Consider the following 251,607-nt stretch of genomic DNA (forward strand, 5'->3'; position numbering starts at 1 on the left):
GTGTCACGTTTGAATTTGTGACATTGTGAAATTATAGTTTTTAGCTGGTTGAACAGTAGGGGAAATTGTGGGTGTATAGTGTAGTATAGTGTATAGTTGTGGGAAACCATTGTGTTCCACTGTAGGAATAATTGTGATCATAATTATCATACATTTGCTTCCAATAAAGAAATGCTTTGCTCTGCCCTAGATAACATGGCAGCCTCCTAGCAGGAGATAGCAAGAACAAAAACATCTAATCATCAGAACTGTTTGAACTGCTGCCTGTTAAAGAAATGATGACCACACATGTATTCAGCAATCTTCCACACATGCACACGCACGTGAACAAACATGTACATTTTGTTTCCAACAGTTTTGCTTGCCGTCTCCTTTTTGTAACATCCATGTAAATAAGGGGCGTCTTAAAACTAAATAAATAGAGGTGCCAAGGAGAGGATAATCAGAGAGTGCAGTGGTGAATTGTACGAGACAGTTCCTCTCCTCTCTCCTCGCGAGACTTTAACTGGCGTCTTTGCTTCCTTTTTTGTCCTGTTTAATGAATGTCTGATTGGTGAACCTGACATTTACTTGGTCCTTCGAGCCGGATCACCACAAGGATCTTTTAACGGAGGAGCTAAAAGGTGGAGGCGATGTAACACACGGCAATGCAAAAGCAGTTTACGGCATAGAGGAGGAAGCAGCCACTATTCCGTCAGCCAGAATAAAAGAAGTGTTGACGAAATTCCATGACATTTCTGACTCTATCATCTAGAAAATGTGTTAACTAGTTGGGCTATCGCTAATTTCCATGACGTTTGACTTGCAGATTGCAGCAAGATTATTAAAAATTGTCAAAGGAAAACATCTTTGGATTGGTATTTCATGAAACATTGAAAGTTAATGTTAATGTTTGTTTTGAATTCACATTTTCTTTAATAAGTTAATTTTAGTGGAATTAAGTTGTGTGCGTGCCTCCTCTGTTACCCACAATACCATTTTGCTTGTCACGTACCCTTCCCTTCGCGGCGTTGCTCAACGCCAAAATGAACATAATTTTTTCTTTTTTTAGGTCAGGGTTTATGTATACTTTGAATGATTATTTTCAAGGTAAATAAATTAAAAAAAAATATTATTTACATGATGAGTGAACATTCTGAACTTTGAATGCTTATTTTTGGCGGCAGTGGGGGCGTGGGACGTATTAGGCTATTTACATGTAAAATGCGTTTCTACTTACGAAAGATTCAAGTTATGAAACAACTTCCGAAACAGATTAATTTTGTAAGTAGAGGTATTGCTACTGGTACTACTGTTACTAAATACTGTTAGCTTGGACTTTTGCCAACTTGCCATGTCGTCGCAGGTTTTCCTCATTTCACCGAGCGAAAATCACGGTCCTCGTCTTTCACTTCCTCATCATCCTCGTCACCATTGTTGTGTATCGTCTGTCTTAGTGCTCAATTAGATACGACATCAAAACATGAAGCACTGTTTGTGGCCGACAACATACAACGTGCATCATTTTTACATCCATTTTCACACCTCCTTACGTCATCACTTAACCTGTTTATCAGTACATGGCAATGTTCACTTTGAATTTTGATAATCTTTTAAAATCTTTAATCAAAAGCACCATATTTACAATTGAAAACCTTTCGTGATGAAAACAATTACCACAAAAGAGTACATTTTCCCACGTAGTTTATTTTTTCATACAAACTCTGAAGTCAAAGGTTCATAAAATTAATTACATGTTGAAGTACAAATTCACAAAATGTTAAACACAACTAAGAAAAAGTGTACGTCTCAAACATATTTTATACTGAATATTGAATCAACAGTAAAGAAAAAGGATAAAATATGCATGTGAATATGTACATGTGAAAGATAGTAATTGGACTCAGCTATGGCATCGTCAAAGTAAAAATCATTATTTACGCTTACAACAAATTTTAAACAAAAAAAGGCTTACATGTAAAATGTAGAGTACACCATGTGACTGGGTTCAGGATTTTCAGATACAAAATAGCTGTTGTTTTGTGGTTTATGGCGATAGTACCTGCGGAGAGTAGGACTGCTGGGATGGCATTGTCTTAAATGGACAAAGTACTCATTTGGGCAACTTGCCGTGTAACCACATTCTTCACACACAAAGATCTTCGAACGCCTCTGGCGGTAAGCATACTGTTGGTGAATGCCATGAATCTTCATCATATGAGATTCCAGAGAGCAGCGTTGTGTGAATGCCTTCTCACAAAGCTCACATTTGTAAGGTCGTATACCTGCAGTCAAGGGGAAGTGAAGCTTTTATTTCGAGGCTTGAGTTTGTATAGAATGTTTTTTGTGTCGCGCAAATGAATGACTAAAACTCTGGTTAACCCTTTAACCGTCACTACAATAAAGGTTTCCATTTTGTATTTCAAGTCAGTCAGTAGTGATTAAAATACGAGCCTCTCTGAGGTGGGGTGTCACTCACACGCAAAAAGTGTAATGGAAAAAATTATTATTTTATTTTATCTTTCAAGAAATACAGAGCTCAAAGCTTGAAGGGACATTGGATTCACTGTAGTTTTTTTTCAATGCATGGGAATATTACTGAAAATATGAAAAATCACCATGGTCACCATTTCTCTGTAGGTCATATACATATTTTGGGGAAAAAATACTACCATGGCTTTATACAGTGCCTTGTGAACGTATTTGGCCCCCTTGAAATTTTCAACCTTTCGCCAGATTTCAGGCTTCAAACATAAAGAATTTTCATTTTTTGTCAAGAATCAACGACAAGTGGGACACAATCGGGAAGTGGAACAAAATTAATTAGATATTTTATACTTTTTTTAACAAATAAAAAACTGAAAAGCAGAGCGCGTCATATTATTTGGCCCCTTTTCAGTGCAGCAAACTCACTCCAGAGATTCAGAGATGCACCTAGTCTCTGATAGTCTCTGGGTTCTGTTTAAAGTGCAGAGAGCATCATGAAGACCAAGGTCCGAGATACTGTTGTGGGGAGGTTTAGAGCCGGATTTGGATACAAAAAGATTTCCCAAGCTTTAAACATCTCAAGAAGCACTGTGCAAGCAATCATATTGAAATGGAAGGAGTATCAGACCACTGCAAAGCTACCAAGACCCGGCCATCCCTCTAAACTGGCACCTCGAACAAGGAGAAGACTGATCACAAATGTAGCCAAGAGGTCCATGAACACTTTGGATGAACTGCAGAGATCTACAACTAAGGTGGGAGAGTCTGTCCATAGGACAACAATCAGCTGTACACTGCACAAATCTGGCCTTTATAGAATAGTGGCAAGAAGAAAGCTATTTCTCGAAGATATCCATAAAAAGTCTCGTTTAAAGTTTGGCACAACCACCTGGGAGACACACCAAACATGGAGAAGAAGGTACTCCGGTCATCTGAATCCTTCTTCTCTTCCTGTCCGTCTAGTCTGTCTCACCTCTTTCCTAAAGGCCACACAACATTCTTCCTTTCTCAACTTCCACCGCTTGATTCTCTGTTCTACCTTTGCCTTCTTAATCTTCCTACCCGCAGCCAGAGTCATCCTACACACTACCATCCTATGCTGTCAAGCTACACTCTCCCCCACCACTACCTTACAGTCAGTAATCTCCTTCAAATTACATCTTCTGCACAAAATATAATCCACCTGCGTGCTTCTATCTCTGCTCTTGTAGGTCACTCTATGTTCCTCCCTCTTCTGAAAATAAGTGTTCACTACAGCCATCTCCATCCTTTTTGCAAAGTCCACCACCATCTGTCCCCCAAAGTTCCTTTCCTGGATGCCGTACTTACCCATCACTTCTTCATCCCCCCTGTTTCCTTCATCAACATGTCCATTACAATCTGCACCAATCACAACTCTCTCGCTGTCTGAGATGCTCAGAACTACTTCATCTAGTTCCTTCCAGAATTTCTCTTTCAACTCTAGGTCACATCCTACCTGTGGGGCATAGCCGCTAACCACATTATACATAACACCCTCAATTTCAAATTTTAGTCTCATCAATCGATCTGATACTCTTTTCACCTCCAAGACATTCTTAGCCAGCTCTTCCTTTAAACTAACACCTACTCCATTTCTCTTACCACCTACTCCATGGTAAAATAATTTAAACCCTTCTCCTAAACTTCTTGCCTTACTCCCTTTCCACTTGCTCTCTTGGATGCACAATACATCAACCTTTCTCCTAATCATGTCAACTAACTCCTGAGCTTTTCCTTTCATACTCCCAGCATTCAAAGTCCTTACACACAGCTGTATGGACTGTGCATTTCTCTTCTTCTTCTTCTGCCGACTGTCGCTTTCCTCCTCTTTTTTGCCTTCGACTTACATTATCTGGATTTTTACCTACACCTTTCAGTTTAGCAGTGCCGGGGGCGGGCGTGCTTAGCCCGTGCCACAACCTATCTGTTATGGAGTTCGTTTGATGAACGCTCATATGTTTGGCACAGTTTTACGCCGGATGCCCTTCTTGTTGGAACCCTCTGCATTTATCTGGGCTTGTGACCAGCCTACAGATCGCACAATATTGTGTTCTCCAAAGGGCTGCAGATAGTCAAACAAGCAATCAAATAGACAAAGTCAGCACATAAGATATTAAGGTCATCGGTAATATAGTAAGTTTTCCTTTTCTGCTCAGAACAAAAGCCCATTTGACCTTCTGTGAGTCATTTCTGATGCATTTAAATCAATAAGCCCACGAAGATGAATGTGTTAGTCATGTGCAGATATGTACTTCACTGACCTTATATAAAAAAATCTGTGATCCACTGAATTCGCAATAAATAAACCATGATATAGTGAGGGATTACTGCAATGAATTGCATGCTCTGAAATGATGCAAACACTTTTTGTATGTTTTCAAGTACAGATGCTCATTCCTCACCTGTGTGTGTGCGCATATGTCTCTTTAGGTCAAAAGTATCATTAAATCCTTTGCCACAATATCGACAAGGATGTCGCTTTACCAAGCTATGACACTTCATGTGGCGAATCAGTATGCGCTGCAGGGGGAACATCTTGTAGCACACTGAGCACACAAAACTACTGGAACCAGGAAAATTGGGGGGTTGAGGCTGGTAGAATGAAACAAAGCTATTCATTAATATGACACAGTAATTGTTAGTATTCATTATTTTCTTGCAGCCGTGTTGATATTCACTATATTTTATGAGAAAATCATGACCTTACCTTTTCTTTCCCGACTGGTGCCGGTGTAGTGGGATCATAGAAGGGGCCCTGAGGCATTTTTGTGCCTCGGTCGTGCATGTGGTCAGGAGCTATTCCTCTGGAGTCCGACAAAGTCGTTGGCACTTTCATTTGAATTGCTGTCCTCCATTTGAAAGTAAATTCTGGCTGAGGTATTGTGGTACACTCTTGAGCATCAAAACTCCATGGTCGCTCGTCCTTACTCACTATAGGGGACAAAATTAAAAATAATGTCCTTATTCCACATCACAAACATAAGTGCATAATAGATCTGAAAGGTTAGAATTACACTATTTTCTGTCTCTGTACATATGGTGAGGGCCGGATCTATATGTTTGACTACTCGAAGAAATGAAAATCTTACCATCTGCATTATTTTCTCTCCACTCAGTCTGCCCTGACGTTTTCCATTGCCATGCTCGAAAAACTCCATGTTTCTTTTTTACAAGGAAAGACCGCGGCATGCTGAAAAATTTTTAGAGCCTCAATCTTCAGCGCTTGGCTCGCACTCCAAAGACCACTATCTCCAATACATCTATGACAGAAAGCTTTTTATCTTGCGCTACACCAAACTTGAAAACAACCTGTGCACTATCCCAAAGAAATCACAGTAGTCATTTTAATAACATTGTCTGGGACTGTTAAAGCTCTGCAGAGGGCGTCATGTTGTTTTGACTGGAGTCCACCTGTTTCACTCTATGCATTTCACAACTGGTCTTCTACATGATTTGCATGTCAGATATAGAGAATCCGGAAAACTTTGCATTCAAGTGGCCCTTAGCATGCAAATTTTTGTTCCTGACCAAACCCTTGTCCCAGGAAAAAAAAAAAAAAAAAAAAAACACTGACACAATCTTAATAGTAAGTTAAATCAATTTATTGCTTTTTTAAAATTTCTGTTGGAAACATTGCATTTAAAATGTACTCAAGCAATGTGTAAAAAAACATTTGGCAACAATGAAATTTGTTGCATTTGGGAAATAAACGTTTTCATATGAGTGACGGCCCCTGTAATGTTTGTAGGACATGCCAGTATCTCTATCTATCTATCTATCTATCTATCTATCTATGAAGCTCATTTCATGCACAAGGCAACTCTAATGTGCTTTAAAATCATTTTAAACATTTTAGTGCAAACAATAATAGGCCAAACAAAGAACGTTCAGACTTTTTACATTGAAATGGGAAAAAAACATGCAACTCAAAGCAATAACACATACACCAGCCATTTTCTGTATCCTCATTAGGGTCGTGGGGGTGCTGGATCCTATCCCAGCTAATCTATGGGCGAGGCACGGTACATCTTGAACTGGTCACCAGTCAATTGCAGGTAACATATCCACATTTTCCTACATACATACTCAACACACACACAAACACACTTATCCACATATAAATTCCTTCAAAGTGATGCAAAGCGATACATTTTAATTTTTTTTTGAAAGTGGTCACTGATGTCGCCGGTTTAACAGTTGTTCCAGATGGGTGAGCATAGATGCAAAAAGCTGCGTCCCGCTTCCTACTGTTACCGAGCAGAATGATTAGACTGCAGTTGTTACTAGATTTGAGAGTTCTTGGTGGAGTGCAATTTATAAGTAAGTCAGGAATGGACTGTGGTTGAAGGCGATGTAAATTTATGTAAAACAAGAGAAGGGTTTTGCATACTTGCAAATCATATGGCTTTTGGCGAAATTTGTCGTTTTTAAACTCAAAATAGGCCATTTATGGAAATCATACAATGACTTTTGCCTGAGGGTGGGCGTGGGGGTCCCCGTCAATGTCCTCATAGGCGGTTTCGCACTCCTTGAAACCTGGCAGCTAGCGATAATGGTATTTTAACTCTGTTACAATGATTTAAATGTCGCTCGCTGCCTCTATCAATTATTGCTAATCAACTACTGCGTGCATGAGACTACAACTTTGACTACCACATTGGGCGATGTTTGTGCCATCTTACGTTGAAGCAACATTTTTGCTCATCTGATCAGCCAGTTTCGCATGTGTTGGTGTGGTCTTTTGTATTTATTGGTGAGGTGCTCTGTGTCGTGGCTCTGGTTGTGGTCCCAGCAGAACCACGAATCACATGTAACATCAGCGACAAGAGCTAATTCGCTAGAACATCTTGTATTAGCTACGAAATGCACCTAAAATGATCAAAATAGTTTATGGATGTTAATGTTAGATGGATTAAGTGGTGGAGAAATGTCGGGGATTGTGCCACAATACAGAATAAACTATCTTCAAAATCAGAAATGGCTAATAAAAACAGAAAATATTGGACTTCATATTTTCCTGCATGTGTCATGGGTATTGTCATCCCCCTACATTGTACGCATCTGCTCCTGAGAGCAGCTTTCCCACCTGCAACTTGTCTGCCCTGACTACACCGTGCATTTAAACCACATGTCTGATTCTGTCTGGTTGCGAGTTCTTTGTACCTTGTTGTCACATTCTAGCGTTTCTTGTTTCCAAGTCACTGACACGCAGTAAGCCTTGACCCTGTTTTAATTATTGACCGTGATTTTTGGATACTGTTGCATTTTTGGACTGCCTGCCTGTGAGCCAACCTCTGCCTGTGATTAAAAATGATCTTCTTAAACTGTCCCTTGCATTTGGAGTCCTGCATTTTGGGTCATATCCCTTGTTCTGCACATGACAGAAAGTACTGGCTATGACATGGACTCAGCAGACTCAGACCTGGTTTCTAAAGCCCTTCAAGCACAGGGACAATGTATCGCGAAGTAGGATGAACAACTTGCTGCCCCCTGCCTTCATCTTAAGGGAGTATCAGAGCAGCAGGACACCATAATGAGAAATGTTACTTCACAATTCAGAAGATGGAATTAGCCGACACAGCACTCAATGCCACCACTGTACCATAATTTCCTAACGAATCAATCACCATACCACCACTTGCCACCTCCTTTGCGGTCTTACCATAGCTCGCTAGCCCAGAGAGGTTCTCTGGAAACTCTGGGAACCTCAACCCATTCATCACTCAGTGCGAACTCCACTTTGAACTGAAGGCAGCTGCCTCCCCCACCAAGCAGGTAAAGATTGCTTTTGTCATTTCCCACCTAACTGGCCATTTGGAGGTGAAGGCTATTGCTGAATAAAGCCAGAACTCTGTCACATGTCATTCATGGGCATCATTAGTGAAGACTACGGCGCAAGTGTTCCAGATCGTGACGCAGCGAACTCCCTGACACGACGCCGAAACAGGAATCACTCCAATATTTCATGAAACACAAACGGACAACCGGAAATACTGAATTGTGTTTTGGGGGGAAAACTGAAATGAAGATTAACAAGCCACACATAATTTGAATTTGCAATTATTTTCATGAGTGCCATAGTCGATGGTTAATATTTTGAAATTAGGCACCTAAAAAATATGTTTTTTGTTTTGTGTTCATTTCTGTCTTATTGTTATGTGAACAGTCCGGTAACGCTGATTTATGCAAGGGTTGACACCACAGTGGTTGGAGGAGTACAGTGACTTGTAAGCTCAAAACAAAAAACATGACGAAACACAAAAAAAGACAAAACACTAACATTTCCTGAAACAAAAAAACATAACAGGAAACAAAAACTGAACAAGATACACGACACCTAAATAGGAATCACTCCAACATTTCACGAGACACAAAAACAAAAGCCGAAACACAAAAAACAGAAAAGGGAGGTACCTATTTAACCACCGGACAATGGGAAAGGGAGGGTTCCTATTCTGACATTCTTGGAAATTCAACGCTACAGTTCAGGAAATAGATTGTCTATAGCCTTTCCGATGATGCACCATCTGGTGACACCCCATCTCGCGTTGCTGGACAGGAGGAGACGGAAAGGTGTGCTTTACCACAACTAATTGTTTCCCCATCAAGACGATCAATGATGTTTTGTCCATTTTGCAGTCATCACCTCAGCCACTTGACGCGGTTTTGCCATACATGTGGTTGCTCTTTAGTGCTCTTTTGTGCGAGAAAAAGACCAAAGAAATGGTTGATGGATGTTATGAGGGAGGACATGAGGACAGTGGGTGTTAGAGAGGAGGATGCACGAGATGGGCTTCGATAGAAAAAGATGACAAACTGTGGCGACCCCTAATGGGACAAGCCAAAAGAAAAAGAAGAGGTAGCTCTTTAGAGTGTTTGAGGGATATGGACCAGACAGAAGGACGAGGTCTACCACAGGAGTGCATCGAGTATTCTAAAGAGGGCCACTCGTATGCTGTGATTGTGAACATGTCGTCACGCTTACATGGTATACAGATTAGTTTGAGGTCTCTGAAGAGCAAGTTGAACGAAGCCGAGTTCTATTGCAGAAAGAATTATTCCTCTGAAAAGGTCATGTTTTGGGCCATTCAATTGGAACTGTGCGGACCTGGACGGCTGTTTGGCTACCGAACAATGTAGCAAGTACTTGGACAAAAACACAATTTGCAAGTTAAAAGGTATTGTGTGATGAATTTGCCAATCCTCGAGGGTGTGAGATGAGCGCACGTCAAAGATTTATAAGAAGAATGTACCACTCCTTGGGACCAAATTATATGTGGCACGTTGACGGCTACGACAAACTAAAGGCATCACAATGATTACTTTTCTGGAGCGTCCAGTCACATCATCAATAACCAATCAGTGGATTGAATCGTGGAGGTCTATATTCAGAAAGGGAAGGTAAGTGTGTTTCCTGAAGGAATTTATTGAGTAACTTTCGACTTAATTCTTCACTCATTTGTTTACCGCATGCATTCTAATTGTCATGATCCTGCCGCTCCAGTACGAGCTGTGCGGGTGCCTGCGCGGGTGCGCTGATTGGGGCGCACACCTGCGTCTCATGCGGGCTGATTAGTCTGTGTATTTATATCACCCCGATGACGACTGCCCGGCGCCAGTTCGTTGATCTTCATGTCCCGTTCGTGTGCTCCGGTATCCCTGATCAAACCTGTGTGTACCGACCTTCGCCCGTTCTCCGACCACCCTTGTAAGCCTGACTCCTTTGATACTTCTGCCTGCTTTGATTGTTCTCCTGTGTACCGACTCCTGCCTGCCCGCTCACCTGCTCTCTTCGCCCGACGTCCCAACTATCGCTGCTGCATCGGACTGCCTGCTCGATCCCCGACCTCGGCATATAATAAACGTTTCTCCTTGAACTACCTTGCATCTTCCGAGTCCTCCATTTGGGTCCTACCCCCGTTCCGATGGGACGTGACACTAATAGCTTTTTAAAATCCATCAGTGTCAGTTCTGGATGGAGCTGTTTAGAGACCTTTGAGAGGCTGGACACTTCAATGGGAGTCAGGAGTATCAGTGTCTATTGAGATATTGTTTTCAGTGCGTGAGACTGTGGAACAGTCACAGGATTGTCCCTTCCAGAACAGCATCCTGTGCAGGAGGCATCCCCAATGAATTTTACTACCTACCATACAGGTAATACATTTATGGTAGATTGAACATTGTATTTGCTTTCCATTATTGCTGAATGCAATTATTCTGCTTAACACCATAGGTTTAGGTCCAGAAACTGTGGGTAACTTTGTAGCCACACATTGAAGGGTAATGTATTTAAAAATGCCTCAGTGATGTCGTTGAAATCTTGTGCCCTGAAATCAAAAAGACTTAAAAAAAAAAAAAAAATGGCATCAGACCTTCAACTGTCCTGCCACACAGTTGAACAGAGAATATTGGACATTAGCACGGCTACTGATTCATAGTACCACTCAGACCTCCAATCGTGAGTATTTTAGTGTTGCATTTGATAGAATTGTGGCATACAAGCCAAAATTTGGTTGAACTAGTAGTTTGTCTGTGTGAGAAAAAGCACACAATTTTTAAAAATAACTGGCCTGTGGTCTTGGTACTCTTTTCAGAGTTGAGTTTTCTCGTTATCATGTTGATGTGTGACATTTACAATAAATCTCACTTATAGCAGAGGTGTGTGTGAAGAGGGAATGATATCCATGTGTATGATATGGTTCTTTGATGTGTATGATGTGGCTTTTTGCCAAAACACAGTAAAAAATGTGGCTCCTTCTTCTCTAACTGGTTGGCCAGCCATGGCCAATGTCAGCTTCTTCTGCTTCCAGAAGTGAAATGCAATTGTTTCTCAATGCCTCATGAGTGCCATCATATGGTAGCTCACATTACTCTAAAACACGTTCTGGCATGCACGGTGACACTGTATATATGTAGTGTATATTAATATTACATCCATTATTCATGAATTTTCATTATTTGTGGGAGTGTAAGGAACAAATAACAAAATAAACAAATAATGGGGGAACGCTGTATTTTTAAGTTCACGTTAAAGGCTCAACTACGGATTACAAAAGCCCAAAGGTTGATGGGTCACGCCATTTTTGTTCCTTAGATCGATAATTTAAGTTCATCTTTTTAATTCATTTGAAATTGATCAACTCTGTTTTTTTGTTTTTTTGGAAGAGTTCAAAACATGTTCATTCAATGAATAAAATTTAATGAAACAAAGGAGTATTTTCAATCTCCCACAACCTTACCGCGTTCATTGGAGTAAGCCCAATGGAAAACTTACTCTCTACTATCTTAAATGCCAAGGTGACGAGATTGATGATCTTTGCAATCGCGGATGGACTGACGAACTTGGGAACGAGTTTCCGTGACTCCACTCTTAGTGGAAGACCTTTCGATGACAGGCAGACGCGCTGACCTACCCTGTAAACTGGTGCCAGTGCCCTCCGACGGTCCGCGGCAGCCTTATAGGAGTGTGTGCATAGTAGCATCTGACGGGCTTGCTCCCAGGTTCTCTTGTAGCACCTTACAATGATGGAATGGACGGGTTTGAGTCTATGGATGGAAAAAGAGTAGGTGGATAACCGTGTAAAAAGTGGAAAGGAGACAACCCAGTGGACACCGAGGGAAGTGAGTTGTGGGAGTCTTCCACCCAGATCAGCTGTTGACTCTATGACTACGGCTTGCGAGATAGGAGACACTCTGGAGTCCTGCCTCAAAGTCTTGATTAACTCACTCAGTCTTACCATTTTCTGGGTGATGGCCCGAGGAAAGGCTCACGGTAGCCCCTATTAGGGAACAAAACTCCTTCCAGAATTGAGATACAAACTGGCATCCCCTGTCGGAAACCACGTCGGTGGGAAGACCATGTAACCTCAATAGGTTTTCCATCATTAGGTCGGCCGTCTGTTTTGCAGAGGGGAGTTTAGGCAGCGCAATGAAGTGAACCATTTTGGGAAACGGTCCACCACCGTGAAAACAGTGGTGTGACCTTGCGATGCTGGTATCCCGGTCACAAAGTCGAGAGAGATATGTGACGACAGGCGACGTGGCATAGATAGAGGGCGTAATTCTCCTGTGGAGCGTTGCTGGGAGGGTTTGTTCACTGTACAAGCTGGGCACGCGTTGACTTTTTTTTTTTTTTTTTTAAATATTCGGCCACCAAAAGCATTGTTCGATTACTGATTGTGGTTTGGGCATGCCCGGGTGGCAAACAGTGCAGCTGGTGTGGGCCCAGTCAATTACTCTACCCTCATTGGGGGAATGACATACAGCCAGTCATCAGGACACCCTTCAGGATTGCAAGAGTCCTTTAGTGCATCTTTAACTAATGTTTCCATTTACCAGGTGAAAGGTTAGACGAAACATGCTTTGGGGAGGATAGGAGCAGGGTTGGATTTGCTTTTCTCGCTATCATGTACTCCTGACAGCGAATCAGGTTTTCCATTTTTAGGTTTTTGTGGTCAGTAAACAGCAAGAATGGAAGATGAGCCCCTTCTAACCCGTGTCTCCATTCAGACATCGACTTTTAACGACTAAAAGCTCATGGTCTCCAATGTCACAATTGCGTTACGCAGAGGTCACTTTGATAAAAAATGCACAGGGGTCTAATCTTCCATCCTTGGGACTCCTCTGTGAGAGGACCGGCCCTATACCCGAATCGGACGCATCAAATTCTACGATAAATTACCAGTCGGGATCCGGCAAGGTGAGGATAGGAGTGGCGGTAAAGCTGGCTTTGAGCTTACAGATTTTTCATCAGGGGAGAATATCCGAATGTAGTCTATATACACTAAGACACATTTTGGGCATTTCATGTAATACATCGATGACAAAGTTCTGAATACTCGTAATGCTCACTGGGTGTGTTTAATGCAGTTTTCCACTCGTCCTCTTTTCGTATCCACTTCTCAAGTTCAGCTTGGTTAAAATCTTGGCCTCCTTAAGGAGTTCAAAGGCTGTGGAAATGACAGGGGGAAAGGGTACCTGTTCTTTATGGCAATGCTGTTTAGTCCTCCATAGTCGATGCAGGGCCATCATTGTGCTTCTCATCTGCAGGCAGATTAAAAAGGGCATGGAGGATGCAGAGAGACTATGGACAATGTTTAGATTTAGTTAAATTATACATCAACATTACCAAACTTCAGGGCTAACATCCCATGAAAGATTGTTTGGAAGGTCTTATAAACCTCCTGTCACGACGAGGCTCGAGGGCGGACCCAAATGCACGACTCCAGAGGCAAGCAGGTAGAGTACAAAAGCCTTTATTCAGTCCGAGGTCTAGGATCAGCAAGTCAGTCCGTAAGAGCAGCAGTAGCAGAAGAGGCAGACTTACTTGGATGGTCCGGGAACAGGCGAGGGTCGGTACACGGCAGGTCAGGTATACAGGAGAATGTTCAAAGCAGGCAGAAGTGTCGAGGGAGTCAGGCTTACGGGGTGAGTCGGAGAACAGGCGAAGGTCGGTACACACAGGTTGTCGATCCGGGATACGAGAGTGCTGGAACGGGACATGAAGCTCAACGATCTGGCGGCGGACTAGTTGTCCCCCGTGTCCTATAAGTACCGGGTGTACTCAGCCCAAACCAGGGTGCAGGTGTGTGCCGACTAATTGGCTGACCACACCCAGCCTGGGGAGGATGCCAGGAGCATGACACCTCCTCAATTTGAGAAACAATAGGAATACAATAGGAATCTAATGATGGTTTGAATTTAGCTGACTATATGAGAAAAATGTTGGAAAAACAGGGACAAACAGGAGCACCAAGTGATAAGGAGCTTCCTGGCTCTCAGCAGGAGGCCAAATTAGTGTAGCCGGGAGACTAGGTCCTTGTGAGAAGTGTGAAGAAGGAACATGGGCACTCTCCAAAGTGGGAAAGTCCATTCAAAGTGTTGACGATGCCAAAAGCTATAAAAATAGCAGAAAGGTCAATTTGGGCTCATTTGACATGTTGTAAAAAGGTTATTTCAGTCTAGGAACTGATTGGGGTGGTGAGCAAACAAGTTGGAAAGAAGTTGGGTGCAGATTTATAGTATGTGAAAACAGCTAAAGGCCAGCGGAGAAATTTAAAGACAAACATATTCGGGATACCTAGATGAAATGCTTACCCTAAACGTGGTCACAATCATGATAACATTCTTCCTGCTTATGGGGTGTCGGAATGTTGTCCTACAATGAAAAACTTTTGACACTCCAAAAATGAAATCCCTCCAGTTGCGTTTTTGTCTGTGTGAACCAATTTGTTTGATGAATGTGTGTACCGGTAAATGTGATGAGTACTATAATTGTCCTGTGGTCAGGTCCGACAGATAATACAACAAGACACAGTACTTACAGAAAAAATAAATAGTATATGACAAATGATCTAATAAATACTGTATGGGAGGGTTTAGTGGCTGATGAAAATGACAAATGGAGGCAATTTTGGGGCACATCAAAATTAGCAAGACATTAACAACAGATTTTACAGCTGTACAAAAGACGTGACTACTAGTGTCACTTCTCCTAAATCAAAAGTAAACAAAGTAAAACTGATCCAAAGGCTAGAGAGGCTGATGATTGGTTTCAAATAACTGGAGAAATTTCAGGACAAAAAAAATAATTGGCTTCTTATGATAGAACAAAGGCGGCACAGTGAAGCGGCTGTAAAGGGTTGGCCTCACAGTTCTGAGGACCAGGGTTCAAGTCCCGGCGCAGTCTGTGCGGCGTTGCATCTTCTGCCTGTGCCTGCGTGGGTTTCGTGGGTAAACATTTTGGTGTTTACACTTCTGTGTGGGACTCCTGGATGAATGCCTTTGGAAAATACATAGCCCTCGTATCTTCAATTTTGGTATCAGTCGCTGTATTCATACCAATTTTGTACTCTGTGGATTTGTTGTTGTATTCCTTGTCTGCGTGCTTTCATTGTGTTATTAACACTGTTATCTCACCCACGAAGGAACAGGTGGTGGAGATGTATCCTTTAATGCAAAAGAATGTCAGTGACAGTGACGATCATGACGATTTTCCATTAAACATGTCTGACTTGTGTCTAGATTCAGATTATGACTAAAAACATTTTTTCTCTGTGTGTACGTGCATTTGTTTTCATGACAATTGATTTTGTAACTGAAAAATCATTAGAAAAAGTTACTAGATGATGGAAAATTTGTGCAAATACATAACAGGAGGGAAATGTTAGAATGATTGTTTTATCATGCATTTGTTACTATTATTCTTGCCCTGAACCATTCGCTTTTCGAGCGGCGTGTGTGACACAGCGTGTCTAACCCAGCAGCGCCTGGAAGGTGATGTCCCCCCAGGCTGACCACAAGTGAATAATACTCTCGGACACCATAAATATGCTTGAAATCAGATGCCCTGCTCACCTCAAGCATATTCATCAAGACACTGCTGCAACTTTGAAGGAGTGTTCTTTTTTTTCATTAAATGTGCTTGCGTTGCAATCTGTTCCACCATTGTACCTAGTGAACTAGTGACCTGAGCCATTGTAACCTGAGAGAAGCAATAAAGACAGAACGGAGAGGCTGATTCAGAACAGGATTGGAGATGCAGCTGGTCAGATAATCTCATCCTCTTCAAGAGAAAAATAAAGACATATGACTGTTCCTTTAATTTGCATATTATTCCAGCAGTTAGGTGATGAATCTGACAGAACTTCAGGTGAATCTCATCCACCCTGGGGAGTTTTGAAACCAGCTCAGTGACCTCAACCCCACAGATAGGAGCGCCTGCCTCAGAGAAAAAAAAGACTGCTTCCTCATGGCAACCATGTTGGGGGAATTGAGGAGGGCTTCGAAGTAATCTCTCACAACGTCCCAAGTCGAGGTCAGCAGCGCCCCATTTGCACTACACACAGTGTTGATCAACTGCTTCCCTCTCATTAGACCCCGGATGGTGGAGCTGAATTACCTTGAAGCCATCTGGAAGTCAATCTCCATGGCCTCACTGAACACCTCCCACGCCTGAGTTTTTGCCTTAGCCACCACCAAAGCTGCATTCCGCTTGGCCAGGCGGTACCCATCAGCACCCTCAGGAGTCCTACAGGCCAAAAAGGCCAGAAAATACTTTTTTCTTTTACTTGATCGCATCCCTCACCGCTGGTCTCTACCAACGAGTTTGGGGATCGCCAACACGACAGGCAGTGACTACCTTAAGGCTTCAACTCCAGTTGGCAACCTTGCCAAAAGAGGCGCGGATGACATGTTCCACTTGGACCCAATGTGCCCCGCCTTCCTCGGAATGTGGTTGAAGTTCTGCCAGAGGTGGAAGTTGAAACTCCGTCTGACAAGGGATTCTGCAAGATGTGCCCAGCAGACCTTCACAATACGCTTGGGCCTGCCAGGTCTAACAGGTATCTTCACCCACCATCAGAGTCAACCCACCTCCAGATGGTGAACACTAGACAGCTCCGCCCCTCTCTTCACCTGAGTGTCGCAAGTCCAATGACACGGCCAGAAAGGCAATCATTGAACGGCGAACTAGGGTGTCCTGATGCCAAGTACACATATGGACACCCTCGTGCGAAAATGGTGTTTGTAATGGACAGAATCCAATGACAGAACACCCCTTGGATTCTGATAGTTGAGGGGGTGGGGGGTGGCGAGATTCCTCCCAATCACGCCTTTCCAGGTCCCACTGTTATTGCTCACGAGTCACCCAGGACAAAGATGAAGTCCCCAGAAGGAGCCTTGCATAGCACACAGTGTTCCCTCTAAGCTCCGCCGCTGCACACTTCTCGCACCCTCTACTCTTCTACGCAACCAATCACGTTATTGACAGTACTTGCGCATGTGCCGTGCTCATACACACTCCATAATAATAACAATGCGGTGGAGTTCAGTAATGCTAATGCTAACCCCATATCATGGCGAAACGAGCGGTTAGTGAATGCGATACCTCGGCTCCCCAAAACAAAGTAAAAAAAGAACTGTGATTCTTTTAAAATGGAATGGCTGTCGGGGTATGTGCAAATAGAAGAACAACCGGTGAAACTGGGTGAGATGTTTTCTTTTTTGAGTGAGAAAAAGTGCTCTGCCTAACATGCAGCGACGCTAAAGTTGTCAATGGAAGCTGGACTACCTCAAGCAACAGGAGAAAAATAATTTGAATGCTACTGGAATTATACAAAGACTCAAGATAGATAAAAGGATTGGTACATTATTAGGAGAGAGCGCAAACGACGGGGAGAAAAAGAACTAGCTATCACACACACACACGCACACGCACACGCACACGCACACGCACGCGCACACAGAAATCTGACCCTGAGGAAGTTAAGTTTCTCATACAATATTTTACTTGGCATTAAAATGAATGCATCAATGCGGTCAGTCCAACGCTTACGGCCATGCTACCCTGAGAATGCCCGATCTCATTAGATCTCGGAAGCTATGTGGGTTTGGCCCTGGTTAGTACTTGGATGGGAAACCGCCTGGCAATACCAGGTGCGGTAAGCTTCTCTCCCCGGCTAAATGAAGAGGGGTTGCGTCAGGAAGCGCATATGGCGTAAAACTGTGCCAAACAAATATGCGTGTCATCTAAGGTGACACGCTGTGGTGACCCCTAACGGGACAAGGCGAAGGGAAAAGAAGAAGAAGGATGCTGTCAGTTCAACAAATCCATGATCACATGGCAAAGTATGTGAGTATACCAGAAAGCTGGCGAAGCAAAAACTATCCCTTTGAATTTGTGAATTCAATCAATGAGAGTAGTGCAGAATGAGAAAAATGCACCCTGGTATACCCTAATAGTAGATGGGAGCACAGACGAAACAGGACACAAAATGCTAGTCATATATATGAAATTCAAGGAGGAAAATGATGTCAGCTATAAAACTCTGTAAGTTGGCCAAATGAATTATATTGAAAGTAAACTAATGGAAATTACTGTTGTAATTTGATTCTTTCAATAAACCATGAAACTTTCTATGATGATGTGTGATACTGGTGTGTAGCCACAGTGAGGTAATCATTTAATAGCTCTGTCCCTCTCTTCACCCGAGTGTCCAAGACATGCGGTCAAAAGTCTCGTGACACAAGCACAAAATTGATCTTCGAACTACTCATTTGGTAAAAACTTTTTCTGACACCATCAGCAAGGAGAAAATCTTGTTTTTGTGGATTTTTATAACAAAAAGAAAGGAAAGTTTTTGAAAACAGAGGAAAAGGGACAAGTTCTGTGAGTTGTCCCCCCTTACTAAAGATCAGACTAAAATTTGTTTCATTATATAAATATTATATAATATATATATATATAATAGTGAGAAAGACAGAGAGAAAACAGGACAAAACAAGACAGTTATCTATGTCCAGCTATATACACACACGTGGAGTTGGTAGGAACAACATCACAGGGAACAGCCTCACCGAGAGATCTAGAAGCCACAACAGGAAAAAATGAATACATTTGAAGATAGACTAAGAGAACTACTACTTGGTAAATATGTAAAACATAAATCTGCCAACAGTTTCCTCCCATTTGATTAATCCAACCAAATCAGATTTCAAGAAAAGGAAAAAAAAAACACGACATGAGACAGAGGACAAGCAATATGATATAAGCCATAAGAGCAAAGAGATAAAACCATGCTTGCCATCCATGTCCAGCGCACCTACCGTAAGCGTTTTGAGAGGAATTAAGAGACAAAAGGCATGCATGGTAGAGATATAGATTGGCAATATGACTTTGGAACCTTCCCAACTAATACAGGCTGCCCAGACAGTTTTGTCCAGAGAAAAACAGCGAAATGTTACCCAGGGAGAATGTGAATTAGGCTCAATAAAGGTACCCTAATTTAATCTATAGTGGGTCCTAAATCATTAATATTTTGTGGAACATTGACGTATGGAAGAGGAGAACGTGTTTCAACCAAGACAGAATGGTTGTTTGACCAAATCTATGTGATGGTATCACAGACCAACAAAAGAAGCCAAGACGTGAGAAAACAGTGATGATGCATTAGGGTGTGGAGCAGGCACAACATGTGGACTTGCAGTTGCATGCAGCATGAAGGAACAAACTTAGCAGTTCGAATGACTTTGCAACTGTGCAATATGGAGGGCAAATCGAAACCAAAGATTCATGCTGTAGGAAGTTAAAGTATCAGAAATAGAGGAAATTGTACGCAACCAAGAAAGCTTATCACGGCTGTCACATCTTCCGTCGTACAAAATTGTGTCAACTGTCAGAGTGGTAGCATCAATAGTCAATTTAATCACAACAACCATGGCAATAAATATCAGACCACCAAAAAAACCCATTGAAGATGTGGTGGTCGTCTTCTCTTTTGCTGAGTTATCTAAATGTGTGTCCAAGTGTGTGTGTGTGTGTCAGTTAAGGCAGAAGATTGGTCATTGCTCGGCTTTATGATCTATTTTCTGCTCCTCTATGACCAATCAACACGCAATCAGGTGCTTGCATGGATTGTAGCCAAAAGTGTATGCTAAAAGTGAACCCTCTTTCTTAGAGGTTACTCAGCCTTTATAGGCCGACCTTTATGGTCAATCGCCGTAGAACAATAGGGGTCAAACTCACAACAATTTCAAATTCATATTAGAGATGGCCCGTCGGTACTACAAGTATTACACAGTTGTTTGGTTCCATCTTAAAAGGTTCATTTGTTTAACCTTGGCCCGCGGCTTTCTTCACATTAAAATTTTGCCCCACTGTGAATTTCAGGTTGACACCCCTGCCGTAGAAGATGAGGGGAGTGGAGGATTCAGGACCGATGGAGGCATCGGGACCTCCACACAGTGTGATGCGTGAACCCACACAGCCCTTTCAGAAACCTTCACATCAGGTTTGTTCACAAGGAGAACTTGAAAAGAGCCAAACCAGCACTGATGCCTCCACGTTGTCCAACAGAAGTTCTTCATCAGCACAAAGTCACCGGGTTTAACGTCAGAAAAAGAGCCCCTCGACCGCCCTTGGTAGTGCTGGATGAACTTTTTTTCCTGACATCAAAGAGCAGGTTCGTCAAATATGTACAATACCTGATCATGTTGTCCATCGGCAAGCCTGGAGGATGCAGTCTCACATTCGGAGGGCCTGCAAACAGGATCTCAAACTGGGAGAGATTGTGCCTAAGGACGCAGGTGCACCCTCATATACAGTGAAGAAAAAAAGTATTTGAACACCCTGATATATTGAAGGTTCTCCCACTTACAAATCATGTGGGAGGTCTGAAATTTTCATCGTAGGTGCATGTCCACTGTGAGAGAGACAATCGAAAATGAAAAATGCAGAAATCACAATGTCTGATTTTTTTTTTAATGATTTATTTGTATGAGGTCAAACGTTTCCTGTAGTTGTTAACCAGGACACAGGGATAGTCTTTTTTTAATAAAAGTGAATTCAAAATAATTTAATCTGATGTTAAAGCAAAACAGTATGTACTACTGACCAAAATAAGTCAGATTTACAAAAACATTTACATATTGGATAAAAGGAAAAATACAGCATCCTCTTATCAAGGACAAGATGATTTTTGTGCTTAATGTTGCTTGATGACCACCAGGTTCTTCAGCATGTCAAAAGAGTTTCCATCTGGCTCCACTGAAACAAGACCCTGGGTCATATTGTAGACTTGAAGAAAGCCATTGCCATCTAGACCCACCACCTCAGCTTCAGGTCCATTCTCGCTCCAAAGATGCACCAGACCTCCGCTATCAGGAAAAAAAAAAAAAATAGCTGTAAACTTTTATGAAATATCAACCAACAAGCAATTCTGATTTGTTGAAGTTGAAAGTATCGGGGATGAAATTGATGAAATCACCCTTACGTTTTACCACAATATAAAGTAATATTATAAGTAATTGTGGTGATGTTTTGATATGTTTGAAGAGCTAAAAACATGCAAAGAATTAAGTAGTGAATTGTTGAGATATCTAATTCTCATTTTCTCAGATGACTGGAGTTTTGGTTCAGGGCAAAAACGAGGCCAGACACAAGCAGGCTTCTGACATGAGTCATCAGTCCCCCATTCTGTATGTACTTCATTCCCTTATCCCATTTTCTGTGCAAATGCTATTTCTTTATTAATACAAACTTGGCCCATTTTTCTACCACTACAAAGCAAATTGGCCATCAAGTTATGCCTAAATCCCAAAACAATATCTTTCCTGAAATGCATCTTCCCCTCCTCGAGCAGTCACCTTGTCATGGTAGAGCGATTTGTGTGTCCTGATGATACTGGGAGCTAAGTTGTCTGGGGCTTTACGCCGCTGCTTGGGTCCCCAATGAAAGTATTGCTCCATAAACCCCTATGATGAATAAAACTAATGGATTCAGGTTTCCCTTGCCTGGACGCAGGTCACCAGTGCTCCAAGGCCTGGCCTAGAGCTGGGGCTCGAAGGCTTGAGCGCCTGGTGGCCGGGCTTGCATCCATAGGGCTGGGCGAGGCACAGCCCAAAAGTCGCATGGGCACATCACCTGTGAGAGGGGCCACAAGGGTCGTGGGCAATGTCAGCTGGACGGCAGCCGAAGGCGGGGACCTTGACAATCCGATCCCCAGCTACAGAAACTAGCTTTAGGGACATGGAACGTCACTTCTCTGGCAGAGAAGGTGCCCAAGTTGGTGTGTGAGGTTGAGAAGTTCCGAATGGATATAGTTGGATTAGTCACTATGCACCGCTTTGGCTCTGGTAACAGTCATCTTGAGAAGGATTGGACTCTGTTCCACTCTGTCGTTGCCCACGGTGAGATGCGCCGAGCATGTGTGGGTATACTTATTGCCCCCCCGGCTCAGCATCTGTACGTTTGGGTAGACCCCGGTGGATGAGAGGCTAGACGTCCTCCACATTCATGTAGGGTGACGGGTCCTGACTGTTGGCTATGCACCAAACAAGAGTTTAGAGGACCCGCCCTTTTTGGAGTCATTAAAGGGAGTGCTGGAAGGCACGCCCTTTGGGGCATGATCAAGAGGTGGTTGGTGTCTGTCGTGAAGGCAACCCCTGAACACATTAGTAGACACCAACAGTGAGGGATGCCATCAAGCTGAAGAAGAAATCCTCTCGGGCATTTCTGGCCTGTGGGAATCCAGAGGCAGCTGGCCAAGCAGAATGCAGCTTTGGTGGTCACTGAGGCAAAACCCCGGGCGTGGGAGGAGTTTTATGAGACCATGGAGAATGACCTCAATATTGGTCCACCGTCCGGCATCTCAGTAGGGGAAAGCAGTGCACCGTCAACACTTTCTATAGAGAGAATGGGGCACTGCTGTCCTCAACTCAGGACGTTGTGAGTTGGTGGGGAGAACACTTCGAAGACCTCCTAAATTCCACTGACACGCCTTTGGATGAGGAAGCAAAATCTGGGAGAGGATAACTCATCAGTTAAAGTTAGCACAGAGTTATTTCCCTTTCCTTCCTGACCCAACATGGCTGCCTCAAGTTATCATATAACTTAACCATAAACGAAAAAGAAGTGTTATTTCTTGATTGTGGCCTGTTAGGAGACTTTTATCTCAATAAGGCAAAAAATTGCCACCCTGCCCATGAAGGGGTTAACTTTTTGAAAATATTTTTGGAAAAATGTGCGCATTATTTTCTAGAAATTACAGTTTATAATGAACAAAAAAAAAAGACAATGAAAAAAAATTTAATTTCTACTATATGGATTTCACTTTACCCTGGTATGGTTTGGAATGTAACCCCCACATTAAAACAGGGAACACTGTACTTGCTTCTAAATAAATTAAACATTTAAAGACATACTGAAAACTGCTAGACTGAGAACAGTCTAATCCTGAACGACTGTGATATGGTTTAAGATCTTTATCTCATTACTCACCAAATACTTTCTACCATGAGGCCATTCCCCAATATGTAAACACAAAGCATCCTTATTCCATGCAGTGGCCATATGACAGAATTACCACTTCCTCATTCTGTTTAACCTGAGCCCAGTTTCTCATGCAGAAGTGTCAGCTGCGCTCACCTATGAAGCCATCTCTTGTAGTAGATTGGCAGGACTGCCTCTGGACCGCCACGTTGAAAGCAGTCGATGAGGTGCTCCAGGCAGTTGACTGTCCGTGCAATGAGCTGTGCACAGCTCAGGGGTTGCAGGTTGCAATTGTACTGACTGTTGTACTGCTGGATTAGGTCATTGATGCACACTGTTGGATTGCTGTTGCTCACATTGAAACCACAACCTGGAGAGTATGTAAAAAAAAAAAAAAAAGAGAATAATTTTCAGTGAAAAGTATGGGGACTGAACGCAAAAATAAATTAAAAAAAGAAATATGCATCTTACAATATAGTGCATATTATAAACAAACAGAAGAACCCTTTATTGTCATGAATACAATGTCATGTACATGAAATTCATACTCTGCATTTAACCCATCACAATTTCGGTTGCCTCTGCATCCTGTCAAGCATTGTCAAGTTGACATTCCCTACCCCATTTCTCTGCCAGATAATGACTTGAACTCTGATCCCAATGGTGGCAGGTAATTTTAACAAGTTACTGTAAGTGTTGCACTTCTTCACGTCCACTGCACCTATAAGCGAGTCTCATGCGACTTCATTCACACCCTCAAACTCTATGCAAACCAACTCGCCGGCATCAGCCACCGTGTCACAGTCACCCACTCCCTTATCTGAATAAGAAACCTTCGTTCATCAGGTATTCGCAGATGCTGACGCCCTCAGTTCTTATTACAAACGAAAGTGTTTGCGGGAAGTGGTAATAAAACAGTGAGTGAGTCTTGCGCTCAAGACTCATTTGACTGTGGCCTAACAGACTAAGTGAGTGAGGTTCGATTTTCTACAAGTGCATTTAAACAATGGTGATTAACTCAGTCAGTACCGTAGTCACCAGATGAAAAAAATTTGACTTGGCTCATAATCAAGCCCAGTGCGCTGTCTTAAAAGTCTAATGTGATACAAATAGGCAAATAGATATTTCTCTTGCATTACATCGCACATTTACGCATCACGAACCCAACTCGTCGGCATAAAACATTATACACGTCATCCAGCAAGTCAGTGATACACTAACAAAGTGAAAGTTGTTCTCCTGCAATGTATAAAGCACTAATAATGAAATCAAACTCAGAGAAGATACTTCTCCCTTACTTACCTCCGAACATACAGCCTCGTCGTGTTTGTTGATATTTTTCATACCGAGTTGTATATGAGGTCTTCCGCAAGATTTAATCCATCAGAGACACTTCACCAACTGTGTTTTAGGCTTTGGAAAATTAATCAACCGGGCCCGTCGCAGGATATTTTTCGTCAGAATTGCATGTTCCTCAAGCGCATCTGAGGACCATTTTCCGAACATTAACTTTTCAAAACGCACGCTACCGACAAACAGTGTTGCTTGTGGGACACGGCTGCGGAAGGGGCGGGACAAGCCAGGGGTTAAGACAATGCGGCTATCTGAATGGCTGTTACTGTAGGAGTGATTCACATGTCGGAAAGGTCCATTGATAGGACTTGCTCCAGCAGAAGAGTACTGTCCATAGGAGTTTGTGTATGAAACAACTGAGATTTGAACAAGGTCAACTTCAATGTGAGATATACGGAGCGCAAGGGATGTGTATGTGCACTAAAGACCTTTTTGTATGCATTAACAGATGATGAAAAAAACACTGTTGGAGCTGATGTTGGTGCCAAATCAATCACACGCTGACATCGATAAACGGGACAACATCCTGCCATTTTCCTGCAAGTTGTTTTACCAAAGAAAGGCAAAGGTAGAGGTGGCGAAGGCTAAACAAAAGACATATGATGACAAGTACACCAGGTTAGACACGAAAGAAGGAGAAAAGGATCTCTACAGGTTGGCCAGATAGAGGGAAAGAGATGGGAAGGATGTGCTGCAGGTAAGGGTGATTAAGGATAGAGATGGGAAATGTGTTGACTGGTGCCAGTAGTGTACTAAATAGATGGAAAGAATACTTTGAGAAGTTGATGAATGAAGAAAATGAGAGAGAAGGAATAGTTCAAGAGCCAAGTGTGAAGGACGAGGAAGTGGCAATGATTAGCAAGGGGGAAGTTAAAAAGGCACTACAAAGTATGAAAAATGGAAAGGCAGTTGGTCCTGATGACGGTCCGGCTGGAGGTATGGAAGCAATTTGGAGAGGTGGATATGGAGTTTTTGACTAACTTATTTAACAGAACACTAGGGGGTGAGAAGATGCCTGAAGAATGGAGGAAAAGTGTGCTAATCCCCATTTTTTAGAACAAAGGCGATGTTCAGAGCTGTAGGAACGATAGACGAATAAAGTTGATGAGCCACTCAATGAAGTTATAGGAAAGAGTAGTGGAGGCCAGACTCGGGACAGAAGTCAGTATCTGCGAGCAACAGTATGATTTCATGCCTAGAAAAAGTACCACAAGTGCATTATTTGCTTTGAGGATGTTAATTGAAAAGTACAGATAAGGTCAGAAGGGGCTCCATTGTGTCTTTGTGGATCTAGAGAAAGCCTATGACAGAGTACCAAGAGAGGAACTGTGGTACTGCATGCGGAAGTCTGGTGTGGCGGAAACATATATGTTAGAATAGTCCAGGACATGTATGAGGGCGGCAAAACAGTGGTGAGGTGTGCCGCAGGCATAACAGAAGAATTTAAGGTGAAGGTGGGATTCCATCAGTGTGCATCAGCTCTGATCCCCTTCTTGTTCGCTGTGGTAAAGGATAGGCTAAAAGATGAGGTTAGACTGAAATCCCCTTGGACCATGATGTTCGCAGATGATACCATCATATGCAGTGAAAGCGGGGAGCAGGTGGAGGAACAATTAGAAAGATGGAGGCATGCACTGGAAAGGAGAGGAATGAAGATTAAGTGAAGTAAAACAGAATACATGTGCGTGAATGAGAAAAGTGGTGGGGGAAGAGTGAGTCTACAGGGAGAAGAGATAGCGAGGGTGGACAACTTCAAATACTCGGGGTTAACAATCCAGAGCAGTGGTGAGTGTGGTAAAAAGTGAACAAAGGGGTCCAAGCAGGTTGGAACAGCTGGCGGAAGGTGTCTGATGTGTTATGTGACAGAAGAGTCTGCTTGGATGAAGGGGAAAGTTTATAAAACAGTGGTGAGGCCAGCCATGATGTACAGATTAGAGACAGTGGCACTGACGAGAAAACAGGAAGCAGAACTCGAGGTGGCAGAAATGAAGATGTTGAGGTTCTCGCACAGAGTGAGCAGGTTGGATAGGATTAGAAATGAGCTAATTAGAGGAACAGCCAAAGTTGAATGTTTTGGAGACAAGGTTCGAGAGACACTTCGATAGTTTGGACATGTCCAGAGGCAACAGAGTGAGTATATTGGTATAAGGGGGCTGAGGATGGAGCTGCCAGAGGAAGACCAAAGAAAAGGTTTATGGATGTTGTGAGGGAAGACATGAGGACAGTGCGTGTCAGAGAGGAAGATGCAGGAGATAGGCTTCGATGAAAAAAGATGACACGCTGTGGCTACCCCTAATGGGACAAGCTGAAAGGAAAAGAAGTTTTGCCAAAGAAATCTGCGGTGCAAAAGTGAACATCAAAGACAGACGGCTGAGCTGGTGTTAGAGACAGTCTTTGTCAAAAAAATTAAAAAAAAGGTCACTGATATTCAGGGAGTCATTCAGGTATTTGTAAAAAGTTTCCTCAAATTGCCGGTGTGGTCCGTCATGCACATGTGTAGTACAATGCAATTTGAGGATGCTCATTACATCAGAACAAGGAGAAAGTGTGTGCTAACTGGACCACTTATTCCCCAGTGATAAAAGTATTGCAGTTTATCAGAATCAGCTTTATAGGCCAAGTGTGTAACAACACACAAGGAATTTTTCTCCAGTAGTGGGTGTCACCCTGGTATGACATTCAGAACAAAGAACAAACAAGAACAAAGAACATGAGACATTCAGTTACAAATGTCTAAGATGCAGGCTACTTCATTTAGAACAGTTAAAGGAATACTCCGCTGAACAATAAAAGCCCTTAATCCGATAGTTCATATCATATGTACTGCACCTTGATAATTTGAGGTTAATCCTATATCATTTAATGGTATTTTTAATTGGCAATTACGAATTTTCACGTGCGCCGCCATTGTGGTGAGTCACGTGACTTAAAAAAACGGGAAGTGATGTCTCCTGTGCGCCTCCTGTGTGCAAAAAATCACGGACAGCGCTGATTTCTCTGATTTATCCTTATCTGCTGAAGAAATAGCAGCATCAGTTGAACAGGACGATGGAGGAATACCGTGAAGAAAATAAGATTTTGAATACCCTGCTATATAGCAAGTTCTAACACTTAGAAATCATGGGGAGGTCTGAAATTTTCATCGTAGGGGCATTTCCAATGTGAGAGAGACAATCTAAAAAGAAAAATCCAGAAATCACAATGTGTTTTCAATGATTTATTTGTGTGATACAGCTTCAAATAAGTATTTCACCACCTGAGAAAACCAATGTTAATATTTGGTACAGTTGCCTTTGTTTGTAATTACAGAGGTAAAATGTTTCCTGTAGATGTTCATCAGGTTTGCACACACTGCAGGAGGGATTTTGGCCCACTCCTCCACACAGATCTTCTCTAGATCAGACAGGTTTCTGGACTGTTGCTGAAAAACGCGGAGTTTCAGCTCCCTTCAAAGATTTTCTATTGGGTTTAGGTCTGGAGACTGGCTAGGCCACGCCAGAACCTTGATATGGTTCTTACGGAGCCACTCCTTGTTTTCCTGGCTGTGGGCTTCGGGTCATTGTCATGTTGAAAGTTCCAGCCACAACCCATCCTCAATGCTCTGACTGAGGGAAAGAGGTTGTTCCCCCAAATCTCACAATACATGGTCGCAGTCATCCTCTCCTTAAGACAGTGCAATTGTCCTCTCCCTTGTGCAGAAAAACCCCCTCAAAGCATGATGCTACCACCCTCAGGCTTCACAGTAGGGAGGGTGTTCTTGGGATGGAACTCATCATTCGTCTTCCTCCAAACATGGTTAGTGGAATTATGGCCAAAAAGTTCCATTTTGGTCTCATCTGACCACAAAACTTTCCCCCATGTCTCCTCTGTATCATCCAAATGTTCATTGGCAAACTTAAGACTGGCCTTGACATGTGCTGGTTTAAGCAGGGGAACCTTCCGTGCCATGCATGATTTCAAACCATGACGTCTTAGTGTATTACCAACAGTCACCTTGGAAACAGTGGTCCCAGCTCTTTTGAGGTCATTCACTAAGTCCTGTCGTGTAGTCCGTGGCCGATTTCTCACCTTTTTAAGGATCATTGAGACCCCATGAGGTGATATCTTGCATGGGGCTCCACTCCGATTGAGACTGACCATCATGTTTAGCTTCTTCCATTTTCTAATGATTGCTCTAACATTTTCTAATGATTGCGCTAACAGTGGACCTTCTTTTGCTTGGAAATTTCTCTGGAACCCTTTCCAGCCATGTGGAGTTGTACAATGTTGTCTCTGGTGTCTTTGACAGCTCTTTGGTCTTGGCCATGTTACAAGTTTGAGTCTTAATGATTGTATGGGGTGACAGGTGCCTTTATGCAGCTAACGACCTGACACAGGTGCATCTTAATCAGGATAATACATGGAGTGGAGGTGGACTTTTAAAGGCGGACTAACAGGTCTGTGAGGGTCAAAATTCTAGCTGATAGACAGGTGTTCTGATACTTATTTGCAGCTGTATCACACAAATTGTTAAAAAAAAAAATCAATCATTGATTTCTGGATTTTTCTTTTTGGATTATCTCTCTCACAGTGGACATGGACCCACGATGAAAATTTCAGACCCCTCCATGATTTCTAATACAGATTTTAACCTGTGGCTGTAAATACAGGTGAATATTTGGATGGATTTTCGGATGGGAATGACACAGAGTCTGACGAGCTAACCACAGGCGCAGAACGGTCGAACACTGATTGTGTGGAAAATTATGTAAACCTTTGACAAAAGTCGCTCAAAGAAAAAAATGAGTTCCGCCGAAGTTTTCAACAATAATTGACAGCCTTTGGGCTGAGGGAGGTTTCTGCTGTGTTTTTAAATTCACAGAAGGGGAGTATGCCAAAGCATTCTTACTCGATGTTGCCAATCAACATTTCACCAACTTCACATAAAGACAAGATAATCAAAAGATTAAAAACATGCCTTTGTCGGCAAGAACTGTTCACCATCGTACCATCATGATGGCAAATCAAATTGAATTACATCCACGATTAACAGATGGAAGTCGCATGACTTATGAAAGCACAAGTCGTCGCATTAATGGTAAGAAGTATTTTTGTCATTATTGGTTAGCAACATCATAATGTTATTTAAAAGAATTCAGAGACTTATTGTACGCTAAAAGGGTTGGTATTAAATAAATGTGCAAATACACTTGTGCGTATATCGCACGGCTCAGGGCAACCACACTTCGGTAGCCACTGGGTCCTTAAATGTTTAATTTTCTGACTAGGCAGAATATGCCACCGAGCCTTCCTTGTATTATTTCTATCTGAATTATGGCAACATTTTGCAACACAGTAGGGCATTTTCACGTGTCCAATGGTGGTGGTACTGCATGTGATTACACTCCAAATCGGCCATGATTTCTTTGTTTATCCACAGACTATGTCACATCCCCACAAGTAGGTCATGTGGCTCACCAAAATGGCTGTGCCCATGAAAATTCGTAATCGCCGATAAAAACACCATGATATCGGATTGACCTTAAATTTTCAAAGCACAGTACATATGACATGACCTATCGGATTAAGGCTATTCATTGTTCAGTGGACTTTCAGAGTGTGTCAACGCCCCACATCATTTCACCACTTCAGGTCCTGTGAGATTGTTGTTGTTGTTGTTCCCAAGAACTTGAAGCTCTCGACGGTTGACATGAGTTGGAAAGTGTCCGGGGCATATGTGGTGAAGGATGCCTCCTGAAGTCTACAATATTCTCTACAGTCTTTAAAGTGCTCAATGTCAGGTTGTGTTGGTCACACCAAAGCTCCAGTCTTGCCACTTCCTGTCGATACGCAGACTCGTCGCAGTCTTTGAGGAGGCTGTTGGCTGTGGTGTCATCTGCGAACTTCAGGAGTTTGATAGTTGGATGCCTCGAGGTGCAGTCGTTCGTGTAGAGAGAGAAGAGCAAAGAGGAGAGGACACAGCTTCGGGGTGCCCCTGTGCTGATAGTGCGCGTCGATGAGGTGTTGTCCCCCAGCCTCACCTGCTGTGTCCTGCCATATCAGGAAGTTGTAGATGCACTGGATCAATTGATCCACTGATCCAGTGGATTTCACAAATGTCAATTCCACATTAGACTCACGGATGCGTGAGTTTAATTTCGTCGGAAGAGGATGTCAGTCGAGACCCATTCCCAACAGATTAATTGGACGTGTGAAGGACACCACAAACTCATGCTTGAAAGGCATGTCTGGCCCAAAGCCACACAACACATGAATCAGGATAAGGGAATTTATCTCTTGCGAAACTCCATTTGCATACATTGAGCAACAAGATCGTTTGGTTGACTCAAGAACCACAAATTCAGAGGCCATTATCACAGAATGTGAAGCTACAGAATCAACAAAGAAAGTAATGACTTTAAACTGTGGGAAATTTCATGTCAGCATGTGAATGTCTGGTGGTTGGGCAGCAGTTTCTTCCTCTAAAGAAACAATCTTTTTCTGAATTTTAGCAAGCTGTGTATCTGTAGCAAGCATGTCTTCATTGTATAAAGGAGCGAATGTTGGATGCAGGTGTATTTGTGTATCACTTGTCAACTGCGCTGCTCCAGGGCCCTACAGGAATCAGTCAGAGTCAACATCACGTGAGCTGACCCGACTCCTCTGCTCCTTGCACGCATAAACTGATACGTGACAGGTCAGTGCAGAGTGGGAAGTGCATCTCCAATGCCTCCCTTGTGGCTGTCATTCGTACTTCCCATGGTCCATTTGAGTTCCAAAAGGCAGTCCTATTTTGGAGCTGCTCATAGTCTCTTTGTTCCACTATTGCTGCAATTTTGCGAAAATTCTCTGCTCCATGATGGAGTAGAAGACGTTTGTGAAACTAACTGCTGATGGGGCTCCACTTTTGTGGAAACTGGAGGAAAGCTTGACGTAGCTTTAGGCCACCTTCATTGGGATGTGGCCACTATTTCATTGCCTCCTTAATTTCCAAGTCAATGTGACAGTACACAAGGACAGGTTGACCCTCGGGGCCGAGGAACTCAACCATTGGCATGTGGAAGTTTTGATTCATCAGCAATGGTGAGCCCGGGACCCATCTTTCCTGTCCCATGGCAGGAGGTGGTATGCCGCCAGCATCCATATTTTCCCCTCATATGGGTCATGCACGGTAATGTGTAAATGTGTATTGGTAAATCCCTGTTTTTGCTCTTATCACTGGTTTTGCTCTTCCCACTCCTCATTTTTCAGAAGCGCTTCCCTTTATCACAATATTCGAACATGTTCGAAATTGTCGGGGCCTCGAATTCCTAATTAACACATCACAACATATCTAGAGTGAAGGCTTGTATGTGTCAAGCAGACCAGGAAAAGCTAATCCCATGCTATTATCTCAATTAGACTTAACAACTGTAATAGTCTTCTGACTGGACTCCCCAAAAAGAGTATTAAACAGCTTTGGCTCATTCAGAATGCTGCAGCTTGCGTTGACTAAAACAAGGCGGTCAGAGCATATAGCAACAATACTAAAGTCCTTGCACTGGCTTCCACTCACCTTTAGAATTGTAATGTCTGCTATTAGCCTATAAATCACTAAATGATTTAGGTCCTGAATACATAAAAGAAATGCTTACGAAATACAAACCCAGTAGAGCTATGAGATCGACTGACTTGTCATAGTTTAGCACAGAGTCCAAAGCTACGGGGCATTAGAGGGGAGCCCACACGCTTAAAGTGTAATTGATGGAGTACTTTATATTGTATGAGCTGTAGATTTGTATTTTCTGTCATTCTAAATGTATTGGTACATATCTGTATACAGTGGTTACAGTCGGCAGACATGGAGAGATCATCTTCCCATGTGGTGATGGGTTGTTGTTTTGATTTTCTACATAAAATTAATTAAATCTTGAAAGCTTTTCTTTTACTTTGCAGAAGCTTTACTAGTCACTTGACAAACCCCGGCAGTTTGAGAGTAATCTGAAGTGTTGGTATTTTTTTTATTGCTGCTTTTAATTGGTTGTATTGAAGAAAATTTCCCCTTATTTGGAATACTTGGAACAGTTCATCACGCGCCCTAAAAACATTGTTAAATACTTGTCAATTCCACATTGTTCTACATTCCTAAAATAAAGGGGTATATTAACTTCGGCGGCACCGTCGAACAAGTGGTTAGAGCGTTGGCCTCACAGCTCTGAGGACAGGGGTTTAAATCTTGACCCCGCCCGTGTGGAGTTTGCATGTTCTAGCCGTGCCTGCTTGGGTTTTCTCCAGGCACTCTGGTTTCCTCCCATAATCACAAAAACATGCATTAATTTAAAACTCTAAATTCCCACTAGGTGTGATTGTATGTGCCTTGCGATTAGCTGGCAACAAGTTCAGGGTGTATCCCACCTCCTGCCTGATGATAGCTGGGATAGGCTCCACCACTCCTGCAGCCCTTGTGAGGATATGCAGCTCAGAAAATGGATGGATGGATTATTAACATGAAAATCTGAATTATGATAGATTAGGGAGCACGCACTGGAAGCTAATTGAGATCCTGTATGTTCTAGAGCAGAGGTTGTGAGAACCAGAAGTGGCAACCATGCACCTGCAGGCATCGCGTTGGTGACCCCTCTTGTAGACTTTGCCATCAAGTCATTAAGGTAGCAGCAATTATTGGATTCCTAAAACATTTATGCTGTTTAAGACTAGTGGGGGGAAAAATGCGAGTTCTGAGGGTTTGTTGTTGCAGTCTTTCCATCAATTGACCCCTCCGTACAGGGCACTTAACCACGCCTCCTGAAGTGACGTCACGCCACATGCGCCTACGTCAGACAAACAATTAGCAAAAAGGGCAGCGCAGCAAGAAAAGAAAAGAGCGAAACTGTCCGATTTACCGGCTGATTTCTCACTCGCATTCTTAGCTAACAGTGAAATATTGTTGAAAAGCAGACAGCAGGGCTTCAAGTATTTCAGCGAGTGGTATTTCAATGGTATTTACATGCATATCGACGAAGAAACCATTGATATTAGCGCGACAGGCAACCAGTTGAAAGCATTTAGCCCTCCCTCGTGTTTGCTTTTCTAAAGAGTGGAGAGAAGTTCTATTTTTCTTATTTTTTTAATAAAAATTTATTACAACTGAGTCAAAGTTTGAAACCATTTAACTGAGTTCTCCCCATGCTTGCATGGGCTTTCTCCAGAGACTCCCGTTTCCTCCCACAAAGGGAGAAAGGGAAAGGCAGTTGGTCCTGATGACATACCAGTGGAGGTATGGAAACAATTTGGAGAGGTTGCTGTGGAGTTTTTGACCAACTTATTCAATAGAATACTAGCAGGAGAGAAGATGCCAGAAGAATGGCAGAAAAGTATGATAGTGCCCATTTTTAAGAACAAAGGCGATGTTCAGAGCTGTGTAAACTATAGAGGAATAATGATGATGAGCCACACAATGAGATTTAGTTCTGTTGGTGGTGCTTGAGGTCGCAATTGCTGTCTGAAAAAAAGTTGCTTTTGTTGCTAGTTTCAGCCTCTGCTGCAGTTTCAAATGCTTTCTGCTAAGTCTTTCTCAAAACACAGCAGAACAGATCAGCACAGTTTGTAACGATTGCTAGGCAACCATAGCTGACCACATTTCTTCTTTTGTCTTTCCCTCTCTACTGGTAACCTATTACTTTTTCACTTGGAAAGCCCCCCTGCTGCCTGAATGTGTGGACAATATATATATATATATATAATATATATATATATATATATATACACACACACACACACACACACACACAGACACACACACACACACACAAGGACAGGAACAAGAGAATGGAATAATAACACAGAACCGTGAATGAACAGGATGTTTGTCATGTGTGACATCACACAAGTAAATGTTGGATTGAAGATGGGTTAGAACACACTGAGGTGTTCAGGCAGTCACTCACAAGTGAAACATCGACCAGTTAAAACAATTCCATCAAATTTCATAGCTTATTCTTTTTCAAATATGTATATACAGTCAGTGTTCAATAGTTATTAGTCAAATTTTAGGTAAGGAAAGTGAGTGAATTAATTAATGATTTACAATATCGTCACACATGATTTACAAGTAAAAGACCTGAAATGAGTATTTAACATGTCACCATTTTTCTCAAATATATTGACAAAGGTGTTATTGACGTGATTTCAGAATTTTAGATGTTGAGAACAGACCTAGAAATCCTTACAATCAGAGAAGGTAGAAAAAATAAGGTCAGAAACTAAGCTGTGTGTAAAAATGTGAAATGACATGAACAATGTACCTCCAGTGCGTTGTGAAAGTATTTGGCCCCCTTGAACTTTTCAACCTTTCCCACATTTCAGGCTTTAAACATAAAAGATATAAAAAATATTTTTTTTGTGTCAAGAATCAACAAGTGGGACACAATCATGAAGAGGAACGAAATTTATTGGATATTTCAAACTTTAGAAAAAAAATGAAAAGCGGGGCATGCAATATCAGTCACTCACATTTGACAAGCTGCTTGTGTTTACTCTCGATAATAATGGTAAAAGTTTTAAAAAAAAGTGCTGTTGCTTTAATGAATGTTGGAGTATGTGAATAATGGAAGAAAGTGGTGAAACTGGATGAGATTTTCTCTTTTTTGAGTAAAACAGGTTTAGTCTGAAGCCAAAGTAAAAATTACAGGATGATGGTATGGTATTTAATGTTAAAATTCCACCTTGGTACAGCCTGATCGCATGAAAGCACGGACAATACAGGGCACAAAAAGCTAATTCTGTATTTTAAATATAGGAGGCAACACAACATTAACCTGAAAAATGTTTGGGATCATCATTTAGCTTTCAAAATGCATTGCTAAAGATATTCTGCAAGCAATAATTCAGGTTTTTCACGTACTGGGAGCACATTTACGTTGAAAGTCATCAACATAATGAGACATGTCAAAGGAAATTCAGTGACACCAGGGGTGCTCAATGCATCAATCGTGAGGCAGTTTTGGTTGATCGTGTGACGGCGTGCCCGGGAAAAAAAAAAAAAGACGTCTGACTATCATCACCTCGTCGCTTGATTCAGGTGTGGCCAATACATCGAGCGCACGCACATAAAGGTGCATTCTCCCAAGCCGTCCTCCTATTTAGGGCAGTCGCGGCGTAGCTCGTGTAGTTCGTGTTTATTCCTTGACAGGCAAATGCATTTAACTTTTCTTCAGATAAAGTTTGTCAGATCAAGAATTTTTATTGATGAAAATTTTGAAATGCCAATTATATCATGTTCTACTAATAGTTTAAATTGGAAATTATCATTTCTGAGTTTGAAATTTTTGTTTTCTATTTTAGTTATCTATTTATTTTATTTTTAATTTTCATTTTTTAATTTATATTCATCTAATAAGTTATTTTAAGGTCTTGAGATTCCATCCTTAATTACACCCGCAACTTTATCTGCGAGCATAACTGACCACACCCATACATTTTTCAAATGTTAGTGACTGCAATATTATTCAGCCGCCTTGCATTAGTACTTTGTAGTGGCACTTTTTGTCTGCAATCACAGCTGCAAGTCACTTGGGAAAAGTCTATCATTTTTGGACATCGAAAGACTGAAATTCTTGCCCATTCCTCCTTGCAAAACACCTCGAGCTCAGTGAGGTTGGATGGAGAGCATTTGTGAACAGCAGCTCTACCCACAGATTCTTGATTGGATTCAGGTCTGGACTTTGACTTGCCCATTCCAACACCTAGATACGTTTGTGAACCACTCCAGTGTAATTTGGCTTAATGTTTAGGATCTTTGTCCTGTTTTGAGATAAATCTCCATCCCAGTCTCAGGTCTTTTGCAGACTCCAACAGGTTTTCGTCTAGAATGGTCCTGTATTTGGCTCCATTCATCTTCCCATCAATTTTAACCATCTTTCCTGTCCCTGCTGAAGAAAAGCAGGCCCAAACCATGAGGCTGCCACCACTATGTTTGACAGTGGGGATGGTGTGTTCAGGGTGATGAGCTGTGTTGCTTTTACGCCAAACATATTGTTTTGCACTGTGGCCAAAAAGTTCAATTTTGGCTGACCAGAGCACCCTCTTCCAAGTTTGGTGTGTTTCCCAGGTGGCTTGTGGCAAACTTTAAAGAAATCTTTTTATAGATATCTATGAGAAATGGCTTTTGTCTTGCAACTCTTTCATAAAGGGCAGATTTGTGCAGTGTAACAATTGATTGTTGTCCTCTGGACAGACTCTCCCACCTCATCTGTAGATCTCTGCAGTTCATCCAGAGTCATCATGGGCCTCTCTCTTGGATACATCTGTGATCAGTCTTCTCCTTGTTTGAGGTGAAAGTTTAGAGGGACGGCCAGGTCTTTGTAGATTTGCAGTGGTCTGATACTCCATTCCATTTCATATGATTGCTTGCACAGTGCTCCCTGAGATGTTCAAAGCCTGGGAAATCTTTTTGTATCCAAATCCGTGTTTAAACTTCTCTACAACAGTATCTCGGACCTCCCTGGTGTGTTCCTTGGTCTTCATGATGCTCTCTGCACTTTAAACAGAACTCTGAGGCTATCACAGAGCAGGGGCAATTATACGGAGCCTTGATTACAAAGAGGTGGTTTCCATTTATCATCATCAGTCAGTTCAAGACAGAATGCAAGAACTTCATTGATCATGTGAGGGAAATTGGATAAAGCCTTAAGATAACTTGGTTTCATCACACCTAATACGCATTTCCGGAGGACTAATTTCAAAAAGTCATATCCATGTTTCAGATTTTCTTGCCCAACTTGAGTCACACTTTGATATCTGATCACTATTTTGGGATTTTGACCATGGCCACTTTATATTTGAAAAGCTCTTAAGTGCATGACGAGGATGCAAAAATCAGCACTTCTTGCCTGTAAATATCCTCACTCGTCTAAATTGTTTCATCGAAAAGCTGCTCAGTTGGATCAGAGGCGTTTTCTAGGACACCAGAAGAATCCAACTGCAATCAAGTCAATGATTTGAGAACAGCCCTTCTCAAAACCATAAAACGCTTTAAAAGGGTAGTTTATGTTTTTGTGATAACTCGTTTGCAAAAGAAGAGTGAATTAAACAACAGGACAGAAACACAGGTTACCTATTAATAGATGAAAAGTTGAACCCATGACAGTGGAAGTTACAAGAACTCCTCCAAGCTTCATCAGTTTGCTGTTGTAGATATCGTTGGGCCACTTTATCCGCAAGTCTATGTCCTGTGGAAGGTTGAAATATAATAACATTTACATTACATTCTATTCAAAAGCAATGTAATGATTTTTTTTTATGAAGTCATGTAACTTATTAAATAATTGGATAAAAACGGAAATAAATGGTAAACGGACTGCCCTTATATAACACTATCAACACTATCACACTGCCAACAGGCCTTTACAAAGCCTCACTTTCACCCGCACAGTCATACATCAATAGGCGACTGCTGCCATCCAGGACGCTGCCAGGCCTACTGTAAACAAGTGAGGGTTTATTGTATTGCCCAAGAACACTTTCAAACGCAGACAGTCGGAACAAGGATTCGAACCAGCTACCCTTTGGTCACTGGTTGACCCGCTCTATCGACACAGTGTGCGCACACGCACACACATACGCACGCACACACCCACACCCACAATACTGTAATTCTGACATGGTTAAAGACAATGGCACCCAGAAGTGTTAATAGTTTTGAGGGTCTAATTTAGAGCTCAAATAGCTGGTGTTAATGTACATTGGGTGTTCACTCAATTAAGACACTGCATGGTCGGTTGGCAACAGGTATAAAATAGATGGCACAGATGTGTTTTGAATTTTAGGAAGTTGTGAAGGTTTTTACTATATAAAATTAGGGCCAGCACTGTCCATCAATTTTCCATACTACTTGTCATGACTACAGTCGGAGGTATGCTGGTCCAGCTGGGGACCTGTGACTTTCTTGAGGTGGTCCACGACAAGGCATTCAAAGGACTTCATGACCACAGTTGTCAAGGCAACAGGCCTGTAGTCATTAAGACCTGAGACTGCTGCATTTTTTTGGGATCGGTATAACAGTGGAGCATTTGAAGGAGGTTGGTACTTGACATAGTTAGAGACCTGTTGAAGATTTTTGTGAAGACAGGAGCAAGTGTGTCTGCGCAGACTTTGAGGCAGGATAGGGACTCAAGGTCTGAGCCCGGTGGTTCGTTGATCTTCTGTTGTGTGAAGATCTGCCACACGTCCCATTCATTGATGGTGAACGGGGGAGTTGGAGATGTTGAAGTGGACAGTGGTGGGACTTGTAGGGTGTGTGGAGTGAAAGCGTGCTTTTCAAATCTGCAGTTAAAGTAAAAGCTGTTAAGGTCGTCAGCCTGGCCACTGTTGTTATTTACTGGGGGGAATCATCACTTGTAATTAATTAGTGAGCAATTATAATCCTTGCCAAACTGATTTGGAGAAATTAGCGCCAAACTTTTTTCCAGTTTTGCTGCATAATGCCTCTTTGCAATGTTAATTTCCTTAGTCAGCTGGTTTCTTGTGCGATTGGAGAGCCGATGCAATTCATTTTGCACCTCTTTGTCTACACCCAAACCTTGAGACACCTACACTACTTGTACGGTGATATTTTAATGTGTGGAGAAAGCTGACAATATAATGTGAATAATGATACCTCATATCCAGGAAGAGTGCGCACAGCTTCAATTATAGCAAGAGCAGCCAGGTGTTGTAGAAAGGAAATCTTCTGTCCAAGCCTCGAACTCAGATTTATCTGAACGCACAAAGTGAACATAGCACAGCCCAGGGGGCTGAGCCACAAATTTCTTCCCCGCCCTACAGCAAGAAATAAATTACAGGAATATTATTTATTTAATGTCATTCAGAATCAGACCATCAAACTACAGGAGTCAAACTTGTGGCGTCGGGACCAGATCCAGCACACGACCTCATTTCATACGGCCTGCAGAAGCAAATCATGCACCCTAACCAAAGGTTTCTAAGTAAAATACCAAAACTGCCAATTGTGTTCACCATTGATAATGTTGTGACGTTTTATCAATTGCCCATTGCCAATTGAATAATAGTTGAGCAAAGTTTTTATTTTTACTGACTTCAAAACTGGTTATAGTAGGTACGGAGTTTTCAAACAGTCTCAATTTATTCAGTTGTATTGCAGACATCTGCTGAAATCATTTAAGTTCATTTTTCCCTCATTAATGTACAGAAATCACCTCATATTGACAGAAAAAAAAATTAATTGTTGGAAGCCACACCCTTGTCTATGTAAGACCTTACAGCTCATAGTGCAAATAAGAACAAATGAGAATCATGAGGTCAAAGGAACTAATTGAAGAGCTTATACAGAATTGGCCAAGGTTACAAAAAAAGAAAAAAAATCTGCTGCACTTAATGTTCCTAAGGGGCACAGTGGCCTCTATAAACTTGAAATGGAAGTCATCAGAATCCTTCCTAGAGCTCGCTGTATGGCCAAACGGAGCAATTGGGGGAGAACAGCGGTGGTGAAAAATGAAAAGAACAACCCAAAGATAACTGTGTCTGAGCTCCAGAGATGCAGTCAGGAGATGAGCGAAAGTTCGAGAGAGCTAACTTTACTGCAGCCCTCCACCAGTTGGGGCTTTATGGCAAATTGGCCCGATGAAAGCCTCTGCTCAGTGCAAGACAGATGAAAGCCCTCATTAAGATGCCTAAAAAATAAATGGGAAAAAAAAAACCCAAACCACCTGCAGGACTGACGGTGCGAAATAACATTCTATGGTTTTATGAAACGAAGATAGAAATTGTTGGCTTTAATCGTCAGTGGCATATATGGAGAAAACTGCCAAATCCTGCTAATACAAGTTAAATCCGGTTTAACGTCTGATCTCTTGGTGATTAATGGTGACTTAAGAGAATTTTATGATTGACTTTGCAGAGCTTAAATTTACTCCACAATGTCAAAACTCGATGAGTTCTGCGATAAAGTAAATATCCGTCTTCGACCCAAACTTGGCCATGTGCGTTGCTGTGTCTTGAACCATCAACCGTCGTCGTTTCAGTTTTTTGTAAGTTTCCTTTAGCAACTGATTGGGGAGGTGGCAAGCGTGTGTTGCACACAGAATCTGTAGGGCTCAGGAGAACTATACGATTTAGCAAGGAATGCATCTTTAGGATCCACAAATTTTGGAAGCAACCTCCTCAACTGAAGAGAGGCATCAAGTCCTTCTCGTCCACAAGCCCAGTTACGATGCAAATTCCCAATGTTCACGTTGTTGAAAGTTGAGCCTCTTTGGGCCTTTTCATATGTATTTGTAAATCATTGCAGGTTAGAAAGACCCCCGTTTCACATATTTATCTACTCCATATTCAGTCAAAAACAGCATTAATTTTTTTTCCCTCACAGCTGTCATGCTCCTTCTTAGCTAAGCTCTTATTGCAAAGCGAAACATCTATTTTTGTATTTACTGAGTGGAATTTTGAGATTGAATTTTACTTGTACATCTTTAAATGTTGCTTAATATTGCATCTTCCATATGCATGTTTTTGTATTTAATGGGGTCAGGGTTCATACTCAGTCGGACCCAAAAAATTTAAGGGCTTTTTAGGGCCATTCTTAGGGGCTGACACGAAAAATTTAGGGCCGACACGAAAAATTTAGGGCCATCATGGGAAATCAAGAGTAAGGAAAAAAGACTCACCCAATGGTGCCATCGGCTGTTCTTGGTTCATCAAAGGTTCCAGTACCTCAGTACCTGTGACAGTGATCACCTGTCGCCCCTTGTGGTAGTTCTCATTGATATGACCATTGTCAACGTCTTCACATAACAGTATACAGAAAAACTGATTCTAACTACAATTGCAACTACATACACAAATGTCTTCTACCGATGTCTGTCTCAGCACCGCTACTCTAGCTCCTTGAGCCTACCCAGTGCCTCCTCTATTTGCTGCTGCAGAGGTGCCAAAGAGGCTCTCTTGTCCTTTGCTCTGCCTCTGAGTGGATTGGCCTTGGTGATAAACCTCAGCTTCCTCTTTTCTTCTGCCTGCTCACACAGCCTGTCAGCCTTCTCAATAAGCGTAGATATGTCAGTCTCTATTCTGGCTTTTTTGGCTTTGAGGCAGTAGAGATGAAAAGTGGGCAGCGATGCCAAATGGAGCCAGGTACAAAGTCTTCCTTTCCCCACAGTGGTAGTTTTTAGCAATGTCACTGTCTGGGAACATGACTGCAAACACTTTCGAATTATTTTCACAAGATTTGTAACTGTAATGGCTGAAGATCACTTTTAAAGTCCACACGATCCCTGCCTTTAACGAGTCCGCCTTCGTGTATTGAACTACGTTCATAGAGCCTGACTTCTGGCTGGTTGAAGTCGATGGCTGGACAACTGTAGGTGCGCATGCACTGCTAGTACCACTGCCTGAAGTTGATGCTTCACTATCTTTTATTTTAGAAACAGATTCATACAAACGGAAGATGAGAGAGTCTTCGTCAAATCAGCGTGTCTCTTTTTTTTCCGGTGCGACTCCAGCGCTTTGACGCCCATCTTTCCTAGCTGGTAGCTCTGCTTGCACAGATGGCAGTAAAATATGTGCCGATCTTTTGGATCTCGACAAACCCAGCTCCCAAACTCCTTACTTTCAACCCAAGCATCTTCAAAAATGCACTTCCCCATTATACAAGTTGGATCGATGAAAGACGTAACGAAGACGAAGTGAAATGCAGACTCACGGAAACAAACAATGGAATATCGACGACAAGATGGCGACTCGTTGTCAACACGGTGACTTCCGTTGACAATTTCCGGCTGTTTTAGACGCCAGACGGATTGCTATTTTTTTTTTTTTTTTAAATAGACCTTTTTTTTTTTTCGAGAGAATTTTGGCGGTAGAGGTCCTCCCTTTGATTTTTTATAATTTAAGGCCTTTTTAGGGGCTTGACCGGTTTTTGCGGATTTTAAGGACTTTTAGGAGCCCCTAAATGCACCTTCGAAAATTTAGGGGTTTTTAGGGACTTTTAGGGACGCATGTGAACCCTGAGGGTGCTTTTCAAAAATACATTTGCTGGATTTGACTTGAGAATCCATGTAAACATGTCAAACACAATACCACACACACTGGTACTTTTAAACAAACCATATTGTTCTTGTTTCTGTGTCAGTACACAGACTTTGTATGTATGCATTTACTATACAGGAGCACTGACCTCTTCCATGACTTTGTTGAGCAGCGATGGCTATTAAACCAACATCTTCTGGTAAATGCAGATTAAGTCTAGAGGGAGACATATTTAGAAGGTTAATAAAAATTAAACCAAAAACTGTTTACATTGCTGACCCGATCTTAAAATGGGGTAAAAAGAACCTTCAGTGGGGCAAGACATAGCACTGTATCCTTACAGTATGTAGAGTACAATCAAAACTAAGCAAATGCAGATACAGTTCTTAAGACTATAATACCAAAAATACAAATTTATGAGTCATGGTTTTGCTCCAGGCGGGATGTTGGGACAGCTGGTAAAGCGCTGGCGTCACAGTTTTGAGGACCCGGGATCAATCCCAGCCCCGCCTGTGTGGAGTTTGCATGTTGTCCCTGTGCCTGTGTGGGTTTTCTCTGGGCATTCCGGTTTCCTCCCCCATCCCAAAATCATGCAACATTAATTGGAGACTCTAAATTGCCCCGAGGTGTGATTGTGAGTACGACTGTTTGTCTCTATGTGCCCTGCGATTGGCTGGCAACCAGTTTAGGGTGTACCCTGCCTCCTGCCCATTGACAGCTGGGATAGGCTCCACCACTCCCTGCGACCCTCGTGGGGATAAGTGGCAAATAAAATGGATGGATGGTTTTGCTCCATATGCCACTCATTTTGTGTTTTCCACCACTGGTTTGTAGGAGGTATGCCTGAGTTCTCTTGACACCATGGCATCATCGCAGAAGGACTCTGTGTACTGTATTCAACAGTAAAACAGTGGAAAACAATGCAAAACAGAACCATACTGTTTATGGATATCTGAGGGAAAAAAATGACATACCATATTTAGATCCTCGCATGTAATGTTTTTTTAAACCCTCTTTAGAGGGTTGCAATGTCTCCGTTAAAGACTTCATATAGAAAAAAAGCTGTGAATAAACAAAGGATTGTCAACCGCAACCTAATATTGACTAAAGTTTGCTGGCTTCTTGTTGGTTGAATGCTTATACTAGTTACCTCTGGTCATTGTCCCCAGATGCTGATATACAGTGAAGAAAGTAAGTTTTTGAATACCCTGCTATATTGCAAGTTCTCCCATTTAGAAATCACAGAGGGGTCTGAAATTTTCCTCATAGGTGCATGTCCATTGTGAGAAAGATAATCTAAAAAGTCTAAAAAATACAGAAATCACAATGCATGATTTTTTTAATGATTTATTTGTGTGATCAAGCTGCAAATAAGTATTTGAACACCTGAGAAAAGCAATGGTAATATTTGGTACAGTAGCCTTTGTTTGCAATTACAGAGGTCAAACATTTCCTGTAGCTGTTCAGCAGGTTTGGACACACTGCAGGAAGGATTTTGGCCCACTCCTCCAGAGATCTTCTCCAGATCAGACAGGTTTCTGGGCTGTTGCTGAGTTTCAGCTCCCTCCAAAGATTTTCTATTGAGTTTAGGTCTGACCAAAAAGTTCTATTTTGGTCTCATCTGTGGTTTAAGCAGGGGAACTTTGCGTGCTATGCATGATTTCAAACCATGACGTCTTTCTGTATTACCAACCGTGACCTTGGAAACAGTGGTCCTAGCTCTTTTCAGGTCATTGACCAAGTCCTGTCGTGTCGTCCTAGGCTGATTCCTCACCTTTCTAAGGATCATTTAGACCCCACGAGGTGATATCTTGCATGGGGCTATATTCCGATTGAGATTGACAGTCATGTTTAGCGTCTTCCATTTTCTAATGATTGCTCCAAGCTCCAGACCTTTTTTTCCCACCAAACTGCTTGGCAATTTCTCCGTAGCCCTTTCCAGCCGTGTGGAGTTGTACAATGTTGTCACTGGTGTCTTTGGACAGCTCTTCGGTCTTGGCCATGTTGCAAGTTTGAGTCTTACTGATTATATTGGGTGACAGGTGTCTTTATGCAGCAAACAACCTCACACAGGTGCATCTGATTCAGGATAATACATGGAGTGGAGCTGGACTTTTAAAGGTGGACTAACAGGTCAGAATTAAAGCTGATAGAAAGGTCGTCAAATACATATCTGCAGCTGTATCACACAAATATATCATCTAAAAAAAATATATATATATATATATTGTGATTTCTGGATTTTTCTTTTTAGATTATCTCTCTCACAGTGGGCATGCACCTACAGTGAAAATTTCAGACCACTCCATGATTTCTAAGTGGGAGAACTTGCAATATATCAGGGTGTTCAAAGAGTCATTTTCTTCACTCTAATTGGAGCCTTTTATCATCAAAAAGTTGGTAATGCCAGTTTGAGGTGGGTGCCTTTACCAGTTGAGGAAATGCAAAATGAAAAAAAGACCAAATTATGGCTCTTGGTAAGACAAAAGCCAGCACAAACTTGGTGTGAAGAGGGTTTTGGATTTTCACTGATGTGAAATACATTGAGGTAAAGAGGGATCTGGATTTTTGGAGAACTGTAGAGCAAAATATTTTTCTAATCTTCAAGTCAAATTCTGAACTGATCATTTGCCATTTGAGAAAAAAGGGGCCAATTTAAGATATTTTTAAAGCAAGAATACTTTGTGAATGCCAGCAGTAGTCAAAACACAGTACACTGATTAATACCATATTTGTGAAAAATAATAAAACAGGCTAATTATTCAAGTAAAGGGGACACTATCTTCACCAAAATCATATCAGCTCCAGTCTGGTGCTGACCGAACACCAGAGCAAATTATTTCCTACCAGGATACTTTTTGAATTGTGTTGACAGAAAATTTTGTATGTCAAACACACAAATAACTTGTCTCCGTTAGTTGAAGCCACTTTACTTTTTTTCAGACGTTATACTATTGGTCTGTCCCCACATTTTTTTTTTTTAAAAACAATTACGATTTTAAAATGTTGAGAATATCTTGAGAACAGGTCGAGTAACACTGAAACTCGCCACTGTCTGATAAATGTACTCCTTCCATCACAATGTGGCGTTATGAAGCAACATTGTCGCTTTAAGCTTGAGAGTCTGGATATTTTTTAGACATGAATAAGTCAAAACTTAAATGCGGCCCTATGGGGGCACAAGCTAGTGCCATCTGTAGGCCAGTCCCAAGCCCGGATAAATGCGTCAGGAAGGGCATCCGGGGTAAAACTGTGCCAAACAAATATGAGCGTTCATCCAAAGAATCCCATACCGGATCGGTCGTGGCCCGGGTTAACAACGTCGGCACCGCTAACCTGCAGTGCGTCGATGGAAATTCATATAATGTGGGTCGAAAACAAAGAAGAGGGGGAAATTGGATATGTCGGCAGAAGAAGAGGGATACAAAGAGTCTACAACTGAGTGTAGGGACTTTGAATGTTGGGACTATGACAGGAAAAGCTCAGGAGAGTTGGTTGACATGATGATGAGAAGGAAGGTTGATATATTATGGATCCAATAGAGCAAGTGAAAAGGTAGTAAGGCTAGAAGTTTAGGAGCAGGGTTTAAATTATTTCACCATGGAGTAGATGGGAAAAGAAATGGAGTAGGGGTTATTTTAAAAGGAAGAGCTGGCTAAGAATGTCTTTTAGGTAAAAAGATTATCAGATTGAGTGATGAGACTTAAACTCGAAACTGAGGGTGTTATGTATCATGTGATTTGCGGCTATGCCCCAGAGATGAGATGGGACCGAGAGTTGAAAGATAAATTCTGGAAGGAACTAGATGAAGTGGTTCTGAGCATTCCAGACAGACAGAGAGAGACAGAGAGAGAAGAGAGAGAGAGAGAGAGAGAGAGAGAGAGAGAGAGGAGAGAGAGAGAGAGAGACAGAGACAGAGACAGAGAGACAGAGAGACAGAGAGACAGAGAGACAGAGAGACAGAGAGACAGAGAGAGAGAGAGAGAGGAGAGAGAGAGAGAGAGAGAGAGAGAGAGAGAGAGGAGAGAGAGAGAGAGGAGAGAGAGAGAGAGAGAGATGTGATTGGTGCAGATTGTAATGGACATGTTGGTGAAGGAAGGAACGGGAGATGAAGAAGTGATGGGTAAGTACGGGATCCAGGAAAGGAACATTGAGGGACAGAAAGTGGTGGACTTTGCAAAAAGGATGGAAATGGCTCTAGTGAATGTTTTTTTCCCAGAAGAGGAAAGAAAATAAGGTGACCAACAAGAGCGCAGGTAGAAGCACGCAGGTGGATTATATTTTGTGCAGACTATGTAATCTGAAGGTTATTGACTGTAAAGTAGTGGTAGGGGAGAGTGTAGCTCAACAGCATGGTATGGTGGTGTGTAGCAAGATTAAGAGGACAAAGGTAGAGCAGAGAATCAGGTGGGTGAAGTTGAGAAAGGAAGAATGTTGTGTGGCTTTTCGGAAAGAGGTGAGACAGGCTCTAGACCAGGGGTGTCCAAACTTTTTGCAAAGAGGGCCAGATTTGGTAAGGTGAAAATGTGTGGGGGCCGACTATTTAGCCTGACATTCTTTGAACCATTAACATTAAATACAAATTAACTTTTTGGGATTTTTTTTAATTTAATTACAAATGGCATACTTTTACTTTTACATTTTTTTTTACATTTAGGTTTTTACCGAAATCACAAACCACAAAAAATTAAGAAAACTATAAAGGATATCTAAGTTCATGTGAAACATTACATATTATTCACTATTATATGCTCACTGTAGGAAAAGTGCTGAAAACAAAACAATGATCACTGCATATTCAAACTGTGATTTTGACCATCACAAAAAAATTAATTAACTGAGATTTAAGAATTTATTCAACTCAGAGGACTTAACAAAGGTCTTGCCTGCACTAATGTGAAGGGTGATACTGGGATCTTGACTGCAGTATGTAGTCCATGTCTGGCTCAAGAGCAGTGGTTTTGATGCGCAAGACGTCACGCAGGTGAGAGAGTCACTCAGTCTCGTCCTCATGCGGCTCTTGTTAATGTTCATAACGGAGAATGTCTTCTCGCACATGTATGTGGAGCCAAACAAGCTCAGCATTTTCTTAGCAAATGTCCGAATTGCTTGGAACCTGCCTTCATCCAGCTGGCGGTAGAAGTTGACAAGAGGGAGCTGTTGGTGCCGACTGCGATGCTCGGCGTCACACTGCAGCTCAATGAGCTCCAGTTGCAGGTGGTCTGGAGCGTCATCAGGGTCCACGGAGAAAGGAGAGGAAAAAAGCGTGATCTCCTTTTCAATAGCTGCAAAGTCCCGAAAGCGCTGCTGAAACTCCTCAACCAGAGATGAGATGTCTGCTGCATACTTTGTCATTTGCGCACTGATATTGATCTGTGGGAAACTGGTCACAATTTCCTGCAGCGACGGGAAATGTGCGGTATTGGGCTGGGCCTGTGACAGGTGTCTTTGGAAAAGTAGCAGCTTGGTCCGAAAGGCTTTGATGTGTGAATACAGTTGGCTTACCACTGCATTTTGCCCTTGAAGGCTTGTGTTCAGCGCATTCAGATGTCCCGTTATGTCAACTAAAAATCCCAAATCAGCCAGCCAAACAGGATCATTTAATTGTGGCATGGGTTGTCCCTTTTTAGTGAAGAATTGTCCAATTTCCTCCCTGAGAGAGAAGAAGCGCTGCAGCGCAGACCCCCGACTGAGCCACCTTACGTTGGTGTGATACAAAACATCTCCGTATTCAGCCTGGATGTCGAGAAGAAACTGTTGAAACTGGCGGTGGCACAGCGCTTTGGAGCGAATATAATTAATAGTCTTTATCACCGGTTTCATAACATTATCATATTTCATATATTTGGCACAGAGAACTTCTTGATGAATAATACAGTGGAGTTTAATAGCGCTGCCTCCTTCTTCGCTGACTTTGTTACAGACAAGGCTTGATAATCCACTCCGCTCGCCAGCCATGGCAGGTGCACCGTCCGTAATAATCCCGGTGACTTTATTCCACTGTAGTTTCATGTCATCTACGGTGGAACAAACAGAAACAAATAAATCCGTTCCTCTTGTTTGGCCCTTCAGACTCTGGAGGTCCAGAAGCTCTTCACTCACGTTCATGTCATTGTCCACTCCTCTTAAAAAGATCAGTAACTGAGCGGTGTCAGACGCATCCGTGCTTTCATCGCACGCTAACGAGAAAAAGTCAAACTCAGTTCCTTTTGCCTCTAACTGTCTCTTAATATCTAATGAAACGTCTTCAATTCTCCGTACCACAGTATTACGAGCCAGGCAAATATTGGCAAACTCTTGCTTCTTCGCGGGACAAATTTTCTCAACCATTTTCATTACACAGTCTTTAATAAATTCACCCTCAGTGAAAGGTTTGCAGTGCTTTGCAATCAGCGTTGCCACTTCGTAGCTTGCCTTTGTGGCATTTTCATTTGACTCACGGACTCTTGTGAAAAAGCTTTGCTGTGCCGTTAAAACAGCTTCCAGTTGCTTCACTTTTTCACCGCGTTTGTTCACAGTTAGCTTGTCGTAGCTAGCATGTTTCGTCTGGTAGTGCCTCTTGATGTTGAATTCCTTGAAAACAGCCACAGTCTCTTGGCAAATTAGGCAAACACAGTTGTTTCATATTTCAGTGAAAAAATACTCAAATTTCCACTTGTCCTGGAAGCGGCGGCCCTCGCGGTCAACTTTCCTTTTTTTGTTTACAGACGCCATGTTAGAAATGGGCTGGGCTGAAACGATCACGCAAGGTCAAGGCGGCCAGAGTGCGGCCACAGGGCTACTGCCATCTTCTGGTGAAATGAAAAATATGAAAAATAGCTTTATGTACACATGTATTTTATACTGTGGTCAACAGTGCTGGCGGGCCGCATATTATTGATTTCATGATAGAGGCCGCGGGCCGGTAAAAATTTGTCCACGGGCCGCAATTGGCCCGGGGGCCGGACTTTGGACATGTCTGCTCTAGACGGACAGGAGGAGCTCCTGGAAACTGGACTACTTCAGCCAAGGTGATCAGAGAAACAAGCAGGAGAGTACTTGGGGTGTCTTCTGGTCGGAAAGGGGAAAAGGAGACTTGGTGGTGGAACCCAAAAATACAGGAAGTCATGCAAGGAAAGAGATGAGCGAAGAAGAAGTGGGACACTGAGAGGACAGAGGAGACCCAAAAGGAATTGAGACGTGACGTAGGGCAAAGGTAGAGGTGGCGAAGGCTAAACAAGAGGCATACGACAACATGTACACCAGGTTGGAGACGAAGAAGGAGAGAAGTATCTCTACAGGTTGGCCAGACAGAGGGATAGAGATGGGAAGGATGTCCAGCAGGCGAGGGTGGTTAAGGATAGAGATGGAAGTGTGTTGACTGGTGCCAGTAGTGTGCTAAATAGATGGAAAGGATACTTCCAGAATATGATGAAGAAAATGAAGAATGAATGAAGAAGACAGAAAACTAGCGGGCGAGAAGATGCCCTAAGAATAGAGGAAAAGTGTGCAAGTTCCCATTTTTAAGAACAAAGGCGCTGTTCAGAGGTGTGGGAACTATAAAGGAATAAAGTTGATGAGCCACACAATGAAGTTATGGGAAAAAATAGTGGAATATAGAATGATAATAATAGAAAAGTAAAGAGAAGGTCAGAAGGAGCTAAATTCTGTCTTTGTGGATCTAGAGAAAGCCTATGACAGAGTACCAAGAGAGGAAGTGTGGTACAGCATGCCTAAGTCTGGTGTGGGGGAGAAAGATTTTCATATAGTACAGGACATGTATGATGGCAGCAGAACAATGGTGAGGTGTGCCGGAGGTGTGACAGAAGAGTTTAAGGTGGAGGTGGGACTGCATCAGGGATCAGCTCTGAGCCTCTTCGTGTTTGCTGTGGTAATAGATAGGACAGATGAGGTTAGACAGGAATCCCCTTGGACCATGATGTCCTCAGATTGTGATATGCAGTGAAAGCAGGGAGCAGGTGGAGGAACAATTTGAAGGATAGAGGCATGGGCTGGAAGGGAGAGGAATGAAGATTAGCCAAACTAAAACAGAATATATGTGGGTGAATGAGAGGGATGGAGGGGGAAGAGTGACGCTTCAGGGAGAAGAGACAGCAAGGGTAAATGACATCAAATACTTAGGTTCAACAATCCCCAGCAATGGTGAGTGTGGTGAGGAAGTGAAGAAAATGGTCCAAGCAGGTTGGAACAGCTGGTGGAAGGTGTCTGGTGTGTTATGCGACAGAAGAGTCTGCTCGGATGAAGGGCAAAATTTACAAAACAGTGGTGAGACCAGCCATGATGTACAGATTACAGACAGTTGCACTGAAGAGACAACAGGAAGCAGAACTGGAGGTCCCCAAAATGAAGATGTTGAGATTCTTGCTCGGAGTGAGCAGGATGGGTAGGATTAGAAATGAGCTCAGAAGAGGGACAGCCAAAGTTGGATGTTTTGGAGACAAGGTTCGAGAGAGCAGACTTTGATAATTTGGACATGTTCAGAGGCGAGAGAGTGTGTATATTGGTTGAAGGGTGCTGAGGATGGAGCTGCCAGGCAAAAGAGCGAGAGGAAGACCAAATAGAAGGTTGATGGATGTTGTGAGGGAAGACATGAGGGCAGTTGGTGTTAGAGAGGACAATGCAGGAGATGGGCTAAGATGGAAAAAGATGACATGCTGTGGCGACCCCTATCGGGACAAGTCGAAAGCAAAAGTAGAAGAATGAGTCAAAACTTGGGTAAGATACATTTGAGGAAGCCTGTAATGTTCAAAAGGGATTGTTGGTGAATTCAGTCATGCGATTCTATTCACATCACAGACACCCAAAAACAAACTCACTTTTATCTGTCTTTCAACATTGTTTTTTTTAATCTTTACTTTTGAGAGCAGAGTAGTGCTCTTTTCAAAGCTACTAGCTTCAGCAAGCCCCACTACTTTGACAACGAGACTTACTGGCATTTCTGCTATTCTATGTCTCTGAGCTCTTCAGTGACTACTTTTGACCTCATGATTCTCGTTTGCTCTTACATGCACTGTGAGCTGTAAGGTCTTACTATAGATATAGACAGGTGTGTGGCTTTCCAAATCAAGGCCAATTAGTATAATCAAACAGTGCTGGTTTCCACTGAATGTGTAAAACCATCTCAAGGACGATCGGAAGTCATGGATAGGACCCGAATTAAATATATGACTGTCACAGCAGAGGGTCTAAAGACTTATGGCTGTCTATTTCAATTTTTTTTTTTCATAAATCAGCAAAAATATATATATTTTGGTCAATATAGGGTGCTGTGTGCACATTAATGAATGGTGAATGAATGAAATGTTTTTAACAATTGGCTGCAATATCACAAACTGAAAAATCTAAGTAGGTCTGAAATCTTTCCATATCCACTGTAATTCATAACATAAATAATACATAAATGTCGAAGAGAGCGTCATACTATGCATTCTTATACACTTATTCCTGAGACTCTGCAGTTCAGACGCCGCACTATAAAAGAAGCAGCGACTCCTGGATACTTTTAAATCTGTGGGACTGTATTTTTCTTCATGGATAGTCAGTTGTTTCATCATTACGTGACCATGGCCTGCTAATTAGCACAAGCCTGGTGTTAGCCACAAGACCAGCCATCAAGATGCCTCCCTTTTCTACTGAGGACTATCACAGACTACTGCAGAGGGTGTCAATTCTGGAATCGAAAATCTGCCGTCTTGGAGTCTATGTGGATGTAAATGGACATTTGGGGAATGAAACCACTCTACTGATGTTTCAAAATGGTGAGCAGAGGGTGCACTTTCTACTGTAATGACACAATGTGTTATGTCCTTTGTTGCTCATCTGAGGTTAAGAACTCGACAGAAGCAGAAGATTTTTTTATAGTGTCCTAAATACAGCCTCAGAATACACACCATCACACATGCAAACAGTGTAATCACCATCACAAAACATGCCTGAGATTAGAAAAATGTATTACCCTTCAACTAGGTCCATGGTGGATGAAACAACCTCAGCATATAGCAAGGTATGCCCCAGCAGAACTGTTGTCAGGTTATTACAGTAGGTATCAAAACAAAATTGGTCCCAGTTCTGGGACTCAGGAGAGTCAGTGAAGAGCGAAAGAGAGGAGTCATGCAGAAAAGCACCATCTAGTAGCTCAGTATTCGGCACTATTCTGAGGGAGGCCTTTGACATCATGACAAGGCCATTATCATTTACTTGCGTGTGTAAACATTGAAGAAACTTCGCTTTGGCCTCCTGTGTGGAAGACAGAGGATCAAGAAAACATTAAAATTTAAATAGTAAGGTCAGTTTAACAATTCTACAACTGTTTTTTTGAGTACTTGATAGTATAGAGAAAAAAAAAATGGAATTCAGTCATATCACAGAATAAGATAAATTTAACATTCACTGCAAAATTATAAATAGCGTATTCCATCACACAAATCCTGCATATACTCGTTATCTCAAGATTTTATTTCGACGATGCTTAACTAGTCATTACATAAAAAGGCAAAAATACAGACATACAAATTTCTGACATGTAATGTGAAAGTGACAGAAAAGGTATATGCAGAAAGTGAACTTCAAAAAAAACAAGTACCAAAGCGTGCATCTTTGTGGAGGTCCTTAAAGTCTTGCGAGCCTTACCTGAGAGGTGGCCAGAAGGTAAACTCGACTTTGTGCTGGAGTTTGGTTGTGCTGACAACTAAGGTCAAGAGAAGTCAAAATATCTGCCAAGACTTGATGTTGTAGTGCATTGTTGACCTTTACATCATCAAAACCTTCAGTTGGCAGGTTCTGGAAGACTGCAGTGCTTTCCAGGTGGATCTGCCAACAGGGTACAATGCTTATGATAATTGGAAGCCTAACACAAGAAACAAGAATCTGCTGGAATCTGTACTTTGTCACAGTTGCAAGAACATTTTCAAAATCAAATTAAAAGCTTTTAAAACTAATTATATGACAGTGCATAAAACCTGATAACGAGCGCTACTCCACAAGGTGTTTAAACCAATATAATGTGCACTGTGTTTCTCATGGGGGATTTGATTGCTGAATCTCAATGTATGTTTCTCTTGATTATTTATATTTCTTAGCCCAAAGATCAATCACTGGTGTTCCAAGTCTACATTTAAAAATCATCTTAAAATTTATTATTTAACGAGAGTAACTAATGGGGTTAAGATGTTTAAGCCCCATAGCTCAGTGGTGAGAGCATTGGTTTGGTAAACCAGAGGTAGTCAATTCAGCATCCCTTCATTCTTCGCCATCCCAGCCTCTCGTCCCTAATAGAAAGTTATATTTTCACTTTGATGTATTTTAGTTTTTTTCTGAAGTAACCATACCCACCCATTTTCCGAGGCGCTTATCTTCAATAGGGTCGCGGGAACACTGAAGCCAATACCAGCAGTCATCGTAAATTTTGACTTTAATGGTGAAATCCAACTTAAGTCAAAATTCGAGTTAAGTTGCTATTATAGGAACGGATCTCGGTCGGAGAATGAGGACTCCCTGTATATTGCAACCATTTGTTAAAATCATTTAAGTCCATTTTTTTCCTCAGTGTAGACATAGCACCACAGTGGAAAAGTGGAATTGTTGAAATTTTGGGAGACTGACCGAGCTTTTCACCCTCTCTCTAAGGGAGCTCCCGGACACCCTGCAGCCAGGTTCCCACTTGTATCTGGGACTTGTTTTTTTGGTCATGACCACAGGTGAGGGTAGGAATGTAGATCGATCAGTAAACAAGAGAGCTTTGCCTTTCAACTTAGCTCCATCATTACCACAACGGACTGATACAAAGTTCGCATTGCCACAGATGCTGCGCCGGTCCGGGTGTCCATCTCCGGTACCATTCTTCCCTCACTCGTGAACAAGACCCCAACATACTTGGACTCGTCCACTTGGGCAGGATCTCATCCCCGACCAGGTGAAGGGATGCCACTCTTTTCCGACTGAGGGCTACTGTCTCAGGTTTGGACGTGCTGTTTCTCATTCCAGCTCCTTCATGCGCGAACGTGAATACCTCCAGTCAGAGTTGGAGATCATTGTTTGATGAACCCAACACACCACATCTTCAAAAAGCAGAGATGCAATACTGAGGCCATCAACCTGGACGTTCTCTATGCGTCTAGATGAGCCGAGAATTACAGTTCGTAAAAGTTATGCACATAATAGGTGACAAAGGGCACCCTTGGCAGCATCCAACCCTCAAAAGAAACAAGTCCGACTTACTGTTGGCAATCCGGACCAAACTCTGACACCGAAGAGGCTATGCAAGGACGACTGTGTGAAAAACCTGTTGCATCATTCTACAAAAACTCATAGCTGTGTAAGCTCAAAAGGGATCTTCTATGAAATACTGAGCAAACCATCTGAATACTTATGGCTGCGTGATATTTCAGATATTTTTTTTTAAATCTTTTTAAAATAAATATCGGAATTTAAACAATTCCACTTTTTTTTCCTTTCCATGTAGGGGTGCTGTGTGTACATTAATGGGGGAAAAGATTTCAGGAAATGGCTGCAATAGAAAAGGGTAAAAAAAAGTAATGGGTCTGAATGCATTTTTGTTTCTGGTGTCTTTGGACAGTTTTTGGTCTTGGCCATGTTACAAGTTTTTAGTTTTACTGGTTGTATGGGGTGGACAGGTGTCTTTATGCCGCTAACGACCTCACACAGGTGCATCTGATTCATGGAGCGCAGGTGGACTTTTAAAGGCGGACGGACAGGTCTTTGAGGGTCAGAATTCTAGCTGATGGACAGGTGTTCAAATACTTATATGTATATTGTGATTTCTGAATTCATGCTGTTTTGCAAGGAAGAATGGGCAAGAATTTCAGTCTATTGATGTGCAAAACTGATAGACATACCCCAAGCGAATTGCAAGTGTAATTGCAGCAAAAAAAAAAAAAAAAAAAAAACGACGCTACAAAGTATTAATGGAAGGGGCCCGAATAATATTGCACACCCCACTTTTCAGGTTTTATTTGTTAAAAAGGTTTAAAATACGAAATAAATTTCATTCCACTTCACGATTATGTCCCACTTGTTGTTGATTCTTGAAAAAAAAAAAAATTATATCTTTCTGTTTGAAGGCTGAAATGTGGCGAAAGGTTGAAAAGTTCAAGGGGGCTGAATAATTTCACAAGGCACTCTAGTTTTGTGATATACTTCTGTGAATAAGTGAGGCAATGTGTGCTTCTGTGTTCCATTTAGTCAGAATTTGAAAAATACTTGTGATTAATAGTGATGTTATGCTTTTGGACTGTACTAAAAGAAACCAATCATAAAGTTTTAATTTATAAAGTACAGTGTTCCCTCGCTACTCGGCGTTTCACTATTTGCGGGTTTTTATTAACCCCCCCTAAAAAAAAACATGAAAAAAACAGCTAGATTGGCATAGCGCGGAAAGACACGTTGATACAAGGCGCGTAATTGGTTTCCGGCGCGACATCGGACAGCGCGAGTGGTTAATCCCGTGAGCTGATTGGTTGCACATCATCGAAACACAACACAGCAACTTTCTTTGTCCCACCAATTTCCTTGTCCTGCCTGAGTTGTGTTCGTGACAAGTTTTTTTTTAAGCAATAATATTTTTTTGATTATGTAGTTACAATACCATCTCAGTGTTGTGCCCCAGTAAAAGCTTCCTCCGCGACATCCAAGAAGTTCTAACTCCACAGGAATATTTATCCTTTTCGGGATCAAGCGGGAGCAATAGCTTTCTATTTGGAAGCACTTTTATCTTTTTTGAGATCCAGTGGGAGAAATAGGGTTAAATGACACAGCACTGTGGTACCTACAGGGATGTCGTCCAGGGCATCGGGACAGGGCACTTTTCTCCTTGTTGGACCTTGCATTGTGATTCGCCCCCTCGAGGATGAGGCTTTTTGGCCAGCAAAAGCTAGTTTGAATTTTTTTTTAAAAAGACACAGCCTTAGAAATGGATAAAACGGGCCTTATTTGGAAGAGGACGCCTACACGTAGTTGTTTAAGGACTGCATTTATTATCATCATGTTGCAATGCTGCAGGTGAGTGAACTTAAAGCCTCTACGAGCCTCTCCTACGCCATCAACGCAACCCTCTTTGCGACACTGTGTGTGTGTGTGTGTCCGAGAGAGAGAGAGAGAAAGAGAGAGAGAGAGAGGAGAGAGAGAAAGAGAGGAAGAGAAAGAAAGAGAAAGAGAGAATGAGACGGGACTGCGCAGGCATGTTGATCAGTGAGAGTGAGAAGGCATATAGACGCAGCAAGAGCAGTTGTTAATGTGTACAGTTTACAAATTTACCGAGGGCGACCGGGTAGGAGTAGTGTTTAAGAGCGGACACGCTGAAGCTGCGTGCTTAAAGAATGTAATAAAGCCTTCCGAGCAGCAAACCGGTGCTTCGTACCGTTATTGTTCCCACCACCTCGGCTTCTCCCCTGCGTTTCCCGACCACGGTCAGGTGACTTAATAAAGATTATTTTTATTAATAATTTTATAATTAAAGATTTAAGTAAATACTTGTACTGTTGTAATCTAAGTCTCAAATCTGTAAAGTATAACTACTGTTTACATATTTTAATCATTGTGGTACACAGATACACGAAAATCCTGCGTGTGTGTGTGTAGCAACAGCTAACAATGTTGTTTAAAAGAATTCAGAGACTTATTGTAAGTGTTGGTCTTCCATAAATGCACAAATCCACCTGTATTGTTTTTAAAATATTGTATGGCTCTTTTGAAATTACATTTTAAAATATTTGCCATTTACGGCGCTCTCTCAGCCTAAAAGGTTCGCGATCCGTGGATTACTGTATATAATTTGGTGTATACACCATGATTTTACTGGTTAGGCCCACTTGGTAAGTGATTCTTCTCCATGTGATCCCTGAGCAAGAATGAGTTTGATACCCCTGTTCTAATGAAATGTTTCCACTTTTAATAAAACAGAGTAAACATTACCCAACGTTAATTCAAGTTATCTTACCTGACACAAGACAGCTTTCCCCCCACGCTCTCCGTGAGTTACCCTGATGATAACCATTTGCTTCTGATGATGAGGATGATCTTTGAGCTCCCCCAATAGCTCCAAATTTCCTTGTCCCTGTACATCTCCGACAAAGACTTTCCCGGTAGCCAGCACATTCAGTTCAAGTCCTGTATTGTCCTTTTGTGTGAAGCTTAATCTACGCACTTGCCTAGGTTGTTGCTCTCTGTTCTCTAGAGAGATACCTGCAGTGCAAAGGGAGGAAGCGAGCCCTAGGATTCTTCCACCATGGCTCAGATAGTTCAAAAATTTTGTGTGGAGCTGAGGGGTTAACACTTCCTCCTCTGCGAGAACCAGGAGCCTAGTATTTTCGATCCAGGGTTCATTCAGGGCTTGCTGTGGCAAAAGGCAATGTATTACGTACTTTTCCATGTTTAGGCACTCTGTTAAAACACGATGAACTGCTTGAAAACGCTCTTTGCTACCATTTGTGTACACGACAACATTTGGAAGTTTGCTATACTCAAATCCATTGCTTTTGCAAACATTACTCTTGACATTAGGTTCAAAGTCCTCAGAAGTCTTATACGCACAATCAAGACATAGTGAGTGTTCATCCGGGATATGGGAAACTTTCTCTGCTGAAGTACATTTGACAGAGAGGATTGTGCTATTCTCAAGCTCCCGACATTCATGACAGCTTGACAGATGGAGAGAATCTCCATGGTTCTCCATGTGGTGATGATTTCCCAAAAAATTATCGTCAAAGTTAGGGCTTTGATCCTGGCTGAAACAAGTTGGTCCTGATAGTCCTATTTTTTCAAATTTCTTCTTTGCATAAGGGGTAAGAAGCAGATCACTTTTAAAGCATTGAGGGCGCTGGAGGTGTGGTAACATGTGAAAATAGAAAGGCTGACCATTTACACCCCGAGTGTGGTCAAAGAGTATTGACTTTACATTTATGGGCTCCACACGGCATTGAATCTTCTCACTAAAAATGGCTTGATTGAGGACAATTGCTGCGGGAAACAAATTAAGGATATAATTTATATCATTTACAAATATACATTACCTTCATCCACACAAACAAATTTATGTTTTCATCATGCAAAATATGTAAATACAAAATCAAACTGTGATACATACGGACAATCTTTGAGGGCGCAAGTCCATTATCCAGTTGTAGGCGATCTTCTAAAAAAGCTACAGCCAGCCGACCGAAATCATCAACACTGGCCCGAGCCACCGCCCTGAATGGCTGACCAGGACTGCAAGCTAGAGGTTGACAAAAGTCAGACCACTTCAGCACCTGTAAAAGTTCCTGTTGTGGAAGCAGTTTAATTAGGTAAGTGAAGATTTATTAAATAGACCTTTTCAATATACAGTGGTACCTTGACGTAAAGGCTAACTAACTGTGTAGTTCAGAAAAAAACAACACTTGATCATGCATAACTCTCTGCATGTCCTGACAGTAAAAATTGTTTTAAAATGATCTCAAATCCTCTCAAAATGGCAGGCAAAAAAATGCACACCAGAACAAAAATATGATGAACACAGAAAGATTTTACTCAATGGGAGAGTTTATATATTTTTGTTGAACATATGAGCAAAACATTCTGGCTTATAGGTCAGAAGTCATAAGCGCATTCCAAAGCTTCTAATCTTCAGCGCAACTTCAGCTCACGCCATGCTAGCATCAACCAGGAATTTCCCAAATGGACTGAAGTTTACAAGCACACTTTGGTAACTTAACTTTTGGTAAGTCGGTCAGAAAAATGGATAGTTTTTTCCAGGGACTTGAAACGGTTGCATCGCATCAACTGGCTTGGAACATTGCATGAGCAAAAAAAAGAGATAAAACTTGGATAAAAAAATGTCTCTGTGACGTTGAAATCTTGTCTCCTGAAAACAACAACTAAAACGAATTATATCAGATATCCAACAAACCCACTACACTGTTGAATAAAGAATATCAGACATTGACACAGAGCTTATAACAGCCGATATCAAGGTCCGTCTTAAGTTTGCAATGACCATTTGGATAATACAGAGGAGTCATGGGAGAAGGTTTTGTGGTCAGATGAGACACAAATGGAACTTTTTGGTCATAATTACACTAACCGTGCTTGGAGGAAGACGAATGATGAGTTACATCCCAAGAACATCATCCCTACTGTGAAGCATGGGGGTGGTAGCATCGTGCTTTGGGGGGTGTTTTTCTGCACACGGGACAGGACGACTGCACTGTATTAAGGAGAGGATGACCGTGCCCATGTATTGTGAGAGTTTGGGGAAGAGCCTCTTTCCCTCAGTCCGAGCATTGAAGATGGGCCGTGGCTGGGTCTTTCAACATGACAATGACCCGAAGCACACAACCAGGAAAACTAAGGAGTGGCTCCCTAAGAAGCATATCAAGGTTCTGGCATGGCCTAGCCAGTCTCCAGACCTAAACCCAATAGAAAATCTTTGGAGGGAGCTTAAACAACGTGTTTCTCAGTGACAGCCCAGAAACCTGTCTGATCTAGAGAACATCTGTGTGGAGGAGTGGGCCAAAATCCCTCCTGGAGTGTGTGCAAACCTTGTGAACAACTACAAGAAATGTTTGACCTCTGTAATTGCAAACAAAGGCAACTGTACCAAATATTAACATTGGTTTTCTCAGATGTTTGAAGTGATGTCTGAAAATTTCAGACCCATCCATGATTTCTAAGTGGGAGAACTTGCAATATAGCAGGGTGTTCAAATTCTCATTTTCTTTCCTGTATGTCATACGAGGGCGGCTCCAAAAACCAGAGACAAATTCCATGAGTATTGTTTACATATTTAGCCCAAAAAACTGATTCTGATGAAGGTATTGCAATCTGCATGTCAGGTATGGTAGGTCATAGCTGATGAACCAGGAAGCCCCCAATTGACCTGTTCTGAAAATAGCTCACCAGTGATAGTACATTGTGATTTGATAGTAATGCTGTAGATGATCACATTTACATTAAACAATATATTTATTTATTATTACATTTGAAAATGTGATCACTGGCAGAGATTTATAGAATAGTGTTTCATATTTATACTTGTGTTTTTTAATTACTGTGAGAAATCATTATTAATGTAAACTCAGCAATAAATAGGATTAATTAGAAATAAAAACATACTAATAATGTTTATATGCTTTTCTATGGCCTCAAAGACACGTGAGAATTTCACATATCGTTTATTGACTCCAGAAAATGCGAATGCAGCCGGCGCAATCTGTAGGCTGGTCCAAAGTGAAATGCAAAGGGTTGCGTTAGGAAGGGGATCCGGCGTAAAAACTGTGGCAAACAAAATCCCATACTGGATCGATCATGGCCCAGGTTAACAACACCCACCCCCGGCACCGCTATCTTGCAGGGAATCAGTGGAAATTCAGCTACTGTGGGTCGAAGACAAAGAAGAGGAGGAAACCGGATTCATCAAAAGAAGAAGAGGAATGCACAGATCCTGCAACTGAGTGTAGGGACTTCGAATGTTGTCACTATGACAGGAAAAGGTCAGGAGTTGGTTGACATGATGATTAAGAGAAAGGTTCCTATATTGTGCATCCAAGCAGGTGGAAAGGCTAAAAATTTAGGAGCAGGGTTTAAATTATTCGACCACAGAGTAGATGGGAAGAGAAATGAAGTAGGGGTTATTTTAAAGAAAGAGCTGGCGAAAAATGTCTTGGAGGTGAAAAGAATATCAGATCGAGTAATGAGACTGAAATTTGAAATTGAGGGTGTTTTGTATAATGTGACTAACAGCTATGCCCCACAGGTAGGAGGTGACCGAGAGATGAAAGAGAAATTGTGGAAGGAATGACATGAAGTAGTTCTGAGCATCCCAGACAGAGACAGAGACAGAGACAGAGAGAGAGAGAGAGAGACAGAGAGAGAGACAGAGACAGAGACAGAGAGAGAGACAGAGACAGAGAGAGAGAGAGAGAGAGAGAGAGAGAGAGAGAGAGAGAGGAGAGAGAGAGAGAGAGAGTTGTGATTGATGCAGATTGTAATGACATGTTGGTGAAGGAAACAGGGGCCATGAAGAAGTGATGGGTAAGTATGGCATCCAGGAAAGGAACTTTGAGGGACAAATGGTGGTGGACTTTGCAAAAAGGATGGAAATCGCTGTAGTGAACACTTATTTCCAGAAGAGGCAGGAACATAGAGTGACCTACAAGAGCTGAGGTAGAAGAACGCAGGTGGATTATATTTTGTGGAAACGATGTAATCTGAAGAAGATCACTGACTGTTAGGTGGTGGTAGGGCAGAGTGGAGCTCGACAGCATAGGATGGTGGTGGTTAGGATGATTCTGGTGGTGAGAAGGAAGATTAAGAAGAAAAAGGTAGACCAGAAAACCATGTGGTGGAAGCTCAGAAGGAAGACTATTGTGCGGCATTTCAGAAAGAGGTGAGACAGGCTCTCGATGGAAAGGAGAAGCTCCCGGAATACTGGACTACTAGATTTAAGGTGATCAAAGAGACAGGCAGGAGTGTACTTGGTATGTCTTCTGAAAGGAAAGGAGAGAAGGAGACTTGGTGGTGGAACCCCAAAATACAGGAAGTCATACAAAGAAAGAGATCAGCGAGGAAGAAGTGGGACACAGAGAGGACTGAGGAGAGGCAAAGAGAGTACATTGAGATGCGACGTCGGGCAAAGGTAGAGGTAGCAAAGGCTAAACAAGAGGCATATGACGATATGTACATCAGATTACACACAAAAGAAGGAGAAAAGGATCTCAACAGGTTGGGCAGACAGAGTGTTAGAGATGGGAAGGATGTGCAGCAGGCAAGGGCGATTAAGGATAGAGATGGAAATGTGTTGACTGGTGCCAGTAGTGTGCTAAATAGATAATAAATAAAAAATAAAAATGAAAAATACTTGAAGAAAATAAGAGAGAAGGAAGTGTAGAAGAGGCATGTGTCAAGGACCAGGAAGTGGCAATGATTAGTAAGGGGGAGAGGCACGACAAAGGATGAAAAATGGAAAGGCAGTTGGTCCTGACATACCGAAGTATGAAAGCAATTTGGAGAGATGGCTGTGGAGTTTTTGACCAACTTATTCAACAGAATACTAGCGGGCGAATAGATCCCTGAAGAATGGAGCAAAAGTGTACTAGTTCCCATTTTAAGAACAAAGGCGATGTTCAGAGCTGTGGGAATTATAGAGGAATAAAGTTGATGAGCCACCCAATGAAGTTATGGGAAAGAGTAGTGGAGGCAAGACTCAGGACAGAAGTATCTGCGAGCAACAGTATGGTTTCATGCCTAGAAAGAGTACCACAGATGCATTATTTGCCTTCAGGATGCTAGTGGAAAAGTACAGAAAAGGTCAGAAGGAGCTACATTCTGTCTTTGTGGAGCTAGAGAAAGCGAATGAAAGAGTACCAAGAGAGGAACTGTGGTACTGCATGTGTAAGTCTGGTGTGGTGGAGAAATATGTTAGAATAGTCCAGGACATGTATGAGGGTAGGAGAAAAATGGTGATGTGTGCCGTAGGTGTGACAGAATAATTTAAGGTGGAGGTGGCACTGCATCAGGGATCAGCTCTGAGCCCCTTCCTGTTTGCAGTGGTAGTAGATAGGCTGACAGATGAGGTTAGACTGGAATCCCTTGGACCGTGATGTACGCAGATATTGTGATATGCAGTGAAAGCAGGGAGCAGGTGGGGGAACAATTGGAAAGATGGAGACATGCACTGGAAAGGAAAGGAATGAAGATTAGCCGAAGTAAAACAGAAAATATGTGCGTGAATGAGAGGGGTGGAGGGGTAAGAGTCAGGCTATAGGGAGAAGAGACAGCAAGGGTGGACGACTTCAAATATTTACGGTCAACAATCTTGGGCAATGGTGAGCGTGGTAAGGAAGTGAAGAAATGGGTCGAAGCATCTTGGAACAGCTGGCGGAAGGTTTCTGCTATGTTATGTGACAGAAGTGTCTCTGCTAAGATGAAGGCAAAAGTTTATAAAACAGTGGTGAGGCCAGCCATGATGTACGGATTAGAGACGGTAGCACTGAAGAGACAACAGGAAGCAGAACTGGAGGTGCCCAAAATGAAGATGTTGAGATTCTCGCTCGGAGTGAGCAGGATGGGTAGGATTAGAAATGAGCTCAGAAGAGGGACAGCCAAAGTTGGATGTTTTGGAGACAAGGTTAAAGAGAGCAGACTTCGATGGTTTGGACATGTCCAGAGAAGAGAGAGTGAGTATATTGGTAGAAGTGTGCTGAGGTGCCAGGCAAAAGAGCGAGAAGAAGACCAAAGGTTGATGGATTTTGTGAGGGGAAGACATGAGGGCAGTTGGCGTTAGAGAGGACGATGCAGGAGATAGGGTTAGATGGAAAAAGACGACACGCTGTGGCGACCCTTCAGAAAAGAAGAATTTATTCACTCCAGTCACACCTGGTGGTGCGAAGCTACTCGTGGAGCAATCGCTGCCCTGGGTCAGACTGACAGAATCATGGCTGCCATTCTGTATCCGACGGCCTCTCACCACCATACATCTAACCACATTCATTGGTAGGTTAAGCGTTTTACCCAAGGACACAATGATGCTTCGTGCTTGGGTGGGGATCGCCCCACGCTAATCATCATTATTTAAGGCACGGTGGAGCAGCTGAAAAGCATTGGCCTCACAGTTCTGAGGTCGAGGGTTCAATCTCGGCCCCGCCTGTGTTGAGTTTGCATGTTTTCCCCATGGCTGCATGGCTTTTCTCTGGGCACTTCGGTTTCCTCCCACTTCCCAAAAACATGCAATATTAATTGGACACTCTAAATTACCCCGAGGTGTGATTTTGAGTGTGGCTGTTTGTCTCTCTGTGCCCTGCGATTGACTGGCAACCAGTTCAGGGTGTATCCCGCCTCATGCCTGTTGACAGCTGGGAGAGGCTCCAGCACTCACGCGACGCTTGTGAGGACAAACGGCTAAGAAAATGGATGAATGGATGTTTTACAAAGTGTGTATGAAACTGGTGGCACTTTACATTAATTGGTACCCAAGGAGTAGCTCACAGTTTTGGAAACATTGGTGAACCCTGCTGTCAAATTTTTGACATCCAAATTTTGCCCACAAAGTTTAATTGCAATAGTTACACAACAGCAGATGATGCCTACATTGTTTGGTGTTTTGCAGGTACCATTGTGTCCATCAGCTTCTATGATGAATGAAATGTCTTTTTGTGGATTGCAAACAATGGCGGACTCCGATAAAAGATTCCATTTGATGATGTCATCACATGCCTGCGGACAGATCAGACAACACAGAACAAGCATATCACTGGAATTTAAACAATAGGTACAAATATGAAACATTGATTTGTTGACTCAAGGCAGAAGTCAAAATCACACATTTCATCCTAAAACACACCTGATATAGTTGGTCAAAAAAGTCAGTCAGCTACCAATTGTGCAAGTTCTTCCACTTGAAAAAACGAGGTTTGTAATTTTCATCGTAGGTATACCTCAACTATGAGTGACAAAATGAAAAAAAAAACTAAAACAAATTTTGAAAGAATTTACAGTGAAGAAAATAAGTATTTGAGCACCCTGCTGTATTGCAAGTTCTCCCACCGAGAAATCATGGAGGGGTCTGAAATTTCTATCGTAGGTGTATGTCCACTGTGAGAGAAAGAATCTAAAAAGAAAAATCCAGAAATCAATGATTGATTTTTTTTAACAATTTATTTGTGTGATACAGCTGCAAATAAGTATTAGAACACCTGTCTATCAGCGAGAATTCTGACTCTCAAAGACCTGTTAGTCTGCCTTTGAAAGTCCACCTTCGCTCCATGTACTATCCTGAATCAGATGCACCTGTGTGAGGTTGTTAGCTGCATAAAGACACCTGTCCACCCCATACAATCAATAAGACTCAAACTTGCAACATGGCCAAGACCAAAGAGCTGTCCAAAGACACCACAGATAGAATTGTACAGCTCCACACAACTGGAAAGTGCTACGGAGAAATTGGCAAGCAGCTTGGTGAGAAAAGGTCTGGAGCTTGGAGGAATCATGAGAAAATGGAAGAAGCTAAACATGATGGTCAGTCTCAATCGGAGTGGAGCCCCATGCAAGATTTCACCTCGTGGGGTCTCAATGATCCTTAGAAAGGTATCGGGAATCACCCCAAGACTACACGACAGGACTTAGTCAATGACCTGAAAAGAGCTGGAACCACCGTTTCCAAGATGACTTTGTAATACACTAAGACGTCATGGTTTGAAATCATGCATGGCACGGAAGGTTCCACTGCTTAAACCAGAACATGTCAAGGCCCGTCTTAAGTTTGGCAATGACCATTTGGATGATACAGAGGAGTCATGAAAGAAAGTTTTGTGATCAGATGAGACCAAAATGGAACTTTTTGGACATAATTCCACTAACCGTGTTTGGAGGAAGATGAATGATGAGTTCCATCCCAAGAACACCATCCCTACTGTGAAGCATGGTAGCATCATGCTTTGGGGGTGTTTTTCTGCACATGGGACAGGACGACTGCACTGTATTAAGGAGAGGATGACTGCAGCCATGTATTGTGAGATTTTGGGGAACAACGTCTTTCCCTCAGTCAGAGCATTGAAGAAGATGGGTCGTGGCTCGGTCTTTCAACATGACAATGACCCGAAGCACACGCCCAGGAAAACCAAGGAGTGGCTCTGTAAGAAGCATATCAAGGTTCTGGTATGGTCTAGCCAGTCTCCAGACCTAAACCCAATAGAAAATCTTTGGAGGGAGCTGAAACTCAGTGTTTCTCAGCGACAGCCCAGAAACCTGTCTAATCTAGATAAGATCTGTGTGGATGAGTGGCCCAAAATCCCTCCTGCAGTGTGTGAAAACCTGGTGAACAACTACAGGAAATGATTGACCTCTGTATTTGCAAACAAATCCTACTGTACCAAATAATAACATTGATTTTCTCAGGTGTTCAAACACTTATTTGTTGTATCTGGAGATGAAAGTGGACTTTTGTCAAAATTCCTGAAAATACAAATGTGAGCACTAGGGGATCCGGGGGCATGCACCCCCATGAAATTTTTGAAAAAAATGGATGGCTGTGCTGCATTCTGGTGATATCTGTTCACATAATTCTGACAAAAATTGAAAGTAAAATTTGTTAGTCATGACCAAAAAAAAAAAAAAAAAATGGGCAGAAGTACCCCAAGGGCCAAGCCCAGATTATTTAGCCCCCTGTTGCCCTATCACTGGATGGCACAAAATCACATTTGTCATTAAAATATGCTTAAAATATGCCATCATATCTGAAGACAAATGAATTAAGTGAACTATTCAGTAAATAGACAACTAAAATTGGCCTTTTCCCCCACATTATACATACTGTATTATAGTTTTGATATAGAATATACACAAAAACATATCCTAGAATTTTTACACCGTACAGCAAAACATGTTAAAGAAGTTCATCTGTCGTAATTACGATTAACGTTTAAGTCTCAAACTTGTTACGTCGGGTTGTACTGACACACTTGACCACTTTGCTCACTATCTTAGATATAGATCTAGTAATACTAATAGGATAAATCAGTTGCCTTTAATATATATATATATATATATATATATATATATATATATATATATATAATACACACACACACATTTGAAAAATGTACGGGTGTGGTCAGTCATGCTCACAGATAAAGTTGCGGGTGTGATTAGGGATGGCCTTAAAATAACTTACTGGATTAATATAACGTAACTGTAAATTAAAAATAAAGAAATACATAACTAAAATAGAAAACTAAAACTTCAAACGCAGAAATGATCATTTCCAATTTCAACTGATATTAGTAGAACATAATATAAAACGGTATTTAAAATTTTTCATCAATAAAAATTCTTGATCTCACAAACTATCTGAAGAAAAGTTAAGTGGACTGGCCTGTCAAGGAATAAACCAAACGGTCTATACTCGTAATATTTTTAAGATGCTGAGAGTTTACTTTAACATAATCGGCGTTAATGGCAACAAGCTAGCGATACATTGGAACAAACATTCCTGTCGGCAATCGTGACGTATTGTTGTAGAGGGGCATGCACCACGGGAATGCCGTAAATAGGAGGCCGGCTTGCTAGAACGCGCCTTTATGTGCATGCGCTCGACGTATTGCCCACACCTGAATCAAGCGACGAAGTCTAATGTTATTGGTTTTCTTTTACGCCGTAACACTGCCTCGCAAATTACGCAATGAACACCCCTGGTGTAACTGAATTTCCTTTGACATGGCTCATGATGTTAATGACTTTCGACGTAAATGCGCTCGCTTAATGTGAAGCAGTTCTGAACATGCGCTTTCGTACATGCTCCGTATGGTTAAATTGCATTTCCTGTTTCCGGGTGAATACCGGTTGTTTTGGAGCAGAGTCGTTTAGTTAACGTTTATGAAATAAACACGTAAATTAATGTCAAGACTACACAAAATAAGCGACGTCTTGAGAGAATGCGAGGGGAGGAGTGTTACTGCTAAAGTTAGTGCCTCAACATGGCTACGCTCGTGAAAGCAGAACAATGAACTCAAACGCATGTTCGGTCAATGTTGTCAACTAATATCCGGATTAATTTTAGGCAATTTTTCCTCAATTTTCCGGAGCAATTTTCATGAAAATTGAAAAGTCCAGAATTCCGGGAAAATACGGAGGACTTTCATCACTGTGTATCACACAAATAAATTGTTTAAAAAAAAAAAACAAAAAAAAAACATTGTGATTTTGGTATTTTTAATTTTAGATTATCTCTCTCACAGTGGACATGCACCTACGATGAAAATTTCAGACCCCTCCATGATTTCTAAGTGGGAAAACTTGCAATATAGCAGGGTGTTTATATACTTATTTTCTTCACTGTACCATATTATTCACACCATAAATTGCGCCAGATTATGATGGGAGGTCCATTTCTGTGCTTAACACCTACATAAGGCACACCGTATCATACGGTGCATGCTAAAACATCCACTGTACAATAAAAAGGTAACTGTTATATACTTGTCTGCGGGAGTATATGGATGAAGATGCAGAAAACTGCCAGGCATTGCACTGGAGAATGTATTTAACTTACAACCACCTTCCCATCCAAGCATGCACCTCAATAGGCCATCATATTCTCCTTGGGCAGTGGTTCTCAAATAGTGGGGCGCCGCTACGTGAGGGGTGGCACATGTGACCCTGGGGAACATATATTTTTTTCTTTTTCTGCCATACTAGAATAAAGTGTAAATGCACATCCACTACAGTAGTTGGCAGTGGCGGTCTCATTGTCAGAGAGTGGGAAGGGTATATTAGCTCAATAAGGGATTTTTATTGCACGCCATCTGAACTACAGTAAACGAACCCACAATAGACAACATTAATTTTTTGGGGACAGTGATGACAATAAAGGCTGAGCTCAGCAGCTCAAAAAATGGATGGGTGTTAGTATTTAATATTTAAAAAAAAAAAACTAAAATACATTAAAACGAAAAATATAAGATGCTTCACCGACCATTACTGCAAGAAGTGGAGGGCAAAGAATGAAGGTCGGTTGCGCAAAGCTATTGCTAAGGAAGGAAGTGCAGGTAGCTCTTGCTAGCTGTAAATTCCTCCTTGGCGTCCTTCCCCTTTTTGCTCTTTCAAAGTTAGGAATATATGTCGTGCCTTTTCCCTTAATGAACATTAGGCTGAGCCGACATTGATTCTGATCCTCGATCCATAACGTAAGTAATCTTTCCATCTGGGCAAGGATCGAAGAATTGATGGACATGCCTCCTCCTGTCAGGGGCATGGCCAAGCCACTGCCCTGGGCGGTGCTACCTGTGAGGGGCATGGCCAAGCCACTGCCCTGGGTGGTACCGCCTCTGGCAGCTGTCACAGAGCTGCTCTGCAATGGACCAGGCATTTAAGCCTTGAATGTGCAATCGGCATTTGTCAATTAGTTGCAGTGTTACTGTGTGTTGGACACTGCTTTAAAGTGCGTGAGTACGCAAGCGTTGGGTTTGTTTAGAGCTTCCCTCTGTTAGAGCGTGTCAGTGCCATTATAGCCAAGTCTTGCTTTTGTTCTTGTTTTCAATTTTTGCCTCAAAGTCATCGGACCTTGTTTCATGTTTTTGGACCTTGCCACTAGCCTTGCATTTTTGTGCCTCTGCCCATTTTGGACTGATTGCCCCTAGGTGTGACTGTGAGTGCCACTGTTGTCCGTTTCCATGTGCCCTGCGATTGGCTGGGAACCTTTGTGAGGATAAGCAGCTCAGGAAATGGCAAGAGCAATTTGTTAACACAGAGAAAGTGTTTCTATAAGACAACAGAAAAACACTGAGGCGTCGGTTGATTTGATCGCTTGCTTCATAGTTTGTACAACAAATCTTTCTGCAAGCCCCTTTGTAGCAGGATGACAAGGCGCAGATTTAATGTGCTAAGTACCATTTTCTTCCATGGATAAATCTGAACTCCTGTAACACTAGTTGTGGGCCATTTTCCACATAACTAGTTGTTAAAGGGCTACTGTCATGAAATGGATGATTTTTAGTATGCTATTAATGAAAAAAAAACGGCACCCAATATGGGCCCATGCGTTTTTTTTCACCAAAAAACATGAAAACATTGACGTATACAGCGTTTTGTAACTCCTGCCATGAAAATCCTCTCGAGGGATTTGTTTTCGAGAAGCAGGAAGTGACGTAAAGGACAGAGGCGCCCCCAAGTGGACTCCTTTGTTTCCATTAGTTCTCCCACCGGGAAGGTAGCTCGTTGTTCCTTCGTGTTAGCCAAAATGCCGGCTCGTCGCATTGCTGGACATTGCTTGAACACTTGGGAGAATGGATTTACCCTTCATAAGTTTGCAAGAGACCCGGTTCGTCGTGAAAAATGGATTGCACGGGTGCAGAGGACGAGAGCTTTGGGGGTTCCAAATAACAGGTAGGTGTGTATACAGCTAGTAAAAAAACAATAGTTTGGGGCGGACCACGTAATCGGTCTCTCATAATGAAACAAATCCGCGTAACAAATATGTCGATGTGCGCGTCGGGCTGCTGCGTCGCTTCGCCAGCAAAGGCTGCGCTTGGGCCTCGCGGACAGCGGCGGCTCTGAAGAGCCCAGCCAAGAATGCCTCACTCAGCCTCATGCGCGCAGTAAAACGCCCCGGCTCGACGGTGTTGTTCATCGCATACTGCAGTGGCTATGAACAACCCCCTAAAGCAGCACGGCTCGGCTCTGCCTGACTCATTTTTTATTACAATATCCTATTTTAGAATGTTTATAGGGATGACACTTGGGCTTTAAGGTCAGCTGAAGATAGCCTGGGCTCTTCAATGGTTCTCTCTGCAGAGGTGTCCTTCAAGATTGCTACTTCTGACCATTCACGATGAGCATCACATACCACTAAGAAGATCCAGTTTTCGAATGGTCCTGGAAAATCGATGTCAACTCTTTATCACAGTTTTGTGATAAACACGTTTTGAAACTCGGTGTCATCTCTCCCCTCTGAGCCCGAGCGATGATACACAACCTCTGACAAAACGGGGTTAGTCCTTGTATATTTCTTCATGTGAGCTGAGGTGAGTGGAGCAGCTGTCATGTCCTTGAAATATAATGTATCAGCCTGCACAGCCGAGAGAGTCTGTCAACATTTTGATGCTGGTCAGAATTTCTGTACTTGATGACATACTGATGGGCAGACAACAGCAGAGCCCATCTCTGCATCCGGCTGGCCTCCAGAGATGGAATGCCCCTAAGAGACCTAATACTAGAGGTAAAAGGTTGATGGTCTGTCAGTAATGTGAATTTCCTGCCAAAAAGATACTGAACTTCTTAACACTATGGAAAGTCCCTCGTGCTCAATCTCAGGGTAATTACTTTCCACCTTACTGGATGTCCTCGATGCAACGGGGATTGGTCTCTCTTCTCCTGATACGTGACACAACTGCACCTACCCTATAAGGTGAAGAATCACATGCCAGTTGTAGTGGGAGTTTTGGGTCAAAGTGGACCACAGCCCCGAGTTGGCGAGAGTTGTCTCTACGTTCTTGAATGCATCATCACTTTTGTCAGTCCATTTCCATTTGTTGTTTTGATGAGGAGTACATGTAACGGTTTTAACCTGTTAGCCAGGTTGGGCGTATGTACAGTATAGCTTGCATAGTATGTCAACAATCCAAGAAAGAACCTTAACTGATTCACTTTTTTGGGAGATAGAACTTTCACATGAGCCTTCACCTGAGACGGCGCCTCGTGAAGACCTTTGTTGTCAATCACATGTACAAAGTATTCAACAGAAGGCTGTTGAAAATCACATTTGTCTCTTTGGAACTTCAATACATATTCTCCTAGACGTTGTAGTGTCACATCCAGATTCTGTAAATGGGACTGCTCATCTGAGCCTGTAATAAGTAAGTCGTCCAGGTAACACTGAACCCCTCAAAGCCCACTTAGGATCTGGTCCATCACCCGTTGAAATAGTGCTGGAGCAGAGGTAATCACGAAAGTGAGCCTGTTGTACCAGTACAGTCCTTTGTGAGTCACAATAGTAAGTAATTCCTGTGACTTCGGTTCCACACGCATTTTAAGTTATGCTTGGTAAACTTTTCAATTTTCAACCAAGCATGAGAAGAGGTCATCGATTAGAAGTAATGGCTAATTCTCCACTTACAGGATAGGATTTACATTAACTTTATAATTGACAGAAATTCTTGGAGTTCCATCCTTTTTCATTACAGTGACAATGGGTGTGGCCCGTTCACTAATCCTTACATGCTCCAGAACCCCACACTTCAGTAAGTCATTTGTCCAATTCTGCCTCTACTTTTGGTTTGATGGCATATGAAACGGATCGAGCCTTGAAAGACTTGGATGTGCTCCTTGGTTTTACATTCATCTTAATAGTGATGTCTTTCATGCTGCCTAGCTCCCCATTGAAAACTTCGGAATGCTTCTTCAAAATCTCCTCCAAGCGACTTCCTCCTTAGTCTAACCATAAACACTTCTTGCCAGTTTATCTTGATCTTCTTCGACCACGGATTACCCATTAGAAGGGGATAATTCCACAAAATAACATACAGTGGAATAATTGTTTGTTTGTCATAGTCCACTACCACCTCTACAATTCCTAACACTGATAAGGATTCACCAGTGTAAGTCCTGAACTGCGACTTGAGTCTTTCAGAGAGGACAAAGCTGTAGTTTTGTTTTTGTTTTTTATTGTAAACACTGGATACTATGGATACACGTGTACCAGTGTCCACCTCCATCTTGAGTGGATAGTTCTCCAGAAATTATGTGATCCAGTATCCATCCTCATTTTCGACGGTAATCGAAGATATGTCATCTTCTTCATGTTTCATCTTATTCACACATTTCTTATGACTCTCCCCACTTCTCTGTCTCTCGTTATATGGCTTGTGTGTCTAAGTTTTCTTGCTCCGACAAACAAGTTCAATGTGGCCCTTCTTACCACATTTTCTAGCGGTAAAGTCTTCACACAAACATTAGGTTTCCTGGTGTCTCACCTTTCCAGAACAATAACATCATTGGTCAGTTGATGTTTCCTTTGTGGACTCCATGAACACCTCGTGCACCTGTGTGTCGCAGATTCAAAGCGTGCAAAGTAGCTGTTGAGCTCCTCTGCAAATGACTCGCTTGTGTCTCCTGGTGTTGCATCACAGCCTCAGAGGTTTGTGAGGCTATGTAGACCGTGCGAGACCTCCCGAGGTCTGTTGCTGGCAAAATGGGACCCTATCCTCCTCTTGCACTCCTTTTTGCAGTTTTTGATAGCTTTTTTTCAGTTCAGCTTGAGTTCTGCTGTAAAGAGCTCAATCTGATTTGAACCTGACTTGAGAGCGTGTTGCGGGCCCTGAGGACTGAATGGACCTGACTGGTCATCCAGGGCTTTTGATTTGGAAAAACCCTGATGCTTTTCCTCACACACACAGTTTCCATACAGAACTTGATATAGTCCAGTACTGCCCATGTATATCTGTCCAGAAACAAAGCATGATACCATGGTAACCTAATGACAAATGTGCACAATTTAGATATCTTTTCATATGACAACGCATATAAGTGACTGTTCCATAAAAGTGCTAAATTATAAAGAAAACTTCAAAAGTTAATGTTCTATTGGGCTCAAGACATTATGAGTAAATTGTAGTTTTGAGACAAAGAGAAAATGCTCTTTTAGATGTTTCGAACATTTTTTATGCTTTTGTGTAAAGCACATTGAGTTACCCTTGTGTATGAAATGCGTGTATATAAATTTGCTTTCCTAACCATTTCAGAATGTAGAACAAACTTTTAAATTGCACCTTCAGGTGGCATTTTCACCCCCCAAAAAAATTAAAAAGATGAAATTCGGTTGAGAAATGTGCAAGTTACAACCAGTGATGCCTTTTGCTTTCTCAGACCACAGTCTGGATTGTAATGAGAATGGCACTTATTGCATTGTATTGGCATGTCATGCACCAACTCAGTAATACTTTACCAAGCAATGGGTACTGTTAAGTTCAAACATTTTTTGTACTCTGGATAAGTGATATTTTCGATACTTGGTACCTTCTGAAAGTAACTAAAAGGTTACTTTTACCCTACTTAGTTACTTTCTAAATCAAGTAATCAGTAAATTAATTTGTTAATTACCAACTCAAGTAGTCAGTTAAGGAACAAAGTCAATTTTTCAAGGTAACTGTGCCAACACTGGTGGGACGGTGGCACAGCTATAAATCGTTGGCCTCACAGTTCTGAAGTCCTGGGTTCAATCCTGGACCCGCCTGTGTGGAGTTTGCATGTTCTCTCCGTGCCTGTGTGGGTTTCCTCCGGGGACTCCAGCTTCCTCCCACATCCAAAAACATGCAACAGTAATTGGACACTCTCAATTCCCCCTAAGTGTGATTATGAGTGCGGCTGTTGGGTGTCTCCATGCGCCCTGCGATTGGCTGGCAACCAGTTCAGGGTGTACCCTGCCTCCTGACAGATGGGATAGGCTCCAGCACTCCCGCGTCCCTTGTGAGGATAAGCGGCTAAGAAAATAGATGGATGGACGTGGCAGCACTGCTCTTACAACTTAATTTCAGTGTCCATCTATTGCCTTTTATGTAAACATCGACTTCGCCAACATGGGTGGTAGGCACGTCGGTGAGCCAAAATGTTACTAAATTATATACCTTCTATAACTGCATGAATAATGTACTTTAAACATGTGATAATCGATAGCTAATTTGACCTTTCAACGAATGATTGAAAGTAACTTTAACTTTATTTTCATAAGAGAATATGTCAGCTGTAGATTGATAGATTCATGATTATACCTGAAGTTCCGTTACAGTGACTGACTTGTCCCCCAGCTGCAAAAAGATGTCGTCCTCGGCCGAGTACTGGCACGGAGCTTGAGCAACTTTTGTTGCCAGGACAGTTACTGAGGACGAACGGGAACTGCGAATGAAACTCAGGCTCCTCTTGCTGTTCAGCGTATAAAGTCTGTTGCGAATAAGCAGTGAATAGCATTTGTGGAAACGTATCCACAGGTACATGTAACATAATGTTATCAACATTTTAAACCCAGCCTGTGACACGGTGCCATCGTTGCTTTCCACAAAACCCTTCCACTATGGCCATGACGCGTTAAGATGAAGCCCACGCGTCTTCCTGGCAAGAGCCGCCCCGCTGCAATTTGATTGGTCCTTCCGAAGGGCAGGCTCGGCTGCGTAATGTAAGGACGTGACAAAAGTATTTCAAACGTACGGAAGTGTATTACTGCCACACCAAAAAAAAAGGTTGCGTTTCATATTATGTGAATCGTTTCACGTTACAACGTAGATTCGTTTCACATAATAACGTAGAAAATAATACATGAATTTCACCCCTCTTTACCCCGCCCCAAAAGACAATTACTTCCGGTTCGGGTGGGTGGAGACCTTTTAGAGTTATATATGAAGTTCTCTGCCATGCTTTCACTGCAGATCACAATATCTGCGAACATTATGGTCTAAGGCTCATGTAAATAAGTTAAATAATTATCCATCTATCTGGTTTCTGTATGCTCATCTCTCGCTCTCCCCCGCTGCTCCTTTTATATCCCCTTTCCCTTTTAAAAATGTATGTTTTTTTAAATTCAGTGCTCTATCTTTAAATATCAATCTCTCCTTCCTGTCTTCCTTACCTTCTCTACACTCCTGCCTCATTCACTATCAAAAAGCCAGTACAGTTAACAGTATGTTTGCATGTATAAAATTGAGTCAAAATACAAAACAATTATTATTTGCTGTTTACACTGGTAATGTTTTTTTTTTTTTTTCTTCTGCAGGAAGAACTGAATCAAGTTGCTCATTTGTGGAATCCCCACATTATCTGTAACAGCAGGATTTCAGTAGCTCTAAGTGGATGTCCAATGTTGTTGGACACCATCCCTCGTATCTTTGGTGGCCAAGATAAGTTACAACAGATCACTCATGAGGCACTCCAGCCTTGTAAACAAGAATGGCAACAGAGAGGACCATATTCTTGTGATGAGACTGTATTTAACTTGTGCTGGCTTATGACAGAAAATTTCTTACACTCACCCAACCACAGCAGATGACGCCATTTAGCTGTATCTTTTCCTGAGAGCAGACATACTTAAAGCCCGGGTGTCATCTCTATAAACATTCTAAAATAGATGTAATGAAATATATGTTATATGTATAACAGCATTCACTTCAATTTCTATACGAAGAAAAAAAAAGTGAGCGGAGAGCGCGTCATCCATGCACAAAGTTGCGCAATTGAGTGTCCCTCGACATCCAAGTGGTCGCCATATTAGTGGCGTCTTCTGTCCTTGACGTCATCGTCACTTCCGCCGTTGAAAACGCACAGTGCCTGCTACTATGGAAGCCGAACAACAGAGATATTTGCATTTTTACGACGCCCCTTCTGACACCGAAGCTCGTTTCGAAAAGGACAACACCACACAACCGAGTGAAGATACCGGGGCAATATTACACTATTGTTTCGAGCCATATTCAGATGATATCCGATCACGGCTAAACCGCGTCCCGTCCGATCCACCCCCGCGGCGGAGATGAGCCATCGCGGCTCATCGCAGCCAGCCGGTTTGGCTTATGACAGAGCCGAGCGGTGCTGCTTTAGTCACAGTCGAGCCGGGGCGCTTTCTGCGCGCACACGACTGAGTAACGCATTCTCCGCTGGGTTCTTCAGAGCCGCCCCCGTTTCAAAGCCCAACGCGCAGCCTTCGCAGCAGCTGTGACCGCCGAACGGCGCCTCAGCAGGGGTGTGGCTGAGTTTCGGCGCTGGTGGTGGCATATAAGGAGGAGGTGGAGCCTAGCTATGTTGCTTTTAGGGGTGTCTTCAAAGTCGCTCCAGTACTCGATGAACACTATCGAGACATTGTTGGCTGGGCGACGCTCACATCGACATTTCTACAAGATAACGCAGGTAAATGTTATGTTGCCACCTATATTTAAAATACAGAATTAGCTTTTTGTGCACTGTATTGTCTGTGCTTTCATCCTCAATCAGGGTGTGCCAAGGTGGAATTTTAATATTATACACCATCTCATCCTGTACTTTCTACTCTGGCTTCAGACCAGACCTTTTTTACTCAAAAAAGAAAAAATCTCATCTAGTTTCACCACTTTTTCTTCCATTATTCACACACCCCAACATTGATTAAAGCAACAGCACTTTTTTTTTTTTTTAACCATTATTACCTAGAGTAAACGTAAGCAGTATGTCTCTTTCCTCTACCCTGCCCAGACTGTGTGTGGATGGTGTTTGTAATTATGAGTGTAACCCTTTATGAGACAAAGGGGGGGGGGGGGTCAGGTAAACTAGCAGGAGACCGTGTAATTCCGTTTAAAAAAAAAAAAAAGCCAGCTTGTGGTTCACTGCGGTGCATTGGTTTTCATGTGCGCTGAGAATGTCTATATACTTCTACTTGTAACAAATTCTACGAGCTTGATTTTTCGTGCTCGACTGCGCAGATTTGCGAGTGCGATGTCCCACGGGCGCAATCATGCCCGTCAAATCACAGTGACTGCTGTACTGTTGTTTTTTTTTTTGCAGTATATCATTTCTATTTTTATTTATCTTATTTTTCTTTCATTAAAAGAGGAGTAACAACAAGTCTGTTAGTATATCATTTGTATATATACAGATACATACAGACTACATGCATTATATGCTGATATTATATAATAATATGGCTCTTTAATTTATATAATACTACAAAACATCTACTGGGTGTGATCCTGAATAAATTCCCCTCCCACAACTGACCTGTAAGTGGTCCTCCGTTTTTACCCAGTGACCCACATTTCCCGATTGTTGCAGTCTGGAATCCTACTTTTACAATATGTAAGACGAAGAAAACGGTATGTTTAAAAATAGCCACCAATTATACGTTACATTTTGAAAACATTTCTTTAATACTGTAGTGATATTCAGATTCCCAAGACGCTTTTTCAAACAAGTTTGCCATCCCACCTAAAGCATATCGCAAGTCACTAACCAAAGGTCGAGCTGCCTCGTATTTGTTAAAGATCAAGTGTCATCCCTATAAACATTCTAAAATAGATATTGCAATGAAAAATACATATAACATTATACACTTCAATATCTATACGAAAAAATAAATATGAGCGGAAAGTTGCAGAAGTGTCATTCGACGACATCCAAGTGGTCGCCACATTGGCTGCATCCCCTGCCCGTGACGTCACCCGGACATTCGCCATTGAAACCACGTGGTGGACCCTAATATTACCCTATTGTTTCGAGCCATATTCAGATGATATACGATCACGACCAAACCGCCTCCCCGTCCGATCCACTTCCGTGGCGGACATGAGTCATCGCGGCTCGGCGCCGCGACGAGCTACCCCGGCCGACAGGGCAGCGGCCGGCTGCGACGAGCCACCCCGGCCGACAAGACCAGCGGCAGGGGTGGCTCATTTTCGGCGCCAAGGTGGCTTATCATGGTGCCGAGCCGGGCCGCTTTACAGCGTTGTTCATAGCCGCCGCTGTCCGCGAGCTCGATGCGCAGCCTTCGGCGAAGCCATGACTGGCAGACGCGGCGCCTCGGTTGGGGTGGTTCATTTTCGGTGCCGAGGTGGCTTATCACGGTGTTTTATTGAAAGGATCGGTGCTGGTCGGTGCTCAGTAGACAAAGACGACACTCAACAAAAGACCAACATTCCCAAATGCTATTTAGCCTCAATAACTGGCATATTTATTTCGACCAAATGCAAGTTCTCAAAATACAGTTGACATTGCGTGAAATCAATCATATGAGCCCCTTACCTCTGCCGAGAAGGTGGAGAGCCTAACACCCAGGTAGAGGTCCGCTTGTCAACCAGCTGGGCGTCAGTACGAAACCCGCAGCAGACTCTACCTGTGTGTACTCTGCATCTCTCTATTATACTTTTCAGTTGCGTGCGAGAGAAAGGACGGGTGGCCTACCCGTCCCACCTGGCGCCGCAACGTTTGTTTTCTGATTTACTATTGACACCTAAGTGTGTCCTTCAGGCGCTGAAAAACATCTTATGCAGCCATAACTCTCAAGACATCCCACAACAATGTTCGTCTTTGGTATGCATGTGAACAAGATAGTGAAACGGTCCAGACGTCTTGACCAGATGCGAAAAACAAGTGAGTGAAAAACAACTTATATGCGAAAAACAAGTGAGTGAAAAACAACTTATATGCGAAAAACAAGATAGTGAAACGGTCAAGACGTCTTGACCAGAAAAACAAGTGAGTGTGAAAAACAACTTATATAACCACGGTTGCACAATACATTTGGGTCATCAAACGGTTATGGGAAGCATCACTAATTAACACTCCTCTCACACGGAGCCGAGCCGGGCTGCTTTGCGGCATTGTCGTCGCATGCGGTTGAGTGCGCCATTGTCGGCAGCGATGTTCAGAGCCGCCGCCGTCCGGGACCCCGACGCACAGCCTTCGCAGAAGCCGTGAACGGCAGACGCGGCGCCTCGGCCGGGGTGGCTTATTTTCGGCGCCAAGGTAGCTTATCACGGAGCCAAGTCGGGCTGCTTTACAGCGTTGTGGTCGCACGCGGCTCAGTGCGACATTGTCGGGAGCGTTGTTCATAGAAGCTGCCGTTCGCGAGCCAACACTGCAGCCTTCGCTGGGGAGGCGACGCAGCAGCCTTTGCCGGAGAGCCCGACGCCGTCCGATGCGCACATCAACACATTTAGCACGCCTGTCATACGTACGCGAATCTTTTGTTACGTAATGAGAGACCGATTATCTGGTTCGCCCCAAACTATTATTTTTTTGAGTAGCTGTATGTATACACACCTACCTGTCATTTGGAACCCACAAAGCTCTCGTCCTTTGTACCCGTGCAATCCATTTTTTACGACGAACCAGGTCTCTTGCAAACTTATTAAGGGTAAATCCATCGTCCCGACTGTTCAAGCAATGTCCAGCAATGCAACGAGCCGGCATTTTGGTTAACACGAAGGAACAATGAGCTACCTTCCCGGAGGTAAAACTAATAGATACAAACAAGTCCACTTGAGGGCGGTCCTGCCATGTACGTCACTTCCTGCTTCTTCTTGAAAATAAATCCCTCGAGAGGATTTTCATGGCGGAACTTACAAAAAGCTGTATACGTCAAAATCATGTTTTATGGTGAAACAACGCATGGGTCCATGTCGGCTGCCGTTTTTTCATTAATAACATACTAAAAATCATGCATTTCATGGCAGTGGCCCTTTAAGGTTGTAATTTAGGGCGTTAGATATAGTTAAGAGGGTATGACAGATATGCTTCTCGCCCCATACATACAGTCCAACGTTCTGTCACTCAGTATAAGCCAATCGCAGGGCACAGACACAAAGAACAGTTATATTCACAATCACACCTAGGGGCAATTTAAGAGTGTCCAATTAATGTTGCATGTTTTTGGGATGTCGGAGGAAACCAGAGTGCCTGGAGAAAACCCACGCAGGCACGGGGAGAACATGCAAACTCCACTCAGGCGGGTCCAGGATTGAACCCAAGACCTCAGAACGGTGAGGCCACCGCTTTACCAGCTGACCCACTGTGCCGCCTCAAATAATAATTAAAAAAAAAAAAAAAAACAGGGATCAGTGTATTCTGTTTTTATTGAACACAAATTTAACATAACGAATTGGGTTTATCCTGTACTGTGAATCAATTGACCCCTCCGTAGAAATTGCACAATCCACGTCACTGACCAATCAGAGGCCAGAGATCTGCATAAACGACGCCCCTTTTTTGGACCCGCAGTTTTCTCAGACAACGCTGCATGTTCCAGTATAGCTTCTGTTCGCGTTTTATCGCGTATTTTGGGTTCTTTAACAATAGATATGGTTAAGAGGTGTCGTCACCGACTTTATAATAGTGACGACAGGTATCCTGAAAGGCTCGTTGGTGGAGTTCAATTCGTACCCTTTCCAAAACCGAAGACCCAGTACAAAAAATGTCTTTGATGGATCAAACTTTGTGGAAGACCACATCATCAACTGAATCCATCTACCGGAACAGATATGTTGGCACGAAGGTAAGCCCTATATTTGATTTTCAATACATGTCTCATATAAATGAATTAGCAGTTCTTCGCTTGCATAACATAGCTAAGTGTGAATGATTGACACACTTGATCTGTGTTGAGCGATATTTTGCGATGATCTGACTGCACAAACGTGTCTCTTTGTTGCCGGCTAGGGACCTAAGCTAAACCGGACTAGCGAGTCCTAAAAGCCTTCGACGTGCACCGAGACACCAAGACTGAAGGAAGGATGTTTGAGGACACTAAAGTAGTGATTGTCGTACTCGGTCGGGACTTACGTAGGTTCGGCACTAGTTCAAGAATAATTATTGAGGGGAGCGCGTGACATTACACAAAAAACGAGAGAAACAACTCTTAAATCAAGCCTCGCCTTCTTTTCCTTCATATGGTGGTTCACAAACGGCTATACAGATACATATACAGATTCTCCACATAAGTGTGATATGTAACACGAAAATAGGAAACTGTCAATGACGAATTCGTCTTTGGGTTATAATATATTATATTATGTGGCTTCTCGGTCTTCCTCTGACTCCGGAAAGATCTCGCGCTAATATCAATGGTTTCTCCGCCGATATGCATGGAAATACCATTGAAATACCCCTCGCTGAAATACTTGAAGCCCTGCCGTCTGCTTTTCAACGATATTTCACTGTTAGCTAAGAATGCGAGTGAGAAATCAGCCGGTAAATCGGACAGTTTCGCTCTTTTCTTTTCTTGCTGCGCCAATATTTTTGCTAATTGTTTGTCTGACGTCAGCGCACGTGGCGTGACGTCACTTCAGGAGGCGTGGTTAAGTGCCCTGTACGGAGGGGTCAATTACGTGTACCATGAATGAAGCAAATTTGCGTGAGGTATGCCCATATCAACCAGTCCAATTCATGTGAGTACGCAGTAAATGCGATATTATGTTTGCATGGCCCTCATCCTTTGGATACATTGACAAAATGATGTCAAAGACATGCTATTCAGACACCAGGGAACTGTTTTAAATTGTCAAGGAGAAGCTTAATGTGATTTTAATATTTTCAATTCATAACAAAAGCAAAATGAAACCAATCTGAGGTTGAAGATGAATATTTATCATTTCCCTTTAACTTACATTCCATACATTATGTCAGAATAATTTCTAACTAAAAGGTGACCTCCCTCTTCGTAACCGCTAACATTCTGAAGGATAAAGACACAAAGGAACTTCAATGCTCAAAGCCTTATGATAATGACTAAGACTGATACACTATAGATTTGGCTTAACAAAATGCTCTCTGATCTTTCAAGTTTACATGCTATTGTTAAAGTTGCTATTTTGAACAATCTGGTGTTTTTTACTCAAAAGAAGCTTTGAAGATGTTTGCTCGGTAGTACTGCAGCTCTTTTATGCTCTCGCTGATGTCATCGAACGCTCTGAAACAAAAAACACATTTTTTTTTTGCTTTTTCAATATTCCTCTAAATCTTGAGAATGAATACGTATTTTTTTCACTTACAAAGCTTTTCAGTGTTGAAAAAAATAGGAGAAATACCAAATCCTGCTGAAAATTATTTTAAAGTCAATTTTTATGAAAATGGTAATTTTACAAATATGGAAGGATTATTTGTCACAATATCTAAAAACAATACTGATATGATACGAAATGCTGAAATACAGTGATTGAACATTATTGTAGTTATTTCATATTATATTACCAGGATAACAGCGATCCATCCATTTTCTTAACTGCCTATCCTAACAAGGGTCATGGACGTGCTGGAGCGTAACCCAGCTACAATAGTGTTCAAAATAACAGCAGTCAGTGGGACTAACCAGATTAATCCATGTTTTCAATATATTTTAAATTGCTACATGCCAAACAAGTTACCAGTAGGTGCAGTAGGTTCTCAGAAAACCAACAAGACCTAACATTCATGATATACACACTCTTAAGGCTGTGAAATTGGGCAATTTGTTGAGAGGGATGAGTTCAAAATAAGAGTAATATGACGTCCATCCATCCATCCATTATCTACAACTTTTCTGGGTCGGGTCGTGGGGGAAGTAGCTTCAGCAGGGAAACCCAGACTTCTCTTTCCCCAGCCTCTTCTTCCAGCTCTTCCGGAGGAATCCCGAGGCGTTCCCAAGCTAGCAGAGAGACAGAGAGTGTGTCCTGGGTCGTCCTCAGGGTCTTTTTCCAGTGGGACATGCCGGAACACCTCACCAGGGAGCCGTACAGGAGGCATCCAAATCAGATGCCCCAGCCTGGCGCCTCTCAATGCGGAGGAGCAGCACCTCGACACTGAGCCCCTCCCGGATGACCGAGCTTCTCACCCTATATCTAAGGGAGAGCCCGAACACACCCTGCGGAGGAAACTCATTTTGGCCGCTTGTTTCCGGGATCTTGTTCTTTCTGTCACGACCCACAGCTCATGCCAATAGGTGAGGGTAGGAAATTAGATCGACTGGTAAATTGAGACCTTCGCCTTTCGACTTAGCTCCCTCTTTACCACAACGAACTGATACAAAGTCCGTATCACTGCAGACATTGCACTGATCCGTCTGTCGATCTCCCGCTCCATTCTTCCCTCACTCGTGAACAAGACACCAAGATACTTGAACTCCTCTATTTAGGGAAGGATCTCATCCCCGACCTGGAGAGGGCATGACACCCCCTTTCCGACTGAGGGTTCGTCTTCGATTTGGAGATGCTGATTCTGATAAAGATATGATATTACTATGTTAGTTATCATGATAAAAGTATATCATTACTACTATAGTTGCTGTTAGGATTGTTTTATCATGTGTTTGTTTCTGTTAGTCTTAGTCTGAACTGTTCTCTTTGTGAGCTGCGTGCGTGTTTTGAAGTGTGACCTAGTGACACCTGGGAGGCGATGCCCACCTGCCGACCTCAAGCTGATGCCCCTGAACACTGGGAACCGATGTCTCCATCCTGGCCTCAGCATGTTTCCCTTCTGGTCTTAAGCGGATACTCCTCAACACCGGGAGGAGATAACGCCCTTCTACCGCAGGCGGATACCCTCAAATGCCAAAAAAATGTCTTTAAACAATGCCCTGCTTTTTCTCTTGTGGGTTTATCAGGACATTCTTGCGGTCTTGGAGAAACATGTACCTTAATGTTTATGTGCTGTTGGTGTCGCCATCTGTGTCAGCATTTTCACTGTGTAACCATGTAACCCTTTGACCTGAGAATGCAATAAAAAAGAGCAGACAGGGACTACCACTTTGGCAGTCTGAGGTAGCGCACTCTCACAGTGTGTCCTCCGTCTGTCCCGTGCACAAAAAGACAATCTTGTTTGGTTTGAGTTCACTCTCTACAGTCCTCAGGCTTGTCTTAGCTGTTTTTCTAGGAACATCTCTGACAGATTCTCATCCCATTCACTCAGCTGTGAATAGCTTAAGTGAGAGCTGGAGATCACGGCTTGAAGAAGCCAACAGAACCACATCATCTGCAAAAAGCAGAGATGACAAAACACATGTAGACTGGTTGGGCGAACTCCCATGCACCCTCGAAGATCCTGCCGAGCGTGTAGAGTAGTAGGAACACTCCCTCCAGTCACCGTTCTTGAAAAGGGGGACCACCACCCCAGTCTTCCAATCCAGAGGCATTGTCCCCGATGTCCACGCGATGTTGCAGAGGCGTGTTAACTAGGACAGCCCCACAACATCCAGTGCCTTTAGGAACTCCGGGCAAATCTCATCCACCCCTGGGGTCCTGCCACCAAGGAGCTTTTTAACCACCTTGATGACCTCAACCCCAGAGATAGAAGAGCCCGCCTCAGAGTACCCAGACTCAGCTTCCTTGTGGGAAGGTGTGTTGGTGCAATTGAGGAGGTCTTCGAAGTATTCGTGGGTTGCCGCTACGACAGGCACCGACCACCTTACGGCCACAGCTCCGGTTGGCCGCCTCAGCAAAGGAGGCACGCAACATCGTCCACTCAGATTCAATGTCCCCCGCCTTCTCTGGGACGGGGGGTTTGTGGCTGTTCTTCCAAATCACACTCTTCCAGGTCTCACTGTCATTGCCCACATGAGCATTGAAGTCCCCCAGCAGAATGATGGAGTCGCCAGAGGGGGTGCTCTCCAGCACTTCCTCTAAGGACGGGGGCCCTGCACTGCTGTTTGGTGCACAAGCATAAATAACAGTCAGGACCCATCCCTCTACCTGCAAGCAGAGGGAGGCTACCCTCTCATCCACCGGAGTAAACCCCAATGTACAAGCCCCGAGCCAGGGGCAATAAGTATATCCACACCTGCTTGGCATCTCTCCACAGGGCATGAAGCCCCAGACAACTTAGCTCCTTGGATCATTGGGACACATAAACCTGGCTAAGGTGACGGCTCGAGGACGGGATAGTGTGACATTGACTTTACAAACTCAAAACTATTTTCTACAACCTTTTTTTCTCTGATTTACCAATCCTTTGAAAAACGTAACTAATATTTAGTTGTATGACCACAGTTATTTTTTTTATTTAACAAGTGCTTGACATCTGTGTGGCATGGAGTCAACCAACTTGTGACACCTTTCAGCTGTTATTCCACTCCAAGATTCCTTAACGACATTCCACAATTCATGTAATTTCTTGGTTTTGCTTCGGAAACAGCAAACAGCATTTTTGATGTCACCCCACAAGTTCTCAGTTGAATTAAGGTCTGGGGATTGAGCTGGGCACTCCATGACATTGATTTTGTTGATTTGTAACCAGGCAGCATGGTGGGTCAGCTGGGTGGAAAGCATTGGCCTCACGGTTCTGGGGTACAGGGTTCAATCTCCGCCCCATCTGTGTGGAGTTTGCATGTTCTCCCTGTGCCTGCGTGCTTTTCTCCAGGCACTCCGGCTTCCTCCCACATCCCAAAAACATGCAACAATTGGACACTCTAAATTGCCCCTAGGTGTGATTGTGAGTGTGGCTGTTTGTCACCATGTGCTCTGCAATTGGCTGGCAACCAGTTCAGGGTGTACCCTACCGCCTGTCCGATGACAGCTGGGATAGGCTCCAGCACTCCCGTGACCCTTGTGAGGATAAGCAGCTAAGAAAATTGATGGATGGATGGTCTGGAACCAAGACTTTGCATGTTTACTCGTGTGTTTGGGATCACTGTCTTGTTGAAACACCCATTTCAGGGGCATGTCCTCTTCAGCATTTGGCAACATGACCTCTTCCAAGTATTTTGACATATGCAAACTGATCCATGATCTCTGGTATACGATAAATAGGCCCAACACCAAAGTAGGAGAAACATGCCCATATTGTGATGATCCTCGGGGGGGGGTCCCAAAGGCAAAGCAGGAACCAGACAGTAGCGTGGGACAGCTGAGGAAGAAACACCAAGCGTGGTTGAGAGCCGGCACTTGTCGACGTTGGCAGAGGGCCACCGAGGCTTGGGAAAAAAAGCCGCTGTGGTTCAAGCGCCGCCGAGGGGTGAGGCGGGCGTGGATCGGTCATTGTCGAAACATGAGCAGGAGGTGGCCGTGGATAGGGCGCTGCCCAGACAGGAGTGAGAGGTGGCCGGGGAAGTGTCGCCACTCAGACAGTAGCAAGAGGTGGCCATGGAGGGGTCGCTCCCCAGACAGGTGGCTGTGGAGGCGTCGCCGCCCAGACAGGTGGCCGTGGAGGCGTCGCCGCCCAGAGAGGAGCGAGGGGTGGCCGTGGATGTGTCCGCACAGAGACAGGTGGCCGTGGAGGGGTCACCGGCGAGATAGGCGGCCATAGAGGGGTTGTCATCAAAGCATGAGCAAGAGGCAGCCTGGATTGGTTGCCACTGAGGCATGGACGAGAGCAAGTTGCAGCTCGGTCCCCACCGAGGCATGGGCGAGAATCAGCTGTGGCTCAGTCCCGATGGAGGCATGGACAAGAATCGGCCGTGGCTCAGTTGCCACCAAAGTATGGGCGAGAGGTGGCTGTAGCTTGGTCCCCACCAAGGCATGGGCGAGCGTCGGCTGTGGATCAGTCGCCGGCGAGACATGGACGGAAGTCGGCTGTGGTTCTGTCGCCAGTGAGGCGAGGACGAGAGACGTCTGTGGCTCGATCGCCAGCGAGGCGTGGGCGGAAGTCCGCTGTGGCTCAGTCGCCACTGAGGCGGAAGGAAGAACCCGCTGTGGCTCGGTCGTCAGCGAGGCGGAAGCAAGAGTCCGCTGTGGCTCAGTTGCCAGCGAAGAGTGAGCGAAAGTCGGCTGTGGTTCGTTGGCCAGTGAGGTGTGGACGGAAGTCGGCTGTGGCTTGGTCCGAGTGCTGCGTGAGGCATAAAGCGGCACTCTACTAGGACGCATCCTCTGGTCGCCACGCGGAGGCCCCAGGTAGACTGGACCCAACTGCAGGACTCCGAGGAAAGTGTTTTAGCACCCCCAATCCCCACAATCAAAAGCAAATTACCGGTAATGAACAGCAAAGCGGTAATTAAAACCTTGACTTTTCAAAACTGTGGGGTAACTTCAACACAGTAATTGGCCCATGCCTGCCCTAAACCACAGAGATCAGCAGAGTGTTGTACCTGAACGAGTTCAGTGAACAAAAAATTCATGAACGAGTATTAGACCAATATTTTGGAGGAATGTGAAATAAATTTAATTTCTGCAAAACCCATCCGAACACACTCCATTAGAGCCCATACCCGTTCCCTGATGTTGACATGCGTGAGGTGGGTTCAGGAAAAATGAGATGGGATAGAAGATGTTATACAAATTGATTACTGTACTAGGAAAATCATTATTTGTATCATAATGTTCCAGTTAAAACAAAGTACAATCGCATTGAACCAAACCTTGAACACGTTTGTGCAGAAAATAAACTCTCAACAACTGAAGATAAAAGCAATCCACCCCAATCATCTTTCAGAGGTGAGCCCACGAAATTTGCAGCACCAGAGTCCAGAACCCCAAGGAAAGAAATTTACCCCACCAGTAGTGCAGGCATCCAGAGTTGTATGTTATTCATGCATGGGTTAAGATGGCATGTATCGTATGTGGTTTTCAATTTAACCCTTCACATTTGTACAAGTTACCCATGACAATGGCACTTATGTACCCACATACCATAACAGAAAGGCTGATGAAGTTGGATTCAGAGAGGCTGACACCTTTTCTGAGAGTTGTTGATATATGGCTTTGGATGGTAGAGTTTTAATTTTATTTTGTAGATGAGGCACTAAACTATTTTGAGTAATAATGGTTTTCTGAAGTCTTCCTGAGCATACGTATCCTTCGGTATGCCATACTCCCAAAAAAACCCCACAGGACTCCCCAAGGGACATGGTCAAACGTCTTCTCTTAGTTCACCAAACACAGAGACTGGTTGGGCGAACTCCCATGCACCCTTGAGTATCCTGCCAAGGGTGTAGAGCTGGTCCACTGGTTCACGGCCAGGACGAAAACCACATTGCTCCTCCTGGTTGTAGCTTTGTTAAAATTTCCTCGGATAATGAGGGGTGAGTCTGGGTATTTTTTCTCACTCATTTATATGTTTGGCAAGCATTACCAGTGCTACTGTTAGGTTTATCACCTAACTTGCTGGAATAGTTGCACAAATGACGGACAAGAAATCGTCTTTCTTCTGATCAGGAGGACGTGAGAGACAGACCAGTTACAGTCTCCAAACACGTTCTGAACCAGCCTCTCAGGTACACTTTTTTTATTAGAAAACAGACAAGGTCAAAAGGAGGGGTGAGAAGATGAAATGAACAAAGGTGCATTCTAGGATGATGACGTGGCACATCGTACGATGATGATTTAGCACATTCTTTGGTTACGATGGAGTTGTCCTTGGCCACTTGTAGGAAGATAATGCAGCATCTGTGTGTAGGAGCTCGTCCTGTGAACAAGACTCTTCGAAGCAAGGATGATACTTTGGCTTTGTTACAAGTCCTTAATAAATATATTAACGATAACTTTAACAGCTACTTTCCTGATAGCTTGCACCTACGTCATTTTTTTTTACGTTGACATATTGCTGGTCAAATGAAGCATTGTTGAAAGTTAATTCTGTTGAGACGAAAACGAAAATATGTCTTATGGCACGACACCCAGAGTTTTGTCCGATACCGTTAAACATTTAGAAGGTGATAATAAATGAAGATATGTGGAAAAATTAAGAGACACTTGGCATATATAATGCTGAAGTCGATGTTTTTGCCAATAAGAAATTTGGCTGTTAATTCGCTTCTCTGTCTTGGACAACTGGATAATACACATGTATCTGGTGTAAGTCGTCGAGATTTACACAGAAGTGTTTGAAAGCATATAAAAGTCTGGACACATAAAAATACTTCGTTGCAGGATCTGTTCTCAATCAGGAATAAATCCCACATAGAGATGGACCCACTCAGATTTTCTCAATACAAATACCAATATTTAAATAAATGACCCCTGGTTTTACACACACTTGCATTCATTAACTATGATTGGAAAAAAAATTAAGACAAGGAGTTGTCTCCTCCGTACACGGAAGCGTATTGCTGCCACACACTTACCTCCGTAAACCTCTCTGTGACATACGGTTTATTATTTTTTTAAATACGCGTTGTTCTCAAATAAGTCAACTTGACATTATAAATACTTCTTGATAATTTGAGATTGAGAAGAATAATTCCTGCCTGAAATGAAATGATCGCTACACAGGCGTGTCTATTTCATTGGGCACCGTCCATCCCGGTTGAATGCCAAAATTCATTGATCTTTTCTCATCTTTTCAGCTGGTATTCTACAGAATGATCTATTTGAAGAACTGTTTCATCTATTGTGACAACTAACAGCACAATAGGTCTTGGGGATTTGTGAAAAATCTGCTCCGATTCAACGACTCCTGCACGGCAGAGCAGCTTTGTTTGACCGGCAATAAAGCGCCATGAAAACGGTGACATCACGTGCACAATCTCTATAGTTCCATTAGGAATGCGTTCCCACAGCCAAGTCTCGGTGAAGCACAGAATGGTGTAATATCCGGAGTTGTTGCTGGTCCTTATTGGGAGATGAAGCTCATCTATTTTGTTGGGAAGCGAGCGTAGATCCGGGAGGTGGATTGACGTGAGCACCAATCTGTGTCCTCTTCTGCATAGTTTCACTTGGATCCCGCCTAGCTTCCTCCTGCGGTATTTTCACATCCACTCTCCGTAGAACGCAGATGGTGTTGCTGTGTCGCTGCCCCGTGAGTAACTCAGGGAAAAGATGGTGAATTTGCATGAGTTGTAGGGAACAAAGTCCCGGGAAAACTCTCTGATGGTTAGCGAGTCGCGTCTTGTGTACTTGAGTCCAGGGACGGCCGCAAAACACAAAAACATAAACAGTGCCAAGAAGCACTGTACCGAGGAGACCACACAAGTAGTAAGCGCTATCTTGATTTTAGTACACTTTCATAGGATTTAAAGTATTAAATGACAAATATACCATGTTAGTCACCTTGCATTAATATTCTTTACCTGTGGGTTGCTTTCTTTTGTGGCACCATTTCATACTCCACTGGAAACCACCGTCTAAACAAAAAAATGTTCTTGTCATACAGCATACAAAAGACTTGGTCAATAATCATTGGGTTTTAGAACAAATAGAGGTACCTTGCCATACTGTACGAGTAACATTACAGACATGTTCTTCGAGATACGACCCGCTGCTGCGACAATTTTTTGCTTTGTCTTGCGAGACAGGATTTGCCGTACGAACGACTGTCAGTAGATGGCACCACAATCATTAAGATGCTGAAACGCACAGGTTTCGCTCAGTTTTTCGACCTTCTCTCGGTCTTTCTGTTCGTGGAGCTTGGCTCAGTAGTATCTCTGTGCAGCTGTCCTCGCATTTTGTTATTTTGCATTTACTGCAAGTGAATTTTCAACCATGCGGCCTTAGAAAGCAATAGCTAAGAAAAGCGGTGAGAAGAAGGAGAGCATGATGTCGATGGATGTGAGATAATAGAAAAACGTACTGTTAAAAAAAAAAATCATACATTGTGATTTGTGAATTTTTCTTTTTAGATTATCTCTTTCACAGTGGACGTGCACCTATGATGAAAATTTCAGACCCCTCCATTATTTCTAAGTGAGAGAACTTGCAAAATACAAAGGTGTTCAAATACTTATTTTCTTCACTGTACCTTATATGGACCCTTGAGCAAACTCCATGGGGACACAAGTGGGTAGCACACATCTGCTCCAAACATCTGGCAAGCACTTACCAACCTCATATCACAAGACAATTTCCTTTGCCAATATTATTCTGTCCTTTGTTTTGTTTCTTCCTGAATTGTTTGCCTTGTAGATTCCCATGTCAGATCTCACGTAATTTTCAATAAAAATTTACTACCTGTATCAGTGTCAAAAGACCGCTGGTTATCGAGAACTATGTAATTCATGCAGTAATCTTCAAATTACAAGACAGAGGAATTATGGATTGTCGTCACTTTGTCCTGAACATTTACACATCTAAAAAGTGACTTTGCCCCCCTTTACGAGATAAGATAGCTTGATTTGATTTATGACAAAGCAACATAATTTATGCTAAACCAGAGGTGATGCAGGCATGGCTTCCAACTTGTTCTTTTCACCTAAATTAATTACGTTGTTTTTTTTTCAACCCATATAGGGTTGTTTGTACTAAATACTGAGTAAAGGCTCGGAATACTTAAGGCTGTGTGAAGTTTCAGTTGTTCTTTTAAAATAAATTTGCAATTGGCAGTATGGGGTGCTTGGTGTACATTAATGAGGAAAAAATGAAAAATTATTCTAGCAAATGACTGAAAAATATAGTGGGTCTGAATACTTTCCGTATCCACTGTATATTGGTGGAAAAATGCATGTTTAATACTTATTTCAGCTTCAGTGTTCTCCTGTTTTTAGTATTTAATAAGACATTTATTTTGGTTTGGTGCAATTAACCTGCAAAAGATTGCTCCTCAAAATTAGAAAGTTAATCCTCAAATGAAAAGGTCATGAGCAAAACTGCTCCTCAAAGAAAAATAAAAGATTTCAAGCCTGTCAACGAGTGGATCAGACTAACCTGCAAAGCTCCTTAATGGTACTGACATCAATTATTCTGTAGTGGAGATGCTTCACGAACTCTGGCATATATTTGTCCAGGAACTGTTTGTCTACATGCACAGAATTTCCTGCACAAAAACCAACAATTCATTCCTGTCTGAGGAAAATTAATGATATCAAAACTGCTGCCGCAAAAAGCAACTTACCAGCTAGGGGACATTGTCCAGGTGGTGTATGTCGTCGAACAAAGGATGTAAATTCATTCTCTGCTTGTTCCAGAGTGGTTTTACTCTGCCGTACTGCCTGGGTGAGTCCTGACTGGGAAAGGTTAAATGGTTGGTGAAAATGAAACCTAAAAAAAGTGATTAGCCACAATTAATACATGATTTAAGAAGAGCAAAGCATTTTATTTCTCATACAGGCCCAGGTATATTTGAATTTCTTTCCCCTTAACAAATATGATAATTTAAACTTAACTTTAATTTCCGCTTGACTTAATTCTACTATTTATCTTTGATATTTACATTTGTTTGATGATGTGCAAAATTTAAGTGTGAAGTTATCAAAATATTATCCATCCACCCATTATCTGAGCTGCTTATCCTCACAAGGGTCACAAAAGTGCTGGAGATTATCCCATTTATCTTTGGGAAGGAGACAGGGTTTTGAACTAGAGTGGTTGTCACGCACACAAATTTAAAATATAAAAGTACTGCAAAACAAGGCTACATTATATTACTATTCTTAAGTTTTTCTAATAGGTGCTATATATATCCATACATCTATCCATTTCTTGAGCCGCTTCTTCTCACAAGGGTCGTGGGAATGCTGAAGAAAGAGAGAGAGAGAGAGAGAGAGAGAGAGAGAGAGACAGACAGACAGATATGATGGGTAGGTCTTTGATGATGTGCAGCAGCCAATCAGCACCAAAGAGGCAATCTTGGTTTTTTTTTTGGGGGGGGGGGTGGGGGTGGCTTCTTAATGCCCAAGTGACATGCCTATAAACATTCTAAAATAGATCAAATATTGTCACGAAAAATACGTATAACATTATTCACTTCAATGTCGACACGAAAAAATAAATATGAGCGGAGAGCATGTCATCCATGCACAAAGTTGCAGAAGTCTCATTCGACATCCAAGCGGTAGCCAGATTGCCTGCAACGTCATCAGCAGACCTCACACTGGGACATTCGCCATTGAAAACACGCAGTGGCACCTGCTATAAGACACGGAAGCTCTTTTCAAAGAGAACATCTCACAATCGGGTGACGTGACCAGGGCAATATTACCCTGTTGTTTCGAGCCATATTTAGATGATATGCGGATCACTTCTAACTAACAACAGACTCCACGATGGTTTGTATGACCGTATGTCGCATACTCGGCCGCGAGAGACGACAACACCGTAAAGCGGCCCGGCCCGCCACCACGATGAGCCACCCCGGCCGAAGCCGCGATCGGCGGATTCGGCACCGCCAAAGTCATGCTCGGCGGACGCGGCGCCACCAAAAGAAGCCATGATTGGTGGACACAGCGCTGCTGAAGCTGTGCTTGGCGGACACGGCGCCAGCGAAAGAAGCCATGCTCAGCAGACGCGGCACTGACGCGCACATCGACACATTTAGCACCCCTGACTTACGTACGCAGATCTTTTGTTACATTCTGGGAGGATTACATCCCCCGCCCAACCATTATTATTTTTTTTTTTGTAGCTCTATACACACACCTACCTATTTGGAACCCACGAAGCTCTTGTCCTTTGCACCTGTGCAATCCATTTTTCATGACGAACCGGGTCTTTTGGAAACGTATGAAGAGTAAATCCATCCTCCTGAGTGTTCGAGCAATATCCAGCAATACAACGAGCCGGCATTTTAGCTAACACGAGGGAACAAAGTGCTACCTTCCCACAGATAAAACAGGTATAAACATACAAGGCCACCTGAGTGAGCTCCTGCTGACGTCACTTCCAGATTCTTCTCCAAAACACATCCCTTGAGAGGATTTTCATGGCGGGAGTTACAAAAAGCCATATAAAATCAACATCATGTTGTGTGGTGAAAAAACAGATGGGTCCATTCTGGCTGCCTTTTTTTTTTTTTTTTTGTTAAACAAAAGCATAATAAAAATCATACTTTTCATGTCAGTGTACCTTTAAAGTGTATTGAAAGTCTTAATGCACATGGGACAGGGCGACTGCAATGTATTAATGAGAGGATGACCACGGCCATGTATTGTGAGATTTTGGAGAACAACCTGTTTCCCTCAGTCAGACCATTGAAGATGGATCGTGGATGGGTCTTTCAATATGACAATGACCTGGAGCACACAGCCAGGAAAACCAATGAGTAGCTCCGTAAGAAGCATATCAAGGTTCTGGCGTGGCGTAGCCAGTCTCAAGACCTAAACCCAATAGAAAATATTTGGAGGGAGCGGAAAGTCAGTGTGTCTCAGCGACAGCCCATAAACCTGTCTGATCGAGAGAAGATCTGTGTGGAGGAGTGGGCCAAAATCCCTCCTGCAGTGTGTGCAAACCTGGTGAACAACTAAAGGAAACGTTTGACCTCTGTAATTGCACACAACAGTGGACATGCACCTACAATGAAAATTTCAGACCCCTCCATAATTTCCAAGTGGGAGAACTTGCAATATGGCAGGGTGTTTAAACATTTATTTTCTTCACTGTACATCATAAAATCACGAGACTTTTATTTACCTCGCCATATTGCCAGTCAAGCTAAGCATTGCTCAATGCTAAGTTGGTTGGAGACGACACGGAAATATGTCTTGTAGTACGATGCCCGGAGTGTTGTCAGATACCATCAGACATTTAGAAGGTGGAAAAATTAGATATACTCAGCATAGAGGACCCATATTTAATGCCGAAATCTGTTCTCGCTGATAAGAAATTGGACTGTTAATTCGCTTCCGGTTGTCTTGGACAACTGGATCTACAGGTGGATCTGGTGAATAAGTCGTTGAGATTTATATGGAAAAGTTTAAAAGCGTATAAAAGTCTGGACGCATACCAATACTTTGTTGTTGGATCTGTTCTCATCATGAATAAATCCCACATAGTGACGATTTTGACGGCTTTTGAACATGGAAGTGTGTTCAACCACACGTTAACCTTTGCTGGAATCCATCAATCTTTTCAGCTAGTATTCAATACAAATACCAATATTTAAATAAATGATCCCTGGCTTTACACAAACTCGCATTCATTAACTACGATTGAAAAGAAGACGACGGTTAATGGCTCGTAAACGCGGAAGTGTGTTCGGCAACATGTTCACCTTTGCCGGAATCCATCGATGTTTTCAGCTAGTATTCAATACAAATGCTAATATTTAAATAAATGACCACTGGTGTTACACAAACTCGCATTCATTATCTATGACTGAAAAAAAAAATAAAAAACTAAAAAAGAGGACGGAGCCCTCTCCATGGGATGTACATGGAAGCGATTGCGGTCACATTTAATCTCCGTAAACCGCTGTGACCGTTTTTTTTTTTTTTTTTTTTTTTAAACACACCTTGTTCTCAACTGAGCCAATTTGGCATTACAAATACTTTTTGGTAATTTTAGATTAAGAAGAATAATTCCTTCCTGAAATGAAGCGATCGCTACACAGGCGTGTGTATTTTGGTTGGGCACCATCCATCATGTTTAATTGCCGAAATCCAACGATATTTTCTGGTCTTTTCAGATGGTATTCCATAGAATGATCTCTTTGAAGATCTGTCTCATCTGTTGTGACAACCAACAGCACAACAGGTCTCAGGTATTGTAAATATTCTTCTCCGGTTCGATGTATCCCACAATGTCGAGCAGCTCTGTTTGACCGGCAATATGGCGCCATGAAAATGGTGACGTCACATGCACGACCTCTATACATGAGAGTCAACATATTCGCCAGAAAATGGCAGATTATCCAGACAATCTGCTGCAGTGCATGTTGCAGCACCCAGGATTTATTGCCAACTGTCTAAACGCATCAGTACTGGAGGTTGCCTTTTTACAATTCAGGCAACAGTATCGGCAGCGACTGGTGTGCTGAGTCTATCCCACCTGTCATCAGGCAGAAGAAACTGGACATCCTGGAGAAAACACAGGCAGGACGGGGAGAACATGCAAACTCCACACAGGTGGAGCCAGGATTGAACGAGAGTCTTCATAATTGGCCAACGCTTTACAGCTGTGCCTCCGTGCCGCGCCAGTTACATTAAGGGGACACAAGTGGGTAGTGGATTTTTCAAAATAAATAATTATTTATATGATTATTGTTCCTGCTAAAAGCAGCATTTGTCCAATCAATGCTTGTTCAAACAAAGTCCCACTCTGGAAAATTGTCTTATTTTCAGGTTGATGCAAAATACTGCTTATAGACAGCTTGTGAGATGGCGTTGGGGAATTGTTTGCAGTTTGTCGACGCGTGTCCAGGTTCAGCAGTTGATCCAAGTTCGCGTTTTGTGCCTTTAGCAACAGCGATCTGTTCAGGTGTTGTAACTGGCTGTGTGGTAGCCATTGATCCAAGTTTTAACAGTTTTTTTTTTTTTTACATTCAAAAACCATCTCTGACATGAGTCCACCAGTAAAGGAGTCCAGGGTGAAATGTTCACTGCATATGACAGACTGCTGACTGGGGAATTCTCGAAACGAATGGGTTTGTCTTCGGCGTAAATATAAAAGGCTACAGGCTAATCCAGTCGCACAATAGCAGGTCCACCTGAAGTGACTGTTCTTTTTGGTAAAAACATCAAAAAGGCTAAGCATTTTATGGTACAGTTGAACATATATTTTCATCTCGATACGATAATTTACATTAGAAATTAGACATTACAAACACTTTAAAGAAATATAGTACATACTGTAAACCGATCTGTCTTTTTTTGCGGGGGGGGGGGTGAAAAACCCACGATGCACTGAAGCGGCAATAAGTGAAGCGGGAAGTAGAGAGGGATTACTGTACATCTTTGCTGTAATTTCAACAAATTCACAATCCCATGGCAACATACCTGAGTATAGCAGAAAGATGATGTAACCACGGAATTTTTTAATTCAATCATTGAAATAGTGCAGGATGAGACAGTGTGTAATATTAAAATTCCACCTCGGAACATCCTCATCAAGGACGAAAACAGACAATACAGTGCACAAAAAGCGAGTTCTGTATTTGAAATTCAGGGAGCAAAATAACCATAAAGCAGTTTGGAACCATCATTCAGTTGTCAGCATGCACTGGAAAAGATATTGTGCAAGCAATATTTCAGTTTTACACCAAGAAAAACAGATAGGGAACTTTTATAAATTTTAAAAAATGAGATTTGGAAGTGTGCTTTCAGATTTATAATTCATAATTTATTGTTGGTTCTGTTTGGTTATCAATGTATTTTTTGTGTGTAGTTAAGAGAACATGAGTTTGTTGACATTTTCATTGGAAGTTTCCAAAAACAAAATTGTTCTTTATAGAAGTAAATTGATGAGAATGTAACTGCCGTAATCTTTTAATAAACCATGTAACTTCAATGGATGACACTGACCTGACCCGTCTGATGTTGCTCACAGTGGTTGAAGGGAATGCTCATGGGCTTGGTGTGTTTGCTCAGACACATTAAAAAATTAGAGAGAACGTTGGTGGTAAGATTGACAATTCAAAACCGAGGGGAAGCTGCCGCGGGCCACCGTGTCATTGCCTGGCCTCCAGTTTGAAAACCACTGTCTATGCTAAGTAATAAATACATAGTAGTCCAATTCAAAAGCTGCCTTTTTACTGAGACACCGCCTCAGAGCAGCAGTAGATTACCTTGCCATGATGCTCTTTACACCACTCCGACATGGATTCCAGGAGTTCATCGGACTGGTTTATGATCAAGTTGGGTCCCTGTCAAGATAGGACATTTGAGTTTAAATTGGAAGGTAACTATAACAGCCAAAATAACAATGAGAATATTTTGATTACCTCTGCCAAAATGTTCAAGTCAGAGTCTGTAATTATGCATGCCATTTCAATTATCTTGTCATTTTCAACGTCCAAGCCCGTCATCTATTAATTAAAAAGAGCATGAAATGATAAGCACCAATTTTAAGCATGAGTTATAACTTCCACAAGATCCATCCATCCATTCATTATCTACTGCTTTTTCGGGTCGGGTCGCGGGGGAATTCGCTTCAGCAGGGATACCCAGACTTCCCTTTCCCCGGCCACTTCTTCCAGCTCTTCTGGAGGGATCCCGAGGTGTTCCCAAGCCAGCCGAGAGACATAGTCTCTCCAACGTGTTCTGGGTCGTCCTCGGGGTGTCTTTCCGGTGGGACATGCCCGGAACACCTCATCAGGGAGGTGTCGAGGAGGCATCCGAATCAGATGCCCCAGCCACCTCATCTGGCTCCTCTCAATGCGGAGGAGCAGCGGCTCGACACTGAGCCCCTCTTGGATGACCGAGCTTTTCACCCTATCTCTAAGGGAGAGCCCGGACACCCTGCGGAGGAAACTCATTTCGGCCACTTGTATCCGGGATCTTGTTCTTTTGGTCATGACCCAGAGGTCATGGCCACAGGTGAGGGTAGGAACGTAGATTGACTGGTAAATTGAGAGCTTTGGCTTTTGACTTAGCTCCCTCTTTACCGCAACGGACAGCTACAAAGTCCACATCCCTGCAAACGCTGCACTGATCCGTCTGTCTCCCGCTCCATTCTTCCCTCACTCGTGAACAAGACCCCAAGATACTTGAACTCCTCCACTTGGGGAAGAATCTCTTACTCAACCTGGAGAGGGCACGCCACCCTTTTCCGACTGAGGACCATAGCCTTGGATTTGGAGGAGCTGATTCTCATCTGAGCCGCTTCACACTCGGCTGCAAATCGTTCCAGTGAGAGCTGGACATCACGGCTTGATGAAGCCAACAGAACCACATCATCTGCAAAGATCCACCAAACCGGACAGGCTCTATGCCTCGGCTGGGCCTAAAAATTCTGTGCATAGAAGTTATGAACAAAATCAGTGACAAACAGCAGCCTTGGGGGAGTCCAACTCTCACCGGAAACAAGTCCAATTTATTGCCGGCAATGCAGATCAAACTCTGACAGCGGTCGTAGAGGGACCGAACAGCTCGTATCTGGGGATTCGGTACCCCATAATCCCGAAGAACCCTCCCCCACAGGACTCCCTTGCTTTTCTCATCCTTCCAAAGTGATCGTTATGTGCACGTTTGCAAAAACGAAAATAATAATCTACACCTTTTTTTTTGGTCTCATCAAGATTATTTAATACAATGCTGACTGTAATCACACGAATGAATACTTTCAACAGCATTCATGCAGAAATTAAGTAGCCTCATCCTACATATTTAAATTGCATTGTGCGCTATACCAACCTGAGCAGTGTGGAGACACAGGTTGCTTACAATGGATACCGCCGCAACACAAATCCAGCTATTGATGTATTGGTTGTAGATCCTCCAGACCTTTGTAATTCTTTATTTGGTCCATGGTATAAGCGCTTATCGAGAAGAGAAGATAGTTGACAATGTCTGGATAGGTTACCAACGCCCACAGTTCGAAATTCATGCTCCATTTGTGTTTCTCCAAGGCATATGGGTTGATATTGTGGATCAAAGCGCACTTCTTGTCGTAAAGGTTTCTTGAAACATTTAATAAGCCCCGATAACTTTCCAAAGTCTTTTTAGCCATCATGTATCACTTTTAACAGTTGTACGGACATTTGTGGAACTATATGTATATATTTGCAAAAGCGATATAGTGAACGACACATCAGTAGAATGAACCCATCCAACATGGCTGCGTGCCCGGATGAAGTCACGTGGTCGAAAACTATCGATTGGAGGAGTGTAACATAATTCGGTGAAATAATTAAATGAAGGTAGTAATCCTACCTAAACTAAAACAGAAAGTTTGTTTCAATACACAGACCTACACATTATTTTTTAACCGCTCATCAGTTGGGTACCATTAAAACGTACATACTGCTACCAGTGAACCAACTCGGGTGCATGAGGAGTTACTCGAACATTGTGTTGACTTGCCTCAAGATCCACCCACACCATCTTTTCGGACAAAGTAGCGTTCATTGTCTTTCTTCAACAGCCTACAACGTGGAAAATGCAATATGCAACTAGAAAATCTGTCGGGGGTATTTGTTGTTGAACAAGACAGACAACGCTGAAAACACCGGCTTTGTGTGTTAAGGTGGTAATGTCGCAATTCAGAAAACCCTCTTGAACGACGTGCCTATGTGGCGGCCACCTCAGTCAGGGCATCACTTCCGTTGAAGGAAACGCATGCACATTGAAAATAATAGATACATTTCTGTAAATTCACGGCATATTCTCCAACCCCCAAACACACACATAGAGAGGAATGGGTCGATAAGGCACGCCCGTATTAATGGTGAGAATGGTCAAAGTCGTGAGCACCATATGCTGAAACACCAAGAACGTAAATATTTTTTTTTAATTCTGTGAAGTGATGGAATACAGTTAAACGTTGACATCGTAGACAATCTCATGAAAATCGGTTCATAACTGTACAATTACAACTGAATTTGAAAGTTCATGCATTACCTTTGAGAAGAACAGCGACCTTGCTAACATGGCCGCTTCGGAAGCACGTCAAGTTAGTCGGCAAGCCTAAGCGTTAGCGTATAGGTTCTTCGTGTCACACGCCCTCGCTCGTTGTTGACCCGAGGAGAACATTTCTTGGGGGGTTGTACCATTTTTAATTTAAAATGTGAAATTTACAATAACTCAAACACCTACATCTTCCTCTCTAACCCCAACTGCCCTCATGTCTTCCCTCACCACATCCATAAACCTTCTCTTTGGTCTTCCTCTCACCCTTTTGCCTGACAGCTCCATCCTCAGCACCCTTCTACCAATATACTCACTCTCTCGCCTCTGAACATGTCCAAACCATCGAAGTCTGCTCTCTTGAACCTTGTCAGCAAAACATCCAACTTTGGCTGTCCCTCTTCTGAGCTCATTTCTAATCCTATCCAACCTGCTCACTCCGAGCTAGAACATCAACATCTTCATTTCTGCCACCTCCAGTTCTGCTTCCTGTTGTCTCTTCAGTGCTACCGTCTCTAATCTGTACATCATGGCCTTCACCCTAGCAGAGTCTCTTCTGTCACATAACACACCAGACACCTTCCGCCAGCTGTTCCAACCTGCTTGGACCCGTTTCTTCACTTCCTTACCACACTCACCATTGCTCTGGATTGTTGTCCCTAAATATTTGAAGTCGTCCACTCTCGCCATCTCTTTTCCCTGGAGCCTTACTCTTCCCCCTCCCCCTTTCTCATTCATGCACATATATTCTGTTTTACTTCGGCTAATCTTCATTCCTCTCCTTTCCAGTGCATGTCTCCATCTTTCTAATTCCTCCTCTGCATGCTCCCTGCTTTCACTGCAAATCACAATATCATCTGCGAACATCATGGTCCAAGAGGATTCCAGCCTAACCTCATCTGTCAGCCTATCCATTACCACAGCAAACAGGAAGGGGCTCAGAGCTGATCCCTGATGCAGTCCCACCTCCACCTTAAATTCCCTTTCACACCTAAGGCACACCTCACCATTGTTCTGCTGCCATCACACATTCCTGTACTATTTTAACATACTTCTCTGCCACACCAGACTTACGCATGCAGTACCACAGTTCCTCTCTTGGTACTCTGTCATAGGGTTTCTCTATATCCACAAAGACACAATGTAGCTCCTTCTGACCTTCTCTGTACTTTTCCACTAGCATCCTCAAGGCAAATAATGCATCTGTGGTACTCTTTCTTGGCATGAAACTATACTGTTGCTCGGAGATACTTACTTCTGTCCTGAGTCGAGCCTCCACTACTCTTTCCCATAACTTCGTTGTGTGGCTCATTAACATTATTCCTCTATAATTCCCACAGCTCTGAACATCGCCTTTGTTCTTAAAAATGGAAACTAGTACACTTTTCCTCCATTCTTCAGGCATCTTTTCGCCCTTTCTAATATTCTGTTGAATAAGTTGGTCAAAAACTCCACAGCCATCTCTCCAAATTGCTTCCATACCTCTCCTGGTATGTCATCAGGACCAACTGCCTTTCCATTTTTCATCCTTTGTAATGCCTTTCTGACTTCCCCCTTAGTAATCATTTCCATTTCCTGGTCCTTCACTCTTGCCTCTTCAACTCTTCCTTCTCTCTCATTTTCTTCATGCATCAACATTTCAAAGTATTCTTTCCATCTATTTAGCACACTACCGGCACCAGTCAACACATTTCCATCTCTATCCTTAATCACCCTTACCTGCTGCACATCCTTCCCATCTCTATCCCTCTGTCTGGCCAACCTGTAGAGATCCTTTTCTCCTTCTTTCATGTCCAACCTGGTGTACATGTCTTCATAGGCCTCTTGTTTAGCCTTTGCCACCTCTACCTTTGCCCTACGTCGCATATCGATGTACTCCTTTCGCCTCTCCTCAGTCCTCTCAGTATCCCAATTCTTCTTCGCTAATCTCTTTCCTTGTATGACTCCTTGTATTTTGGGGTTCCACCACCAAGTCTCCTTCTTCCCTTTCCTACCAAAAGACACACCAAGTACTCTCCTGCCTGTCTCTCTGATTACCTTGGCTGTCGTTGTCTAGTCTTCCGGGAGCTTCTGGTGTCCATCGAGAGCCTGTCTGACCTCTTTCCGAAAGGCCGCACAACATTCTTCCTTTCTCAGCTTCCACCACATGGTTCTCTGCTCTACCTTTGTCTTTTTAATCTTCCTACCCACCACCAAAGTCATCCTACACACTACCATCCTATGCTGTCGAGCTACACTCTCCCTACCACTACTTTACAGTCAGTAACCTCCTTCAGATTACATCGTCTGCACAAAATATAATCCACCTGCGTGGTCCTACCTCTGCTCTTGTAGGTCATTATATGTTCCTCCCTCTTCTGGAAATAAGCGTTCACTACAGCCATCTCCATCCTTTTTGCAAAGTCCACCACCATCTGTCCCTCAAAGTTCCTTTCCTGGATGCCGTACTTACCAATCACTTCTTCATCATCCCTGTTTCCTTCATCAACATGTCCATTACAATCTGCACCAATCACAACTCTCTCTCTGTCTGGGATGCTCAGAACTACTTCATCTAGTTCCTTCCAGAATTTCTCTTTCAAATCTAGGTCACATCTTACCTGTGGGGCATAGCCGCTAACCATATTATACACAACACCCTCAATTTCAAATTTCAGTCTCATCACTCGATCTGATACTCTTTTCACCTCCAAGACATTCTTAGCCAGCTCTTCAAAAGAACAAATAATCCCTACTCCATTTCTCTTGCCATCTACTACCTGGCAGAATAATTTAAACCCTGCTCCTCAACCTCTAGCCTTACTACCTTTCCACCTGCTCTATTGGATGCACAGAATATCAACCTTTCTCCTAATCATCATGTCAACCAACTCCTGAGCTTTTCCTGTCATAGTGTCTACACTCAGTTGTAGGCTCTGTGCATTCCTCTTTTTCTTCTGACGATGGATCCGGTTTCCTTCTCTTCTTTGTCTTCGACCCACAGTAGCTGAATTTCCACCGACGCCCTGCAGGTTAGCAGTGCCGGGGGCGGGCGTTGTTAACCCGGGCCACGACCGATCCGGTATGGGATTCTTTAGATGAACGCTCATATTTGTTTAGCACAGTTTTTACGCCGGATGCCCTTCCTGATGCAACCCTCTGCATTTATCCGGGCTTGGGACCGGCCTACAGGTTGCACTGGTTTGTGCCCCCCATAGGGCTGCATTATAAGATACACAAATCACATACTACCTAATATATGTTAAAGTTAAGGTCATATGAAAGCAATCACATAAACAAAGTTACCACATATGGTACACAAATCACATACTACCTGTGTGAAAATGTAAAGGATATAGCGATTTAAAGGATATGTGGATTGAAGGGATTCAAACCACAATCGCCCTCACACTTTAGTTCACTGAACTTCTCACCAGGGGTGTCCCATGTCGAGTATTCACCACATTCAGTCCAAATTCTGCAGGATTTGTTTATTGTACGGTCGTGCAGGTCGGAGCCTCCTCGATTTCTTGTCACCAGTACGGGGACCAGAAGCCTCACCCCCCCCCCCACCAAAAAAAAAGAAAGCTAAAAATAGCTGTGTAGAGATACGGTAGCGTGTGTGCACGCTTTTTAAATACTTCAATAAAGTTGAACCAAATTTACACTGTACAATGTTAAATACTTCATTAAAGTATAACTGAACGCAAGTTTTCCTCCAGGTGCTTTTTCAATAGCGTGGATGCTACTGTATGTTTTAAGCTAGTATCGCTATAACAGTCACTGTGATTTGACGAATGTGAATCTGCACAGTCGAGCGCGTAAAATTTGTTGAGTAGAAAAATAGATATTGAAAGACGTCACTTATTTTGTGTAATCTTGTCATTAATTTACATGTTTATTTCATAAACGTTGTTCACTAAACAAGTCTGCTCCTGAACAATCGGTATTTACCCGGAAACAGGAAATGTAAGTTCACCGTGCTGAGCATGTTCAGAAGTGATGCCAAAAGTGCATGTTCAGAGCTTTTCACGTACTGTGAGCACATTAACGTTGAAAGTCATCAACATCATGAGCCATGTCAAAGGGACTTTAGTTCCACCTTGAGTGCTCAATGCGTGGATTGCGAGCTAGTTTTGGTTGATCATGTGATGGCATGCCCCCCCCAAAAAAAAAAAAAAAAAAAAAAAGACGTTTGACTATCATCCACCTCGTCGCTTGATTCAGGTTTGGTCAATACATCGAGCTCACACACATAAAGGCGCGTTCTAGCAAACCGGCCTCCTATTTGCGGCAGTTGCAGCGATGTCCATGTGTACCAACCACCCCGACCCCCACCGCCCCGCTGGTCGATTGCGAGAGAGATCCAAGTTCGAACATTAGACTAGTCTGTCCATATATCTGAATGCAAACGGTAATTTTCCCTGTCATCAAGAGTATTAAATTATTAAACCTCTCAGTACACCTTTCCTGGTTTCTGAACAGAGATGTAGATATTGTTGGGCTGTGGTTGAATTTCAAAAACTTATCCCATTCTTTCCTTTAATTGGGATGTATTGAAGTGCCATGTTGATGGGGGGAACCAAATTTGATTCATTATATCGATTTGAATTATCTCTATCGTGTGCGGTGTGTACATTAATGAGAGGAAAAAATAAAATTTTGTAATTTCAGAAAATGGCTGCATTATAACAGTGTGTGTGTGTAAAATTTTACGTGGCCTGAATATTTTCTATAGCCGCTATATATATAACGAATTTTGTATTAATGTAGTTTGTCTTTGCAGTTTTCAAAAGCAGACGCTGACCTGGATGTTATGGAGAAGCGCCTGAAGCTGGGCCAAAACAACCGCGCTGCTGCGAATAGATTCTCCAATGAGGTGATAATTAAAGCCCGGGTGTCATCCCTATAAACATTCTAAAATAGATTTTTAATGAAAAATACATATAACAGTATTCACTTCAATGTCAATACGAAAAAAAAAAGGAGCGGAGAGCGCGTCATCCATGGACAAAGTTGCGCAGTTGAATGTCCCTCGACATCCAAGTGGTCGCCATATTAGTGGCATAGCCGCTAACCATATTATACACAACACCCTCAATTTCAAATTTCAGTCTCATCACTCGATCTGATACTCTTTTCACCTCCAAGACATTCTTAGCCAGCTCTTCAAAAGAACAAATAATCCCTACTCCATTTCTCTTGCCATCTACTACCTGGCAGAATAATTTAAACCCTGCTCCTCAACCTCTAGCCTTACTACCTTTCCATCTCCTCTCTTGGATGCACAGAATATCAACCTTTCTCCTAATCATCATGTCAACCAACTCCTGAGCTTTACCCGTCATTGTCCCAACATTCAAAGTCCCTCCACTCAGTTGTCGGCTCTGTGCATTCCTCTTCTTCTTTTGACGAAGAATCCGGTTTCCTCCTCTTCTTTGTCTTCGACCCACAGCAGCTGAATTTCCACCCTGGTTAGTGGTGCTGGGGTGCGGGTGTTGTTAATCTGGGGTTTTTACATGTGCTTCAGAATAAAGCCTTAGCAGGCATGAGCATTTTGTCTTTTACGCTTAGCAACCGACATGTTTGACTAGCGTTTGAGTGACCCGGATATGAATAACTCAACCTTGCGCATGTGTAGCGCAGAAGCGGAAACCGGTGCTGTTTGTAAACCACACTGACAAAGATGGGCGTTTTAATCATTAAAAATAAAGAGGTTCATGTAGGTTCGTTTTATACAGATTGTTGTATTTACGGTTCCGTGTTTTCTCAGGCCGGGTAACGAGACGGTAACGGAACGATTGTTTCTGTGAAATGCTCATGCCTGTGTTTGGCACAGTTTTTACCCCGGGTGCCCTTCCTGACGCAAGCCTCTGTATTTATCCGGGCTAGGGATCGGTCTACCGACTGCACTGGCCTGTGCCCCCATAGGGCTGCATAGTATAAATATATATATATATATATATATATATATATATATATATATATATATTCTTTGTCGCTTATCCTCACGAGGGTCACAGGGAGCGTTGGAGCCTATCCCAGCTGTCAATGGGCAGGAGGCGGGGTACCCGAACTGGTTACCAGCCAATCGGAGGGCACATGGAGACAGACAACAATCGCACTCACAATCACACTTCGGGGCGATTTAGAGCTGTGGTCCCCAACCACCGGGCCGCAGACCGGTTCCAGTCCATGGATCAATTGTTACCGGGCCGCCGAAGAAATAATCAAATAGTTCCGTTGTATTCATTATCCAAATCTGAACAATATTTTATTTTGAAAAATGACCGTATTCTCTTGGTTACATCTCGGTCACTTCAGCGGCAAAATTTACCTGCAACCTAGCAAACTGAGTAAAAAACACGTCCTTGGAAAATTTCTTTTCGAAGGGAAAAGGCTCAGTGAAGAGACAAAAGAAGAACCTACAACCAAGAAAACAAAGTTGTCAACAACATCAAAGCACACACCCTTAACCTGCTTTTTGGACGCGGGGTACATAAGTCTTCTCTTAAACGGAAACAAGTTATCCAAAGCGAAATCGTTCACAGATTTTTGAATTACGAGAGGTGCTGTAAAGAAGTCGGCAGCACATTCATTCTCCCAGGTGGTGCACGATCACCTGTCTTTGCCGTGGTGATAAAAAGGTTGTGGGACACTGATTTAGAGTCTCCAATGAATGCATGTTTTTGGGATACGGGAGGAAACTCGAGTGCCCGGAGAAAACCCACGCAGGCACGGGGAGATCAAGCAAACTCCGCACAGGCGGGGCTGGGATTGAACCCTGGACCTCAGCCAATCTCACGCTACATGCAGTTCCAACAAAAAGCCATTCGCACTCAAATTCACAACTCCACGCCCGCTGCAACATGATTGGTTCCTGCACCGCTACGCAGTTGTCACAAGTTGTAACGATTAAGATCGGTTTTGCGCTTGTTCTATCGCGATACAGCAGCAAACCATAGTGGAGTTGCCCGTTTCCTGCCTGGAAATCGTGCGGGTTTCCCAAGTACGCGGATAATATAGTAACCGATGCAGTCGAAGCAGCGGACGCAGAAGAAATATAAGCAGCATAAGAAGACGTCGAGATAAACTGCTACTTCAACATGCAGACGCAAGTGGAAAAACTTGAGGGAATGGTACGTATTGAAATCCGTTTCCAAAGTAAACAAATAGACTACATTGATGGTTGCAAAATCTTACTTCCTTTGCAGATTCAATGGAGTTTTTTACGATTTCTGAGTGATATTAGTCATTTGTCACACGGAGGTTAAATACAATAGCGAGTGATCGACTTGCACAATGAAAGTACATATAAGTGTAAAATTGTAAACTTAAATTGTTTTACAGGGACCTTGTATCAAAGCACCGCCAATGATTTTTTTTTTTAAAAATGGTTCAAATCGTGTATTTTAGGTACCAAACCATTCCTTGGAGTGTGGGTACTGATAAAGTAAAAAAAATTTGAGATTACCTATTAATATCGTTGGCCTATGTGCTTAAAAAAAAAAACGTGGAAAAATGTGTGCTTTTTTTTTTGCAAAAACATGAAAAAAATGGTCCCAGCTTGTTTAATGGTATAAAATGAGTATTCTGTCAGTTTCTGAGTTATAACTTTTAATTCAGATCATACATTAATCCATCAGATGATCAATTTTCCCATCTTTTTATCTTTAAATCTTGGTCAAAATCCATCAAGAAATTGATTACAGGTGTCATTTTCCTTAAAGCCTGGGTGTCATCCCAATAAACATTCTAAAATAGATATTGTAATGAAAAATACATAACAGTATTCACTTCAATGTCTATATGTAAAAAAAAAAAAAAAAAAAAGTGAACGGAGAGCGCGTCATCCATGCACAAAGTTGCGCAATCGAGTGTCCCTCGACATCCAAGTGGTCGCCATATTAGTCGCGTCATCGTCACTTCCGCCGTTGAAAACACGCTGTGGCTGCTACTACGGAAGTCGAACAACAGAGACATTCGCATTTTTCACAAACCACACAACCGAGTGAAGTTACCGTGGCAATATTACACTATTGTTTCGAGCCCTCAGGGCAATATTACACTATTGTTTCGAGGCATTTTCAGATGATATCCGATCCACTCTCGTGGCGGAGATGAGCCATCGCAGCCGGCCGGTGTGGCTTGTGACAGAGCTGAGCGGTGCTGCTTTAGTCACAGTCGAGCTGGGGCGCTTTCTGCGCGCACGCAACTGAGTAACGCATTCTCGGCTGGGTTCTTCAGAGCCGCCCCCGTCGCAAAGCCCGACGCGCAGCCTTCGCAGAAGCTGTGACCGCCGAACGTGGCGCCTCAGCGGTGTGGCTGAGTTCCGGAGCCCTTGGTGGCATATACAGAGGAGGTGGAACCTAGCTATGTTGCTTTTTATGTGGCTGCAGTACTCGATGAACACTATTGAGACATTGTTGGCTGGGCGACGCTCACATCGACACATTTCATTCACGGATCTTTTGTGTCGTTATGAGAGAGACCGATTACCTGGTCCGCCCCAAACAATTTTTTTTTTCTTTAGTAGCTGTATACACACCTACCTGTTATTTGGAACCCACAAAGCTCCGTCCTCTGCACCCGTGCCATCCATTTTTCACAACGAACAGGGTCTCTTTCAAACTTATGAAGGGTAATTCCATTCTCCCGAGTGTTCAAGCAATGTCCAGCAATGAAACGAGCCGGCATTTTGGCTAAAACGAAGGAACAACAAGCTACCTTCCCAGAGGTAAAACTAATGGAAACGAGTCCACGGGGGCGCCTCTGTCCTGCACATCACTTCCTGCTTCTTCACAAACAAATCCCTCGAGAGGATTTTCATGGCGGGAGTTACAAAAAGCTGTATACATCAATATCATGTTTTGTGGTGAAAAAACACATGGGACCATATTGGCTGTGGGTTTTTCATTAATAATAGACCTAAAATCATCCGTATGACGACACTTGCACTTTAAGTTCACCTATGAAAATAAAGCAAAAAGTAGACTTCCTTAAACTTTGAAAGTACCAGTGACTACAAAGACTGACACCAAAGGTTTCTTAAACTTAGGGAACTTCTATAACTTTATGGGAAGGCCCACAACTTGCTTTAGTCCACAGATGATTGTTGGCCACTAGATGAAAGTCACCAACTGTGTGTCCAAATGTCAGTACTGTCACTGCTCAGTCATTTCAAAATGGCTTTTACACACTGTGTATACTGTGTCGGTTGGAATCAAAATTTTACCACACATAATATGATGAAAAAGCCTAGATCAACTACACAGAATTCTGTGCAATGTATTGAAAATATTTATAATCAAATGCATTTAATGCAATTACCAATTACTTGGGCTAGTCCATGATGTAAAAAAAAAAAAAAAAAAAAAAACTATGAAAATTTACAGTTACAGTGACACTTTCTTCATCACTTGCAGTGGAGCTTTCACAGTACTTGCACCTTAAACACTTTCAACATGCCGATCCAACAACATTCAACATATCTGGAACCAAACTGGCAACAAAAAGCATACATAAACATCCCCAAATGTCGCCCAAGGGTGTTGCATTTTATCAAGTCCAGTGATAGGTTGAGAGAGATCACTGCAACAAAATTAATGCAGAAATCAGTATAATTTACTTTTTTTTAAGGCCATGTGCAAAAATTTATAAGTAGAATGAACCAGTAAAAAGCCTGGATGCAGTTTATAACATTTCCTTTTTATCGCTCATCTTTGTTCAGGATTACCTCGAGCAGCCGTTTTCCTTTTCGGCACCGGTGGCGCTGCGTGCAGGGTATCATTTGTTCATCTCATACGATCCAAAAACATAACAGATTACTAAGATAATTAGTTATGACTAAAGACAACAACATAAGTCATCAAATACTAACCGTATATGCGTGTTTCACGTTGCATCAAAATCCTCTGCTATTGTATCTGATCTTAAAAGAGGATTCCAGTATTTGAAGTTGTATTTTTCGGTGACAAATATGAAGTTTCTAGTTTACTAGTACTCTATAAAACAGGTGAAAATGCACCAATTTCTGCCCAACGTCTTCATACAAAGTCAATCTGGGTGGAGATTTTAGGCATGACTGTTTTTTGTTGAATCCAAGACTCAAACTTTCATTACTGTTTTAATCCCATTTCGAAATTCCAATAGAATTAGGCAGTTGGCTCAAGACAAAAATAGACAACATGGGGACTGGTTTTAATGATCATTAATGATTTCCATTCTTTGTGTGAAAGGTAAATCTTTTGTTCACAAAAATATTTGAAATCTCCAATGAATAGTAGATTGATTTAGTCAATATAATGAAGTAAAATACAGCAAATAAGGATATATATATATATATATATATATATATAATGTAATGTATATAATGTAATCTAGCACGGTTCTAAGGACTTGGGTTCAATTCTGCCTGTGGAGTTTGCATGTTCTCCCCATTCCTGTGTGGGTTTTCTCCGGGCACTCCGGTTTCCTCCCACATGCCAAAGACATGCATTAATTGGACACTCTTTAAATAGCCCTTAGGTCTTGTGAGTGTGGCTGTCGTCTGTCACCATGTGCCCTGCAATTGGCTGGCAGGCAGGGTGGCGCTCACGAGACAGTGAGGCACAATTGCGACCAAAGGAATAATTGACCCAAAACATGCACTTCAAATGTTATTTACATACACGTTGGGGACTAGTACACATTTCCTCCATTCTTCTGGCATCTTCTCTCCCGCTAGTATTCTATTAAATAAATTGGTCAAAAACTCACCTCACCAAATTGCTTCCATACCTCCACTGCTATGTCATCGGGACCAACTGTCTTTCCATTTTTCATTCTGTTCAGTGCCTTTCTATCTTCCCCCTTACTAATCATTGCCACATCCCGGCCATTCACGCTTCCCTCGTCTACTGTACCTTCTCTCCCATCTTCTTCATTCAGTACTCTTTCCATCTACTGAGCACACTACTGGCACCAGTCAACATATTTCCATTGCTATCCTTAATCACCTTTACTTGTTGCACATCTTTCCCATCTCAACCTGTAGAGATCCTTTTCTCCTTTCATATCTAACCTGGTGTACATGTCGTCATATGCCACTTGTTTAGCCTTCGCCACCTCTCCCTTTGCCCTGCGATGCATCTCAATGTATTCCTTTCACCTCTCCTTAGTCCTCTACGTGGTCAACTTCTTCTTCGCTAATCTCGTTCCTTGGATGACTTCCTGTATTTTGGGGTTCCACCACCAAGTCTCCTTCTCCTCTTTCCTACCAGAAGACACCCCAAGTACTCTCCTGTCTGCCTCTCTGAATACATTGGGAGTAGTATTCTAGTCTTCCGGGACCTCTTCCTGTCCATCTTGAGCCTGTCTCACCTCTTTCTGAAAGGCCTCACAACATTCTTCCTTTCTCAGCTTCCACCACCTTATTCTCTTCTCTACCTTTGCCTTCTTAATCTTCCTACCCGCTACCAGTCATCCTACACACAACCATCCTATGCTGTCGAGGTACACTCTCCCCCACAAGAACCTTACAGCCGGTAACCTCCTTCAAATTACATCATCTGCACAAAATATAATCCACCTGCGTGCTCCTACCTCCGCTCTTGTAGGTCACTCTGTTCCTGTATTTTCTGGAAAATTAGTGTTCACGACTGCCAATTCCATCCTTTTTACGAAGTCCACCACCACCTGCCCCTCAAAGTTCCTTTGATGAATGATGTAATACACATCACTTCTTCATCGCCCCCGTTTCCTTCCCCAACATGCCTATTGAAATCCGTGCTCATCATCGCTCGCTCGCTCAGGACTACTTCGTCTAGTTCCTTCAAGAATTAATCACATTATACACAATACACTCAATTTCAGCCTCATCAATCGATCTGATACTCTTTTCACCTCCAAGACATTCTTAGCCAGCTCTTCCTTTAAAATAACCCCGATTAGATTTCTCTTCCCATCTACTCCATGGTAAAATATTTTAAACCTTGCCCCAAAGCTTGTAGCCTTACTTCCTTTCCACTTGCTCTCTTGGATGCACAATACATCAACCTTTCTCCTTATCATCATGTCAACTAACTCCTGAGCTTTTCCTGTCATAGTTCCAACATTCAAAATCCCTACACAAAGCTGTAGGGTTTGTGCATTCCTCGTCTTCTTCTTCTGACTAAACTGCTTTCCTCCTTTTTTTTTTTTTCTTTTTTCTCTCTCTACGCCGCATCTGTCGTAAAGAGGAGGCCAGCTTGCTAGAACGCACCTTCATGTGTTATGTGTGTATTGGCCGCACTTCAATCAAGAGACGAGGTGGATGATAGTTGATAGTCTTTTTTTGGGGGGCATGCCATCAAACGATCAACAAAAATTGCCCCACGATCAACACATTCAGCACCCCTGGTGGAACCGAACTTCTTTTGACATGGCTCATTATGTTGATGACTTTCAACGTAAATGCGCTCGCTGTACATGGAGAAGCACTGAACCTGCGCGTTTGGCATCCTTTCTGGACAGGCTCAGTACGGTTAACTTGCATTTCCTGTGAAGACCGGGTGAAGACTGATTGTTTAGGAGCAGGCTTGTTAACAACGTTTATGAAATAAACACGTAAATTAATGTCAAGACTACACAAAATAAGCAACGTCTTTTAACATCTATTTTTTTCGACTCGTAACAAATTTTACGCGCGTGATTTTTCATGCTCAACTGTGCAGATTATATATATCCTTTACATTTTTACACAGGTAGTATGTGATTATTGTACCATATGTGCTGACTGTGTTTGTGATTGCTTTCATTTGACCTTAACTTTAACATAGATTAGGCAGTATGTGATTTGTGTATCTTATGTGCTGACTTTGTTCATTTGATTGCTTATGTGAGTGACTGGCAAGCAATCAAACAAATGTTCTTCTTCTTTTCCTTTCGGCTTGTCCCGTTAGGGGTCGCCACAGCGTGTCATCTTTTGCCATCTTCGCCTCTCTCCTGCATCTTCCTCTCTAACCCCAACTGCCCTCATGCCTTCCCTCACCACATCCATAAACCTTCTCTTTGGTCTTCCTCTCGCTCTTTTGCCTGGCAGCTCCATCCTCAGCACCCTTCCACCAATATACTCACTCTCTCGCCCCTGAACATGTCCAAACCATCGAAGTCTGCTCTCTCGAACCTTGTCAGCAAAACATCCAACTTTGGCTTTCCCTCTAATGAGCTCATTTCTAATCCTATCCAACCTGCTCACTCCGAGCGAAAACCTCAACATCTTCATTTCTGCCACCTCCAGTTCTGCTTCCTGTTGTTTCTTCAGTGCCACCGTCTCTAATCCGTACATCATGGCCGGCCTCACCACTGTTTTGTAAACTTTGCCCTTCATCCTAGCAGAGACTCTTCTGTCACATAACACACCAGACACCTTCCGCCAGCTGTTCCAACCTGCTTGGACCCGTTTCTTCACTTCCTTACCACACTCACCGTTGCTTTGGATTGTTGACCCTAAATATTTGAAGTCCTCCACCCTCGCTCTCTCTTCTCCCTGTCGCCTCACTCTTCCCCCTCCCCCTTTCTCATTCATGCACATATATTCTGTTTTACTTCAGCTAATCTTCATTCCTCTTCTGTCCAGTGCATGTCTCCATCTTTCTAATCGTTCCTCTGCATGCTCCCTGCTTTCACTGCATATCACAATATCATCTGCGAACATCATGGTCCAAGGGGATTCCAGTCTAACATCTGTCAGCCTATCTATTACCACTGCAAACAGGAATGGGCTCAGAGCTGATCCCTGGTGCAGTGCCACCTCCACCTTAAATTCTTCTGTCACACCTAAGGCACATCTCACCATTGTTCTGCTGCCATCATACATGTCCTGTACTATTTTAACATACTTCTCTGCCACACCAGACTCACGCATGCAGTACCACAGTTCCTCTCTTGGTACTCTGTCATAGGCTTTCTCTAGATCCACAAAGACACAATGGAGCTCCTTCTGACCTTCTCTGTACTTTTCCACAAGCATCCTCAAGGCAATTAATGCATCTGTGGTACTCTTTCTAGGCATGAAACCATACTGTTGCTCGCAGATACTTACTTCTGTCCTGAGTCTAGCCTCCACTACTCTTTCCCATAACTTCATTGTGTGGCTCATCAACTTTATTCCTCTATAGTTCCCACAGCTCTGAACATCCCCTTTGTTCTTAAAAATGGGAGCTGGAACACTTTTCCTTCATTCTTCAGGCATCCTTTCGCCCGGTAGTATTCTGTTGAATAAGTTGGTCAAAAACTCCACAGCCATCTCTCCAAATTGCTTCCATACCTCTACCGGTATGTCATCAGGACCAACTGCCTTTCCATTTTTCATCCTTTGTAATGCCTTTCTGACTTCCCCCTTAGTAATCATTTCCACTTCCTGGTCCTTCACTCTTGCCTCTTCAACTCTTCCTTCTCTCTCATTTTCTTCATGCATCAACATTTCAAAGTATTCTTTCCATCTATTTAGCACACTACCGGCACCAGTCAACACATTTCCATCTCTATCCTTAATCACCCTTACCTGCTGCACATCCTTCCCATCTCTATCCCTCTGTCTGGCCAACCTGTAGAGATCCTTTTCTCCTTCTTTCATGTCCAACCTGGTGTACATGTCTTCATAGGCCTCTTGTTTAGCCTTTGCCACCTCTACCTTTGCCCTACGTCGCATATCGATGTACTCCTTTCGCCTCTCCTCAGTCCTCTCAGTATCCCAATTCTTCTTCGCTAATCTCTGTCCTTGTATGACTCCTTGTATTTTGGGGTTCCACCACAAGTCTCCTTCTTCCCTTTCCTACCAAAAGACACACCAAGTACTCTCCTGCCTGTCTCTCTGATTACCTTGGCTGTCGTTGTCTAGTCTTCCGGGAGCTTCTGGTGTCCATCGAGAGCCTGTCTGACCTCTTTCCGAAAGGCCGCACAACATTCTTCCTTTCTCAGCTTCCACCACATGGTTCTCTGCTCTACCTTTGTCTTTTTAATCTTCCTACCCACCACCAAAGTCATCCTACACACTACCATCCTATGCTGTCGAGCTACACTCTCCCTACCACTACTTTACAGTCAGTAACCTCCTTCAGATTACATCGTCTGCACAAAATATAATCCACCTGCGTGGTCCTACCTCTGCTCTTGTAGGTCATTATATGTTCCTCCCTCTTCTGGAAATAAGCGTTCACTACAGCCATCTCCATCCTTTTTGCAAAGTCCACCACCATCTGTCCCTCAAAGTTCCTTTCCTGGATGCCGTACTTACCAATCACTTCTTCATCATCCCTGTTTCCTTCATCAACATGTCCATTACAATCTGCACCAATCACAACTCTCTCTCTGTCTGGGATGCTCAGAACTACTTCATCTAGTTCCTTCCAGAATTTCTCTTTCAAATCTAGGTCACATCTTACCTGTGGGGCATAGCCGCTAACCATATTATACACAACACCCTCAATTTCAAATTTCAGTCTCATCACTCGATCTGATACTCTTTTCACCTCCAAGACATTCTTAGCCAGCTCTTCAAAAGAACAAATAATCCCTACTCCATTTCTCTTGCCATCTACTACCTGGCAGAATAATTTAAACCCTGCTCCTCAACCTCTAGCCTTACTACCTTTCCACCTGCTCTATTGGATGCACAGAATATCAACCTTTCTCCTAATCATCATGTCAACCAACTCCTGAGCTTTTCCTGTCATAGTGTCTACACTCAGTTGTAGGCTCTGTGCATTCCTCTTTTTCTTCTGACGATGGATCCGGTTTCCTTCTCTCTTTGTCTTCGACCCACAGTAGCTGAATTTCCACCGACGCCCTGCAGGTTAGCAGTGCCGGGGGCGGGCGTTGTTAACCCGGGCCACGACCGATCCGGTATGGGATTCTTTAGATGAACGCTCATGTTTGTTTAGCACAGTTTTTACGCCGGATGCCCTTCCTGATGCAACCCTCTGCATTTATCCGGGCTTGGGACCGGCCTACAGGTTGCACTGGTTTGTGCCCCCCATAGGGCTGCATTATAAGATACACAAATCACATACTACCTAATATATGTTAAAGTTAAGGTCATATGAAAGCAATCACATAAACACAGTTACCACATATGGTACACAAATCACATACTACCTGTGTGAAAATGTAAAGGATATAGCGATTTAAAGGATATGTGGATTGAAGGGATTCAAACCACAATCGCCCTCACACTTTAGTTCACTGAACTTCTCACCAGGGGTGTCCCATGTCGAGTATTCACCACATTCAGTCCAAATTCTGCAGGATTTGTTTATTGTACGGTCGTGCAGGTCGGAGCCTCCTCGATTTCTTGTCACCAGTACGGGGACCAGAAGCCTCACCCCCCCCCCACCAAAAAAAAAAGAAAGCTAAAAATAGCTGTGTAGAGATACGGTAGCGTGTGTGCACGCTTTTTAAATACTTCAATAAAGTTGAACCAAATTCACACTGTACAATGTTAAATACTTCATTAAAGTATAACTGAACGCAAGTTTTCCTCCAGGTGCTTTTTCAATAGCGTGGATGCTACTGTATGTTTTAAGCTAGTATCGCTATAACAGTCACTGTGATTTGACGAATGTGAATCTGCACAGTCGAGCGCGTAAAATTTGTTGAGTAGAAAAATAGATATTGAAAGACGTCACTTATTTTGTGTAATCTTGTCATTAATTTACATGTTTATTTCATAAACGTTGTTCACTAAACAAGTCTGCTCCTGAACAATCGGTATTTACCCGGAAACAGGAAATGTAAGTTCACCGTGCTGAGCATGTTCAGAAGTGATGCCAAAAGTGCATGTTCAGAGCTTTTCACGTACTGTGAGCACATTAACGTTGAAAGTCATCAACATCATGAGCCATGTCAAAGGGACTTTAGTTCCACCTTGAGTGCTCAATGCGTGGATTGCGAGCTAGTTTTGGTTGATCATGTGATGGCATGCCCCCCCCCCAAAAAAAAAAAAAAAGACGTTTGACTATCATCCACCTCGTCGCTTGATTCAGGTTTGGTCAATACATCGAGCTCACACACATAAAGACGCGTTCTAGCAAACCGGCCTCCTATTTGCGGCAGTTGCAGCGATGTCCATGTGTACCAACCACCCCGACCCCCACCGCCCCGCTGGTCGATTGCGAGAGAGATCCAAGTTCGAACATTAGACTAGTCTGTCCATATATCTGAATGCAAACGGTCATTTTCCCTGTCATCAAGAGTATTAAATTATTAAACCTCTCAGTACACCTTTCCTGGTTTCTGAACAGAGATGTAGATATTGTTGGGCTGTGGTTGAATTTCAAAAACTTATCCCATTCTTTCCTTTAATTGGGATGTATTGAAGTGCCATGTTGATGGGGGGAACCAAATTTGATTCATTATATCGATTTGAATTATCTCTATCGTGTGCGGTGTGTACATTAATGAGAGGAAAAAATAAAATTTTGTAATTTCAGAAAATGGCTGCATTATAACAGTGTGTGTGTGTGTAAAATTTTACGTGGCCTGAATATTTTCTATAGCCGCTATATATATAACGAATTTTGTATTAATGTAGTTTGTCTTTGCAGTTTTCAAAAGCAGACGCTGACCTGGATGTTATGGAGAAGCGCCTGAAGCTGGGCCAAAACAACCGCGCTGCTGCGAATAGATTCTCCAATGAGGTGATAATTAAAACCCGGGTGTCATCCCTATAAACATTCTAAAATAGATTTTTAATGAAAAATACATATAACAGTATTCACTTCAATGTCAATACGAAAAAAAAAAGGAGCGGAGAGCGCGTCATCCATGGACAAAGTTGCGCAGTTGAATGTCCCTCGACATCCAAGTGGTCGCCATATTAGTGGCGTCCTCTGTCCTTGACGTCATCGTCACTTGCGCCGTTGAAAACGTGCAGTGCCTGCTACTATGGAAGCCGAACAAGAGAGATATTCACATTTTTCACAAACCACACAACCGAGTGAAGTTACCGGGGCAATATTACACTATTGTTTCGAGCCCTCAGGGCAATATTATTTGTTTCGAGCCATATTCAGATGATATTCGATCACGGCCAAACCGCATCCCGTCCGATCCACTCCCGCAGCGGAGATGAGCCGTCGCGGCTCATCGCAGCTGGCCGGTGTGGCTTATGACAGAGCCGAGCGGTGCTGCTTTAGTCACAGTCAAGCCAGCGCGCTTTATGCATGCACGCGACTGAGTAATGCATTCTCGGCTGGGTTCTTCAGAGCCGCCCCCGTCGCAAAGCCCGATGTGCAGCCTTCGCAGAAGCTGTGACCGCCGAACGCGGCGCCTCAGCCGATGTGGCTGAGTTTAGGCATCCTGGTGGCATATAAGGAGGAGGTGGAGCTGAGCTATGCTTTTAGCGGTATGTTCAAAGTCGCCGCAGTACGCGATGAACACTATCGAGACATTGTTGGCTGGGCGACGCGCACCTCGACACATTTCATACGCGGATCTTTTGTGTCGTTATGAGAGAGACCGATTACCTGGTCCGCCCCAAACAATTTTTTTTTTTTTTTTTTTAGTAGCTGTATACACACCTACCTGTTATTTGGAACCCACGAAGCTCCGTCCTCTGGACCTGTGCAATCCATTTTTCACAATGAACAGGGTCTCTTTCTAACTTATGAAGGGTAATTCCATTCTCCCGAGTGTTCAAGCAATGTCCAGCAATGCAATGAGCCGGCATTTTGGGTCACACGAAGGAACAACGAGCTACCTTCCCCGAGGTAAAACTAATGGAAACGAGTCCACTAGGGGGCGCGTCTGTCCTGTACATCACTTCCTGCTTCTTCTTGAAAACAAATCCCTCGACAGGATTTTCATGGCGGGAGTTACAAAAAGCTGTATACGTGGTTTGTGGTGGGGAAAAAACACATGGGACCATATTGGCTGTGGGTTTTTCATTAATAATACACCAAAAATCATCCGTTTGACGACACTTGACTTTTAAATACCATCCCTTTTTCTCAGAGACTGCTACTGAGCTTAGCAAAGCAGAGGAAAATCAGGAAAAAAGACGATTATGGTCTCCCTGTATCTTTGGCGAGCTTGACTCTGCGTGAAACTTGTTGCAATAAAACCATGTTTTACCTAGGACCTAAAAAATGTTTTCTATTCAAAGAAGCTTTCCTTTTCTTTGTAGATATTCACTCTTCTGGCTCCTCGGATGGCCCTTTTCCTTTTAAAAAGAAGCTCTCTAAATGTTGTTCACAAATTTTTGTGAGTTTGCGGTCTTATTTTTAGTAACACATCGTGGCTGATGTACAATCAATATTTTGTTTGCGAATGTTTCATTTGAAAGAACAAATCTGAAAAGTGAATGAAATGAACTTTTGTTTATAAAATGAGTAGTTATTTGAGGAGGCAGCACAGTGACTGACTATTTAGCAGATCTCCTTCACAGTTCGAGGACCCGTGTTCAAATATGTCCTTGCCTGAGTGGAGTTTGGATGTTCTCTCAGTGCCTGCTTGGGTTTTCGCCGGGTACTCAGTTTTCCTCCCAAGTTCCAATAACCATCCATTATCTATCGCTTTTCTGGGTCGGGTCACGGGGGAAGTAGCTTCAGCAGTCTTTCCTTTCCCCAGCCACTTCTTCCAACTCTTCTGGAGGGATCCAGAGGCATTCCCAAGCCAGCCGAGAGACATAGTCTCTACAGCGTGTCATGGTCGTCCTCGGGGTCTCTTTCCGGTGGGATATGCCCGGAACACCTCACCAGGAAGGCGTCCAGGAGGCATCCGAATCAGATGGCCCAGCCACCTCATCTGGCTCCTCTCAATGCGGAGGAGTAGTGGCTCGACACTGAGCCCTTCCGGATGACCGAGCTTCTCACCCTATTTCTAAGGGAGAGCCCGGACACCCTGTGGAGGAAACTCATTTCGGCCGCTGGTACCCGGGATCTTGTTCTTTCAGTCACGACCCACAGCTCATGGCCATAGGTGAGGGTAGGAACGTAGATTGACTGGTAAATTGAGAGCTTCACCTTTTAGCTTTAGCTCCCTCTTTACCACAACTGACCGATATAAAAGTCTGCATCACTGCAGACGCTGCACCGATCTGTCTGTCAATGTCCCGCTCCATTCTTCCCTCACTCCTGAACAAGACCCGAATCGCTCCAGTAATAGCTGGAGATCACTGCTTGATGAAGCCAACAGAACCACATCATCTGCAAAGAGCAGGGATGCCATGCTGAGGCCACCAAATCTGACACCCTCTACACCTCGCCTGCCCCTAGAAATTCTGTCCATAAAAGTTATGAATAAAATTGGTGACAAAGGGCAGCCTTGGCGGAGTCCAACTGTCACCGGAAATAAGTTCAACTTATTGCTGGCAATGCGGACCAAACAGGGACAGGGACCGAACAGGTCATATAACGGGATTCTGTACCCCCATACTCCCGAAGAACATGGTTGAATGCCTTCTCCAAGTCCACAAAACACAAGTAGACTGGTTGGGCGAACTCCTATGCACCCCCGATGACCCTGCCGAGGGTGTAGAGCTGCTCCACTGTTCCACGGCCAGGACGAAAGCCACATTGCTCCTCCTGAATCCGAGACTCCACTTCCCGACAGACCCTCCTCTCCAGTGCCCCTGAGTAGACCTTACCAGGGAGGCTGAGGAGTGTGATCCCTCTATAGTTGGAACACACCCTCCGGTCACCCTTCTTGAAAAGGTGGACCACCACCCCAGTCTGCCAATACAGAGGCACTGTCCCCGATGTCCACACAATGTTGCAGAGGCGTGTCAACCAGGAAAGCCCCACAACATCCAGAGTCCTTAGGAACTCTGGGCGAATCTCATCCACCCCCGGGGCCATGCCACCGAGGAGCTTTATAAACACCTGAGTGACCTCAACACCAGAGATCGAAGAGCCTGCCTCAGAGCACCCAGACTCAGCCTCCTTGTGTTGGTGGAATTGAGGTGGTCTCTGAAGTGTTCTCCCCATCGACTCACAACATCCCGAGTTGAAGTCAGGAGCGCCCCATCCCCACTAATACACAGTGTTGACTGTGCACTGCTTCCCCCTCCTGAGACATCAGACTGTGGACCAGAATTTCCTCGAGGTCATTCTCCATTGCCTCACCAATCTCCTCCCACACCCGGGTTTCTGCCTCAGCAACCACCGAAGCTGCATTCCGCTTGGCCAGCCAATACCTATCAGCTGCCTTGGGAGTCCCACAGGCCAGAAATGCCCGATAGGACTCCTTCTTCATCTTGACAGCATCCCTCACTGTTGGTGTCCACCAACGTGTTCGTGGGTTGACGCCACGACAGGCACCAACCACCTTACGGCCACAGCTCTGGTCGGCAATGGAAGCGCGGAACATAGTCGACTCGGATTCAACGTCCCCCGCCTCCTCTGGGACATGAGCAAAGTTCTTTCAGAGGTGGGACTTGAAATTCCTTCTGACACGGGAATCTGCCAACCGTTCCCAGCAGACCTTCAAAATACGTTTGGGCCCGCCACGTCAGACCGGCATCTTCCCCCACCATCGGAGCCAACTCACCACCAGGCGGTAATCAGTTGACCGCTCTGCCCCTCTCTTCACCCGAGTGTCCAAGACATGCGGTCGCAAGTCTGATGACACGACCACAAAGTCGATCATCGAACTGTGACCTAGGGTGTCCTGGTGCCAAGTGGACATGTGAACACCCTTATGCCTGAACATTGTGTTTGTTATGGACAATCTGTGATGAGTACAGAAGTCCAGTAGCAGAACACCACTCGAGTTCTGATTGGGGGGGGGGCGTTATTTTCAATCACGCCCTTCCACGTCTCACTCTCATTGGCCACGTAGGCATTGAAGTGCCCCAGCAGAATGATGGAGTCGGCAGAGGGGGCGCTCTCTAGCACTCCCTCTAAGGACTCCAAAAATGGTGGGTACTCTGCACTGCTGTTTGGTGCATAAGCACAAACAACAGTCAGGACCCGTCCCCCTACCTGCAGCTGGAGGGAGGCTACCCTCTTATCCAATGGGGTAAACCCCAACGTACAGGCCACGAGATGGGGGGCAATAAGTATACCCACACCTGCTCGGCATCTCTCCCCGTGGGCAACTCCAGAGTGGAACAGAGTCAAACCCCTCTCAAAAGGAGTGGTGCCAGAGCCCAAGTAGTGCATAGAGGCGAGTCCAACTATATCTTCTCGACCTCACGCACCAACTCAGGCTCCTTCCCTGCCAAAGAGGTGACATTCCATGTCCGTAGAGCTAGTTTCTGTAGGCGGGGATCGGATCGCCAAGGTACCTGCCTTTGGGCACCGCTCAGCTCACATTGCACCGACCCTTATGGCCCCTCTCACAGGTAGTGAGCCCATGGGAAGGGGGACCCATATTACCCTTTCGGACTGTGCCCGGCCAAGCCCCATGGGTGCAGGCCCGGCCACCAGCTGCTCGCCTTCGAGCCCCATCTCCAGGCTTGGCTCCAGAGGAGGGCCCCGGTGACCCGCATCCGGGCAAGGGAAACCAAGATCCAATTTTTGTAGTCATCATAGGGGTTTTGGAGTTGTACTTTGTCTGGTCCCTCACCTGTTTGCCATGGGTGACCATGCCATGGGCATGAAGCCTACAGACAACTTCTAGGATCATCGGGACACACAAACCCCTCCACCACGATTGCGGCCCTTGTGAGGGTAAGCAGAAAGTAAAATGGATGGATGGTTCTTTGAGCTTCACCGTATTTAGCTAGTTGGCATGGGGCAGTAACTTAAGTGTTTTGTGCATTGTTGCTCATTCAGTTGGGACGCACAGCTGCTGTAGTGAAGAAGATCCGGTCAATTTTCACAATTGGGGGGGTGGAGGATGAGCAAATCATTTACATGTGACGGAGTGTCCTAACTTTTTGAAATTGATGTTTGTACTGTATGAATGGGATGACTGGAATGGAACGAATTGGTTGGATGGAGACAGTGCATGCCTTGAACTCTGCTGAACCTCTGAGATTGACTCACTGAACCCGGTGTTGGAACCAGGATAAGAACAACTGAACTGAATTATTTTTAGCCTTCTGCTTTTGATGGGGGTTTTCAACCAATTTGTGTTTCATTGATTGATGCATGCATCAATTATTTGGGACAAGCGTTTTTTTTTTGGGGGGGGGGGTTATTTTTTTCCTTGATAAATGACTGTTCACTTTGCCCACAGGAGAGCTCAGTTGTGATGCTGGAGAGACTGAGGGCCATTAAAGACAAATACACTGCGTTGTGCTCCCAGATGTCTGAAATTGCAGCTGCACAAAAAGTGTCCAAGTTCTCCATTCAAGAAAACCTTAATAGTAACATTCTGCTGGTTCAACACATTCAACGGGCAATTGGTGTGGAGGTATGCATTCAACATTTTGATGTTCTTTAAGCTGTCAAGAAAATGAGTTCCCAGAGAGGGTTGTCGGTGAGCAATGAGTTTCTCCACAAAGTACCACGCAACTGATGGTTTCCATTCCATTCGAAAGCATAAATTTCAATCGTCAGTACAGTAATCCCTCGTTTTTCGAAATGTGAAAACCACAAAGTAGGACTGCCCACCCCCACACACAACCTGGGAATTTTCATGTATGTGTATCTGGGTACCAGAATGATTAAAATATGTCGGAAACGCAGGGGAGACGCGCACACACGCACTCACTCACGACGAAGGAGAAGCTCGTTAAGCGGCTTTAAGTTTCCTCACCGGGAGCATTGCAACATGATGATTGTAAACACGGTCCTTGAAGAAGCACGCGTAGCTGTCCTCTTCCAAAAAAGGCCTTTTTCATCCATGTTAGAAACGTGTGCCCGCCATCGAGCAAACTCTTGGGGGAGAGATCGATCTGCAAGTGGAATATGTGATTTTTGGACTGTTCACTGTATGTTGCATCAGGAGCAAGTCATTAAATCAGGATCAGAATCTTTATTGGCCAAGTGTGCAAAAACACAAGGAATTTTCCCTCCAGTAGTCGGTACTACTCTAGTACAACATTCAGAACAAAGAGCAACAAAGTACAAGTGACATTTCTGTTGATGTGGAACTATTCATTATAAGAGTCACAGTTGTGCAAGATTTAGTCTTCTTCACAGGTAAGAGATAAGAGTGCGTCAACGGCCCACAGTATGTTAAGATAACACAGAGTGCCCTTACCTGTTACCGCAGGGGTGCTCAATGCGTCGATCGTGATCGACTGGGCAGTCTTGGTCGATCGTGGAACGGCGAGCCCAAAAAAAAAAAAAACGTCAGGCAATGTTCCCTCTAAACTCCACCGCTGATGCAGTCTCTTCGCAGATATTCTGCGTTGCGCGCACAAAAAAAAAATCCAATGCAAATTGAAAGTATATACAGATATTCAGTTTTTGGCATTTTGCAATGTGATTCAATGAGTGAGGGATGATTGGTTATTATATCCAATGGCATTATTCACATGCTTACTGTAAAAAATAAAAAGAAGCCACTGGTTTCTTTTAGGCAGCACATGGAACTTTTCTAACAATGACTGCTGCTCCGCCACACTTTCTTTTTCCTAGTTTACCTTACACCCAACCCCGCTCTTAAAGACGTATACTCATAATTACAAATGTTCCAGTAGTTACGCAGCCCATCAATGTGTTTTATAATGAGAGCGTCCACCACCGCTGCTTTAGTTCGCAACACAGTCTGGGCAACGTTTAGCAAAGACGAGCTAGACATGCTGCTTATGTTTACTTTCGATATTAATGGAGAAAGTTAAAGAAGAAATGCTGTTGTTTTAAGATGCAATGACCGTCGGAGTATGTGAATAATTGAAGAAAAAGTGGTTAAACTGAATGAGATTTTCTCTTTTCGAGTGGGAAAGGTCTGGTCTGAAGTCAAAGTAGAAAGTGCAGGCCTATCCCAGCTATCAATGGGCAGGAGGCGGGGTACACCATAAACTGGTTGCCAGCCAATCGCAGGGCACATGGAGACAATCAGCCACGCTCACAATCACACCTCGGGGCAATTTAGAGTGTCCAATTAATCTTGCATATTTATGGGATGTGGGAGGAAACCGGAGCGCCCGGAGAAAACACGTACAGGCATGGGGAGAACATGCAAACTACACACAGGCCTGTCCAGGATTGAACCTGGGACCTCAGAACTCTGAGACCAACGCTTTACCAGCTGATCCACCGTGCCGCCTATCGTATAATATATCACATAAAATTAATAACATAATATTGGGAGTATCACACCCCCACCCCAATGCGTCGTCGGTAGCTTGCAAGAGGCTGGCTGCTTGAAAAGTAGATCTTGGGGTAAAAAAGTCTGGGCACCCGTGTGAGTGGTTCACTGTTATCGTCCTGTGCAATGACAGTTTTGTAAAGGGAGCAGTTTAAAGTGATATTTGTGCGATAGTGTACAGTGGTTCTATAGCCTGCCATACCACACTGAGATAAGGTGGTTAAGCCGACGTGCTGTGCTGAGGGTTTTATTTGATTTATGAGAAGAAATTGGACATTTCAGGGTGCAACAAAGTTGTTATGCATTATTATGACAGTATACATTCTTCTTGCACTTGTTTAGGGAACAGGATGTTATTTTTATAGATTTATTTCTGCCTGAGAAATAATACCTACATAAAGTTCTGTCTTCTGTGATTTACTCCTGTGAATAACTGAGGCAGTGTGTGTGTTTGTGTTATTTTTCCTCATAATTAAAAACAAAACAAAACATATTTTATGATCATTATGATGATACTGATATTGGGCTTGTACTATTTTGGACTGTATTAAATCAAAGAAAACTATCATTACGTTTTTCCTTTTAAATTGTAAAGCATATAACTTGATTTTATAAGTAGAGGTGTCATAATAGATTTTCCTCTGTATGGCCCCTAAGCTCGGATGAGTTGGACACCCCTGATGTAAACCCATCTCCTGCTTCTTCCTGTTTAACACCAGCTGCTCTCATTTCTTACCTTGCAACAGCCATCAACCTTCTCTTTGGGCTCCCTCAAACTCTCTTGCCTCCCAGCTCCATCCTCCTCGCCGCTCTACCTTTTTTATTCACTCTCTCCTCTGAAGGTGTTCAAACCATCGACCTCTGCTCTCAAATTTTGACTCCAAAACATCTAGCCTTGTTTGTCTCTCTGAGAAAAAGTAATTTATCTTATCCAACCTGCTCATTCCTAGAGAGAACCTCAATATCTTAATTTTTGCCTCCTCCAAGTCTGCTTCCTGTTGTCTGTTCATTGCCTCGTAGAATAAAAACTAGACTGCGCACTCTGCATCCATTTTGGACGCCGCCATGTTCAATAGGCTCTGACTTCTGGTCAGGGCAAAAAGCATGATAAACATACATACTGTACATTGTTATGGAAAACGATGCGATAAATCTAAATACTTGGGGTGTTTTGGATCCCAAGAGACATAAATATAATCAAAACATTAGCTGTTAATTGTTCCTGCTCTGGATGCGTGACCATGGTCAGGAGACTCAGGGGAAACCTCTTCTCTTGGGCCGAGGTTGTCCTCCTCTGTGCTAACTCCCTTTTCGCGTCACACCTCCGAAGCTCAATGGCGGGAGTAGTTATAACACAGAGCATCGATTCGCTGTTATAGTCGCTTTATTGGCTCTTAGCACACAACACTCATGCGCAGTCTGTCTCACCTACACATCAATTCAATACTGAGCCCGCCGTAACAATACCTGCAACAACGCACATTCAGTTTATACCTTTTAATAGATATTATTCTCTATGAACTTGAAATGTAACCTTTAGTGTACACTTCCCACTTATTTATACCCATATTGAGATATATTTGTAACATAATTTATATTCAACAGTATACAACTTCGATCCATCCATTTTCTTTGCCAGTTATCCTCACAAGGGTCGTGGGGAGTGCTGGAGCCTATCCCATCTGTCAACGGGCAGGAAGCGGGGTACACCCTAAACAGGGCACGTGGAGACAGACAACAGTCATACTCACAATCCCACCTAGGGGCAATTTAGATTGTCCAATTAATGTTGCATGTTTTTGGAATGTGGGAGGAAACCAGAGTGCCCGGAGGAAACCCACGCAGGCAGGGAGAGAACATGCAAACTCCACACAGGCGGGTCCGGAATTGATCTCGGGACCTCAGAACTGTGGGGCCAACGCTTTACCAGCTGAGCCGCCCAGTATACAACTTGCAAAACATAATAGTGATAAACTGTGATTCTGAAACATATGTCAGTGACTGTGATATATGCCTGTGTTACTGAAATATCAGTGATCGTGATACAAAATAATTGATGAAGCTGTGATATACGGCTGTCGTACTGAAATATATTATCAGTGATAGAAGCCTCTTATACACCTAGATCTGATACTCCAAACACATTAAACTGCACTGTAATTATATATTTTCCACATTCAGAATTATAATAATTAATTATGAAGGTTAAACTGAAACACACTTACCGGTGAAAAGTTACTTCTTTGCGACTGCCTGCACTGTTTTGCCAGCCAACAGCGCAACAAGAATGAACCATATCGACACCATAAAAGCTAAACCTAACGTATTCCAATTAAATTCAATGTTATTATGTTTCACAATGTACAATTGTAAGGATGTCAACTTTCACGGCAAATTGTACCTAAAGGAATGTTTTTCCCTGACTGGAAGTTGAAGCCGAATTACCACGTGAAAGGGGTCTATGCGCAGTCTAGTTTTTATTCTACATCATTGCTCTAATCTCTACATCAGTGAATTCCAACCTTTTATAGAGCCAACGCACATATTTTACAATTGAAAAATCCCACGGCACACCAACAAAAGTAAATGTCACCAAAAATGGATTGATGAATTACTGTATGTACTTCCTGCCATCTAATAGAAGAGGATTTTTTGTTCTGTCTGTCATTGTGCCTCACTGGTGTCACGTCCCATCAGAACGAGAGTAGGACCCAAATGCAGGACTCGGACGATGCAAGGTAGTTCAGGGAAAAACGTTTATTATATATCGAGGTCGGGGCTCGAGCAGGCAGTCCGGTGCAGCAGCGGTAGTTGGGACGTCGGGCGAAGAGAGCAGGTGAGCGGGCAGGCAGGAGTCGGTACACAGGGGAACGATCAAATCAGGCAGAAGTATCAAAGGAGTCAGGCTTACAAGGTTGGTCGGAGAACAGGCGAAGGTCTGTACAGACGGGTTGTCGATCAGGAATACGAGAGTGCTGGAACAGGACATGAAGCTCAGCGAACTGGCGGGGACCAACCGTCATCGGGGTGATATAAATACACAGACTAATCAGCCCGCATGAGACGCAGTGTGCGCCCAAATCAGCGCACCCGCGCAGGCACACGCACAGCTCGTGCTGGAGCGGCAGGATCATGACAACTGGCATAAATAGATGAATAAAGATACATTATTTCTTGGAAATGTTTTTTTTTTTTTTTTTTTTTTTTTTTTTTTTTTTTAGCAATTGCATAAAATTTGGATAATGTACCCCGGCACACTGTTTGGGAATCATGTCAGGACTCCCCACTGTCTTATCAACATTGCCCTTCATCCTGGCAGACATTTCTATCACACAACACACCTGACATCATCCGCCACCCATCCCAACCTGCTTGGTCCCTAGAATATCCAGGCTATCTAATAATTCAGGAACCCATATAGAGTCCTTTAGGTGGCTCAAATCTGTACAGTACAGTATAAAATTGTTTCAAGTAGTTGTTGATGTGGCGGCACAGTGGAGCAGCTGTAGTGCGTTGGCCTCTGAAGGGTTCAAATCCCTGACACGCCTGTGTGGCGTTTGCATGTTCTCCCCGTGCCTGCATGGGTTTTCTCCGGCCACTCAGGATTCCTCTCACATCACAAAAACATGCAACATTACTTGGACACTCTAATTGCCCCTAGTTGTGATTGTGACTGTTGTCTATTTCCATGTGCCCTGTGATTGGCTGTAAACCAGTTGAGGGTGTACACCGCCTCCTGCCCAGTGACAGCTGGCATAGGCTCCAGCAGTCCTGCAACACTTGTGAGGATAACCGGCTCAGAAAGTGGATGAATGCAGTCATATGGTCATTTTAGAAGCTGCTAAAAAACAGATGTTAATAATATGGACACCCTTTATTTACACCATTTAAACCACCTTTTTGATGCTGTGGGGGGGGGGGGGGGTCTGTCAAAATTTGGAATTCAGTATATTCTAACTGATTGATGTTGACCCATGACAGGTCCACTCTGAGGCTGAGTCAGTGCCGCAGTTGGTGGGGTTGTTTAACACCGTTGGTGAGAGCACTGCAGAGGAAAGACCTGTTTCTTCCCTAATTCAATTCAGGCAAGTCGTGAGTAGCCCACACGTGAATCTCACTTGACTTCACCCCTGGTACATCCAATCATCTTGTCCAATGATATTGCAGCGGCGTATTTCTTGCTTAGCTGACTTCTTTGTGGATTCTGGGTCATGCAATGGAATGGAAATACAAGTCACAGAGATCGTGAATGACAGTCACAGGGGAGTGGCGGGACCATTGACAGGGGAGCGCCGGGAGTGTCAACTGTGACAACGAAATCACAGAGAGGAGAAACCATAATTTTCATCCATCCAACCATTTTTTTTGAGCCACTTATCCTCACGAGGGTCATGGGAGTGCTGGATCTTATCTCAGCTGTCAACGGCCAGGGGACCAGGTACACCCTGAACTGGTTGTCAGCTAAACACAGGGTACATCGAGACAAACACCAGCACTCACAATCACACCTTGGGGCAATTTAGAGTGTCCAATCAAAGTTGCATGTTTTTGGGATGTGGGAGGAAACCCACGCAGGCACAGGGAGAACATGCAAACTTCACACAGGCAGGTCTGGGATTGAACCCGGGACCTCAGAACTGTGAGGCCAATGCTTTACCAGCCTGCACCACCGTGTCGCACGAATAATAATATAATATATAATGGTGATTGAAAACAAGATAATAACTAATAATGGAATATTATTATACTATTATTTATATATATATATATATATATATATATATATAATTGACCCTCATGAATGTGTACTCAAACTAGAACATTGGCAGCTTGTTGCCTTTGACTTGTACGTTAGCTGTTCAAGAATTTGATTGCAACAGTGAAGAAGCGATGTGAATGCCTGCTAGTTTTGGCTTGCAATGTTCGGAAGACCCTGGCTGAGTGAAGGAGTTAGAAGAGTTAGTGGCCAGGATGTGGAGGGTCCGACAGGACCCTGCCTGCTCTTGTCCTAGTTCGGGTGCCATTCAAGTCCTCAAGGTAAACCAGACTGTGATTGAGGTAGAGTATGCCCTTGTGAACAGAGGGTTCATGTTGTGCTTCTACTCCTGCTGCATGGCAATCATTGACTCAGTGCATCTTCTTTTCCTTTCGGCTTGTCCCGTTAGGGGTCGCCACAGCGTGTCATCTTTTGCCATCTTAGGCTATCTCCTGCATCTTCCTCTCTAACCCCAACTGCCCTCATGACTTCCCTCACCACATCCATAAACCTTCTTTTTGGTCTTCCTCTCGCTCTTTTGCCTGGCAGCTCCATCCTCAGCACCCTTCTACCGATACACTCTCGCCTCTGAACATGTCCAAACCATCGAAGTCTGCTCTCTCGAATCTTGTCTCCAAAACATCCAACTTTGGCTGTCCCTCTAATGAAGTAATTTCTAATCCTATCCAACCTGCACACTCCGAGCGAGAACCTCAACATCTTCATTTCTGCCACCTCCATTTCTGCTTCCTGTTGTTTCTTCAGTGCCACTGTCTCTAATCCGTACATCATGGCCGGCCTCACCACTGTTTTATAAACTTTGCCCTTCATCCGAGCGAAGACTCTTCTGTCACATAACACACCAGACACCTTTCGCCAGCTGTTCCAACCTGCTTGGACCAGTTTCTTCACTTCCTTACCACATCATGATCCAAGGGGATTCCAGTCTAACCTCATCTGTCAGCCTATCCACTACCACTGCAAACAGGAAGGGGCTCAGAGCTGATCCCTGATGCAGTCCCACATCCACCTTAAATTCCTCTGTCACTCCTAAGGCACACATCAACATTGTTCTGCTGCCATCATACATGTCCTGTACTATTTTAACTTACTTCTCTGCCACACCAGACTTACGCATGCAGTACCACAGTTCCTCTCTTGGTACTCTGTCATAGGTTTTCTCTAGATCCACAAAGACACAATGTAGCTCCTTCTGACCTTCTCTGTACTTTTCCACTAGCATCCTCAAGGCAAATAATGCATCTGTGGTACTCTTTCTAGGCATGAAGCCATACTGTTGCTCGCAGATACTTACTTCTGTCCTGAGTCTAGCCTCCACTACTCTTTCCCATAACTTCATTGTGTGGCTCATCAACTTTATTACTCTATAGTTCCCACAGCTCTGAACATCCCCTTTTGTTCTTAAAAATGGGAGCTAGAACACTTTTCCTCCATTCTTCAGGCATCTTTTCGCCCGCTAGTATTCTGTTGAATAAGTTGCTCAAAAACTCCACAGCCATCTCTCCAAATTGCTTCCATACCTCTACCGGTATGTCATCAGGACCAACTGCCTTTCCATTTTTCATCCTTTGCAGTGCCTTTCTGACTTCCCCCTTAGTAATCATTGCCACTTCCTGGTCCTTCACACTTGCCTCTTCAACTCTTCCTTCTCTCTCATTTTCTTCATTCATCAACTTCTCAAAGTATTCTTTCCATCTATTTAGCACACTACCGGCACCAGTCAACACATTTCCATCTCTATCCTTAATCACCCTTACCTGCTGCACATCCTTCCCATCTCTATCCCTCTGTCTGGCCAACCTGTAGAGATCCTTTTCTCCTTCTTTCGTGTCCAATCTGGTGTACATGTCTTCATATGCCTCTTGTTTAGCCTTTGCCACCTCTACCTACCTACGTCGCATCTCGATGTACTCCTTTCCCCTCTCCTCAGTCCTCTCAGTGTCCGACTTCTTCTTCGCTAATCTCTTTCCTTGTATGACTCCCTGTATTTTGGGGTTCCACCACCAAGTACTCTCCTGCCTTCCTCTCTGATTACCTTGGCTGTCGTAGTCCAGTCTTCTGGGAGCTTCTGGTGTCCATCGAGAGCCTGTCTCACCTCTTTCCGAAAGACCGCACAACATTCTTCCTTTCTCAGCTTCCACCACATGGTTCTCTGCTCTACCTTTGTCTTCTTAATCTTCCTACTCACCACCAGAGTCATCCTACACACTACCATCCTATGCTGTCGAGCTACACTCTCCCTACCACTACTTTACAGTTAGTAACCTCCTTCAGATTACATCGTCTGCATAAAATATAATCCACCTGCGTGCTCCTACCTCCGCTCTTGTAGGTCACTATATGTTCCTCCCTCTTCTGGAAATAAGTGTTCACTACAGCCATCTCCATCCTTTTTGCAAAGGCCACCACCATCTGTCCCTCAAAGTTCCTTTCCTGGATGCCGTACTTACCAATCACTTCTTTATCATCCCTGTTTCCTTCACCAACATGTCCATTACAATCTGCACCAATCACAACTCTCTCGCTGTCTGGGATGCTCAGAACTACTTCACCTAGTTCCTTCCAGAATTTTTTTTTCAACTCTAGGTCACATCCTACCTGTGGGGCATAGCCGCTAACCACATTATACATAACACCCTCAATTTCAAATTTTAGTCTCATCCCTCGATCTGATACTCTTTTCACCTCCAAGACATTCTTAGCCAGCTCTTCCTTTAAAGTAACCCTTACTCCATTTCTCTTCCAATCTACTCCGTGGTAGAATAATTTAAACCCTGCTCCTAAACTTCTAGCCTTACTACCTTTCCACCTACTTACTACCTTTCCACCAAAGTCCCTACACTCAGTTGTCGGCTCTGTCCATTCCTCTTCTTCTTTTGACGAAGAATCCGGTTTCCTCCTCTTCTTTGTCTTCGACCCACAGTAGCTGAATTTCCACCGACGCCCTGCAGGTTAGCAGTGCCTGGGGCGGGTGTTGTTAACCCACAGCCGATCCGGTATGGGATTCTTTAGATGAACGCTCATATTTGTTTGGCACAGTTTTTACGCCGGATGCCCTTCCTGACGCAACCCTCTGCATTTATCCGGGCTTGGGACCGGCCTACAGATTGCACTGGTTTGTGCCCCCATAGGGCTGCATCTGACTCAGTGCAGAATGTTTTTATTTAAGATGAATACTCGTCTGCTTCATGGTATGGGGCAGAAATATGTTTTAGGCAGAAGTCCAGAGGTCATTTATTATTTACGATATGTATCTTAGTTCTATTTTCTCCCTGCGTGGGTCTTCTCCGGGCACTAGCGAAAACTAGCAAGAAACTAGGATCTAGCATTTGAAAGAGAGAGATGCTCGGGAGCGGTGGTTTCTGGGGCTGTCTTCGCAGCTTGGCGAGCAGGCCCACCCGACACCTCCGCTTCTTCTTCCTCCTGCTACGCTGATGGCTTCGCTTGGTCCTCCTGATAACAATCCACGAGGAGCCGTGGATGTTGTGCACCCGCTCGAAGTCAGTTGTGATAGCCACCCTGGCTCTTAGTCCATAGGTTATCAGCTCTTGTCAGCTAAATCTAAACTGCTTGCCAAGTTCAAGAACACAAGAAAGCAAACCCACAAACAATTGACACACAGGGGAGCAAAGAGCTGCTGCACTAGTGCGTGCCGCCATATTGCCTCGTCATGTCAGAATAAAAATAATAATAGAAATGCAAGCAGATCTGACTCGAACCATCCTTAGATTTTCTGTTTTGAATGTTTGAATATTGAGAAGGTCGAATGCAGCTCTGAACCATTCTATTTTTAAGGTAAATTTTTTTTGAAGAGATTAATTTAAATATCTAATCACATGTGCTGTAAATAGTACTAAAATTGTTTGTCATTGGTTTGATATGATCTTCACAGTGATTGAGAGCTGCTGAAGACGGAGCACACTGGCAAGCCAACACCTCAACAGTGCCTACTTTTGGATGATGGTCCATTCACCCTCGTTGATAATGTACAGTAAATCAACAACTGGTGATGAATAACAATCTAAAGTAGGTTTGTATTTTTGTGTTCGAAGTACAATGTATACATTAATTCCCCAATGCAGTTTTTCAAGATTTTTTTTTTTTCCCCCAATACTGGACTGTTTATACAGTGGGTCCAGAAAGTATTCAGAAACTCATATTTTTTACTTTGTTCTATTGCAGTCATTTGGTAAATAACTAAGTTTGCATGAATGTACACACAGCACCCCATATTGCCTGGAAATTTTTGCAGATGTTTTACAAAATTAAAACTGGAATATCAATACAACCGTTGCTGTGAGACTCATTTTTAACTGCTGTACGTTTCTTCTGATCATCTTTGTGATGGTCGTACAACTTCAAATGCGTCCAGCTGTGTTCGATGATACTGATTGGACTTTAATGGGAAAGCTATATATCCATTTACATAAGACCTTTCACCTCACAGTGATTGTCAGAGCAAATGAAAATCACGAGGTTAGAGGCCTGCCTGAAGAGCTCAGAGACAGAATTGTGGCATAGCACAGATCTGGCAAAGTTTACAAAAAAAAAAAAATTCTGCTGCACCTAATATTCCCGAGAGCACAGTGGCCTCTATAATCCTAAAAGGAAGACGTTAGAGACAACCAGAACACTTACGAGAGCTGACCGTCCGGCAAAACTGAGCAGTACATGAGAGAGTTTTTAGTCTGGATTTGAAAACACACACTTGAGGCTGACGTCACCTCTGTTGGCAACTTATTCATTTTTTTTTTGCAGCATAAGATGTATTATGTAGGACTAGTTGTTAATATCCTTCTATTCATTCATATCTTGGCTCTGATGAGGCTCTGTGGGATGTTCAATGAAGGGATGGCACCCCCTTCTTTTTCTTTCGGCTTGTCCCATTTGGGGTCGCCACAGCGTGTCATCCTTTTCCATCTAAGCCTATCTCGTGCATCCTCTTCTCTAACACCCACTGTCCTCATGTCCTCCCTCACAACATCCATCAACCTTTACTTTGGTCTTCCTCTCGCTCTTTTGCCTGGCAGCTCCATCCTCATTGGCACCATATGGGTTATCAGGTGGGCTTTCTTTGGTCATCTAGTGTCTTGCAGATAGACCCACAACACTCGCGAGAGGGTTCAGCAGTGAATCACGGCATCCCAGGTTCACCCCCTAGGTGCCATCAATTCTCTTGAAGACCCAATTGGGGTATTTTCTCTTTATCCACAGCCAGTGGCTTGCCTTTTCCGCCACATTAGAGAGATCTCTGACTGCCTGCCGATGGGCCTTCCCTCAGACTCTCATCTCTCTGAGTAGCCTATATGTTGAGGAAGCTATAAACCCTCTGCAGCCTACTTCCACCGGGCTTAGCTCTGCTCTGCAGCCTTGCTGTTGTACTCCAGCCGCCCAGTCCTGTATACCTCAGTCCCTTTCGTTCATACGCCTCCTCCGGTACCCCCTCCCATGGCAGTGTGAGCTCGATGATGTAGCCGAGCTTGAGAGAGGCAAACCAAAGCACGAGATCTGGTCGATAGGGTGGTCGTTGTAATCTCAGATGGGAAGCAGAGCTTCATGATAAATAGCTAAATGATGCTTTACCATGTTTGGTTTGTACTCTCCACTCCATTATTAGACCTGAGTTAGTCGATCTCAGAGCCCGACTGTGTTTGTATTCCATGAGCATTTCTTTCATGAAGGAGATGGTAGGCATTCCGGAGGTCCAATTTAGTGAAAATTAGGGGATGACACAGGGGTTAAAAGGAGAGTGCGATGAGGGGAAGTTGAGATTTATTTTTCACAGTGATATCATTTAACCCTCAGTAGTGGATAGATGGGGAAAGAGTATCTTTTTTTTCTTGAGTGAAGACCAGTGAGAGTGAAAGAGAGTCGTGAGTGAGCAGTCCAGAGAGAAGAAGAGAGGTGGAAGGACAGAGGAGGCAGGCGCGGTGCAACCCTGGCGACAGCATCCACATATTTTTTTTCCTCGAGTCATGTTGGTGTGTTCTGCACATTTGCAAACTGCAATGGGAGATGGCAGAAGGATGGCATCAAGGAGAGCAGCAACCTTGTATTGATGAAGATGAGGGTTGCCATCAGATTTCAATTTACGGTGGCGATTCTGACACCTACTGTCACGGCCAGTCGTTTTCTGAGACCATAAGTAAGGAAGCAATCTGGCCTTTGTGGGTTTTTGTTACACAAAAGAAAGAAGTATTTGTAAAGACAGAAAAAGTTTTACAAGTTGTCACCCATCGTCGGACTTGAACCTGGAACCTTACAGTGGAAACTTAAACCTTACCAACTGAATGTGGGGCGAGCCATTAACAATACCCCGAAATACAAAGACAAGATTGTTCCAATCAAAATACATAGTCAAATCAAGAAATAACTGGTCAAATTCTTTAAACTAATTCTCTGTTCTTTTTTCGTGTGGAATCCTGAGGTGATGGCTGATCCAGGAGGCCAGGCGAGCAGTCTCCCATCCCAATGCTTGTGTAAGAGCAGGACTCGTGCACTCGTCTCTGATGATTAGTCGCTGGTCCAGAGAGCCTCCAGATTGGCAATCAATCCTGGAATCCCACATCTGACACCACCTGTTGGGGCAAATCGTTTTCTGATAGAATAAGTGAGGAAGCAATCATGTCTTTGTGCGTTTTTATTACAGAAAGGAAAGTTTTTACAAAGGCAGGAAAAGGTTGTCACACCTTACTGAATGTCACAGTAAAAGTCCCTTTATCAAAGTGGGAGACCAAGAAAGACAAAACTAAACAATTTCCTATGTCCAGCACACCCAAGAGTTTTTTTTTTGTATTCTTATTTGCCTTAGTTTTCTGAGCTTGACTTGGTTGCACCTAATCTTTGATATTTAATATTTTATTAATACTTTTTATGATATGTCAATGCGGGCGGCATGGTGGGTCAGCTGGTACAGCGTTGGCCTCACAGTTCTGAAGACCCGGGTTTGATCCTGGCCCCTCCTGTGTGGAGTTAGCGTGCTCTGCCCGTGCCTGCGTGTGTTTACTTTGGGCACTCCAGTTTCCTCCAACATCCCAAAAAATATGCAACATTAATTGGACACTCTAAATTGCCCCTAGGTGTGGTTGTGAGTGCGGCTGTTTGTCTCTATGTGCCTTGGAATTGGCTGGCAACCAGTTCAAGGTGTACCACGCCTCCTACCCGTTGAAAGCTGGGATAGGCTCCAGCACTCCCTGTGACCCTCGTGAGAATAAGCGGTAAAGAAAATGGATGGATGGATATACAAGGCATACGTTGCATAGGTGTTCATCTTGGGGGCCATCTGCTGGAGATCGCATTGCCATCGCCCTCTTTCTCCGGAAAAATATTTGACTAAAATGATTAAAAAAAAAACTTGTGATGCCCACTGGTGCACCCTTACGTTTCTGTCTTGAAAATAAAAAATACAATTACAAAAGAAACTATTTACTAAAGTAACTATTCGCAAGTCACATCACAAGATGTGAGAGTGCATGTAAATCAGTGATCAATCAGAACAGGACTGGTGATTTAATTTACATTTTTTTCCATCATGAAAGGGACAGCTAAGCCCTCAGGTGCACAATTCTGCAAAAGAAAATTGTTTGTTTTGTGTGAAGGACATGTTTGAGCCAGCTAGTGGGAAATAAAAAGAGCATTAGCTTAGCACACTACTATCAGCTGACCTCTCATTTTTGAGACCTAAAAATGTCTCCGAAATATTAAACTAGTCAGGGATTTTCCAAGTACTACACCGTGAAGCCCCCACCTGACCCTTCATCGTGCCACTGTGGTTGTTAAGGCTGCTTATACAGTTAAGTTTCCCAATTGAACAAATAATTACTGGAACCCTATCCTAAGGACTTGTATGTGTCACAATCACTCTCTTTTCATTAGTAATGCATTATCACAGCTAGACAATAATAATCTTATGTAGATACACTTTACATCTTTATATATATATATATATATATATATATATATAGCCTCCTATGGCCCATTTGTTTGTATAGATATAAGTAAATGCACTCTATATTTCAAGATGCACTAAAAAAAGATGTGCCTCAAACAGCTGCTGCAGAGGGGCCTCCACACTCTAAGCCACCCACACCACTCTTGACAAAGTTTGGACAACAATGGGTTGGCTAAATAGACATGCTTCACAAACATCCATCCATTTTCTGAGGGACTTATCCTCACAAGGCTCGTGTGAGTGCTGGAGCCTATCCCAGGTATCTTCGAGCAGGAGGCAGGGTACACACTGAACTGGTTGCCAGCCAATCGCAGGACGCATATAAACAAACAACCATTTGCACTCACATTCACAGCTATGGGCAATTTAGAGTTTTCAATTAACCTACCATGCAGGTTTTTGAGATGTGGGAGAAAACCAGAGTGCCCGGAAAAAACCCACAAAGGCACAGCGAGAATATGCCAACTCCACACAGATGGAGAGCCACCACCTCCACCACATCAAACATGACCTCCAACCTGTAAAACTCAGGCTCAAGCAGGTGAGTTCTGTAATTGTATACTACAGCTGCAGTAAAATTACTTTTGTCAATATGACGAAATTGAGTCAATTTTTTTTCATCATCCTATCAATAATATTTTCTGTCACAATTTTGCGTTTAACACCATCGTCCCTGAATTTCTCTCTTCCAAACAGCTCCAGATCTGTGTCTCGCCTGCCATCTCCCAGTGGATCTATAACTTCCCAGTGAATCCACAACTTCCTGACGCGTAGGACACAGCAGGTGAGGCTAATCCACGTGCACTGTCATCACCGGGGCCCCTCAACTTTGTGTCCTCTCCCCTCTGCTCTTCTTGCTCTACACAAATGACTGCACCTCAATGCACCCAGCTGTCAAACTCCTGAACTTTGCAGATGGCACCGCAGTCATCTGTCTCATCAAAGACAGTGGTGAGTCTGTGTATCAATAGGAAATGGAGAGACTGGAGCGTTGGTGTGGTCGACACAACCTGGAGCTGAACCTACTAAAGACTGTAGAGATGATTGTGGACTTCAGGAGGCATCCTTCACCATGCTACCACTTACTCAAGAGCTTTAAGTTCCTGGGAATTACAGTCTCCGGGGATCTCCAGTCAGAGATCAACATCAACTCCATCCTCAACAAGGCCCAGCAGAGGATGTGCTTCCTGCGGCTTTTAAGGAAGCACGTCCAGCCACGAGAGCTGCTGAGACAGTGGTCATCGAATCAGCACTGTCTAGCTCCATCACAGTCTGGTTTAGTGCTCCCACAAAAAAAAGGACAAACTCCAACTGCAATGCACAATCAAAACTGCTGCAACAATTGTTGGTCTGCCTCAACACACCCTTGAGGACTTGCACAGTAACCGATCTAAAACAAGAGCAGACAGTCTTCTCAGACCCATATGTCCTGGTCACCTGCTCTTCCAACTCCTTCCCCATCGGTAGGTGCTACTGCACAATGCAAGTCAAAACTAGCAAACATTTCAACAGCTTCTTCCCCCTTGCAATTGACTTCTTAAACAGCTAACGTGAAATTCAACTCCAACATGAAACCAATTTTTTTTTTCTTGAGCTTGTTGTCACATTCCCCCAGTCATCCATCCATCTGTTTTCTTAGCCGGTTATCCTTACAAGGGTCGTGGGAGCGCTGGATCCCATCCCAGCTGTCAACAGGCAGAAGGCAGGGTACACCCTGAACTGGTTGCCAGCCAATCGCAGGGCACATCGAGACAAACAGCCACACTCACAATCGCATCTAGGGACAATTTAGCGTGTCCAATTAGTATTGCATGTTTTTGGGATGTGGGAGGAAACCGGAGTCCCCGGAGGAAACCCACACAGGCATGGGGAGAACATGCAATCTCCACACAGGGGGGTCCAGGATTGAACCCAGGACCTCAGAACTGTGAGGCCAACGATTTACCATCTGAGCCATCTGCCAGTCATATTACTATTATATATCATACATAATGCACCCACTCACTGTAGTAGTTCACCACGCTGCACCACCTGCACATCTGTTGTTGACTAATTGACCCCTCCGGACAGGGCACTTAACCACGCCTCCTAAAGTGACGTCACGCCACGTGGGCTCACGTAAGACAAACAGTAAAAATGGCAAATACAATACAATACAATCTGAACTGAGACAGACTCCATGCTTCTGATTTCATTCAATCATTCACACGTAGCAATGTTATGCTAGCGCAGAACGTCTCATTCATTTATACGAGACGTGTATTAAAAATCAAACTTAGGGCATATCTTCGTGCAAACACAGTCTGGTTAAGCTTCGGCCGCGAGCCAGCAAGAAATCAATACGTTTGTGCAGTCCGATCATCGCTAAATATCGCTCAACAAAGAATAAGTGTGTCAATCGTTCACACGCAGCAGTGTTATGCTCGCGAAGAAGTTCGAATTCATTTATACGAGACGTGTATTAAACATCAAATTTAGGGCATATCTTCGTGCAAACACAGTCTGGTTAAGCTTCGGCCGCGAGCCAGCAAGAAAGCGACACGTTTGTGCAGTCCGATCATCGCTAAATATCGCTCAACAAAGAATAAGTGTGTCAATCGTTCACACGCAGCAGTGTTATGCTCGCGAAGAACTTCGAATTCATTTATACGAGACATGTATTGAAAATCAAATATAGGGCATACCTTCGTGCAAACATATGTGTTCCGGTTGATATTAGATGGATTTAGTTGATGATGCGGTCTTCCACAAAGTTTGATCCATCGAAGGCATTTTTCGTACTGGGTCTTCGGTTTTGGAAAGGGTACGAATCGAACTCCACCAACTAGCCTTTCAGGATACTTGTCGTCACTATTACAAAGTCCGTGACTACACCTCTTCACCATATTTTTTGTTAAATAACCCAAATACGCGATAAAACGCTAACTAAACCTATACTGGAACTTGCAATGTTGTCAGAGAAAATGGCGGGAGCAAAAACGGGCTTTGGTCTATGCAGATCTCTGGCCTCTGATTGGTCAGTGACGCGGTTTGCGCAATATCCACGGAGGGGTCAATTCTAGGCTCATGTACTAGAGTAGCAGATGCTCCACTTGCACAATCGACATTGTCCCAGATTATTGCACGACTAGTCACTTTAAACTGCATACATTCCTTGAAGTCATGGTCCCCTTTGCACAATGGTCACTGCATTGGACTATTGCTCTATTAGCCAGTCTAACTGCTCAAAATGCGAGAGGACTCTGCATCCTTTGGACAAGCGTAGAAAAAAGCTCCATCAATTTCAGATTACTAGCAGCTCATATTTCTCCACGACTGTTACTCCAATGTCTTTATTTCTCAATTATCTGTTGTCTTCATGTATGTCGTACTTGAGCAGCTCCACCTATCTGAGACAAATTCCTTGTATGTTTCTGACATACTTTCCGAATAAATATGATTCTGATCATATGAATTAAAGACAATGCAATAAACTATTTCTATTTGACTGTTTTGTTCGGATATGTTAATCCTTGGGAGAGGGGCACCATATAAAATCTCGTCGAAGGCACCACAATGACCAGGGCTCGCCCTGTGTATATGTCTTAGTTTATTTAGCTTTTAATATTGTTATTATTTGAGTACTGTAATTTCTAGCCTCTGTATGTGTTAAACACATTGAAGAATCCACAATCAAAGCACCTTGAAACACAAGAAATTGAGTTTTTACCAAAAGTTCGGTTTTGGTTTCATCTGACCATCTGGCATTCACCGAGTCCTCTTCTGGATCATCCAAATCCTCTTTAGCAAACTTCAGACCTGGACATGTACTGGCTGAAGCAGGTGGACAGGTCTGGTACCGCAGGATTTTAGTCCCTGGTGGCGTAGTGTGTTACTCATGCTAGCCTTTGTAACTTTGGTCCCAGCTCTCTGCAGGTCATTCACTCGGCCTCCCTGTGGGGTTCTGGGATTTTTGCTCACAGTTCTTGTGATCATTTTGTCCCCATGGGGTGAGCTCTTGCGTGGAAGCCCAGATTGAGAGAGATTACCAGTGGTCTTGTATACCTTCCATTTTCTAATAATTGCTCCCAAAGTTAATTTCTTCACATAAAGCTGCTTAGCCTATTGCATATTAAGTAACGCGCAGCCCGGTGCAGGTCTACAATTTAGTTTCTGTGTTCTTTGAAAGCTCTTCGAACTTCATCCTAGTGGGATTTTGAGTGTGACTCTGAGATGGTAAACAGGTGTCTTTTACAGTGATAACAAGATCAAACGGGTGCCTTTAATACATAAAACAAATGGGAGGACAGGGGAGCATCTAAAAGAAGCTCCCTGATCACTTTAAGCAGGGGTGCTCAATGTGTCGATCGCGATCGACCAGTCAATCGTGAGGCAGCTTCGGTCGATCGTGATTGCGTGCCGTGAGAGAAAATGTATTGTATGTATTTTTAAATTTATTTTTCTGACCTTTTGCTCACCGCGCATGTGCAAACAACGACAGTACAGGAAAACACTCTAGTCAGTGAGTTCCCCCCTATTTTAAGACCTCGCTTGAGGAATCTTATCAAACATGAGTATGGATGCTGGAGTGAAGAAGACAAAAACGTATCACTACCATATGGAATGGGAAGCGAACTTTTTTTTCACGATGTCATTTTCAAAGTGCATTTGCCTCATCTGCTGGTGTTGGGACATGTGGAGCAGCATTTCCGAACTGTTTATGGAAAATACGACGCCGACATTCTGCCAAAAAGCAAGCTGAGAATGAGAAAAGTGAACAAACTAAAATCCCAATTGGTTGCACAGCATTCACTTTTCACGCAAACAGCCAAAGCAGTCACATGTTAATCACTTTGAAAAATCACACAGAAAAGTGGAGGCAGTTTTTAAAAAATGAAGCATCCAGAGATGAAAGCTTGCATCATATCGCCAAAAATAAGCATTCAGAATGAACACAATGTAAAGAATAATACAAAATAATGTTCATTTACCTTAAATATAAGCATTCAAATTGTACAAAATGTCAATAATAAAATATGTGCATTTACCTTTAATTTTATTTAATTTAGTTGACTGGAGAATATTGGACACAAGCATGCCTCATGATTCACAGCTGCACTCAGACCTCCAATCATGTGAGTATTTTAGTGTTGCATTAGATGAGAGTTGTGACATATAAGACAAGACTTGGTTGAACTCGGAATTTGTCTATGTGAGAGAGCACACAATTTTAATTATTAATATTCAATCAGCCACACGGTAGAGCTGCTGTACAGCATTGGCCTCATAGTTCTGAGGTACAGGGTTCGGTCCCGGCCCCCGCCTGTGTGGAAATTGCATTTTCTCCCTGTGCCTGCGTGGGTTTTCTCTGGGCACTCCCCTTTCCTCCCTACATCCCAAAAACATGCAACACTAATTGGACACGCTAAATTGTCCCTAGATTTGATTGTGAGTGTGGCTGTTTGTCTCGATGTGCCCTGCGATTAGCTGGCAACCAGTTAAGGGTGTAGGCTGCCTCCTGCCTGTTGACAGCTGGGATAGACTCCAGCACTCCTGCGACACTCGAGAGGATAAGCGGCTAAAAAAATGGATGGATGGATTATTTAATCAACCAATTCCAAGAGAAAATAAAAAAAATGATGAAATGAAAAAAATACATTGAGAAAAAAAATCATAAACTTGTTAAAAAGTATTTTCAACTCTTGATAAATTCTCGTTATGTTAAATTAAACAACAGAGGAGCCCCAATTTGACCAATCCTGAAACAAACTTCTCCCAGTCAGAGCTGCAGCTTGTTTACCCAGGACTTGGTCAATGAACTGAAAAGAGCTGGGACCACCGTTTCCAAGGTGACTGTTGGGAATACACAAAGACGTCATGGTTTGAAATCACGCATGTCTTTTCTTCTTCTTCGCTCTACGACCGAGGACTCCCTGTAATTTAATAGAGTATGTGTTTTGTAATTTATAGATAGCGAAGGTGAACGACTTCAAATACTTGGGATCAACAATACAGAGCATTAGAGAGTTTGGTAAGGAAGTGAAGAAATGGGTCCAAGCGGGGTGGAACAGTTGGCGGAAGGTGTCTGGTGTTCTATGTGACAGATGAGTATCCCCCAGGATGAAGGGCAACATTTATAAAACAGTGGCGAGGCCGGCCATGATGTACGGATTAGAGACGGTGGCACTGAAGAAACAACAGGAAGCAGAACTGGAGGTACCAGAAATGAAGATGCTGAGGTTCTCGCTCGGTGTGAACAGGATGGATAGGATTAGAAATGAGCTCATTAGAGGGACAGCCAAAGTTGGATGTTTTGGAGACAAGGTTCGAGAAAGCAAGACTACGATGGTTTGGACGTGTTCAGAGGCAAGAGAGTAAGTATACTTGCAGGAGGGGGCTGTTGGAATTTTATATTTCTAAATCATCATAAACTTAAATTAGTAATCTGACTCCAATTTGTGACATTACCCAACTGCCACTCATCCAACAATACACGTGCTCGTTCTGCAATAGAAAGGTATCAGGAAGCCGGCATTTTCACACACGAGTGGATTTATTCCTTCAACAAACACCTGGGTCTCGGGTCCCTCTCATTACAACCCTGTACGTCTCTGTTCCCTGCAGCCGACGTACTCTACATCCGAGTTTCCCAGGACAATTTTAAAGTACAATCTACTGATTCACTATTGGTTCTGTATCTCCTCCACGTATTCTTGGCGCTCTCTCATTGGTCTCCTTTGGTCCGCCGGATGTTGGCCCGACTCCTCCCCTGCAGAATCGCGTGCTGGCTCCTCCTGGTGGTTTCCTGACAGTAGTTTTTCCACCAACTGCCTCTGAGTCCTCTCGTCTCCGCACCCTCCTTGTAGTTAGCACCGTCTGTTCTAAAACATTCCCTTCTTGCACATTCTTGCACCACATACCCTGTTTCGTTCCACCAGTCACACGCTCAGCACTTTACAGTCTCACACTTTCACACACAGGATGCAGCAACATCTAATGAACTACTTTAAGCTCAAACTCTTATATTCCTTTAGGGCTGAGGATGGAGCTGCCAGGCAAAAGAGCGAGAGGAAGACCAAAGAAAAGGTTGATGGATGTGGTGAGGGAGGACATGAGGGCAGTTGGGGTTATAGAGGAAGATGCAGGAGATAGGCTTAGATGGAAAAAGATGACACGCTGTGGCGACCCCTAACGGGACAAGTTAAAAGAAAAAGATGATGTGTTTTGTAATTTATATTATAAATTTACAATATCGTATATAGGCGGCGCAGTGATTGAGCTGTGGAGCAGCTCTGAGTTCAAATCCCGGCCCCGCCTTTGTGGAGTTTGCATGTTCTCCCTGGGCCTGCATGGTCTTTCTCTGGGCACTCCGGTTTCCTCCCACATCCCAAAAACATGCATTAATTGGAGACTCTAAATTGCCACTAGGTGTGATTGTTAGTGCGACTGTTGTCTTTCTCTGTGTGCCCTGCGATTGGCTGGCAACCAATTCAGGGTGTACCCCGCCTCCTGTCCGACAACAGCTGGGATTGGCTCCTGCAATCCGGCGACCACCATGAGGATAACTAGCTCAGAAAATGGATGGATGGGTATATTATCTTTATAAGGTTATATAATTAAACATTTAACTAAATCCTTCTTTTTGATTCAAATATGCAAGTACAAATACTGTTTACATATTTAATGTTCTGGTACTGACATAAACATACATGCGCCCCTACTTCATGGTTTTTCACTTTTTTCGGGTGGTTTTGGTCCCAATTAACTGTGAAAAAACGAGGGATTGCTGTATTCCACGATCACCATTGTTGTTGCTTTGTTCCTTGTTATGGAAAGGAAAGTAAGAACTGCAACCGAAATGACCACGATGTGCTGAGGAAACACGACACGGTGGCGACCTAGCCAATACCAGCCATAGCGACACCTCTGACTTGGAAAAAAACTGCAGCACATTTTTAAAACTGAACACGTGGGTTGCGCTCGAATATAAAGGCAAACCACACTTGGGAGAGCCGTAGTGAAGCCATCACGGTCGCCACACACGGGTCTATAAAGCGGCCTTTAAGATGAAGCACTCCCTTGTGAGGATAAGCGACTCACATAATTGATGGCTGGATGGACTTTAAGCTTTTGCCTGTCAGGTGTCAACACTCAATAAAAACATAAAATCATCTTTATAAAATGTGAAATGCTACATCCTTAAACCTGATTCTGATCATCCATCCATCCATCCATCCATCCATCCATCCATTTTCTTCGCCGCTTATCCTCACCAGGGTCGCGGGGAATGCTCGAGCCTATCCCAGGTGTCAAGGGGCAGGAAGTGGGGTACACCTTGGACTGGTTGCCAGCAAATCGCAGGGCACATAGAGACAAACAGCCGCTCTCAAAATCACACCTAGGGGCAATTTAGAGTGTCTAATTAACGTTGCATGTTTTTTGGGAGGATGTGGCAGGAAACCTGAGCGCCCGAAGAAAACCAACGTAATTTGATGTCAGAGTGCAGCAGGTTAAAAGCATATTAACGTATCATATAAAACATGAAATGCAAAGATTTAACAATATATCAGTAACAAAAAGCCTGTATGAGCCTTTCAGCTCGATGAAGATGGATAGTTGTGTACAATGTACTAATAAAATGATTAAAAAGTGAAGCATGTTTTGAACTCGACACCACAAGAATCTGCTGTCTATTCTTGATTCTTTGTGCGCGCGAGTTTTTGCAACATTCTTTGAATATCGTCTACCGGATGGGAGGGGGCGCGCTTCCTGCCCCCGACTTGCCTTCCTTATTATTTTTATATATATTTTTTTAATGGGAAAACAAACGTCTTTTGTAATGCGACGAAATCTAAGCGTTTTGTTGACTAAATAACTCATCGAAAGGCTGACAGTTGACCGGTCGTCGACCGGTCGGAGTGTTCGCTGTCTGCAGAGTAGGATGCAGCCGCAGTCTCGCGGTAACGGAGAAAAGTTGCGAATCATGTTTCACTGAAGACATATGGAAGAAGCACGGGCGCAGTTAAAAGGTAAAAAAAAAAAAAAAAACAACGCCGTTTAAGTTTCTCTTCGATGTTTGTTCTGATCCTCTTCTAGTTTTGTCTTTTTGTGGTGTGGGGGGGCGATCGTGTCTGAAACTCCTGGAAATCTAGTGAGAACAAAGGGGTCAACAAGTCAAACCCATTTGCTTTTCATATACATGTACTTTATGGTCATGCTTGCATAACTTCACGACTCAATTGGTGATGAGTTGGGGATCTTGTAACCGAGCAAAGTAAATCGTAGGAGCTTGCACACGTCTGTGAAGTTGAGGTGAATAGTTCCTTCCGTCAGTAGCGACGTGATCGATCCTGGTTTTGCTTTTTGACTTTGTAGTGTGTCGGGCTACGCGGCGTCCTCAAGGATGGCCAACTGCGTGCTGCATTCATCACCACGTTACAAACAAGTTGATTTGACATTTTGGTTTGGTGATTCTCAACCATTTTACACCAAGTACCAACAACCCTCAAAATACTTAACCCTCCAAGTACCACCATCATGACCAACAGTAAAATTGAGTAGTGGAGTAGGCTGTGTTCATCAAACTTTTTTTTTTCTTTCTTCCGAGAAATATTTTATCTCGGCAGGATGGTGGATCAGCTGGTAAAGCGTTGGCCTCACAGTTCTGAGGACCTGGGTTCGACCCGGCCCCGCCTGTGCGGAGTTTGCATGTTCTCTCCCCGTGCCTGCGTGGGTTTTCGACGCCCACTCCTGTTTCCTCCCACATCCCAAAAAACATGCACCATTAATTGGACACTCGAAATTGCCCCGAGGTGCGATTGTGAGGTGCGATGTGAGTGCGGCTGTTTGTCTCTATGTGCCCTGGGAATGAATGGCTGGCAAACACTTCAACTCCTGCCTGCTGACAGCTGGGATAGGCTCCCGCGCTCCTGTAACCCTTGTGAGGATACGCGGGAAAAGAAAATGGATGGATGGTCCAGTGCCTATTTTTGCCTTTTGTATCCTGAATTTCCTTCGTAACCAGAGACAATATTTTTCCGAGGAGGCGTTTCGTAACCTGAGTTTTTCGTTCGCAGAGAAACAGAGGTACCACTGTAACAGTGCAATGAGCCACTTTCAGGTCTTATTTTTTAAAATGTCATGTTTGAAATGACAGCAGAAAGGCACATGGCCAAAAAGAGCAAATCACAAGCTGTTCAAGGAGGAAGTGATATGAAAAAGAAGCTTCTGCTGTTGTGTTTTATTTAACTGAAATTGAAACGGTGGCTCAGATGGTAAATTGTTGGCCTCACTGTTCTGAGGTCCTGGGTTCAATCCTGAACCCCCCTGTGTGGAGTTTGCATGTTCTCCCTCAGCCTGTGTGGGTTTTCTCCGGGCACTCCAGTTTCCTCCCACATCCCAAAAACATACTAAATTTCCCCCGAGGTGTGATTGTGAGTGTGGCTGTTTGTCAGTTGGCTGGCAACCAGTTCAGGGTGTACCCTGCCTCCTGCCCGTTGACAGCTCGGGTAGGCTCCAGCACTCCCCACAACCCTTGTGAGGATAAGCGGCAAAGAAAATGGATGGATGGAAATTGGAATTAAACAATTCAGGGTGTCCCCTTGCCTCCGGCCTGAATATAGCTAGGATAGCGTACAGCACCCCTGCGACGCTTGTGAGAATAAGCGGCTCAGATAATGGTTGGAAGGATGAAATTGTAATCATGGAAATTTACAAAATCAACTCTAACATTTTCTCCCAGTAAATTCATGGATTACAATTACATACCCTTTGTAATTAAATTACAAAATTTCATTACAGGTAATTAGTTCACTCCCCAACACTGCATGGAATAAACTCTTGTTTTCAGGGTTTTTGCATGCTGGGCATATTTTATCCAAAAATGTTCGTTGAATTGCAAAGTCTACTTTAGTATATGAATGAATGCTACACCATACACGTACAAACAACTTGCATTTACATGACTATTCAGTAACACGAGACTTACGACCAAATGTAAAATCACAAACTCACTAAGTCTTAATTTAGTTAAAAGAGATCAGTGATTCTCAGTGTGTGGTACTGCATGAGTACCACTTGAGGTATGAGAGCTCCCCTTCATACTCCACTAATGTGTCACTTCCTGAATACAGTTCACTGGTATTAAACCTTTCAATACATTAGCATTTCATATTCAAGATGTGTTTGTTTTGGAACTATTTCGATACCACTTAAATTTCATGTGCAATAAACTTTAATTGAATCATGAAGTTTTTTTTTTTTTTTTTCTGTATTGAGGGGCAGCGGTCATGTTCAAAACAGCGCAAACTGGTACAGTGGTATACAAGATAAGATAAAATATCCATCCTTCCATCCATCCATTTTCTTCATCGCTTATCCTGACGAGGGTCGCTGGAGCCTATCCCAGCTGTCAAGGGGCAGGAGGCGGGGTACACCCTGAACTGGTTGCCAGCCAATCGCAGGGCACATAGAGACTAACAGCCGCACTCACAATCACACCTAGGGGCAATTTAGAGTGTCCAATTAATGTTGCATGTTTTTTGGGATGTGGGAGGAAACCGGAGTGGCTGTAGAAAACCCACGCAGGCACGGGGAGAACATGCAAACTCCACACAGGCGGGGCCGGGATCGAACCCGGGTCCTCAGAACTGTGAGGCCAACGGTTTATTGGCTGTAAATAATGTTGACTATTTGGATGGTTCTTCGAACGGGAATGACGCGGAGTCTGACTACTCGGAGGCCGACACACGGGACATTAAATGCCTAAACAAAGAGTAGGTTACATTCCTACACAATCATGGACAGCGCTGATTTCTCCTCATATGACGAAGAAATAGCAGTATCGGTTGCTCGGGAAGAAAAAAAAAGAAGAATACGTCCATACAGATTTAAATAATGTTGAATATTCAGATGGTTCTTTGGATGGGAATGATGCGAGGCTGCCTACACGGAGGCTTACATGCGCGACTCTATTCATCCATCCTATCGATTTTGGAGTGCGTTTAGGCCAGCCAGCGGAAGACAGCAGTGAGGACAGAACTCGTGGCTATGAAGGATGGTAGAACCCATCAGTGAAAGGTAGGCCTTATATTGTGGGAAAGATTGTTTTAGCCAACAGGCTGGCTGGGGTCCAAGTGATAATGAAATGATCTTTGGCTTGGTGGAAGTTCATACTGCCTCCACAACAGCGGCACGGTAGCTCAGCTGATAAAGCATTGGCTTTACACTTCTGAGGACTTGGCTTTGATTTTTGTAGAGTTTTTTTGTGTGTGTATGCGTGTGTGGACAATTGTGGAGTTTGCATGTTCTGCCCGGGCCTGCGTAGGTTTTCTCCAGGCACTCCGGTTTCCGGTCCCTAAATGATTCTTTTTCTTACTGGGCAGAACATGCCACTGAACATTCCGTGGATTATTTCTATCCAAATTATGGCAAAATTTCAAGATCCAGTAAGGTATTTTACTGTGTCTGATCGTGGTGGTACCGCATGTCAAGACACTACAACCTGGTGATGATTTTTTTGTTTGCGCACATGACACGTCACATCTGCGCACATAGGTAATGTGACTCGCCAAAATGGCGGCGACCGGGAACATTCAAAATTGCAGATAAAAATATTCTCAAAACAAAGGATGGTTTCTTTCGGCTTGTCCCTTTCGGGGTCATCACAGTTGAACGCATATATATATATATACGTTTGGCACTATTTTTACGCCGGATGCCCTTCCTGATGCAACCCTTCTCAGGGAGTGGAGGCCCCAGCGGGATACGAACCCACAACCCCTGGTTTACCAAACCAGTGCTCTAACCACTGAGCTATGGGGCCTGTATCCTTGAAATAATCTTAAATCATATCGTATTAAACTCAATTTTTCCATCGCCAGGGTCACGGAACCCAGGACATTTAAAGTACAATTTCTCAAGGAAGGAAGACAAGAGCAACTTCTGGCTCGTGAGGAGAACGTGGGATGTGTCTCTTTCACAATCTCCAACCCGTTCTGCCCATATCTCCACGAATCCTCATTTTTATTCCTTAGCGCAGTCTGCATCACAGCAAAGCAAATGTGACAAACAAAGCAACTGTGACAAAAATAGCCAATGTGAGTCTTTGCTATGTCTTCACCATCCTCTTGAGATCGTCAGTCTTTATGTTGTCTATTGAATCACCGTCGTGTTTTCCAGGGCATTCAATGTAATTTGATTGCATCACATTATTTAAGTACATCATAGCAAAGTTTTGATGGCACCCAATGGGCCTCTTGATTGCATCACATCACTCTCGAGATTGTCACTCTTTATGTTGTTTTCTGCATCGCTCTCTGGTGTTTCCACAACACCTCACTGTCTGATGTTTCCACGGCACCCAATGTAACTTGATTGCATCACATTAAGTACATAATAGCAAAAGTTTCCATGCCACTCAATGGGCCTTTTGATTACATCACATTAAGCAAAGAAGCATTAAAAACAACCAAGAGAGCAAATATGAGAACTTTATCTCAAATTAATCTAACACCGGCAATCCTTTCAGCGGTTGTCTGTTGCAGTCGAAATTTGTCCTTTTTTGTGGCATTCCCAAACCAGACTGTGATGGAGGTACACAGTACTCAATGGATGACCACTGTGCAGAATTGTCTCAGCAGCTCTTGTGAAAGGCCGTGGTACTTCAGAAGCCGCAAAAAATACATCCTTTGCTGGGCTTTTTTGCGGATGAAGTTGATGTCCGTCTACCACTTCAGGTCCCATGAGACTAATTCCCAAGGACTTGAAGTTTTTGAGAGTTGACACAATAAATTTAGACATCATGAGGGGCAGCTGTGGTGAACGATGCCTCCGGAAGTCCACAATCGTTTCTACATTTAGTGTGTTCAAAGTTAGGTTTAGTTGGCCACACCAAAGCTCCTGTCTTGCCACTTCTTGTCCATAAACTGACTCGTCGCTGTCTTTGATGATGGTGATGACTGTGGTGTCATCTGTGAACATCAGGAGTTTGCACCAGGCTGTCAGTCATTACTGTAGAGTGAGAAGAGCTGAAAGGAGAGGACACCACCCTGGGGTAGCCTGATGCTGATAATGCACATGAATGAATGGTGTCCCCCTGCCTCACCTGCTGTGTCCTGCCCATCAGGAAGTTTTAGATCCACTGGGATATGGCAGGCAAGACGCCGAGCTGGAGAAGCTTGGAGGAGCGGAGTTCAGGAAGGATGGTGTTAAATGCAGAGCTGAAGGCCACAAACAGGATCCTCACATGGGTTCCTTCGCAGTCCAGATGTCCAAGGGTGAAGTGCAGACCCATGTTGACGGCATCATCCGCAGACCCGTTAGCTCGATAGATAAACTGCAATGGGTCCAGCTCGCAAGCCTCTGCGCTGTCTTCGACACAACGCTCCATAGAGAATGCTTACGAGTAACTCCGGAAAATTATTTTGTGAAATGGTGAGAGTTGTCGAAAAAAAAGTCCAGACAAGACTCACTGATGGTCAGCAAGTAATTTCTTGTGTACTTGAGTCCCAAAACGACTGAAAAACACACAAACGTAAACAGTACCAGGGAGCACGTACCGAAGGCAGCCACAGTGGTAGGTGCCATCTTGTCAGTTCACTATTCTAATATGACAGGGTTCGCACGCGGCCCTAAAAGTCCCTAAAAACCCCCAAATTATCAAAGGTGCATTTAGGGGCTCCCAAAAGTCCTTAAAATCCGCAAAAACCGGTCAAGCCCCTAAAAAGGCCTTCTTTTTCTTCTTCTTCTTCTTTTCCTTTCGGCTTGTCCCGTTAGGGGTCGCCACAGCGTGTCATCTTTTGCCATCTTAGCCTATCTTCTGCATCTTCCTCTCTAACCCCAACTGCCCTCATGTCTTCCTTCACCACATCCATAAACCTTCTCTTTGGTCTTCCTCTCGCTCTTTTGCCTGGCAGCTCCATCCTCAGCACCCTTCCACCAATATACTCACTCTCTCGCCTCTGAACATCTCCAAACCATCGAAGTCTGCTCTCTCGAACCTCGTCACCAAAACATCCAACTTTGGCTGTCCCTCTAATGAGCACATTTCTAATCCTATCCAACCTGCTCACTCCGAGCGAGAACCTCAACATCTTCATTTCTGCCACCTCCAGTTCTGCTTCCTGTTGTTTCTTCAGTGCCACTGTCTCTAAGCCGTACATCATGGCCGGCCTCACCACTGTTTTGTAAACTTTGCCCTTCATCCTAGCAGAGACTCTTCTGTCACTTAACACACCAGACACCTTCCCCCAGCTGTTCCAACCTGCTTGGACCTGTTTCTTCACTTCCTGACCACACTCACCGTTGCTCTGTATTGTTGACCCCAAGTATTTGAAGTCGTCCACCCTCACCATCTCTTCTCCCTGGAGCCTTACTCTTCCCCCTCCCCCTTTCTCATTCATGCACATATATTCTGTTTTACTTCAGCTAATCTTCATTCCTCTCCTTTCCAGTGCATGTCTCCATCTTTCTAATTGTTCCTCTGCATGCTCCCTGGTTTCACTGCATATCACAATATCATCTGCGAACATCATGGTCCAAGGGGATTCCAGTCTAACCTCATCTGTCAGCCTATCCATTAACACCGCAAACAGGAAGGGGCTCAGAGCTGATCCCTAATGCAGTCCCACCTCGACCTTAAATTCCTCTGTCACACCTAAGGCACACCTCACCATTGTTCTGCTGCCATCATACATGTCCTGTACTATTTTAACATACTTCTCTGCCATACCAGACTTACGCATGCAGTACCACAGTTCCTCTCTTGGTACTCTGTCATAGGTTTTCTCTAGATCCACAAAGACACAATGGAGCTCCTTCTGACCTTCTCTGTACTTTTCCACAAGCATCCTCAAGGCAATTAATGCATCTGTGGTACTCTTTCTAGGCATGAAACCATACTGTTGCTCGGAGATACTTACTTCTGTCCTGAGTCTAGCCTCCACTACTCTTTCCCATAACTTCATTGTGTGGCTCATCAACTTTATTCCTCTACAGTTCCCACAGCTCTGAACATCCCCTTTGTTCTTAAAAATGGGAACTAGAACACTTTTCCTCCATTCTTCAGGCATCTTTTCGCCCGCTAGTATTCTGTTGAATAAGTTGGTCAAAAACTCCACAGCCATCTCTCCAAATTGCTTCCATACCTCGACCAGTATGTCATCAGGACCAAGTGCCTTTCCATTTTTCATCCTTTGTAGTGCCTCTCTGACTTCCCCCTTAGTAATTATTGCCACTTCCTGGTCCTTCACACTTGCCTCTTCAACTCTTCCTTCTCTCTCATTTTCTTCATTCATCAACTTCTCAAAGTATTCTTTCCATCTATTTAGCACACTACCGGCACCAGTCAACACATTTCCATCTCTATCCTTAATCACCCTTACCTGCTGCACATCCTTCCCATATTTATCCCTCTGTCTGGCCAACCTGTAGAGATCCTTTTCTCCTTCTTTCGTGTCCAACCTGGTGTACATGTCTTCATTTGCCTCTTGTTTAGCCTTTGCCACCTCTACCTACCTACGTCGCATCTCGATGTACTCCTTTCCCCTCTCCTCAGTCCTCTCAGTGTCCGACTTCTTCTTTGCTAATCTCTTTCCTTGTATGACTCCCTGTATTTTGGGGTTCCACCACCAAGTACTCTCCTGCCTTCCTCTCTGATTACCTTGGCTGTCGTAGTCCAGTCTTCTGGGAGCTTCTGCTGTCCATCGAGAGCCTGTCTCACCTCTTTCCGAAAGGCCGCACATCATTCTTCCTTTCTCAACTTCCACCACATGGTTCTCTGCTCTACCTTTGTCTTCTGAAACTTCCTACCCACCACCAGAGTCATCCTACACACTACCATCCTATGCTGTCGAGCTACACTCTCCCCTACCACTACTTTACAGTCAGTAATCTCCTTCAGATTACATCGTCTGCACAAAATATAATCCACCTGCGTGCTTCTACCTCCGCTCTTGTAGGTCACTATATGTTCCTCCCTCTTCTGGAAATAAGTGTTCACTACAGCCATCTCCATCCTTTTTGCAAAGTCCACCACCATCTGTCCCCCAAAGTTCCTTTCCTGGATGCCGTACTTACCAATCACTTCTTCATCATCCCTGTTTCCTTCATCAACATGTCCATTACAATCTGCACCAATCACAACTCTCTCGCTGTCTGGGATGCTCAGAACTACTTCATCTAGTTCCTTCCAGAATTTCTCTTTCAACTCTTGGTCACATCCTACCTGTGGGGCATAGCCGCTAACCACATTATACATAACACCCTCAATTTCAAATTTTAGTCTCATCACTCGATCTGATACTCTTTTCACCTCCAAGACATTCTTAGCCAGCTCTTCCTTTAAAATAACCCCTACTCCATTTCTCTTCCCATGTACTCCGTGGTAGAATAAACTTCTAGCCTTACTTCCTTTCCACCTGCTCTCTTGGATGCACAGAATATCAACCTTTCTCCTAATCATCATGTCAACCAACTCCTGAGCTTTGTCATAGTCCCAACATTCAAAGTCCCTACACTCAGTTGTAGGCTCTGTGCATTCCTCTTTTTCTTCTGACGATGCATCCGGTTTCCTCCTCTTCTTTGTTTTTGACCCACAGTAGCTGAATTTCCACCGACGCCTTGCAGGTTAGCAGTGCCGGGGGCGGGCGTTGTTAACCCGGGCCACGACCGATCCGGTATGGGATTCTTTAGATGAACGCTCATATTTGTTTGGCACAGTTTTTACGCCGGATGCCCTTCCTGACGCAACCCTCTGCATTTATCCGGGCTTGGGACCGGCCTCCAGATCGCACTGGTTTGTGCCCCCATAGGGCTGCATTAAGCCCCTAAAAAGGCCTCAAATTAAAAAAAAAAATCAAAGGGAGGACCTCTACCGCCAAAATTCTCCCTAAAAAATAAGCTTTGATTTAAAAAAAAATAGTGATCCGTCGGGCGTCCAAATCAGCCGGAAATTGTCAACGAAAGTCACTGTGTTGACAAATAGTCGCCATCTTGTCGATATTCCATTGTTTGTTTCCGTGAGTAGGCATTTCAGTTCGTCTTCGTTACGACGTAGCGTAGTTCTTTCATCGATCCAACTTGTATCACGGAGAAGTGCATTTTTCAAGAAGCTTGGGTTGAAAGTAAGACGTTTGGGAGCTGGGTTCGTCGAGATCCAAAAGGTCGGCACATGTTTTACTGCCATCTGTGCAAGCAGAGTTACCAGCTTGAAAAGATGGGCGTCGAAGCGCTGGAGTCGCACCGGAAAAACAGGAGACACGCTGATTTGGCAAAGACTATTTTATCTTCCGTTGGTATGAATCTCTTTCTGTCAAAATATCAAGATAGTGAAGCATCAAGTTCAGGCAGTGGTACTAGCAGTGCATGCGCACTAGGGATTGGAAAAAAACGCTTACTATCATAACCGGTTTTAACCGAACAGCTGTAGCAAAAAACCGGTACCATAGTGGTGTTTACATAATTCACCCGCGGGACCTCGAGTTGGGGTGCGTGGTTCCGCACGGACTGTTTTTGTTGTTACTCCTCCGGAGTGACGAGTTCACAGAGTTCCCCCCGTTATGCGAGTAGTGTTTTGATGTCTGCCAATAAAACAAGTTTACTCCCATACTTTGGAGCGTTTCCTCGATGCCATGTTTGATGTTTCTTTGATTCAACTGAATGTTCTTTTGAGTCCAACTTTACTCTAACAGTGAAACTTGAAAAAAGTGGAAATCATGTTGAAAAAATAGCGCAATGTGGAGTACCGGACGAAATGATTGGAAATTTTAACCGATTTCGAAAGTCCGATTACGGTTTCGGTTTTAAAAAAACTGTTATCACCAGTTAATTGTAACTGTTTGCGATCCCTAATGCGCACCTGCAGTTGTCCAGCCAGAAGTCAGGCTTTATGAACGTAGTTCAATACACGAAGACGGACTCGTTAAAGGCAGAGATCATGTGGACTTTAAAAGTGATCTGCAGCCATTACAGTTACAAATCTTGTGAAAATAATTCGAAAGTGTTTGCAGTCATGTTCCCAGACAGTGACATTGCTAAAAACTACCACTGTGCGGAAAGGAAGACTTCGTACCTGGCTCCATTTGGCATCGCTGCCCCCTTTTCATCTCTACTGCCTCAAAGCCAAAAAAGCCAGAATAGAGACTGACATATCAACGCTTATTGAGAAGGCTGACAGGCTGTGTGAGGAGGCAGAAGAGGAATCTGAGGTTTATCACCGAGGCCAATGCACTCTGAGGCAGAGCAAAGGACAAGAGAGCCACTTTGGCACCTGTGCAGCAACAAAGAGGAGGCACTGTGTAGGCTCAAGGAGCTAGAGTAGGGGTGCTGAAACAGACATCAGTAGAAGACATTTGTGTATATACTTGCAATTGTAGTTAGCCCTAAATTTTTCGTGTCAGCCCCTAAGAATGCCCCTAAAAAGCCCTTAAATTTTTTTGGTCAGACTGAGTATGAACCCTGTATGAGCTCACCAGTCATGAGACATTGTGACTTCAAGTCAGTAAATGAACCAGTTTGTCTTTTATCAAATATTGTGTTGGTCATATAATAGAATGATTGATTTATATCTTGCATTTACTGAATCATGCTGATAAACATAATTCTAAAAAGTTGCTGGCAATATTGCAATATTTCCCACATCCTTGAGCCCTACGCCTGATTGATGACACTGTCGTCGTAAAGGGTCCCACATTGTTAAAAGTTTATTGGCTTTGCAGCGAAAAGGACTGACGAAGTGTGGCAAAAGGTTTGGCCACATGAACACACAATGTTGTGACTATTTACTCACAAGTATGGCTATGATATTTTTACACTGTTTAGCCACATTGGCAAAAAGCTTTCATGACCCAGTCCCAACTTTGAACAATAAATCCATGTCTTTACAGTCAGCAATTTTAATTACTGCACATCAAACTGCTCTGAATTGCTTGAAGACTGCATCATTTTGGACAACTATCATTCCATCAGCATTCCCACATTAATAGTTAACTTTCATTGCTTAATGATTCTCCATAGTTTGTTTTTGTCCTAAAATTACAGAATATTCTGTCATCACAACTAGCCATGCATCAATCCTTTTTCTAAGCCACTAATCCTCACAAGGGAGTGCTAGAGCCAATCCCAACCTGCTTTGGGTAGGAGGCGGGGTACACCCTGAACTGGTTTCCAGCTCATCACAGCCGGCTCTAACGACCAGAGACAATTTTTGACATTCATGGAAAGTAAAGATGATGGTGATTCTGTAAAGACACTGATTATGTTCATGATTTTTCAGTTATCTACAATGATTTAACAAGATAGGAAATTGAATATGTAATTGATAGTTATCATTACGCAACACTTTAATTCTGTAAACTGCAAGTGTTTAAATTTTGACTTCCCACTTCTCCAACATTCCTTGGAAATCACCATGTCTCATTACTGGTGAGCTCTTAGAATAGGCTTACAGGTATTACGTTGTTGACGCCCGCTTTACACCCTTCACCTTTGCCTTTTTTTTCCAAATTAAAGTTGCATCCATGCTTTCTTCTACTCTATCTCATCATTCTCCACCTGCTCTTTTTAGGAAGTAAAGACCCTGGAGAGGGCTTGGCTTTCTTTGAACTTCGTACTCAATGCCCGCTGTAGATGAGGACCACAAATGAAGAGTCATCCAGAAGCAGTAATAGTGCTGTAGGGGGCAGTAGTACGGTCCTGCAGCGTCTTTTGCAGGAGCAGATGAATCTGAGTTTTGTGATGCAGCAACAGCAGGTATGCATTGGAACTGGCAGTGGTGGGAGCGGGCAGGTTGGACCTTCAGAAGACATTTCCAGGACACCCCACATTGCCCGACAGGAGCCTCAGGGGCAGGAGCTACAGACAGAGGGTGTGGAAAAATTAAGTTGCAGGGTAGTAGGTGGTGGTGTAAGCAATGGAGGAGCAGGAAGCAGTGGTGGTGGTGGTGGTTCGACGAGCCAGGGTCAGTGCCAAAACCCAGAAGAACTCCCTAGTTATGAGGAAGCTAAAGTTCAGTCACAGTATTTCCGTGGCCATGCTCCACCACTTTTACATCAACAACAGAGCAACCAGCCCCAACAGAACACACTTCCTACCTCAGTGGGTGCTACATTCTATGTCACTGGGGTAACTGATTCCAAGGTGCGGACAGTAGGTCGGCCCACCGTACAGCGTGTCAATGGGGCAGTGAAGGTACACCAAGATGACGCACTAAAGGATCTTAAACAAGGCCATGTTCGTTCTCTAAGCGAACGGCTAATGCAGCTCTCCCTTGCCACCAGTGGTGTGAAGGCGCATGCTCCAGTCGTTAGCTCTTCACTCTCCCCACAGCTTTCCCCTCCAGCGCAGCCAAGTGATTACTACAAGCAGCATCGTGGCCCCCCTCCCGACTACCCTTTTAAAGGAATGAGGTCACCCCATAAGCAGCAAGAGACTGGGGGATCTTTTCATCAGGGGCAGAGACCAAGGGAGCTTTCAAGGGAAGTTCCGCATGTCAGATATCACCCTCCACCAGAGTATGGCTCATTCAGGTGAGAGAAAAAGATCATGCAAGTGATATACTGGTTGGCACACTCACAGAGGCTGTTTGGTTGGGCTCATTTTGAAAGAAATTTTACATTGTTATGAAGGAAAGGTTTATTACAATATAAAATATAAAAAAATGGATGGAAATGAGGAGGATAAACTGTAATAAAAAATCTTGAACAGTTTGAAAAACCCACACCATAGCAGAGGAGCTGATACTGCCTGCTTCAATGCAAGTCCCTAAGTGCAGGTCCCAGTTAAAGAAAAAAACGAGCCGAGAGTTGCAGGTCCTTGTTCAACTCTCGCTTTGCAAAAATGTGCACTGGAAAACGCCCTTATTGTTGCCATTAATCATGACTTCCTCATTTTGACTTAAAAAAAAAAAGAAAAAAATCAGCACAATTTTTTTTATTCCTTTTTGTAAGTTAGAGTGTTTTATACATTGTGCTCCTGAGTTAATGTTGCTGACCTGAATTTGAAGTTATTTATTGATTTTATTGAATTTCATTTTTCACTATGACATAGTGCAATAAGTTGGTCCAAAAAAATTACAGTTTAAACAAGCATTTTTTTTTAATTTCAGGCAAAATGTTGCACTTAAAATCTTTTATCTTACCAACTAAAACAACAATGTTAATGAAGTTATTATTTGTTGTTAGTTGAACTCGGGGGGCGCGAGTTGTTTTCTTCGTGCTGGGGAGGCGTAACAGAAAATAAGTGAGAAGCACTGATTTAAAACCTCAGCATTTTTCTCACATAATACTGTATACAGTACTTCCAAATGTGTATTGACCTGAATATTTCACCAGTTTGGGAACATCCCAAGTAATCAATACAAACAAAGAAAATAGAACAAATCTAATGAAAAATTAAGTTGTAATTATGTAAAACATGTTGAACACCCTCACTGGTATTTGTTTTACACTTTATACAAAAAGCTTTTGTCTGCAGTGATAGCTTGAAGACGCCTCCTGTATGGAGAAACTAGTTGAATGCATTGCTCCTCCTGTGATTTTGGCCCATTCCTCCACACAAGCAGTCTTCAAATCTCAAAGGTTCTGTGGGCTTCTTTCATGGACCTTGAGTTTCAGTTCTTTCCACAGATTTTTGAATGGATCCAGGTCTGGTGATTAGCTGCGCCATTCTGGGTAGCTCCCCATCACCCCTCCCCCCCACTGAACTTCTCTGAACTTCATTGTTGGGTTGGTGTTTTTATGCCCAGTGCCATTTCTCCTCCAAATTTCGTGTATTATGGCTTCCTACCAGTTAAATCTTACACCCATCTGACCATACTATATTCTCAATATTTAACTGTTTTTTTCCAAATGTTGTTCAGGAAACTTGAAGTGAGCTTTGAGATGCCTTTTTTCCAGCATTGGGGTCCTATGTGGTGAGCGTGCATGCAGGCCAGGTCAATTAGGATTACCAAAATTCAAGAATAATTTAGAGACTGATTTTTAAGGCAATTTCGGGGCACTACTTACTTTAAATTCAGAAGTTTGCATGCAAAAGATTGCAAGATGCCTTTTAAAAAAATGGGAAAACCAAAGTAATGATAGAGTTTCTTTGGAAGCTTTTGCCAGCAGTTTGTTGAAAGCTTTTGAGTTAATTGGTGACATAACTGTGTGTAGTATACTAGGTACACCTAAGACACACTTTCTTTGTGTAACATCATGGATAAGTCAAAAGCAATCGGCCAAGATATCAGGAAAAGATTGTGGACAAGCACAAGTCTGGTATAACCTTGGGTGCAATTTTCAAATTTCAGAAGGTAGCACATTCATCTGTTCAAAATATACCAAAGTCACACATCTGCGACTCTTATAAGGAACAGTTCCTACAAATAGAATTACTCTTGTTCTTGTTACTTTGTTGTTCTTTGTTCTGAATGTCGTACCAGGGCGGCACCAACTGCCGGAGAAAAATTCCTCGTGTGTTTTTCCACACTTGGCCAATAAAGCTAAATTCTGATTCTGAAGTATTCATAGCAAAGGAATGCCCGGTAGGGATGCGCCGAATATTTGGTAGCTGAAAATCTGAGGCCGAAAACAGCCTAAAAAAGTTTTTTTTTGTTTTGTTTTCATCTGAAATAGGATAAACGTTAAAATGGATAGATGGATGAAATGAATGGAATTCCAGTTATAAAATAAAATGATACTGTACTTTTTTTAATCATTGTGCAATTAAAAATATATGCTGTAAAATATAAAATGTACAGTACAATATAGAAATAAGTGCAAACACACTATTACTTACGATTTTGTGCCATGCGCCGTTGTTGAGATACAACCTCACATCCTGCTGGTCCAATCAATATTCCGTCCATCCATTTCCTTAGCCGCTTATCATCACAAGTGTCGCGGGGGTGTTGGAGCCTATCCCAGTTGTCAATGGGCAGGAGGCAGGGTACACCCTGAACTGGTAGCCAGCCAATCGCAGGGCACGTGGAAACAAACGACCAATCACAATCACACCTAGGGACAATTTAGAGTGTCCAATTAATGTTGCATGTTTTGGGAATGTGGGCGGAAATGGGGAGAACATGCAAACACCACACAGGCGAGGCCGCGATTGAACCCTGGACCTCAGAACTCTTGAGTCCAACTCTTTACAGCTGCGCCACCGTGCCGCCCAATTAGTATGAGTAATATACAGTGAAGAAAATAAATATTTGAACACCCTGCTATATTGCAAGTTCTCCCACTTGGAAATCATGGAGGGGTCTGAAATTTTCATTGTAGGTGCTTGTCCACTGTGAGAGAGATAATCTAAAAGAAAAATCACAATGTATGATTTTTTTTAACGATTTATTTGTGTGATACAGCTGCAAATAAGCATTTGAAAACTCAAGAAAAACAATGTTTTGCTCTCATCTGACCAAAAAACTTTCTCCCATGACTCCTCTGTATCGTCCAAATGGTCATTGGGAAACTGAAGACCGGCCTTGACATGGCTGGTTTAAAGGGGAAATCTAGTGCTTTGCATTAAAAATGTATTCAATACGTCATTTAATATGTACTCTATTTTGACAATGTGATGTTAAATCCTCTCACATTTAATAGTGTTTTGAGAAGATTTTTATTGACAATTACGGATTTTCAGGGCAGGGTTCGCACGTGGCCCTAAAAGTCCCTAAAAACCCCAACATTTTTGAAGGTGCATTTAGGGGCTCCTAAAAGTCCTTAAAATCCACGAAAACCGGTCAAGCCCCTAAAAAGGGCTTAAATTAAAAAAAATCAAAGGGAAGACCTCTACCGCCAAAATTCTCCCTAAAAAATAAATTAATCTTTGATTTAAAAAAAAATAGTGATCCGTCGGGCGTCCAAATCAGCCGGAAATTGTCAACGGAAGTCACCGTGTTGACAACTAGTCGCCATCTTGTCGATATTCCATTGTTTGTTTCCGTGAGTAGGCATTTCTGTTCGTCTTCGTTACGACGGAGCGTAGTTCTTTCATCGATCCAACTTGTATCACGGGGAAGTGCATTTTTCAAGAAGTAAGGCGTTTGGGAGCTGGGTTCGTCGAGATCCAAAAGATCGGCACATGTTTTACTGCCATCTGTGCAAGCAGAGTTACCAGCTTGAAAAATGGGCATCAAAGCGCTGGAGTCGCACCGGAAAAACAGGAGACACGCTGATTTGGCGAAGACTATCTCATCTTCCTTTGGTATGAATCTGTTTCTAAAATATCAAGATAGTGAAGCATCAAGTTCAGGCAGTGGTACTAGCAGTGCATGCGCACTAGGGATCGGAAAAAACCGCTTACTTTCATAACCGGTTTTAACCGAACAGCTGTAGCAAAAAACCGGTACCATAGTGGTGTTTACATAATTCACCCGCGGGACCTCGAGTTGGGGTGCGTGGTTCCGCACGGACTGTTTTTGTTGTTACTCTTCCGGAGTGATGAGTTCAGAGTTCCCCCCGTTATGCGAGTAGTGTTTTGATGTAAGCCAATAAAACAAGTTTACTCCCATACTTTGGAGCGTTTCCTCGATGCCATGTTTGATGTTTCTTTGATTCAACTGAATGTTCTTTTGAGTCCAACTTTAACAGCAAAACTTGAAAAAAGTGGAAATGATGTTGAAAAAATAGCGCAATGTGGAGTACCAGAACCAGAAGAAATGATTGGAAATGTTAACCGATTTCGAAAGTCTGATTACGGTTTCGGTTTTAAAAAAAACTGTTATAACCAGTTATTTGTAACTGTTTGCGATCCCTAATGCGCACCTGCAGTTGTCCAGCCAGAAGTCAGGCTTTATGAACGTAGTTCAATACACGAAGACGGACTCGTTAAAGGCAGAGATCATGTGGACTTTAAAAGTGATCTGCAGCCATTACAGTTACAAATGTTGTGAAAATAATTCGAAAGTGTTTGCAGTCATGTTCCCAGACAGTGACATTGCGAAAAACTACCACTGTGCGGAAAGGAAGACTTCGTACCTGGCTCCATTTGGCATCGCTGCCCACTTTTCATCTCTACTGCCTCAAAGCCAAAAAAGCCAGAATAGAGACTAACATATCTACGCTTATTGAGAAGGCTGAGAGGCTGTGTGAGGAGGCAGAAGAAAAGAGGAAGCTGAGGTTTATCACCGAGGCCAATGCACTCAGAGGCAGAGCAAAGGACAAGAGAGCCACTTTGGCACCTCTGCAGCAACAAAGAGGAGGCACTGGGTAGGCTCAAGGAGCTAGAGTAGCGGTGCTGAGACAGACATCGGTAGAAGACATTTGTGTATATAGTTGCAATTGTAGTTAGAATCAGTTTTTCTGTATACTGTTATGTGAAGACGTTGACAATGGTCATATCAATGAGAACTACCACAAGGGGCGACAGATGATCACTGTCACAGGTACTGAGGTACTGGAACATTTGATGAACCAAGAACGGTTCTTTTTTTCCTTACTCTTGATTTCCCACCATGGCCCTAAATTTTTTCCGTGTCAGCCCTAAATTTTTCGTGTCAGCCCATAAGAATGCCCCTAAAAAGCCCTTAAATTTTTTTGGTCAGACTGAGTATGAACCCTGTATGAGCTCACCAGTCATGAGACATTTTGATTTCAAGTCAGTAAATGAACCAGTTTGTCTTTTATCAAATATTGTGTTGGTCATACAATAGAATGATTGATTTATATCTTGCATTTACTGAATCATGCTGATAAACATAATTCTAAAAAGTTGAAAAAGCAACATCGCGACGAATGCTTGGCTGCCACAACCCAGTTATCCCTGTGGTAACTTTTCTGACACCTCCTGCTTGAAACGGGACGGAGGACATGCTCGCACGGGCTGGGGACTGGGGTGCCGGTGGAGAGCTCAATCGCACAACGGGCCGTCCTGCAGCCTCCGTCACGCCGGGTCCTGGTTAATTCCGATAACGAACGAGACTCCAGCATGCTAACTAGTTACGCGGCCCGCGGCGGTGTGAGCGGCACCGCTCACGGCTGTGTAGTATTCCTCAGTCTTCCTGATCAACGGCGCAACCGAGCCGCTCACGGCACGGGGAGGTCATGCGCACATCACCGCAACTGCCATGGAGAAAGCAAAAGAGAGACCGTAAATAGGAAGCCAGCTTGCTAGAACGTGCCTTTATATGTGTGCGATCGATGCATCTGCCACACCTGAATCAAGCGAAAAAATGAATGCTCGGCTGACAACTTTCTTTTTTTTTGGGGCACACGTCACGTGATCGACCAAAACTGCCTCGGCGATTGACCAGTCAGTCGACACATTGAGCACCACTGCTGTAGACTATCAGACGATTCGTCACTTTAAACTGCTCCCTTTACACAATTGTTATTTCACTGGTGTATACTGGTGAACCGTGAAGGGGTTAAGGACACTCTGTATAAGCTTGACATAATGTGGGGCGTTGATGCACTCTAAACTGCTCTAAATGAAGAAGACTGGATCTTGTACAACTGTGTCTCTTATTAGGAATAGTTTCCTATTAATTGAATGTAGGCGGCACGGTGGCTCAGATGGAAAGCGTTGGCCTCACAATTCTGAGGTCCTGGGATCAATCCTGGACCCGCCTGTGTGGATTTTACATGTTCTCCCCCTGCCCGCGTGGGTCTCCGGATTCCTCCCACATCCCAAAAACATGCAACATTAATTGGACACTCTAAATTGCTCGGAGGTGTGATTGCTAGTGCAGCTGTGATTGTAAATGCGATTGTTGTCTGTCTCTATGTACCCTGTGATTAGGTGACAACCAGTTCAGGGTGTACCCTGCCTCCTGCCCGTTGACAGCTGGGATGGGCTCCAGCACCCTGCACGACCATTGTGACGATAAGCAGCTAAGAAAATGGATGGATGGATGGATGGATAATTGAATGTCTATTGTTCTTGGTTCTTGTTAGTTTGTTTGTTCTTGTTCTCAGTACTCAACATGAAAGTCGTACCGGGGTGACAGCGACTGCTGGAGACAAATTCCTCGTGTGTTGTTACAAACATGGCCATTAAATCTGATTCTGATTATAAAGAAATACAACTCTATATATATATGTAATGGTGCTTTTGTCAAAAGTCGGAGTGGTGTCCTGAACAAGTGTTCATTTAGCAGGGCCAATAATCAGCAGCTCTTTATTCTTAGGGTTAAGGAGCTCATGTATAAATATTGTTGAGGTGTAGCAAATCATAGCTACTCAAAAGGTCATGTTTCATTTTTGCAGGGGCTGTTTCAGTAGAGTAGTCTGCCATGAATCAGGACTGGAGAAGTTAAAATGGATTGCTCGAGGTCGTATGTTCATTCGGCTGATCTACTTCAGTTTTTTTTTTCAAGAATTTTAGAAATGAATGGGAGTTTATACTGGCCAATTGCAAAGAATCTCAGGTTTGAGGTTGGGTCTTTTGAGTAGGGTTCATATAACGGCTGTCTTTAAAGCTGTAGGTACCAGAAGAGAGAAATTGTCTATATTTGAGGTTGAAAGTCCTAAGATTAAAAAAAGCTCTTATATTAGTTTCTCAGGAAGAGGGCCGAGCATGCACGTTGTCTGTTTTTCCGCACCAAGGAATTCTGTCAAGTCTGGCTTCTTCAAAATGAGAGAGGGTTGGCTGGGTGGGTGCCTGCAATGATCCCAGATTTGAGGCACGGTGCCTTTGATGTCATTCCTATTGAGCTTTATTTACTTCTTAGTAAAAAACTGCACGAAATCATCAGCTGAAAAGGAGGAGCTTTTGGCCGTAGGTGGCTTTGGGGTTAGCATTTCTACTGTACAAAAAGTATTTAGTGTTATTTTTATTCAGACAAATTATTTTGGAAAAACAGTTTAAGCAAAAATGAGCTTTCTCCTCATGCCTGATTGTCAGGTTTACCAATTAGACATTCATTAAACTGGGGAAAAAAAGGATGCAAAGACACCAATTCAAGTTTGACAGCTCGCGAGGAGAGAGGAGAGGAAATGTCTCGTACAATGCGCCACTGCACTCTCTGATTTTCCTCTCCTCAGCAACTCTATTTAGTTTCAAGACGCCCCTTATTTACATGGATGTTACACAAAGAAGACGGCAAACAAAACATAGTTGGAAACTGTGAAAGTGTACTTGTTTGTTCATGTGTGTGTGCATGTGTGTGGAAGATATCTGAGTACATGTGTGGTCATCATTTCTTTAACAGGCAGTAGGTGCTCCTGGTTCTAACAGTTTTGATGATTAGATGTTTTTATTCTTGCTATCTCCTGTTAGGCGGCTGCCACATTATCTAGAGCAGAGCAAAGAATTTATTGGAAACAGATGTGTGATAATTATATTCACAATTATTCCTACTTTCCCCCCCAGTTTATCCTACATTTGCTACCACATTTTCTAGAGCAGAGCAAAGCAATCTTCATTGCAGGCAGAGCAAAGCATTCTTCATTGCAGGCAGGAAGAGTAACTGAATTGGAGCAGAGCAAAGCATTTCTTCATTGTAGGCAGAAGCAAAGCATTCTTCTTTACAGGCAGGAACAGTTACTGAATTGCAGCAGAGCAAATCATTTCTTCATTGTAGACAGAAGCAGTTACTTAATTATATTTACAATTATTTCTTCATTATCCCCCTGTTTATCCTACATTTGCTCAAATCCGCACATCATCTAATAGATCACCCTTTCGGTGTCACGACCCATCGAGACGGAGGGAGGACCCAAATGTAGGACTCTGGAGACGCAGAGGTAATTCGGAAAAAACATTTATTGTTCCAAGGTCGGGGATCAGACAGTCAGGTGCAGCAGCGGTAGTCAGGACGTCGGGCATAGAGAGCAGGTTCGCGAGCAGGCAGGAGTCGGTACACGGGAGATCGATCAAAGAAGGCAGAAGTGTCAAAGGAGTCAGGCTTAAGGGGTCGGTGGGAGAACAGGCGAGGTCGGTACACACAGGTTCACGATCAGAGATACGGGAGTGCAGGAATGGGGCATGAGTTGCAACGATGTGGCGAAGGACCAGTCGTCCCCAGGGTCCTATATATACTGGGTGTCATTAGAGTTCATGAGGCGCAGGTGTGTGTCTACTGATTGGCTTGCCATGCCCAGCCCAGGCTGGAAGCCAGGAGCTTGACAATACCTCCCCTCTAAGGCACGGGTCCCAGACGTGCCTAAACCAAAGAAACACACAGACAAAAATGAACAAATCCAGGGGCGAGTGGAAGGGGGTCCGGGGAAGGGCATCCCCACCCTCCCCAACCCCAGTCTGTCTGGCCACCAAACGCGAGGCATTCGGCTGGACAAGTCAGGAGGACGACCCGGACGCCAAGCACCAGGATCCCCACGGGGCGATTTGGGTAGACGGCCTCGGTGAGGAACCCAAAGGCGAAGCAGGAACCAGATCAAGGCATGCAACTGCAACTACAAGAACCTCCCACGCCTTGGTTGCGAGACAAGCAGGGATTGGTCGCCGCCAAGGCTTGGCCAGGAGGCAGCCGTGGACTGGTCACCAACGAGGTCAGGTCATGAAGCGGCTGGGAGCCATCAGGAGCGAAGAGGATGACGGAGAGAAGGACCTAAGCCATGACCGCCCCAATCACCATCACAGCCATCCCGAAGCCTTTCCAGTTCCGGGGTGGCCCATCAGAACTCCCCAGCAGGAACGGGGACGACCGTGGACCGGTCCCCGTCGAAGCAGGAACGGGGCGCGACCCACTTCTTTTTCGCTAATCTCTTTCTTTGTATGACTTCCTGTATTTTGGGGTTCCACCACCAACTCTCCTTCTCCCATTTCCTATCAGAAGACACCCCAAGTACTCTCCTTCTCCCATTTTCTACCAGAAGACACCCCAAGTACTCTCCTGCCTGTCTCTCTGATCACCTTGGCTGTAGCAGTTCAATCTTCCAGGAGCTCCTCCTCTCCATCGAGAGCCGCACAGCGTTCTTCCTTTCTCAGCTTCCACCACACAGTTCTCTGTTCCACCTTTGTCTTCTTAATCTTCCTCCCTACCACCAGAGTTACACCTAGACACCACCATCCTAGGCTCTTGAGCTACACTCTCCCCTACCACTACTTTACAGTCAGTAACCTCCTTCAGATTACATTGTCTGTACAATATATAATCCACCTGCGTGTTCCGACCTCCACTTTTGTAGGTCACCCTATGTTCCTGCCGCTTACCGGTCACTTTCACTATATCCGTCTTATTCTGCCCCAAGAAAGTTGGGTGGGTGCCATAACCCACTTGTGTTAGCTGAAAAAAGAACAGATATTTTGGATTAACTATAAATGTAACTGGAACAGCCGGCACCCTTAATTGATGGGATATATATCCTCAATGATGGAGGCCAATGTTTCAGGATATTTAAAATATATTTGGTTGTGTAGCAAAATTCCATCTACTAAGATTGCGTACCACTCTCAAGATGAACATATCTTTTCTTCGATGGATTTGCCAAGATAGCTTTGCCTGCTTTATAGGTCATTATGTTAATGTATGTATCAAATTTTTCATTACACATATTCTAGTTCAGGGTGTACCACGATCCTGCCCGTTGACAGCTGGGATAGGCTCCAGTGCTCCTGCAACCCTCGTGAGGATAAGCGGCTCAGAAAATAATGGATGGAATTTCAAAAAACATTGGAAATAATTGGAAAGATATTTGAAAACCCCTTAATATTTTACAGTCCAAGGCCGTCTACCCAAATCGCCCCATGGGGATCCGTTTATCAGTCACTCACATTTGACAAGCACGCCTCCGTGTTCACAAATCTGCACAGTCGAGTATGAAAAATCATGCACGTAAAATTCGTTACGAGTAGAAAAAATAGATATTGAAAGACGTCGCTTATTTTGTGTAGTCTTGACATTAATTTACGTGTTTATTTCATAAACGCTAACTAAACAAGCCTGCTCCAAAACAACCAGTATTCACCCGGAAACAGGAAATGCAAGTTGACCACACGAAGCATGTACAGAAGTTAGACCGAAAGCGCATGTTCAGAGCTGCTTCACGTATTGCAAGCGCATTTACATCGAAAGTCATCAACATAATTTGCCATGTCAAAGGAAATTCAGTTACATCAAGGGTGCTCATTGCGTCGATCGATCGAGAAAAAAAAGACGTTAGACTATCATCCACCATTTTAGTTTTCTATTTTATTTATGTATTTATTGTATTTTTAATTTACAGTTATGTTATATTAATCCAGTAAATTATTTTAAGGTCTTGAGATTCCATCCCTAATCACACCCGCAACTTCATCTGCGAGCATAACTGACCACACCCGTACATTTTTCAAATGTGAGTGACTCTTGCATACAAAGCACCAAATCTGGCAATTTTGCCTATTTTTCCAATGCGACCAATATTTTTGCGAGCGTCAAAAAAAACAGTGCGAGCAGTCATATCACTTACATATTTCACTTATGCATCTACTTCGACCACATCTACTCCTTACTTTTACATCTATAAGTACAAATAAAACAAATTAAGTAATTTGAAAAAAATATATTTACCAACCGGTTTTAACTGAGGTTTTAAACGGAGAAAACTTTTGAATTATAAGTACTATACGGTTTGTCGCCTAGTTATGTTATCGCCACAAGGTTGTGGTAGCTAGCTGGACAGCTAGCTGCACATTGAAGGTCGTGACGATAAACTAGAAATCTGTCCAGAAGGCGAACACATGCTTTCAAGCACGTTCCCTACACCAGTCACGACAGACGCCTTAGGAGGTGTGTGGAAAACGTTAATTTATTGCCTTCACAGCAAGAAAGCTGGAGGCTTCTCAACTCGTGAACAGCAACAACCGCAATTTTTTTAATTAAAGGATATGACGCATTTTCTTCTTCTCCTTCAGTCAACTACATGAGCATACAACGCATCCCCACCTGCTGGCAAGCGAAACATGCCACACCCAGAGAACAGTTGGAAATGTCAAGTGTGGGTACCTCTGCAAACTTTAATACTCGAACTTGAAAAAAACATGTCAGCTGTTTATTTTTCTTGGTTATTTTGGTACTCAAGATGTAATGGATGAAAATCCAGTTGAGTGGTTTTCACAACCCGCATCTTTCAAAATGTAGAATAATAATTCAAATCAGGATTTTGTCAGATGACTTCTCCTTGGTCTGTTTGGCCATTTGGTTGATAGTGATTGAAGGTTTTTGAACGTAGTGCCCTCCTCGACAGACTGACACCTGGTTTCCGATTTTTCAAGGTGTAGGGTTTATAATATGATGGACTTGCCCTATTTTGAAATCTCCATAGTCATGACAGTATTTATATATTGTAACAAATACTTAATGTATTTTATTATGAGACTTCAGCATGTGTGTTAACTCTGATGTTGCTTGAAAATTGTTCGACAGAAATTATTTTCTTTACAAATTCTATAGAAATTTGAGATCAAGCACTGTGCCACTTTCTGTTCTTCAAAACCTTCTACAGAATTTCGATGGAAACATTTTGTTCTATCGATATTCTATAGAAAGTCACAGCCAAAGTTTTGTTGTGCAAGTTGTTCGATACAAACTCTCTAGAAGTTTGAGATCAAGCAATGTGCCACTTTCCGTTCTTCAAACTTTTCTGTATAATTTCAACAGAAACATTTTGTTTTATAGAAAGTCACAGCCTAAGTTCTATCGAACAAGTTGTTCTATACAAATTCTATAGAATTCTATATGTTTCTATAGAAATTTTTTAGCAGGGCTGGTTTGATTTTGGACCCTTTGGGTTTATTCCTCTGCTGTGGTGGAGACGTGTAGCTTTGCTCACATGGCAGGTAAGAAAGCTTATGGAGTTTGAGCCCTTGTAGAGTTTTAATCAAACCAATAATATGGGAGCACACCAACCCGCACTAATCGGCCAACACATTGCAGAAACTTTAACTGCAGAAACATCCAATTTGTGTCCAGAGCGAATGCGGCATTATACGCATAAATGACACAGGTCTATTTCCAATTAACCTGTGCACTGTTCCCCACAGGTTTTCTTTTGAACATTATTAAACTTCTACTGCTCCTGTTTCAGGTTTTTAGAAACAAATTAAAAATGAGTGTATATTCCCCCCCCATCTCCAGAAAAAAGTTCTTCAATTTGAACATTAAATAACTTAACTTTGTAGTGTATTGAATTGAATATGCTATAGGTTGAAAAGGAATTGCCAATCAGTGTGTTCTGTTTTTTTTTTTTTACATTTGACACAATCTCCCAACTTCATTGGAATGTGGGTTTATGTCTACGTACCTGTCTATCTATCTACTTGATTGTCTAATGGGCAACCAATGAGGCAGCTGAGAATTCTAAAATACATGTAAAAAATGAGATCTGCCTATGTTGTCTAATGGGTGAGACGGCTAATGAAAGCATGGGTTCTTTTCTGTCCTCAGGCCCAATAAAGAAGGTTCGGTTAATTTCCAAAAGTCCCTTCACCACCACAGCCCCACCTCTTCCATCACCTCCACTGGTTCTTTGTCCCGGGCCCAATCTTCTACTATTTGTAGCTTACCAAGTGCCATTCATACCCCCTACTCCTCACACCTATCTGCCCCCCACCAACACCCACATGACCGTGGTGAGAGCTTTCCCAGCACGGGCATTCGCAATCTACAGGGTCTTGTTTCTAACCAGGTATGTGAGACTTTCACCTCTGTGCTTCTCAAAACTCCACAAAGATGCCATGGTTTCCTTAATAACGCCAACGGCTCCCTGCCTCTGTTTCACAACAAACAGGAACAGACTCATCCATATCAACAACAGCATTCTCAAGGCTTGACCCAGCCACAGCCTCAACCCTTTGTTCAAGCCAGACATTTCCCCCATCTACATTCTTACTCCCACCTACAGGGGCACACCTTTGAAATAATGGCACACACTCAACAGATGGTGAACATGCTGAATGAAGAGAACAGTGTTTTGAAGCAAGAGATAGATGCCTGCCGTGATAAAGTCACCAAGCTGCACAAGGTAACATGAGATCTTTTACCATATTTTTCTTTCCCCTCTAAAAATTCACTGTGGTGAGTGTAAGTGATTGAAAACTGGTTTCTTTAAACTTTTTTAAGGTGGGTGAATGTGAAAAATACAAATGGTGAATGTTTTGAAAATGGAGCCAACCTGCCAACTTTGGGAATTCTTCCCCCAGCCTTGAGTTTGTCACCTGTGCTGGAAACGTATGAATACCATTGCATATGTAGAAGGCTAACTTCTTTTGAACTCATGGGTGACAAACGTACGGCCTGCAAACCAGTTTAATCTGGCCCGTGAGGTGATTTTGTAAAGTATAAAACGATGGAATGAACATGGACACAAAAATGAGCTGCAATGTTTCAAAAAAAGCAACTGCCGTTTTGATTGCGTCCACTGGATGGCGCTATAACAATTGTGTTTGGCAAGTAAACTATTTATACCGAGGCAGAGTAAGTAGATCTAATGCGCAGTCTGATTTGTGTACCGCCCACGCTATTTATAATGGCTTCTATGGTGTGGTAGATTTTACGTGCACTTTGGCACCCTCATTGCCACAATATGTCTATCAAAAAAGAGAAAGTGGACGCAGAGTGCAGCGTTCTCTAAGAAAAATGATTACCTATTTATTCACGCAAGTGAATGAGAAAGCAGTATGTTTGGTGTGTTCACAACATGTTGCAGTGTTGTGTGTTGGCTATTCTGAAGAAACCGGAGTCTGTTTACTCACAGCAGAGACATCAGTGATGCTGCTGTGAAGGCGAGCTACCTCATTGGTAATGAAATTGCAGGGGCTTCAAAACCCTTCAATGACAGAGAATTTGTAAAAACATGCATAATGAAGGCAGTGATTGTGCGCCATGAAAACCTGACGAGAAACACGGTTGCAGATGCGATTTCGAATCTTTTAGTGGATTTGAAGTGACAGTTACATCACATCGTCATTTATTGCGTTTTCAGTTGCAATTGCTGAAACCAAGGACATTACAGACATTGCACAACTGACCATTTTCATCCGTGGCGCTGATGACACGTTGGCCATCACAGGAGAGCTTGGAACTGATAATTGCTGGTCCAGCGCCATTAAGATAGTGTGCCCTCTATGATTGTGAAAAAAGCGGGTATTTTATAAGTAAGTAAGTTACATGGGTAAGTGCAATCTACAAATAGAGGATGTGATTTTTTTGGGGACTTTTCACTGTATTTTGCACCAGGAGGCTTGGTGTTACAAGAGGATAACTTCATGGAGGTGGTCATGAAAAGGGGTAAAAACGTGAATCACTGTCAGTTTGACAGCCTTCGAGAGAGAGAAAGAGAGAGAGAGAGAGACCACATATATGGCCTGCCATAACACATTGAGCTGAGGTGGTTAAGCCGAGGTGCTGTGCTGCAGCGTTGCTTTGATTTACGAGAATTTAGACAGTTCATGGAAGAGAAGTGTTAGTATTTCATTCCGTAGGATGGATGCAGGACCTTGCATTTATGGTGGATGTTACAGACCACCTGAATAACCTGAACAAACAGCTGCTAGGGCACAACAAAGTTGAGGATCTGAGGAAAAAAAATGGATGGATGCATGGATATAAAGGCCATGATTTACTGGTCCTGGGAGAAGAAAACAAAAACAAGCAAGCAAAGCAAATCAAGCAAAAACAAGCGACTGTAGGTTCTGTACCCCACGGCCTCTCAGATCCTATACCCCTCGCTTGTTCCAGGTATTGGCCTGCAAAAAAATATATATAAATATATATATGTATATATATGTGTGTGTGTGTGTGTGTATATGTATATATATGTGTGTGTGTATATATGTATATGTGTATATATATATATGTATATATATATATATATCTATCTATATGTATGTGTGTATATATATATATGTATATGTGTGTGTATATATATATATATATATATATATTTATATATGTATATGTGTGTATGTTTATCTGTATATGTGTGTATGTATATATGTATGTGTGTATACATATATGTATATGTGTGTATATGTATATATATGTGTGTGTATATATATGTGTATGCGTATATATATGTGTGTATGCGTGTATATATATATATATGTGTATATGTATATATATGTGTATATATATATATATATATATGTGTATTTATATATGTATATACGTATGTGTGTGTATTTATATATGTGTGTGGTATATATATATGTATGTGTGTGTATGTATATATGTATATGTGTGTATGTATATATGTATATGTGTGTATATATATATGTATATATATATGTGTGTGTATATATGTATATATATATATATTATATATGTATATATATATATGTATATATGTATATATGTGTATATGTATATATAGTGTGTGTGTATATATATGTGTGTGTGTGTGTGTGTGTGTATATATATATATATATATATATACATGTGTATATATATATGTAGATATGCATATGTGTGTGTATATATATATATATGTATATATGTATATGTGTATTTATATATGTGTATATATATTATATATATATTATATTATTATATTATATTATATATATTTATATATATATATATATATATATATATATATATATACATATATTAGAAAATTGCTGCTTAAATAAAGTCATTGATGAGCAAAACTGTATATTCGAGATAAAATGTCTAGTCTTACACAGGAAGTATTACTCTTCTTCAAATGGGTTATTTGTTACCAGAGAATTTATCAAAATAAAGAAGAAAGAGACCAATTTAAAATTTAGCGGTCTGAGAGTGCAATTCAACGGATACGGGGCAAACACACAGGGCTTCAATTGCTTGTAAAGCACGTTTCACAGCAGTGGAGAAACTGTCATATATTCAGAGGCACCGGTGTCAGTAAGTACCAACCTGCTTCATACCTGTCCCCAAAAAGCATCTGTCTCAGGTCTTTATGACTACAGCCCTGTTGCCACGACATTTGTTGTCATGAAGTCCTTTCAGCCCCTTGTGCTGGACCACCAAAGACTGTACAAATGATTGTGGACTTCAGGAGGCATCCTTCACCACATCTGTTCCTCACGATGTCTAACTGTCTTGTGCCAACCGTCGAGACCTTCAAGCTGCAACGAACAATCAAAACCGCTGAACAGATTGTTGGCACCACACTACCCACCCTTGAAGACCTGCACGCCACTTGAACAGAGACCCTCCACATCCTGGCCACCAGCTTTTCCAGCTCCTTCCGTCGGTTAGGTGCTACTGATCACTGCAAATCAAAACAAGCAGGCACTCAAACATTTTTTTCCCTCTTGCAATTATGTCATTAAATTCTTGATCACTGAACCTACTATTATTCTGCCTTGCGCCGTTGTTGGGACACACCCTTACATCCTGGTAATCAGTATGAGCAATATTTACTTTAGACTATCCCACGATTCATCATTTTAAACTGCTCCTGTTGCACAGTTGTCATTGCACTGGTCTATAACGGTAAACAGCAAACGCGTTAGGACACTACGCATAACCTTAACATAATGTGGGGCGTTGATGTACTCTTAACTGCTCTTAATGAAGAAGTCTCTGCATCTTACACAACTGCGACTCTTATAAGGAAAAGTTCCAAGAAGTGAATGTCAATTGTTCTTTATTTTTGTTTGTTCTGAATGTCGTACCAGGGTGGCACCGATTGCTGGAGGCAATTTTCTTCTGTCGTTACATACTTGGCCATTAAAGCTGATTCTGATTCTTTTTGAAGGAAGACTGAAAAATTCATCAATTCGTGTCAGGTTCCCTAAATTCAAAAACTAAATCTTCTGATGCAAGATGAAGACCCTAGGTGTGATTGCTAGTGCAGCTGTTTGTCTCTATGTACCCTGTGTTTAGCTGACAACCAGTTCAGGGTGTACCCTGCCTCCTGCCCGTTGACAGCTGGGATAGGCTTCAGCAGTCCTGCGACCCTGATGATAATAAGCGGCTAAAAAATATGGATGGATGAATGATTCTTTTCAAGTATATATTTATGTCACCAGGGTTGTCATCACTTGAGATTTCTATCATTCTCATCTGTCCTGATTGGAGGACGTTCTTTCTTTCTTAGCTGACCGCCTTAACTGGTGCCCAAGTAAATTTACATTAAGGGTTAGCTTTATTTGAGCAACCTGCCTTGCTCAATCACACCACAATATATCATAAGGTTGTTTCCATTGATTCCATTGATTGATCCACCTATTTCTTCTGGCAGCTGGAAACAGAGATTCAGATGGTATCAGAGGCCTATGAAACACTTGCTAATTCTTCTTCCAAGAGGGAAGCTCTGGAGAAAACAATGAGGAACAAACTAGAATTGGAGGTCCGGCGTTTGCATGACTTCAACAGGGATCTAAGAGGTAAGAAAGAAGCAATGTCGAATAGCTTTCACAACAATATAAAGTTGTGGCTTGGGTTATGACCCGACTTACAGTTTTATCATGAGACGAGCCATCATTTTGCTTTATTTTCAATTGTTTTTTTAAATTTGCCTTTGAACAACTGATATTTGAGCACAAACAGATGTTTAATTTAACAATGCGCAGTCAAATATATATTCCACATGCCATTTTTGTGCACTCTTTGAATCACAGATTCTTCCAAAAGTTCAGAAACCTCTGTCTATTAAGAGAAGGGACATAAATGAGAGTACTGCCACTAGGTTTATGGAGACTTTAGCTGTAGCACAAACTGTGAATGCTGAGATACAATGGTACCATTACTTACATTCCGGAACTCGTTTTGCAATGTGAATTTTTCGTAAGTAGAAGCGAATTTAACATATAAATATTTTGTCAGGGATAGACAGCAACGCTTTTCTGAAATCATCAGTAAGAACTTCAACAAAACTCACAGTTTACTATCATTGACAAGCTCACCGCCAACCTCTCACACCCTAAATAAGATAGAGCCAGAACTCGTAACAGATGTTAAATGCAATGAGTTAGTTAGTTATTTTCGTGAAAAAATACAATCCATCAGGTCAAATGTCAGCACAGATCAGCAAAAAGATAGAATGACCTCACATTTGAAGCCACCCAGAGAAAACTGTTCAGCAGTTGAAACAATCAACGAGCTGTCTCGACTCAATACCATCTGAGTTTTTCAACACTGTGAAGTCTGTCTTAGCTGATTTTCAGCAAATAATCAATTGCTCATTTGAGTTTGGTGAGTTTCCTAAAGCCCTTAATGTAGCTGCTGTTAAGACTCTTCTAAAAAAACAACACATGAAGCTTCCATGTTAGCAGGATGCAGCCCCATCTCAAAGCTCCCTTTCATAGCCAAGATTCTGGAGTTATTTTTAATCAACTCAGCAATTTCTTGAATTTAAATGGACTTTTTGACACATTTCAATCATTTCAATTTCAATCTGCTCTTATCAAAGTGGTAAATTATATAAGGTTGTATACTGACTCAGGAAAGGTGTTAATTTTGGTCTTGTTGAATCTCAGCGTGGCTTTTGATACGGTAATACATAATATACTGCTGAACAGGTTGGAAACGTGGGTAGGACTAAATGGAACGGCCCTGAAATGGTGCCGGTCCTACCTGTAGGAAATGAGTTACTTTCTAACCATTGGAAGTGTTCAATCTCAACAAATGGCAATTAACAATGGGATCCCTCAAGGGTAAAATCTTGAACTGCTCGTGTTCAGCATCTACTGTATTTGATACCCTTTGGTCAAATTCTTCAGACCTTTAATTTTGACTATCATGGCTATGCAGATGACAGTTATATTTAGCAGTGTCCCCTAACGATTCCAGTTCATTCAAGGTGTTGTCCCACTGTCTAAATTAGATACAGAACTGGAAAAAATGTTCCAAATTTTCTTCAATTTAACCACAACAAAACTCAATTAAATGTTTTTGGCAATAAAGAAAAGAGGATTGCTGTTACTAAATACTGGGACTCAGTGTCTTTAAACAATTCTGACCTGATTTTAGACAGTCATATCAAATCAATTACTAAAACTGCCTTTTACTAAAGGTTATTGTTTTAATCATGTATACAGACCTCCAAGATTCAATAAAACAAATCTGGAGGATTTTTCAGAACCGCTGTCAGTTATTTGTACTGAGTACAACTATTTTGTCATAAACGGAGACTTTATTATTCATGTCAACAATAATAAAATAAATATAATATAATAATGAAAAAAACATCCATACTAGATGCATTTGATCTCCCTCAACATTTTAAGAGTCCAACTCACACTCAAGGTCACATCTTAGACTTGGTCATCTCTAAGGATGTTGAAATTCTATCGATTGACATTAAGGATATGGCTATTTCCGACCATTTTTGTGTATTGTTGGTATTACAGATTCTTCCAAATGTTCAGACATCCTCTTTGTCTCTTAAAAAAGGTACGTAAATGAGAGGACTGCCACTCAGTTTATGAAAACTGTGGCTGTGCCACAGATTGTGAATGCTGAGACAGCTGATGAACTTTTGGACAATTTCACCAGGAAAATCTCAAATTCCATGATCTGATTGTTGGATCGCAGTGGAGTTTTTGATACAGTAGAACAAAATACTGTATACTGCTGAAAAGGTTGGAAACATGGGTAGGACTAAGTGGAATGGTCCTTAAATGATTTAAGTCCTACCTGGAGGAAAAGAGCTACTTTGTAACTATTGGAAGTGCTCAATCTCAACAAATAGCGATGGGGTCCCTCAAGGGTCAGTTCTTGGACCCTTCCTTTTCAACCTGTCTATGCTACCCTTGGCCTTGGGTCAAATTCTTCAAAACGTTAATTTTGACTATCATAGCTCTGCAGATGACACACATATTTAACAGTGTCTCCAGATGACTACAGTTCAATTGAGGTACGGTGCCACTGTCTAAATCAGATAAATAACTGGATGAGCCAACATTTTCTTCAACTAAATCAAAACAAAACTGAGACAATTGTTTTTGGCAATAAAGAAAAAAAAATTGCTGTTAATAAATACCTGGAGTAGCCATCATTAAAAACCAAAGACCAAGTTTGAAACGTTGTTCTAATAATTCTGCCCTGAATTTAAATATTCAGATTTAATCAATCACTAAAACTGAAGTCGGCACGGTGGCGCAGCTGTAAAGCATCAGTCTCACAGTTCTGAGGACCAGGGTTCAATCCCGGCCCTCCCTGTGTGGAGTTTGTATGTTCAAAACATGCATTAATTGGACACTCTATATTGCTCCGAGGTGTGATTGTGATTAGAAACATATCTAAAGTAAAGGCTTATATGTGTCAAACAGTCTAGGAAAAGCTCATCCATGTATTAATCTCAAGTAGACTTGACTACTGTTATGGTCTTTTGACCGGACTCCTCAAAAAGAGCATTAAACAGCTGCAGCTCATTCAGAATGCTTCAGGATAGCTACTGACCAGAAAAAAGAGGTCCCTGTTGCTTCTTTAATTCATCCATCTTCAGCTCCCCCTCAGGTTTGAAATATTTTTTTGCCCCCTAGGGTGGCATGATCAACTTGATGGATTCCTTAAACTTGAGAATCGTACATATTTTATCTGTAACATGAGTGTATCCCTTTTAAGAGCGGAAGAGGGCCAGCGTAAGGTAGACCAGTGGGGAGATTGAGTGTGCTCGACCAGCAGCTTGTTGTTAGAACGTTCGGTGTGTGCTGCTGAACTGTTGAAAAAAAAAATAATAATGATTGCTTCCTTTATTTCTTTGTATTTAAATGTTTATAATCATGTAAGGCACATTTAGTTATCTAGTGTATGAAATGGGCTATACAGTATAAATAAGTTTGCTTTGCTATGAGAGGTGCTGCTATACTGCTCAGGCATACATGAACAATATACAGGTGAAACTACATTTATGTTCACGCTATGAACAGATACATACTTTTCTCACTGTCTGACATGAAATCACACTAAACTTTTGGGATTTCCCAAATTATTTCTACTGTATTTGCTAAATCCCAGATTTTTAGGCAGGTGTTCTCTAGTTTCCACCGATGTAAAATTTTACATACAGTTAAGATGAATAAGTATTTAGCCCCTTCTCAATTCTTATAATTTTGAAGTTTCCCCACTTTATCAACCATCATATCAGGCAAATACAATTCAAGTGAACTTAAAGCCCAAGTGTCATCCCTATAAACATTCTAAAATAGATATTGTAATAAAAAATACATATAACATTATTCACTTCAATGTCCATACGAAAAAATAAATGTGAGCGGAGAGCGCGTTATCCATGCGCAAAGTTGCAGAAGTGTCATTCTCCGATATCCAAGTGGTTGCCATATTGGCTGCATCCTCTGTAAGTGACGTCACCCGGACATTCTCCAATGAAACACGCGCTGCACCCTAACTATGAGAGACGAACACGTCCTTTCTGACACGGAAGCTCTTTTCGAAAACGACAACACCACACAACCGAGTGAAGTTACCGGGGCAATATTACATTATTGTTTTGAGGCCTCGGGTCAATATTACACGATTGTTTCGAGCCATATTCAGATGATATGTGATCACGGCCAAACCGCATCCCCGTCCGATGTACTTCCGCGGTGGAGATGAGCCATCGTGGCTCATCACAGCTGGCCGGTGTGGCTTATGATGGAACCGAGCCGTGCTGCTTTAGAGGGTTGCTCACAGACACCACAGTACTGAGCAACACAGTCGAGCCGGGGCGCTTTATGCGCGCACGCGGCTGAGTGACGCATTCTCGGCTGGGTTCTTCAGAGCTGCCCCCATCGCAAAGCCCGACGCGCAATCTTCGCAGAAGCTGTGACCGCCGAACGCGGCGCCTCAGCCGGTGTGGCTGATTTTCGGCGCCGTGGTGGCATATAATGGAGCCGCAGCATGCTGCTTTTAGAGGGTTGTTCACAGCCACCGCAGTACGCGATGAACACCATCGAGCCGGGGCACATTACTGCGCGCACGAGGCTGAGTGAGACATTGTTGGCTGGGTTCTTCAGATTCGCCTGCGTCCGCGCAGCAGCTTGACGCCGTCCGACACGCACATCGACACATTTTATACGCGGATCTTTTGTTACGTTATGAGAGACCGATTACGCGGTCAGCCCCAAACTATTATTTTTTTTCGTAGCTGCATACACACCTACCTGTGATTTGTAACCCACGAAGATCTCATCCTCTGCACCCGTGCAATCCATTTTTCACAACGAACCGGGTCTCTTTCAAACTTATAAAGGGTAATTCCATTCTCCCGAGTGTTCAAGCAATGTCCAACAATGCAATGAACACGAAGGAACAACAAGCTACCTTCCCGGAGGTAAAACTAATGGAAACAAACGAGTCCACTTGGGGGCGCCACTGTCCTTTATGTCACTTCCTGCTGCTTCTCAAAAACAAATCCCTCAAGAGGATTTTCATGGCGGGAGTGACAAAAAGCTGTATACGTCAAAATCATGTTTTGTGGTGAAAAAACGCATGGGCCCATATTGGCTGACATTTTTTTCATTAATAACATACTAAAAATCATCCATTTCATGACACTTCACCTTTTAAATGCTTTTTATAAATGCTGATTTAATGTATTAAAGGAAAAATTACTATTCAGTTACCCTGGCACTGTGTGAAAATGTAAATGGCCCTATAAACTTGTCTAAACTATTTGCTCCAGCTCTCATACAGTCCAGACGGTTTTTTGCTCATTCTGCTGGCTTTGCCGCTGCCAACATTTTTGTCAAGTTTTTCTTCCAAATATATTAGAAGCAGAGACTCCTGCTTGTTTTTAAACCTGTGCGATTGTCCCTTTTTTATATTTTTAGTTGTTTCCATATTTCGAGATTTTTTTGATATCCCCTCACCATTATGTGATCGTGGGCTGCTAATTAGCACAACCTGCTACAAGCAACAAGACCAGCAACAAGATGCCTCCGTTTTCCATTAAAGGGGAAATCCAGTGGTTTGCATAAAAAATGTATCCAATAGGTCATGTAATATGGACTCTATCTTGATAATGTGATGTTAAATCCTCTCTCATTTAATTGTGTTTTGGGAAAAGTATTCCTCTGTCTTACAGATCAACCGATACTGCTATTTCTTCATTAGATGAGGATAAATTTGAGATTTGAAATTGAGGGTGTTATGTATAATGTGGTTAGCGGCTATGTGACCTAGAGTTGAAAGAGAAATTGACCCCTCCGTAGAAATTGCGTCATCCGCGTCACTGACCAATCAGAGGCCAGAGATCTGCATAAACCACGCCCCTTTTTTGGACCCGCAGTTTTCTCAGACAACGCTGGATGGTCCAGTATAGCTTCTGTTGGCGTTTTATCGCGTATTTGGGTTTTTTAACAATAGATATGGTTAAGAGCTGTAGTCATGGACTTTGGAATAGTGACGACAGGTATCCTGAAAGGCTAGTTGGTAGAGTTCAATACTTGAAGCCCTGCTGTCTGCTTTTCACCGATATTTCACTGTTAGCTAAGAATGCGAGAGAGAAATCAGCCGGTAAATCGGACAGTTTCGCTCTATTCTTTTCTTGCTGCGCCGCCCTTTTTGCTAATTGTTTGTCTGACGTAGGCGCACGTGGCGTGACGTCACTTCAGGAGGCGTGGTTAAGTGCCATGTACAGAGGGGTCAATTACCGTGACTGCCCTGGAGAAAGTAAAAGAGAGACCGTAAATAGGAGGGCGGCTTGCTAGAACGCGCTTTTATGTGCGTGCGATCGACGTATCTGCCACACCTGAATCAAGCGACAAGATAGATGATAGGCTGACGTCTTTTTGTTTGATTGTTCGTTCTTGGCACGCCGTCATGCGATCAACCAAAACTGCCCAGTTGTTCGTGATCGACACATTCAGCACCCCTGCTACAGGAGTTATCCCTGGAATTTACTGGGGGCAAAGCCCAAAGCTGTGGGACATATAAAAAGGAGGACACAACAACAGCAGCAGATTACAGAGGAATCAGGGTGGCCTGCGTTGCAGCCCCGAGCGAGCGACCATGGACGCCCGTTACAGTGAAGAGTAAGGAAAAAAAGAACGTGTCAATACAAAACATTAACATCAGACTTACAAATAGATTGGACCCACCCTGGCCAAGAATGCTCATCCCCCACCACGACTGAAAGGTATGAAATTAAATCATCCAAGCAAAATTGGGACCTCAAACGTTAATATTTGGTATTAAGCCGTCAAGGAGGTGAAACGGTTTTGCAGTGAGAAGAACACCAAAGTACTGTGTTTTACTAGTGACACGGTGTCTGATATTTCTCCCAAAAAATCCTGGAGATCACTGATGAGGACCCAACTGTGAAATCTGTCATAATACACACAGGGGCCCTGGATGTTCTCAACCAGCAATCAGAGGTACAGAAGCGAGCTTTCATCGATCTCCTTGCAAAAGTGCAAGGTTTAGATGCTGAGGTTTTTAGAAGCGGACTGCTCTCACTTGTACGATTTAGAGATAAACGTTTTTCGAGGATCTGTTAATTGAACAATTGGTTATGCAAAGTGTGTACTCCACTAACCATGAGTTTCAATGACAATTTCTGTTTTTTTTTTTTTTTTTGGATTACAGACATCTATACAAAGCAGATGGTTTCTGTCTAAATAGACAAGGAGTTAAGTTATTGGCTGCCAACATTTATTTTTTACTGTGTACGTCATTCACTGCCCCAAAAAGAAAAATAAAGGACAAAAGGATGCAGTTATTCCAAAACAATCGGAGAAACAAAAGACAAGGTGAGACAAGGTACACACAGTCTCTTTTGGGTCATACAAACAATCAGAGGAGCAAATGAAAATTGGAATGTGCCAGTAATTTAAATCTCCCACGCCTCTTCCTGCCCCATTGGAGCTATCCACGCCTCAGAATTTCCCCTCTATGACTAAGACAACCAAACAATCTGCAGTAGATGTTAGCTCCCCCTCTCCCAGCCTAAATGCAATGTTGGGTCTGATGGATAAGACTATAGTATCAACGATGGAGTCCAGCCCCATACTACGGCAAGCTCTTCCTCCCACCGCTCCTCACCTGATACCACCATCCATAAAGATCCAAAAGGACCATCTTCCACCAATTAAGACTCTTATGTGTATATCTTACTGACCCACGTATCTTTGGGTGAGATGTAGTGTACATCCTGAACTGAACACTAGCCAAACGCAAGAAAAAAAAATGTTTTTTCCATCGTTTTTATATGCTAGGTGCTAATTGTAAGTTGTCGACCTGGAGGTATTTTTTGGTATTTGTGTTAGGCAATGTCATGCACCAAACCTACGGTAATCGAAAAATACAATTCTGTGGCTTCGTGATGAAATGCTGCAGCCACAAGTGGTAATGCAATGGAATCTGTGTCCTTGCTTTAAGTGAGAGATTGATCACATTGTCCCAAATTACGCAGAATCATATAGACTAATGCCTATTTATTTATTTATTGTGCGATTACAAGTTAAATTTTAATGCTGTGTATTCTTGTCTGATAGACCGCATGGAGACCGCCAACAAGCAGCTCACTGCAAAAGAGTCTGATGGATCAGAAAACAGCCATAAGACCATATCCCAACTGCTTGCAAAGAGTGAGAAGAAATGCAAACACACCCACACACACACGCCCACACACACGCACACACACACACACACACACACACACACACACACACACATTATTGAGTTCAATTTTGATTTCTTCTTTTTTAAAGATATAAAATCGTAACAATAGATCAAATGGGTTTATGCACAGTAGATCATATTTGACTATTATGATTTGAAAAATGACAAACTAATCTCCCTGTCACCAGGGTTTGGTACATGGGGTTTAATGAAAGCTGACCTCCCAGAAGAATATTCGTGAGCATTACCTGATTTAAGTAGCATGTATTATGACACTGGGTGCACTTGACTACCAAGCTGCCGAAGAGAGAGGCCAAGAAGTTTTGGAATATCCATCTGTCCCTTTTCTACACCACTTATTCTCACTCGGGTTACGCGTAAACTGGGGCCTATGCAAACACCACACGGGCGAGGACGTATCTCAACCCAGGTCCTCAGAACTGTGATGTGGATGCGTCCACTGTGTATTGGATATATATATATACCATATTGGAATATACAGAGAAGAAAACAAGTATTTGAACACCCTGCAATATTGCAAGTTCTTCCACTTAGAAATCATGGAGGGGTCTGAAATTTTCATCGTAGGTGCATGTCCACTGTCAGAGATAATCTAAAAAGAAAAATCCAGAAATCACAATGTATGATTTTTTTTCATGATTTATTTGTGTGATACAGCTGCAAATAAATATTTGAACACCTGAGAAAACCAAATATTTACCAAATTAATATTTGGTCCAGTAGCCTTTGTTTGCAATTACAGAGGTCAAACCTTTCCTGTAGTTGTTCACCAGGTTTGCACACACAGCAGGAGGGATTTTGGCCCATTCCTCCACAAAGATCTTCTCTAGATCATACAGGTTTCTGGGCTGTCTCTGAGAAACACGGAGTTTCAGCTCCAAAGATTTTGTATTGGGTTTAGGTCTGGAGACTGGCTAGGCCACGCCAGAACCTTGATATGCTTCTTATGGAGCCACTCCTTGGTTTTCCTGGCTGTGTGGTTTGGGTCATTGTCATGTTGAAAGACCCAGCCATGATCCATCTTCAATGCTGTGACTGAGGGAAAGACGTTGTTCCCCAAAATCTCACAATACATGGCTGCGGTCATCCTCTCCTTAATACAGTGCAGTCGTCCTGTCCCATCTGCAGAAAAACACCCTCAAAGCACGATGCTACCACCCTCAGGCTTCACAGTAGGGATGGTGTTCTTAGTATGGAACTCATCATCATTGTCTGCCTCCAAACACGGTTTGTGGGATTATGACCAAAACGTTCCATTTTGAGCTCATCTGACCACAAAACCTTTGCCCATGACTCCTTTGTATCATCCAAATGGTTATTGGCAAACTTAAGACAGGCCTTGACATGTGCCTTGCCTGATTTCAAACCATGACGTCTTAGTGCATTACCAACAGTCACCTTGGAAACAGTGGTTCCTGCTCTTTTCAGGTCATTGACCTAGTCCTGACCTGTAGCCCTGGACTGATTCCTCACCTTTCTAAGGATCATTGAGACGCCACGAGGTGATATCTTACATGGTGCGCCACTCCGATTGAGATTGACCATCATGTTTAGCTTCGTCCATTTTCTAATGATTGCAACAGTGGACCTTTTTTCACCAAGATGCTTGGCAATTTCTCCTTCGCCTTTTCAGCCGTGTGGAGTTATACAATTTTGTCTCTGGTGTCTTCGGACAGCTCTTTGGTCTTGGCCATGTTACACATTTCTTTCTTACTGATTGTATGGGGTGGACAGGTGTCTTTATGTAGCTAATGACCTCGCACAGGTGCATCTGATTCAGGATGATACATGGAGTGGAGGTGGACTTTTAAAGGTGGACTAACAGATCTTTGAGGGTCAGAATTGTAGCTGATAGACGGTTGTTCAAACACTTATTTGCAGCTGTATCACACAAATTGTTAAAAAAAAAATCAATCATTGATTTCTGGATTTTTCTTTTTAGATTATCTCTCTCACAGTGGACATGCGCCTATGATGAAAATTTCAGACCCCTCCATGATTTCTAAGTGGGAGAATTTGTAATTCAGCAGGGTGTTCAAATACTTATTTTCTTTTCTGTAATTATTGAAACTGTGGTGGACCGAGACCAAAGTCTGCAGTGACAGTATTGTGACAACAGCTTTCGTGTTTCCAAAGCTCAGATGTTTTCTTTTTAAATCCAAATCTTAGACCGCAGTCCTCAGTTGGAAAAGGGTGGAGTCCCCTCTGCAGGTTGGGGATACTATCCAAGTGGAGGAGTTTAAGGAAGTCGGGGTCTCTTTCATGAGTGAGGGAAGAATGGAGCGGTAGATTAAAAGGCAGATCAGTGCAGCTTCTGCAGTGATGCAGACTTTGTATCGGTCCATTGCGGTGAAGAAAAAGGAGCTAAACTGAAAGGCAAAACTCTCTGTTCATGATCATGATGACTGCGCCAATGACTGCTCATAACCAAAATGACATAAACACAGTTTATAAATAATTTTAAATATGGCCCACTCTTGACTTGCTTAATTCTGATTTCCAAGCATAAATCCATACACTCTGACATACACATATAAAGATGTATGAAATAGGGATCCCTTTATAATATGTGTTGTTTGGTTTATGCTTAGACAAAGAAACTATGCGTGAGAAGGAAAAACTAGAGATCGAGCTGAATGCGCTGCACTCCACTACAGAAGACCAGAGGAGACACATTGAAATCAGAGACCAGGCCCTTAACAATGCCCAAGCCAAAGTGGTGAAACTAGAGGAGGAGGTAAGAGCAGGGCTGGACGCTAACATTTCTACTGATAGCACTACTATGACAAAACCTCTCAGCATAACCATGCATGTTGATAAATAGTATAATACAGTATTACATGGATTGATCGTGAATCGAGTTGAGGTGTCTGCAAAATATTTTACTGTGAATATGAAGTTTGTCTGGAACAAGCAGTGGCTGACAAAGCACGTCATTTCTTCTGTGTAATTTTAAAAAAAGCCTGAAAACATTTTCAGATAAAAGCAAAACATGACAAAATACGTCCATGTTTTCATGTAGAATTTACACTGATTTGATTAGCCTGATCAGATCTGCCTATAATTGGCATTTTATGCTGGTTGGCTCATGAGTTTTGATATCATAATTTGCCAATCCAGTCAGTGACTTCATTGATCAGCTCCGAGAAACGCATGTACTCTGCGTCTCCGTCGTGCACAGTACATCTGAATCTCAAAGCTAGTTAATTTCTTTATATACAGTAATCCCTTGTTTTTCCCGGTTAATGGGGACTAGAACCCCCTGCGAAATGTGAAAAACCACGAAATAGGACTCTTCAGTGCATCCGCACATACACACACTGGTACAACATTCAGAACAAAGAACAAGAAACAACATAGCAACAGGAATAAAGAACAAGAGATATTTCTGTTCATAGGAACTATTCCTTACATGGCATGCAAGATGTAAACAGATAAGTGCAGTCAGTCATATTGGACAAGCGCGAACGCACTCACGGGCCTCCTATTTGGTGGGCGGAATGGGCGAGCTGTGGCGACCCCTAATGGGAGAAGCTGATTTAAAAGACAAGAAGAAATCTTCGATTTTTTTCCGGCTCAGTACTGTTTGTGATCTGCAGTGAAAGCACGGAGCAGGCGGAGGAACAATTACAAAGATGGAGGCACGCACTGGAAAGGAGTGGACTGAAGATTAGCCGAAGTAAAACAGAATATATGTGCGTGAATGAGAAAAGTGGAGGGGGAAGAGTGAGGCTACAGGGAGAAGAGATAGCGAGGGTGAACTACTTCAAATACTTGGCGTCAACAATACAGAGCAGTGGTGAGTGTGATAAAGAAGTGAAGAAACTGGTCCAAGCGGGATGGAACAGTTGGCGGACGGCGTCTGGTGTTCTATGTGACAGAAGAGTCTCCGCTAGGATGAAGAGCAAAAACAGTGATGAGGCCGGCCATGATGTACGGATTAGAGACGGTGGCACTGAAAAACAACAGAAAGCAGAACTGGAGGTAGCAGAAATGAAGATGTTGAGGTTCTCGCTCGGAGTGAGCAGGTTGGATAGGATTAGAAATGAGCTCATTAGAGGCATAGCCAAAGTTGGATATTTTGGAGAGAAGGTTCGAGAGAGGAGACTTCGATGCTTTGGACAAGTTCAGAGGCGAGAGGGTGAGTATATTGGTAGAAGGGTGCTGAGGATGTAGCTGCCAGGCAAAAGAGCGGGAGGAAGACCAAAGAAAAGGTTGATGGTTGTTGTGAGGGAAGATATTAGGACTGTGGGTGTTAGAGAGGAAGATGCACGAGATGGAAAAAGATGACACGCTGTGACAAGCCGAAAGGAAAAGAAGAAAGAAGAAGAAGATTTTGGTGGTAGGGAACGCACCAATAAAGTTCATAGTGACTTTGTTGGTTTCAGTCTAGAGTTGGAGGTTTTGAGAGGAAAGCCAAATGGTCTGACCCACCGTGTGGGGAATGACAATGGTCCACAAGCAGTTTATTTTTCTCTAGGGACCAGACCAAGGCCGACCTGACATGCTTCTATACGGACTGGACACATTGTGAGGGCTCATTTACAATGTTCCCCCTAATTTTGTACGTATCTGAGCAAACACACTAAGGCCCTGAGCGCATTACATACCATCTCATCCTCCACTTCCTACTTTGGCTTCAGATCAGACCTTTTTTACTCAAAAAAGAGAAAATCTCGTCGTTCACCACTTTTTCTTCTATTATTCACATACTCCGGTGTTTGTGAGTGTGAGTGAGTGTACCCATTTAAAATGGAGGGGGGTGGTGTGAGGTAAACTAAGAAGTGGAGTGTGTGACCTCTTTGTGAGAGGCAGTGTGGTGCCGTGTTTAAAAAAAAAAAAAAAAAAAAGACGTCAGTCTGTAGTTCGCTGCGCTGGATCTGTTTTCCTCTGCGCTGAGAGTGTGCGACAAGTGCGCAGTTGCGTAGCTTAGAAGGAACATTGATCCCATACTGCAGCTCCTGTTTCTTAAATAAGAGGTTGGAAACCGTAACAGTCCACGAATCCAGAAATACTGGTGGTGGAGATGGTGAAGGAGTTGTGGATATATTCAATCCAAAAGAAGAAATAACTCCGGGACGTGGGGTTGCATGTGGCAACACAGAGTAGAACTGACTCCAAAGTCTGATTTGACTGCTCTGTCTGGCTGTCGATCTCAGGGTCGTACCTGGAAGGCTTGGCATGCAGTTAGGGTCCATTGGAACGGAGGTGGTGGAGGTAAGACTGGTGGGAGGAATTGTGACTCAACTATAATTTATGATGAAGCGAAGGTAGAAATTGGCGAATCCGAAGAGTTCTCTGGGAGTGGTGTGGGTGGGGCAGTGAAACACTACTTGGATTTTGGCGGGGTCTGGTTGCAATTGTCCTTTGGCAATGATGTGCCCGAGGAAGGGTATGGAAGAGAGGGGGAAGTTAGATTTTTGGGGGGGTTTAACATGCAGGCGGTTTTCAAGGAGGCACTGGAGGACTTACTATAAATGAACTGTGGTGTTCTTCGAGGGAGCGAGAGAAAATGAGGATGTCATTCAAGTAAACAAAAAAAAAGTTAGTTTAAAATATGAAAAACGTCATTGATGAAGGATTGGAAGAGTGCGGGGGCATTAGTTAATACAAATGTCATGGTCAAATATTCAGTGTCCAAGACAGGTATTGAAAGCAGTTTTCCACTCATTACCGTTTCAGATACGGATGAGGTGGTAGGCAGTTCGTCTGTCCAATTTGCTCAATATCTGGGCATCACAGAGGTGTTCAAAATAGGGGTGGATGAGGGGTAGTGATGATTTATTCTTTGTGGTGATGTTATTGAGTCCACAGTAGTTGATGGTATGGTGCCTACAGTAGGCAGAGAGTGGTATCTTTCTTTTCAACAAAGAAGAATATGGCCCATACTTAACATGAGGAAAGTTGGATTTGTCCAGAAGCCAGAGAGTCATAGATATAGTTCTTCATTGCTTGTTTTTGTCAGAGCGGGAAAGGTTGAAGAACCGGCAAGGAGTAAGAGGGGACCTCGGTAGAAGATTAATTGTGAAGTTGTTAAGGGCGGTGGTGGAAGGGAGGAATGGCCAAGTCTTTACTGTTAACGGGAGAGATTCTCATTCTCCTCTGGTATCTGGGAGAGCTCAAGTGTGGAAGGTAGTGTGGTTGTACAGGAGGGCAGTATAGCAGAGACCAGACATTGTGAATGGCAATGAGGGCTTTATGCAGTGATTGATAAAAGTGCATCCAGTCTATGGCGGGGTTATGATTTTCGAGCCAGGGAATTCCGAGGACAATTGGTGTCTCAGGGGAAGGGATGACAAAAAGAGGGATGTTCTCACAATTCCCCCGCTCAGGGCAGAGAAGCCAACTCCTCACGCTCCCTCAGGGTGCTAGTTCTGTTGACTTGTATTTTGTATAAATCTGAACGAGATGAGCCCTTCTCTCGCAAGGACCATCTTTCTCTCGCCTTCAGTTTCAACAACCGGCCAAGGGAGAGACCAAGCAAGAGGTGGATTTGAGTGCCCAAGATCACTTCCAGCATGGGAATGGCACAGTCAGCATCTCACCTGTCTTCGGCACCTCTTGGTAATCAAAGACCTTCTTGAGGTCATCAGAAAAGGGATCAAATGACTGCCTATTGCCCGTTTTTCTGATTTTCGTGGGGAGAATCTTAATGCTAAACATGACCATAGATTATTCAGTGGGATAATTTTGTGGTTGTTGGTTAAAACTACGAAGCAAATAGGTGACGAATTGGGTGCAAGCACCAAAGTCGCCAGTGTAGGGCTTGAGCGAAGGGACTTGAGGTTCTTTGTACAGGGGGGTGCGGTGGTTTGGAGGATGCGGGCTCAGTTACGTATTTACGGGAAGATGACTGGATTACATTTGGGTGGTAAGGAGGGAGATGACTTGTGTGTGAGTAAATGTAAGAATGTCATCATCTCTTAGAAAGTCTTGTCATGTCTCCCAATGGGGAATACTGAAGAGAAGGAAGAACACAGGGGTCAGCAGGGAATCAGAGACTGCTGTATCTTATGTGTAAAGTGCTGTTATACTGCAGGACTGACGCTAATACTCTGGCAAGGATTTACAGAATCTCACAGGCTTTAATACAGGTGGTAATGAAAGCCGATTGGTGACGATTGACAGGTTGTACATACACTGTACCTGTCGGCGTTCTGCTTAATCCTGGTCTTGAGCTTCTGTGCGACCTAGTTTAATTAACATATTTCTTCTTCTTCTTCTTTTCCTTTCGGCTTGTCCCGTTAGGGGTCGCCACAGCGTGTCATCTTTTTCCATCTTAGCCTATCTTCTGCATCTCCCTCTCTAACCCCAACTGCCCTCATGTCTTCCCTCACCACATCCATAAACCTTCTTTTTGGTCTTCCTCTCATCTGTCTCATTTCCCCAAAACATTCTTCCATATCACTCTCTCTCTCTCTCTCTCTCTCTCTCTCACTCACTCTCTTTCTCTCTCTTTATCCATATATATATATTATATTCTTCCTTTTCTTTCGGGTTGTCCTGTTAGGGGTCGCCACAGCGTGTCATCTTTTTCCATCTAACGCTATCGCATGCATCCTCTTCTCTAACACCCACTGTCCTCATGTCCTCCCTCACAACACCCATCAACCTTTTCTTTGGTCTTCCTCTTGCTCCTTTGCCTGGCAGCTCCATCCTCAGCACCCTTCCACCAATATACTCACTCTCTCGCCTCTGAACATGTCCCAAACGATCGAAGTCTGCTCTCTCGAATCCTATCTCCAAAACATCCAACTTTGGCTGTCCCTCTAATGAGCTCATTTCTAATTCTATCCAACGCTCACTCCGAGCGAGAACCTCAACATCTTCATTTCTGCTACCTGCAGTTCTGCTTCTGTTTTTTTTTCTTCAGAGCTACCGTCTCTAATCCGTACATCATGGCCGGCCTCACCACTGTTTTGTAAACTTTGCCCTTCATCCTAGCAGAGACTCTTCTGTCACATAACACACCAGACACCTTCCGCCAGCTGTTCCAACCTGCTTGGACCCGTTTCTTCACTTCCTTACCACACTCACCATTGCTCTGGATTGTTGACCCTAAATATTCCTCCACACTCGCTATCTCTTCTCCCTGTAGCCTCACTCTTCCCCCTCCCCCTCTCTCATTCACGCACATATATTCTGTTTACTTCGGCTAATCTTCATTCCTCTCCTTTCCAGTGCATGTCTCCATCTTTCTAATTGTTCCTCACCTGCTCCATGCTTTCACTGCATATCACAATATCATCTGCGAACATCATGGTCCAAGGGAATTCCAGTCTAACCTCATCTGTCAGCCTATCTATTACCACTGCGAACAGGAAGGGGCTCAGAGCTGATCCCTGGTGCAGTCCCACCTCCACTTTAAATTCTTCTGTCACACCTAAGGCACACCTCACCATTGTTCTGCTGCCATCATACATGTCCTGTACTATTTTAACATACTTCTCTGCCACACCAGACTTATGCATGCAGTACCACAGTTCCTCTCTTGGTACTCTGTCATGGGCTTTCTCTAGATCCACAAAGACACAATGTAGCTCCTTCTGACCTTCTCTGTACTTTTCCACGAGCATTCTCAAGGCAAATAATGCATCTGTGGTACTCTTTCTAGGCATGAAACCATACCGTTGTTCGCAGATACTTCTGTCGTGACTCTAGCCTCCACTACTCAACTTTATTCCTCTATAATTCCCACAGCTCTGAACATCGCCTTTGTTCTTAAAAAATGGGAACTAGTACACTTTTCCTCCATTCTTCAGGCATCTTTTCACCCGCTAGTATTCTGTTGAATAAGTTGATCAAAAACTCCACAGCCATCTCTCCAAATTGCTTCCATACCTCCACTGGTATGTCATCAGGACCAACTGCCTTTCCATTTTTCATCCTTTGTAGTACCTTTCTGACTTCCCCCTTAGTAATCATTGCCACTTCCTGGTCCTTCACACTTGCCTCTTCAACTCTTCCTTCTCTTTCATTTTCTTTATTCATCAACTCCTCAAAGTATTCTTTCCATCTATTTAGCACACTACCGGCACCAGTCAACACATTTCCATCTCTATCCTTAATCACCCTTACCTGCTGCAGATCCTTCCCATCTCTATCCCTCTGTCTGGCCAACCTGTAGAGCTCCTTTTCTCCTTCTTTCGTGTCTAACCTGGTGTACATGTCTTCATATGCCTCTTGTTTAGCCTTTGCCACCTCTACCTTTTCCCTAGGTCGCATCTCGATGTACTCCTTTCGCCTCTCCTCAGTCCTCTCAGTGTCCCACTTCTTCTTGGCTAATCTCTTTCCTTGTATGACTCCCTGTATTTTGGGGTTCCACCACCGAGTCTCCTTCTCTCCTTTCCTACCAGAAGACACACCAAGTAATCTCCTGCCTGTCTCTCTGATTACTTTGGCTGTCGTAGTCCAGTCATCTGGGAGCTTCTGCTGTCCATCGAGAGCCTTTCTCACCTCTTTCCGAAAGGCCGCACAACATTCTTCCTTTCTCAGATTCCACCACATGGTTCCCTGCTCTACCTTTGTCTTCTTAATCTTCCCACCCACCACCAGAGTCATCCTACACACCACCATCCTATGCTGTTCAGCTACACTCTCCCCTACCACTACTTTACAGTCAATAATCTCCTTGAAATGACATCATCTGCACAAAATATAATCCACCTGCGTGCTTCTACCTCCGTTCTTGTAGGTCACTATATGTTTCTACTTCTTCTAGAAAAAAAGTGTTCACTACTGCCATTTCTATCCTTTTTGCAAAGTCCACCACCATCTGTCACTCAAAGTTCCTTTGCTGAATGCTGTGCTTACCCATCACTTCTTCATCGCCCCTGTTTCCTTTCCCAATATGTCCATTACAATCTGCACCAATCACAACTGTCTCGCTGTCTGGGATGCTCAGAACTACTTCATCTAGTTCCTTCCAGAATTTCTCTTTCAACTCTAGGTCACATCCTACCTGTGGTGCATAGCCGCTAACCACATTATACATAACACCCTCAATTTCAAATTTTAGTCTCATCACTCGATCTGATACTCTTTTCACCTCCAAGACATTCTTAGCCAGCTCTTCCTTTAAAATAACCCCTACTCCATTTCTCTTCCCATCTACTCCGTTATAGAATAATTTAAACCCTGCTCCTAAGCTTCTAGCCTTACTACCTTTCCACCTGCTCTCTTGGATGCACAGAATTTCAACCTTTCTCCTAATCATCATGTTAACCAACTCCTGAGCTTTTCCTGTCATAGTCCCAACATTCAAAGTCCCTACACTCAGTTGTAGGCTCTGTGCATTCCTCTTTTTCTTCTGACGATGGATCCGGTTTCCTCCTCTTCTTTGTCTTCGACCCACAGTAGCTGAATTTCCCCCGACGCCCTGCAGGTTAGCAGTGCCGGGTGCGGGCGTTGTTAACCTGGGCCACGACCGGTATGGGATTGTTTAGATGAACGCTCATATTTGTTTGGCACAGTTTTTACGCCGGATCTTGGGGTAAAAAAATCTGGGCACCCCTGAGTTACATTGAAAGCATTTCTGGGATATAACACAGGTAATCTATCTAAATATAATAAGTGTGAGATTTTGATTTACCTTGACTTGACATTCTTAGCCAGCTCTTCCTTTAAAATAACCATTACTCCATTTCTCTTCCCATCTACTCCGTGGTCGAATAATTTAAACCCTTGTCCTAAGCTTCTAGCCTTACTACCTTTCCACCTGCTCTCTTGGATGCACAGAATATCAACCTTTCTCCTAATAGTCATGTCAACCAACTCCTTGGCTTTTCCTGTCATATTCCCAACATTCAAAGTCCTTACACTCAGTCGTAGGATATGTGCATTCCTCTATCTCTGGGGTTGAGGTCACAAGGTGGTTAAAAAGCTCCTTGGTGGATGGCCCCGGGGAGTTCCTAAAGGCTCTGGATGTTGTGGGGCTGTCCTGGTCGACACAGCTCTCCAACATCTCGTGGACATTGGAGACGGCGCCTCTGGATTGGGAGACTGAGGTGGTGGTCCCCCTTTTCAAGAAGGGTGACTGTAGGGTGTGTTCCAACTCTAGAGGGATCACACTCCTCAGCCTCCCTGGTAAGGTCTACTCAGGGGCACTGGAGAGGAGGCTCCATCAGGAAGTCGAGTCTCGGATTCAGGAGGATCAATGTGGTTTTCGTCCTGGCCGTGGAACAGTAAACCAGCTCTACAACCTTGACAGGATCCTCGAGGGTGCATGGGAGTTTGCCCAACCAGTCAACATGTGTTTTGTGGACTTGGAGAAGGCATTCGACCGTGTCCCTCGGGAGTCCTGTGGTTGGTTCTTCGGGAGTATGGGGTACTGAACCCCCTGATATGAGCTGTTCCGTCCCTGTACGACCGCTGTCAGAGATTGGTCCGCATTGCTGGCAATAAGTCAGACTCGTTTCTGGTGAGAGTTGGACTCCGCCAAGGCTGCTCTTTGTCACCGATTTTTGTTCATAACTTTCATGGACAGAATTTCTAGGTTTGCCGATGCATAGAGGGTGTCTGGTTTGGTGGCCTCAGTATTGCATCTCTGCTTTTTGCAGATGTTGTGGTTCTGTTTGCTTCATCAAACCGTGATCTCCAGCTCTCACTGCAGCGGTTTGCAGCCGAGTGTGAAGCGGCTGGGATGAGAATCAACACCTCCAAATCTGAGACTATGGTCCTCAGTTGAAAAAGGGTGGTGTACCCTCTCCAGGTTAGGGATGAGATCCTTCCCCAAGTGGCGGAGTTCAAGTATCTTGGGGTCTTGTTCAGGAGTGAGGGAAGAATGGAGCGGGACATTGACAGACAGATCGGTGCAGCGTCTGCTGTGATACGGACTTTGTATCGGTCCGTTGTGGTAAAGAGGGAGCTAAGTCGAAAGGCGAATCTCTCAATTTACCAGTCGATCTATGTTCCTACCCTTACCTATTGGCATGAGTTGTGGGTCGTGACCGAAAGAACAAGATCCCGGATACAAGTGGCCGAAATGAGTTTCCTCCGCAGGGTGTCCGGTTTCTCCCACAGAGATGGGGTGAGAAGCTCGGTCATCCGGGAGGGGGCTCAGTGTCGGGTCGCTACTCCTCCGCATTGAGAGGAGCTGGATGAGGTAGCAGGGGCATCTGATTCGGATGGCTCCTGGACGCTTCCCTGGTGAGGTGTTCCGGGCATGTTTCACCGGAGAGAGACCCTGAGGACGACCCAGGACACGCTGGAGAGACTATGTCTCTTGGCTGGCTTGGGAAAACCTCAGGATCCCTCCGGAAGAGCTGGAAGAAGTGGCTGGGGAAAGGGAAGTTTGGGTATCCCTGCTGAAGCAACTTCCCTCGCGACCCGACCCGGAAAAGTGGTAGATAATCAATGGATGAATTATATTTCATATTATCGATGCTTTTTTTTTTTTTTTTTTTTCGGGCGCCGTGAACACTGCACCCTGTTTTCCGATGCAGTTAAAATTATGTTTATGTTCCACTAGTGGCTATGGATAAACCTACAACAAAAGCTTGCTTGTACATAATGCTTAAAATGGCCATTCCCTTTAAGGTTGTGGGCATGCGTAGGTGCCTCACGTCCATATCAGTGGGATCTGAGCCCTAAAAATCCTGATCATGTAAACCATAACAACACATGAACTATGAGATAACGACGGAGTACTGTACATCAAATCCATCCATCCATCCATTTTCTTTGCTGCTTATCCTCACAAGGGTCATGGGGAGTGCTGGAGCCTGTCCCTGCTGTCAACGGGCAGGAGGCAGCGTACACCCTGAACTGGTTGCCAATCGCAGGGCATATCAAGACGAACAGCCGCACTCACAATCACAACTAGGGGCAATTAGAGTGTCCAAGTAATGTTGCATGTTTTTGAGATGTGGGAGGAAAACGGAGTGCCCGGAGAAAACCCATGCAGGCACGGGGAAAACATGCAAACTCCACACAGGCGGGTCTGGGATTGAACCCGGGACCTCACAACTGTGAGGCCAACGCTTTCATCTGATCCACCGTGCTGCCAACTGTACATCAAATTTTCACTAGAATATAAAGAATCAGGTACTGGCAGATGGACACCAGCTTCAAGGACCACTTGTATGAGAAGATCCACCAGTATTACAATCCAACATTACAACAACAGACATAGGAGCTCTTGTTTCATATAAGTCTGTGCTCGTGTCAATTTTTTCTCTGGTTGGGGACCTCAGGCGGCAATATTGGGGAGTCGCACGCACATTACGACAATATTTTCGCTCAAGTTGCTTGTTTAACTAGTATTAATGCTTCTAACTGTTCTTTTTAATTACTGACACATTTGTACTCTTTTAACCTCTGTTTCTCAATATTCATATGCATGTACAACAACTGCATGGTTGTTAATAGCAGGATTGTGATGTCTTAAATATGACTGCCATGATTGGTTTCCAGAATTTTCTGCAGGATAAATAAATCTACCTACCTTCCAACATCAACATCAAATATTGTTCTGTAGTATTCCAGTCAACTCTTCTCTGCACACTTCCGAAAGGAAAGAACAAATACACAGCCTTTACTTCATTGGCTGTACACATCTGTGATAACCTTTTGTCGAGAAGTCCTCCATCTCAAAGCATCCTGAAAAAATGTTCAAATAAACACTCGTAATCGTTTGTAAACATGGCAGTTGAAATGTAACACCGCAAGTCATCATCAAAACAGAAATGTTCTTCCCCAAGGAATAGGTTCCCGGAGAATTACTAAAGTATTAATAACAGCAACCCAATTCCACCCTCCAAATTACCAGGATCTTTATTTTCAGAAGAATTACATTAGTGTGAACATGCCATGTTCCAACAAAATGTTCTTGTTTTTGGGAAAAGTTGAAAAGGTTTTAACAGCCTGTGTTTGTGTGCGTGTGTGCAGCTAAAGAAGAAACAAGTTTACGTGGAGAAGGTGGAACGAATGCAGCAGGCTCTCGCTCAGCTTCAGGCAGCTTGTGAGAAGAGAGAACAACTTGAACATCGACTTCGTACAAGACTGGAGAAAGAGCTGGAATCACTGCGCATGCAACAGGTGCACAAACCAGTATTGATTTTGACCGACAACAGAAAGTCTTACATTATTGGCCACATTGGAACTAGAGAAGCCAATTATAATTGTGAAACCATATTATTTTATGCAACACAAGACTTGAATAACCAGAGGACTAAACTTGGGGTAGCAATGTATTTGAGACCTGTCGGTTTTTTTGATCGTTGACTGTCAGACTAAAAATTATCCGTTATTTTATTTCATGTTACACAGACACACTTTCAGAAGCAATTTGTAATGATAAATAGCTGTACAAATTTTATACCCTCCCCTTTGCACACCAGCAGAACAGTGCATGAATCAATGCAAAACATTGACAGTACACCTACAAATAGGTTTGAGCCACTTTTACAAGACCCAACAATGTTCATCCCCACCATCACTGAAAGGTATGAAATTGAATCAAACAAGTAATAATTTTGGACTCCAAACAATAATAGTTACTGATGCGGCTGTCAAGGATGTGAAACATTGTTGCAGTGTGAAAAACACAAGTACTGCATATTATCAATGACACAGAGTGTCATATCGCAAAAAATCCTGAGATCAAGAATTGCTAAAGGGACCAAACACCAACTTGGAACGGTCCTTGATCCTGGACACGGTTCGACAAGCTCAGACGCCCCCCTCCATAGAAAGAACTCAAACTGCAAAGAGCTTTTGTTAAGAGACAAGGTTCAGAGGTATGCTGATTATCTTTTATTTCCTAAAAACTTTGAACACTGTTGAGATATTTGGATGAAAGCAGCATATGTTGTTCTTGGCGGAAAATGTATTTTATTGCCGAAAATCTTTGACCATTTTCAACTAGAAAAACAGGATAATATTGTTTGCAAACCTTTTTGTTATTTAACAATTTAATGACAGCTATGCACATACACAGCAGGATGGAAGTGGCATGCGGTTATTTCTGCCTACAATTCCCCAACACCATCTCAGTGGCTGTCTATAAGCAGTATGTTGCATTAACCTGAAAATAAGACAATTTTCCTGAATGGGACTTTGTTTGAACAAGCATTGATTGGACAAATGCTTCTTTTTAGCAGGAACAATAATTATATAAATAATTCTATTTTTTTATTTATCTGAATGTAAATGGCAAAAAGGTGTGCTGATGAGGAAAACTATTAATATTAATTTTTAAAATAGCTCTTACTTGTGTTGTGGAAAATGTAGTTGCTGCCGATACTGTTACCAGAGTTGGAGATGAGCAACCCCCAGTACCGATGCGTTCAGACAGCCCTTAATAAATCCTGGGTGCTCTGTCATGTACACACCGGATGGTCTGGATAATGTCCCATTTTCTGGTGAATATGTTGACTCTCATGGCAAAAAAACATTTGTTGTTTCCATGGGTATGCACCATTTACATGCACACCTGTGGAGAAATAAATAAATAAAATTGTTCACAAATTCACAAACTTATTATTATTATTTTACCATGGAGTAGGGGTTATTTTAAAGAAAGAGTTGGCAAAAAACATCTTGGAGCTGAAAAGAGTATCAGATCGAGTGATGAGGCTGAAATTTGAAATTGAGGGTGTTATTTATAATGTGTAATGTGATTATGGCTATGCCCCACAGGCAGGATGTGACCTACAGTTGAAAGAAAAATTCTGGAAGGAACTCGCTGAGGTAGTTCTGAGCATCCCTGAAAGAGAGACAGTTGTGATTGGCGAAGTTTGTATTGGACATGTTGGCGAAGGAAATGGGGACGATGAAAAAGTGATGGGTAAGTACAGCATCCAGGAAAGGAAATTTGAGGGACAGATGGTGGTGGACTTTGCAAAAAGGATGGAAATGGCAGTAGTGAACTATTATTTCCAGAAGAGGCAGGAACATACAGGACCTACAAGAGTGGCGGTAGGACCACGCAAGGAGATTATATTTTGTGCAGACGATGTAATCTGAAGGAGGTTACTGACTGTAAAGTAGTGGTAGGGAGAGTGTAACTCGACAGCATAGGATGGTGGTGTGTAGGATGACTCTGGTGGTGAGTAGGAAGATTAAGAAGACAAAGGTAGAGCAGAGAACCATGTGGTGGAAGTTGAGAAAGGAAGAATGTTGTGCAGCCTTTCGGAAAGAGGTGAGACAGGCTCTCGATGGACAGCAGAAGCTCCCGGAAGACTGGACTACGACAGCCAAGGGAGTCATACAAGGAAAGAGATTAGCGAAGAAGAAGTGGGACACTGAGAGGAGTGAGGAGAGGCGAAAGGAGTACATCGAGATGCGACGTCGGGCAAAGGTAGAGGTGGCAAAGGCTAAACAAGAGGCATATAAAGACATGTACACCAGGTTGGACACGAAAGAAGGAGAAAAGGATCTCTACAGGTTGGCCCGACAGGGATAGAGATGGGAAGCATGTGCAGCAGGTAAAGGTGACTAAGGATAGAGATGGAAATGTATTGACTGGTGGCAGTAGTGTGCTAAATAGATGGAAAGAATACTTTGAGAAGTTGATGAATGAAGAAAATGAGAGAGAAGGAAGAGTTGAAGAGGCAAGTGTGAAGGACCAGGAAGTGGCAATGATTACTAAGGGGGAAGTCAGAAAGGCATTACAAAGGATGAAAAATGGAAAGGCAGTTGTTCCTGATGACATACTTGTGGAGGTATTGATCCAATTTGGAGAGGTGGCTGTGGTGTTTTTGACCAACTAATTCAACAGAATACTAGCAGGCAAGAAAATGCCTGAAGAATAGAGGAAAAGTGTGGGCGTTCACATTTTTAAGAACAAAGGCGATGTTCAAAATTGTGGAAACTACAGAGGAATAAAGATGAGCCACACGAAGTTATGGGATAGAGTAGTGGAGGCTAGACTCAGGACAGAAGTAAGGATCTGCGAGCAGCAGTATGGTTTCATGCCTAGAAAGAGTACCACAGATGCATTGTTTGCCTTGAGGATGCAAGTGGAAAAGTACAGAGAAGGTCAGAAGGAGCTACATTGTGTCTTTGTGGATCTAGAGAAAACCTATGACAGAGTACCAAGAGAGGAACTGTGGTACGGCTTGCGTAAGTCAGGTGTGGCGGAGAAATATGTTAGAATAGTACAGGACATGTATGACGACAGCAGAACAATGGTGAGGTGTCCGGTAGGTGTGACAGAAGAATTTAAGGTGGAGGTGGGACTGCATCAGGGATCAGCTCTGAGCCCCTTCCTTTTTGCAGTGTTAATGGATAGGCTGACAGATGAGGTTAGACTGGAATCCCCTTGGACCATGATGTTCACAGATGATATTGTGATATGCAGTGAAAGCATGGAGCAGGTGGAGGAACAATTAGAAAGATGGAGACATGCACTGGAAAGGAGAGGACTGAAGATTAGCCGAAGTAAAACAGAATATATGTCTGTAAATGAGAGGGTTGGTGGGGGAAGAGTAAGGCTCCAGGGAGAAGAGATGGCGAGAGTGGACGACTTCAAATACTTGGGGTCAACAATACAGAGCAATGGTGAGTGTGGTAAGGAAGTGAAGAAACAGGTCCAAGCAGGTTGGAACAGCTGGCGGAAGGTGTCTGGTGTGTTAAGTGACAGAAGAGTCTCTGCTAGGATGAAGGGCAAAGTTTACAAAACAGTGGTGAGGCCAGCCATGATGTACGGATTAGAGATGGTTGCACTGAAGAGACAACAGGAAGCAGAACTGGATGTGGCAGAAATGAAGATGTTGAGGTTCTCGCTAGGTTCGAGAGAGCAGACTTCGATGGTTTGGACATGTCCATTGGCGAGAGAGTGAAGATATTGGTAGAAGAGTGCTGGGAATGGACCTGCCAGGCAAAAGAGCGAGAGGAAGACCCAAGAGAAGGTTGATGGATGTTCTGAGGGAAGACATGAGGTAACTTGGTGTTTTTACGTTGCTGCCTTCTTGATCGACTTTGCAGCATAATGAAATGTATCATCTGAACATCCATCCATCCATTCATCCATCCATTTTCTGAGCCACTTATCCTCACGATGGTTGCTGGAGTGCGAAAGCCTATCCCAGCTGTCATGGCGCAGGAGGCAGGGTACACGCTGGACTGGTTGCCAGCCAATCGTAGGGCACACAGAGAAAGACAACAGTCTCACACACAATCACACGTAGGGACAATTTAGAGTGTCCAAAAAAATCCATGTTTTTGGGATGTGGGAGGAAACCAGAGTGACCTGAGAAAACCTATGCAAGCACAGGCGGGGCCGGGATTTGATCTGTGGTCTTTAGAACTGTGATGCCAACGCTCTACAGCTGTGCGACCGTGCCTTCTTTTTGTGCATCTGATTGTAGGTCCATTTGTTCAACAAGACACTCTTCCACGGCCGCCATTATTGTTGCTTTATTCCCTTTTAAGGAAAGTAAAGTAAAAAATGGCTCCTGGAAATTACCAAAATGTGCTGAGGAAAACCCGCCCGGTGGTGTCCGAGGTAGAACCAGATATAGTGACGCCTCGGTCATGAAGAAGAACTGCAGAAGGTCCAAGAGGATTTTGCATGCTCTTGTCTTTTTCCTGACAGTGTACAAGTCCTCAAGAGTTGGTAGGGGAGTACCGACAATCATTTTAGCAGTTTTGATTTGAGTTTTGTTGCAGCCTGAGTTCATCCTTTTTTGTAGCAGCATCAAACTAGACTGTGATGGATGAACACAGGACTGATTCAATGACTTCTGTGTAGACCTGCCTTAACAGTCGCCAACAGGCCATGCTTCCTCAGATGCTGCAGCAAGTACATCCTCTCCCGGGCCGTTCTCAGGATGGAGTTGATGTTGATCTTCCATTTACGGTTTTGAGAAACTTAAAAGTCTCGACGGATGATACAAGGCAGTCTGACAGCGTGAGAGGCGGGTGTGGCAAAAGATCCCTCCTTAAATCCATGATCTTCTCTACAGTCTTGAGCATGTTCAGCTTGTGGTTTGGCCGTCAGCTATGAGCATGTTCAGCTTGTGGTTTGGCCGCCAGCTAGCTGTAAATCCACTGGTAGATAGCAGGTGAGACGCTGAGCTGGAGATACATTCAGAAGAATTAAATTAGGGCTTTTTGGCCTGTTGGACCCATGAGGTAGCTGATGGCTAACAGATGGCCAACCAGAATACAGCTTTTGCTGTCACTGAGCAAAACTCGAGCATCGGAGGAGTTCGGGGAGGCCATGGAGAAAGATTTCTTAGAGGCTTTGAAGAAATTGTGGTTCACCAATCCACCGTCTCAAGAGGAGTAATCAATGCAACATGAACACTGTATATAGTTGGTATAGGACGCTGCTGATGTCGACTCGAGATGTTGTGAGGAGTTGGGGAGAATACTTTGAAGACCTCCTCAATTCCACCAACATAACTTCACATAAGGAAGCAGAGCCTCAGATCTCTTTAGCGGGCTATTCAGGGGTGCTTTAGAGGAGGGTTTGTCGAGATGTTGAATCTCAGATTCAGGAGAACTGTGGTTTTCGTCCTGGCCATGGAAAAGTGGACCAGTGCTACCAAAACACGGTTTGTGAACTTAGAGAAGGCATTCAACCGTGTCCTTTGGGCAATTCTGTGGGGGGTCCTTCAGGTGTATGGGGCACCAAACCCACTGATACAAGCTGTTCGATCATTGTATGACCGGTGTCAGAGTTTGGTTTGCATTGCTGGCAGTAACCTGTGATCAGTGAGTATTGAATTCACCCCAAGGTTGCCATTCTGTTCAGAACTTTTATAGACAAAATCTCTAGGAGTTCCCAAGACGCAGAGGTGGTCGAATTTGGTGGACATAGTCTTGCATCTCTGATCGGAAGTGCCTATTAATTTCATAATCACTCATACAAACACAAACATAGTTGTCTTTTGTCTGGACACCACTGTCACTAACAGACATGTTTGCAAAACAGCATGGTATCAGAGAAGGCATGCACAAGAAGACATTTTTCTGTCTTCATCCGAGAGCAGAGTTCATTTGATGCTACAATTAACAAAACATATGCCTTATACAAGTGCATATATAATTTTCAAATATTCATTCATTCATTTTCCGTACTGCTCACCCCCACTAGGGTCGCTTGTGTGCTGGAGCCTATCGGAGTGTTCTTCAGGTATGAGTGTATATCCCAAACTGGTCGCCAGTCAATCACAGGGGGGGTGCAAAAAAACCCGCATTTCAACTCACATTCACACCTATGGGCAATCAACTTACTCAGTCACCTTACTGTGCATGTGTTTGGAATCTAAGAGGAAACTGGAGTACCTAGAGAAAAGCCACACAGGCATGGGGAGAACATGGAAACTCCACACAGGAGAGGTCGTATTTGAACCCTGGTCCTCAGAAATGTGAGGCAGATGTCCTAACCAGTCATCCACCATGCATTTTTAACATTTATCATCAAATATAGCATTGCAGGGTTAAACAGTCGGACCCTTTGACTATTTAATTGTGGTCCTTTGAAACAAAATACAAAAGAACAATTGCTATTCTTTTTTTAGGTACCAAAAGCTGATGATGTAATTTTACTATGATGGATGTTACATAGGGCGGCATGGTGGGACAGCTATAAAGTGGTGGCCTCACAGTTCCGAGGACCAGAGTTCAATCCCGGCCCTCCCTGTGTGGAGTTTGCATATTTTCCCCGTGCCAGTGTGGGTTTTCTCCGGGCATTCCGATTTCCTCCCACATCCCAAAAATATGCATTAATTGGACACTCTAAATTGCCCCTAGGTGTGATTGTGAGTGTGACTGTTGTCTCTCTCCATGTGTCCTTCAATTAGCTGGCAACCAGTTCAGAGTGTACCCTGCCTGCTGCCCGTTGACAGTTGGGAGAGGCTCCAGCACTCGCCCGACTCTTGTGAGGATAAGCGGCCAAGAAAATGGATGGACATATGGATCTTACAGACTTCTTTTTGTGTCTGTGACACTATGATGTTCCACCAACAGAAAATAGCTAAGGATCTTCGACCACAGAATGGTATTAAATCTCCTACGATATCCAGGATCAAACGGAGACTGACTTTCAGAAACCTCAAATCCATCTCCCCTCAAGACTGCTCAACTGAATTCTCCCCTTTGCTGTCCACTTCCCTTCCTCTGGTGTCTGATGAACCAAATGACCTCTTTAGCTTCTACAACAACATTGTCTCCACTTGTCATGATTAAAAAAAAAAAAGTCTCATTCTCATACACAGGCTCTTGGTACACCCATGGACTCCACCAAATGAAGTCATGTAAGCACCACTTTGAAAGACTACACAGGAAAACTGGACTTTATGTTCACCTCCAAAATTACACTGCAAAATATCTACCCTCAAAACTCAATTAATTCACATCATCTTCAATAACCAAAAGACACTATTTTGCATTGTCAACAAAGTCTTCATCCTCCCCAGTGATCACAGCCATTAGTAGTTGATAAATGAAATTCTTTCCCCTCATGCTTACAATACAAAATCGACACCATCTACAATTCTTTCACCACCTGCCCCACCCACCTACCCTCCACTCATCTTGGTGCCTGACCTGTCTCCTGCTTCACAGCTACTATGTCTCTTCTGCTAAGCTGTCAAAAGTGATTTCCTTCATGAAAATATATACCCGTGTAATAGATCCTAACCCCCACTCTCCATTAAACACTGCTTCCCCACAGTGTCCAGAATTAGCAACTCATCACTCAAACTTGCTTTAGTTCAACTCTTACTTAAACTGGATTGGCGTCATCTTTAAATTCCTGGAATGTGTCATCGCTTCACTGCTCAAATCCACCTCAACAATAATGACCTCTACAATTTAAATTCGGATTCACAATACAAGACTAAAATAACTCTCCTCGAAGTCACAAACGAGTTCTTCATCTCTGCAGACTCTAGCCTCATCCTCATCCTCATCCTTCCATGATCTTAAAACTGCTTAGCCGAAAGAAAAAGAAGAAGATTATTAAAAGATAGGCGGCACGGTGAAACAGCTGGAAAGCGTTGGCCTCACAGTTCTGAGGTCCCACGTTCGATCCTAGAGCCACCTCTGTGGAGTTTGCATGTTCTCCCCGTGCCTGCGTGGATTTTCTCTGGACACTCTGGTTTCCTCCCACATCCCAAAAACATGCAATATTCATTGGACACTCTAAATTGCCCCAAGGTGTGATTGTGCGTGCAGCTGTTTGTCTCTCTGTCCTGCAATTGGCTGGCAACCAGTTCAGGGTTTACCCTGCCTCCTGCCCATTGACGGCTGGGATAGGCTCCAGCACGCTGTGCGACCCTTCTGAGGATGAGAGGCTAAGAAAATGGATGGATGGATTGATGAATGGATGGATAATTGAATGTCTATTGTTCTTGGTTCTTGTTAGTTTGTTTATTCTTGTTCTCAGTTCTCAACATGACAACAAGTCATACTGAGGTGGCAGCGACTGCCGGAGACAAATTCCTTGTGTGTTGTTACAGACATGGTCATTAAATCTGATAAAGAAATACAACACTATATATGTACTGACTGTACTAAGTAATGGTGCTTTTGTCAAAAGTCGGAGTTGTGTCCTTAACAAGTGTTCATCTAGCAGGGCCAATAATGAGCAGCTCTCTATTCTTAGGGTTAAGGAGGTCATGGATAAATGTTGTTGAGGTGTAGCAAATCATAGCTACTCAAAAGGTCTTGTGTCATTTTTACAAGGGCTGTTTCAGTAGAGTAGAAAGAAAGAAAGAAAATGGGTGGATGGTTGACCTATTTCACGCCTTTCAAACTAACTGTTTCTACAGTTTTCATCTCATCCGCTTTGTATGTATTTTGTAAGGTTAATGATCTTCCTTTCTTGTCTCGTTAGGGGTCGCCACAGCGTGCCATCTTTTTCCATCTAAGCCTATCTCGTGCATCTTCTTCTCTAACACCCACTGTCCTCAAGTCCTCCCTCACAACATCCATTAACCTGCTCTCAGTCTCAGTGCTCTCAATCCTTGTCTCCAAATCATCCAACTTTGGTTGTTCCTCTAAGGAGCTCATTTATAATCCTATCCAACCTGTTCACCCCAGGTGAAAACTTCAGCATCTTCATTTCTGCTGCCTCCAGTTCTGCTTCCTGTTTCTTCAATGCCACCGTCTCTAGTCTGTACATCATGGCTTGCCTCATCACTGTTTTTTAAACTTTGCTGTTAATCCTTGCGGAGACTCTTCTGTCACATAGAACAGTAGACGCCTTCCGCCAACTGTTCCACCCCGCTTGGACCCGTTTCTTCACTTCCTTACCACACTCTCCATTGCTCTGTATTGTTGACCCCAAGTATTTGAAGTCATCCACCCTCGATGTCTCTTCTCCCTGGAGCTTCACTCTTTCCCCACCGCCCCTCTCATTCATGCACTTATATTGTGTTTTACTTTGGCTAATCTTCATTCCTCTCCTTTCCAGTGCATGCCTACATCTTTCTAATTGTTCTTCTGGCTCCTTCCTGCTTTCACTGCAGATCACACATCATCTGCAAACATCATCGTCCAAGGGGATTCCAGTCTAAATCTTTTTAAAAGGCTTTTACTTTATGAAACGCTGTTGCAACAAACTTTGTTTTGCCGCAACAACAAAAGTTGTTGTTACTGCATCACAAATGACCCTATGTTTTCATAATGTACACTTGACATACACTTGATTAGAGCCCTGGACATCTATAAATTAATTGCTCTTAGTCATAGGGCACATCCTGGCAAACGTCCCACACACATGAAAACATCTTGGAGATGGTCCTGTATGTACAGTACATTGTAAAAATATTCATATCTTCCAATAATTTTTTTTACCTTATCATCACAAAAATAAACATTTTATTTTGTGGCACACCAACAAAACGTAGCATATAATTGTAATTATATTAATTATAATTTGAAGAGTGACACTTTTGTATTCACTGGATCTGCAATGTGGTGGTACACCAACATGCCAGTACTGCAATGTGCCGGTACTGGCATATTGGCGTTGGGTGTGAGGACACTAACTAGGTGCTAACAGCTCTAGTTATGTTTATGTATTTTTTTTTCATTGCTGCACTAAGTAGAGTAAATAAGGCAGATTTTTATAATAAATATCATGGAAAAGATTCCACTTTGTTTTAGATTAGTATGCATAATTTTTGATAAATAAATTAATTTGAAGGAAGAAAAATCCGAAGTGCTGTTGGGAGTCCAAACGGCTCATCTCTGTTTAGTGAACAAAAGGTTGGAAGAAGAGTCTGTTCCCGTCAATAAAATGTTTATCAGTTTCTTCTTCTGTCATAAATAAATATATGCTCGGAAAAGGTCATCAGAGTTCATTCAGACATAGAAAACAAATGATTGTGAGGCTTTCTTAAAATTCTGAGTTGATGTAGTTGTACTTGAGTTTTAAGTTCTTTTGACTAAAATATGTTTTCCTTTCCAGCGTCAGGGAGGCACACAAAACAACAGTGTGGTCCAATCAGAGTACAGTGTCACTGCATTAATGGAGCACCTGAGGGAGAAGGAGGAGCGTATTTTGGCTCTGGAGGCAGATATGACCAAGTGGGAACAGAAGTACTTGGAGGAGAGCGTCATGAGACAGTTTGCCCTTGAGGCTGCCGCTTCTGTTGCTTCTCAAAGGTAGAAGGGCATTTTTTGCATGATGTGTAATATCATAGTAAATGTTTTTTTCTTTAAGACATTAGGATTACATGTACTGATATTGTCTTATGTACTAGTTACAACGTGTCCCATGACTTATTATTCAAAATTGTTCCATGGAAATCACAAAATCACCAGTGCCTCACCATGGACTGGGCTTTTGCTTTTTGATGGTTGGACCTGACACAAACACCACATTGTGGGTGGGGCTAAAAGTAGTGGTTTGTTGTGGCTCATTTGGTTGAGCAGTTCACCCTTTGATCCAAGGATCGGTGGTTTATATCCTAACTCTGGCTGTCTGCCAGCCGAAGTGTCCCTGAAAGACATTGAACCCGAATTTGTTCCCAGTGGGCCTGGCAGTGCCTTTCATAGCAGCAGTTGCTTGATGGTGTATCATACATGCTAATGAGTTGCCTTTAGGTGAAATTCACCATTTTGAACGCAAAATAGCCCATTATGTGAATTTATGGCCGTTTATGTGCAAGAGCATTGGCCTGAGGTTCAGTCTGTGCACTCGGGACCTACTTTGGACAGTTGGCGAGCAGAAAAACACTTCTGCCGCTTCTGCTGTCAAAAAGTAACAGTACAGTACTTTTACTTCATCACAATGATGTTAATGCCGCTAGACACGTTTATTAATCAATTACTGCTAAATTTTCAGCTATGTTGTGCCGAGACTATGACTTCGACTTTCGCTTCGTTCATTCAATTTCAGCACGAGTGACATTTAAGTCTAGTTCACCAATCAAACGATAAAAGAAAATCACATGTCCTCACACAATGTCTTCTGTTGGGCTTCCCAGTCATCGCTATTAACACTAGATAAGACCATTTGATTGTCATGCCTATGTATTGCAGTATTAGTCTGGTACTGTCTGTCCAAATGTGGATATTTCCATTTCAGATCACTTATAACTTTCGGAAACACGATTCAGTAAATGCAGATGTTTTTGTAGTTTTTGATGTGCATGCACACACACATCCACACAAAAACATCCAAATTTCCACATTCACTTTTTATTTGGTAAATTTACTTTATTTATTCATATTCATCCGGTGGTTGAAAAATACGTTACTCACCATTTATTCAGTAATTATTTCCCCAAGTTCTTGTCATAACCAGGACTCGAAGGCGGACCCAAATGCACGACTTGGTGGACAGGAAGGCAGTTAGGAGAAAGTCTTTATTCGTTCCAAAGTCGGTAACCGGGGAGTCAGTCACCACAAGCAGTAGGAACAGGAGCAACAGGCTTACGGGGTTAGTCAGGAAACAGGCGTTGGTTGGTACACGGGAGGTTGGCGTCAGGAATAGGAGGTGCGGGAACGAGCCAGGGGTGGCGACGATCTGGCAAAGATAGGGACTATAAAGACTATAAGATATAGTCCACTGGGTCCTATAAATACAGGGGTTAACCACTGCCGATGAGGCGCAGGTGTGTGCCTCCTAATCAGTGCAGGTGTGCGGGGACCCGCACAGCTAGGGCTGGACCGGCAGGACCATGACAGTACTTTTCACTCTTACTCAAGTATGTTTTTGTTGGACTACTTTTTACTTCACTACAGCATATACGCACTAAGAATGGGGATGGGGTGGGCGGTGGTTGGTGCAATAAATACTATATACTCACATATAATCCAGCGTGGAGATAGTCCAACCCCTCTCAAGAAGACTAGCATCAGTGTTCAAAGGTGAACCTGTGTGCGTGTGGGTGTGTGTCCTGTTCGGCTCTTAGATCATGCATCTCCATCCCCTTTAGTTTTACTGTGTCACAGTGGAGTTTTGGAACCTCCTCTGTGATTTCATACCATTTTATTAATTTAGTAATTGATTAAAGTCCATCAGTCGAAAAGAACAGAATTTCTAGACACGGGAGACAGACAACGTGATAACTGAAAACAGAATGAGGAAAATAAATCATTACATATCTAATACAAAGTAACATTAAATATGGATGTTGCATGAGATGAGACTGCCGTGCAACACCCTATGAAGGAAGGAGGTGACAAAATAGGACAGGAGAAGAACAATGCAAGTCAAAGATTGTGAACCTGTTATAGAACTATAGAACTGAAATGTGGTGGGGCTGACTAAGTGAATTATTGAAGTCTATGGAACCAGAATATAAGTGGGGAGCAGGGGGGTACATAAGCAATTCGCATATCCATGTGTCGAAGTGAACCTCAATACAGAACTGCTCAATATTACACACTAGCTTGGGCTCCTTGCTTGCCAGACAGGTGTCATTCCACGTCCCAGATGCCAGCTTCTGCAGGCACGGAACATACCGCCAAGGTCCCTATATTCCACTGCCGCCCAGCTGTCACTGCACTGCGCATCCTACAAGCGGTGAGCCCATAGGAACAGGGTCCTATGTTACTTCTTTCGGCTTGTCACCAGGTGCTTGTCATCGATCCCTGCCTCTCTTCCTGGCTCCAGAGAATGGGCCTGGTGAATCTGTGAGTTAACATTTTAGTATAACAGGGTGGTTATAAGTCATCCCAGCACACATAAAGTCTATTGTGTGTCTATCAACCCTATTGTTGAATAAACACTATTTCACTCGCATGTTAGTAAAGTGATACACAGACTTGCTGAGGTGACACATCGAAAAATTGTAAGACACCATCCCCCACCTGTGAGGGAGTCAGCGAGCTGGTGGAGCAGGTAACCCAACCAGGGAGATGCCACCAACCACCCAGCTCCATGGAGGTCCAACTAAAGCGCCCCAACCAGTCCCAAGGGTAGGGGCAAGCACACCAGACCATTGACACCCTCTCCACCCAACCTCTAATCACCTCCTACTCTACACCCTCCCCACCCAACAAACACACCCCTGTCGCCATCGCCCCCAGAGAGTATGGGGGGCCCAGTCGCCAACAGGCCCCAACACAAGAGTCAACAGTCACCTCAAAAATAAATTAATTAATTAATGAATCTTCTTCTTTTCCTTTTGGCTTGTGCTGTTAGGGGTCGCCACAGCATGTCTTCTTTTTCCATCTAAGCCCATCTCGTGTATCCTCCTCTCTCAACACCCACTGTCCTCATGTCCACCCTCACCACATCCATCAACCTTCTCTTTGGTCTTCCTCTCGCTCTTTTGCCTGGCAGCTCCATCCTCAGCACCCTACCACCAATATACTCACTCTCTCGTCTCTGAACATGTCCAAACCATCGAAGTCTGCTCTCTTAAACCTTGTCTCCAAAACATCCAACTTTGGCTGTCCCTCTTCTGAGCTCATTTCTAATCCTATCCAACCTGCTCACTCCGAGCGAGAACCTCAACATCTTGAGTTCTGCCACCTCCAGTTCTGCTACCTGTTGTTTCTTCAGTGCCACCGTAATCCATACATCATGGCCGGTCTCACCACTGTTTTATAAATTTTGCCCTTCATCCTAGCAGAGATTCTTCTGTCACATAACACACCAGACACCTCCCCCCAGCTGTTCCAACCTCCATGTTGGCGGTGTGGGACAGCATGGACAAGACAGACAACGTATAATGCATGGATCAGACTACAACAAAAATTTAGTCTTTCACAACTGCATTATATCAGACTGCTGCAATAAAATATTCTTTTCTGATTCCACCAAATCCTGTCTTTTATTATCAATTGCCTTTATCTTCTCAACTCAAACATGACCGGATTTGGGTATTACCATGGTGGATATGGATGGCAACAATGGATGTTGTCGTGTATTATACCTTGCTCCAATTTGTGATTGGGTGGGTGATTTTTTGAATTTTTGTTTTTTGAATTTTTGTTTACTCTGTGATTGGCCTCAAAAATCCAAAACATGTAAAGCCTTCGTCAAAGGTTTATGCATGTGACAACATTCTGATTAAAGGTAATGCATTGACAAGGTGGTCATGATGACAGGAGTCCAATCTAGTGTCAAGTAGATCTCTGGACAGATAAAGTGCTCATGGTGGTGGTGTTAAGTTTATAAAGAATACAACACACAAGTCTCTGGAGCCTGACGGAATTTTGGTATAGTAACAGTTTCTGTTGCTAATCTACCCATCTGTGTCAGTGGTTGCCAAACGTTTTACACCAAGCAGACGTGATAGAGTTGCGTCCACTAAATTTAATAAGAAAGGGTTACACTTAGCGTACAAGGAGAAAAGGGAAACTAAAGGAGCGCATAACTCGAGAGCAGCAGCCGTAATCGTGCAAACTAAAGTAAATCTGGACAAAACGGTCCACGTAAAAATATGCCTAACTTACCCAAGTAGAATATCAGACCGGAGGACGGAACTGCTGCAGAGGGATAACGCCTGGGGGAAAACACATAACTGAATAGAGTCAAACCCGTAATATTACTGCACTTGATACAACAGTATTATACACACTAGGTTTGAATCACAAGAACCATGCAGACGTGATTTTTCCGTTTATAGGCGGAATTCTGTCTTTTTAAATTGCATGGATTAAAAAAAAAATCAGTTTTTCTGCAGTATTCCGACCGTAACCCTTGCCAGAATCCACACTCGTTCATTATCCGATTCGACTTTTGCAAGCGAGGCGGAAAATGTGATACGCATCTGTTGATTCGACCAAATGAAAATGCTTGTTGTGAATGAGGCAGTTTATGGGGCCATTTCCTGTCACTTCGATTTGACGGGCGCACCCGTGCGCCATCGCACTCGCAAATATGCACAGTCGAGCACGTGCATAAAACTTGTTATGAGTAGAAATACATACAGTGAAGAAAATAAGTATTTGAACACCCTGCTATATTGCAAGTTCTCTCACATAGAAATCATGGAGGGGCCTGAAATTTTCATCGTAGGTGCATGTCTACTGTGAGAGAGATAATCTAAAAAGAAAAATCTAGAAATCACAATATATGATTTTTTTATGAATTATTTGTCATACAGCTGCAAATAAGTATTTGAACGCCTGCTAGAATTCTGACCCTCAAAGACCTGTTTGTCCGCCTTTAAAGGTCCACCTGTACTCCATGTATTATCCTGAATCAGATGCACCTGTGTAAGGTTGTTCGCTGCATAAAGACACCTGTCTACCCCATACAATCAGTAAGAGTCAAACTTGTAACATGGCCAAGACCAAAGAGCTGTCCAAAGACACCAGAGACAAAATTGTACAACTCCACATGGCTAGAAAGGGCTACAAATATAAATTGCCAAGCAGCTTGGTGAAAAACGGTCCACTGTTGGAGCAATCATTAGAAAATGGACAGGGTTCGCACGCAACCCTAAAAGTCCCTAAAAACCCCTAAATTTCCGAGGGTGCATTTAGGGGCCCCTAAAAGTCCTTAAAATTCACAGAAAACTGGTCAAGCCCTTAAAAAGGCCTTAAATTAAAAAAAAATCGAAGAGAGGACCTCTACCGTCAAAATTTTCCCTAAATTAATCTTTTATTTAAAAAAAAAATGGCGATCCATCTGGCGTAAAAAACAGCCGGAAATTGTCAACGGATGTCACTCTGTGTTCACAACTAGTCGCCATCTTGTCGTCTATATTCCATTGTTCATTTCCGTTAGTAGGCATTTCAGTTCGTCTTCGTTACGACGTAGCGTAGATCTTTGATCGATCCAACTTGTATCGTGGGGAATTGCATTTTTCAAGATGGTTGGGTCGAAAGTAAGGAGTTTGGGAGCTGGGTTCGTCGAGATCCAAAAGATCAGCACATGTTCTACTGTCATCCGTGCAAACAGAGTTACCAGCTTGGAAAGATGGGTGTCAAAGCACTTAAGTCGCACCGCAAAAACGGGAGACACGCTGATTTGCCGAACACTGTCTCATTTTCCGTTAGTATGAATCTGTTTCTGTCAAAATATCAAGATAGTGAAGCATCAACTTCAAGCAGTAGTACTGGCAATGCATGCACACCTACAGTTAGTTCTCCAGTTATCGATGACTTTCACCAGCCAGAAGTCAGGCTTTATGAACGTAGTTCAATACACGAAAACAGACTCGTTAAAGGCAGAGATCGTGTGGATTTTGAAAGTGATCTGCAGCCATTACAGTTACGAATCTTGTGAAAATAATTTGAAAGTGTTTGCAGTCATGTTCCCAGACAGTGACATTGCTAAAAACTACCACTGTGGGGAAAGGAAGACTTCGTACCTGGCTACATTTGGCATCGCTTCCCACTTTTCATCTCTACTGAGGCAGAAAGTGAAGGCTGAATCATTGTATGTCCTAGAAGAGGGAGGCAGCTAAGGCAGCGATAGACAGCCTCAAAGCCCCGCCCACCAGCAAGCGGCCAGGTCCTGAACCACAAAAACAATATCAGAGGACAGAGGCATAACAGCTCGGCTGCGGGAGTATAAAATGGCCAGAACTCATTCAGTGCCAATTGTAAATCTTGAATGCCAAGAAAGTGAGCAGATAAAGAACATTAACATTGTACTGTAGATATAAGAAAAATGTATTGCCATAATTTTTTTTCAAACATGTAACAAGGGTTAGATCATGTGGATAGCAGTCTAAGCAAAGTGAATCAAACTTCCCTATCTCCACTTTCCTCCCATAGGGGTGGATAGACGGGGGTTTCTTCGCTATCTGTGAGGTATGACTGTTCACAGAGTTATCCTACCCCCGCTGGACACTTGGATAACCTTACTAGGAAGGTTCCAAGGAAGCATTTAAAATAGAGGCCCCTCGGCTTTTTGTTTAACAGTGGTGTGCCTCTGAGCAGTTTTAAGAACTTGATTCAGAGGACCTCTGTCATCCTTAGTAAGTGGAAAAGCACTCCTATCTGTCCCTTTTTAGTACCATCAGAATTTGAAATGATATATGTTCCGTTCCCCTGCATAAATCAAGTACACGTATTTACATTTGTACTGTCACCCTGTTCTCCATGGTAACATCGAGAGATTTATTGTAGTTGTACATGAGATGTGTGTGAATGCTTCTCTCCATTGAATTTTCCTTTAGGCTATTGAGCAGTTTAAGCAATCTCTACAAAGAACGTTGCTTGTTTCACCCTTCATGAGTCATTTCATCATTGTTTTCTTAAAGATGCTGCTGTCTCTTTTTCAGGGATACCTCTGTCAGGATATTAAGCCATTCTCCCAGCAGCAGCTATGACACATCAGTAGAGGCTCGCATTCAAAAAGAAGAAGAAGAAATTCTAATGGCTAATCGCCGATGTTTGGACATGGAAAGCAGGTATCAGATTTCAAAGTGTCTTTACTTTTCTTGATAACAACCAGTGGTGCAGAATTATGACTCAGATTTACTCCCTTTTGAAAGTGTGAACTTTTCTCAAAGCATTTTAACAATTTAGGATTATACAGTTAAACCACCACAAGTCAACTCATATTGAAAAATTGAGTGATTAAGCACTTCAGCCCATAGTCTCATTAAATGGCCCAATGGTTGTTTTGTTAGTTTTGGGGCAGGTAAAAATGTAAATGGTGACAGGTGTGTGTTGACTACCATTCTAGGAGGCATTGGGGGTGCCTCATCGCTCAGTGATCCCACCGCAATGGGAGGGGGGGTTCTCCAGATCAACAAAGTTGATTGATCCATGCGCCCTACCATGTCTAAATTCGACAAAATAAAACTGTCACCACCTCGATGAGCCTCTGCAATTTTTACTCGTGCTGACCCACCAATTAGCCTTGGCACGTTAAAGCTCAACTGACATCCATATATACATTTTAAAATAGATGTTGTTATGAAAACTACATATAATATTATTCACTTCAATGTCTATAGGGAAAAAAATGACCGGAGAGCGTGTCTTTCATGCGCAAAGTCTCACTCGACATCGCATTGGCAGCCATACTGGTTTTAACGTCATTTGCAGATGTCACACTGGGACAGTCGCTATTGAGAAGACGCTGTTCCACCTGCTATGGCAGATGAACGAGAGATTTTCGGCTTTTTCTGATGCCTCTTCTGAGACTGAAGCTCATTTTTGAAGAAGACATCTCAGAAGCACGTGAAGTGACCGGGCCCATATAACCTTATCGTTTTGAGCCATATCAGACGATATGCGGATCACTTCTAACTGACAACAGAATCCCCAACGGACGAGGAGGACGAGGAACCCGATCAAATATTCAAAATGATTTGTGTATGTAGCATACTCAGGAAGACCCAGGCCGGGTGAAGTAACTACTTCACGGGTGCCCAGACACCGGTGGCCCATGGGGGTGGGAGCTCCTTCTCCTCCCTGGCAGAGGTATGACAGCAGAGGCCAGCCAGCCTCCCGGCCCAACCCATCTCCGCGTCAGGTGAAACGGTGGCTCGATATGAGGCGGATCTTTTGTTACATTTTGAGAGAAGGATTATGTCGTCGAGCGCCGACGGAGGTTTTTTTGATTGCTGCTTTCGGAGAAGTTGTTTGGTGACTATACGTCTAGTTAGCTAGTTAGCGTGTATTACACGCTAATAAACTGTTTTTGTACTTCAATTTTATTGGTTTGTGTTGTATTGTATTGTGTGTGTGATTAAATTGTCTTAAACACAATACATGTGCTTTGTTATATGTTGTCGGTTTGACCAAGGGGATTAATTCTAAATTCACATGACATATGCTATAAACTGTGAAACAAATTAGTCCCGCACAACTACTTTTTTTAATAGCTCTATACACACCTACCTGTCATTTAGAACCCACAAAGCTCTCAAACTTTGCACCCGTGCAATCCATTTTTCACGATGAACCGGGTGTTTTGGAAAAGTGTGAAGAGTGAATTCATCCTCCCGAGTGTTCGAGCAAAATCCAGCATCACGACGAGCCAGCGTTTTGGCTAACATGATGAAAAAAATGAGTAATTTTTCGCCGGTACAGTAGGTCTAAACAAATATAAACACTTGACCCAGCTACTGCAAAAACGTCACTTCCTGGTTCTTCTCCAACACAAAAGCCTTGAGAGGTTTTTCATGGCGGGAGAGGCAAAAATCCATGAAAAAAATGCATGGGTCCATTCTGGCTGCCTTTTTTAAATTTAAAAACATACTAAAAATCATGCTTTACATCTCAGTAGTCCTTTAAGGCCAGATGGACTTGACGAGAGTCTGCGGGGTCCATGTTTTTGGCTGGATTATTCTGTTGCGTAACATATAAGGAATAAAGGACCCCAAAAGCAGACACACAATACAGTTGCATACACTCAATTTAATGATAAAAGGTTGCACTTACCCTACAAGTAGAAAAAGGAAATTTAAGGTGTACGTAACTGGTGACCTGAATATTCTCCCACGACTCACAACATCCCGAGTTGAGGTCAGCAGCACCCTCTCCCCACTGTACACAGTGTTGACAGTGCACTGCTTCCCCCTTCCTCGAAGCAATCCTGAAGTCGTTCTGCATGGCCTCACCGAACTCCTCTCACGCTCGGGTTTTTGCCTTAGCGACCACCAAAGCTGCATTCCTCTTGGTCAGCTGGTATCTATCAGCTGCCTCGGGAGTACCACAGGCCAGAAATGCCCGATAGGACTCCTTCTTCAGCTTGACAGCATCCCTCACTGTTGGTGTCCACCAACGTGTTTGTGGGTGGCCGCCATGACAGGCACCGACCACCTTATGGCCACAGCTCTGGTCGGCCGCCTCAGCAATGGAGGCGCGGAACATCGTCCACTCAGATTCAATGTCCCCCACCTCCTCCGGGATGTGAGCAAAGTTATTTCGGAGGTAGGAGTTGCAATTACTTTTGACAGGGGAATCTGCCAGCCGTTCCCAGCAGACCCTCACAATACGTTTGGGCCTGCCCTATCAGACTGGCATCTTCCCCCACCATCGGAGCCAACTCACCACCAGGTGGTGATCAGTTGACAGCTCTGCCCCTCTCTTCACCCGAGTGTCCAGGACATGTGGTTGCAAGTCCGATGATAGGACCACAAAGTCCATCATCGCACTGAGACGTAGGCAGTTTTGGTGCCACTTGGACATCTGAATACCCCTATGCCTGAACATTGTGTTTGTTATGGACAATCCGAGATGAGCACAGAAGTCCAGTAGCAGAACACCACTCGAGTTCTGATCGGGGGGGCCATTCTTCCCATTCACGCCCTTCCAGGTCTCACTGTCATTGCCCACGTGGGCATTGGAGTCACCCAGCTGAATGATGGAGTCGCGAGAAGGCGCGCTCCCTAGCACTCCCTCTAAGGACTCCAAAAAGGGTGGGTACTCTGCACAGCTGTTTGGTGCATAAGCACAAATAACAGTCAGAACCCATCCCCCTACCTGCAGTCGGAGGGAGGCTACCCTCTCATCCACCAGGGTGAATCCCAATTTATAGGCCCCGAGCCGGGAGGCAATAAGTATACCCACACCTGTTTGGCGTCTCTCCTCGTGGACAACTCCGGAGTGGAACAGAGTCCAACCCCTCTCAAGAGGAGTGGTGCCAAAGCCCAAGCGGTGTGTTTAGGCGGGTCCAACAATATCTAGTCGGAACTTCTCGACCTCACGCACCAACTCGGGCTCCTTCCCTGCCAAAGAGGTGACATTCCATGTCCCTAGAGTGTAACCAGGGATCGGTTCGTCAAGTTCCCGCCTTTGGCCACCGCCCGGATCACATTGCATCTGACCCCGATGGCCCCTCTCACAGGCGGTGAGCCCATGGGAAGGGGGATCCATGTTACCCTTTTGGGCTGTGCCCGGCCGAGCCCCATGGGTGCGGGCCCGGCCACCAGGTGTTCGCCTTCGACCTCCACCTCCAGGCCTGGCTCCAGAGGGGGGCCCCAGTGACCTGCCTCTGGGCAAGGGAAACCAAGCCACGATGGGAATCCTATGACTATACACAAGTCAGAATATTTAAAGAAAACACAGTATCAGAAGTACAGGTATACAGAGAAGCTTCCTTATGTTCTAAGCTTTCCGCAAACATCCACATTCAAGTAAAAATGCAATGAACGTAATCCCGCAGTCCGTTGGAATTTTGACAAACAAGAAATGCGTGTCTATCCCTGCATAAGGATGGTACACCAAGAGAGCCTTTTGAAATGATCCATGTTCTAAGAAATTCAAGTTACCATAAAGGGAAGGTAAATAGATAAATACATAAAACAAATGAATTAAATTGATTGACCTAAAAATACCAGGAACAAAAAAAAAAGCAGGGTGGACAAAACCATCAGTGTTGGAATGCCTACAGGCATTGTAGGACTAGGTAAAAATCAATGGGCATTTAAAAATAGATAAATAATGAAATTGAATCAAATAAACAAGATGGAACTACCATTTCCATCCAAGTAAAACTCAGTATTCACCTCATGAACCGCCAGATAATGATTAACATGGACCGAATAACTAGTCCTCTGGCAACATGTAACACTAAATGCTCAGCCAAGCACAACCTGGTAAGTTGCTTAAGCTCAAAAGTGTATTGATTATGTAGCATGTGAAGTGGGCAGGGAATGATCAAAGTTCAGAAATATTTCGTATCACGCTTATGTCCCCTGTAAGGTGATTCTCATACCAACCGTCAAACTCCAGGCAGCGCTCCGAATTGCTGCTGAGACAACTCCGTTCCCTCATTCGAATTTGTGAAGAAATACTCCTTGCCGTTGAGACTGACCCATAATTTAGCAAGATATTGCAGATCAAATCTCACTCTGGGTTTATCTTTCAGCAGCTCTTTCGAACATATTGCATCGCCTCACCACTGCTGGAAGATAATAGGGGAATATCCGTATTCTCTGTTCATCAAATGTTATCTGCCTCGATTCTGCTGCTTTCTATTGGATTTATTCCAGTTTATGGATATAGTGCAATTTTAAGTATTAGAGGGCGAAATGGTGAAGCTCAGAGTGCTCGTGCCATTGGTCAATAAGCGGACACTCATGCAAAGAGAGAGGGTGTCTCAAAAGTTGTGCAGCAAAGTCTACATGCTTCGTTCCACTCTCAGCTCCTTCATTTCCGTGAAAATTCTGCCTTCTCCTGCGCCCCTCGAGATTGGTGCATTGTTCAGATAGTTCATCCAGCACATTCTTCAAGCACTCAACTTCTTACTCCAGCATTGTGATAGTGTCTGCCGTGGCAGAGGCATTACTCTCCAAGTTCGATGACTTGTTAACATGTACAGAAGCATTTGCTTTAACTGCAGGTGTAGCGTCATTGGTTTCGTGTTTTAAAGTTGTCAGTTCAGTCTTGATGGTGGCCACGAATTCATCTACCCTTTTGTCGATTATGCCAACAAACTCAGCCTTGAGCGGTTGATTGTCAGTGTGGAGGGAGGCAATAGCTTTCAAAACAGACAAATTTGGACTAACTGTTCCAGAACTGGGCGGCATGGTGAAGCGTTAGCCTCACAGTTCTGAGGACCGGGGGTTCAAATCCTATCCCCGTCTGTGTGGAGTTTGCATACACTCCCTATACCTCCGTTGGTTTCCTCCCACATCCCAAAAACATTCATTAATTGGAGACTCTCAATTTGCTTTTTGTGTGATTGTGAGTGCGACTGTTGTTTGTCTCTATTTGCCCTGCGATTGTCTGGCAACCAGTTCAGGGTGTACCCCGCCTCCTGCTCGATGACAGCTGGGTTAGGCTCCAGCACTCCCGCACCCTTGTGGGGATAAGCAGCTCAGAAAGTGCATGGATGGATGTTCTGGAAGTGAATATTTTTTGGCTGACAGCCCTGTTTCCTATGACCTTACAGTCCGTTATCGATGAAATGATAAAACCTGCTGGCTGGGGCGACACATATCCACTGTCTTTGTCTCCGTTTTTCAAAAGCCAGCACTCTGTTGCTCTTTCTCCATCTGTCTCCTGCTGATTTCCTACCCATTCAACCTGCTAGTCTACATGTAACATTTCGGGCTGGAGGCCACAGCAACCCTTCCAACAAACGTTTCTGTGATTCTGGAATTTTTTGCACACTTTCAGATGCGATTCTTCAATTTCTTTTCAAGCATTTTTGCTTTTGTCTCGGCGTGTTTCTTTCAACGGGTCATCGCTCACTTCTCTATATGACTGGGACACTAGTAGTGGGAGTTACATGAGACAGATTGAACATATCAAGATATAGTATGAAATCTGTTTTGAAGTTTGTTCAATGGCCACCTCCTCTATGTTACAGGAAAGGAATCAGGCAGCTTTCATTCTGTGTCCTCTTCAGTTTAATTTCCTGTCTGTATTACAGATTAAACAGTCGGTTTCCCCCTCCTAATTGTGGGTTGTTCTTTAGAAAAAAATGGGGGTGGCTGGGGACTGGCCTACTTGATGGCCATTCCATCTATGTTTGCAGCACATCGACGAATGTTTGTCAATGATGTACCGCACTCTGCTAAGTACAGTGTCAAAGGCCTGAATGTTCCCCTTGTTTAAAGTTTCTCTTTCCTGCGACTGAAAGATGATCTACCTAAGGTTTATCTGACCTCACACTGCCCTAATTCACGATAATGTGTTTTTGAAATTGATTCTGATTCTTCTTTTTGTATTAAGGATAAAGAATCTCCATGCCCAGATCATAGAGAAAGATGCTATGATCAAGGTACTCCACCAGCGCTCCAAGAAGGAACCAACCAAGTTAGATGTGCCATCTACAATGAGGCCCTCCAAGTCTCTTATGTCCATCTCCAACACTGGTCCTGGAAATTCAGGACTGCTCTCTCATGGCATTGGACTCAGTTCCTCAGCCATCACTGAAGAACGCAAAGATAGCAGTTGGAAAGGGAGTCTTGGTAAGAGTTTGGAGTGTAATGGTGATGGCAGTAGTCTTAGAAGGAATAAGGGTGATTTTTTTTTTTCTTCCCTTCAGGGCTTCTGCTTGGTCCAGAATTTCGCACAGACTCTCTCAGAACAGAATCTATCACATCATCTCCTTCCCCAATATTTTCTTCCATGCAAATGACAGCAGTTCACTCAAAGACAGGCAGCAGGGATAGCTCCACGCAGACTGACAAGAATCAGAGTCAGGACACCAGTAAACCTGGCACCCCAGCCCTTCAGAACATGATGGTGCCAAGTCGATTGTCCAGCCCCAGTCCTGTCTGCATCCCAGAACGTGGAGCTGGTAAGATTACAAAGTGAGAAACATGTTTATAATAATGTAATCAGAGGTAACTTGTTGTTTGACTGATATTTAACAGAGAGAAAACATCTACACACTGTGGGCTGAAACATGTGCCACCAAATACTGAATTTGAATAGATTATATGAGAATGTTATTAATTGGGCGGCAGGGTGACGCAGCTGAAAAGCGTTTGCTTCACAGTTCTGAGGACCCGAGTTCACTCCCGACCCTCCCTGTGTGGAGTTTGCATGTTCTTCTCGTGCCTGCGTGGGTTTTCTCTGGGGTCTCCAGTTTACTCCAACATCATAAAAACACGCAACATTAATTGAACATCTAAATTGCCCCTAGCTGTGATTGTGAGTGCGACTGTTTGTCTCGATGTGCCCTGGGATTGGCTGGCAACCGGTTCAGGGTGTACCCCGCCTCCTGCCCATTGACAGCTGGGATAGGCACAAGCACTCCCGTCACCCTTGTGAGGAAAAGCGGCTAAGAAAATGGATGGATGGATGTTATTAATTGCATGAAAAAACTAAATTTCAATAAAACAATTGAATTTGTAGGGATCTTGTTTGATGTATGTCCCGCATCTGAGATGCACAAAAATTAGCAGGTACGCACAAAGTACAATGAATCTGTTCAGAGCTATGGCTTGGTACTCAAATTTTTCGTATTTTGATGAGACTAGACTCCAAACTGCCACTAATTTGGTCACACATGCACCCTAATTTCTGAATTCTTATTCTTTTCCTTTCGGCCTGTCCCGTTAGGGGTCGCCACAGCGTGTCATCTTTTTCCATCTAAGCCTATCTCGTGCATCTTCCTCCCTAACACCCACAGTCCGCATGTCCTCCCTCACCACATCCATCAACCTTTTCTTTGGTCTTCCTCTCGCTCTTTTGCCTGGCAGCTCCATCCTCAGCACCCTTCTGCCAATATACTCACTTTCTCGCCTCTGGATATGTCCAAACCATGGAAGTCTGCTCTCTCGAACCTCGTCACCTAAACATCCAACTTTGGCTGTCCCTCCAATGAGCTCATTTCTAATCCTATCCAACCTGCTCACTCCGAGCAAGAACCTCAACATCTTCATTTCTGCTACCTCCAGGTCTGCTTCCTGTTGTTTCTTCAGTGCCACCGTCTCTAATCCGTACGTCATGCCCGGCCTCACCATCGCTTTATAAACTTTCCCCTCATCCCACCGGAGACTCTTCTGTCCCATAGAACACCAGACACCTTCCGCCAACTGTTCCACCCCGCTTTGACCCGTTTCTTCACTTCTTTACCACACTCTCCATTGCTCTCTATTGTGGTCCCCAAGTATTTGAAGTCCTCCACCCTCGCTATCTCTTCTCCCTGAAGCTTAACTCCTTCTCCTCCGCCCCTCACATTCATGCACATATATTCTGTTTTACTTGGGCTAATATTCATTTCTCTCCTTTCCAGTGCGTGCCTCCATCTTCCTAATTGTTCCTCCACCTGCTCCTTGTTTTCACGGCAGATCATAATATCATCTGCGAACATCATGGTCCAAGAGGATTCCAGTCTAACCTCTGTCAGCCTATCCATTACTACCATGAACAGGAAGGGGCACAGCGCAGATCCCTGATGCCCTCCCACCTCCACCTTAAATTCTTCTGACACACCAACGGCACACCTCACCGCTGTTCTGATGCCCTCATACATGTCCATGTACATATTTCTCCGCCACACCAGACTTACGCATGCAGTACCACAGTTCCTCTCTTGGTACTCTGTCATAGGCTTTCTCTGGGTCTACAAAGACACAATGTAGCTCCTTCTGACCTTCTCTCAATGATGCAGCAAAAATAAAAAGGGGGTATGTACATGTGGCCAGTAATTTTGAGGATGAAAAATACATTTCCGTAACTTAAAAAATAACCCGTTGTAGTCTCTAAACCAATCAGAGATTGAAGGGTAGGACCCACTGTTTAATGAGCCATGCATGTATCTGTGTTTTTGAAATGCAGGCAGTCGGATACATGGGGCTAATTTGTCGGATGGTGAGTGTTAGCTTGACAACTACAGAAAATTGAATGAGGATCTGTATGGAGATGCAGATTTCATCTTCCAGCAGGACCAGGACCCTGCCCATGCCGCCAAAAGCACCAAAACCTGGTTTAATGTGCAATGCCATCATATTGCTTGATTGGCCAGCAAACTCACCAGATCTAAACTCCGTTGAGAATTAATGGGGTGTTATCAAGAGGAAAAGTAGGGATACCGGACACCAAAACATAGAAACTACAGGTAGCATCAAGGAAATCTGGTTTTCCATAACTCCCGGGCAATGCCACAGTCGAAATGCCTCAATGCCACAGTGCATCAAGGTAGTAATTAAAGCAAATTAACTCCCAACCAATTGTTAAAGATATTTTGATAGTACCTTTTTTTTTTTTCATTTATTGAGACCCTATTTTTTCCCTACTGTGATGCAAATGATTTTTATTGTGATGCACATGATTTCATCACAATATTTAATAATAATTTATGAGCTGGAAGCCAAAGTGATGTAAAAATAAACAAATGAATAGTTGAAATTGTTTAAATTGTGGGTCCTGAATCTTTAATCAATGAAAGTGTAACTTCTTGAATGGAATTATACAAATAAAGTTTTCTATGATTGGAAATCATCTGGAGTTCCAAAGCCACCACGACAACGTGGGAACATTTTTAATTCAAGCCAGATCAACACAGGCTTTGATCAATGTCGAATTCGTATGAAGTTGCAACAAAAACATAACTTAAAACCTGAAAGTGACAAACTCCGTTTTAAAAAAAAAAACAACCCACCAAATTTCTTCTGCTGGGACCAAAAAACAATGGGACATTTCCTGTCATCTTGCAATTATGGAAGCCTATCCCCAACAACAATGGAAATTCAAATGTGACAGCGTATATGGTACACGTATGGTCACATTATACCACATACAGTAAAGCGTACTCTATTGTAAGAGATGTAGAGCGATGTTTAATATTTGTGCAATTTTATGAGCACAGCCTGAATCTGTTTTATTTTTAAATTTGAGATTCTGCGACTGATTCACAGAGTGAATCCTCTTGTCACCCTGTCTGTTTGGAAAACAGGTAAGGTAAAACAGCTGCATGTCGCACATGATGATCGGCCGGTAAAATTAAGGTTGCAGGCCATGTTCGATGTAAATTTTAGTACATGCCGCAAGCCACAAAAAAATGGATGTGAGGCCTGCAAAAAGCCCGCGGGCCATAGTTTGGATATTTATAATATGGATACAAAAACTCTGCACTGCTATTGTGCACGTGCAGTGAATGTACATTTAGACAGATGGATTGTATTTTACTAGTTTTCATGTTCTTATTTTGGTCACATACAGATGGACCAGTGTTTCATACCAGCACCCTGGAGCGAAGGATCACTGGCCAGTCCCAGGCCCATGCACAGCTACAACTCCCACCTACAACCACTCCACAGGAAGTTGACAAGGATATAATGGAAATTCTCATCTGACCCAATTTTCTCAACCAAATGAGAGAATGGGTGAAAACTTGATCCATACATATTTAATCCTAATGTTCACATACTGTATTCACTTTGTGAAGCATTTATCACAGGATGGAAGTTCCGCATTCCGTTAATTCCTTAGAGACCCTGTAAAGTGATTTCAGTGATTTGTTTCTGCAATGTTTGAAGATAAGTCCTGAAAATGTCCAAAGACAGAACAATTAAGTATTGAATTGTTGTTAAAAAGTGTTAAACTTTGTTTTTGTTTACCATTTTGGTTGTCCAAATGACTTTAGGCATGGCTAAAACCAAGCCTAAGTATTCACTTGGGATTTTTGGCCCTCCACCTCTATATAAGTACTGAGCGACTTCATTCCGTCCATGGCCTTACAATGCAATTGCAAGTTACTTAGTTACAAGACCTACTGTATTTCTTATACTACCGTGTGCAGTTGGCTAGCAAACTAGAGTATGTGTACAACCCAAGATATGAGCATGAGAGGGGTGAGGATCAAACTTTCTGGGATGCCCACCCAGACCTGTTGTTATGACCCATCCCGCCCTTCCTGCCACAATGCTTAGCAACGCTCCCTCACCAACTCCCTACCCCACCGCCATCTCCACATTTTTATGCCACTGGAATCCAGCCAAGAAACTAGAAGTCCCCAAACCGGCTGCTGTTTGTGTCTACGAGGCTTCATGTACATGTGCAAATGATTGGCATCTGTCTCCACAGTCTCTGGGTGGCTATTGACACGGAGGGATAATTAAAATTTAATGACAGGCATAAAGTGGGCTTAGAAAGGTATGATTTCTCAAAAGTTCATCTAATAACATTTTTTTTGGCATTTCATATTTAGTGTTCTTTTTATAAACTGCAAAGTCCATATTTAGGTGTATGAGATATACAGATGTGGAGCCATATGCTGGAACAGGGATGGGCAACGCAAATGATGTAGGGGACCACAATTCAACAGCGTTGCAAAGGTCCCAGTTAGGACAACACAATTCCTAACCAGATGTATGAAAAACATGCCATTTTAAATGTGATCAAAATGTGTGTGTTTTTTTTTTTTTTTTTTAGATCAATGTCCACAACAATATCTTAATATAGCCATCCTTCCAGCCATTTTCTTAGCCGCTTATCCTCACAAGGGTTGCGGGAGGGCTGGAGGCAATCTCAGCTGTCATCAGGCAGGAGGCAGGGTACACCCTGAACTGGTTGCCAGCCAATCGCAGGGCACATGGAGACAGACAAAAATCACACTCAAACTCACGTTAAACGAACTGTCAAAGGTTCTTGTGAAGAAAAAAAAAAAGTTGGTTTTATTTGACATCTCAGCAACTTTAGTATACATCACACATCAACTTTGGTTCCCAGCATGCATTGCCCTATGGTAAATTTTGCATTAAAGGCCGTAAATCATGGCCATTCCAGTGTTTATTACCCACAGTTCGTGTGTCTTCATTACCGATGGGTACCTTTGACCATTTAGACTGGTACACAACCTATTCTCGGTACCTGGGAATCGATACTAGTACTCAGCAAAGCCAGTTTTTGGTCCTTTTTGTGTGTTGGTGTTGAGCGGACGGGAGAATTTCAATTAGAAAAAAAATAGCTTAAACATTTGTTTTTCCTTATTGGCTCTTACACTTTGACAAATACAGAAAAGCAACATTTTAAGTTAAACATAAAAAAAGTAAAAGATGCAATAAACAAATGAATACATAACTCTGTAATATTTTACAAATAATGAAGTGTTCAGCGGCACGGTGCATGACTGGTTAGCACATCTGCCTCAGAGTTCTGAGGACCTGGGTTCCCCTCTCTATGTAGTTTACACGTTCTCCCCATGACTGCAAGGGGCTTCTCAGTGTACTCTGGTTTCCTCCTACATTGCAAAAACATGCATGGTAGGTCAACTGTGTTTCTTTCAGCTTGTCCCTTTCGGGGTCGCCACAGCGTGTCATCTCAGATGAACGCATATGTACGTTTGGCACAATTTTTACGCCGGATGCCCTTCCTGACGCAACCCTTCTCAGGGAGTGGAGGCCCCAGTGGGATACGAACCCACAACCCCTGGTTTACCAAACCAGTGCTCTAACCACTGAGCTACGGGGCCTCCAAAAAGGTCAACTGAAAACTTTAAATTTCCAGTAGGTGTGACTGTGAACGGCTGTTTCTTTATATCTGCGCTGCAATTGGCTGGCAACTAGTTTAGGTGTACCCTGCCTCTCGCCTGAAAGTAGCTGGAATAGGCTCCAGCACTCCCGCGACCCTAGTGAGGATAAGTAGAACGGAAGATGAATGGAGGAATAAAGTTTAAATGATATGAGCAACAAATAAAGTACAAAAAAAATACAAAGTGTGGAGCAAATTTATTTGCGATGCAGAAGAAACAAACGGTAATTGGACTAAGATGTTTCATGATAACTAACTTTTTACTGCAGTTTGCAAGTTTGGGTCATCTGATGCCAAGTAAAGATATACAGCAAAACTTCTGTACAACTGATTTGCCTTAAATATGAAGCAATCTGGGCGGCACAGTGGCGCAACTGGTTAGAGTGTTGGCGTAACAGTTCTGAGGACTGGGGTTCAAATCCTAGCCCCACCTGTGTGGAATTTGCATGTCCTCCCTGTTCCTACATGGGTTTTTTCCGGCCACTGTGGTTTCCTTCCACAAAAACACATTGATTGGAGGCTCGAAATTGCCCCTGGGTAAGATAGTGAGTGCGACTTCTTTGTCTCCATGTGCCCTGCAATTGGCTGGCAACCAGTTCAAGGTGTACACCATCTCCTGCCCGATGACTCCTTGGATTGGGTCCATCACTCCCCCGCGACCCTCGTGAGGATGGAAAATGGATGAAATAATCCGGACCTATGTGTCCAAAATTTGACAGAGGCAATTTATTTGATTTTGGCCTACACAAAAGAATTGAGATTTCATGAAAGTCTCATGATGCATACACGTGCATTCAATTGTTGAATGAAAATGATAGCTGTCTCCATACATAATGTGTGCATATTTAGTAAAGTACGAGCTCATATCCGTTTGTATTTTTTTATACAATATTTGGTCTCCAATAAAAAAGTAACGCAGACACCAGGTATTTAAGTGAGTTCCAAATATGCTTTGAGTCATCTTTCACCATTGCTTTTTTTGTCAAAAAGGATTATCCATTCATTTTCTTTGCCGCTTATCCTCAAAAGGGTAGCGGGGAGTGCTGGAGCCTATCCCGGCTGTCAATGGGCAGGAGGCGGGGTATACCCTGAACTGGTCGCCAGACAATCGCAGGGCACAACGGAGACAGACAATCGCACTCACAATCACACATACGGACAATTTAGAGCGTCCAATTAATGTTGCATGTTTTTGGGATTTGGAAGGAAACCAGAATGCCTGGAGAAAACCCAGCCAGGCACAGAAAGAACATGCAAACTCCACACAGCCGGGGCCGGGATTCAAAACTCGGTCCTCTGAACTGTGAGGCCAACACTACACCTGCTCCATCGTGCCACCACCATCATAATACTATATTGCAAATTAAGTTAATATGGTGTTTAGTGTTTTACCATTATATAAGAAAACAGGGTAAGTACTGGTTCCACTTGTGTCATGTGAGCTTTAATTGAGCTTCAGGTTTTTTTGGGATGCCACAAAAGCTCTTTGACTCATTGATATCAAATCTGTACATCCAGCCCATAATACAACACGATACTATCATTTATTAGTTAATGAAAACAAGTGAGAATACCGAAATAACTTTGGGCAGCTGTTGAGAGGAACCACGAGCATCACAATGCAGTGTGGATTCATTGTCTCACTTCTCAGATCCCGCTCCGTAAGGAGCAAACCAGCTTTTAGTTTGGAAAATGAAAGTACCAATCTCCTCAAACTACTGTATAGTTGGCACCATACTCGAACCATTTCACTGGTGAAATGTAGGCAATTTTGGAGTATAACAACATTTGTATGTCGCTTTTTCAGTGTCAGCTGTAATGCTTTCAGAAAAAATATCTGTAACTCTGTCTTCATGTCTTACATGTTCTGTTTCAAATCTTTATCTATGTACTGCTAATATAAACAAATGGTATGGGTTTTTTTTTAATGCACAATACATAATTTTAATTTTAGTGATGAACCAAAATGTTTTGGCCCAAAATAGACCAAAAGTGCATTTTTGGTTTTGGATATAAATACTTTTTTTCCCTGAGAAAGAAAAATGTGCCGAAATCCAGGCATATGTGGACATGGTTGTCATGTCTTTGCCATTAGCCGAAGACCGAAAAGATGGAGATGAAACAATGAAAGAACTTAAGAGTACAATACTGAAAGGATGGCTTGGTCATAAAATAAAAATTGCCCTGGCAAAATACAAGACAATTGGAATTGTACAAACAAGCTCACAGTGGTGGATGACATCATAATGAAAGGAAGTAAACTTATTCCTTCCTCTCAACATAAACAGATGTGGAAAAAGATACATGAAGGCCAACTCGGAGAGGTAATGTACTGCATCAACAGCATCATGCGAACTATGCTGCACCTACAGACCAAAACAACAAGCAGAGCCCTTGATGACACGTCCAGTGCCTCACCGACCCTCCTACTAAGTCGGAACAGGTCTGTTTGGCTGGGAGGGGAAGCGGACATAGTAGTCACTGACTACTTCTCAAACTTTGCTGAAGTTGGAGTACTGCAGTCGACATTGAGCAAAGCAGTTATCAGCTACCTAAAGAAAGTTTTTGCTCGACATGGAGTCCTGTGTAAGCTGTTTTCAGACAATGGGCCTCGGTTTTCAGCTTTTGCCAATGAATGGGGATTTAAACACACAACGTCAAGTCCAGCAATATCCCAAATGTAATGGTTTGGCCGAAAGCTCTGTGAAGACTGTAAAAGACCTGTTAAAAAAGTCACAGACCAATGATGGCTTCCAGAAAAGTCGCCAGCACAAATGTTGATGGGTAGGCGCATCCGCTCTAACTTGCCAGTAACTGAAGATCTGCTGACACCCAAAGGTGCATCCAGAATCAGGAGGGCAAAGGAGGACCAAAAGGCAAAACAGAGACAGTTGCATGATCGATCTGTTTTGCTTTAAGCATTGGGTTTCATTTCTCCGAAGTCAATTACTGATCAAAAATATTGCCGGTTTCTGAAAATGTATCTGATTAATGACCAACGCAGTCTTTGGCGTCATACATTTTCATTCATCTTCATTCTTCCCTCTATCTGGAAGCTCTGGAGGACGGCCTCAACGAGACGGATGAGCTCACCAGTCGACCGCTGTTCCACCTGACTGACTATTTTGTTTTAATATTTTTTTTCATCTTGGTTTAACAATAGTCAAATTTATTTTGCTATAAAAACAGACAAACAACAAATCAAGGGATAAAGCAGGTCAGATAAATACCACACCAAGGATCACAAGTACAAATTTATGTAACATTGAAATGGGAGGATAACATTAGAGACTTTGATTATTGACCACCATCAAAAACAAATTGTTGATAAACAGTACAGTGCCCGACTCTGCGATGCTCCCCAATATGGCTTAGGGAGCTGTCTTAAGGCTCAAAGGTGGAAATGACTTTATGGCTGCCTGTAAAAATTGATCTGCATGCACAATCAGTTAAGTTCCCAAAGGGTACGTAGGTAGAACGATCATCCTTCCATTTTCTTTTTTTCTCTTCTTACTTTGTTGAAAACCCATATAGACACGAGAATACCATGCAAACTCTACACAGAGAGGGCCGGGAATCAAACCCCGGTCCTCAGAACTGTGAGGTCAATGCTCTACAGCTGCGCTGCCTGTTTGTGTGTGCATGCGTGCGTGTGTGTATATACTGTATACAGGGAGTCCTCGGTCTACGACCGAGATCCATTCCTTCACTCGCGACATAACTCCAATTTTGACTTGAGTCGGATTTCACTGTTAAAGTCAAATTTTACGATGACTGCTGGGATTGGGTTCAGCATTCCTGTGACCCTCGTGAGGATAAGCGGCTCAGAAAATGGATGGGTGTTGGTACTTCATATAAAAAAAACTAAAATACATTGAAAAAAAACCCAAGATGCTTCACTTACTACTACTGCAAGAGGTGGATGGTGAAGAATGAAGGGAGGCTGCGCTTAGCTATTGCTAAGGAAGCATGTGCAGGTATCCATTGCTAGCGCTAAATTCTTCCTCCAACGTCCTTGCCTTTCTGATCTTTCAAAGTTAGGAAAATACATCCTGCCTTTTCCCTGAATGAACATGAGGCTGATATTAAGCCTATGTTGAGTTTGATTCTTGAGCCATCATGTAAGTAATCTTTCCATTTCAGCAACGATCGAAAAATGTTGCTTGTCTTTTCCAATCGCAGGACACATGGAGACGGACAGCCGCACTCACAATCACACTTACGGACAATTTAGAGTGTCCAATTATTGTTGTGTGTTTTTCGGATGTGGGAGGAAACCATAGTGCCCGGAGAAAACCCACGACCCACGCAGGCACGTGGAGAGCATGCAAACTCCACACAGGCGGGTCCAGGATTGAACCCAGACCTCAGAACTGTGAGGCCAATTTCTTTATCAGCAGACCCACCGTGCCAGCATATATATATATATATATATAATATATATATATATATATATAATATATATATATATATTTACACTTAAAACTTATTTGTTTTTATTGGCCAATTGTAAGATAGATGTTCTCATTCCTACTGCCAAGGTCGCTGTAGTCCGGTTACACAGGGGGTAGTGGTATTTAGAACCCGGTGAAGAAAACAACCTGACCGAGGCATTGAGGGGAGTGAGACTGCTGTCATAATGGCGACTAAACAGTTCAATTTTGCTGTTGGGTGCTGGATGAAAACGCTATCCGTTCTTTTAATTTTTCTGTTTGAGTGGTACCTGTTGGAACCACACAAGGTCCCAGAAAAACAAATTGGATAACGACATACAAAAAACTGAATTCAAGTTCATTAAAATGACACGGTAGATCCGCAAATATAAAACCACATTCTTGTGACAATAATCAGGCCATGAGAGTTGCAAGTGTTACAATATTTGTACCTGCGAATGGAACTGGGGCTTATGTGTCTTCCAAAAATCCTAAATTCCCTTTGCAGACTTGTGCAGGTCACAAACTACAATAACTTGCCTTTGAAACAGTTTTGAGGTTTAAGGGAGTGACTGCTTATTTAAACACTAAATTAGATGTACAAAAATAGTTTCAAATCACAACAGGCATTTCCAGACAAAATATTAATTGGCTCCTAATATAGTAAAACAAGCAGCAAAAACTTGTCCACAGGGTCCATAGATAATACCAGTGCTATTACATGATAATGAATGCAAAAAAAAAAAAAAGAAAGGGGGAGGGGGGGATCCTGTGTACCAAAAAAAACCCATTGTTTTCTAATGATGTGTCACCAGGAAATTTCACATGCATCAAATTAGGAACTGGAAACAAATTGGGAAATTTATCAGCATTGATGTGCAAAACCATTTTTGTCACATTGTCATGGTGGTGCGGCGGTAACAGTCTTTTTGATTTTTTATGCCGGATAGACTTCCTGACGCAACCCTTCTGCATTTATTCGGAGAGAGAGGTGGAGCCTATCCATCCATAATAACTACCAACCAAATTGTTTTTTTTCCCATGTAATTCAACATAAATGTATAGCTGATCCATTTCATGTGACGTGAGAATGCTAAATGAGTGTTTTTAGCAGATAAAGAGTGACGTGCAGTGTAGTTTGAACATCACCCCATGAACAGGATTATCAACTAAGAGCAGGCAGAGAAAATGATGCTTAATCTCACCCATATCACAAGGTATCCAGTTCACCAAACAAACTGTTACATCACTGTCAAACTGTGAGGAATGAGAATGGTGCGATTTTGCTTAACAGATCACAAATTGGAACAACCTTTCTCGAAGTATTTTTTTCTGGATGTTTTGGATTTCTACACAACTTAAGACAAAGTACATTGGAGGTTTGTATCCAATCTGAAGTAAGTAGTTGATGATATATTAAATGTGTGTCTAGATCTATATGTGATCTCATTGAAAAAGTTGTAATTTTTGTAAAAGGAATCATGGGCTTCATTACATCTTTGCCTCCTTTTCTCTCAACATCAAAAACACCATTTAAAACCACTGAAGTTTTTGCTATTTTCTGCAAAGCTGAAAAATCAAATATTTGTATGTAATGTAAAAAAAAACATTTATTTCAAAAGTGGGGTTTTTTTTGCCATCATTTTGAGTATATGGGAGGAGAACTTGGTTTTTATGGGTGGCATTTGTAATGCAACTCACATTGAAAATTAGTTGATACATCCATTTTCTGATCCGCTGAGACTCACGAGGGTCACGAGACTGCTGGAGCCTATTCCAGCTGTCATCTGTCAGGAGGCAGGGTACACCCTGAACTGGTTGCCAGCCAATCACCAGTAGTGTGCTTAACAGATGGAAAGAATACTTTGAGAAGTTGATGAATGAAGAAAATGAGAGAGAAGGAAGAGTTGAAGAGGCAAGTGTGAAGGACCAGGAAGTGGCAATGATTACTAAGGGGGAAGTCAGAAAGGCACTACAAAGGATGAAAAATGGAAAGGCAGTTGGTCCTGATGACATACTGGTCGAGGTATGGAAGCAATTTAGAGAGATGGCTGTGGAGTTTTTGACCAACTTATTCAACAGAATACTAGCGGGCGAAAAGATGCCTGAAGAATGGAGGAAAAGTGTACTAGTTCCCATTTTAAGAACAAAGGCGATGTTCAGAGCTGTGGGAATTATAGAGGAATAAAGTTGATGAGCCACACAATGAAGTTATGGGAAAGAGTAGTGGAGGCTAGACTCAGGACAGAAGTAAGTATCTCCGAGCAACAGTATGGTTTCATGCCACAGATGCATTATTTGCCTTGAGGATGCTAGTGGAAAAGTACAGAGAAGGTCAGAAGGAGCTACATTGTGTCTTTGTGGATATAGAGAAAGCCTATGACAGAGCACCAAGAGAGGAACTGTGGTACTGCATGCGTAAGTCTGGTGTGGCAGAGAAGTATGTTAAAACAGTACAAGACATGTATGATGGCAGCAGAACAATGGTGAGGTGTGCCTTAGGTGTGACAGAAGAATTTAAGGTGGAGGTGGGACTGCATCAGGGATAAGCTCTGAGCCCCTTCCTGTTTTGTGGTTATGGATATGCTGACAGATGAAGTTAGACTGGAATCCCCTTGGACCATGATGTTCGCAGATGATATTGTCGTATGCAGTGAAAGCAGGGAGCATGCAGAGGAACAATTAGAAAGATGGAGACATGGACTGGAAAGGAGAGGAATGAAGATTAGCTGAAGTAAAACAGAATATATGTGCATGAAAGAGAAAGGGGGAGGGGGAAGAGTGAGGCGACAGGGAGAAGAGATAGCGAGGGTGGAGGACTTCAAATATTTAGGGTCAACAATCCAAAGCAACGGTGAGTGTGGTAAGGAAGTGAAGAAACGGGTCCAAGCAGGTTGGAACAGCTGGCGGAAGGTGTCTGGTGTGTTATGTGACAGAAGAGTCTCTGCTAGGATGAAGGGCAAAGTTTACAAAACAGTGGTGAGGCCGGCCATGATGTACGGCTTAGAGACGGTGGCACTGAAGAAACAACACGAAGCAGAACTCGAGGTAGCAGAAAGGAAGATGTTGAGTTTCTCACTCGGAGTGAGCAGGTTGGATAGGATTAGAAATGAGCTCATTAGAGGGACAGCCAAAGTTGGATGTTTTGGAGACAAGGTTAGAGAGAGCAGACTTTGATGGTTTGGACATGTCCAGAAGCGAGAGAGTGAGTATATTGGTAGTAGGATGCTGAGGATGGAGTTGCCAGGCAAAGGAGCAAGAGGAAGACCAAAGAAAAGGTTGATGGGTGTTGTGAGGGAGGACATGAAGACAGTGGGTGTTAGAGAGGAGGATGCATGAGATAGCGTTAGATGGAAAAAGATGACACGCTGTGGCGACCCCTAACAGGACAAGCCGAAAGGAAAAGAAGATCTGTATTTATATTTTGGATTGTACTTGCATTGTTTTTCAAAAATCATTCTGTACAACAATCATTAATAATAATCATTGCGCACGTGCTGATGTAGCTATAATATATCTCAGGAAAGGCCACAGGACACGCTTGTCCTGATCCCTGTCATTGTCAGAATAAAATCCCTCAACCAAATAAAATAAATGCTCAATGATGGCATAACATTTTATTAATTCTGTTGATAACACATATTACAGTCTTAAATAAATTTTTAAAACTGTTTTGACTAAACATTTTTTGCATTAAATATTTGTGCACAGAATGTTTGTGCATCGTGCAGTTTATCCTCTACATTTCACATCCTTGGCCAAGACTTCAAAAGCAACAACTGGTTTATCTCCAGTCTGAAAAATATCCATTGTAGCTCCCTTTGTTGACTTTGTCCAGTTATGGTGCCTCCTGAATTCATGAACAGTGATCCTATTTTGCTCCCACAGCATGTCATCCTCTGTCCCATCTATAGCGTTTGTGGGGAAACATTTTTTTAATCCCAAGAGTTTTGGTTCCGCAGCGCAGCCTCTCGCCCACCTGACAGATAGGTTAGGAAAGCTATGGCGTCAAGTGGCTATTAAAACAACGTTTGGCACATGAAAAAAATAAAAAAGCGACCATTCAATTGTGTGCCCTCTCCCGTTTTTTTTTTTTCATGTGACCATAATGCTCGTATTACGTAGTTTGACCTCAGGTTGTTTTTATACCCACCTGAAGCCATTGAGGCGAGCTATCGTTGTTTCAGACTGCGGCGCTTCTTCAGTTTTGGCGGCGTCTCGGCACGAGTGATGACACATTTCTTTTAAAGGCAGCTGCAAAACTAGCCGTTGTAGTTGGCATTTTTTGTCTTGGTTTAAGTTAAAACGAACTCATGGGCACTCGTTTCTGATCTTTGGTGCAGTAGCAACAAACATGCTATGCTAACGATTGTAAAATGCAAGCTTCTCATAGAGCTCAGGTTGGGGGCACACATTACCGTAATAAATATAAATGTGGAACATGAGACACCCAATATCATATCAAAATCTTTTTTTTTTTTAACCACTCTATGCATCTGTATACAACTATACAATGTGATTGTATTTTTGTTTTTCATCCATACCTAAATATAATGCCCTGTATTAACTTTTTGAAAATATTTTGGGAAAAATTTGCCCATTATTTTCAAGAAATTACGTAATTTTTGCTACTACAAATTTTACGCACGTGATCTTTCGTGCTGGATTCGCGCATAAGCGTGATCGCGCCCGTCAAATGTGAGTGACTGTTTATTATTTATGTGGTCTTATAGCACAGTGGACCCTTGAATCCTCTGTGTTTGCTACGCATAAAGGAGAAAATACAAAAATGTACCTTGCACCTTCATCAGCGTCACACTGGATTTGAGTATTGTCTGGGCAGTTGTGCTACACCCTGTGAGGGAAGAACAGGCAGCTGTAGGATATGACAGGCCAGGGACAGGACAGGAAGATCAGGACAAGCAAGGGTAGTGGACCTGCCTGTACAACCGGCATGTGCTGGGGGAGGCTATGCATATTTTAAAGTGAGGGGAACGCCCAAGAGGTTTTGCAAGGTCCTCAGTTATTTATAGTGAGTAGGAAGTGCCCTCACGCCAAGCAGTTGATTCCTAAACGTGTGTATCTGCAGACACATGCAAGTAAATTCACTGCCTCTCGTGCAAAATAATCATCAAAGGTGACCTGGAATTGTTGTGCCAGCATAATGCGCCTGAGGTAGTGATGGTGAGATAAAGTTTCATGGCGCTTCGAACCATTTCAGCCGATTGGTTCGAGAAATGGGCATCACAGTGGAGCACCTGTAAAGCGTTGGCCTCACAGTTCTGAGGACCCAGGTTCGATGCCGGACCTCCCTGTGTGGCTGTTCTCCCTGTTTTCTCTGGGCACGCTGGTTTCCTGCCACATCCCAAAAATATCCAACATTGATGGGACACTCGTAATTGCCCCTAGGGAAATCATGGAGGGGTCAGAAATGTTCATCATGGGTGCATGTCCACTGTGAGAGAGATAATCTAAAAAGAAAAATCCAGAAATCACAATGTATGATTTTTCTTAACGATTTTCTCTCTCAGACTGGACATGAACCTATGATGAAAATTTCAGACCCCTCCATGATTTCTAAGTGGGAGAACTTGCACTATAACAGGGTGTTCAAATACTTATTTTCTTCAATGTATATATATATATATATATATATATATATATTATATATATATATATATATATATATTATATATATATATATATATATATATGGTGTGGCGTAGAAATATGTTAGAGTAGTTCAGGACATGTATGAGGGCAGCAGAACAGCGGTGAGATGTGCCATAGGTGTGTCAGAACAATTTAAGGTGGAAGTGGGACTGCATCAGGGTTCCGCACTGAGCCCCTTCCTGATTGCGGTAGTAATGAATAGGCTGACAGATGAGGTTAGACTGGAATCCTCTTGGACCATGATGTTCACAGGTGATATTGTGCTCTGCAGTGAAAGCAGGGAACAGGCGGAGGAACAATTGGAAAGATGGAGGTACGCACTGGAAAGGAGAGGAATGAAGATTAGCTGAAGTAAAACAGAATATATGTGCATGAATGTGAGGGGTGGTGGAGGAGGAGTGAAGCTCCAGGGAGAAGAGATAGCGAGGGTGGATGACTTCAAATACTTGGGATCAACAATAGAGAGCAATGATGAGTGTGGTAACGAAGTGAAGAAACGGGTCCAAGCAGGTTAGAACAGCTGGCGAAAGCTGTCTGGTGTGTTATGTGACAAAAGAGTCTCTGCTAGGATGAAGGGCAAAGTCTACAAAACAGTGGTGAGGCCGGCCATCATGTACGGATTAGAGACGGTGGCTCTGAAGAAACAACAGGAAGCAGAGTGGAGTTCGCAGAAATGAAGATGCTGAGGTTCTCGCTTGGTGTGAACAGGTTGGATAGGATTAGAAATGAGCTCATTAGAGGGACAGCCAAAGTTGGATGTTTTGGAGACAAGCTAAGAGAGAGCAAACTACGATGGTTTGGACATATTCAGATGTGAGAGAGTTACTATATTGGTAGTAGGATGCTGAGGATGGAGTTGCCAGGCAAAGGAGCAAGAGGAAGACCAAAGAAAAGGTTGATGGGTGTTGTGAGGGAGGACATGAAGACAGTGGGTGTTAGAGAGGAGGATGCATGAGATAGCGTTAGATGGAAAAAGATGACACGCTGTGGCGACCCCTAACAGGACAAGCCGAAAGAAAAAGAAGGAAAAAAAAATAAATATAAATATATATATATGTATAAAGAGAGAGAAAGAGTGAGTGAGAGAGAGAGAGAGAGAGAGAGAGAGAGAGAGAGCGATATGGAAGAATGTTTTGGGGAAATGAGACACTCGCACCTCGATCATCTTATTTCGTGGAAACTTCTATTAACGATGATATTACGTTATTCATGTGCGTCACAAATGAAGTCTGTATGGCTGAGTTATTAATTATGCTTTATGATTCAAGCGAGATTAAACTAAACCTCATCTTTTTGCAGAAGCAAAGACGATGGTGATATGTGAATCCCAAATGCAACAGAAGACCAAGAAGAAGAAGAAAAACAAATAAATACTCATACAAAGACCACAAAAATACTTTGAAATGGCGATGTTTACGATTTCTAATGCAATGCAGGACATTGAACAACTTCGGAAAATAACAGAAGGTAAACATGAACTTGAGTTCCTCAAGACAAAAGTGAGGAAGCAGCAACGGGAAATCGAAAGACTAACAGATGAAAAACATGACCAGGACCTCCATGTAAGAAGTTTAAGATTACAAATGAAACATTATGCTCAGAAACTTAAGAGAAGCATAAAGACGGCCGTGGAAGAACGAACGCTCCTTCAGAAAATCTTGACTTCCATCAAGAAAGAGACGATAACTCTTGGGGGACAACATAATGATATTGAAACCAAGCAACACACTTTAGAATTGCAAAATTTTCTCAAGACAAAATCTGAGAAAAAGAAGGAAGGCCTTACTGAACCTCCGCAGCAGACAAAGCAGCACTTGACAGGCGGCTGTATTCAAAGCCTGATGACTAAAAATTACAAAACAATTATTGGGGCAAAATACGCCAAGGAACGCATACAGAAAAGCATAGCACACTTGAACCAAGAGTTAAACAGAAATGGAAAAGAGGTTTCACGATTTAAACTGGAAACTACACACATCATTTCTGTCATGAGTGTCATTGTCAAGCTTATTGAGAAAATTGGGACTCACATGCAAACACATCCGAAAATACAAAGAGCTGCATCCACTGGAATTAAACTAAAATACATTGCACAAAAATCAAACACATTTTTCGAATACGGTGTGCTGGAAAACAATGGAAATCAACCAGGGGATATTATAAAACATACGGTACATACAAGAAAGCCTATGGAAGACAAGATCACACTGTACCCAAAGAAGAGAGTGAATGCTAAAATGCATAAAATATTTCTCAAAGAAAGACGCGGTCGAAAGCTAATGCACTTCACAAGAAGACTGAATGCTAAAGAATTCACAAAAAGAAAAATGAAATGCATGAAATGTCACGTTAAAAAAACACATCGAGAACTCGACCAGCGACTAGAAAGAAACATGAAAGAGAGGGATGAATTAGAAATCCTCAAGTTAACGTTGCAAAAACAAAGAGACGAACTTGAGGAAAAACAGGATTATTTGATGCAAACAATTGAGACGATGGCAAAACACTGCTGTAGAGGTGCACAACACATGCAAATGCACGTCAATGAGATGACAACAATAAAGTCTCTTAAGAGGGTAAGTCTGTCTTTTTGTCTATCTGTCTAAGAATGATTTCATTATCGTCTCTTCTATTATATATATGTATTATTTATTCTACGTTTTCATGACATCCTCGCAATGATTCTGAGGACTACCTGTGTGTATGTGTGTGTGTGTGTCTTGTGCAGCATTTGATATTGTTGAGCACACTATCTTAGTAGCTTACAGTACATGCAGCCATTAGTGGTAGTGCTCCTGATTTGTCTAAATCCTTATCTGGGAGTTCAATCAAGTGCTGAAGTGTCTCGCTGGTGTTCTGGAGAACCAGCAGATGAGGGTGAACACCCTTCCACTCTACGCCTACTGCCAACCAAGGCTGTTTGTCTGGGAGGGGGAGAGTCAAACCGGCCACACCAACAAGCCACCAGGCACCGGACAGCTGGGCAGTGCACGAGACTGGAAGCTGCTGGCAGACCTGGACAAGAAGCTCTGATTTCTACCTGAGATTGCAACCAGACCAGATCTAGTGTTTTGGTCTGCCTCTCTCTCAAGCTCGTCTATATCATCAAACTCACAGTGCCCCAGGAGGGGGCAGTCGAGGAGGGGTATGACAGGAAGCGGATGAAGTATGTCGGACTTGCAGCTGAAGTGCAACAGTAAGGCTGGAGGGGAGAGGTACGCCCGGTGGAAGTAGGCTGCAGAGGTTCATAGCCTTCTCAACATCCAGGCTACTCAGAGAGATGGGAGACCAAGGGAAGGCCCGTCGGCAGGCAGTCAGAGATCTCTCCAAGGTGGCAGAAAAGGCGAGCCAGTGGCTGTGGATAAAGAGAAAAGACCTCAATTGGGCCTTCAAGAGAATTCACGGCACATCGGGGGTGAACCTGGGACGCTGGGATTCACTGCTGAACCCTCTCGAGAGTGTCGTGGGCCAATCAACAAAAGACTTGATGATGGAAGGAAGCCCACTTGATAACCCGTAGGGTGCCATCACTTATTTAAACATCCCCCAGAGCCTCATGGGAGCCAAAATATGCATGAATAGAGGGATATTAGCATCTCGTCCTACATAATACATCTGGCACACAAAACTGTGGGTGTGAGCCTTGGTAGTTTTTAGTCATGCTGTGCTGTCTTATGGGTATACATAGGATTCAGTTTTAGAGGCACTCCCTTCTTTTTGTTGTTGCTACTTCAGGAAACATTAATCTCTGTGTGGATTAGAGATGAATGTGGACTTTCATGAAAATTCCAGAAAATACAAATGCGAGCACTGAAGGTGTGAAGTCCTGCTCGGGGTGCCCCCCCACCATGAAATTTTTGAAAAATTTCACAATGTGCTGCATTGTGGTGATATCTGTGAAGAAAATTCAGACAAAAATTGAAAGTAAAATTCCTGAACAAAAAAAAGAATCGGGAGAAGTTCCCCAAGGGCTAAACCCAGATTTTTTTGCCCCCATCCCCTTATCACTGGGTAGCACAAAATCATATTTGTCATTAAAATATGCTTAAAATATGCTATCTTATCTCAAGACAAATGAATTAAGTGAACTATTCAGTAAAAAGACATCTAAAATTGTCCTTTTCCCCACATTATATTATAGTATAGACATAGAGTATACACGAATATATATCCTCGAATTTCTACACCGTACAGCAAAACATGTTAAAGAAGTTGATCTGTAGTAATTACTATTAACGTTTAAGTCTCAAACTTGTTACGTCGCGTTGTACTGATACACTTGACCACATTACTCACTATCTTAGATATAGATCAAGTAATACTAACAGTATAATTAGTTGCCTTTAATATTTTAATATATATATATATATAATATATATATATATATATATATATATACACAGCCACTCACATTTGAAATGTGGTGTGGTCAGTCATGCTCGCAGATAATGTTGTGGGTGTGATTAGGGATGGCCTTAAAATAACTTACTAGATTAATATAACATGACTGTAAATTAGAAATAAAATAAACAAATACATAGCTAAAATAGAAAACGAAAATTTAAAACTCAGAAATGATCATTTCCAATTTCACTGATATTAGTAGAACATGATAAAACGGTATTTAAAATTTTTCATCAATACAAATTCTTGATCTGACAAACTTTATCTGTAGCAAAGTTAAATGCACTGGCCTGTTAAGGAATAAACATGAACGGTCTATCCCGCAATGTTTTGAAAATGCTGAAAGTTTACTTCAACATAATCAGCGTTCATGGCAACAAGCTGGCGATACATTGTAAACAAACATTTCTGTCGGCAATCGTGACGTATTGTTGGGGGGGGGGGCACGCACCACGGGACTGCAGTAAACAGGCACCTTTATGTGCATACGGTCGACATATTGGCCACACCTGATTCAAGCGACGAGGTGGATGAGAGTCTAATGTTGTTTTGTTTTTGTTTTTTTACGCCGTCACACTGCCTCGCGAACGACGCAAACAGCACCCCTGGCTGGTGTAACTGAATTTCCTTTGACATGCCTCATGATGTTGATGACTTTCGACTTAAATGCGCTCGCATTACGTGAAGCAGTTCTGAACATGCGCTTTCGTACATGCTCAGTACGGTTAACTTGCATTTCCTGTTTCCGGGTGAATACTGGTTGTTTTTTGAAGCAGCCTTGTTTAGTTAACGCTCAGGAAATAAACGCGTAAATTAATGTCAAGACCACACAAAATGAGCGACGTCTTGAGATAATGCGAGAGGAGGGGCCTTACTGTTACTAGTGTTAGTGCCTCAACATGGCTACGCTCGTGAAAGCAAAACAACAAACTCAAACGCATGTTCGTCCAATGTTGTCAACTAATAACCAGCGAGAGAGGGAGACAGACAATTAGTCGAGCGTCACAGACACGATACGGTCACAGAGTACGAGGGCCTCCGCCCAGAGTCTTACCGAGGAGCTCCGGAATCTTCCGAGCTGCCAATTTCAGGCAGGCGCGGAGGTCCTTCGGCATGACCCTCCGAGCCATCTTTTCCATTTTGACGTTTGCTTTGTCTTTGACCGCCAGCTGGCTGATCTCATGCAGCATGTTCTTGACATTGTCTTGAATAAAGACGATTCTGTCGTTCTTCAACCTCATGAACAAAGGCCTATGCTTGGCAAGGTATTTGATGAATTGCTGTAACTGCATCAAGAACTTCATGATAGTAGTGATCTTCGAGCCCTTGGCCTCAAGCAACTTCTGGAATCTGCGGGGGGCACAGCAGTGGGGGAGGGGGACACCGGGGGGTGAAGGCACAGTTTCCATCCGGGCCGTGGCGGCCCACGGTGGAAGCGGCTCGTACTCACCGGTTGAGATGAGGCATGTTGTCTAAGAACCGCCAATCGCACACATTTTCACAACGCCACACGTCAATCATGTACGCCAAGAAGGATCTTACGCGGTGACTGCATTCTGCTTCATTTTCCGCGACCCTGTCTCGGGGTAGACCCACTGGGAATATTCCTTTAGGTAGGTCTCTGCGGAAACGGGAAACAGGCCGCTGCGTGAATACGATCCTCAGTGATCTGCTCCAAATGGGGCAAGTGCCAATCTCTTTTGGCCTGGTCATTCTGCAAGGGATAGAAAGAAAAACTAAATAATCAAATACAGAAAAACTGAAAAAAAAATCAAACATGTACATTTTGGGAAGACAATTTTTCACAGCACGGCCACATTAAACAATAGTCAGACATATAGTTTGCTTCAAAAGTAGAAATAATAAATATTAAAACAATTATTACATTTTGTGAAGTCAGTTTTTTCACATTACGGCCATATTAAAACATACACTAGAGATGAAAGTGGACTTTTGTGAAAATTCCTGAAAATACAAATGTGAGCACTGAAAGTGTGAAGACCTGCTAGGGGGTCTGGGGGCATGCTCCCTCCCCTCCCCCCGTGAAATTTTTGAAAAAAATGGATGGCTGTGGTGCATTGTGGTGATATCTGTGAACAAAATTCAGACAAAAATTGAAAGTAAAATTCCTGACCAAAAAAAAAATTGACCAGAAGTTCCCCAAGGGCCAACCCCCCCATCCCCTTATCACTGGATAGCACAAAATCACATTTGTCATTAAAATATACTTAAAATATGCCATTTCATCTTAAGACGAATGAATTAAGTGAACTATTCAGTAAAAAGATATCTAAAATTGTCCCTTTCCTCACATTATACATATTGTAGAAAATAGAATATATTATATATATCCTAGAGTTTCTACACCGTCAAGCAAAACATGTTAAAGATGTAGATCTGTCGTAAATTCTATTAACGTTTAAGTCTAAAACTTGTTACGTCGCATTGTACTGATACACTAGACCTCATTGCTCACTATCTTAGATAGAGATCTAGTAATACTAATAGTAATAGTGCCTTTAATATATATATATATTAAATATGTGTCACACACACAAAAAAAACACAGGCACACGCACACACACACACACAGTGACTCACATTTGAAAAATGTACGGGTGTGGTCAGTCATGCTCGCAGATAAAGTTGTGGGTGTGATTAGGGATGGCCTTAAAATAACTTACTGGATTAATATAAGATAACGGTAAATTAAAAAACATAACTAAAATAGAAAACTAAAATTTCAAAGTCAGAAATGATCATTTCCAATTACCATGAACATGATATAAAACGGGATTTAAAATTTTTCATCAATAAAAATTCTTGATCTGACAAACTTTAACTGAAGAAAAGTTAAATGCACTGGCCTATCAAGGAATAAACATGAATGGTCTATACCCGCAATGTTTTCAAAATGCTAAAAGTTTACTTCAACATAATCGGCGTTCGTGACAACAAGCTAGCGATACATTGTAACAAACATTCCTGTCGCCAATCGTGATGTGTTGTTTTGGTGGTGTGGGGGGCGGGGGGAGAAGCACGCATCGCGGGACGGCCGTAAATAGGAAGCCGGCTTGCTGGAACGCACCTTTATGTGCATGTGCTCGACGTATTGGCCATACCTGAATCAGGCAACGAGGTGGATGATAGTCTAACGTCTAATTTTTTTTTTTTTTATATATATATACGCCGCCACACTGGTGTGACTGAATTTCCTTTGACATGGCTCATGATGTTGATGACTTTCGACGTAAATGCGCTTGCAGTGTAAAGCAGCTCTGAACATGCGCTTTCGGCGTAACTTCCGTACATGCTCGGTACAGTTAACTTGCACTTCCTGTTTCCGGGTGAATACCGGTTGTTTTGGGCCAGGCTTGTTTATTTAACAATGTTTATGAAATAAACACGTGAATTAATGTCAAGACTACACAAAATAAGCGACGTCTTGATTGAATGCGAGGGGAGGGGCGTTATTGTTACTCGTATTAATGCCTCAACATGGCTACGCTTGTGAAAGCAAAACAACAATCTCAAATGCATGTTTGTTCAATGTTGTCAACTAATATCCGCATCTAGGGAATTCTTCCTCAATTTTCCAGAGGAATTTTCATGGAAACTTGAAAATCCGGAATTCCGGGAAAATCCGGAGGACTTTCATCACTGGTGGATGATACATTTATATACCATTTAATCAAGACCCCTTGAATGTAGTGTGTGGAGTAGCCTGGAACTTGTTCAACTTTGTTGATAAGAAAATCAAAATAATGTATTTTGGTTCCAGTGGCCCTTGTAAATGCACCCATTGATGTGGGCCTCTTGCAACATTTTGTGCAGCCAACAGTCTCAACCTGAGGCTTTAAATTGGACAATGATTTTAAATTAGATCTGCAAATTAGTATAGGAGTTAAGTTTACCTTATGTTCATGTGAGGGAGCTGGTCTGCCACTCTAAGTTGATGTAACCCAACACTCCTGCCCCTTGCTTCAGGTGTGCTGACCAGCTGTTCCTGGAGGTAGTACAGCCAAAGCGAAAGCTCAGAGGTTATAGTAATTTTTCTGTTTTTTCTGTGTACGGCACTGTGATGACACTGGTCTACAAAAAAAAACTGATTTTAGTTGAAAAACAATGCAAATGTTAGTTGCTATTCCTAAGTTTACCAGGTTTTAATTTATGATTAAAATATACTAGCCACTTTTCAATTTTCGTATGATATTTGCTTGTTTTTACCCTTAAAACAATGTAAAGAAATGGTCCACATTTGTAATTGGGGAAAACTGATACCTATAATTAACCCCTTGCTTTGTAGCACCTTCCTGTACACTGTATTTATTGTAGCCAAAACTACATAAAATGAAAAAAATACAAATAAAAATTCCTTTTTTTACAGGATATAACCAATTTGAAGAACCCTCAGTTCGGCGGATGGAAATATAAAGACACGCCAATAAACAAATTAGATGTGTTTCTGTCTCATGAAGAACGCAACAATGAAACATACAAAGAAATCAAGGATGACACACTTGTCCCTTGTGACACAACAACTGAGATGAAAATGATTGAAGAAATACTTGTGGCTGGATTAATAAAAGAAAGGAAATACACTGAAATTGAGGCATATGAACTTAGAGTGAAAGAACAAAAACTGAGAGAGACAATAGAAACTTCTATAGACGATATGAAGGTGATGAATCAGGAGATAAACAGACTCATAATGGATATAAATAATTTGCAAACACCTAAGACCCACAATAAAGTTTTCCTTCCAAAGGAGGAATACATTGCGGACACAAAAAGTATACTGAAAATATTGGCTCAAAAAAACTATAATAATAAAGACTGGGGAGACTTTTTAAGTGACAAAGATGGAAAGGAAGTTGAGAAAAAGTATGTGTGGGTGCCTAAAAATACTCAACCTGTGCAAGAAATGTTCAAGTTTAACTGTTTAAAGGAGGATGTGCGAATACAAAAACACCAGGTTGATGGCAAGAATCAAGGAATTAAACAAGAGCTACAAGAATTAGAGTTGCTTGAGACAGAGCTTGACATGCGGAAAAAACAAAGTGACCAAGCATTAAGAAAACTGATGAGAAAATTCAAGGCAATGACAATCATTTGGTTTAAAATGAAGCAAGAAAGAGAATTAATGATTGAGGAGGCAAACAAGAACAAAAAAGAGTTTGGCAAAATGCAAGAAAAAATACTGAAAGAGAGCGATGGTTTGGAACTTCTGAGACACAAACTGCAACAGGAAAAGGGATTTTCTGAGAAGAGACATACCAGCACCGACGACTTAACTGTTGGAAATAGTGGATGCAGTAATTTTGGGAATAACTATTTGGAAAGGATGAAAGTCCAAAAAGAATTGGCTAAAACGGATGAAAAAGTAATCAGTTCAAAGGTCAATAAAGATCTCATTGGCATCCATGACACCATGCAAAAGATCTGCTTCAGGTTGGATACTATGAGCAAGAAGATGGAAATTAAACAAAATGCAAAGAGTCATCTACGCAAACAAATAGCATGTCTCACTTCTTTTAAAAGAGAGAGCAAGACTCTTACACTTGATGCAAGGATGAAAAAAGAAAGGGTTAAGCTCCGCTTCAAAAAACAAATGAATGACATCCTTGACATTAGGAATGAAATCCAAACACAAAAAAGAGATCTTGATATTAAACTAGAAAGCATGAAAAGAGAAACTAGAGAAATTGAAGTGCTAAAGTCTGAATTGGAGATCAAACAGAAACACAATCTATACCTTTTAAGAAGACTCAGTAAAATAGAGCAAGAAAACAAAGAAAAAGACGCTGAGATCAAATTTGAGAAGAAATGCCTTAAAAGAGAGACACAGAAGTGTCAAAAAAAAAAAAAAAGAAATCGGCATCTGGAGAGGGTTCTAAAAGAGATGGACTGTTCAGAGATCCTGAAGTTGAATTTACAAAGATGCCAGAAAGAGTCCACAGCCAAACAAAAGAAACCAGAAGTGCAGAAAATGTTGGTGGCATTGAATAACAAGGAAATCTTGGATCAAATGATTGACCATGGATTAACAGAGAAGAAACTGTTGCAGAAAGAAAGCTTGAAGTTTGATTATCTAATGACAAATATGGTAAAGCAAAAAAAAGAACTTGAGGAGGACGGGAAACATGTAAAAGCTATTGTGAATAAAGTCAGCAACGAGAGGGAAAAGCTAATTTCAATGAAAAATAGTGTTGATGCAGAGAGAAAAAGCATGGCCATTGAGAAGAAGAATCTGGAACAACAACGATCTGAACTTAAAGTCTGGGAAGACTATTTAAAGATGGACAGACAATCATTAGAAACAAAAAATTTAAATCTCCAGAACGTCAATAAGGAGAAACTTGAGAACATTTCCAAAAAAATACTGAAATTCGAAGCCAACAAGGATTATATGCAAAAACTGTTGCTTGCGTTTAGGAACATGATTGCAAGCCTTCAACAAACGACTGACCAGGGATTAAAACATGCACAATTGCAGATCAAAAGAATAAAACTGGATAATGTATTTTCAAGCATTAAGAATCAAAAAGAAGACCTTCAGAAGAAGAGTGAACAAGTTGAAGCAGCTGTGAAGGGATTGAGCAATGAAAGAAAAAATTTAATTTCAATCAAAAGTAATGACGCAGAAAGCAGAAGACTTGCCATTGAGAATCAGAACGTGGAACAATTTCAGTCTGAACTTAAAGTCTTGGAAACTCACTTAATGATGGACAAAGAATCACTCCAAACCAAAAAGACCTTTCTTCAGCAGGTGACTGGTAAAAAGCTTGACCATATTTCCAAGAACTTCCTCAAATTGGAAGCCAAGAAGGATGACATGGGGAAAGTGTCACTTGCATTGAAGAACACCATTGAAAGCCTTGATCAGATCACACACCATGGCTTAAATCTTGACACACTGGTGCAGAGAGAAATGATTAAAATCGATAGCCTGTTGTCAAGCATGGAAA

General features: G+C 43.0%; 7 protein-coding genes, 2 long non-coding RNA genes and 1 pseudogene across 19 annotated transcripts; 4 read left to right on the top strand and 6 right to left on the bottom strand.

The window, feature by feature from the left end:
* Positions 1 to 1,950: 1,950 nt before the first annotated feature.
* On the bottom strand, positions 1,951 to 12,182 carry LOC133492263 (transcription factor Ovo-like 2). The gene is made up of 5 exons (XM_061804347.1): positions 11,901 to 12,182; positions 5,577 to 5,677; positions 5,195 to 5,418; positions 4,890 to 5,079; positions 1,951 to 2,264 (listed from the first exon to the last, which is right to left on the bottom strand). The coding sequence occupies exons 2-5, from the start codon at positions 5,674 to 5,676 to the stop codon at positions 1,951 to 1,953; spliced, it is 828 nt and encodes a 275-aa protein (XP_061660331.1). The 5' UTR covers position 5,677; positions 11,901 to 12,182.
* A 5,633-nt stretch (positions 12,183 to 17,815) lies between these two features.
* On the top strand, positions 17,816 to 17,934 carry LOC133492333 (5S ribosomal RNA; annotated as a pseudogene).
* A 55-nt stretch (positions 17,935 to 17,989) lies between these two features.
* On the top strand, positions 17,990 to 20,546 carry LOC133491650 (uncharacterized). The gene is made up of 3 exons (XR_009792451.1): positions 17,990 to 18,114; positions 20,156 to 20,276; positions 20,342 to 20,546. It is a non-coding gene; the product is annotated as an uncharacterized LOC133491650 (long non-coding RNA).
* Positions 20,547 to 20,754: 208 nt separating this feature from the next.
* Positions 20,755 to 75,205, bottom strand: hlcs (holocarboxylase synthetase (biotin-(proprionyl-CoA-carboxylase (ATP-hydrolysing)) ligase)). 2 transcript variants are annotated; one of them, XM_061802430.1, is made up of 11 exons: positions 74,848 to 75,204; positions 64,679 to 64,804; positions 58,701 to 58,875; positions 57,555 to 58,573; positions 53,231 to 53,410; positions 52,557 to 52,837; positions 42,750 to 42,817; positions 39,222 to 39,382; positions 37,680 to 37,794; positions 23,411 to 23,624; positions 20,755 to 21,141 (listed from the first exon to the last, which is right to left on the bottom strand). In XM_061802430.1, exons 1-11 carry the CDS (start codon positions 75,088 to 75,090, stop codon positions 20,970 to 20,972), a joined length of 2,754 nt encoding a protein of 917 aa, XP_061658414.1. In that variant the 5' UTR covers positions 75,091 to 75,204; the 3' UTR covers positions 20,755 to 20,969. The 2 variants fall into 2 exon arrangements, with proteins under 2 accessions (XP_061658414.1, XP_061658415.1); XM_061802431.1 differs by lacking the exon at positions 64,679 to 64,804 and having other exon boundaries at positions 74,848 to 75,205.
* On the bottom strand, positions 46,675 to 49,287 carry LOC133491959 (general transcription factor II-I repeat domain-containing protein 2B-like). Its single transcript, XM_061803733.1, has 2 exons — positions 48,704 to 49,287; positions 46,675 to 48,618 (listed from the first exon to the last, which is right to left on the bottom strand). The coding sequence occupies exon 2, from the start codon at positions 48,611 to 48,613 to the stop codon at positions 47,435 to 47,437; it is 1,179 nt and encodes a 392-aa protein (XP_061659717.1). The 5' UTR covers positions 48,614 to 48,618; positions 48,704 to 49,287; the 3' UTR covers positions 46,675 to 47,434.
* Positions 75,206 to 82,153: 6,948 nt separating the features above from the next.
* On the bottom strand, positions 82,154 to 100,856 carry smfn (small fragment nuclease). 3 transcript variants are annotated; one of them, XM_061802433.1, is made up of 7 exons: positions 100,632 to 100,856; positions 98,015 to 98,098; positions 97,859 to 97,936; positions 92,255 to 92,366; positions 92,068 to 92,176; positions 90,498 to 90,551; positions 82,154 to 82,496 (listed from the first exon to the last, which is right to left on the bottom strand). In XM_061802433.1, the coding sequence occupies exons 1-7, from the start codon at positions 100,659 to 100,661 to the stop codon at positions 82,418 to 82,420; spliced, it is 546 nt and encodes a 181-aa protein (XP_061658417.1). In that variant the 5' UTR covers positions 100,662 to 100,856; the 3' UTR covers positions 82,154 to 82,417. The 3 variants fall into 3 exon arrangements, with proteins under 3 accessions (XP_061658417.1, XP_061658416.1, XP_061658418.1); XM_061802432.1 differs by lacking the exon at positions 100,632 to 100,856 and adding an exon at positions 100,095 to 100,412; XM_061802434.1 differs by lacking the exon at positions 100,632 to 100,856 and adding an exon at positions 99,426 to 99,870.
* A 6,603-nt stretch (positions 100,857 to 107,459) lies between these two features.
* Positions 107,460 to 134,844, top strand: ska2 (spindle and kinetochore associated complex subunit 2). Of its 3 annotated transcripts, none has more exons than XM_061803853.1 (5): positions 107,460 to 107,755; positions 118,168 to 118,273; positions 123,759 to 123,935; positions 129,762 to 129,865; positions 134,450 to 134,844. In XM_061803853.1, exons 2-5 carry the CDS (start codon positions 118,211 to 118,213, stop codon positions 134,454 to 134,456), a joined length of 351 nt encoding a protein of 116 aa, XP_061659837.1. In that variant the 5' UTR covers positions 107,460 to 107,755; positions 118,168 to 118,210; the 3' UTR covers positions 134,457 to 134,844. The 3 variants fall into 3 exon arrangements, with proteins under 3 accessions (XP_061659837.1, XP_061659836.1, XP_061659838.1); XM_061803852.1 differs by having other exon boundaries at positions 107,466 to 107,755; positions 118,181 to 118,273; positions 134,450 to 134,839; XM_061803854.1 differs by lacking the exon at positions 129,762 to 129,865 and having other exon boundaries at positions 107,470 to 107,755; positions 118,181 to 118,273; positions 134,450 to 134,836.
* Positions 134,845 to 147,260: 12,416 nt separating this feature from the next.
* Positions 147,261 to 231,963, top strand: amot (angiomotin). 6 transcript variants are annotated; one of them, XM_061803436.1, is made up of 14 exons: positions 147,267 to 147,516; positions 159,051 to 160,011; positions 172,797 to 173,037; positions 173,140 to 173,373; positions 177,580 to 177,724; positions 185,780 to 185,872; positions 188,519 to 188,664; positions 199,815 to 199,964; positions 210,295 to 210,491; positions 217,523 to 217,651; positions 223,878 to 224,116; positions 224,194 to 224,461; positions 227,820 to 229,865; positions 230,080 to 231,962. In XM_061803436.1, the coding sequence occupies exons 2-13, from the start codon at positions 159,113 to 159,115 to the stop codon at positions 227,923 to 227,925; spliced, it is 2,847 nt and encodes a 948-aa protein (XP_061659420.1). In that variant the 5' UTR covers positions 147,267 to 147,516; positions 159,051 to 159,112; the 3' UTR covers positions 227,926 to 229,865; positions 230,080 to 231,962. The 6 variants fall into 6 exon arrangements, with proteins under 6 accessions (XP_061659423.1, XP_061659422.1, XP_061659417.1 ...); XM_061803435.1 differs by having other exon boundaries at positions 147,269 to 147,516; positions 224,194 to 224,448; positions 230,080 to 231,960; XM_061803433.1 differs by having other exon boundaries at positions 147,266 to 147,516; positions 172,797 to 173,373; positions 224,194 to 224,448.
* On the bottom strand, positions 174,501 to 212,740 carry LOC133491814 (uncharacterized). The gene is made up of 5 exons (XR_009792486.1): positions 211,768 to 212,740; positions 211,593 to 211,662; positions 176,533 to 176,604; positions 176,247 to 176,458; positions 174,501 to 175,096 (listed from the first exon to the last, which is right to left on the bottom strand). It is a non-coding gene; the product is annotated as an uncharacterized LOC133491814 (long non-coding RNA).
* A 13,695-nt stretch (positions 231,964 to 245,658) lies between the features above and the next one.
* Positions 245,659 to 248,814, bottom strand: LOC133491698 (uncharacterized). The gene is made up of 3 exons (XM_061803197.1): positions 248,554 to 248,814; positions 246,090 to 246,353; positions 245,659 to 245,989 (listed from the first exon to the last, which is right to left on the bottom strand). The coding sequence occupies exons 1-3, from the start codon at positions 248,562 to 248,564 to the stop codon at positions 245,659 to 245,661; spliced, it is 606 nt and encodes a 201-aa protein (XP_061659181.1). The 5' UTR covers positions 248,565 to 248,814.
* Between the last annotated feature and the right edge of the window lie 2,793 nt (positions 248,815 to 251,607).

This window comes from Syngnathoides biaculeatus, chromosome 18, assembly GCF_019802595.1.
Source record: "Syngnathoides biaculeatus isolate LvHL_M chromosome 18, ASM1980259v1, whole genome shotgun sequence".
Classification (NCBI taxonomy): Eukaryota; Metazoa; Chordata; class Actinopteri; order Syngnathiformes; family Syngnathidae; genus Syngnathoides; species Syngnathoides biaculeatus.

What these genes read in the sequence shown, in the direction of transcription:
- LOC133492263 (XM_061804347.1), bottom strand. Translation starts at nt 5,676, where the DNA reads ATGCCGCGGTCTTTCCTTGTAAAAAAGAAACATGGAGTTTTTCGAGCA. An exon ending in CACCAGTCGGGAAAGAAAAG is followed by an intron (nt 5,080 to 5,194) that starts GTAAGGTCATGA and finishes TCATTCTACCAG; the next exon opens with CCTCAACCCCCCAATTTTCC. An exon ending in ACATATGCGCACACACACAG is followed by an intron (nt 2,265 to 4,889) that starts GTGAGGAATGAG and finishes CCTTGACTGCAG; the next exon opens with GTATACGACCTTACAAATGT.
- LOC133491959 (XM_061803733.1), bottom strand. Translation starts at nt 48,613, where the DNA reads ATGAAACTACAGTGGAATAAAGTCACCGGGATTATTACGGACGGTGCA.
- hlcs (XM_061802430.1), bottom strand. Translation starts at nt 75,090, where the DNA reads ATGTTGATAACATTATGTTACATGTACCTGTGGATACGTTTCCACAAA. An exon ending in TGCGCCCTCAAAGATTGTCC is followed by an intron (nt 58,574 to 58,700) that starts GTATGTATCACA and finishes TGTTTCCCGCAG; the next exon opens with CAATTGTCCTCAATCAAGCC. An exon ending in TCAACAAAGTCATGGAAGAG is followed by an intron (nt 39,383 to 42,749) that starts GTCAGTGCTCCT and finishes TTCTTGCTGTAG; the next exon opens with GGCGGGGAAGAAATTTGTGG.
- smfn (XM_061802432.1), bottom strand. Translation starts at nt 100,139, where the DNA reads ATGAACGCTACTTTGTCCGAAAAGATGGTGTGGGTGGATCTTGAG. An exon ending in TGGTGTGGGTGGATCTTGAG is followed by an intron (nt 98,099 to 100,094) that starts GCAAGTCAACAC and finishes TTTAATTAATAG; the next exon opens with ATGACGGGCTTGGACGTTGA. An exon ending in GTAAAGAGCATCATGGCAAG is followed by an intron (nt 92,367 to 97,858) that starts GTAATCTACTGC and finishes AACCTTTCCCAG; the next exon opens with TCAGGACTCACCCAGGCAGT.
- ska2 (XM_061803852.1), top strand. Translation starts at nt 107,723, where the DNA reads ATGCAGACGCAAGTGGAAAAACTTGAGGGAATG. An exon ending in CGAATAGATTCTCCAATGAG is followed by an intron (nt 118,274 to 123,758) that starts GTGATAATTAAA and finishes CTTTGCCCACAG; the next exon opens with GAGAGCTCAGTTGTGATGCT. An exon ending in AACGGGCAATTGGTGTGGAG is followed by an intron (nt 123,936 to 129,761) that starts GTATGCATTCAA and finishes GACCCATGACAG; the next exon opens with GTCCACTCTGAGGCTGAGTC.
- amot (XM_061803433.1), top strand. Translation starts at nt 159,113, where the DNA reads ATGAGGACCACAAATGAAGAGTCATCCAGAAGCAGTAATAGTGCTGTA. An exon ending in TGGTGAAACTAGAGGAGGAG is followed by an intron (nt 188,665 to 199,814) that starts GTAAGAGCAGGG and finishes GCGTGTGTGCAG; the next exon opens with CTAAAGAAGAAACAAGTTTA. An exon ending in TGTTTGGACATGGAAAGCAG is followed by an intron (nt 217,652 to 223,877) that starts GTATCAGATTTC and finishes TTTTGTATTAAG; the next exon opens with GATAAAGAATCTCCATGCCC.
- LOC133491698 (XM_061803197.1), bottom strand. An exon ending in AACATGCCTCATCTCAACCG is followed by an intron (nt 245,990 to 246,089) that starts GTGAGTACGAGC and finishes TGCCCCCCGCAG; the next exon opens with ATTCCAGAAGTTGCTTGAGG.